We start from the raw sequence: 222,286 nt of genomic DNA, 5'->3' as shown, positions 1-222,286 counted from the left end.
CTAGAACACTTCTCAACCAATCAGATTGTGAGGTCGGACCTAACTGTTGTATAATTCTCAGGCAACCACAATCAGATTCACTCTATCTGGATGGAGAGATTTATCTGGAGAAGTTTTTTTTGTTTTTTGGAATAAAAAAAAGCTTAAACGAAATTGCGGTAACGAGGCTATTTTTTTTTCACATTTAAAGTTAAAATAATTGAGTAAAAATGTAAGGAGTAGAAGTAAAAAGTCATCTGATAAAGAATTACTTTAGTAAAAGATAGATAACAAAAGTTTCTACTTAATTAAGTAAGGTAGCGAAGAATTTGTACTTTGTTACATGACACCTCTGTATTTTAGTAGACATTTTAGTAACACTGTGGTAGCATAAACCTATTCTTTAGTAAGTTCTTTAGTGCTTTGTTAGTTAGACTTATTATGTTTGAGTGCTTATTTTTTGCTTATTGATCACTGAATAAGGAAATAAATGAACTGATTGCTAGTCTCTGATAAGCTGTTCTTAGGCCCAAACCAGATACATTTTGGTCAACATACACTTTTCGCCCAAATATCAATGATTATAAGATCTTCAACAAGTTGAAATATATATCTTGTAGAGGCAAGCTAGCTAACACTTGCTAACAATGCTAACACTTTACAGTCTAGTCTATTTGGACAGTTGTAGCATACCAGGTATGTAGTCTATACAATAATCATTAAGGATTAAGGCTCTTAGATAGGGCGGACCACAATATAGTGCACTAGTTCTCTGGTTGAGAGTGATTTAGAACTTACCCGTATGGTTGATAGTAAGAGGGCGTGTCTTATAAAACAAATTATACAGCTCTGTCCCCCTGCCTCTTCCCACTTCTGTGCATGGACTGTTTAGCAGTGCAAATAAACGGAGGCCTGGAGTCCTTCAGCCAGAGCTGGCCTTCATCAAACACACACAGCCTGGTTTGGAGTGAAAAGCTCTGTGAGCCGCCACGGAACCTCGTAATCCAACACGGACAGAAAATCAAAAAACCTCACAACCACCAAGCTATGACGTAGCGCTAATTTGTAAGGCTTAGCAAGCTGCTAGAGGAGGCTACTGTAGGCCTCTTCGGTTACACTCCGCACCTAAAAGCAGATGTGGAGACAGCTGTTTTAATGCATCGATGTGGCCCTGTGTCTTAACTGAGAAAGCCTCAAATCAAGTCTTAAAGAAATAATCCAATTTCTTAACTTAAAACTAGTTATACTGGTAATAAAGAAACAGTTTATACTTGAACACACTATGTCCTATAACTGGTGTGGGATGACTTTTTTCCTCTCTTAGAGCAGAGGTACATTTTTCCCAGACAATATACTGATGTCATTTAGACTATAAAAACATAAGTAATCATGTAATGACTTAAAAGTGTTAAACAAACCAAAATACTCTGTGAAGCATTTAGGTCATAGGTCGGCAATAGGCGGCCCGCGGGCCAGATGCGGCCCGCAAGCAAGAAACATCTGGCCCGGGAGGTTGAACTATAATGAAAAAAAAAAAAAATCGGACAGTCCGTCTCAAAAATGCTCTTTATTTAGAAACTTAATTTTCCAAAACAGAAAAATTTATTAAAGATTTTTTGACACGGGCTGTTAGATAACTGCTAGCTTCTTTATTCTGTTTTTTTTTTTTTATTCGTTTTTTTTATTTTTATTTAACAAACAGGTATATCATTAATAGCGCCCCCAGTGGTCAGTCCACAGATTTCACCCACATCAGCCCACTTGAATGTCAGCCCCCCCCGCCAAGTGCTTGTGGCCCGCCATGTAATGGCTTGGAATAAATCTGGCCCGCGGCCAAACTTAATTGCCGACCCCTGATTTAGGTGCTCTTATCTGGGGAGCTGTTAACTTGCAGTTTCTGAGGCTGTTAACTCTGATGAACTTATCTTATGCCACAGCTGTAACTCTTGCTCTTCCTTTCCTGGGGCGGTCCTGATGAGAGCCAGTTTCATCATACCATTTTTGTTGGTCTTTGCAACTACACTTGAAGATACTTTCAAAAAGTTCTTGAAATGTTTCAGATTGACTGACCTTTATTTCTTAAAGTATTTTTTCTTTACTTAGTTGAGTAGTTCTTGCCATAATATGGTTTAGAATATTTCTCTAATAGAGCTATTCACTGTATACCTGTCACTCTACCTCTTCACAACTTTACAACCGATGCTCTCAAACACATTAAGAGGTCAAAAAAACAAGTAATTAACTCTTGACAAGTTCAGCACAGCTGTTAACTGAAAACCTGAAATTCCAGGTGACTCTACCTCATAAAGCAGAGGAAATGCCAAGCTGTGCAAAGCTAATAACTAAACAAGAGGAGTTTCTCTAAAAATTCTACATTCTAAATCTCTGCTTTAGAATGTCTGACTTTGGATGTGAAGTTTGGATGACTTTAGTATTAGAATTAGTATTAGTATTAGAACATTTTTTTAAATAATAAAAAAAAAAACACTGAATTCAAGGTGTGTCCAAGCGTTTGACTAGCACTGTACCTTACTAGCATTCAGGCACCCGCTTATCCTTTGCTTCCTGAAATCAAAGGGTATTAAATAGTGTATTGTGCTTTTGACCTTTGACAGACAATAGATAAATATATAGATGACACCATCCATACTGTTATCAGCACACTTTTGTGATACAGCGTTAATGCAGAAAAGTTTTTTGAGATCTATGCAATACATGCTGCCTTAAAACATCTTTGGCAGGGACACTTATCCATTTTATTTCAAGACAATGCAAAACCACACACTGCACACAATAGAAAGGCGCATCTGCAGAAGCTAAAATATTTTCATCACTTGATATTCTCTGTGTCAAATGTTTTGTGAGAAAGAATGGTAGCATTTCTTCTGCCGGACTGATAAACACTGATAAACAACATGTTTTTTTCTAACATGTTGCAGGTTCAAAATGCAGTAATGGATGTATATTAACTAATGAAACAACGTTGACCAGACAAATCCTGAAATATCTTAGGTAAGTTAAATGAAAGTCAAGTAAAAATTTGCATTTCTTTTTGCATTTTGATTTTTTTTTCTGATTTGGTTTTGTAGATAGACAGAAAGACAGGTTGTTAGTTTAGTAGAACATTCTGACATTTAGAGTAAATATATTCATCCTTGAACCACTAACCTTTGAGCTAAGTACACATAGGAACCACTGAACACTACCTACACTGGTAGCTCAACTGCCAACCCATCTTCATGAATGTTTGTCATTTTAAATGGGAAGTTATATCCACTGTCCGCTATGTAATCATAATAATCTCTGCTTTACTTTTCCTTGGATTCATTTGATCACTGGATCTTTGTTAAGCCTTCTGCAATCCTACTACAAATACTAAAGGGTTTAACAATGTACAAGACTGGATGTAATATGATTTCATACTGTCAAAATAATTATCACCCAGTGGCCCAAATGCAACTTTGCATATTACAGAAAACATGCATAGAGAACAATAGTTATCAAGGTAAAAATGTGAAGAATGGAAGCCTAGACCCTCTGGGGGTTCCTGTAAATGATAGCCTGGACCCGTTGGAGCAGGGATCTCAAACCTTTACCTTAAGGGTTGTGTGGCTGCAGATTTTCTTTCTGAACAATTAGCTGCTTAGCTGACTCCACTTCTTTAATCAGTTGGTCAGTCCGCAAACAACTCATGGCAGGTTGCTTCTGAATTCACTACTGGAGGCTCCTGGAGGTGGAATCCTTGACCCACTGGTGGCTCCAGGAATTGGAGGTCTGTTCAAAAGAAGATTCTTTGGAGTAGAAGCCTGGACCCACTGGAGGCTCCTAAGAATGGATACATGGAAACGCTGGAAACTCGTAGGAATGGAAGCATGTACTCATTGGTGTCTCCTGGCTCTAATATATTGAGGTATGGACCCACTGGAGGCTGATGGGAAGGGAGCCTGGAGCCAGTGGAAGCTCCTGGGAGTGAAGGCTGGACCACTGAAGGTATTGAAAATTAAAGTCTGGACCCACTGGAGGCTCCTGAACATAAGAGTCTTGACCTACTGGAGGCACCTGGGAGCTGAGGCCTAGACCCACTGGAGGTTCCTGGAAATGGAAGCCTGGAGTCAATGGAGACTTCTAAAAATGAAAACCATGACTTATCAATGGTTCCTGGGAATGGAAGTCTTGTCAAACTGGAAGCATCAAAGGGTGGAAGCCTAGACCCACTGGAGACTCCTGGCTGTTTAACACAATGCCACACAATGTTCTTTACAATACATTCAGATATATTAGATTGTATTGATACATTTTTACATCCCTAATAAATGTTATATCACTGTTAAGCCAAAATACATAGGATTCTCCATTTTCCTAAAAGCATTTGTTTTGAGGATCCATGTTTGTCTTTCATGATCAATGATATTTAGACATATTTAGTGATATGTAAATCAGCCACCTGCCATCTTCTCAGCCCCTCTGTGTTTTCATTCCCTTAGCGGCCCTGACTCGTTCTTGGCCGCCAAACAGGCCAGATGTGCAGAAAAGTTAAATGCAGCTTGCATACTTAAGCATAAGTCTGTCTCGTGGGCCTGTCGATACAGAGGGCCCGGCAGCCTGAGCGAGTGAGATGGAGCGGCCTGTCAGCGGACTAAATCTCCCACATATCAGCAAGGTGCTTTCCAACTTCCTTTAGTCTGCTGTCTTTCCAGGGCCAAAACTCTCACTGTTCATTTCTGAAGATACAAGTGACGAGGGGACGTTTTTGGAGAAACACACTCTCGTCACATGTATCTTCGAGAGTATATATGCACACAGATCAGCCATAACATTAAAACCACTTATATTGTTGCCTTATAAATACCTTGTATTCTAATGGTCTGTGTGCTGTGAAAACAGCTCCTGCCCATCAATCCAGAGACTCTAGAAGACATCTAAAGTTGGATCTTTAAAAAAAAAAAAAATTATAGGACAGAACTATCGGCATTGAACCAAGCAAATGGATAAAGGAATACTAACGCAGTCTGTATCTGCGGCAAGGTCTGCAAAAACCTGAGGGGCCTGAAGATGTACCAGGCAAAGATGGCCTGTCTTAAGAGCGACCAAGTGAAGCAACGCTTTGTTGTGTCTCTCCACTCTTCCTCCAGACTCTGGTCCCTTCATTTCTAAATGAAATGTAAAATTTACTGATGGTCAGTGATGGTTTGGAGGAGAGACATGTCATCTGCTGGTGTTGGTCCACTGTGTTGGGCAACGCGTTACTTTGAAAAAGTAATTAGTTATAGTTACTAGTTACTTCTCCAAAAAAGTAACTGAGTTACTAACTGAGTTACTCCACTATAAAAGTAAACAGTTACCAGTAAAAGTAACTATTGCGTTACTTTTGTTACTCGCCCCTGTAACAATTCCCATCACTGTTCACTGTGTTATATCAAGTCTAAAGTCAGTTAAGTGTTTTCTTTGAAAATCTTACAGCACTTCATGCTTCCCTCTGCTGACAACTTTTATGGAGATGCAGATTTCATTTTCCCATTTTCCAGCAGGACTCCAGCAGCACACTGCCCACACTGCCTGCCAAAAGTACCAATTGGTCTTATATAATATAAAAACAAATTCTAAAACACTGATTGTTGGGTTTTTTTTATTGTCTGTAAACCATAATCATCAACAATAAAATAAATACATGCTTAAAATAGATCAAATAGTTGTGTGTAATACTTCTATATTATATATACATTTCACATTTTGAATTGAATTACAGAAAAAAAAAAAGTCACTTTTCAATGATATTGTCATTTTTTGAGATGCACCAACTGATTCCAATTGACCTTCCCTCATCTTAAAAAAAATGAGGGAAGCATTTTTTGGTGACAACTAGTTGAGTATAAGGTTTAGGTGCTGTCTGATAAGCATTCTGACCTGTGAGCTCGGAATACCGGGATATCTGGAATGAGAATGTTCCATGGGAGATAAATAAATGGAGCAAAAGAATGCAGGGCGTTCGTATCAGGTGCTTTTCAGTAGTGCGGGTTTATTATGCCTGGCTGTGGGGAGATATCTCGCGTTTGAACTGGACCCTCCACGCCATTAATACACGCTGACTGAGTACAGTCATGAGAATTTGTTACTACAGTACAAAGGCAGAGTAAGCTTGAAAATGTTAGAGCATAAACACATCTTACACCCATACACACACTCTGTAGGCCAACATCAGTGCAGCATGTCGAAGAAAACCTCTTTTCTTTGCCAGGACCAATTTGTTTTACTCTTAATAGCTCATTACAGAGCAAACAGCTTACATTCCTTCTCCACCCTGAACTCTGGTTCAGTCCAGATGAGCATTACGTACGAAATATGTAGAACTAGCACTTAAGCACTTAAAATATTACAAATCTGGGATGATAAATGTATTTACTGGTGTGCTGTTCGCCCTGATTACCTCATTTTATATACACACTCCAGATGCAAATTACAACAGATGTCGATACAAGCTATAAAAATGTGTGAGAAATATGTTTACAGCATTTCAGAGAAGCCCAGGGTTTGGAATGGAATCTCCCTACATTCCAAAGTCCAGATCACTGTATGGCACTATAATATTGAACAGAATTCAACAAGGTAATGAACAATTTCCGATAACAAAGAACTGTGTTATAAACTGTGCCTTAATAACTACATAGTGCACTACTTTTAAATCCGCATTCATACCAAGGTGTCCTAAATCATTCACTACCTTGATGAACTCAGTTCTCTGTAATATATCTCTATACAGTACCATTTAACAGTTTGTAGATACCTTAAATGCAGTGTTTTTTTAATATTTTAAAATGTTCTGCACAGTAGATTAAACGTCATGCCAACTATGAGTATCTTTAAGTGCAGTCACAAATACCATCAAAAATGTTCTGATGGGGGCCCCCCAAGTGGTCCAGCACTCTAAAGCGCTGCCACTAAGAGCGGGAGGTCGCAGGTTCCAACCCCAGCTCATGCAGCTTTGCCATCAAGCAGCCAGCGCTCAGAGGGAGCAAAATTGGCCCAGCTCCCTCCGAGTGGGTAGATGGAGCTCTCTCCCCACATCACTCCTACGGTGATGTCTGCAGCACAGGGCGTCTGTGAGCTGATGTATCAGAACCGAGTCGCTGTGCTTGCCTTCGAGCATCAGCAGCAGCTCAAAAAGAAGTGGTGGCTGGCTTCACATATATCGGAGGAAGCATGTGTAAATCTTCACCCTCCTGGTGTGTTGGGGCATCACTAGTGATAGGGGGAGTCCTAATGAGTGGGTTGGGTAATTGGCTGTGTAAATTGGGGAGAAAATGGGAAAAATTAGAAATAAAATTATAAAAAATAAAATAAAAATAAAAATGTTCTGATGAAACTGGCTCTCATCTCACAGTGTGACATGCAAAAGTATTCAACCCGCTTTACTTTGAAATACAATTGCCATCATACTTTTCAGATTTTTATTTGAGTAAAATAAATAAACAAAAATTTGTGAAGTGCACAATTTATTTTTAGTTGTTAAAGTATTCCAATCTGAGCTGTAAATTCTACTGCTCCTTCAGAGTGACCATGGGCCTCTTGGCTGCTCGCTCTGTCATATCTTGGTAGGTTTGCAGTGGTGAATACTTTTTCCAGTATTGGATGATGGATTTAACACATTTTAAATGAACTAAATTACTTCTGAAGGCTATTGATTGCACTGGAGTCTATTTATTTGATTTATTTGAAGTTGCCACCTGGATTTTACTAAGCAAATGATCTGGGGTTGATGCTGCAGTTGGTCTGCAGGTCTAGGTTCAGCAACAGTGTGTGCTGAAAGAATGAGGTCAGCTGACTACCTGAATATACTGAATATAGACCAGGTTATTCCATCAATGGATTTTTCCTTCCTTGATGACACGGACATATTCCAAGATGACAGTGTCAGGATTCATGGGGATGGGATCGTGAAAGAGTTCAGGGTTCAGGAAGCATGAGATCATCATTTTCACACATGGATTGAGAGAGAGTTCACCACAGAGTCCAGATCTTAACCTCATTGAGAATCTTTGGGATGTGCTGGATGGAGAAGAGCTGCTTTGTGCAGCGGTCAGACTCTACCATCATCAATGCTGCTGCAAGATCTTGTTGAAAAAGTAATGAAACACTGGATTAAAATAAATCTTGTGATATTGTAGATGCTTAAAGAAACAATGTCAGAGGGAATGTGTGCAGCAATCAAAGCTAAAGGAGGTCCAACCAAATATTAGAAAGTGTGGCCTTTTTTTTTTGGTGGCGACATTTTTTTTTATCAGGCAGTGTATAAAGCATTAATATCATTAGAATATCATTGCAGTCCAATTACATTTTTTCCTCCAAAACGGCAACTTTACAGAAGAATGATAAAACATTCTTAACTTTTATTGGAAGTCATTATAAAAAGAGTTTATTTCAGGTCATTTCTCTCTTAGATGTTGAAACCTTGACATGAGAATATGATGGCATTTAACACAAGAGCATTAGTGAGGTCAGGTGCTGATGTCCAGCTCAGACGGCAGACAGGAATTAAACTACAGGCCATATTGTCTGTTCAATTAAACATTCCTGGACATTTTTTTGAAAATGAAATAAGTGTAATTCATGTCAAGGAAATGTAACCTGTATGTGCAGGATATGAAGTGATTAGTCAAGATGCAGCAGGTGTTTCAGGATTTGTAGAGAAGTGGTCTTCAAATGTGAACATAAAACAAGTTTAAGGTTAGAAATAATAACCACAACACAAGAACACAACTCATTTGCATACGCAGAGATTTTTTATTTCTGCTTGATGTAACAAACACTGGAAGAGTGACACAAAATCAAACCACAGGCTGTGTCCGAAACCCCCCAAAAACGTTAACTAAACACAACTTCAGCCCTTAAATAATGTCATAGCGCTCACCCTAACTCCTAATAAAGTAATATATCAAAAAAAGAGCTCAAATTTCCATAAGACAAGGTTTATTTATACAGGGTCTAAATAACTTTTACTTTGGGAAATTGTAAATGTGAATTCAAATATATTCCATACCAATTTAATTGTTTGACCACAGTCATTAAAATGTACAGCTAAATTTACACAAAATCTGAGCCTTCATTTGAATGGAAAAGGAATACATGGTGCAGCTTCTTGAGAAATCAGAATATGTACACACACACACAGACTGCATGGGTTTCTTTCTTCGTGACTTCCACGTCCGATTCCACAATTTCCAGTGATTAAAATAGTGAAAACTGATTTACATGTATATAACTACATATTTATAAAGTATAGATTTACATAGCAGAAGTCTAATATTCAGTCTTCAAACCATAACCGTCTATTATAGCCATTAATGTAACCGACACACACCAAACTGGCAGTCATCCGGAAAGACAGCAAAGAAAAGAGAAGCGTGTGGGGAGTATTTCGCAGAGCTATTTGTATGGTTTTCACAGATGCGGAAAGGGTCTAATAAATCCCACAGGCGGGCAGGAGCCAGATGGAATGGGACCATCTTTAACCTGATAAATGATTCTCTGCAGATAAAGAGCAAACGCAGGAACAAAAACCCCAAAACCAGCTGATTAGAAACGCAATAAACACCAAGCAGCAAATCAAGAGTGCTGATCAAGTGTCAAAATAATACCAATAATAATATTAGATATAAGATATTTCTTAACAGTTATCTTTTCCCAGTCTTTGAATACTCTTCACCTCTTTAGCTTTAGCCTCTGAACACAATCACAGTTCTAGATTAGTGTGTTTTATTGTATCAGGACATTTATTTAACTGAAAGTATCAAAATAAATCATCATGTGGGTCAAACAATGTAACATGATAATGGAGGTCAGTCTTTGACTGTCTCACATCAATTCACTATATATATATATATATATATATATATACTGCAATACTGGTATTTTGTCTATTTTGTCTATTTGTGCAGTATCAGTGTGTACAGAACTATAATTGTTACTGTATAAACTTTGCCTCACATTAGAACAAATGCAGGCAAATTTAAATACAGTAAAAAATTAAAAAAGAAGAAGAAATTTGAATTTTGAAGAAAGTTATTGAAAGTTAAAATGATTTGATCATGTTTGCCAGTTTAAAGAACATCAAGCCTGGCTCCAGATTTCTCCTGGACACCCCCAGCCAGTGCCCCAGTGGATGTGTTCAATTCAATCACATCACCAACTCACCTGATTTAACATCATTAAGCTCTGATTTACCAAACCAGCTGTTGATATGAATTATAAATAACTAATTATAATTAATACTATAACTAAGACTCCCATGTGGAGTGGCTTGGAGATGTTTTAAGGATTGCAGTGGTACTGCTTTGCTGATTTAGCTTAAATTTCTTTGGACAGTACTGTATAGTCACTGTCAAAACCTGCATATCTGCAAAATGGCAACTTTAGAGGAGAAGAAAAAAATGTGTAACGTTTATTTGGAATTCAATGTAAAATATTCTATTCCAAGTCACTTCGGAGCATTTCTATTGGTCCATTCAAAAATGGAGATTAAAGGCGTTGCGTGACAGCAATAACATTTTACATATAAATAAAATGTGCAGAGGTGTATCCTGCATCCTATTTATTTATTTTAACTGACAATTCAAAAATTACAGCTTTTTGCCCCAAAATGTTGCCCAAAACTATATATACAAATATATGAGCTCGTGAGCATCTAGTTCATCCAGTTATTGGTCCGTTCATGAATACCATTATCACTGTATTGAAAACAGCTTGATGGACACCGGACTCTGTAGTGTCTGGTGTGTGTGTCCAGCCGATTGGCTAAAGTGCTTTAAGTGGCAGTGCTGCCTGTCTGAGCACTCACTGCTTAAGCAGGTCTTTGAGGATGGCCCCTGCGCTGGCCTCGGCAGACACAGGCATGGGCGTGAAAGTGGGCAGAGCGTCCGAGATGGGCTTCATGAGCAGGTGGCCGCTCGCGGGTCCACTGCCGCCAGGAGCGCCGGGGTTCAGCAGAGGGATGGCGGCAGAGCGAGGAGTTAGGAATGGATTGGACTCCCCGCCACGCTTACTGCTACCTGCTGCACCTACAAAACCACATGCAAGGACAGGTCAGCTGTGAAATTCTTTTAGTAAATTCTTTTTAAAAGGAGAAACTTCAATTACAGATACTATATTTTTCACACTGTAAGGCGCACTGTATTGTAAGGTGCACTATCAATGAACGTCTATTTTCTTGTATATTTTCATACATAAGGCGCACTGGGTTCTAAGGCACATTATGCGACAAGTAAGGAACAGGGGTGTCACCATGTTTCCCTTCTAATTCAGCAGTGAGAAGCTAAGCTAAATAGTGCAGGCTACAGTCCAATATCTCGCCTCTGAACAGCAAAAGATTTAGCGATTAGCAGCTAATATTGCTCCAGTCTCGAGTCTCGTTGCTGGAGAACTAAACTGTAAACTGTAAACTCCTGTATAATGCTGCACTTCAGCACAGTGGCTTTACTGCTACTTACTACCTGATTTGTAAAATTCATTAATAAGGCACACTGGATTAAAAGGCGCACTGAGGATTTTTTGGGGAAATTAAAGGATTTTAAGTGGGCCTTATATTTAAAAGCTCTGTATTTTTAGCATATATATTTTATCAAAAATAAATCTCAGTTCTTTTATTAAAATGGCTAATGTTCAGGAAAAATCGCAGGAGACACTTTTATTTCAGAAAATGACAATACCCCAGCAAGTAATGGGTAGGGGGCCTATCTTTTAGCCTATGTCCTATACTTCTTTTTATAAAATACTGTAGGTTGAAATAATGTGTAAATTTAAGCAATGCCTAATAGTGGGTGCTAAAGCCACCCTTGTGGCCTGTGGGGGGAAAAAACATGCTTGCTAGTTCAGAAGCCCCTAGGCCTGCATCCATTAGCTTTCAAATCTCAGTTAGTTATGACCATTCTGGAAATAAAAACCCACATTGTAAGTGGACCTGAAAGAAGAACAAAATGCAAGACCACTTTGTAAACAGTAGCTAGCAATCCACAAACTACAACAGATTGTCCACATCTTTGTTGTATCCCAGCTCTCTCAACACATCTGATATTTAGTGTACTTAACGGCAAGGTTAAAGTGTGCTAGGAGCTGGGGGGAAAATGTGGACTTTTGATATTCCAGCTTTTCTTCTTTCACTATTATTACGTAGTGTGCATATGTATATTATATTGTGTTTGAGTTCACCACGGTGCTGTGGTACCTGCTGCAGGTGCGGTTACAGTACTCCGGCCAGGTGGGGGCGCACTCAGAGGCTTAATGTCGTAAACAGGTAGTTTAGGAGCAGGAGCTGCTGGACTGGACTCCACTTCTAGGAACTTCACAAACATCTCAGAGAACGACTGCATAAAACACACACACAAAAAAAAAAAACGATAGAAAAAAGGTTGAAGGGTTATTCTTCAGTGTATGATTCCTAAAACTACTGTGTGTCAGTGTTAGGCTGTGTACTTGAATACATGTGGTGTGTGTGTGGTGAGTGTGTTTTGTATGTGGTTGATGTTTGTGCTGTGTATGAGGAATAGCTTACCCCGTTGAGGTTTTGGGTGTGTGTGGGTCTTTGGGGTGTGTTGGGGACGCTCTGAACCGCTCGGCCGCCGCCCAGCCAACCAGAAACCCAACCAGTAACCCCTTTCTTCCCTTCATCATTTAACATCTACAGACAGAGAGGGAAAGGAATGTGTTTATAGGTCAGGTTGAGGTTAAGGTTCAAAAATTCCATATGTACACAGCTTCATCTACAGCATCTATAAAAGCGTATCTGTGGTATTTAGCACAAAGGCGTTCCAGATTCTTTTTTTTTTGTAATCCTTTTTTTTTTTTTTTTTTCCCCCCTTCAGTTTTTCTCCTAAATTATCTGGCCAATTGTCCTGCACACTCAGATGCTACTCAGTTGTATTTCCCCAATTATTAGTGATGCCCCAAAACTAAGACTAGCACACACCTCCTCCGACACAAACTTTGCCGAGTAGCATCGCATCGCAGGCTGCACGATATATAGTTTTATATATATATATATATATATAGTTTAAGCATCGTCATTGCGATGTGCGCATGCGCAATAGTCACAACGCAGGACGTGCAATTAATTCAAACACGTCATGTTGCAATGTTTTGTTTCTTGACACAAGAAGGAGATACACAGCACTGTCTCTGTGTCTAAGTAACAGGCTGCTGCTGCCTAAGAAGCACGAGGGGGGGGTGGGGGGGATTTGGGCAAGGGGAGGCAGGAGTAAACACGAGGTAAACACATGGCCTCCATCCACATGGCTGGGCACGTACTTGTAAACGCATTTGTGCACCTCAGTCCAGCACAGTTTTGCGCAGATATTTCCAGTTATAGACGAAATCATACTTTTAATAACAAAAAAATGCTCATATTTACCTTTTAAAAAGCATGATTAAACGCCTGATTAAACTGCCTATTACTGTTGTTTTGCTAATTTCCTCAGGTTTTGAGTGCTCAGCTCTGACTCAGCTTGATGACTCGAGACAGCTTAAAAGTGGGAACGGGGCTGGCGATGTCATGGGTCCTGCATTGTGTAATATTGTGATGTATATAGGCAAAAAAAGGAACAATTGCAATGTGAATTTTTTCCAATATTGTGCAGCCCTACTCTGCGTTGCTCTGCAGTTTAAACCACGAAGGTGGGAATGTGTGGGCGAGAACGCGAGGCCTGGCGGACCAATCACAGCTGAGGCTGTCAGTGCCGTGTAGTTACATTTTCAGAGAGGTGCGTGATGCCATCATCATAATCAGGTTATCCGTGAAGGCTTTGATTGGGGGGCTATCGTACACTCTTAAACTCCACAGCAAACAGGTCTTGGTCTTGGATGGTGAACAACACTGGATGAAGGGATACAAAAATGGAAACACAGGAGAACACACGCAAAAAGGTTGTTCAGACGAGTGCTAGTTTGGGGCCCAGATCACAGCTGGCTGGTTTGGCTCTGTTGTGCAGCTGGACAAGGCTGGTCTAAAGCCAGTTCACTGGTTGAAGGCCAAAAAGAGGAAAGAATGGCTTTTAGTGGCGACCTGGCACAGCCTTCTGTCTCTCTCTCATTCCATTCAAACTCTCTCGCTCTTTTTCTCTCTGACCATCTATGACATTCTGTCCAGCTTATTTATCTGTTTTAACCCTTCCAGGATTTCACTGCAACATGCTAATATGACTGGACAACTTTCCGTCTTTCTGGGCCAGTGCAGTGTGTCTGTCTGTCCGTCTGTCTGTCTCTGTTCCTCCTACTTTCCTTTTAGTTTCATGGACAAGCCACAAAATGATGATTTAAAAAGCAGACTATTACAGACTAATAACGCCCTGCTTATTAGGGCTGACCGCTAACCTCAACATCTGTGTTTTAATGTGATTTGCTGCTTTCTAAAGCTAATAATTCAATAACAAAGTAAGACGCAGCTTAAAGTTTTTTTTAAACTCTAGTAAATTCATAGTCACTGTCCAGATTTATACAGCATAACGAGGCATGACATTTAATGATTTAATTATATACAATTAATAAAAGGAACTGCAATTGCAAGGATTACGTATATGATTGAATGCATCCGTTCTAGTACTAAAACATTTCATATCAACAATAAATTCTGTGTTACTTGCCTGTGGGAAAGTGAGGCTACAGAGATGCAGAAGTTGTATGCACATAAAAAAAGAGATCATACAATTTAATTTTAATGTACCCTATTTTTTGCACTATAAGGAGCACCAGACTATAAGGCGCACTATCAATGAACAGCTATTTTTTGGTCTATCCTCATACATCATTTCCCTTCTAATTTAGCAGGTTTACCGCTGAGTGATGGTGTTGGGGTAACTAAGTTAAGTAAAGCTAAGGTAAGTAAACAAAACTGTAATTCTTAAAAAAGAAATACTTTATTTTAAAGTAAAACAAGCTCTGGATGTTAATCCAAACAGATTTCTCTCCAAAAATGTAAGGTAAAGCTCTTCCGTTTATTTACAGTAAGCTTAGATTTCCAGATTTCCACTAAGGCTGGGTGCAGCAACACTAGCATTAGCGGTTAGCACTAGTAAATGCTGCCCGACAGTGATAACTACTAATAAGTGCGATATTACCTAGTGGTTCGTCCAATGTAGCCTGTAAACAGTAAACGCGCTAGTCGGAGTTTAGCTCCACCCATTAAACTTATTTTTTTTAAAGTTTAGTCCCACTCCTTTAGTGTGCAGTGACTTAGCTATTCTTATCCAACCTACCAATATTAAGGTCCTCACACTTAATACAATCCAAAACACACAGTCCCTACTTATTCAGCTTTACTCATTTAGCTTAAAACAATTTTAGCTTTGATTACTTATAATACAACAGTTAAGCTTCACCCATTCACACTACAACAGTTCAGCACCACCCACCTAACCTAACACACCCTAACATCTTACAGCTGTTCAGCTCCCCATTCAGCCTACCACAGTTTAGCTCCACCCACACAATCTACCACACACTATCCCCACCCCTTCAGCCCATTTAACAGTTTATCTCCACTTAATCAGATTACAGCAGTTATGTTCATTCAGCCTAGTAGGTTAAGCCCACCCACACAAATTAACCTCATATTACAGCCCAACCCATTAGTTTTACAGCTGTTTAACTACATTCTTACAAACCTAGTATTTTTCTCTACCTAATCAGCCTGTCATAGGTTAGCCCAGTCCACTCACTCTACAACGTTTAATACAAAACAACATTTAAAATATCATTCAAACATTTTACATATTTTACATGTATTCTCTGGCCAGGTTTAGAGCACTTAAAAGCTGCTTAACTCCCTTTCTCAAGAATAATGCAGACACCTGCAGACCATAGCGGTTCACACCCAAATTTTTGGCCTCTTCTAAACCTCATATGGTCCAATGATCTAACTGCGATCTGCCTCACAGGAGATTGTGTGAATCATTTCACAATTTAAATCAAATAAAATAATCTATTAGCATCAGTGTGGGATCTTTAGCACATCAAAATATGAGGTTTCTTCCTTCTGGTCCACCATGCCTGACCGAGTGTGCCTCACGTCATTCCGCTCAGGGCCTTTAGGGGGGTGTTAATGCTGATAAGAAACAATCTTGTTATTTATATCGCAGAGCCAATCAAAACACAAAAGATGACATCATATCTGAAATCAACTCTTAATAAAAGCAGATTCACTGAAATCACACTCTCGTTCTTTTAGACACAGCTGTGTCTTGTGTCCTCTATTTTGGAACTGGGGACAGAAACATGCTCCAGATTGAATGTGGCCAAGCAAAACTACACAGCACCACACTGACCTCATGCTGATTGATATCAACCAAGCACGTATCACAGGTCAGTGCAGGCTTGGAGATTTTAGATAATTATTAATAGCTTAATTAAACTGACTCACAAAATGTTTCACTGATAATCTAAGTCTTCCCATCTAATGATAGTGACTATTGTAAAGTAGGATTGTATCATATGAATGTGTAAAAAAAAAAAGAAAGAAAAATATGCTTGATACTGAACTCATGAAACCCATCAAAGTTATTTGTGTCACTTCATCATAATTTTTATACAAATTAACAGCCAATCTGAGATGTTACAATAAACTAAAAAAAAAAAAAGTTTCCTCTATCCAATTTTATCATGTATTCTTTTTTCCAGCGCTCAACTATGCCTTCATCTCTCCCTAAACATACAAGGATATACTAGTATTTGAATTGACATCACTAATATAAATATGACTGCATTTTACATTTCTTATACTCATTCTTTTTTTTTACATAAAAAACACTATAAAAACTTGCATCTTAAGAAGAACAAGAGCGATTAATTAATTAAGCAATAGTGCACGAGAGGGAGTGCTATAATGTGTAATATTGGCACTGAAGCCTTGTGCCACGACCGCAGCACAGCAGTGCCAATATTACATTTTATAGCACAAACCTCAAGTGTATTATTGCGATTATACCACAGTTCCATTAACACTGTTTATTGAAAGATTTTGAGTTAAAGGGGACGATATGATCTGTTTGGTTAAAAACACGCCACAGGTTAAAATAGTTCCATTGCTGCTCCATTTGTAGCTGCGCTGTTTGGCTTGTAAGTGCTGCATGGTTGCTAGATTACTCATAGAACACCTCTCAGCCAATCACATTGCAGGGTCAGAACTAACTGTCTTTCAGTCTCAGTTAAAATTCATAGAATATTGTTGTGATTATTAAGATTACATTTTTTCTTTGAAACTGAAAATACACTCTCTACATTTAATGGCATTTGACGCTGAATGATGGTGGGTGAAGCCATTGTGTACTTGAAGCTGTACCAGGGATCCTGGTACAGATCAGGCTTTAAGCACTGCTATCAGGTCAGGAGGAGCGGGATCAGTTTTTTGTTTGTTTGTTGGCTAGCATCAGGGTTTTATAAATGATGGAGCTAAGGAACAGCATGGCTAAACTCTGGAAGCTGGCAAATTTTGTGGGGTGACTGGAGGGAATGACTGGACTTATGGTGCCTACCAGTTCATGGGAAAATGTGTGTTATACATATTATAATCAATAATGTCTTTTTTTACATCAAGCTCTAGTTCCCACCCAGTCAGAGTTCTGAGAGTGTTCTGGCTTCTTGTCTATGGGTGGGTGAAACATTGCATTGAGCTGCTGATCTCAAGACTGTGCGAGGTCAGACAAATGAGGCCTGAAGAACAGGAAAACACTGAAAGGTATGCAGAACAAAGAGTGGGATGGATGGATGGATGGGGATTTCTGGAAAAGTTGATCAGAAAGAAAGGGAGGCCAGAGAGAGAGATAGTGAGAAAGAAAGAGAGAGAGAGAGAGAAGAAAGCCTACCTGCTCCACTTCATCTGGTTCCAAACCAAGAACATTGCCCATAAGTCTTAGCACCTCGGCGCGTTTGTTTCGAGGGGTGTGGAAATACCCCAAAAAGAGATTTTTCATTAGAACTCTAATGGAGACAAAGAAAGAGCGAGAGGGAGAAGAAGAGAGAAAAATTGCATATATTCAGTCAGTTATTGAATTTTAAATAGACATTATAAAATCACTGGTTATTCTTTAAAGGCTCTCATCAAGTAGTCTACATGCCCCCATGCTCTGAGAAGCACGCTGCAGGCCAGTCTGAACATGATCCGGAAAGCTTATTATGATAATTTATATCAGAGTATAAGAATGTATGGAATTAAATATAAAAAATGTAATAAATAATTAAGAATGCTACACAGAAATGCTCTTTACTCTGTTCTGTACTCTCTTTCATCTAACTCTGTAGTAGAAACCATATCTCCTTCCTCATCTATCAAAGTGTAGTGGGTGGGGCTTATGCTATAAACACATTCACACACAAAAGGCTATGTAAGGTTTGAGCTCTTCCAACAATTAATCATAAATCAACTATTTCTGCCTTTTGGGAAAAATCAGTTACTCTTTCTTTTTTATTACTACTACAGTATTTTCCATACTATAAGATGCACTGGATTATAAGGCACACTATCTAATTCTGGGTGGTGGGGGTTGAGGGTAAATAAACTAAGTTAGTAAAGCTAACATTTTCTTTTAAAGACAAACGAGTGCTGGATGTCAGTCTACACAGAGTTCTCTCCTGAAAACTGTTTATTTGGGTGAGTAAAGCGCTTCTGTTTATTTACAGAAAGCTTAGATTTCCAGATTTCAACTAAGGCTAGATGCAGCAGCATTAGCATTAGTAGGTGCATGGATGGCAGAATATAAGGACACAATCTGTCTCCCTATCCTATCTATACACTCGTGCTTGTCGGCTCTGAATTCTTTGAGCTTGTTATTGGAATATCACTAGCATTGCAAACCTGTTGGGAGCATCAGTTAAAAGTGCTGTATTTCAGAATGCTGGGGGTGAACAAAGATGGGGTATTTAACCAAATTTAAAATAATATAACTTCTAATACTAAAGAAAATAACTGATTTCTCCTTAATGGTGAAAATAATTAAGATTTGTACATATAAGGTAATTCTTTATAAGGGCTTGATTGCAGGGGTTGCATTTATCACTGAGCATTTAATGAGCAAAACAATACCTAATAGAAAGACCTAAAACCTGAGAGATCTGGAGTCTTATTTTAACATTTAAAATACCAAGAATCTCTAACTGAATATTTTCCGTATACTGGCTCTTTACTTACTTGTCCACTTTGCCCTCTGTGCTGTTGAGAAGGTTGGTCAGCTTTTTCTGGGCTTCATCCAGCATCTCCTGCCTCACCTCCACTATAATAAACACACACACACATACATACAATCATAAGTGGACAGTCTTTTTTTTTTGGGGCTGGTAAGGAAAATCTCTGTCATCACTTCCAAAGGCAGCCACTGTGTTGTTTTAACTGTAGTGCTGCTTTAGAGCTTTCAATGGGTTGTTTAATAAAAACAGACCTACCTAATGTCTGGAACACTCCTAATGGTGTGTGTGTGTGTGTGTGTGTGTGTGTGTAAGGCAATACCATGAGAAATTGTCTGGACATTTTGAATATGTGGTGTGTGTGTGCATTTTTATATATATATATATTTTTTGCGCTGCTGCAGCTACAACCTGTAGACACATTCGACCAATTCAATAGAAACACCAAGTGGTTGCAACACAAGACTTCTAACTGAAGAAACTAAAAATGTCAGATTCAATGCGTTTTTTGCGCACAAATAATGCACTATGCAAATATGAGGTAAAAGATTGGATTTGGGACGCTTTTACCTGCTGTGAGAATGTAGCCTAAAATCATAAAGAGGATTAACAGAATAAATTTGTGCTACTCATTTTTTAAGCACTACACTGAGGAACCCTGTGTGGCAATATTAGCTGGCAGATCGTCCCACGTTGCTTGTTTAAGTACAATAAATGAGCAGGTAGAGTGGCTTTACTGCTTCTTAATACCTGACTGGTAAATTCACACATAATTTGCACCGGATTATACACCGGCGCACTGACAATTTTTGGAAACATTAAATGCTTTTAAGTGTGCTTTATAGTGTAAAAAAAAATACAGCACATGTTTGGTTGACACTTTTTGTTAGTTCCGGACCAAAATAGCATGTGTGAAAGAACCACAGGACCTTAGGTGGCCTCAGTCTAAATCAACTTATCCATGTTCCAGTTTATTTGCCATGTAAAAACACTATTTTGGATCATTTAGATTTTCAGACCAATTACAGGATGTTGAGACTATAATCACCCATTCAACAACAATCAAAGAAAAGTAGCGGTGCTGTGCTAAAACCCAACTCACCTTCACAAGCACAAGCTCCAAGCAGCAGTATGAGCAGAGTAAATGCTTACACTGTTGATTCCTGTATCTACTGTAACTGTAGATTATCTACTGTAACTGTAGATTAATTTCTAAACAGGAATAAAAGGAATCTGAGGAGAATCGGTTATGCTCATTTAGCTGTGTGACGCACGTAATGCAAAGGGAGTCAAATTCTGACAGAGATGCAAAATTAAGCACACCTACATAACTGACAACATTTTACATACCAATCAGTGTCAAGTGTAGGCAAACGCAGCCCACACAGGTGATGATGACAAGACATCTTATTATTAAGAGGAATTGTTTTAAATAATGTGCTCTGTGGTGCTGCTCATAAGAGGCGTGGACCTGTTTTTCCTGTAAAGCGGCTTTGTGACAACCTTTGTTGTAAAAAGCGCTATATAAATAAAATTGAATTGAATTGAATTGAATTAGGTGCCTACCTACCTGTATGTGTGTGAATATCGTGGTCACAGAGTTAAAAAGGTCTACTTTTGTAACAAAGTAACACACACACACACACACAGTGACAGGCGTGGGAGCGAGTTATTCTTGTAAGCAGACTGTTTGGATTTTGCTTATTTGAGCTGCTTGATAAGAGCAGGAGAATGTGCTCATGGCTGCAGAGCGCAGAGGAATGTCTGCAATCTAACGCTCAACGATATCACTGCTAATCACTACTATAATACTGGACTCAGCAGCGCTGATGTGGCAGAACATCGCAACAGGCTAATGAGCCTCTAACTAATCACAGAGCTGTGAGAGCAACCATCAGTCGCAACTGATGCGAGAGAGAGAGAGAGAGAGAGAGAGAGAGAGAGAGAGAGAAGGAGAGAGAGAGATAAAAAGGGAGGATAATAAAAAACAGGGAGGCAATGTGGAAAAAGCAGAGCTCTCTCACTCTCCCCTTTCTCTCTCGCTCTCTACCAAAAATTTGGCTGGCTTTCCAGATCATAAAAATTCAGAGCAAAGTGAGGAACGCAAAGCATCCATACCATTCTCAACATCTTGCCAGGAGAGAAAACACACACACACACACACACACACACAAAAACACACACACATACTTGCTGTAATCTATGTCTAGTATATTACATAAACAGAAAAGACCTCAATACACTTTACTGCCCCGTCTTACAGCCTCGGAGCGATGTGTCCCTATCACTGTTATACTGTAGGACAGAAGATATGATGATGTTGCCAGATGTTGGAAATGTGTCAAACATATTCCAACAATAACCAGGCATGTGATGCTAGTAAAAAAACGGATTCGTAATAACATTTTATCACCTCTTACTAATTACATTTCAGCTATATATTTTATCAAATAAGAAAGCTCAAGGAGCAACCATCTAAGAGTTTGCCCTAGTGTTGGTTGGTGTGGTGCAACAGATAAAACTACTCCTTCTGACCTGAAACTGATTCCCAGTCTCCTGCATATGTAGAAGTTAAAAATGACTGAGCAGTACTACCCCAATGAGCAGCTTTCTTCTCCTCTGGTATTTGGACAGGTGACAAGATAGCTTCACCAAGGAGAGCAGGAGGATCACTAGGAAAAACCTGTAACTTTTGGGGTTTCTGGATGCAGACTTAGACTGGATGCTTTCTGCTTAAATGCTGAGCTACTGACTAAGGCCCAATACCCAATACCACCACTTAGTCCTACTCCCTCTGTTTAGTCTGGCTGGATTCTTGTTAGGCTGGAGGGGTAAGGGGAAATGTTAAGGCTATATGGCCCTTCAAACAGAGAGGCACACTTAAATAAGAGGGCTTTGATAATCACTGGCAAGATGGTGGAACAAGCACAAAAGGTTAGTATTCCCTTGTTAAAATGACAGTATTAATTATTGTGAAGTTTTTATGTTTTATTTAATGTTTTCTTAAAAAAAAAATCTTCATCTTTTTAGCTAGCAAACTAACTTTCCTATTTCACCTTAAAGGGTGCGACAGACGGCAGAGGCTGCAGCATTTAAGGTGGAATTGATCAATTAAAAAAACAAGAAAAACAAAAACAAAATATAGCCGCAAGCGGCAATCATCGGGTTCAAGCACCAACTTGCACAATGGTGCCTACTGGAGCATTGAATGGTGATGTGTAAGAAGGTCTAATATGATTGGAGATGCCCTGTCACATTTAGAAATTATCAAGTTTTTCACCTGTTATTAATGTTGAGCAGAGGCCTTTCAACCTGATCAGTGCTTAAATTCACATGTAAATCTAGTGAACTTTGTAGGATATTCATTAAGTGAGTTAGAACTAGTCAAAAGGTGTCTACATGTTATTGGTATTGATCAGGTGGCTTCAACCAGAATGTTCACAAAGTGGTATTCAGATTGACCTTTGAACCTTTGCAGAACAAGCTGAAATGTTTGACCAAACAAGTTTAAATTAACACAAAGGAGTGAATGTTCTGATATGACATGTAATTACGAAGTTATTATAAATCTAGTTCTGAATTAAATGGCGCTTCATCAAGCACCAACTAGCACAATGGTGCCTACTAGAGCATAGGATGGTGATGTGTAAGAAGGTCTAACACAATTGGAGACATTCTGTCACATTTAGAAATGATCAAAAGTCTTTCACCTGTTATTAATGTTGAGAAGAGGCACAAAGGAGTGAATGTTCTGATATGACATGTAATGTCAAGTTATTCTTAATCTAGTTCTGTATTAAATGGCGCTTCATCAGAGTGATATTGTACAGAGGTCTTTAACATTGTGAGATTACAGCAAATACTGCAGAGTTACAGCAATTTAGGTTTGAAATTCCAAGGACGCACAGATTGCTTGATGCCTGGAGAGTATTGTATGTGAAATTTTCACAAATGTTTTTAATGAACATTTACCTAGAGACTCTACAGTGTGCAGCAAGACTGAAATGGAGGTGATAGGCCAAATATCCAGAGAGTAGTTTCAATATAGCTATTGTCAAACAATTAGCAATTATGAATGAACAAAGCACTTTTTAAACATAGTTGTATTGAGAAATTTGTCAGAGCCACTGTACTAAATATGGCAAAAACAATTAGATGTCAAAATAGTACAGCATGATTGACATATACTCGTTTTTTTGGAACAGCGCCCCCCAGTGGGCGGATTGTTTCAGCACTTTGCAGGTCACTACAGTGTCTCCACCTGAACATAACTGCCAAATATCATCCAGATTGGGCAACATTCAGCCTGCCAAAATGTCTGCTGAATGCTGAATGGCTGATGGTGTTCAGCCATGTTGATTGATTAAGTTGCCCTTTGAACATCCTTTAGAGGCTGTATGATAGATTCTGCATGCAAAGTTTCAACTTGCTAGGTTGCACGGTTGCTGAGAAACAGTGCTCCAAATTTACCTCTTGAAGTGAATGGGGCATATATCCGGAAGGACTAATTTGCATATGGCGGCCATATTGTTTACATATTTCAACTTTTTCTTAATGAATATTGAAGCGCATGCTCTCACGAGTGTTTTGATACCAAACATGCCAGGATTGGTCAACATTCCTAGGACTAGTTTGCAAAAGTAGGTTTTGCATATTATGCAAATTAGCAAAAAATCTATATAGACGGAAGTGCATGGTCCAAATTGGAAAGTTGTTGGTATTGACCCAAGGAATCCATAAAAAAAAGAATTTTGAATGTAGGTCTTATGGTTTTTGAGTTATTGAGAAAATTGTGAAAAATGAATTTCCTTGTTTATAGCGCCACCACTTGACCAATCGGTGCCATTTTGGTTGTCCACCGAGATGCACTGATCCTACATCTACCTACCAAGTTTCATTTCTCTATGACTTACGGTTTAGGCTGCACAACTGTTTTTTCAGGAGAAAAAGAATAATAATAATAAATATAGCCGCAAGCGGCAATCATCGGGTTCAAGCACCAACTTGCACAATGGTGCCTACTGGAGCATTGAATGGTGATGTGTAAGAAGGTCTAATATGATTGGAGATGCCCTGTCACATTTAGAAATTATCAAGTTTTTCACCTGTTATTAATGTTGAGCAGAGGCCTTTCAACCTGATCAGTGCTTAAATTCACATGTAAATCTAGTGAACTTTGTAGGATATTCATTAAGTGAGTTAGAACTAGTCAAAAGGTGTCTACATGTTATTGGTATTGATCAGGTGGCTTCAACCAGAATGTTCACAAAGTGGTATTCAGATTGACCTTTGAACCTTTGCAGAACAAGCTGAAATGTTTGACCAAACAAGTTTAAATTAACACAAAGGAGTGAATGTTCTGATATGACATGTAATTACGAAGTTATTATAAATCTAGTTCTGAATTAAATGGCGCTTCATCAAGCACCAACTAGCACAATGGTGCCTACTAGAGCATAGGATGGTGATGTGTAAGAAGGTCTAACACAATTGGAGACATTCTGTCACATTTAAAATGATCAAAAGTCTTTCACCTGTTATTAATGTTGAGAAGAGGCACAAAGGAGTGAATGTTCTGATATGACATGTAATGTCAAGTTATTCTTAATCTAGTTCTGTATTAAATGGTGCTTCATCAGAGTGATATTGTACAGAGGTCTTTAACATTGTGAGATTACAGCAAATACTGCAGAGTTACAGCAATTTAGGTTAGAAATTCCAAGGACGCACAGATTGCTTGATGCCTGGAGAGTATTGTATGTGAAATTTTCACAAATGTTTTTAATGAACATTTACCTAGAGACTCTACAGTGTGCAGCAAGACTGAAATGGAGGTGATAGGCCAAATATCCAGAGACTAGTTTCAATATAGCTATTTTCAAACAATTAGCAATTATGAATGAACAAAGCACTTTTTAAACATAGTTGTATTGAGAAATTTGTCAGAGCCACTGTACTAAATATGGCAAAAACAATTAGATGTCAAAATAGTACAGCATGATTGACATATACTCGTTTTTTTGGAACAGCGCCCCCCAGTGGGCGGATTGTTTCAGCACTTTGCAGGTCACTACAGTGTCTCCACCTGAACATAACTGCCAAATATCATCCAGATTGGGCAACGTTCAGCCTGCCAAAATGTCTGCTGAATGCTGATTGGCTGATGGTGTTCAGCCATGTTGATTGATTAAGTTGCCCTTTGAACATCCTTTAGAGGCTGTATGTTAGATTCTGCATGCAAAGTTTCAACTTGCTAGGTTGCACGGTTGCTGAGAAACAGTGCTCCAAATTTACCTCTTGAAGTGAATGGGGCATATATCCGGAAGGACTAATTTGCATATGGCGGCCATATTGTTTACATATTTCAACTTTTTCTTAATGAATATTGAAGCGCATGCTCTCACGAGTGTTTTGATACCAAACATGCCAGGATTGGTCAAAAATCCTAGGACTAGTTTGCAAAAGTAGGTTTTGCATATTATGCAAATTAGCACAAAATCTATATAGACGGAAGTGCATGGTCCAAATTGGAAAGTTGTTGGTATTGACCCAAGGAATCCAGCAAAAAAAGAATTTTGAATGTAGGTCTTATGGTTTTTGAGTTATTGAGAAAATTGTGAAAAATGAATTTCCTTGTTTATAGCGCCACCACTTGACCAATCGGTGCCATTTTTGTTGTCCACCGAGATGCACTGATCCTACATCTACCTACCAAGTTTCATTTCTCTATGACTTACGGTTTAGGCTGCACAACTGTTTTTACAGGAGAAAAAGAATAATAATAATAATAAATATAGCCGCAAGCGGCGATTTACGGGGTTCGAGCGTTACAGGCAAAGAGACCCCTGGAGGCCAGTTAGGCTTAAAACATGTTGCCGGTTGACCGGCATCGCCAAACTGGATGAGGATGACCAGCATGACCGTGAAGACCAAGCTAGATTACCAGCATGACTAATCTGGATGACAAACTTGTTGACCATATTGACCAAGCTGGAGGACCATAATGACCAAACTGGATGACCAGCATGGCAAAGGTGGTTGGCCAGTATGACCAAGCTGGAAGACCACCATTACTATGAGGACAAAGCTGAATGACCAGCAGGACCATAATGACCAATGTGAATGGCCAGCATGACCAAGCTGGATGGCCAGCATAACCAAGCTGGATGGCCAGCGTGACCATAAAGACCATAATGGCAATGCTAGATGAGTGGTGTGAGTAAACTAGTTGAAAAGCATTGATAAATTGAGCTGTAGTGTTCATCAGGTTTTATGTGGTGTCTTACTGCACTCTAGTGGGCATTTGGTGAAACAAATTCAGTTCTTAAATTGAGAAAACACAAGGCATAAAAAGGGCATATAAATAACCCGTATATAGTATATAAGTTTTGACCTGATTAACATTCCGCCTGTTAAAAGCTTGCTGGAATGTGATTGGCTAATAGTGACCACAAAAGTGTCCATATCAAATTTTCATTTGGTGTACCATTAGTGCATGGGCCATAGATGATAATTGGCTAGGATGACCTTGATAGCTTGTATGGTTCTAGAGAAACAGCTATCGAGCATTGGCCCCGCCCCCTGGGGGTGTATGTCTACTTAAACTGACAGGGTATCTGAGAATCATGTAATGATCAAAGGACTGAAGTGGTATTAGTGTCAGGTTAAGCATTCAAAAGTTATGTGTTAAAGACATTTTACTGCACCATGGTAGAACTCATTTGCATATGGCGGCCATATTGTTTATAAATGTAAAGATTTTTTTAATAATTATTGAGGAGTAAGCTCTGCTGAACTGTTTGACAACAAACATGTCATGATTGGTCAAGGATCCAAGGACAAGATCTCAAAAGTAGGTTTTGCATATTATGCAAATTTAAAAAAAAATTAAGTGTGTGGAGCATAAACAAGAATGACCCAGGCGGCTGACTAGCATGACCAAGAAGGATAAAGATCTTCAATTAAGCAAGACAAGCAAGATTGAATAAGTTCAGCAGAGCTTTAATTTAGAATAATTCAACTGTAACTGTTTCACCAAATGACCACCAGAGCGCAGCAAGAGACCACATATAACCTGCTGGAAATCTATCACTCTATCAGAAAGACAGAATATTCCCTATCAGTGTGTTTCTATTTATTAAAAAGAGAAGAAAAGTCCGATTGGGCTCCAAATTGGTACTCATGATCAAGTGGTCTGTATATACATGAATGTAAATTTGTGTGTTGATAGGGTCAAAGGTTCCTGACTTCTGACCATTTAGGTTTGAAAAAAGTGATAATACAGGCTTATGGCCTACAAAATGGCTGTTGCTCTTTGGCCATATTAGAGGCAAAAAATATCTGATTTGGCTCAAAATTTGCAATCAGGATCACAATATCAGTCTATATATGTATGTCAATTTCTGTGTCAATAGGGTCAAAGGTTCCTGACTTCTGTCAATTTAGATTTGAAAAAAGCGATAATACAGGCTTGAGGCCTACAAAATCGTTGTAGTTTTCCAGCCGTTGTAGAGGCAAAACATGTCCGATTTGGCTGAAAATTTGCAATCAAGATCACAATATCAGTCTATATATGTGTATAAATTTGTGTGTTGATAGGGTGAAAGGTTCCTGTCTTCTGTCCATTTAGGTTGGAAAATAGCGATAAATAGAATAAATTGAAAATAGTTATTGTTTCACTGTAGAGCCTACTGAAGACTTATTTGGCTCATACTTGGCACATGTGCTTCAAATGTCATTGTTAATTAGTAGCTTCAACAGTTTTGGCATGTTTTAAACTTTGACAGAGTTTTGGCCAAATAACTCTGAAAAGGCTTTCACGTACATGTTTGATCAAGGTTTATGGGCCTCAAGTAGTTAAAATGTCAAGATTTTTTTGATAATTATTTACCTACAGGGTCTCAAGATTGCATCAAGACCAAATTTGTTTTGATTGATTAAGGACTTAAAGACAAGTTCGAAAAGAGCAATTTTTACTCTTTTGGCCACTGATGAAAATCTTTGCATTTTTGGTAAACACATGTAATTACAAAGTTGTAAAGGCTACAGCAAAGTATACAACTAAAAAAGAATAACAAGCCTAGGCCACTTGTACCTTTAGATATAACTGATTTTCTGCTATAGCGCCCCCTTGAGGCCAATCAACGCCATATTTTAATGGATGATAGAAGGCCCTGAGATACATGTAGGGTATAAGTATCGTCCTGATTGGTCATTGTTTAGCATGTCAAAAGCTTGCTGGAAACTGATTGGCTAATAACGATCGCAAAAATTTGCATATCAAATTTTCCTTCTGTAAAACATTAGGACATAGGCCATAGATGATACATGTCAAAGGAGAGCTTCATAGCTTGTACGGTTCCTGAGAAACAGATTTTTAGCTTTGGCTCCGCCCCCTGGGGGCGTATGTCTACACAGATTGACGGGCTACCTCAGAATCATGTTGGCATCAAAGTTGTAAAGTGGCATTAGTGTAGGTTTAAGCATTCAAAAGTTACAGCTGTTAGAGTAAATTTGGGTGTGCCACGGTAAGATTAATGTGCATATGGCGGCCATATTGTTTACAAATTTCACAATTTTTTCGATAATTATTGAGGTTGGGACTCTGCTGAGTTGTTTGACACCAAAAATGACAGGATTGGTCAATGACCCTAGGACAAGTTCTCAAAAGTAGGTTTTGCATATTATGCTAAATAGCAAAAAATCTAAGTGGGCGGAGCTTAGTGTTTCTATTGACCTTTTTGATTTGCCATTAACCAAGGAATCATATAATGCAAGAATTTTTGCTCTAGCTATCAGGGTGTAGGAGTTACGATGCCAAACGCGTTGACCTTCGCCATAGCGCCCCCTTGAGGCCGATCAGGCTCATGTTTTGAATCTGAGTAGCGGTGAGAAGTACTACCATATGACCAAGTCTCAGCCCTGTAGGCCTTACGGTTTCTTCTGCCCAATCACTTCTATGGCAGAAAAAGAATAAGAACTATAATAAATATAGCCGCAAGCGGCGATTTACGGGGTTCGAGCGTCACAGGCAAAGAGACCCCTGGAGGCCAGTTAGGCTTAAAACATGTTGCCGGTTGACCGGCATCGCCAAACTGGATGAGGATGACCAGCATGACCGTGAAGACCAAGCTAGATTACCAGCATGACTAATCTGGATGACAAACTTGTTGACCATATTGACCAAGCTGGAAGACCATAATGACCAAACTGGATGACCAGCATGGCAAAGGTGGTTGGCCAGTATGACCAAGCTGGAAGACCACCATTACTATGAGGACAAAGCTGAATGACCAGCAGGACCATAATGACCAATGTGAATGGCCAGCATGACCAAGCTGGATGGCCAGCATAACCAAGCTGGGTGACCAGCGTGACCATAAAGACCATAATGGCAATGCTAGATGAGTGGTGTGAGTAAACTAGTTGAAAAGCATTGATAAATTGAGCAGTAGTGTTCATCAGGTTTTATGTGGTGTCTTACTGCACTCTAGTGGGCATTTGGTGAAACAAATTCAGTTCTTAAATTGAAAAAACACAAGGCATAAAAAGGGCATATAAATAACCCGTATATAGTATATAAGTTTTGACCTGATTAACATTCCGCCTGTTAAAAGCTTGCTGGAATGTGATTGGCTAATAGTGACCACAAAAGTGTCCATATCAAATTTTCATTTGGTGTACCATTAGTGCATGGGCCATAGATGATAATTGGCAAGGATGACCTTGATAGCTTGTATGGTTCTAGAGAAACAGCTATCGAGCATTGGCTCCGCCCCCTGGGGGTGTATGTCTAATTACACTGACAGGGTATCTGAGAGTCATGTAATGATCAAAGGACTGAAGTGGTATTAGTGTCAGGTTAAGCATTCAAAAGTTATAAGTGTTAAAGACATTTTACTGCACCATGGAAAAACTAATTTGCATATGGCGGCCATATTGTTTATAAATGTAAAGATTTTGTTTAATAATTATTGAGGAGTAAGCTCTGCTGAACTGTTTGACACCAAACATGTCATGATTGGACAAGGAGGCAAAGACAAGTTCTCAAAAGTAGGTTTTGCATATTATGCAAATAAAAAATAAAAAATTGGGTGGAGCATAAACAAGAATGACCCAGGTGGCTGACCAGCATGACCAAGAAGGATACAGATGTTCAATTAAGCAAGACAAGCAAGATTAAATAAGTTCAGCAGAGCTTTTATTTAGAATAAATCAACTGTAACTGTTTCACCAAATGACCACCAGAGCGCAGCAAGAGACCACATATAACCTGCTGGAAATCTATCACTCTATAAGTAAGACAGAACATTCCCTATCAGTGTGTTTCTATTTATTAAAAAGAGAAGAAAAGTCCGATTGGGCTCCAAATTGGTACTCATGATCAAGTGGTCTGTATATATATGTTTGTAAATTTGTGTGTTGATAGGGTCAAAGGTTCCTGACTTCTGTCCATTTAGGCTTGAAAAAAGCGATAATACAGGCTTATGGCCTACAAAATGGCTGTTGCTCTTTGGCCATATTAGAGGCAAAAAATATCTGATTTGGCTCAAAATTTGCAATCAGGATCACAATATCAGTCTATATATGTATGTCAATTTCTGTGTCAATAGGGTCAAAGGTTCCTGACTTCTGTCCATTTAGATTTGAAAAAAGCGATAATACAGGCTTGAGGCCTACAAAATCGCTGTAGTTTTCCAGCCGTTGTAGAGGCAAAACATGTCCGATTTGGCTGAAAATTTGCAATCAAGATCAGATTATCAGTCTATATATGTGTATAAATTTGTGTGTTGATAGGGTGAAAGGTTCCTGTCTTCTGTCCATTTAGGTTGGAAAATAGCGATAAATAGAATAAATTGAAAATAGTTATTTTTTCACTGTAGAGCCTACTGAAGACTTATTTGGCTCATACTTGGCACATGTACTTCAAATGTCATTGTTAATTAGTAGCTTCAACAGTTTTGGAATGTTTTAAACTTTGACAGAGTTTTGGCCAAATAACTCTGAAAAGGCTTTCACGTACATGTTTGATCAAGGTTTATGGGCCTCAAATAGTTAAAATGTCATGATTGTTTTGATAATTATTTACCTACAGAGTCTCAAGATTGCATCAAGACCAAATTTGTTTTGATTGATTAAGGACTTAAAGACAAGTTCGAAAAGAGCAATTTTTACTCTTTTGGCCACTGATGAAAATCTTTGCATTTTTGGTAAACACATGTAATTACAAAGTTGTAAAGGCTACAGCAAAGTATACAACTAAAAAAGAATAACAAGCCTAGGCCACTTGTACCTTTAGATATAACTGATTTTCTGCTATAGTGCCCCCTTGAGGCCAATCAACGCCATATTTTAATGGATGATAGAAGGCCCTGAGATACATGGAGGGTATAAGTATCGTCCTGATTGGTCATTGTTTAGCCTGTCAAAAGCTTGCTGGAAACTGATTGGCTAATAACGATCGCAAAAATTTGCATATCAAATTTTCCTTCTGTAAAACATTAGGACATAGGCCATAGATGATACATGCCAAAGGAGAGCTTCATAGCTTGTACGGTTCCTGAGAAACAGATTTTTAGCTTTGGCTCCGCCCCCTGGGGGCGTATGTCTACACAGATTGACGGGCTACCTCAGAATCATGTTGGCATCAACGTTCTAAAGTGGCATTAGTGTAGGTTTAAGCATTCAAAAGTTACAGCTGTTAGAGTAAATTTGGGTGTGCCACGGTAAGATTAATTTGCATATGGCGGCCATATTGTTTACAAATTTCACAATTTTTTTGATAATTATTGAGGTTGGGACTCTGCTGAGTTGTTTGACACCAAATATGACAGGATTGGTCAATGACCCTAGGACAAGTTCTCAAAAGTAGGTTTTGCATATTATGCTAAATAGAAAAAAATCTAAGTGGGCGGAGCTTAGTGGTTCTATTGACCTTTTTGATTTGCCATTAACCAAGGAATCATATAATGCAAGAATTTTTGCTCTAGCTATCAGGGCGTGGCAGTTACGAGGCCTAACGCGTTGACCTTCGCCATAGCGCCCCCTTGAGGCCGATCGGGCTCATCTTTTGAATCTGAGTAGCGGTGAGAAGTACTACCATATGACCAAGTCTCAGCCCTGTAGGCCTTACGGTTTCTTCTGCCCGATCACTTCTATGGCAGAAAAAGAATAAGAATAATAATAATAATAATAATAATAATCAGAACAATTACAATAGGGTTTCTAGCACTACGTGCTCGAACCCCTAATAAATATAGCCGCAAGCGGCGATTTACGGGGTTCGAGCGTTACAGGCAAAGAGGCCCCTGGAGGCCAGTTAGGCTTAAAACCTGTTGCTGGTTGACCGTCATCACCAAACTGGATAACCAAGGTGGGTGACCATTATGACCATAAAGACCCAGGTGTTAGACCAGCATGACCATAAAGACCCAGCTGGTAGACCAGCATGACCATAAAGACCCAGCTGATTGACCAGCATGAACATAAAGACCCAGCTGGTTGACCAGCATGACCAAAATACCCAGCTAGTTGACCAGAATGAAAATAAGGACCAAGCTGGTTGACTAGCATGACCATAATAACCATGCTAGATGAGTGATGTGAGTAAACTAGTTGTAAAAGGCATTGATAAATTGAGCTGTAGTGTTCAGCAAGTTTTATGTGTTGTCTTTCTGCACTCTAGTGGGCATTTGGTGAAACAACATCAGTTCTTAAATTGAAAAATACAAACCACATTAATCCTGATGGGAGCCTAGTGATGAGGCATAAAAAGGCCACATATAAATAACTCACATATGGTGTATACGTTTTTACCTGATTAACATTCAGCCTGTCAAAAGCTTGCTGGAAAGTGATTGGCTAATAGTGACCACAAAAATGTATCAACATTTCCTTTGGTGTACCATTAGTGCATGGGCCATAGATGATAATTGGCAAGGATGACCTTGATAGCTTGTATGGTTCTAGAGAAACAGCTATCGAGCATTGGCTCCGCCCCCTGGGGGTGTATATCTACTTACACTGACAGGGTATCTGAGAGTCATGTAATGATCAAAGGACTGAAGTGGTATTAGTGTCAGGTTAAGCATTCAAAAGTTATAAGTGTTAAAGACATTTTACTGCACCATGGAAAAACTAATTTGCATATGGCGGCCATATTGTTTATAAATGTAAAGATTTTGTTTAATAATTATTGAGGAGTAAGCTCTGCTGAACTGTTTGACACCAAACATGTCATGATTGGACAAGGAGGCAAAGACAAGTTCTCAAAAGTAGGTTTTGCATATTATGCAAATTAAAAAAAAAAAAATTGGGTGGAGCATAAACAAGAATGACCCAGGTGGCTGACCAGCATGACCAAGAAGGATACAGATGTTCAATTAAGCAAGACAAGCAAGATTAAATAAGTTCAGCAGAGCTTTTATTTAGAATAATTCAACTGTAACTGTTTCACCAAATGACCACCAGAGCGCAGCAAGAGACCACATATAACCTGCTGGAAATCTATCACTCTATAAGTAAGACAGAACATTCCCTATCAGTGTGTTTCTATTTATTAAAAAGAGAAGAAAAGTCCGATTGGGCTCCAAATTGGTACTCATGATCAAGTGGTCTGTATATATATGTTTGTAAATTTGTGTGTTGATAGGGTCAAAGGTTCCTGACTTCTGTCCATTTAGGCTTGAAAAAAGCGATAATACAGGCTTATGGCCTACAAAATGGCTGTTGCTCTTTGGCCATATTAGAGGCAAAAAATATCTGATTTGGCTCAAAATTTGCAATCAGGATCACAATATCAGTCTATATATGTATGTCAATTTCTGTGTCAATAGGGTCAAAGGTTCCTGACTTCTGTCCATTTAGATTTGAAAAAAGCGATAATACAGGCTTGAGGCCTACAAAATCGCTGTAGTTTTCCAGCCGTTGTAGAGGCAAAACATGTCCGATTTGGCTGAAAATTTGCAATCAAGATCAGATTATCAGTCTATATATGTGTATAAATTTGTGTGTTGATAGGGTGAAAGGTTCCTGTCTTCTGTCCATTTAGGTTGGAAAATAGCGATAAATAGAATAAATTGAAAATAGTTATTTTTTCACTGTAGAGCCTACTGAAGACTTATTTGGCTCATACTTGGCACATGTACTTCAAATGTCATTGTTAATTAGTAGCTTCAACAGTTTTGGCATGTTTTAAACTTTGACAGAGTTTTGGCCAAATAACTCTGAAAAGGCTTTCACGTACATGTTTGATCAAGGTTTATGGGCCTCAAATAGTTAAAATGTCAAGATTTTTTTGATAATTATTTACCTACAGGGTCTCAAGATTGCATCAAGACCAAATTTGTTTTGATTGATTAAGGACTTAAAGACAAGTTCGAAAAGAGCAATTTTTACTCTTTTGGCCACTGATGAAAATCTTTGCATTTTTGGTAAACACATGTAATTACAAAGTTGTAAAGGCTACAGCAAAGTATACAACTAAAAAAGAATAACAAGCCTAGGCCACTTGTACCTTTAGATATAACTGATTTTCTGCTATAGCGCCCCCTTGAGGCCAATCAACGCCATATTTTAATGGATGATAGAAGGCCCTGAGATACATGTAGGGTATAAGTATCGTCCTGATTGGTGATTGTTTAGCCTGTCAAAAGCTTGCTGGAATCTGATTGGCTAATAACGATCGCAAAAATTTGCATATCAAATTTTCCTTCTGTAAAACATTAGGACATAGGCCATAGATGATACATGCCAAAGGAGAGCTTCATAGCTTGTACGGTTCCTGAGAAACAGATTTTTAGCTTTGGCTCCGCCCCCTGGAGGCGTATGTCTACACAGATTGAATGGCTACCTCAGAATCATATTGGCATCAAAGTTGTAAAGTGGCATTAATGTCGGTTTAAGCATTCAAAAGTTACAGCTGTTAGAGTAAATTTGGGTGTGCCACAGTAAGATTAATTTGCATATGGCGGCCATATTGTTTACAAATTTCAAAATTTTTTTGATAATTATTGAGGTTGAGACTCTGCTGAGTTGTTTGACACCAAATATGACAGGATTGGTCAATGACCCTAGGACAAGTTCTCAAAAGTAGGTTTTGCATATTATGCTAAATAGCAAAAAATCTAAGTGGGCGGAGCTTAGTGGTTCTATTGACCTTTTTGATTTGCCATTAACCAAGGAATCATATAATGCAAGAATTTTTGCTCTAGCTATCAGGGCGTGGGAGTTACGAGGCCTAACGCATTGACCTTCGCCATAGCGCCCCCTTGAGGCCGATCGGGCTCATCTTTTGAATCTGAGTAGCGGTGAGAAGTACTACCATATGACCAAGTCTCAGCCCTGTAGGCCTTACGGTTTCTTCTGCCCGATCACTTCTATGGCAGAAAAAGAATAAGAATAATAATCGGAACAATTACAATAGGGTTTCTAGCACTACGTGCTCGAACCCCTAATAATAATAATAATAATAAGAAAAATCTTAGCAAAAACAATAGGGTTCTACGCACCTTCGGTGCTTGAACCCTAAATATAGCCGCAAGCGGCAATCATCGGGTTCAAGCACCAACTTGCACAATGGTGCCTACTGGAGCATTGAATGGTGATGTGTAAGAAGGTCTAATATGATTGGAGATGCCCTGTCACATTTAGAAATTATCAAGTTTTTCACCTGTTATTAATGTTGAGCAGAGGCCTTTCAACCTGATCAGTGCTTAAATTCACATGTAAATCTAGTGAACTTTGTAGGATATTCATTAAGTGAGTTAGAACTAGTCAAAAGGTGTCTACATGTTATTGGTATTGATCAGGTGGCTTCAACCAGAATGTTCACAAAGTGGTATTCAGATTGACCTTTGAACCTTTGCAGAACAAGCTGAAATGTTTGACCAAACAAGTTTAAATTAACACAAAGGAGTGAATGTTCTGATATGACATGTAATTACGAAGTTATTATAAATCTAGTTCTGAATTAAATGGCGCTTCATCAAGCACCAACTAGCACAATGGTGCCTACTAGAGCATAGGATGGTGATGTGTAAGAAGGTCTAACACAATTGGAGACATTCTGTCACATTTAAAATGATCAAAAGTCTTTCACCTGTTATTAATGTTGAGAAGAGGCACAAAGGAGTGAATGTTCTGATATGACATGTAATGTCAAGTTATTCTTAATCTAGTTCTGTATTAAATGGCGCTTCATCAGAGTGATATTGTACAGAGGTCTTTAACATTGTGAGATTACAGCAAATACTGCAGAGTTACAGCAATTTAGGTTAGAAATTCCAAGGACGCACAGATTGCTTGATGCCTGGAGAGTATTGTATGTGACATTTTCACAAATGTTTTTAATGAACATTTACCTAGAGACTCTACAGTGTGCAGCAAGACTGAAATGGAGGTGATAGGCCAAATATCCAGAGAGTAGTTTCAATATAGCTATTTTCAAACAATTAGCAATTATGAATGAACAAAGCACTTTTTAAACATAGTTGTATTGAGAAATTTGTCAGAGCCACTGTACTAAATATGGCAAAAACAATTAGATGTCAAAATAGTACAGCATGATTGACATATACTCGTTTTTTTGGAACAGCGCCCCCCAGTGGGCGGATTGTTTCAGCACTTTGCAGGTCACTACAGTGTCTCCACCTGAACATAACTGCCAAATATCATCCAGATTGGGCAACATTCAGCCTGCCAAAATGTCTGCTGAATGCTGATTGGCTGATGGTGTTCAGCCATGTTGATTGATTAAGTTGCCCTTTGAACATCCTTTAGAGGCTGTATGATAGATTCTGCATGCAAAGTTTCAACTTGCTAGGTTGCACAGTTGCTGAGAAACAGTGCTCCAAATTTACCTCTTGAAGTGAATGGGGCATATATCCGGAAGGACTAATTTGCATATGGCGGCCATATTGTTTACATATTTCTACTTTTTCTTAATGAATATTGAAGCGCATGCTCTCACGAGTGTTTTGATACCAAACATGCCAGGATTGGTCAAAATTCCGAGGACTAGTTTGCAAAAGTAGGTTTTGCATATTATGCAAATTAGCAAAAAATCTATATAGACGGAAGTGCATGGTCCAAATTGGAAAGTTGTTGGTATTGACCCAAGGAATCCATCAAAAAAAGAATTTTGAATGTAGGTCTTATGGTTTTTGAGTTATTGAGAAAATTGTGAAAAATGAATTTCCTTGTTTATAGCGCCACCACTTGACCAATCGGTGCCATTTTTGTTGTACACCGAGATGCACTGATCCTACATCTACCTACCAAGTTTCATTTCTCTATGACTTACGGTTTAGGCTGCACAACTGTTTTTACAGGAGAAAAAGAATAATAATAATAATAATAATAATAATAATAATAATAAGAAAAATCTTAGCAAAAACAATAGGGTTCTACGCACCTTCGGTGCTTGAACCCTAATAATAAATATAGCCGCAAGCGGCAATCATCGGGTTCAAGCACCAACTTGCACAATGGTGCCTACTGGAGCATTGAATGGTGATGTGTAAGAAGGTCTAATATGATTGGAGATGCCCTGTCACATTTAGAAATTATCAAGTTTTTCACCTGTTATTAATGTTGAGCAGAGGCCTTTCAACCTGATCAGTGCTTAAATTCACATGTAAATCTAGTGAACTTTGTAGGATATTCATTAAGTGAGTCAGAACTAGTCAAAAGGTGTCTACATGTTATTGGTATTGATCAGGTGGCTTCAACCAGAATGTTCACAAAGTGGTATTCAGATTGACCTTTGAACCTTTGCAGAACAAGCTGAAATGTTTGACCAAACAAGTTTAAATTAACACAAAGGAGTGAATGTTCTGATATGACATGTAATTACGAAGTTATTATAAATCTAGTTCTGAATTAAATGGCGCTTCATCAAGCACCAACTAGCACAATGGTGCCTACTAGAGCATAGGATGGTGATGTGTAAGAAGGTCTAACACAATTGGAGACATTCTGTCACATTTAGAAATGATCAAAAGTCTTTCACCTGTTATTAATGTTGAGAAGAGGCACAAAGGAGTGAATGTTCTGATATGACATGTAATGTCAAGTTATTCTTAATCTAGTTCTGTATTAAATGGCGCTTCATCAGAGTGATATTGTACAGAGGTCTTTAACATTGTGAGATTACAGCAAATACTGCAGAGTTACAGCAATTTAGGTTAGAAATTCCAAGGACGCACAGATTGCTTGATGCCTGGAGAGTATTGTATGTGAAATTTTCACAAATGTTTTTAATGAACATTTACCTAGAGACTCTACAGTGTGCAGCAAGACTGAAATGGAGGTGATAGGCCAAATATCCAGAGAGTAGTTTCAATATAGCTATTTTCAAACAATTAGCAATTATGAATGAACAAAGCACTTTTTAAACATAGTTGTATTGAGAAATTTGTCAGAGCCACTGTACTAAATATGGCAAAAACAATTAGATGTCAAAATAGTACAGCATGATTGACATATACTCGTTTTTTTGGAACAGCGCCCCCCAGTGGGCGGATTGTTTCAGCACTTTGCAGGTCACTACAGTGTCTCCACCTGAACATAACTGCCAAATATCATCCAGATTGGGCAACATTCAGCCTGCCAAAATGTCTGCTGAATGCTGATTGGCTGATGGTGTTCAGCCATGTTGATTGATTAAGTTGCCCTTTGAACATCCTTTAGAGGCTGTATGATAGATTCTGCATGCAAAGTTTCAACTTGCTAGGTTGCACAGTTGCTGAGAAACAGTGCTCCAAATTTACCTCTTGAAGTGAATGGGGCATATATCCGGAAGGACTAATTTGCATATGGCGGCCATATTGTTTACATATTTCAACTTTTTCTTAATGAATATTGAAGCGCATGCTCTCACGAGTGTTTTGATACCAAACATGCCAGGATTGGTCAAAATTCCTAGGACTAGTTTGCAAAAGTAGGTTTTGCATATTATGCAAATTAGCAAAAAATCTATATAGACGGAAGTGCATGGTCCAAATTGGAAAGTTGTTGGTATTGACCCAAGGAATCCATCAAAAAAAGAATTTTGAATGTAGGTCTTATGGTTTTTGAGTTATTGAGAAAATTGTGAAAAATGAATTTCCTTGTTTATAGCGCCACCACTTGACCAATCGGTGCCATTTTTGTTGTCCACCGAGATGCACTGATCCTACATCTACCTACTAAGTTTCATTTCTCTATGACTTACGGTTTAGGCTGCACAACTGTTTTTACAGGAGAAAAAGAATAATAATAATAATAAATATAGCCGCAAGCGGCAATCATCGGGTTCAAGCACCAACTGGCACAATGGTGCATACTAGAGAACTGAATGGTGATGTGTAAAAAGGGCTAATATGATTGGAGATGCCCTGTCACATTTAGAGATTATTAAAAAATTTTCACCTGTTATTAATGTTGAGCAGAAGCCTTTCAACGTGATCAGTGCTTAAATTGTAAATTGTAATTGTAATGTCAATCTAGTGAAGTTTGTAGGATATTCATCAAGTGAGTTAGATCTAGTCAAAATGTGTCTACATGTTATTGGTATTGATCAGGTGGTTTCAACCAGAATGTTTACAAAGTGGTGTTCAGATTGACCTTTTGACCTTTGCAAAACAAGCTGAAATGTTTTACCAAACAAGTTTACATTAACACAAATGAGTTCATTGTCTGACATGACATGTAATTACAAATATATTCTAAATCTAGTTCTGTATTAAATGGCGCTTCATCAGAGTGATATTGTACAGAGGTCTTTGACATTGTGAGATTACAGCAAATACTGCAGAGTTACAGCAATTTAGGTTGAAAATTTCAAGGACGCTCAGACTGCTTGATGCCTGGACACTATTGTATGTGAAATTTTCACAAATGTTTTTATTGAATCTTAACCTAGAGACTCTACAGTGTGCAACAAGTCTGAAATGGCGGTGATAGGCCAAATATCCAGAGACTAGTATCAATATTGCTATTTTCAAACAATTAGCAGTTCTGAATAAACAAAGCACTTTTTAAACATAGTTGTATTGACAAATTTGTCAGAGCCACTGTACTAAATATGGCACAAACATTTAGATGTCAAAATAGTATAGTATGATTGACATGTATTCGATTTGTTGGAACAGCGCCCCCCAGTGGTCGGATTGTTTCAGCAATTTGCAGGTCACTACAGCGTCTCCACCTGAACATAACTGCCAAGTGTCATCCAGATTGGGCAACATTCAGCCTGCCAAAATGTCTGCTGAATGCTGATTGGCTGATGGTGTTCAGCCATGTTGATTGATTAAGTTGCCCTTTGAACATCCTTTAGAGGCTGTATGACAGATTCTGCATGCAAAGTTTCAGCTTGCTAGGTTGCACGGTTGCTGAGAAACAGTGTTCCAAATTTAACAATTGAAGTGAATGGGGCATATATCCGGAAGGACTAATTTGCATATGGTGGCCATATTGTTTACAAATTTCAACTTTTTCTTAATGAATATTGAAGGCCATGCTCTCACGAGTGTTTTGATACCAAACATGCCAGGATTGATCAAAATTCCTAGGACTAGTTCGCAAAAGTATGTTTTGCATATTATGCAAATTAGCAAAAAATCTATATAGACGGAAGTGCATGGTCCAAATTGGAAAGTTGTAGGTATTGACCCAAGGAATCCATCAAACAAAGAATTTTGAATGTAGGTCTTATGGTTTTTGAGTTATTGAGAAAATTGTGAAAAATGAATTTCCTTGTTTATAGCGCCACCACTTGACCAATCGGTGCCATTTTGGTTGTCCACCGAGATGCACTGATCCTACATCTACCTACCAAGTTTCATTTCTCTATGACTTACGTTTTAGGCTGCACAACTGTTTTTACAGGAGAAAAAGAATAATAATAATAAGAAGAAAAATCTTAGCAATAACAATAGGGTTCTACGCACCTTCGGTGCTTGAACCCTAATAATAAGAAGAAAAATCTTAGCAAAAACAATAGGGTTCTACGCACCTTCGGTGCTTGAACCCTAATTAAAGCTAATTTCATCTCCTCATCACAAACTAATTAAATTAAATTAAATAATTAATTGCTGAACTTTAGCACTCCAATGCTGTATATTTATATTAGGTGCATAAAGGGTTGTCCCAATTCATAGGGAGAGGATCTCATCCTTTCCCCTTGTAACCTTGTTGCAAGGGTTACACTCTAAAATAAGAGGTAGAGGTAAAAAATAGAAATGGGATTTGGCCTAAGTACCATTGTAGTAGACTAGATCAAGGTTACTTTGGCTTAAAACTTCAGATGGCTACTGTACATTTCTCTGGTCTGTTTTATCTGTACAATCCTAACTACTAGAACAAAGCAAATTGTACAGTAAATGTCACCTGTGTGAAACACAGAAAGGTGTATATAGTTACATGGATTAAATGTTAAATTGAATTATGCTTTGATGCAAAGAATTTTGCATGTAGTCATTTTTAGTAATCAGGTTACTCAAGTTTCTCAAGGAATTGTGTCATTCCTTGTTGAATAGCACTCCACAACTTAGCAAACTCCTAACCAGCATTTAAGCCTGTTAGCTGACATGATACGATTTGCAGTTGCAGCGTAGATTTTGGTGCAGTAACAGTGGTTTTGTTTTAGTTAGCAGTTAGAAGAATTCTTGCATCTCACAAGAAGTAATTGCTAGTCTTGGTAGCACTGGCTTCAGTTTTGCCATTTGTAGCTAAAAAAAAAAAAAAGAAAAAGGAATGCATCTGAAAAGTAGCGTTTTTTTTTTTTTTTTTAATGTTCTCATAACAGTTCTCACCCTGTTTCTTCAGCTCTTCAATCTGCTCTTCCTTCAGGTCCAGCTGGTCAGTGAGCCTAGAAGCCGACTCCAAAGCAGCGTTCGCTTCATCCAAGTTCAGCTTCAGCAAAAAAGTAATAGGAAAGATTTTTACACACAAACACCTCACTGGATGTGTATTGGTCTTGGATTGGCTTATTTATTTATTTTTTTAAGCCCACTTTTCTCCACAATTAAGCTATGCTGATAATCAATAATCCCATCCATCATTTTTAGCATTACTCCCCTTATCACTAATGATGCTTCAATACAAGGAAGGTGAAGACTAGCACATGCCTTCTCCAATACATGTGAAGTCAGCCACCGCTTCTTTTTGAGCTGCTGCTGATGCAGCATTGTCGAGCAGCATCACAGAACACTTGGAGGAAAGTGCAGCGACTCGGTTCTGATACATCAGCTCACAGGTGCCTCGTGCTAATCGACATCACCCTTTGGAGTGATGTGGGGAGAGAGCGCCATCTACCCACCCAGAGAGAGCAAGGCCAATTGTGCTCTCTCGAGGCTCCGGCAGCCGATGGCAAGCTGCATGACCAGGATTTAAACCAGCAATTTCCTGATCATAGTGGTAGCACCATAGTCTGCTGGGACATTTGGAGCCCAGGAACACATCAATATTATTAAAATGGCTACACATCAATTGCACTGTGTGTCCAGACATATTAAACCACTCTAGCTGATGCTTTTTTTTTGGCTTTAGTTATAATGGTCTTTAAAACACCCTTCCCAAGCTCTTCTCTTGAAAATTAAACAAGCTGTTTCTGCAAATGGGTAGCTACTTGAATTAGGAATATTTTAATAAATTAGAAATATTTGTTTCTAAAAGAAACACATAAGCAAATAATGCTTAGCAGCGAACATAGAGAGAATGTTACATGTTACCTGCAGGGCGGAAGCCTTGTCCTCTAGTGTCTCCGCCTTCCTTCTCCAGTCATCCTTCTCTTTGTTGTGCCTTTCCAGCTCTGCTGAGTACATGGCTTTCTCCTCTGTGTGTAGATATGAGGGATTCAGTTATAACCTTTTATTAATACAGATCCCAGATAATACAGATTTGTTTTAACTGTACGATGATTCTTGATTGAGGAAACCATCAGAAAAGACAAACCACCCATTAATCTGCACCAATACAAAACAGGTAGCTGTCTCTGCCCTAAAATTGTGTGTTTTCCACCAGATCCAACTGATTAGCTAATAAACAGTCCTTTACTGAGTTTACCTGTTAAAACCCCTTAGCACCCTATTGAGCATAAATCATTATGTATGTCAGCAGTGTATTAGACACATCATACCTCCACTTACCGGTACTTTATTAAGTGACTTTAAAGCAGAGTAGGCAGTGGGGATATGCAGTAGAATGTGTAGGAACAGGGTTGAGAAACACTGCTCTAACCTGACTTCTGTTTATTTGTAGTTCACAGTAAGACTAAATCCTGAGTAAATATAGGGATTCCAGGCGAATCCAAATGTTTTTTTCTTTAGTCTAATATTTATATTAACTTCTGTCAAAAATCTCTATGAAACGTAAAGTTACATTCTTTTTTCAAAAAAGGACACCATCATAAGAAGTGCTTTCAGTAGAAACAATTAAAAGCGCAGATGATAACTGATCAGTTTTTGTCATATATGTATATAATTGAGACATTTCACGCATATTTGTTTAAATGTAATTTGGAGTAACATGGCGGTTGTAAAGTCACCTTTACTTGGATGTAACTAATAATAAACAGAGTACAGAAAAAAGGGATAATTTGTGATTAAAAGTAATTCCTTAAATGTTGTTCTAAGAAACTATGTGGGCTTTGGTGCATATTAGCAAATGTGTCCCCCCCCAATATCAAACCCGCTCCTACGCCCCTGGCTACAATGCAGAAAATTTTAATATAATCAAATGAATTTAAATCACTGAATTTAAGGTGTGTCCAAACGTTTGACTTGTACTGTACGTATTTTAAATAAAAGAGAGTGCACAAAAAAAAAATTCAGTTATAGTAGTATATGAGAAAGTGCATGTCTGGAGGGCTCTTGCCTTGTTGGAACTGCTCTAGCACCATCTGCAGGTTGGAGAGGGACACTGCGTACTGATTGACCTGTTCCTGAGCAGCACGGAGCTGGATCAAGGCCTCATCCCTCTGCCTGACCACCCCATTCAGCTGTTCCTGAAGAGACTCCACCTGTAGACTGGCCTGCTGACTGCACCCAGACATAGAAAGAGAAATTAAACCACAAATAAAATGAAATAACACTATATCATTAACTTAATGGCAGTTATTCTTATTTATTTGTAAATAGATGCTATTATGGTTTAATGCAATTGTGCAGTAGAGTTGTTATGGCTTAATTCTATTTCTTGTATACTGGTTTGTATGTCTTATTTATTATAATGAATATTTTAGCTAAAACCCTATTTACCCTATTTTAAATAAGTTTAAACAATGTTTCACTCATACCTGGCGTTCTCCACTGCGCTGCAGGACGATGCCAGCTTCTCATCCAGCAGTGCCACCCTTCGCCTAAGATCGCTCTCACGGTCCTCTGCCGCTAGTGCTTCTCGTGTGTACGAGTCCTCGATCTCCAGCAGGTGATTCCGCAAACGCTCCAATTCCAACTTCTGCCTCTGCTCCTTGTCCTTAGTGTGCTGCAGCTAAAAAGGCACAAACAGGGGAGCTTGTTTTGAGTTTGAGTTCAATAACAATCATAGATTATAAACAGCAGTTTATTCTACAGGGTAGAACACAAAGAACATAAAGGAAAAGGCCAAAAAAAAAATAATAAAAATAAACATGATTGATTTTTTAAGGCAGGCGATCAGTCACAACACTTTCTGTATTTGTTATCAGAGACCTGCGTCTTTAGATCAGCGTGGGAGATAATAGGCTAATGTTGCTAATAAACCATGGACTCTAGCCATGTACCCTACTTTAGGGATGGGAATCACAGGAAATTTCCCAATACGATATTAATCACAACACTGTGATTATATGACACTTAATATATTGTAAGGCGATTTCACAGAATTAGACAACCTATATTCTTTACCACACTACAGTAATACTACAGTAATCATTTGATTAGAGCCACCATGTAGAACAATGAAGCAGTACAGTGTTTAAAACTTTCTAAAGCTATTCAGCTTTATATGCCCTATCACTAGTGATACCCAACACCAGGAGGGTAAAGACTATAACATGCCGCTAAATGTAAAGTCAGCCACTGGCTCTTTTGAAACTGCTGCTGATGCAGAATTGCCGAGTAACAGCGTACTCAGAGAAAAGTGCAGCGATTCGGTTCAGATACATCAGCTCACAGATGCCTTGTGCTGGTTGGCATCACCCTTTGAAGTGATGAGATGAAAGAGCACCATCTACCCACCCAGAGAGAGCAAGGTAAATTGTGCTCCCTCGGGTCTCCAGCAGCTGACGGCAAGCTGCATGATCGCAATTCGAAGCAGCGATCTTCCTATCATAGTAGAAGGCTTTAGACCTCTGGATCACTCTGCTTTACTCAAAAACCCTAGTGATGTGTTTTGTCAACCATAAACTGAAATAATCTCCATCAGTCTAAGTCTACTCTCCAACAGTAAGCAAATGCAATTTTACAGAATCCAACATTCTCACTGGTGCTCACCTCGCTCTGTAAGGCTGACGTCTCCATCTGCTTCTGTTTCAGAGCCATCATCACCTGGTCTCTCTCCTGTTGGAAAGCTACAGCCTTCTCCTGCATTGATCTCACCTCGTTCAGCAGCTGGTTCAACTCCCCAGACTTACCCTGATTCATGGAAAACAATTTTAGTGAGGCATGAGTACTTTAACATATTGGGAGCAGACTATATTAATTAACCATAAACAGTGTTCAGTAGAGGGTGAAAGCAAGCTACATAACTGGGATTCGAACCGATGTCCTAATCATAATGGCAGCGCTTTATACCACTGGACCACTTGGCACCCTTGATCTCAATATTTTTTCCAGAATCCAATCTAAACATTTTACCCTACAGAAAGATACTGAAAGTATATATTCTACATTCTGATGCACATGCTCATACCTGTTCTCGATCTTTAAGCAACTTCTCCATGGCTGCTGCCTTCTCACTTATAGCTCTCCATTCAAACTCTCTCTCACGTAGCAACAGTGACACCTGCATGTTGGTCTCCTGCAGCGCACGGAATTCTGTCTCCTTCTCTCGAGATTTCACTGCAATTGCTTCATTCTCTTCTTTCAGCTTTTTGACATCCAGCTCGAGGATCAGAGCTCGCTCCTTCAGGTTTGTGACCGCCTGCTTCAAAACCTCATTATCGTTTTCTCGGTTCCGCAAGTTTTCACTCACCTGAAGCATACAAGAGGAGAAATTATACAATGCAACCTGTGTAAGACTGGTGGAGGAGAACATGCCACGGTGCATAAAAACTGTGATAAAAAAAACAGGGTTATTCCACCAAATATTGATTTCTGAACTTTTAAAACTTTGTGAATATGAACTTGTTTCCTTTGCATTATTTGAGGTCTGAAAGCTCAACAATGTTCATTTTACTCATATATCTATAAATAGCAAAATTCAGAGAAACTGATTCAGAAACTGAAGTAGTCTTATATTTTTTTCCAGAGCTGTATTTGTAAAATTAAAGAAATAATAATAAATAAAACTAGAAAAGGCAAAGTTCGTGAACGAACTTTAAGTTGGCTTGGAAAAGTACGCTAATAACGTTGAAAAGTTAAAATGGTTGCTTAGTGGTTGCTAGGCAGTTGTGATCATTTCTAAAGTGGTTGCTAAGCGTTTGCTAGGCAGTTGCTAACGTTTTCCAGGTAGTTGCTAGGCAGTTGCTATCATTTCTAAAGTGGTTGCTAGGCAGTTGCTAACGTTTTCCTAGTGGTTGCTAAGGTGTTGCTAAGTGGTTGCTAGGCAGTTGCTATCATTTCTGAAGTGGTTGCTAGGCAGTTGCTAACGTTTTCCTAGTGGTTGCTAAGGTGTTGCTAAGTGGTTGCTAGGCAGTTGCTATCGTTAATAAAGTGGTTGCTAAGTGGTTGCTAGGCAGTTGCTAATGTTTTCCAAGTGGTTGCTAGGCAGTTGCTAACGTTTTCCAAGTGGTTGCTAAGTGGTTGCTAGGCAGTTGCTTTCATTTCTAAAGTGGTTGCTAAGTATTTGCTAGGCAGTTGCTTTCATTTCTAAAGTGGTTGCTAAGCTGTTGCTAGGCAGTTTCTAACGTTTTCCTGGTGGTTGCTAAAGTGTTGCTAAGTGGTTGCTAGGCAGTTGCTAACGTTTTCCAGGTGGTTGCTAAGCAGTTAATAGGTGGTTGCTTACATTTCTAAAGTGGTTGCTAAGCGGTTGCTAGGCAGTTGCTAACATATTCCACATGGTTGCTAAGTGGTTGCTAGGCAGTTGCTAACATTTTCCAGGTGGTTGCTAGGCAGTTGCTATCATTTCTAAAGTGGTTGCTAGGCAGTTGCTAACGTTTTCCTATTGGTTGCTAAGGTGTTGCTAAGTGGTTGCTAGGCAGTTGCTATCATTTCTGAAGTGTTTGCTAAGTGGTTGCTAGGCAGTTGCTAACGTTTTCCTAGTGGTTGCTAAGGTGTTGCTAAGTGGTTGCTAGGCAGTTGCTATCGTTTCTAAAGTGGTTGCTAAGTGGTTGCTAGGCAGTTGCTAATGTTTTCCAGGTGGTTGCTAGGCAGTTGCTAACGTTTTCCAAGTGGTTGCTAAGTGGTTGCTAGGCAGTTGTGATCATTTCTAAAGTGGTTGCTAAGCGTTTGCTAGGCTGTTGCTAATGTTTTCCAGGTAGTTGCTAAGCAGTTGCTATCATTTCTAAAGTGGTTGCTAGGCAGTTGCTAACGTTTTCCTAGTGGTTGCTAAGGTGTTGCTAAGTAGTTGCTAGGCAGTTTCTATCATTTTTAAAGTGGTTGCTAGGCAGTTGTTAACGTTTTCCTAGTGGTTGCTAAGGTGTTGCTAAGTGGTTGCTAGGCAGTTGCTATCGTTAATAAAGTGGTTGCTAAGTGGTTGCTAGGCAGTTGCTAACGTTTTCCAAGTGGTTGCTAAGTGGTTGCTAGGCAGTTGCTTTCATTTCTAAAGTGGTTGCTAAGCTGTTGCTAGGCAGTTGCTAACATATTCCACATGGTTGATAAGTGGTTGCTAGGCAGTTGCTAACATTTTCCAGGTGGTTGCTAGGCAGTTGCTATCATTTCTAAAGTGGTTGCTAGGCAGTTGCTAACGTTTTCCTATTGGTTGCTAAGGTGTTGCTAAGTGGTTGCTAGGCAGTTGCTATCATTTCTGAAGTGTTTGCTAAGTGGTTGCTAGGCAGTTGCTAACGTTTTCCTAGTGGTTGCTAAGGTGTTGCTAAGTGGTTGCTAGGCAGTTGCTATCGTTTCTAAATTGGTTGCTAAGTGGTTGCTAGGCAGTTGCTAATGTTTTCCAGGTGGTTGCTAGGCAGTTGCTAACGTTTTCCAAGTGGTTGCTAAGTGGTTGCTAGGCAGTTGTGATCATTTCTAAAGTGGTTGCTAAGCGTTTGCTAGGCAGTTGCTAATGTTTTCCAGGTAGTTGCTAAGCAGTTGCTATCATTTCTAAAGTGGTTGCTAGGCAGTTGCTAACGTTTTCCTAGTGGTTGCTAAGGTGTTGCTAAGTGGTTGCTAGGCAGTTGCTATCGTTAATAAAGTGGTTGCTAAGTGGTTGCTAGGCAGTTGCTAACGTTTTCCAAGTGGTTGCTAAGTGGTTGCTAGGCAGTTGCTTTCATTTCTAAAGTGGTTGCTAAGCTGTTGCTAGGCAGATTCTAACGTTTTCCTGGTGGTTGCTAAAGTGTTGCTAACTGGTTACTAGGCAGTTGCTATAATTTCTAAAGTGTTTGCTAAGTGTTTGCTAGGCAGTTGCTAACGTTTTCCAGGTGGTTGCTAAGTGGTTGCTAGGCAGTTGCTAACATTTTCCAGGTGGTTGCTAGGCAGTTGCTATCATTTCTAAAGTGGTTGCTAGGCAGTTGCTAACGTTTTCCTAGTGGTTGCTAAGGTGTTGGTAAGTGGTTGCTAGGCAGTTGCTATCGTTAATAAAGTGGTTGCTAAGTGGTTGCTAGGCAGTTGCTAACGTTTTCCAAGTGGTTGCTAAGTGGTTGCTAGGCAGTTGCTTTCATTTCTAAAGTGGTTGCTAAGTGGTTGCTAGGCAGTTGCTATAATTTCTAAAGTGTTTGCTATGTGTTTGCTAGGCAGTTGCTAACGTTTTCCAGGTGGTTGCTAAGGTGTTGCTAAGTGGTTGCTAGGCAGTTGTTAACGTTTTCCAGTTGGTTGCTAAGCAGTTAATAGGTGGTTGCTTACATTTCTAAAGTGGTTGCTAAGCGGTTGCTAGGCAGTTGCTAACATATTCCACATGGTTGCTAAGTGGTTGCTAGGCAGTTGCTAACATTTCCAGGTGGTTGCTAGGCAGTTGCTATCATTTCTAAAGTGGTTGCTAGGCAGTTTCTATCATTTCTGAAGTGTTTGCTAAGTGGTTGCTAGGCAGTTGCTAACGATTTCCTAGTGGTTGCTAAGGTGTTGCTAAGTGGTTGCTAGGCAGTTGCTAATGTTTTCCAGGTGGTTGCTAGGCAGTTGCTATTGTTTTCCAAGTGCTTGCTAAGTGGTTGCTAGGCAGTTGCTTTCATTTCTAAAGTGGTTGCTAAGCTGTTGCTAGGCAGTTTCTAACATTTTCCTGGTGGTTGCTAAGGTGTTTCTAACTGGTTGCTAGGCAGTTGCTATAATTTCTAAAGTGGTTGCTAAGTGGTTGCTAGGCAGTTGCTAACGTTTTCCAGGTGGTTGCTAAGGTGTTGCTAAGTGGTTGCTAGGCAGTTGCTAATGTTTTCCAGGTGGTTGCTAAGGTGGTTGCTAAGCAGTTAATAGGTGGTTGCTGAGCCCTGGCTGTGGTGCCGGGGTGTCCAAACTTTTGACTGATAGCTGCTCCATACAGCAGCTCCTCCATACACTCACAGTACTGGAGGAGCAGGGGAGAGAAGGGGTTCCGTGCGCAGAGCTGCTTGTGTGCGAGTTAGAACTCTGGGCCCCCCATTCATTTCTATGGGGAAACTTCGTACGACATTTGTACGAAATCCGTACGACGTATCGTTTCGTAAAGCATATTTTCGGAAAGAACGCGGTAAGTTTTATAGGTCATTCGAATTTCAGCTTCATATCTTAAAAATTGTGACGTTCACGGCCGTTCAAAATTCTCCTAGTTCATTGTCTATGGGAAAAAGGGCGTACGTTTACGAAGTTTTTACGAAAATCGTACGATGTATCGCTCCAAAAAGCACAAGCACACCCCGCGGCTATAAGTTCTACCATCGTGTGAAGTTTCGTGGTTCTAGCTCGAAAGCTCTAGGAGGAGTAGTTGTTTATAAAACATGGCGAGAATAATAATAATAACTAGAAAAGGAAAGTTCGATAACGAACTTTAAGTTGGCTTGGAAAAGTACGTTAAATAGTTAAATAACGTTGAATAGTTAAAATGGTTGCTAAGATATTTCTGTCTAAAGCGTGTGAAGAGTGGTTGCTATGCTGTTGACTTTCGGCTAAATGTTGAAGTCCAAAAAGTTTTGGCTAACATGGTGAAAAGCTTATAATTATCTTATAAAGTAAAGTGTTGCTAAGTGGTTGCTAGGTAGTTGCTAGGCAGTTGCTAATGTAGTCCACATCGTTGCTTAGTGTTTGCTAATTGGTTGCTAGGCAGTTGCGAACATATTCAAGGTGGTTGCTAAGCTGTTGCTAACTTGTTGCTAGGCAACTCCTAACGTATTCCAAATGGTTTTTAAGTGGTTACTAGGCAGTTTCTAATATTTTCCAGGTGGTTGCTAACTGGTTGCTATGGTATCCGGGGTGGTTGCTAAGGTGTTGCTAGGTGGTTGCTAAGGTGTTGCTATGGTATCTGGGGTGGTTGCTAAGGTGTTGCTAGGTGGTTGCTAGAGGGTTAATAGGTGGTTGCTAAGGTGTTGCTATGGGATCCGGGGTGGTTGCTAAGGTGTTGCTATGGTATCCGGGTTGGTTGCTAAGGTGTTGCTAGGTGGTTGCTAAGGTGTTGCTATGGTATCCAGGGTGGTTGCTAAGGTGTTGCTAGGTGGTTGCTAGGGTGTTGCTAGGCGGTTGCTATGGTATCCAGGGTGGTTGCTAAGGTGTTGCTAGGTGGTTGCTAAGGTGTTGCTATGGTATCCGGGGTGGTTGCTAAGGTGTTGCTAGGTGGTTGCTAAGGTGTTGCTATGGTATCCTGGGTGGTTGCTAAGGTGTTGCTAGGTGGTTGCTATGGTGTTGCTATGGTATCCAGGGTGGTTGCTAAGGTGTTGCTAGGTGGTTGCTTAGGTGTTGCTATGGTATCCTGGGTGGTTGCTAAGGTGTTGCTAGGTGGTTGCTAGGCAGTAGCTAAGGTGTTGCTATGGTATCCTGGGTGGTTGCTAAGGAGTTTCTAGGTGGTTGCTAAGGTGTTGCTAGGTGGTTGCTAAGGTGTTGCTAGGTGGTTGCTAAGGTGTTGCAATGGTATCCGGGGTGGTTGCTAAGGTGTTGCTAGGTGGTTGCTAGGCGGTTGCTTAGGTGTTGCTATGGTATCCGGGGTGGTTGCTACGGTGTTTCTAAGTGGTTGCTAAGGTGTTGCTAGGTGGTTGCTAAGGTGTTGCTATGGTATCCAGGGTGGTTGCTAAGGTGTTGCTAGGTGGTTGCTAAGGTGTTGCTAGGTGGTTGCTAAGGTGTTGCTATGGTATCCAGGGTGGTTGCAAAGGTGTTGCTAGGTGGTTGCTAGGGTGTTGCTAGGTGGTTGCTAAGGTGTTGCTAGGTGGTTGCTAAGGTGTTGCTATGGTATCCAGGGTGGTTGCTAAGGTGTTGCTAGGTGGTTGCTAAGGTGTTGCTAGGTGGTTGCTAAGGTGTTGCTATGGTATCCGGGGTGGTTGCTAAGGTGTTGCTAGGTGGTTGCAAGGTGGTTGCTAAGGTGTTGCTAGGTGGTTGCTAGGGTGTTGCTAGGTGGTTGCTAAGGTTTTGCTAGGTGGTTGCTAAGGTGTTGCTATGGTATCCAGGGTGGTTGCTAAGGTGTTGCTAGGTGGTTGCTAAGGTGTTGCTATGGTATCCGGGGTGGTTGCTAAGGTGTTGCCAGGTGGTTGCTAGGCGGTTGCTATGGTGTCTGTGGTGGTTGCTAAGGTGTTGCTAGGTGGTTGCTAAGATGTTGCTATGGTATCTGGGGTGGTTGCTAAGGTGTTGCTAGGTGTATCTGACTGGTCGCTAGGCAGTTGCTACCATTTCTAAAGTGGTTGCTAAGCAGTTGCTAACGTTTTCCAGGTGGTTGCTAAGGTGTTGCTATCTGGTTGCTAGGCAGTTGCTAACGTATTACACATGGTTGCTAAGTGGTTGCTAGGCAGTTGCTAATGTTTTCCAGGTGGTTGCTAAGGTGTATCTAACTGGTTGCTAGGCAGTAGTAGATAAAAAGAAAGAGTGTTAAATGTAGAAGTACAGAAAAAGGGAGAGCCTGAAATAGAGAAGTAGAGAGAAAATCAGCGTGAGAAGTAGAGAAAGAACACCCGAGAATGTGAAAAAAAGAGTGACAAGTAGAGAGAAATATTGAGCGAGAGAAAGAGAATTAGGGAAAAAGAGAGATCGAGAAATAAAGAAGTAGAGAAAGAAAGAGGATGTAGTAGAGAGATAGATAGAAAGAGAAAGCAAGACAATAGAGTGAAAGAGAAGTAGAGAGAAGAGCGAGAAATAAAGAGTAAGAGAGAAATAGAGAAATAGAAAAGTAGAAAGAAAGAGACATAGAAAAGTAGAGAGAGTGAGAAATAGAGAAGTAGAGAGAGAGTGAGAAAGAGAGAGTGAGAAATAGAGAAGAAGAGAGCAAAAGAGAGTGAGAAATAGAGAAGCAGAGAGAGAGTGAGAAATAGAGAAGTAGAGAGAGAGTGAGAAAGAGAGAGTGAGAAATAGAGAAGTAGAGAGAGTGAGAAATAGAGACGTAGAGAGAGAGTGAGAAAGAGAGTGAGAAATAGAGAAGTAGAGAGAGAGTGAGAAATAGAGACGTAGAGAGAGAGTGAAAAAGAGAGTGAGAAATATAGAAGTAGAGAGAGTGAGAAATATAGAAGTAGAGAGAGAGAGTGAGAAATAGAGACGTAGAGAGAGAGTGAGAAAGAGAGAGTGAGATAGAGAAGTAGAGAGAGAGTGAGAAATAGAGTGAGAAATAGACGTAGAGAGAGAGTGAGAAAGAGAGTGAGAAATAGAGACGTAGAGAGAGAGTGAGAAAGAGAGTGAGAAATAGAGGAGTAGAGAGCAAAAGAGAGTGAGAAATAGAGAAGTAGAGAGCAAAAGAGAGAGTGAGAAGTAGAGAAGTAGAGAGCAAAAGAAAGAGTGAGAAATATAGAAATAGAGAGAGAGTGGGAAAGAGAGTGAGAATTAGAGAAGTAGAGAGCGAAAGAGAGAGTGAGAAAGAGAGAGTGGTTGCTAAGCAGTTAATAGGTGGTTGCTAAACCCTGGCTGGGGTGCCGGGGTGTCCAAACTTTTGACTGATAGCTGCTCCATACAGCAGCTCCTCCATACACTCACAGTACTGGAGGAGCAGGGGAGAGAAGGGGTTCCGTGCGCAGAGCTGCTCGTGTGCGAGATGGAACTCTGGGCCCCCCATTCATTTCTATGGGAAAACTTCGTACGAAAATTGTACGTAAACCGTACGTCGTATCGCTTCGTACCTGCTATTAATTTAAAGATCTCGGTAAGATCTATAAGCTCGCCAAATTTGGTCTTCGTATCTCAAAAATTGTGGCGGTTACGGACGTTTAAAATTTCGCCCCATTCATTCCTATGGGGAAAAAATGCGTACGTTTACGAAGTTTTTACGAAAACCGTACGATAAATCGCTCCAAAAAGCACAAGCACGCTAAGTTGGCATAGGTCCTACGATCCGTGAAAGTTTCGTGATTCTACGTTGAAAGCTCTAGGAGGAGTAGCGTACAGAAAAAAAGGCGTAAGAATAATAATAATAACTAGAAAAGGAAAGTTCGATAACGAACTTTAAGTTGGCTTGGAAAAGTACGTTAAATAGTTAAATAACGTTGAATAGTTAAAATGGTTGCTAAGATATTTCTGTCTAAAGCGTGTGAAGAGTGGTTGCTATGCTGTTGACTTTCGGCTAAATGTTGAAGTCCAAAAAGTTTTGGCTAACATGGTGAAAAGCTTATAATTATCTTATAAAGTAAAGTGTTGCTAAGTGGTTGCTAGGTAGTTGCTAGGCAGTTGCTAATGTAGTCCACATCGTTGCTTAGTGCTTGCTAATTGGTTGCTAGGCAGTTGCGAACATATTCCAGGTGGTTGCTAAGCTGTTGCTAACTTGTTGCTAGGCAATTCCTAACGTATTCCAAATGGTTTTTAAGTGGTTATTAGGCAGTTTCTAATATTTTCCAGGTGGTTGCTAACTGGTTGCTATGGTATCTGGGGTGGTTGATAAGGTGTTGCTAGGTGGTTGCTAAGGTGTTGCTATGGTATCTGGGGTGGTTGCTAAGGTGTTGCTAGGTGGTTGCTAGAGGGTTGCTAGGTGGTTGCTAAGGTGTTGCTATGGGATCCGGGGTGGTTGCTAAGGTGTTGCTATGGTATCCGGGTTGGTTGCTAAGGTGTTGCTAGGTGGTTGCTAAGGTGTTGCTATGGTATCCAGGGTGGTTGCTAAGGTGTTGCTAGGTGGTTACTAGGGTGTTGCTAGGCGGTTGCTATGGTATCCAGGGTGGTTGCTAAGGTGTTGCTAGGTGGTTGCTAAGGTGTTGCTAGGTGGTTGCTATGGTGTTGCTATGGTATCCGGGGTGGTTGCTAAGGTGTTGCTAGGTGGTTGCTAAGGTGTTGTTATGGTATCCAGGGTGGTTGCTAAGGTGTTGCTAGGTGGTTGCTAGGTGGTTGCTAGGGTGTTGCTAGGTGGTTGCTAAGGTGTTGATTTGGTATCCAGGGTGGTTGCTAAGGTATTGCTAGGTGGTTGCTAAGGTGTTGCTAGGTGGTTGCTAAGGTGTTGCTATGGTATCCGGGGTGGTTGCTAAGGTGTTGCTAGGTGGTTGCAAGGTGGTTGCTAAGGTGTTGCTAGGTGGTTGCTAGGGTGTTGCTAGGTGGTTGCTAAGGTTTTGCTAGGTGGTTGCTAAGGTGTTGCTGTGGTATCCAGGGTGGTTGCTAAGGTGTTGCTAGGTGGTTGCTAAGGTGTTGCTATGGTATCCGGGGTGGTTGCTAAGGTGTTGCTAGGTGGTTGCTAAGGTGTTGCTATGGTATCCTGGGTGGTTGCTAAGGTGTTGCTAGGTGGTTGCTAGGCAGTTGCTAAGGTGTTGCTATGGTATCCTGGGTGGTTGCTAAGGTGTTTCTAGGTGGTTGCTAAGGTGTTGCTAGGTGGTTGCTAAGGTGTTGCTAGGTGGTTGCTAAGGTGTTGCTATGGTATCCGGGGTGGTTGCTAAGGTGTTGCTAAGTGGTTGCTAGGCGGTTGCTTAAGTGTTGCTATGGTATCCGGGGTGGATGCTATGGTGTGGTTGCTAAGGTGTTGCTAGGTGGTTGCTAAGGTGTTGCTATGGTATCCAGGGTGGTTGCTAAGGTGTTGCTAGGTGGTTGCTAAGGTGTTGCTATGGTATCCTGGGTGGTTGCTAAGGTGTTTCTAGGTGGTTGCTAAGGTGTTGCTATGGTATCCAGGGTGGTTGCTAAGGTGTTGCTAGGTGGTTGCTAGGGTGTTGCTAGGTGGTTGCTAAGGTGTTGCTAGGTGGTTGCTAAGGTGTTGCTATGGTATCCAGGGTGGTTGCTAAGGTGTTGCTAGGTGGTTGCTAAGGTGTTGCTAGGTGGTTGCTAAGGTGTTGCTATGGTATCCGGGGTGGTTGCTAAGGTGTTGCTAGGTGGTTGCAAGGTGGTTGCTAAGGTGTTGCTAGGCGGTTGCTAAGGTGTTGCTATGGTGTCTAGGGTGGTTGCTAAGGTGTTGCTAGGTGGTTGCTAAGATGTTGCTATGGTATCTGGGGTGGTTGCTAAGGTGTTGCTAGGTGTATCTAACTGGTCGCTAGGCAGTTGCTACCATTTCTAAAGTGGTTGCTAAGCAGTTGCTAGGCAGTTGCTAACGTTTTCCAGGTGGTTGCTAAGGTGTTGCTAGGTGGTTGCAAGGTGTTTGCTAAGGGGTTGCTAGGGTGTTGCTAGGTGGTTGCTAAGGTTTTGCTAGGTGGTTGCTAAGGTGTTGCTATGGTATCCAGGGTGGTTGCTAAGGTGTTGCTAGGTGGTTGCTAAGGTGTTGCTATGGTATCCGGGGTGGTTGCTAAGGTGTTGCTAGGTGGTTGCTAAGGTGTTGCTATGCTATCCTGGGTGGTTGCTAAGGTGTTGCTAGGTGGTTGCTAGGCAGTTGCTAAGGTGTTGCTATGGTATCCTGGGTGGTTGCTAAGGTGTTTCTAGGTGGTTGCTAAGGTGTTGCTAGGTGGTTGCTAAGGTGTTGCTAGGTGGTTGCTAAGGTGTTGCTATGGTATCCGGGGTGGTTGCTAAGGTGTTGCTAGGTGGTTGCTAGGCGGTTGCTTAAGTGTTGCTATGGTATCCAGGGTGGATGCTATGGTGTGGTTGCTAAGGTGTTGCTAGGTGGTTGCTAAGGTGTTGCTATGGTATCCAGGGTGGTTGCTAAGGTGTTGCTAGGTGGTTGCTAAGGTGTTGCTATGGTATCCTGGGTGGTTGCTAAGGTGTTTCTAGGTGGTTGCTAAGGTGTTGCTAGGTGGTTGCTAAGGTGTTGCTATGGTATCCAGGGTGGTTGCTAAGGTGTTGCTAGGTGGTTGCTAGGTGGTTGCTAGGGTGTTGCTAGGTGGTTGCTAAGGTGTTGCTATGGTATCCAGGGTGGTTGCTAAGGTGTTGCTAGGTGGTTGCTAAGGTGTTGCTAGGTGGTTGCTAAGGTGTTGCTATGGTATCCGGGGTGGTTGCTAAGGTGTTGCTAGGTGGTTGCAAGGTGGTTGCTAAGGTGTTGCTAGGCGGTTGCTAAGGTGTTGCTATGGTGTCTAGGGTGGTTGCTAAGGTGTTGCTAGGTGGTTGCTAAGATGTTGCTATGGTATCTGGGGTGGTTGCTAAGGTGTTGCTAGGTGTATCTAACTGGTCGCTAGGCAGTTGCTACCATTTCTAAAGTGGTTGCTAAGCAGTTGCTAGGCAGTTGCTAACGTTTTCCAGGTGGTTGCTAAGGTGTTGCTATCTGGTTGCTAGGCAGTTGCTAACGTATTACACATGGTTGCTAAGTGGTTGCTAGGCAGTTGCTAATGTTTTCCAGGTGGTTGCTAAGGTGTATCTAACTGGTTCCTAGGCAGTAGTAGATAAAAAGAAAGAGTGTTAAATGTAGAAGTACAGAAAAAGGGAGAGCCTGAAATAGAGAAGTAGAGAGAAAATCAGCGTGAGAAGTAGAGAAAGAACACCCGAGAATGTGAGAAAAAGAGTGACAAGTAGAGAGAAATATTGAGCGAGAGAAAGAGAATTAGGGAAAAAGAGAGATCGAGAAATAAAGAAGTAGAGAAAGAAAAAGGATGTAGTAGAGAGATAGATAGAAAGAGAAAGCAAGACAGAAAAGTAGAGTGAAAGAGAAGTAGAGAGAAGAGCGAGAAATAAAGAGAGAGTAAGAGAAATAGAGAAATAGAAAAGTAGAAAGAAAGAGACATAGAAAAGTAGAGAGAGTGAGAAAGAGAGAGTGAGAAATAGAGAAGTAGAGAGAGAGTGAGAAAGAGAGAGTGAGAAATAGAGAAGTAGAGAGAGTGAGAAATAGAGACGTAGAGAGAGAGTGAGAAAGAGAGTGAGAAATAGAGAAGTAGAGAGAGAGTGAGAAATAGAGACGTAGAGAGAGAGTGAAAAAGAGAGTGAGAAATATAGAAGTAGAGAGAGTGAGAAATAAAGAGAAATAGAGACGTAGAGAGAGAGTGAAAAAGAGAGTGAGAAATATAGAAGTAGAGAGAGTGAGAAATATAGAAGTAGAGAGAGAGAGTGAGAAATAGAGACGTAGAGAGAGAGTGAGAAATAGAGACGTAGAGAGAGAGTGAGAAAGAGTGAGAAATAGAGACGTAGAAAAGAGTGAGAAAGAGAGAGTGAGAAATAGAGAAGTAGAGAGAGAGTGAGAAATAGAGACGTAGAGAGAGAGTGAGAAATAGAGAAGTAGAGAGCAAAAGAGAGAGTGAGAAGAAGAGAGCAAAAGAGAGAGTGAGACAGAGAAGTAGAGAGCAAACGAGAGAGTGAGAAGTAGAGAAGTAGAGAGCAAAAGAAAGAGTGAGAAATAGAGAAGTAGAGAGAGAGTGGGAAAGATAGAGTGAGAATTAGAGAAGTAGAGAGAGAGTGAGAAAGAGAGAGTGAGATAGAGAAGTAGAGAGAGAGTGAGAAATAGAGACGTAGAGAGAGTGAGAAAGAGAGAGTGAGATAGAGAAGTAGAGAGAGAGTGAGAAATAGAGTGAGAAATAGAGACGTAGAGAGAGAGTGAGAAAGAGAGTGAGAAATAGAGGAGTAGAGAGCAAAAGAGAGTGAGAAATAGAGAAGTAGAGAGCAAAAGAGAGAGTGAGAAGTAGAGAAGTAGAGAGCAAAAGAAAGAGTGAGAAATATAGAAATAGAGAGAGAGTGGGAAAGAGAGTGAGAATTAGAGAAGTAGAGAGCGAAAGAGAGAGTGAGAAAGAGAGAGTGGTTGCTAAGCAGTTAATAGGTGGTTGCTAAAGCCTGGCTGGGGTGCCGGGGTGTCCAAACTTTTGACTGATAGCTGCTCCATACAGCAGCTCCTCCATACACTCACAGTACTGGAGGAGCAGGGGAGAGAAGGGGTTCCGTGCGCAGAGCTGCTCGTGTGCGAGATGGAACTCTGGGCCCCCCATTCATTTCTATGGGAAAACTTCGTACGAAAATTGTACGAAAACCGTACGTCGTATCGCTTCGCAACCTGCTATTAATTTAAAGATCTCGGTAAGATCTATAAGCTCGCCAAATTTGGTCTTCGTATCTCAAAAATTGTGGCGGTTACGGACGTTTAAAATTTCGCCCCATTCATTCCTATGGGGAAAAAATGCGTACGTTTACGAAGTTTTTACGAAAACCGTACGATAAATCGCTCCAAAAAGCACAAGCACGCTAAGTTGGCATAGGTCCTACGATCCGTGAAAGTTTCGTGATTCTACGTTGAAAGCTCTAGGAGGAGTAGCGTACAGAAAAAAAGGCGTAAGAATAATAATAATAATAATAACTAGAAAAGGAAAGTTCGATAACGAACTTTAAGTTGGCTTGGAAAAGTACGTTAAATAGTTAAATAACGTTGAATAGTTAAAATGGTTGCTAAGATATTTCTGTCTAAAGAGTGTGAAGAGTGGTTGCTATGCTGTTGACTTTCGGCTAAATGTTGAAGTCCAAAAAGTTTTGGCTAACATGGTGAAAAGCTTATAATTATCTTATAAAGTAAAGTGTTGCTAAGTGGTTGCTAGGTAGTTGCTAGGCAGTTGCTAATGTAGTCCACATCGTTGCTTAGTGCTTGCTAATTGGTTGCTAGGCAGTTGCGAACATATTCCAGGTGGTTGCTAAGCTGTTGCTAACTTGTTGCTAGGCAATTCCTAACGTATTCCAAATGGTTTTTAAGTGGTTATTAGGCAGTTTCTAATATTTTCCAGGTGGTTGCTAACTGGTTGCTATGGCATCTGGGGTGGTTGCTAAGGTGTTGCTAGGTGGTTGCTAAGGTGTTGCTATGGTATCTGGGGTGGTTGCTAAGGTGTTGCTAGGTGGTTGCTAGAGGGTTGCTAGGTGGTTGCTAAGGTGTTGCTATGGGATCCGGGGTGGTTGCTAAGGTGTTGCTATGGTATCCGGGTTGGTTGCTAAGGTGTTGCTAGGTGGTTGCTAAGGTGTTGCTATGGTATCCAGGGTGGTTGCTAAGGTGTTGCTAGGTAGTTGCTAGGGTGTTGCTAGGCGGTTGCTATGGTATCCAGGGTGGTTGCTAAGGTGTTGCTAGGTGGTTGCTAAGGTGTTGCTAGGTGGTTGCTAAGGTGTTGCTATGGTATCCGGGGTGGTTGCTAAGGTGTTGCTAGGTGGTTGCTAAGGTGTTGCTATGGTATCCAGGGTGGTTGCTAAGGTGTTGCTAGGTGGTTGCTAGGTGGTTGCTAGGGTGTTGCTAGGTGGTTGCTAAGGTGTTGATTTGGTATCCAGGGTGGTTGCTAAGGTATTGCTAGGTGGTTGCTAAGGTGTTGCTAGGTGGTTGCTAAGGTGTTGCTATGGTATCCGGGGTGGTTGCTAAGGTGTTGCTAGGTGGTTGCTAGGGTGTTGCTAGGTGGTTGCTAAGGTTTTGCTAGGTGGTTGCTAAGGTGTTGCTATGGTATCCAGGGTGGTTGCTAAGGTGTTGCTAGGTGGTTGCTAAGGTGTTGCTATGGTATCCGGGGTGGTTGCTAAGGTGTTGCTAGGTGGTTGCTAAGGTGTTGCTAGGCGGTTGCTAAGGTGTTGCTATGGTGTCTTGGGTGGTTGCTAAGGTGTTGCTAGGTGGTTGCTAAGATGTTGCCATGGTATCTGGGGTGGTTGCTAAGGTGTTGCTAGGTGTATCTAACTGGTCGCTAGGCAGTTGCTACCATTTCTAAAGTGGTTGCTAAGCAGTTGCTAGGCAGTTGCTAACGTTTTCCAGGTGGTTGCTAAGGTGTATCTAACTGGTTGCTAGGCAGTAGTAGATAAAAAGGAAGAGTGTTAAATGTAGAAGTACAGAAAAAGGGAGAGCCTGAAATAGAGAAGTAGAGAGAAAATCAGCGTGAGAAGTAGATAAAGAACACCCGAGAATGTGAGAAAAAGAGTGACAAGTAGAGAGAAATAATGAGCGAGAGAAAGAGAATTAGGGAAAAAGAGAGATCGAGAATAAAGAAGTAGAGAAAGAAAGAGGATGTAGTAGAGAGATAGATAGAAAGAGAAAGCAAGACAGAAAAGTAGAGTGAAAGAGAAGTAGAGAGAAGAGCGAGAAATAAAGAGAGAGTAAGAGAGAAATAGAGAAATAGAAAAGTAGAAAGAAAGAGACATAGAAAAGTAGAGAGTGAGAAAGAGAGAGTGAGAAATAGAGAAGTAGAGAGAGAGTGAGAAAGAGAGAGTGAGAAATAGAGAAGAAGAGAGCAAAAGAGAGTGAGAAATAGAGAAGCAGAGAGAGAGAGTGAGAAATAGAGAAGTAGAGAGAGAGTGAGAAAGAGAGAGTGAGAAATAGAGAAGTAGAGAGAGTGAGAAATAGAGACGTAGAGAGAGGGTGAGAAAGAGAGTGAGAAATAGAGAAGTAGAGAGAGAGTGAGAAATAGAGACGTAGAGAGAGAGTGAAAAAGAGAGTGAGAAATATAGAAGTAGAGAGAGTGAGAAATATAGAAGTAGAGAGAGAGAGTGAGAAATAGAGACGTAGAGAGAGAGTGAGAAAGAGAGAGTGAGAAATAGAGACGTAGAAAAGAGTGAGAAAGAGAGAGTGAGAAATAGAGAAGTAGAGAGAGAGTGAGAAATAGAGACGTAGAGAGAGAGTGAGAAATAGAGAAGTAGAGAGCAAAAGAGAGAGAGAGAAGTAGAGAAGTAGAGAGCAAAAGAGAGAGTGAGACAGAGAAGTAGAGAGCAAACGAGAGAGTGAGAAGTAGAGAAGTAGAGAGCAAAAGAAAGAGTGAGAAATAGAGAAGTAGAGAGAGAGTGGGAAAGATAGAGTGAGAATTAGAGAAGTAGAAAGAGAGAGTGAGATAGAGAAGTAGAGAGAGAGTGAGAAATAGATAAGTAGAGAGAGAGTGAGAAAGAGAGAGTGAGATAGAGAAGTAGAGAGAGAGTGAGAAATAGAGTGAGAAATAGAGACGTAGAGAGAGAGTGAGAAAGAGAGTGAGAAATAGAGACGTAGAGAGAGAGTGAGAAATAGAGTGAGAAATAGAGACGTAGAGAGAGAGTGAGAAAGAGAGTGAGAAATAGAGGAGTAGAGAGCAAAAGAGAGTGAGAAATAGAGAAGTAGAGAGCAAAAGAGAGAGTGAGAAGTAGAGAAATAGAGAGCAAAAGAAAGAGTGAGAAATATAGAAATAGAGAGAGAGTGGGAAAGAGAGTGAGAATTAGAGAAGTAGAGAGCAAAAGAGAGAGTGAGAAAGAGAGAGTGGTTGCTAAGCAGTTAATAGGTGGTTGCAAAGCCCTGGCTGGGGTGCCGGGGTGTCCAAACTTTTGACTGATAGCTGCTCCATACAGCAGCTCCTCCATACACTCACAGTACTGGAGGAGCAGGGGAGAGAAGGGGTTCCGTGCGCAGAGCTGCTCGTGTGCGAGATGGAACTCTGGGCCCCCCATTCATTTCTATGGGAAAACTTCGTACGAAAATTGTACGAAAACCGTACGTCGTATCGCTTCGCAACCTGCTATTAATTTAAAGATCTCGGTAAGATCTATAAGCTCGCCAAATTTGGTCTTCGTATCTCAAAAATTGTGGCGGTTACGGACGTTTAAAATTTCGCCCGATTCATTCCTATGGGGAAAAAATGCGTACGTTTACGAAGTTTTTACGAAAACCGTACGATAAATCGCTCCAAAAAGCACAAGCACGCTAAGTTGGCATAGGTCCTACGATCCGTGAAAGTTTCGTGATTCTACGTTGAAAGCTCTAGGAGGAGTAGCGTACAGAAAAAAAGGCGTAAGAATAATAATAATAACTAGAAAAGGAAAGTTCGATAACGAACTTTAAGTTGGCTTGGAAAAGTACGTTAAATAGTTAAATAACGTTGAATAGTTAAAATGGTTGCTAAGATATTTCTGCCTAAAGCGTGTGAAGAGTGGTTGCTATGCTGTTGACTTTCGGCTAAATGTTGAAGTCCAAAAAGTTTTGGCTAACATGGTGAAAAGCTTATAATTATCTTATAAAGTAAAGTGTTGCTAAGTGGTTGCTAGGTAGTTGCTAGGCAGTTGCTAATGTAGTCCACATCGTTGCTTAGTGCTTGCTAATTGGTTGCTAGGCAGTTGCGAACATATTCCAGGTGGTTGCTAAGCTGTTGCTAACTTGTTGCTAGGCAATTCCTAACGTATTCCAAATGGTTTTTAAGTGGTTATTAGGCAGTTTCTAATATTTTCCAGGTGGTTGCTAACTGGTTGCTATGGTATCTGGGGTGGTTGCTAAGGTGTTGCTAGGTGGTTGCTAAGGTGTTGCTATGGTATCTGGGGTGGTTGCTAAGGTGTTGCTAGGTGGTTGCTAGAGGGTTGCTAGGTGGTTGCTAAGGTGTTGCTATGGGATCCGGGGTGGTTGCTAAGGTGTTGCTATGGTATCCGGGTTGGTTGCTAAGGTGTTGCTATGGTATCCAGGGTGGTTGCTAAGGTGTTGCTAGGTGGTTGCTAGGGTGTTGCTAGGCGGTTGCTATGGTATCCAGGGTGGTTGCTAAGGTGTTGCTAGGTGGTGGCTATGGTGTTGCTATGGTATCCGGGGTGGTTGCTAAGGTGTTGCTAGGTGGTTGCTAAGGTGTTGCTATGGTATCCAGGGTGGTTGCTAAGGTGTTGCTAGGTGGTTGCTAGGTGGTTGCTAGGGTGTTGCTAGGTGGTTGCTAAGGTGTTGATTTGGTATCCAGGGTGGTTGCTAAGGTATTGCTAGGTGGTTGCTAAGGTGTTGCTAGGTGGTTGCTAAGGTGTTGCTATGGTATCCGGGGTGGTTGCTAAGGTGTTGCTAGGTGGTTGCAAGGTGGTTGCTAAGGTGTTGCTAGGTGGTTGCTAGGGTGTTGCTAGGTGGTTGCTAAGGTGTTGCTAGGTGGTTGCTAAGGTGTTGCTATGGTATCCGGGGTGGTTGCTAAGGTGTTGCTAGGTGGTTGCTAAGGTGTTGCTATGCTATCCTGGGTGGTTGCTAAGGTGTTGCTAGGTGGTTGCTAGGCAGTTGCTAAGGTGTTGCTATGGTATCCTGGGTGGTTGCTAAGGTGTTTCTAGGTGGTTGCTAAGGTGTTGCTAGGTGGTTGCTAAGGTGTTGCTAGGTGGTTGCTAAGGTGTTGCTATGGTATCCGGGGTGGTTGCTAAGGTGTTGCTAGGTGGTTGCTAGGCGGTTGCTTAAGTGTTGCTATGGTATCCGGGGTGGATGCTATGGTGTGGTTGCTAAGGTGTTGCTAGGTGGTTGCTAAGGTGTTGCTATGGTATCCAGGGTGGTTGCTAAGGTGTTGCTAGGTGGTTGCTAAGGTGTTGCTATGGTATCCTGGGTGGTTGCTAAGGTGTTGCTAGGTGGTTGCTAAGGTGTTGCTATGGTATCCAGGGTGGTTGCTAAGGTGTTGCTAGGTGGTTGCTAGGTGGTTGCTAGGGTGTTGCTAGGTGGTTGCTAAGGTGTTGCTATGGTATCCAGGGTGGTTGCTAAGGTGTTGCTAGGTGGTTGCTAAGGTGTTGCTAGGTGGTTGCTAAGGTGTTGCTATGGTATCCGGGGTGGTTGCTAAGGTGTTGCTAGGTGGTTGCAAGGTGGTTGCTAAGGTGTTGCTAGGCGGTTGCTAAGGTGTTGCTATGGTGTCTAGGGTGGTTGCTAAGGTGTTGCTAGGTGGTTGCTAAGATGTTGCTATGGTATCTGGGGTGGTTGCTAAGGTGTTGCTAGGTGTATCTAACTGGTCGCTAGGCAGTTGCTACCATTTCTAAAGTGGTTGCTAAGCAGTTGCTAGGCAGTTGCTAACGTTTTCCAGGTGGTTGCTAAGGTGTTGCTATCTGGTTGCTAGGCAGTTGCTAACGTATTACACATGGTTGCTAGGCAGTTGCTAATGTTTTCCAGGTGGTTGCTAAGGTGTATCTAACTGGTTCCTAGGCAGTAGTAGATAAAAAGAAAGAGTGTTAAATGTAGAAGTACAGAAAAAGGGAGAGCCTGAAATAGAGAAGTAGAGAGAAAATCAGCGTGAGAAGTAGAGAAAGAACACCCGAGAATGTGAGAAAAAGAGTGACAAGTAGAGAGAAATATTGAGCGAGAGAAAGAGAATTAGGGAAAAAGAGAGATTGAGAAATAAAGAAGTAGAGAAAGAAAAAGGATGTAGTAGAGAGATAGATAGAAAGAGAAAGCAAGACAGAAAAGTAGAGTGAAAGAGAAGTAGAGAGAAGAGCGAGAAATAAAGAGAGAGTAAGAGAGAAATAGAGAAATAGAAAAGTAGAAAGAAAGAGACATAGAAAAGTAGAGAGAGTGAGAAAGAGAGAGTGAGAAATAGAGAAGTAGAGAGAGAGTGAGAAAGAGAGAGTGAGAAATAGAGAAGTAGAGAGAGTGAGAAATAGAGACGTAGAGAGAGAGTGAGAAAGAGAGTGAGAAATAGAGAAGTAGAGAGAGAGTGAGAAATAGAGACGTAGAGAGAGAGTGAAAAAGAGAGTGAGAAATATAGAAGTAGAGAGAGTGAGAAATAAAGAGAAATAGAGACGTAGAGAGAGAGTGAAAAAGAGAGTGAGAAATATAGAAGTAGAGAGAGTGAGAAATATAGAAGTAGAGAGAGAGAGTGAGAAATAGAGACGTAGAGAGAGAGTGAGAAATAGAGACGTAGAGAGAGAGTGAGAAAGAGTGAGAAATAGAGAAGTAGAGAGAGTGAGAAATAGAGACGTAGAAAAGAGTGAGAAAGAGAGAGTGAGAAATAGAGAAGTAGAGAGAGAGTGAGAAATAGAGACGTAGAGAGAGAGTGAGAAATAGAGAAGTAGAGAGCAAAAGAGAGAGTGAGAAGTAGAGAGCAAAAGAGAGAGTGAGACAGAAGTAGAGAGCAAACGAGAGAGTGAGAAGTAGAGAAGTAGAGAGCAAAAGAAAGAGTGAGAAATAGAGAAGTAGAGAGAGAGTGGGAAAGATAGAGTGAGAATTAGAGAAGTAGAGAGAGAGTGAGAAAGAGAGAGTGAGATAGAGAAGTAGAGAGAGAGTGAGAAATAGAGACGTAGAGAGAGTGAGTAAGAGAGAGTGAGATAGAGAAGTAGAGAGAGAGTGAGAAATAGAGTGAGAAATAGAGAAGTAGAGAGAGAGTGTGAAAGATAGAGTGAGAATTAGAGAAGTAGAGAGAGAGTGAGAAAGAGAGAGTGAGATAGAGAAGTAGAGAGAGAGTGAGAAATAGAGACGTAGAGAGAGTGAGAAAGAGAGAGTGAGATAGAGAAGTAGAGAGAGAGTGAGAAATAGAGTGAGAAATAGAGACGTAGAGAGAGAGTGAGAAAGAGAGTGAGAAATAGAGGAGTAGAGAGCAAAAGAGAGTGAGAAATAGAGAAGTAGAGAGCAAAAGAGAGAGTGAGAAGTAGAGAAGTAGAGAGCAAAAGAAAGAGTGAGAAATATAGAAATAGAGAGAGAGTGGGAAAGAGAGTGAGAATTAGAGAAGTAGAGAGCGAAAGAGAGAGTGAGAAAGAGAGAGTGGTTGCTAAGCAGTTAATAGGTGGTTGCTAAACCCTGGCTGGGGTGCAGGGGTGTCCAAACTTTTGACTGATAGCTGCTCCATACAGCAGCTCCTCCATACACTCACAGTACTGGAGGAGCAGGGGAGAGAAGGGGTTCCGTGCGCAGAGCTGCTCGTGTGCGAGATGGAACTCTGGGCCCCCCATTCATTTCTATGGGAAAACTTCGTACGAAAATTGTACGAAAACCGTACGTCGTATCGCTTCGCAACCTGCTATTAATTTAAAGATCTCGGTAAGATCTATAAGCTCGCCAAATTTGGTCTTCGTATCTCAAAAATTGTGGCGGTTACGGACGTTTAAAATTTCGCCCCATTCATTCCTATGGGGAAAAAATGCGTACGTTTACGAAGTTTTTACGAAAACCGTACGATAAATCGCTCCAAAAAGCACAAGCACGCTAAGTTGGCATAGGTCCTACGATCCGTGAAAGTTTCGTGATTCTACGTTGAAAGCTCTAGGAGGAGTAGCGTACAGAAAAAAAGGCGTAAGAATAATAATAATAACTAGAAAAGGTAAAGTTCGTGAACGAACTTTAAGTTGGCTTGGAAAAGAACACTAATAACGTTAAAAAGTTAAAATGGTTGCTAAGCTTTTTCCGTCTGAAGAGTGTGAAGAGTCATTGATATGCTGTTAACTTTTGGCTAAACGCTAAATGCCGAAAACGCTGAAATCTAAAAACGTTAGGTTAAACGCTGAAATCTAAAAACATTTGGTTAAACGCTGAAATCTAAAAACATTTGGTTAAACGCTGAAATCTAAAAATGTTTGATTAAACGCTGAAATCTAAAAACGTTTGGTTAAACGATGAAATCTAAAAACATTTGGTTAAACGCTGAAATTTAAAAATGTTTGATTAAACGCTGAAATCTAAAAAACGCTTGTTTAAATGCTGAAATTGTAAAACTTTTGGTTAAACTTTTGATTGCTAATGTGTTGCTAGGCGGTTGCTATCATTTCTGAAAAGGTTGCTAAGCTGTTGCTAGGCAATTGCTAATGTTTTCCAGGTGGTTGCTAAGCTGTTGCTAATTGGTTGCTAGGCAATTGCTAACATATAACAGATGGTTGCTAAGGTGTTGCTAGGTGGTTGCTAGGGTGTTGCTAGGTTGTTGCTGTCATTTCTAAAGTGGTTGCTAAGTGGTTGCTAGGCAGTTGCTATCGTTTTCCTAGTGGTTGTTAAGGTGTTGCTAAGTGGTTGCTAGGCAGTTGCTATCATTTCTAAAGTGGTTGCTAAGTGGTTGCTAGGCAGTTGCTATCGTTTTCCTAGTGGTTGTTAAGGTGTTGCTAAGTGGTTGCTAGGCAGTTGCTATCATTTCTAAAGTGGTTGCTAGGCAGTTGCTATCGTTTTCCTAGTGGTTGTTAAGGTGTTGCTAAGTGGTTGCTAGGCAGTTGCTATCATTTCTAAAGTGGTTGCTAGGCAGTTGCTAACGTTTACCCAATGGTTGTTAAGGTGTTGCTAAGTGGTTATTAGGCAGTTGCTTTCATTTCTAAAGTGGTTGCTAAGTGGTTGCTAGGCAGTTGCTAACGTTTTCCAGGTGGTTGCTAAGTGGTTGCTAGGCAGTTGCTAACGTTTTCCAGGTGGTTGCTAGGCAGTTGCTAAGTGGTTGATAGGCAGTTGCTAACGTTTTCCAAGTGGTTGCTAGGCAGTTGCTAAGTGGTTGCTAGGCAGTTGCTAACATTTTCCAGGTGGTTGCTAAGTGGTTGCTAGGTAGTTGCTAACATATTCCAGGTGGTTGCTAGGCAGCTGCTAAGTGGTTGCTAGGCAGTTGCTAACGTTTTCCAGGTGGTTGCTAAGTGGTTGCTAGGCAGTTGCTAACGTTTTCCAGGTGGTTGCTAGGCAGTTGCTAAGTTGTTGCTAGGCAGTTGCTAACGTTTTCCAGGTGGTTGCTAAGTGGTTGCTAGGCAGTTGCTAACGTATTCCAGGTGGTTGCTAGGCAGTTGCTAAGTGGTTGCTAGGCAGTTGCTAACGTTTTCCAGGTGGTTGCTCAGTGATTGCTAGGCAGTTGCTAACGTTTTCCAGGTGGTTGCTAAGTGGTTGCTAGGCAGTTGCTAACGTATTCCAGGTGGTTGCTAGGCAGTTGCTAAGTGGTTGCTAGGCAGTTGCTAACGTTTTCCAAGTGGTTGCTAGGCAGTTGCTAAGTGGTTGCTAGGCAGTTGCTAACGTTTTCCAGGTGGTTGCTAAGTGGTTGCTAGGCAGTTGCTAACGTTTTCCAGGTGGTTGCTAGGCAGTTGCTAAGTGGTTGCTAGGCAGTTGCTAACGTTTTCCAGGTGGTTGCTAAGTGGTTGCTAGGCAGTTGCTAACATTTTCCAGGTGGTTGCTAGGCAGTTGCTAAGTTGTTGCTAAGCAGTTGCTAACGTTTTCCAGGTGGTTGCTAAGTGGTTGCTAGGCAGTTGCTAACGTATTCCAGGTGGTTGCTAGGCAGTTGCTAAGTGGTTGCTAGGCAGTTGCTAACGTTTTCCAGGTGGTTGCTCAGTGGTTGCTAGGCAGTTGCTAACGTTTTCCAGGTGGTTGCTAAGGTGTTGCTAAGTGGTTGCTAGGCAGTTGCTAACGTTTTCCAGGTGGTTGCTAAGGTGGTTGCTAAGCAGTTATTAGGTGGTTGCTAAGCCCTGGCTGGGGTGCTGGGGTGTCCAAACTTTTGACTGATAGCTGCTCCATACAGCAGCTCCTCCATAAACTCACAGTACTGGAGGAGCAGGGGAGAGAAGGGGTTCCGTGCGCAGAGCTGCTCGTGTGTGAGATGGAACTCTGGGCCCCCCATTCATTTCTATGGGAAAACTTCGTACGACATTTGTACGAAAACCGTACGACGTATCGTCGAAACGTTAAATTTTTCGGAAAGAACGCGGTAAGTTCTATAGACCGTCCGATTTTTGTCTTTGTATGTCAAAAATTGTTACCTACACAGTCGTTCAAAGTTGTCCCCCATTCATTTCCTATGGGAAAAAAATGCGTACGTTTACGAAGTTTTTACGAAAACCGTACGATGTATCGCTTAAAAAAGCACAAGCAACCTATTCGGGTATAGGTCCTACGATACTGCAAAATTTCGTGGTTCTACGTCAAAAGGCCTAGGAGGAGATAGTGATTAAATTTTGCGAATAGAATAATAATAATAATAATAATAATAATAATAAGAATAAGATTACGAAGAACAGTAAGTTGGCTTTTCCAAGCCAACTTAATAATAATAATAATAATAAGAAGAAGATTACGAAGAACAAGAAGTTGGCTTTTCCAAGCCAACTTAATAAGAAGATTACGAAGAACAAGAAGTTGGCTTTTCCAAGCCAACTTAATAATAATAATAACTAGAAAAGGTAAAGTTCGTGAACGAACTTTAAGTTGGCTTGGAAAAGAACGCTAATAACGTTAAAAAGTTAAAATGGTTGCTAAGCTTTTTCCGTCTGAAGAGTGTGAAGAGTCATTGACATGCTGTTAACTTTTGGCTAAACGCTAAATGCTAAAAACGCTGAAATCTAAAAACATTTGGTTAAACGCTGAAATCTAAAAACGTTTGATTAAACGCTGAAATCTAAAAACGTTTGGTTAAACGCTGAAATCTAAATACATTTGGTTAAACGCTGAAATCTAAAAACGTTTGATTAAACGCTGAAATCTAAAAACGTTTGGTTAAACGCTGAAATCTAAAAACGTTTGGTTAAACGCTGAAATCTAAAAACGCTTGTTTAAATGCTGAAATCGTAAAACTTTTGGTTAAACTTTTGATTGCTAATGTGTTGCTAGGAAGTTGCTATCATTTCTGAAAAGGTTGCTAAGCTGTTGCTAGGCAGTTGCTAATGTTTTCCAGGTGGTTGCTAAGCTGTTGCTAACTGGTTGCTAGGCAGTTGCTAATGTTTTCCAGGTGGTTGCTAAGTGGTTGCTAGGCAGTTGCTAACGTATTCCAGGTGGTTGCTAGGCAGTTGCTAAGTAGTTGCTAGGCAGTTGCTAACGTTTTCCAAGTGGTTGCTAGGCAGTTGCTAAGTGGTTGCTAGGCAGTTGCTAACGTTTTCCAGGTGGTTGCTGAGTGGTTCCTAGGCAGTTGCTAATGTTTTCCAGGTGGTTGCTAAGTGGTTGCTAGGCAGTTGCTAACATATTCCAGGTGGTTGCTAGGCAGTTGCTAAGTGGTTGCTAGGCAGTTGCTAACGTTTTCCAAGTGGTTGCTAGGCAGTTGCTTAGTGGTTGCTAGGCAGTTGCTAACGTTTTCCAGGTGGTTGCTAAGTGGTTGCTAGGCAGTTACTAACATATTCCAGGTGGTTGCTAGGCAGTTGGTAGGCAGTTGCTAACGTTTTCCAGGTGGTTGCTAAGTGGTTGCTAGGCAGTTGCTAACGTTTTCCAGGTGGTTGCTAGGCAGTTGCTAAGTGGTTGCTAGGCAGTTGCTAACGTTTTCCAAGTGGTTGCTAGGCAGTTGCTAAGTGGTTGCTAGGCAGTTGCTAACATTTTCCAGGTGGTTGCTAAGTGGTTGCTAGGTAGTTGCTAACATATTCCAGGTGGTTGCTAGGCAGCTGCTAAGTGGTTGCGAGGCAGTTGCTAACGTTTTCCAGGTGGTTGCTAAGTGGTTGCTAGGCAGTTGCTAACGTTTTCCAGGTGGTTGCTAGGCAGTTGCTAAGTGGTTGCTAGGCAGTTGCTAACGTTTTCCAAGTGGTTGCTAGGCAGTTGCTAAGTGGTTGCTAGGCAGTTGCTAACGTTTTCCAGGTGGTTGCTAAGTGGTTGCTAGGCATTTGCTAACGTTTTCCAGGTGGTTGCTAGGCAGTTGCTAAGTTGTTGCTAGGCAGTTGCTAACATTTTCCAGATGGTTGCTAAGTGGTTGCTAGGCAGTTGCTAACGTTTTCCAGGTGGTTGCTAAGTGGTTGCTAGGCAGTTGCTAACCTATTCCAGGTGGTTGCTAGGCAGTTGCTAAGTGGTTGCTAGGCAGTTGCTAACGTTTTCCAGGTGGTTGCTAAGTGGTTGCTAGGCAGTTGCTAACCTATTCCAGGTGGTTGCTAGGCAGTTGCTAAGTGGTTGCTAGGCAGTTGCTAACGTTTTCCAAGTGGTTGCTAGGCAGTTGCTAAGTGGTTGCTAGGCAGTTGCTAACGTTTTCCAGGTGGTTGCTAAGTGGTTGCTAGGCAGTTGCTAACGTTTTCCAGGTGGTTGCTAGGCAGTTGCTAAGTGGTTGCTAGGCAGTTGCTAACGTTTTCCAAGTGGTTGCTAGGCAGTTGCTAAGTTGTTGCTAGGCAGTTGCTAACGTTTTCCAGGTGGTTGCTAAGTGGTTGCTAGGCAGTTGCTAACGTATTCCAGGTGGTTGCTAGGCAGTTGCTAAGTGGTTGCTAGGCAGTTGCTAACGTTTTCCAGGTGGTTGCTCAGTGGTTGCTAGGCAGTTGCTAACGTTTTCCAGGTGGTTGCTAAGGTGGTTGCTAAGCAGTTATTAGGTGGTTGCTAAGCCCTGGCTGGGGTGCCGGGGTGTCCAAACTTTTGACTGATAGCTGCTCCATACAGCAGCTCCTCCATACACTCACAGTACTGGAGGAGCAGGGGAGATAAGGGGTTCCGTGCGCAGAGCTGCTCGTGTGTGAGATGGAACTCTGGGCCCCCCATTCATTTCAATGGGAAAACTTCGTACGACATTTGTACGAAAACCGTACGACGTATCGTCGAAATGTTAAAATTTTCGGAAAGAACGCGGTAAGTTCTATAGACCGTCCGATTTTTGTCTTTGTATGTCAAAAATTGTTACCTACACAAACGTTCAAAGTTGTCCCCCATTCATTTCCTATGGGAAAAAAAAGCGTACGTTTACGAAGTTTTTACGAAAACCGTACGATGTATCGCTTAAAAAAGCACAAGCAACCTATTCGGGTATAGGTCCTACGATACTGCAAAGTTTCGTGGTTCTACGTCAAAAGCCCTAGGAGGAGATAGTGATTAAATTTTGAGCGCGGAATAATAATAATAATAATAATAATAATAATAAGAAGATTACGAAGAACAAGAAGTTGGCTTTTCCAAGCCAACTTAATAATAAGAAGAAGATTACGAAGAACAAGAAGTTGGCTTTTCCAAGCCAACTTAATAACTAGAAAAGGAAAGTTCGATAACGAACTTTAAGTTGGCTTGGAAAAGTACGTTAATAACGTTGAAAAAGTTAAAATGGTTGCTAAGATATTTCTGTCTAAAGCGTGTGAAGAGTGGTTGCTTTGCTGTTGACTTTCAGCTAAATGTTAAAGTCCAAAAAGTTTTGGCTAACATGGTGAAAAGCTAATAATTGTCTTATAAAGTAATATAAACACTTTACTTTATATAGACCTATATAAATTAAAGTGTTGCTAAGTGGTTGCTAGGTAGTTACTAGGCAGTTGCTAATGTATTCCACATCGTTGCTTAGTGTTTGCTAATTGGTTGCTAAGCAGATTCTTACATATTCCAGGTGGTTGCTAAGCTGTTGCTAACTGGTTGCTAGGCAATTGCTAATGTATTCCACATGGTTGTTAAGTGGTTGCTAGGCAGTTTCTAATATTTTCCAGGTGGTTGCTAAGTGGTTGCTAACTGGTTGCTATGCAGTTGCTAACATATTCCACATGGTTTCCAAGTGGTTGCTAAGGTGTTGATATGGTATCCGGGTTGGTTGCTAAGGTGTTGCTAGGTGGTTGCTAAGGTGTTGCTATGGTATCCAGGGTGGTTGGTAAGGTGTTGCTAGGTGGTTGCTAGGTGGTTGCTAAGGTGTTGCTATGGTATCCGGGGTGTTGCCAAGGTGTTGCTAGGTGGTTGCTAAGGTGTTGCTATGCGGTTGCTAAGGTGTTGCTATGGTATCTGGGGTGGTTGCTAAGGTGTTGCTAGGTGGTTGTTAGGGTGTTGCTATGGTATCTGGGGTGGTTGCTAAGGTGTTGCTAGATGGTTGCTAAGGTGTTGCTATGGTATCCGGGGTGGTTGCTAAGGTGTTGCTAGGTGGTTGCTAAGGTGTTGTTATGGTATCCTGGGTGGTTGCTAAGGTGTTGCTAGGTGGTTGCTAGGCGGTTGCTAAGGTGTTGTTATGGTATCCAGGGTGGTTGCCAAGGTGTTGCTAGGTGGTTGCTAGGGTGTTGCTAGGCGGTTGCTAAGCGGTTGCTATGGTATCCGGGGTGGTTGCTAAGGTGTTGCTAGGTGGTTGCTAAGGTGTTGCTAGGTGGTTGCTAAAGTGTTGCTATGGTATCCGGGATGCTTGCTAAGGTGTTGCTAGGCGGTTGCTATGGTATCCGGGTTAGTTGCTAAGGAGTTGCTAGGTGGTTGCTAGGTGGTTGCTAAGGTGTTGCTAGATGGTTGCTAAGGTGTTGCTATGGTATCCGGGGTGGCTGCTAAGGTGTTGCTAGGTGGTTGCTAGGTGGTTGCTATGGTATCCGGGGTGGTTGCTAAGGTGTTGCTAGGTGGTTGCTAGGCGGTTGCTAAGGTGTTGCTATGGTATCCGAGGTGGTTGCTAAATGGTTACTAGGCAGTTGCTAACGTATTCCACATGGTTGCTAAGTGGTTGCTAGGCACTTGCTAATGTTTTCCAGGTGGTTGCTAAGGTGTATCTAACTGGTTGCTAGGCAGTTGCTAATATTTCTAAAGTGGTTGCTAAGCAGTTGCTAGGCAGTTGCTAACGTTTTCCAGGTGGTTGCTAAGGTGTTGCTAACTGGTTGCTAGGCAGTTGCTAACGTATTCCACATGGTTGCTAAGTGGTTGCTAGGCAGTTGTGATCATTTCTAAAGTGGTTGCTAAGTGGTTTCTAGGCAGTTGCTAACATTTTCCAGGTGGTTGCTAAGGTGTTGCTAACTGGTTGCTAGGCAGTTGCTAACATATTCCAGATGGTTGCTGAGCGGTTGTGATCATTTCTAAAGTGGTTGCTAGGCAGTTGCTAATGTTTACCAGGTGGTTGCTAAGGTGTTGATAACTGGTTGCTAGGTTGTTGCTATCATTTCTAAAATGGTTGAAGTAGAGAAAAAGAGAGAGTGTTAAATGTAGAAGTACAGAAAAAGGGAGAGCAAGAAATAAAGAAGTAGGGAGAAAATCGCGAGAAAAAGAGAAAGAACACGCGAGAATGTGAGAAAAAGAGTGACAAGTTGAGAGAAATATTGAGCGAGAAAAAGAGAATTAGAGAAAAAGGGACATCGAGAAATAAAGAAGTAGAGAAAGAAAGAGGAAGTAGTAGAGAGATAGATAGAAAGAGAAAGCAAGACATAGAAAAGTAGAGTGAAAGAGAAGTAGAGAGAAGAGCGAGAAATAAAGAAAGAGTAAGAGAGAATAGAGAAATAGAAAAGTAGCGAGAAAGAGAAATTGAGACGTAGAGAGAGAGAGTGAGAAAGAGAGAAAGAAAGAGTGAGAAATAGAGAAGTAGAGAGTAAAAGAGAGAGTGAGAAATAGAGACGTAGAGAGAGAGTGAGAAAGAGAGTGAGAAATTCAGAAGTAGAGTGAGAAAGAGAGTGAGAAATAGAGAAGTAGAGAGCAAAAGAGAGTGAGAAATAGAGAAGTAGAGAGAGAGTGAGAAAGAGAGAAAGAGAGAGTGAGAAATAAAGAAATGTAAAGAGCAAAAGAGAGAGTGAGAAATAGAGAAGTAGAGAGAAAAAGATATAGAGACATAGAGCGTGAGAAAGAGATATATAGAGAGCAAAAGAGAGTGAGAAATAGAGAAGTAGAGAGCAAAAGAGAGAGTGAGAAATAGAGACGTAGAGAGAGAGTGAGAAAGAGAGAGTGAGAAATAGAGAAGTAGAGAGCAAAACAGAGAGTGAGAAGTAGAGAGCAAAAGAGAGAGCGAGAAGCAGAGAGCAAAAGAGAGAGTGAGAAATAGAGAAGTAGAAAGCAAAAGAGAGTGAGAAATAGAGAAGTAGAGAGCAAAAGAGAGTGTGAGAAGTAGAGAGCAAAAGAGAGAGTGAGAAATAGAGAAGCAGAGAGCAAAAGAGAGTGTGAGAAGTAGAGAGCAAAAGAGAGAGTGAGAAGTAGATAAGTAGAGAGCAAAAGAGAGAGTGAAAAGTAGAGAGAGAGTGAGAAAGAGAGAGTGAGAGAAGTAGAGAGAGAGTGAGAAAGAGAGAGTGAGAGAAGTAGAGAGAGAGTGAGAAAGAGAGAGTGGTTGCTAAACAGTTAATAGGTGGTTGCAAAGCGCTGGCTGGGGTGCCCGGGGTGTCCAAACTTTTGACTGATAGCTGCTCCATACAGCAGCTCCTCCATACACTCACAGTACTGGAGGAGCAGGGGAGAGAAGGGGTTCCGTGCGCAGAGCTGCTCGTCTGTGAGATGGAACTCTGGGCCCCCCATTCATTTCTATGGGAAAACTTCGTACGACAATTGTACGAAAACCGTACGTCGTATCGCTTCGCAACCTATTATTAATTTAAAGATCTTGATAAGATCTATTAGCTCGCCGAATTTGGTCTCCGTATCTCAAAAATTGTGACCGTCACGGACGTTCAAAATTCTCCCCCATTCATTCCTATGGGGAAAAAATGCGTACGTTTACGAAGTTTTTACGAAAACCGTACGATAAATCGCTCCAAAAAGCACAAGCAACGTAATTCACTATAGGTCCTACAATCCGTGAAAGTTTCGTGATTCTACGATAAAAGCTCTAGGAGGAGTAGCGTACAGAAAAAAAGGCGTAAGAATAATAATAATAAGAAGAAGAAAACGAAGAACAATAAGTTGGCTTTTCCAAAGCCAACTTAATAATAATAATAAAAAAAATAAGAAGATTACGAAGAACAATAAGTTGGCTTTTCCAAGCCAACTTAATAATAAAAAAAATAAGAAGATTACGAAGAACAATAAGTTGGCTTTTCCAAGCCAACTTAAAAATACTTCTTTCACCTTACCTGCAGCTTTTATATTAAACATGGTGCAAACATATCTTCTTTCTATTTCAGTTATGGAAAAGTGTGAAAAATGAAAATCACTGCTACACAAAATGTTCTTTACAGGTTTCTAACCGAAGCAAATGTCTTTTCACTGAGATTTCCTCCGACAGTTTCTATATGTAAAGATGTACACTAGACACGCAATATCAGATATCGACACTGGCCCAGAACTGCCACATCGGTGTGTCCCTAGAAATAATATCTCATAGTATCTCATGTAACCTCTGGACTCACCTGAATTAGCTGGTCTCCCTTGGTCTTGATAAGCAGGTCTTTTTCTCTGAGAGAGCGCTGTAGTGTGTCGATCCTCTCCCGGGACTGTCTCAGCTCCTCTACATGTCCCCTCTGTTCACTCTCTGACAACGACGCAGAATTCGATAAGCGATGGTTGTTCTCCTGAAGTGTTCTTATCATACTCTCTTTCTCAGCTACCAGTCTCTGTAAGGATTGCAAGTCCTGTCGTAAAGGCTCATCCTGGATACTGGAAGGTGGAGCTGAAGCAACCTGGACATGTTCAGCGATCTGGACAAAAGGCATGGACACATCTGAGTCCTGAGAAAAGCTGTCCAGTTTCCCGAGCAGGACGTCTCTGGTACTACTGAGCTGGCTAATAGTCTGCTGTACGTGAGCAAGTTCTTGACTCAGCGAGCCCAGCTTCCTCTCCTTCTGCTCATAACTCTGGATGAGTCTGGAGTAGTCCACCGAGAGTTTGGAGCTGCAGTCGCTGTCGGCGGACACCTGCCCCTGTAGTTTAAGAAGCTCCTCTTGAAGCTGGGCAGATTCGTGCTGCATGTTTTTCACTGTGGTGATCACCTGCTGCTTCCACTCATCCATCTTCTTGACCTGTTGCTTGAGGGTGTCCCGCTCCTGCAAGAGCTCTTCAAACTGGTTGCTGCTCACACCACCCTGTCCACCACTTCCTGAGTCTCCACTGGAAGACTGGAGGACAGTGACCAAAGTCTGGCATTTCTGCGTAAGAGCGTCGATCTCGATGTCCTTCTCGCGGATGATTCGAGACAAGTTCTGGATGGTCTCTCTGAACATTTCCTGGCTGCCTGAAGGGTCACTCATGGTGGAAATGCGCTGGTTTTCCTGCTGAAGTTTAAGCAGTGCTGCTTCTTTGGCTGCAACTATATCCATGATGCGATGGTATTCTGAGCGTAGCTGACTGTTCTCACGAGTTTTCTCGTTCAGAACTGCAAGAACTTGCTCTCGTTCCACTGCGTAAGCTTGCATCTGCTGCTGGAGCAAAAGAACATCCTGACTATATCCCCCGGAAACTCGTGCATGAAGCGCTTGGATTTCCAGATCCTTCTGAAGCACTATCTGCGAAAGTTTGCCAAGTTCATCGCGGGAGACCACGAGCTGATCCAGCTGTTTGGTCAAAGAAAGATTCTTCTCGTTCAGCTGGATGATCTCAGTCTCCTTCTCCTTGATGCCCTTCACAAGCCTCTCAATCTCCACCTTTGATAGGTCATGCTTCTCGTTGCCGTTCTCGCCACCGAGAGATCGAGTCTTGTCTTCTTGAAGGATGTCCACAGTCTGAGGTTGAGTTTGCCTCTGTGTGCTAAGGCTTTCAACCTCTGACTGTAGCTGGGTTATCTCCTCGTCCTTGGCGCTGATTAGCCTTTCGTAGTTGAGTGTGCTCTGCTCGTGTCTCGACCGGGCCTGCTCTAACTCACTCTGCAGCACCTGTAGACTGTGTTGGGATCGCATCATCGATTCACGCTGCTCCTCCGATACAGTCCTTAAAGCTTCAGCCTCCTCCTGAAGTTTGTCTTTGGCTGCTTTTAGCTGTGCAACTTCTGTTTCCAGCTCTGTGATTATGTCCAGCGTCCTTGGTTCAGACATCGGTTGTGGTCTGCTCTGCTGGTCCCTCAGGCGGTCGATTTCTTCCTTTAGGTGGCTGTTTTCCTCCTTCATGGCCGCGAGCTGTTTGTCTTTCTCCTCTACAGACTTCCTGAGGGCATCGCCGTCTTGCTTTGCCTGTTGCATGCCAGCCTCCAGCTCGCTCTGCATCTCAGTAGCTTGAGCTTTGAGCGATGCTGCGAAAATATCCTTCTCTTTAAGAAGCTCAGTAAGCTGCTTCTGTCCAGCCACAGTAATGTCCAACATCTCGCTTGTGTCTTTGTGGTCAGATGCCATCTGCTCAATCTCACGTTTTAGTTCTCCTATCGTCAGATCTTTTTCTTGATTTAGCTTTACGGCACGCTCGTGTTCCATCTGCAATGCTGAGGCGTCCATAGAGCGAGCTCTGGTCAACTCCTCGATGGTTCCTTGATACTGCTTCGCCTGATCTGCTAGTCGCCTCTCTAACTGATTCAGTTCTCCTTCTAGCTGACTCTTCTCCAACTTCAAAGCTTCGATGCGAGTGTCCTTCTCCAAGACTAATCTACTAACAGAAGTCTGATTATCCTGCAATTGGCGTTCCAGATTCTTCACCCTCTCAACAGCCTGAACACTTTCTTCCTTCATCTTCTTGTTCTCTATCTTCAAATCAAAATCTTCTGTCGACCTTTTTTCATATGAGACCTTTAACTCCGCTAGTTCTCTTCTCAAATCCTGTATTTCCTTATCCTGCTCTTCCAGAAACATCTTCTGACTTTCAGCTTCACTTCCCTGTTTCCCAGCATGACCAAGCTCTTCATGAACAGCAGAAAGCTGGCCTTCCTTTTCCTGCAGAAGCTTCTTCAACTCAGAGGTCTCAAGACGTGCCTCTTTACCAAGCTCCTGAGACTTGCTTAATTTATCCCTCAGCTCCTTCACTGTGGCCTCCAGCTGCTGCTTGCCCATGTGCAGGTCGTTAAGGGTGAAGGCACTTTGACTGAGCTTCTGCTTCTGAGACTCCAGCTCTTGATTCAACACCTCCTTTTGGCTGAGAGAATCAGAAAGCTCTGACTTTAGATGGGCCACTTCAGCTTCCGTCTGAGATTTTTGTGCAGTAAGTTGATCTTTCAGAGTGATGAGATGCTGAACAAAACAAAATATAGATATAGTAAAGGACACTGACAAAATATAGGGTTTGGCTCAGAAGACCAAACAAATATAACATACACAACAATTGGCCACCTCTGCTACACCAATAAAATGTGGGACAGGGACAACAATATGCCCCATATCATTAGCATTGTGAGTCTGTTGGGAGCATTGGCTAAAAGCGCTTTATTTTGTAATGCTGTAGGTGAACAGAGGTGGGCTATTCAACAATAGTTTGTACTTGTTATTGTTTTTCACTACACCAAGAGTCATTTTCTTAACGGAGATCTCCTTTACGGTGACGGCTTGCAAATGATCAACTGTATAATTTGTAAGAATTCGGCCCAATCCCATTTCACCCCTTGGCCCTACCCCTTACCCCTACCCCTCTGTTTTGCATATGCATGCCGAGGGGTAGGGGTGTCCCGATTCTTGTTAGGTTGGAGGGGTAGGGGGAAGGGACAGGGCTTGTTAGCCCTTCATACATAGATTTCTCAGAGGCATATGAGAATCACTGGTAAGATGGCAGCATGAGCGACCAAAGAAACCCACAAATGTATGGTTTAAGTATTTTCCTTGTTAAAGGTTACAATTAGCACTATATTACCATAGTTTAATGTGTAGTTTCAATGTTTCATGGCCATTCTTCATAACAAATTTTACATAGGTCAGGGCAGTGTTCTTTGGGAAAAGGTACAAATAATGTGATGTGATATTAGTTCCGTTCATGGCATGACATTGTAATAGTAGTAGTAGTAGTAGTAGTAGTATATTAACATTATATAGCAGTTTATAGTAAAGTATAGTGTACTACAGCAGTGAATAAGAAATCATAAGCAAGAATAAATAAATAACATATCTCTAAACAGTGTTAAAACATATAAATAACAGATGCCCAGTTTAGAACTGGAAACATAGTACCTGTGTGGCATCTTGGTTTTGCCGGTCAAGCTCCTCTAGCTCAGCTGTGAGTGTGCCTATGTCGAGATGTGCTTGCTTTAGAGACTGCTCTCTCTGATCCAGTTGGCTTTTTAGGTCCGAGACTTCCAGCTGCAGGTCTTCAGTTTGAGCTGAATCTTTGCTCTCCTCTGCTAGTCTCAACTTCTCAACTAATTCCAGCTGCTCAGAGGGACAGAGGTAGAAAAAAATAAGATTTAATTTCATTAGTATTCATTTTGAGGTGGTCATTATCATCCAAAGCCAGTGTAATACTGCATCATATTTTACCCGGATTAAGCCCAGATTTTCAGTCTAAAGCTCTTTTTGGATACGGCAAACGAAGAATTAAAAAAACACACAGAATTTTAAAAAGTATAATAATTTATTATTGCATACAATATGATATGGCACAATTTAAAAAAATACAAGAATTTTATCAGATTTGTAAAAGAAGTCAATGTTCCAGAATGTCATGATACTAATAACGCACTTAAAATATCTCAATATATGCAGGATTAAAGTAAAATAAATGATACTGGACAGATATAATCTGTCTCTAGTAGATATATAATGGGAAACGGGTGAAGTGGCACAATATTTCAGGGTATATTATTGTTCAAGATATTCAAAAATGTTGGCGATACTACTGTGTATGATACTAATAGCACACCCCTATCATATAGTACACAATACTTTCCTCCTGAGTATTGGTAGTAATAAAGTAATTGTAGCAGTGCTAAACTAAAGTCTGTATATTTGTTTATGTAATATTCTTATTAGCTTTTGATGCAAAAATAAATGTTATAAAAATCATTTTCACTGTAACATCAATTTAATTTTATTCAAATTCTTTTATTTTTATTTTTATTTAAACAGTTTTGCTATACTTTGGCTTCAGTGAAGAGATGTATATTGACAACCTTAGTGGCACATATGTAGCAATATTTGTATTTTGGCTACTAGGACCCAGAATTGCTTATTTAAGTTTTTGCAGGCTGCAAAAATAAGCCTGACCGGACAATCTAACTTTAGGTCTCATGATGACCCTAGCAGCATGTGTGTGGCAATATTTGTATTTTGCCTCACTTACCTTGTCACATTCATGAGGGAAACAGGACAAAATACATTCAGCCTTGGAACACTTTTGTTTACACAAGTGATTTCCCCCGACTGTTAAAATAACCCAGAACTCCTCATTTAGGTTTTGCCATCTACAAGACCTGTATATTAACTGTATATTAACAAACCTTCTCTTTCTCCAGGTCCTCCTTCTCTTGACTCAGGGTACCGATGATTGTGTTAAGCTCTAGAATGTCAGCATGCTCAACCTCCGCCTTAAATTCACTCTGATTCACATAAAAAGAAAATGGAAATAATAAAGAAAACAAAGAAAAAGTATTGAGCAACATGATGAGATAATCATGATGTAATTAAATGTTATGTAAACAGTAAAAAAAAATACTTACCTCACTGAGGGACTGGAGCCTGGACATCTCTTTTTCAGCAGCTAGAAAACCATAGATTAAACACGTTGGGTGTCATTAATAATACACACAAATAGGGGTGGGCGATATGGCCCTAAAATAATATCACGATATTTAATGGTATTTTCATGATAACGATACTCTTGGCAAAAAAAAATCTAAACACTAAATTAAAAAATATATTTCTAAAATACACTACTGCAACAAAATTACATTTTTACTCTATTTTAAATTTAATTTCCACAATTGAGATATTAAAAAAATACAAGAATTTTTGCAGATTTGTAACAGATATCAATGATCCAGAATATCATGATACTAATAATATTGCACTTCAAATATCTCCATATATCCAGGATTAAAGTAAAATAAGTGACACTGGACAGATATAATCTGTCTCTAGTAGATATATCATGGGAAATGAAAACAGTGTGAATTTTTCTTTTGCTAAAAACAGCAAAAAAGCAGCACCCTAATGTGATAATTAGAGGTAGGTGATATGGCATAATATTTCAGGGTATAATATTGTTCTCAATATTTAAAAATGTTCATGATAATATTGTGCATGATATAATATGGAACACCCCTACACACAATCACTTTTTTTGCACATATGCCTGTGAACTGTAAATGTTTTGACAGTATAAGTTACCTGCGAGAGCTTTCTTCAGTGCCTGAATCTCGCTGTCCTGCTGGGCTTTGAACATGGCTTTGCCCTCCTGCTCCTGCACTCGAGTCTGAAGCTCACTGACGGAGCTCTGAAGGCGGCTGTAGTTCTGCAGGAGTTCAGCGTTCTCCGCCTTGGCCTCCTCCTTCTCCTGTTCTAATGCCGCCCTGAGACGTTCAGCCTCCTCGACACTGGCCATCAGCTCATCATGCTTGACCTTCTGATGTCTCGCCTCCTCTTGCAGAGAATGAATAGTGGCCTGTAACTCCTCAAGTTTGGAGGAATCCTGTGGTGCAGCTGGCATGGACACCGTGGCACCATCCCCTGGAAAAAAGGAAAATAAATATAAACTAAGGCCATTTTCATACCTAAAAATCTAAACCAAAATTTCTATGCCTGTTAAATTATATAAGGCTTTTTTAGTCAAGTGAACATGTAGTCTAGGGCAGTGGTTCCCAACCTTTTTCTTCAGGGTCCCATATTTTTACCATTGTAAGCTTTGGTGACCCAACATAACACCCCCCCCCCCCCCCCCCCCCCCAAATGTAAAAGATGTAAGTGTATAATTGGGTTGGGGGGGGATGGGGGGGGGGGGAGTTAGAAATGACAAATAAAAACTGACAGTTACTATAGATGAATAAAATAAACACGTAAAAAAGGAAAAATTGATACATAAAACATAAGGAATTTTTATCTTATGAAGAAAAAGATTAGATCAATAAAATAATACAACTATTTAAAATGAATAAAAAATAATTTATATAAAATAAAAACAAACAAAAAAAAAGAATAATATCAGTTTCAGTTTCAGTTTCAAATCAGTAAAACAGCTCACCAAAACCTCAACCTGTCCAAATATTGGACAATAATTGATTAACTTTACAGGCCCTCACTCATTTTCATTTATTTAACTAAACTGAGTTTTATATTCTTATATTATTATATTCAGCCTCGCGCTGAATTCAGCTCCGCGCTGCCGGAGAGAGCGCCCGCGCGCGCGCCAGAGAGAGAGAGAGAGAGACAGAGAGAGCGCAGCGCAGCGCGGCGAATTTTGCTTACCCTAGACTATATATAGTATTAAAATGAAACCCCTTAAAATCAAGAGGGCTTCGCGACCCATTGTGGATCTTTGGCGACCCATAGGTTGGGTCGCGACCCATAGGTTGGGAACCACTGGTCTAGGGTGTGCGAGTATCTAGGCAGCTGTACCTGTTTAATATGGACCAAATATGGAGCTACGGTGTAAGGTATGTGGCAATGCATAGGCTATGATGTAGGTTCGAAACAGAAGCATAAATTGCTCTTTAAAGCCCATGTTGCTGCATGATGCACATTCACAACAAAGAGTCAGATTTCAGCACAACACCACCTCTTCTCTTTTTTTGTTCAGGTATCTGCACAATTTTAAAGATCAAATTTAATGACTTTTAAGACCTTTTTTAATACCCCTCACAAGACAAAATAATACTATTACTGTAGCAAAAAAAAGCAAACTAGATGATAGTGTACAAAAAGTTTTACTGAAATAAAAAAAATAATAATAATACATTTAATCTACCTTAGGGAACATTCCTGACTTTCTATTAGCAAAAAATATTTAGAATATCTATAAAATAAACTCAAAAGTGTGCTGTGAAAAGAAATTGATGAAACAGCCTTTTAACTACTACTTTCCCAAAAGCACTGGCAGAATAATTGGTTTATTCCCTAGATCTCTATTCGCATTTTTAGAATATGTTAATAACCAATGCAATATATGAACAATAAGCAAACAAAAACATTATTAAAATTGTTAGATGTTTTAACTGGCTTGAATGGCACATCAATTTATAAACCATTCACATGCCTATGTACACTATAATGAGCTTAAATAAATAAAAAATGAGTAGCTATGAATAAGAAGTACAAAACAGTGTTTTGCAGTTAATCTTTTTTTTTTTATTTCATGGTTATTTAAACATGCTATTAATCCCATTTTCTCACTTATCCTCCGATAGTTAGATCATTTAAGGCCTCCCCCCAAAAAATTCCTGATATTTTTAGACCTTAAATATGTAAAACTAAATTTAAGACATTTTAAGGGCCCGCAGGTACCCTGTCTGTTGGTAAATTGCTGAAGGTAACCTGACTCAACATCCTGTATTTGGTCCAAACAATCTAGAAATGGTTAAGCTGAGCCAGATCTCCTATTTTAGTTCTTTGGTTTCATACCATTTGTGGAACCTTTCACATTCGCTACTTTGGTTTGGACCAATAGCCTGAAACTCCAGACAAAACCTCCTCACCACTTTGTATTTGCTCCTCTAGCTCTTCGATTCTCTCCTCATACTCTGCCAGTTCCTCTCTGTGCCGTTTTGTGATGTCAGAAAGTTTCTGCCGATGAGCATCCTGCAACACGGCCAGTTCATGCTGGTGCTCGTCAACCTCTTTGCCCATCGTCTCTCGCAGCTCCTGATCACGGAAAAATACAAACATTTCTGAGAAATGCGCTTTTTTATATATAAAAAGTGGGGGAATGTAAAAATTGCGATAACATTTAAAAAATGAAACAATAGAAAATTAGATTAGATCATAAATGTACAAATGAGGTGTTGGGGTGTGAGGTGGAATGTTAGTAGTTAGTAGCTTTTCTGAAAATTTGTATTTAATGAGCATCATGCTAACTTTTCCACAGATTTTTGACCTGGAAGAACCTGTGATGTTATAGATAGTAGGTTAAGTCTGAAAGTAAAGGCCAGAAACACAATAATATTGGAACTGATATCAGCATTTTTAATCTGCACAAAGAAATGACTAAAATTACCATTTCTGCTGTGGGAAGAAATGTATGTTAGTCGTCTGAATAACAGGTAATGTTATAAAAGACAACCTAATCTGACTTTAAACTCACTTGGATGGTTCTCTGCAGCTTCAAGATTTCTCCTTGATCACCATTTTCTGCTCCTGGCACTTTAGATGCCTGACAGACAAGGAAAAGAAATACATTCTGTCAAAATACAACTACATGTATACCTAAACAGGTCAAAAGTTTAGGTGTTAGCTCAACCTGGCATGGTATAAAGATAAGAAGTTTAAACAACCTAAACTGTCCAAAAAAAGTTGATGAGATGGGCTAAATATTTGACAAATGAAAAGAATGTGTGGAACAGAATAATAGAACAGAAAAGCAATGTGTATTTTATGTTATGTTATATTGCAGCTATAGCATTTTACTGGATTCCAATACACAAAACAGAGCAGAGAGCAGAGGAATGACTGGGCTCACATAGTGGCTTTAGTCCACCATTAACTACTAGCAAGTAATCCAGCTCCGAAAAACAGTTAGCTAAACCACTCCTGCCCAACTCAGGCCGGCTGCTGTTGTCTGTTAGCATAAAGGTTTTAAGAGGTGGGCCACCACTGCAAAACACTATGTATATGTATATATATATATATATATATATATATATATATATATATATATATATACATACAGTACAAACACTGTATTGTGCTATGTTGATATGTCAGCTGAGATATATCAGCTGACAAAGTTATTCTTCAAAAAATATTTATAATTAATAGTTTAATTAATAGTATAATTAATATAATTATAATTGATTGATAGATTTCTATCAAAAGCAATGGAAGTAAATTAAGCTGTAAAACTTGAAATAAACACTTTAGGCATCTAATCCCTCTTGTATGTAGAGCCATGTTAGACGATACTATTCTGATATATACGACATAAACTGTTCCTAGTCAAATATATACTGTCATTGTTTTTAAGCGCAGAATTTTTACAAAATCTCACATTATTAAAAAAAAAAATAAAAAATTAAAGCAAGACAAAGAGTAAGAGTAATAATAATATATACATTAAATGTAAAAAGCATGAACGTTACCTGAGCAACTCTCCTCCAGTGGGCAACATCGGCCTCTAAACGATGCACCTCACTGGATAGGCGGTTTATTTCCTGCTGTGACCACAAAACATCGCTCAAGTCCACCTCGTCTCCATGGAATCCATGATGGGCTGATGGGGAGCGGGACAGGAAGGTGGTGGAACTCGTAGTGGTGGCTCCAGTGGTAACAGGAAGAACAGCAGGCCCAGAAGTGGAAGGGATAACATCAGAACTTCTGAACTTCTGAACCTCCTCCTGCAGCGTGTTCTGCCTGGCTTTCAGATGGCTGATCTCAACCTAAAAAACACATAGATTAACACAAATGAACACAGAGCTGAACAAAATAAATGCCTCAATGTATCAGCTCAAATGAAATACTGCAGACCGAAACTTAGACAAAAAGACAAACAGTAAGAAACTGACCTCTTTCTGCTGCAGGACAGTCCTGTACTCCAGGGATTGCTGTTTAACCTGGATCTCTGCTGCCTCTAACTTCTCCTCCAGTTCAGCATTTATTCTCCTCAGACGATCATACTGGAGCAGAGAGAGAGAAAGAGACAGAGAGAAAAGGAAACATACGTTCACAACACTTGTATCAATTAACATTTTTCAAATATTATTCAAGTAGTGTATTCAAGTATTAATTAAGAAATATTACTGAAATAATATTATTACTGAAGTAATGTCCATTTGTTGAAAAATACGTCAATAATGTAATTATTGTGACAGGCCTAGCAGAAGCTTATCCATCACAAATTAGTACTAAAGCCATGAGAATCAGGTACTTGAAGCTTATATCCCACCAATTAGCACTAGAGTTGAACAGGAACAGAAACTCTGAGACTAATGAGGTTTAAATGAAATCACATTGGTGTAATAAGGCCAATATAGCTGAGCAATATATGAATATGGAGCTTTATATATATATATATATATGCTAAATGTAGCTTAACCCTTGTGTGGTGTTCGGGTCTGTGGGACTCGTTTTCATTTTTCATCAAATGATACTAAAAAAATATTTTTTATAACTCAAACTCATTGGCATTGGCTCATTTTTTGTGAAAAACATATATCAAAACACATTTTTGATAAACACACACTGTACACACACTGTACACCCCCCCCCCCAATAAACATTGCTTCATTTGTAAATTAAACAAATTTTCTACTCATATCTTGAGTTTAATTTATTTTCCTTTAAATGTTATTAAAAAACTAATAAAAAAAGAGTAGCACTTTTTGAAAGAAATGTAACATAAGAAAGATAAAGGGCAAATATTAACCATGTAAGCTGTTTATATTCCTCGCAATTTAGGTGAAGGAAGCATGTGTAAAGCATTTTAATGTAAAATTGCTTAATTTTGCTGAATTAAATACAAGTAACAAAGTAAACGAGTAACAAAAATATGAACACCACACAAGGGTTAAAATGAATGGAAGCTTTTCCTGATCCTGCAGTCTCCTGTACTGCAGGACTGTACTATACTTTGTACCGCTAGCTGACAGTTTCACAAACACATAGTGTCCTAGATTTTCGGTCCTGTTCTGCAGTAATATACTGTTGGTTCTATTAGAAGCTCACATGATACTTTAATGAAGGACAGACTGATTAGATAAACTAGGTGTTGAATGGAAATATGGGAATACTGGCCTTCCTTTAGGAGTGCAGTGAATGGTAAGGCTAACACACTAACACACACTCACAACAATCACACAATTCCAGCACAAGTGGGTATTTTCAATGGCTTTATTCCAGTTCTGTACATAAGAATAACACACCTCAGATTTCTGTGTAGCGAATGAAGTCTCCAGCTCCACCAGCCTCGAGTTGGACACATGCAGCTCAGTGGCAGCATCTGTTGTGAAGCAAAGCACATACAATTCAGACACTCTACATATACTATACACGTCTATTAATACCTATCCCACCCAACCCAAGTATGTCAGTTGTTATGCACATACTGGGCTGTAAATAACACCAATAATTAATTAATTAATTAACCATTAATTCAGCCTATCGCCTGAACCTTGTGTTCCTGTATAACTTCAATGTCTTCGATATTAATTTCACATTGAATGGTACTGTATAAAATACATAAGATTTGTTACAAAGCAAGCCATCAAACAGCAGTGACAAGTCGCTACTCAGCAGTATACAATACACAATTTGCCTCCATGTAGTAGTTTATTATCTTGATCACTTTCACACAGCTTTACAACAGCTAATAATGAATACTACCAGACAAATTCCTGACTGAGATAAGAGAGTGCTTAAACATTTAGCTTAACTCTGGTTTTATTGATTTCTTTGTTGAAATATCATGTAATAAGCAGGGATTGTCAGCTGGAGTTAAACAAAATGGAGTATAAACTCAGCTGAGTGTGTTTAACTGAATTACTAGTGTAAAAGGCAGGTGTAAAAGTACCAAAATGGTCAAAATATTAATGCTCAAATATATGTGGGTAGTTTTTATTTGTATAAAATATATATAATATAATAAACTTGGTAAGCTTAGAGAAAACTAAAATTCACAAAGATCACAAATCAGAACAATGTTAAAATTATCACTTTACAATATATTGCATTACATTTGGCAGTTGCTTTTGTCCAAAGCGACTTACAATAATAACTTTAACTACACTATCAATAGTAGAGTGCACACATGAGAGTCCAAACAATAATCTAAATGCTTGGGAAGAAGTTTCTCTGCTTTCAGAGTGTGTGAAGTCCACTAAAACAGATCTATATAAACACAGCCAGACATGAGTCAGAGTCTATCCGCTATCCGCTGGAAGCCAATGGTCAAAGTTCTCCATCCATGCCGAGAGCAGGACTTCCACCAACAGCAACAGAGGCCTGAGCTGAAATTTTTACTCAGATGTACGTACATGTAGATTTTATTTTAAATGACATGTTGAATGTTGCCAGGTATATGAGTGCTGCACAGTTCAGAACACAGAGGTGAGAATAAACGGAAACTAGCGACCTCTGAATAGCTTAAAAAAACTTAATGAAGGATTTGGAGTGGCCAATCAAATCAAATTAAAGTTTGATTGAGATGCTGTGGCATAATCGTAAACATGCCGATCATGCATGAAAACCCTCTAATGTGACTGAATTGAAAGACAGCTGTCGGTAAAGCTTGACTGCAGTTGATGCGATCAAGGGGCATACAAACAAGTGTGTGTGTGTGTGTGTGTATATATATTCTTTTACACACCAGGCACTTATTTTGCTTTCAGCACTCAATATTATTGTTAAGATTTGATCATATCAAGGACTTTACACTATGTTCACATTATTATGAGATAGCTCTGCTCATTTAACATCAGTGGTGACATTGAAAGTGGTGAAATCTGAAGATAATTATTCGAGGTAAGGTGCATTACCCACTCTATCCTATAGATGGCAGCAATACATTATTCAGACAGCATGCCACTCACTATTATATACTCAAGCCCTCTGTCCATTCATCCATTGTTCAAAAAAAGCTGAAAGAATGTAACCCTCACCATTTCCAATACTAAAGCTATGAAGTTTTTTTATTTCACTGGCTGTAACTGAAATGGATCCCTGCTAATTCATTAATACTGTGCTACACATACAAATATATATGTACTGAGATAATTGATTCGTTCAAAACAACACATAACATCTCTGACATATTAAAACTAAGTAAAATGATCCATTAAAATAAGATCATGATAGATCAGTTTTATTATTATCGAGCTGACCTTGGTGTATCAGCATGGGTGGGTAATGGTACTGAGCCGCTGTGTCCCACCCGCTTTTGGATATCCTGATATTGATGTGAAATATAGGGCTTTATTTTGGGATTATTTTGACAGTCAACTTATCTGACAATTATTTGTCCGATTAGTCAACAATTATGTCTGACATGCCCTCCATCTCTGCTTAGTGAAATGCAAAACGTCAAGATTGCAATGTATGTCTTCATCTCCTTGGTTTTTAGGCACTTGGCTTGACTGTACATTATTTTTCCCACAGAATAAGAAGTAGCTTGTTGTTGGTGTGTCCACTGGGGACCTCTACCTCACTCTACCTCCAGTCTCGTATGTCACGTGATCACAGTCTGCAGTAATACAGTTTGAGTTTGCTGTTATTCACAATATTACTGCAGCTCTTTCGATGTGATTATCGTAAAAACACATAGTATCAAGGTATTTAACTGTAGTTATGTCCCAGTATTAATCCTTAAGCTGAAGATCCATATAAGTTTAAACTGTTTACAAAGTAAATCTCACCTCCCACCTCCTCGGTTCCCTCCAACAGGATGTCTTTAGTGAAGTTGGAGATCTGACCGGTGAAGGAAGAGAGACTTCCTCCAACCTGCCCGAGGGACTGCCCGAGCCCCGAGCCCAAACCCCCCAACCAGGACATCACACACACTCACACAAACTCTCACACACACACTGTCCTATCCAAACACACAGGCACGCTGGCAGTTAAAGCATCCGAACTCTCACACACTCACAATGTCACTCACACACTATTACACACACACTTTCACACTCTCACACACTCCTATACTCCCTCACACACTCACTTTTACGCTTTCATACACTCTTATACTCCCTCACACACTCACAATATCACTTACACACTCTTTCAATCCCTCACACCCACCCGCCCGACTCTCATCAGAGCCCGGGCTCAGAGCTCTTTTCAGCAGCTGCTGTTAAACCGAGGGTCCGTTGCCGAACTGAAACCCTGATATAAAGCCTCCAACGGCCGATATAACATTCTAATGCGGTGGAAACAACTCAAAACATCCTCATAACCTCCGCAGGAGTGAAGACAGTGTTCATAAAGTGTCCAAAAAGGTAGAAAAGGCCTTTGTTTTGGTCCTCCTGCTCCACTCCTGCCAGCTCGACCGCGGCCATCACCGGACTCCTGCGTCACAGGGGGACGTGGACGCGGGCAATGCATTATGGGACCCCGGCGGATCAGAGCCGGGTTATGGCACTGCAGGCCGCTAGAGGGAGCCCGCGAGGGAGTCCTGAATGAATGGGGTGAATAGAGTTACACAGCTAAAACTCACAGTTAAAATAGCAACTATTTGACTAAGATACTATTCAGGGTGTTCCTTTTTTCTATAATGTATTTTATTAAAAAAGCTAAGAAAATATACCTGGATTTTACTACAGAAAACGGGTTTTATGCAGTGAAGACGCTAGCATTACGGCTAATGCTAACTAACTTATGAGCTAATTTTGCTGGTGAGCTCATGATGAAGTAACAGCTAGAACACTGAGTTCAGATGTATACATTTGGGGTTTTAAAGCGTTAAAAAACGCTGAAACATTTGATATCGTTTTATGTTGAGAAAAATTAACACATGAGTATTTTATATTATTTTATCTAGGATTTGTACAGTAAGGGGCCACAACATTCATAGAGGGGCCAAGTATTAATCCACCAGTCACACCAAGTTCAAACTGCGGAGCATCATGTTAAAAAAATAATGCATGGTCACAACTTATTTAGGCGAAGGAACGAGATCCTAATGCGTGGGAACAAGAAACCAATTCACTCTCCATTTTCTTACAAAAGATTATTCTTGAATTGGAGCTTTGATGTAATATTCAGTCTTCTTCATTGGCATTAATTTACAGAAAAGCAAGCTTTATTATTCTCTGGCTACTATCTCATTCCCACATCTTAATAGGTCATGGCCACAATTTAATTATCTCATTTCCACACATAAGGATCTTGTTCCCACGCCTTAATTAGTCATGGCTAGCATTAGAATCTTGCTTATTTTTTTTACATGATGTCACCACTTTATATCAAACACTTGAAATTTGTAATAAAAAAGGTAATTTAAAAAATCTTTTTCGATTTTCTTTCTATTTTTGTAGATATTGTCTGCTTTTGGAATCTCTTCGTTTGTTTCTGCTCATTTTATTTGTATAAAATCTGCGATTTATTTGCAACTTTAATATTTTTGAGGAAAAAAAAACTTTTAACACAAAGTTAACTATAAAAATCTCCTTAGCAATTTTAAATGCATTTTTGCTGTGTTAGAGTGGTGTTGGTTGGTGGAGCTGGTTAGGCAGCAGCAGTAGGGGGCAGCAGCGCTCTGCCTGCCCGGTAAACACACTCTGAGCTCCGGTCCTTTAACGCGTCTCTGGGCCACGTAGAGCCGGATTTCAGCTGATGCTGATAGGAGAGGAATGACAACATTAGCGCTGGCTGTTGTCAGAGTTCCGCGGATAACAGTGGGTGGGGCTGGGTCCCGAGTTATTGGAGAAAAATGCCTTTAAACGAGTTCTGCCTCTCTCTTCAGATAAACTGAAACACTTCAGGTACGACATTAAACCATTTAATATCCACATCACTGAGGGAAGCTAAGCTAAAGCTAAACCAGGCTAGGCTAAGACTCCCTGACTGCTCTGTTTACCAAGTTCACCTACTATAACTAGTTTAGCTAACGTTATATTTCTAAAGCTGCTGCCGTTTATTTGTTGAATATGAAGTCATAAAACACAGTAGCTAGCTATTGTTTAACTCTATAGTTGTTAAAGTTATCGTAATTTAACAGTGTTTATGCTGGTATGTTGAGTAGTTAACCTAGCTAGCTAATGTAGCTAATACTTTTTTTTAAATTATGTTTATTATTAACTGTTTTTGGAAGGATTGCCCCATTTCTTCGTTAGAGTTTAGTTATTTAGCCAGCTTAGCTAGTTGGATATATTGATTGTTTGCTTAGTTATTGATTAAAGAGTCCTGTTGTGCCATGGCACAATCAGAACAATCCTGTTAACCCTTAGCTAGCTTGTAATTAGACTGGTTTGGGTGTGCCTACATCATATATTCAGATTTAGCTAACCTATCTAGCCAAGATATAAACGACCTTCTGTATACTGTAGCTATTTACTTGACAAGTCAAATAGATCATAATGGATAATTATGTTACTGTATTGGTAGGACAAGGGACTCTTATTATGTAAGAAACAGTAAGGGCTGTGGTGTTGAATGAGGGTAATGACTGGTAAGAGGTCGTTTAAAACAGGTTGACAGGTGTTCAACAAATCTGTTTAGTTTTATCAAGAGGATAAATGAATGGCAGCTTGAATAAGTGCCTTAATGTTATGTTATTATATACAGTATCAGGCAAAAGTTCAACACACCTTCTCATTTTTATTAATATTTTTTCTTTAGTTCTTTAGCTTCCTTAGACAAGTAAGTTCAAACAAAAATATTTTTTAGCTCTGTTGTCAGGTGTACTCTAAAAGTTTAAAGTAAAGCTGTAGATAATTCCTACAGCTATGTAATACGTTACAAATCTTGCTCCATGTTAAACTACACAGAATTATGCACTGATCCAGGAGGCAGGACCTTCTTCCTGTATTTACTTTCTTGGTCCCGCCCTATAAAGTTCTGACCAATAAGTATAGAGAATATTTTGATGTGTAAGTTGTAGTGATTGGCTGTAGTGTATTGTGCCTCATTTAGAAATGTAGCCAGGCTGAAACAGATCAGAATAACAATGGTAAAACCTAATAAGGGATTGGCTGAATCATTGGAGACATGTAAATTTGTTGTTTTTTTCTGACATCACAAAACAATGCATTTCAAATGGCTTAGTTAATATGTCAAGTCAAGTCAAGAGGCTTTTATTGTCATTACACCTGAGTACAGATAAACAGTGTAACGAAACTCTGTTTCTCCGGAACCATGATGCAACATAGAACAACAATACAATAGACAAACATTAAGTGAAAGAGTGTACGAAAAAGTGCAACAGAAAAACTATAACACTACAATAAATACAGCAGATGAGACAATTTAACAGACAGGACATGATGATGATGACATAATCATGATGGCTTGCTTTTAGCTGCTAAAGGTAATTGCAAAACATCTCATTTTAAAACGTAGCAGGTTTAACAAGAATCAGAGAATATGCAAGTATTAGAATCGGGCTTTGTCTGGTAACCACAAATTATTGTCTTCTCAGCCCTCAGGATGTCTTGGTTCACTGATCTGGCAGGCCGAGCCGAGGACTTCTTAAACAAAGTGGACCAGGGAGCAGCCACAGCTCTGACCAAAAATTCGACTCGAAAATCCTCCCTGTCATCCTACAGCCCTGAGGACTCTGTTGACCCTCTTGCTCAGCAGGGTTCCGCAGGCTATAGGGCTTCTTTTCAGCCCCAGCATGAGTACCCTGGTCCATCCTCCAACCAGGAGACACATGGATTTATCTCTGCAGCAGCTGGGAACATTAAGAAATCCAAAGCCACTGTGCTCGCCGGCACTTCCAATGTGTACAGCTCAACTCAGCTGGGCTCTGCCCCTTCCGGCAGTGGCAGCTCTTCTGTTAGAGCCTCCTCCAATTTTGTCAGGCCCAAAAAACCTGAGGTGGATGATGATCTCCTATTTGACTTCCTGAACAGCTCAGATCCACCACAAAGTGAGAGAATGGAGTCTAGGAGAGATACATCGTCCAGTGTGATGAGCATGGAAGGTCTGGCTCAGGGACAGGTAATGGCTGGATCAGTCACTGCCGCTCCCCAGGGTGTCCCCTCGACACCAGCTACCCCACCTTCTACACGGGGTCTGTCCAGAAACTCCAGCCTCAGCTCACTCAGCGCCAGCACGCACAGTGCCAAGACTGAGGACGGCTCTGCCCGAGACTTCAGCCAAGGTACCACCATGCATAACCAGCAGTTTAGTCCAAAACCTGACCCAAAGAGATACATTTTCTATGTCTTTTCCTTGCTGTGTGTATAGTTCTGATTAATCTTCCTACATCAGAGCCAGGTTATGCAGTCTTAGTAAAGCGATTACATCATCTGTTTTTGGCAGTGCAGCTACAGTTAAACAAATTGTTCAGCAAAAATACACCCAAATTTGTTTAAATGTAGTCAGTAACGTAGGACATGTTTGCTATTTGAGAGCCCTATTAGGACCAACTAAACTGTGACAACATATCAGAGAAATTTGCTTGACTGCCAAAAAGGCTTGGTTTACACTGATTATTCGAACATATTGGTGTTTAGTCACCTCAACCTAAATGGGCTATTGTTACTTTGGGCTGATTGTTGCTGTTTGCTCACATATTTCAAATTATGTGCAAAAGTGTTTGTATTCCTATTGAAAATTAAAAGAACAAACAGCATCCCTGTTGTTTAAGTGTCCAGCAGCAGTGCTGTATGTCCCGATTTTATTTCTGCATTTTAACTTTCCAAAGTTTTTTTTTTTTTACAGTATACTTTTACAGTATACCAATATGTTTTTTATAACACAATACTTATTTTTTTCAGTATTTAGTTTATTTGTTCAAAGGCTCTGGCAGTTTACTGCATCTTTGGGTGCAATGGATTTTGTACAATTTCCTGTTACTGACTGGAACTAAAGAGCTTCAATAGCAAAAATAAAGGGGAAAAAATGGGTGCTTAGGCACCTGTCCAGTGCCTCACTGCAGTGACTCCACTTGTTAAATATGTGTGCTTAATCTTCTACACTGATTTAAATTGCCTTATGGCACTTCTTTTAAATAATTTTTTTATCAAAATATTTTTTGCACTCTGCCCATATCAAAGTGGCAGATGTGGGTTGGCATGATGTGAAAGAAGCTGATGATTGCAGTCAGGGGTTTATGACAGTAGTGTCGGCAGACACAGGCAGGCTGTGTGTTGTGTTTCTAATTCAGTTCCCCCTCTTCATTCTACTTTCTGCAGGTGATACACCAGAGAGCTCTGACTCTGGACTTGCTGCTGCCCTGGACCCCCCACCTGTCACGGTGGATTCTGCAGCCCCTGAGGAGCAGGTCGGACAGGTGCTGTCCAACTTGCGCCTGGAGAACCAGCTTCTGCGTAGCGAAGTTACCTCTCTCAACCAGGAGATGGCCTCCCTCGTCCAGAGAGCAAAAAACACGCAGGAGGGTGAGAGAGATTTACACTTATGACAGTGGTATAATTTGAGATATGTACTTTATTCAAGTACACTTTCTTTTATACAAGAAAAGATTGTATTGTACAAGTAAAACATAATGACTCCTTATTCCACAAAAATGCTCTTGTAATTGTAATTCTTGTGTGATTCTTATTATATTTTATACTTTTTTTTCCCTATATTTTTCCCTCCAACACTTTAAAGCTTATGTCTGGAGCTGGCTCAGTCCTGTTAAATGTATTGTAGACATTACAGTACTTATTACACATCTCAAAGTTATATCACAAGACTTAAGATCAGTCCATACATCAACAAGTTTAAAAAGCATGAGCTCAGATCTGTTGGTCCAATCCTGCTGTGGTATTAACCTCTGCTCTCGTATCTGCAGAGCTGAACCAGGCTCGAGCTCGTTCTGATAAGTGGAACTCAGAACAGTCCCGGACAGATCGTGCCGTCAGGGATCTGCGGTCTCAGGTTGATGATCTCACAGAAGCCCTGTCGGCCAAGGACGCTCAGTTGGCCGTTTTGAAGGTGCGACTGGATGAAGCAGATCAGTTGCTGAAGGCCCGAAGCTCCGCTCTGGAGGAGGCTCAGAATGAGAGGAGCAGGTACGTCCTAATACTTCTTACACTGCAGAGATTCACTGCCATCATTTACTCACATTTTTCTTACAAACTCATTTAGTCTCCTAAATTAAAGGACTTTGACTTTAGGCTATACCTATTGTTTCAGGTTGGTATATTTAACACTAAATCTGTGCTGCTGTTTGTGGCTGTTAGGATCCTGCAGGATCACAGTGAGGGCAACAGCCTGCAGTCTCAAGCTCTGCAGACGATGCAGGACTGTGTCCGAGAGTCTGAGGCAGCCCTTAAGCGGGAGCAGGACAGCTACAGGCAGATGCAGGTAAATACACCAAACACACAGGCAGTTAAAGCTGCACGAAAGCAGCAGAAGTACACAGAAATAAGAAAATATCTTGATGCATACAGAATAACAGGGGAATTTGGCCCTTACTCCAAAGGTTATTAAAGAAACTTTACATCAGGAATCTGTACAAATACTTTGTTACCTTACTTAAGTAGTTATCTATACCGTATTTTGTTCGCACTATAAGTCTTACTTAAAATCCTTCAATTTTCCCAAAAATTGACAGTGGGCCTTATGAAGTGCACCTTGTGTATGATTTTTACTAATCAGGTTGTAAGGAGCAGCCACTCTGCTGAAGTACAGCATTTTAAAGGAGTTTTTAGTTTAGTTATCTGCATCATCTCTGCGTTCTCTGATTTTTTAATTTATTTTACATTTTAATATAATATTATAGTATTTATGGCTTTTAGAAATATAAGGATTCTGTGGCTCGGCCACAACTTTTGTTTTTAATAGCATTTGTCCCTTACATTACTTTGACTTTATACTTTGAATAGTTCTGAAACCAGTACTTTTACTATTTTACTTGAGTAAAAAGCTTGAGTCATTACTACAACTTCAGTTATTTTAAACCATAGTATGTACTAGTAATCGTACTAATAGTAATAGTCCTCAGTTAGACTTTTCTTATAACTTATAACTGGGTGAGGCTAGACTGGATACTGCTGTAGGCCGGATACTGAGGGTATATTTAATTACACTGTTTTTCAGGGCATTACAAAAAGATTGAAATGCAATCAAGCTTCGTAAACTAGTCTCAATCTCAGTTTGTGTTGTTTCTGTCAGAGCGAGTTTGCAGCACGGCTGGCAAAGATTGAGGCGGAGCGGCAGACACTGGCGGAGTCACTGACCAGTGCGGAGCGCAGGGTGACGGAGGAAAGGCAGAGAGCGGAGGAGCTCCAGCAGCAAGCCAAGAGTTCTCGGTCTGCTGCGGACTACGCCAAACAGGAACTGCACGACTACAAAAACAAAGCGTCTCGCATCCTACAGGTCTCAGCTCTCTGTCTGCCCTCTACTAGTACACAATATAAATACATGAGTGTTGTGTATCCCAGTCCTGTATTACTGAAACTTCAGATATATAGTGTATTTTTGCTGCATAGTTTATCAGACCGTCTCTACCCTGTTAATTTAATACAAAGCGCACATATTCTACATATTCTTCAAAGATATGAGCAATTACCTATTACAACTTCAATATTTAGTTTTTACAGTGCAAACATAACCATAACATTATATTTAAATAAAGGAAAGGTGTGAAATATGAAAATCACATGAAAGTTCTTTACAGGTTTCTGACAGAAGCAAATGTCTTATCAAATGAGATCTACCCTCTGGCAGCTTCTATATGTAAAGATGTGCACAATCTAGACTATCCGATTTTTTTAAAAGTTGCATTAAAACAGTCATTCAATTTATTCAAAATTTTCAATCATATTTTGAGAAATTTTAAACTTTTAAATGACCTAACTGGGGAAGGATTAAACCTAGTCCTTCGCTACCCAATATTCTGAACAAAAATTTGCTATTAAAAGAAATGTGTAGTCCCATATAGGCTTAACCCCTGTCCAGAAAACCAGCCCTTTTAGGTTTATTTATTTTTATTTAAATATTTATATAAACCACTAAAACATACGTGTGTTTTTAATCTTTTACTTTCAAACTATGTACTACTTACCAAGTTTACAATCTGTGTGTTGTAAGCTCTCTCTTGTTGTTGTTGTTCTAGTCTAAGGAAAAGCTGATCAGCAGCCTAAAGGAGAGCTCAGGTTTAGATGTGCTGGATGGAGGAGCAGGAGCAGCAGGAGTGGAGCTGGAGGAGTTAAGGCATGAGAAGGAGCTCCAGAGAGAGGAGATTCAGAAACTGCAGGCTCAGATCCAGAGCCTCCGCTCAGAGATACAGGTACATACACTTCCAAACTCTCACACCCACAAAATCAGTTACAGAGGATAGATCCAGAGGTTCTTCTGAATAAAGTGAATGCAGTGTTTAAGGTTGTGACATTGTTGTGCATTTCACTGTCTGATTGATGAAGAATTAGCACCTGTTGAATAGGAAGCATATTGTTATTTCAGGTGCAGAATTCAAAACACATATTTACATACAGTTGTGGTCAAAAGTTTACATACACTTGTAAAAAAACATAATGTTATGGCTGTCTTGAGTTTTCAATAAGTTCTACAACTCTTATTTTTCTGTGATAGAGTGATCGGAACACATACATGTTTGTCACAAAAAACAGTCATAAAATTTGGTTCTTTCATAAATTTATTATGGGTCTGCTGAAAATGTCACCAAATCTGCTGGGTCAAAAATATACATACAGCAACAAAATTTGTCAATTTTGGTGATGTAGCGAGTTGTGTCAATCAAATTAGCTTCATGTCATGTCACTTCTTGTAAGTGATTCTGATTGACTACAGCTGTTGACTTCTCATGAGCCCATTTAAATAGGGCTCATTTGACCCAGTGATTAGACTCAGCTACAAAAGCTACAATGGGAAAGTCAAAGGAACTCAGTGTGGATCTGAAAAAGCGAATTATTGACTTGAACAAGTCAGGGAAGTCACTTGGAGCCATTTCAAAGCAGCTACAGGTCCCAAGAGCAACTGTGCAGACAATTATACGCAAGTATAAAGTGCATGGAACAGTTGTGTCACTGCCACGATCAGGAAGAAAACGCAAGCTATCACATGCTGCCGAGAGGAGATTGGTCAGGATGGTCAAGAGTCAACCAAGAATCACCAAGAAGCAGGTCTGCAAGGATTTGGAAGCTGATGGAACACAGGTGTCAGTCTCCACAGTCAAGCGTGTTTTACATCGCCATGGACTGAGAGGCTGCCGTGCAAGAAAGAAGCCCTTGCTCCAGAAAAGGCACCTTAAGACTCGGCTGAAGTTTGCTGCTGATCACATGGACAAAGATAAAACCTTCTGGAGGAAAGTTCTCTGGTCAGACGAAACAAAAATTGAGCTGTTTGGCCACAACACCCAGCAATATGTTTGGAGGAGAAAAGGTGAGGCCTTTAATCCCAGGAACACCATGCCTACTGTCAAGCATGGTGGTGGTAGTATTATGCTCTGGGGATGTTTTGCTGCCAGTAGAACTGGTTCTTTGCAGAAAGTAAATGGGATAATGAAGAAGGAGGATTACCTCCAAATTCTGCAGGAAAACTTAAAACCATCAGCCCGAAGGTTGGGTCTTGGGCGCAGTTGGGTGTTCCAACAAGACAATGACCCAAAACACACATCAAAAGTGGTAAAGGAATGGCTAAACCAGGCTAGAATTAAGGTTTTAGAATGGCCTCCCCAAAGTCCTGACTTAAACCCCATTGAGAACATGTGGACAGTGCTAAAGAAACGGGTTCATGCAAGAAAACCATCACATTTAGCTGAACTGCACCAATTCTGTCAAGAAGAGTGGTCAAACATTCGACCTGAAGCTTGCCAGGAGCTTGTGGATGGCTACCAAAAGCGCCTAGTTGCCGTGAAAATGGCCAAGGGACATGTAACCAAATACTAATGTTGCTGTATGTATATTTTTGACCCAGCAGATTTGGTGACATTTTCAGCAGACCCATAATAAATTTATGAAAGAACCAAATTTTATGACTGTTTTTTGTGACAAACATGTATGTGTTCCGATCACTCTATCACAGAAAAATAAGAGTTGTAGAACTTATTGAAAACTCAAGACAGCCATAACATTATGTTTTTTTACAAGTGTATGTAAACTTTTGACCACAACTGTATGTATCAGTGTCACATCAATAGAGGATTAGGTTGCATTCGTTTAAAGCGGACCATTATACTGCATTACATTTAAAGTAATTAGGCCATAATTCTGCTTTAATAATAAGGTAACTATTTAAACTATAAACATTTTTGCTAGGTTTGACAATAATTCAGACAGGGGGTAAAAATATAGATTTATTAAAGCATCCCAATATTATATTTTTAGATACTAAATTGATTCTCTAAAACACAACATTGTTTTTTTTTTTAATTAATAATTTATTTGCAAATGTAGAAATGTAGTTAGCAGACAGTGGTTCTTTTGTGTATAGTAAGGAGTATAGTATCGCCATGTTCCTGTCAAGGCACAGCTCTAATTTTATGTTGTGGTTCTTGGCCTTGTGCATTAACTCTATGCTCTCTCTGCTGCAGGAGTTGGAGAGCCAGGCTGTGGTGGAGGCTGAGAGCTGGAGAGAGCAGCAGCAGGATCTTCTGGAACAACAGGCACAGCAGAGCAGAGCCAAACAAGAGGTGGAGGCAGAACTGGAACGCTGTAAACAGGTACTTTTGTGTGTGTGTGTTAACAATGCATTAGATGATGATGACTATGTCGATAATAATAATAGAGCATATTCCCAGTATTATGGGCAGTTTTGTTATGTGCAGTATGTAGAATAATATAGTTTGAACTGTCCTTTTGTTACAGGAGCTGCAGTATGTGGAGGAGGAACAGCATCGCACTAAAAGCTCACTGCAGAGTCGCATCAAGGACCGAGAGGATGAGATCCAGAAACTCAGGAACCAGGTAACTTTAGGTAGAGCTTAGATTCTCTGCCCAAACCCTACCTGAACGGTTTCTCACCCCTTTTTTCAGTCCGGGTCAGGCTCTGTTTTTTATGCTATTTTTGGTTTCTATAAAGCTATGGCATGGTAATCTTAAGTCAAGTTAAGTAGTTTTATTGTCAATACTGCATATGTACACTACATACAGAGAATTGAAATTACATTACTCTCCTTCCCAATTTTACAGCAAGTACAGATAATAGATATAATAAAAGAGAATGGGAGACACTATGGGTACAATACAGCAGGGACACAAATAGACATACATGAGACAAAAACAAGGTGCAGTAGTGTGGGGGAGAAATAGATATATAAATATAAGTAAAAAAAAAAAGAAATAGATATATAATATATAGTGGGAGACACTATATGTACAATACAACAAGACACAATAAACATACGTAAGACGGAAGACAATAGTGCAATATTGATGGTGATTGAGATGGAATGACAGTATAAATAGTATAAAACAGTAGTGCAAATAGAGTATATAGCTTAAGGCTGGATATAGTAAAGTATATAGTAAAGTATAATAAAGTAACGAATTAAACTGTGTTTTAAATAAAATGTTGCACAAGTTAGAATATTATAATCAAGCAGCTCTGAAACTGCACAGTGTGCACTGCGCACACGTGAGCTCCTCCGCCTGTCCACGCATAGCCTTATTGTTGTTTTATGTGTTTTTCTCTATGGCTACATGCCTATAATAAAAAAAAATAGTTTGTTCAGAAAGTATTTTATATTCTAAAACATTGTTCATTATATTAGAGTAGAGGAAAGTCATTGTAAATTATGTTATTGTTCTTGGTCTATTTCGATTTAATGAGTGTGCAGTGCGTGGCCTTATTGTTGTTTTATGTGTTTTGCACAAGGCTATATGTTTCAAATAACAAAAATAATTGTTTGTTCAGAAAGTGTTTTATATTCTTAAACATTGTTAATTATATTAGAGTAGACAAATGATAGGTCTATGCTTCTTCAGTGTTGCAGTGTTAATTAACATAATTCTGAACAGATTTCGCTCATTGAAACAGCCCGAAAATGTTTTTTAAAAACTCAATTTTAATGCTTTAGTATTAAAACTCACAAAAACAGTTTATGGGGCAGGTGGGGTTGGGCTCAGGCAGAATGTGTACCAGCTGGGTCCGGCTGGACTTTTTTGGCCCGATCTAAACTCTATCTTTACCTTTATTTTAACTACACAAGTACATACTAATATTAAGAAAATATGGCAAGATTAGGATCTAAAACCATTTCACTAGTTTTAGTTAAGTTACCCGATTCCAAAATCTGCTCACAAGCGGAGGGCTTTTACACAAGCAGAGCACTTCATTTTTACCCAACTACAGTCCCCGGCCCCAAGGTTCAGCCAGAGGCCCTATTAATAATGAGACTAGAGCTAGAGCTCTATTGTGTTACTTCAAAATAAACATATTCCCTTATACCACTGTTTACAGTATGTTTTTGTATGTTCACTATAGAAGAAGATGAGGTGAAGTTAGAGACTGATTTTTTTTTTTTTTTTGGACTATACTGTATTTTAATTGAAGCTGACTTATCCACACCTCACTCCCTCTCTCTTCCTCTCCAGCTAACCAATAAGGCTCTGAGCAACAGCAGCCAGGCGGAGCTGGAGGGGCGCCTGCACCAGCTCACAGAGACGCTGATCCAGAAGCAGACCATGCTGGAGGCTCTGGGTACTGAGAAGAGCTCGCTCATCTTCCAGCTGGAGCGACTGGAGCAGCAGCTCAAGAGTGTCCAGGGTGGCCAGAGCAGCGGACCGCACATCAACATGGTAGCTGTGGAGGGACCAGGTCAGCATGTTGGGTGTTTTTTTTTTGTTTCTCAATGTTACACATACCTTATTTCAATACCTGATTATGTGAACATATATCGAATATAAGTCCAGTGATCCATATAATCAAATCACCTGTTATGTGTTTGACTGTTATTGGGTTTAAACAGGGGCAAGACAAAGAAATACTCCAGTTCTGTTCAGTGACCACGACAGCTCGGCGACAGGGGTGTACGGGAAAGTGCGAGAAGCTGCTAGCACCATAGATCGCTTCAGGTGAGACTTGATACTATTTATATGTTTAATTAAATCTGATCTGTTCATATATTTTTATATGAGTGTAGTAAAACTCTTTAATTTGATCATAATGAATTTGATTTATTTTTTCTACCCAGTATCCGGTTAGGGATCTTTCTCAGACGTTACCCAGCAGCCAGAGTCTTTGTAATCGTTTATATGGTGAGTGAAGCTCCAAGTGGATTTGAAGTGATTTTGTATGTATGTTGTTGCTGTTACACAAAAACCTTGGCTTAAAAAAAAGAGAGAGGAGAAGGAGAAGACTAAATCTATCATAACCATAAAAATCATAAAAAAAATTGGAGCAGTTCTATTGTTGCATTTATCATGGAATTAACATACAAATGCAACCAAGAAAAAATGGACACTTTTTTTTTGCACTGCAACAGTAACTAGATTTGTAAAAACAGCATGTAAGTATGTGAATAATACAATACTGTTTAAAAACCCCTTATCAGGCCTTGATCCGTTTGCTGGCTACAAGTGTAGACGATACAAAACTACAAACTTTTCTCTGCAGTAAAATAAATTACATTAAGTTACAATAAGTTACAAATACATTCTGAAACTTTGAGGGCTTTGGAGAGACTCTTTGGAGAGGACACTTAGAACAGCTGTCTGTCTACTCTCTACTCCACTTAATAACTTTGGATTAGTGAGAGGAATTTATGGAGTTAAAATTTGTGGCAAAAGTTTTATGTAAAAAAAATAGTCCGCAATCAAAATGTAAAAAAAAATCAAAGAAAAAGGGTATGTTGCAAATACAAAAGAGAAAAATTATAGCAAATATATATATTTTTAAATATACTAGGTTACTTTATTTTTCTTTGCAGTTATTTGAAAATTATTTTAGTTTGTATTTAGTCAGTCTTTGCTTTCATTTTTGTGCTTTTGTGAATTTTCTGTGGAATTTTGTAGATTTTGCTGCTAATTGACTTTTGCTTCTGGAATATCTTTTCCTTCTGCTTCAGTTTTTTTCTTCTAAGTTGGTCTGAGACCTTCCACGGCCGCCCCGCCAGCTTCAACAGCAAACAAGTTCAAGTATATTTAAAAATATATATTTGCTGTTTTTTTATCTTTTTTGAATTTGCAACATACACTTCTTACTTTTGATTCTCAAGATTTTAATGGCAGTTTACAGTTTAGGCACAAAATTCACTTCATAGGAATCAACCCAAATTCTGCATGTTTCAAATTAGACATAAAATCTTGACTACCATAAAGAAAGTAAAGATTTGGAGGACACAAACTGTTTAATTCCTAATCACTTAAACATTTATTTTGAAAGGTTTAAAATGTTTAAAATGTTAAGTTCAGGATAGCTGCAATTTTATATTTTTTAATTTTATTTTCAATATTATATTTTCAGTATTCAGTTATTATATATTCAGTGTTTTTTTCAGTATATTTTCTATTAAAATTAGTACTTTCAGTAACGTTTCTTAACAAACATTACATCTTTTTTGTGTAAAACTTAAAATGAAAATTGACAAAAATGCTGGCCTTTCAAGGGGTTAAAGCTTTGGAATCAAAGATTTGGATTTTTTCTTTATTAATTAAATTTGTTTGCAGGTAAATGTGTATAAAAATGTTTTAAAAAGAAATCCAAACATGCTGGTCTCTCTGTCTCTGCTTCTCTCTCGCTCTGTGTAGGCACTACTGCACCTCTGGGTGATGATCGTGCTGTTGACATACACACCAGAGATGCATCCACAATCATCACATCCTGACGGCAGATAGAAGATTAAGAAGAAGAATTTATTATGTATATTAAATATGTATCAGATGATCTACATGTACAGAAGGAAAGGAAACTATGAATCTATACAGCCTGTCAGACGGTGGATGGCTGACAGTATGTGCAATCTGACTGAACTGGTACTGATCATGTGCACACAGGTGTTCAGTGGAACAGTTTCATCATCATCATCTCTCTCTCTCTATCTCTCCTCGTATTTTCATGTTTTCTCCTTCTCTATTTGGGTTCATCTTAATCTGTGGGATTTATGGAAATGGTATTGAAACTGCATTAGGTGAGGGATACGCAGATATGCAGACAGATTGTTTTGCTTTTATTTAATGGGATTCATGGACAGAAATGTGGGGGTTTTAATGAAGACTGTCTCTGGCAAATGGCTTCACTCAGTTTTAATCAGTGGTGGCTATTTTTGTTACAGTACCATATAGTGCATTTCTTATTTCTTCTGGTTTCTTTTAATAAACATTTCCACACTGACAAACCCAGAACTGCTCTCTGTATTGTGTGTGTGTGTGTATTTGAGAGAAGCAGAAGCTGCATGATTTGATTTTGTTGCTTTGTGTATGTATACATTTTTACCAAGGCTTCTTCTGGGAAGGGCTCATTACTCTTCATTAATAATGTCACACATGTACAGCAATACAATAAATCCAGAATAATACAGAAACATTGTATATGTCAATTTAAAAAAGAGGCAACCAAACTTAATTGAAGTTTAAATTCAATATTTGGTGAAATAACCCTAAACTACTTGACTTGACTTGACTTTTAATCACAGTTTTGAGGCATCCTGGCATCATGTCCTGCTCCACCAATCTTACACCTTCTTTTGGAAAACTTTATGCCACTCCTGGTGCAAAATTCAGGGTTATATTAAAGAGGTTTTTAATTTGGTAAAATCAAAGAAACTCATCATTTTTAAGTGGTCTAATTTTTTTTCCAGAGCTGTATATACTTTTTGGTTCATCATTGTCGCAATGTGGGCATGTTCCCCAGTCTGGAGGTGCAAAATCACAAAAGATAAATTGAATTAAATATTATAACTTTTTTGCTGAAATTTAGTTTTCATTTTTTATGACCTACTCATCATATGTTAAACTTGCCTACTGATTTTTTCAATATAGAACAGCCCAAATATACTATGTTCTGAAGTACTCCAAAGAAATCATTAATTTTAGTGATAGTCCTCAAGAGTATTTTTAAAAACGTTCCAGCTCACACAATGTACGAAACAGTGCTTTCTTTATTTCGCCACTCATCCCAAATGGCCAAATCTTATTTACAAGGCATGCCACATCAATACGAGAACAGACTAAAGGACATTATTAATAACCAATGATCAATAGTCAATAGCACAGCTCTATAGGGGAAAACAGAGAGAACTAAAGAAATAAAATCAGAAACAAAAAATAAAAATTAACTGATCTCCATATTTATCTCTGTATTTTCCCACAAAAAGAGGTATTCGTTCCACTTGTTTCTTATTTGTTCCAAAAAAAAAAAAGGGGGAAAAAAAGATGAGCAGGTTTTATCCATTAGAGGAGTGTAATGTCATTATTAGTCTTGTTCTTCAGATGATCCTCAAATGTTCAGATTGAGCAGAAACTGAGTCTCAAGTTTCCACACTGATGGCTAAAAAGATTGTGAGGGAAAAATGCACTCATAAAAAGTCCTCCAAATGTCCGTATTTAAATGAGATAGTGTCCTTCTTTAACACGATCATTCACACGTTCAGACTGCTCCAAAGGCTGGTTAGATATAAAAATCAAATCACCTCTGAAGACTGTGATGAAAACAGACATTTCATTGCTCAAAAACAGAAAAAAACAACAAGGGCAAGACTAAAGAGGAAGGAACATTGTTGAGTATTACTCTGTAAATAAACCAGTGGACAATTCCCTCCCTAAAAAGTGAGCCTGTAAAGAAAAACAATCAAAATAGTCATATTTCATGAAGCGGTCATGTTTTCTCTGACTTTAACAATGCTTGCGCACATAACTGCACAAGTACACGGCATGGACCATACATACACACACACATACACACACATCTTTCTCCCTCTCTCATACACGCAAACACACACACAAACACACGCACATACACACGCACATACACACGCACACACTCTCACTGACAAAATGGGGTGGAGGTGTTTTGCTTCAGCCGTCTCGTTCCCTGGTGCAGTTTGCCAAGACATGCAGGAGGAGATGGAGCAGGGGTAGCGAAAGGATGAGGAGGAGGAGGAGGAGGAGGATGGGATGGGAATAAGGAGGTGGTCAGATGAGGCCTCGTCTCTTTTTGTAGTCCTCCAGGTTGAGTGAGCGGCGAGGAGCTCCGTCCTTCACAGGCAGAGAGTTGGAGCTGACTGACAAAGACTTTGCCTCTGAAAGGTGGAAGAACAGAAACAGTTATTACAAACTGGATTAAAGGAAACCGTAACCAGTGGGAAAAAAAAGACAATAACTTAACATTTATAACTGTGCAGAGAAACAGCTCCTCCCTCTTTTTTGCTATTAGACATGGCCCCAATCTGCTACAGATGCGGCCCTTTCCACTAGATATGAGTCTAATAAACTATAAGGAAAAAAACACATCTGCAATACACAAACACTTACCAGCGTTAGGAACTTGAAGGTCGATTTTGACATCAAAGTCATGAACTTTGAACAGGTCCTCTGAGAGGTCGCTGGTTGGTTTTGAAGCATCTTTATCTTTTGGGTTGCTCTGTCCCTGCATTTAACACACAAATCACACATCAGTTTCTACTATAAGTGTGTGGTAAAATCTACAGACATCTACAGACCTGACAACTTTGAAAGTGATTTTATTTCTAATTTTTCCCCAATTTACACGGCCAATTACCCAACCCACTCATTAAGACTCCCCCTATCACTAGTAATGCCCCAACACACCAGGAGAGTGAAGACTAGCACATGCCTCCTTCGATACATGTGAAGTCAGCCACCGCTTCTTTTCGAGCTGCTGCTGATGCAGCATTGCCGAGCAGCCAGCGCATTCGGAGGAAAGCGCAGCAGCGCGTTTCCAGTACATCAGCTCACAGACGCCCTGTGCTGTGGACATCACCCTAGGAGTGATGTGGGGATACCCACCCGGACGGGAGCAGGGCCAATAGTGCTCCCTCTGAGCGCAGGCACTTTGACGGCAAAGCTGCATGAATGGGGGTTTGAACGGGCGACCTCCCGCTCATAGTGGCAGCGCTTTAGACCGCTGGACCACGCGGCGCCCCGAATTATGAATTTTAAAATGCTACTATTACCCTGAAATAGTAATAATAGAATAGTGTGTTTTACACCTGGCAGACTAGAGCTCATATTATACAGATCCTGTATAATGTCAGGGTAGTTTTGATGCCTTTTAAATTAGAATGTTATAATGTACTGAGTTATTGAGTTAAACAGCTTTAATTGAGGAAATAAATGTTTTCTACCTGTAACAACCTGGAAAAAAAAAAAAAAGTATGCGCACGCACATGAGTGAAAGAGTGAGCAAGCAGGCGACAGATAGAGACTGAGAGTCTTCAGCACAGTGACAGTGTGTCAACAATTTGAAGGAAAATTAAGTGGATCAAAGTAGTGGACGGCTCAATCTATCTAGCTATATTTATGGATCAATTCTTGTATTTTCAGCTTTTGAGCATATTAGTATGTGTGTGGAAGTGTCTCTGGCTTACCTGTTTGTTGCCCTGCTGAGAGTTATCTGCACCACCAGAGCCTGAACCGTATTTCTGATTAAGATGGGCGAGGATAGCAGCGTGGACAGAGGGATCCCTAGCCTGTTGAAAAAAGAAAAAATGAAAAATAAATGAATATACTGACTTATCAATGTGAAAGAACACATATATTAAGACTATATGGCTCAATACTGTGGTTAAACAAATTGGTTAAGAGGTCTCTAACAAATACACAAACTGCACAGTGCTAATATTACAAAGATGAGGAGTGAGGAGCACGTCTTACATTGGACACCATAGTTGGTTTGCACTGTCTTCTTGTGAAAGGGTCCATCTGCTGGTTCTTAGAGTTCTGACCCTCAGCCTATGAAAAGAACAGTACTGTTAAACTCAGTTTTACTGATTTACAGGGCTACAAGTAAACAAAGTACATAAAGGGCTAAGCGTGTACATACCACTAGAGCCTTTTCAGACTCCACAATATTCCAGCTACGGTTCCTCTGGTTGATGTAACTGAGATGAAAAGTAGAAGAAAAAAAAAAGAATTGGAGGAAAAATGATGAGTGATAATAAATGAACAATACACAGATTTAAAGCAACAGCCTGTATGTTTTGTGAAGTTGGAGACCTGAGAATGTGTAATTGCAGAAATCATGTGGAAGAGTACTTTCAATGCAGGTTATTGTAAATACATTGCTGTGTGACATTTTGTGTTTGAATATATTGTTTTGGTCATTTTGTGCATTACATATATATAAATAAATACTCACCTAATGGCAGAGATGCTCTTAGTTCTCTGTCTGTCTAATGCTTCAGCCCTCTCCTCCAGTTCATTCAGCTGATCCTGCAACAGCTTCACCTTGTCGCCATCCCCATTGTCCTCAGCCATCGCCTACAGGAACACACAAGTTTGCTTTTATACAATGCAGTGAAATGTGCACACATTTATCTTCCATATGTAACACTGGGTGGCTGGGTGATATAGATCAAAACTAATGTTTTAATATTTTTTTTAAAGTAAGGTAATAACAAAAAGACACTATTAAGACAAAGCTACATGTTCCAAATTTTATACAGGCAATTTTATCATTCAGAGTGCCATATCCTGTATTTTAGAGTAGGCTGGTCATTCTAGCAACATTTTATATTAACAACCGCAAGTCAATTTAAATTACATTAATTATATACAACGGATTCTTCAAATTAAATGTTTCCCCCCCCATTTAATGTAGCTTAAAAACAAGAGATACATAAACAAATACAATGTGCAATATTGTCTTATATTGTCAATATTGTATTAATATACATGGCTCACCTTTTCTTTGAGGAGTTGGGTTTTCTTCATGGCGTAGTTTGGCGGTGCCTTTCGGAATCTATCCTTTTCTTTAACAATCTGTTAATGAAGCAAAATTTTAAGAAAGGTTTAAAAGGTTGATTTTTTTTCAAAGATTTGATTAATCAGCAATGTGAAACAATGTGTTTAACAAGGCTAGTTCTCACATCCTCAATGTCTTTGTCGTTAAATTTATAGTTGAGGGCCTCTTTGATAGACTGCTCTTTTTTGGTGATCTCATCGAGAGTAGGAATCTGCATTCCAGCAAGAATCATCTGCAGAGCAACAAATTCCATAGTTAGAGAACATTCAAAGCACACTTCTATTTCTATTTGCATTTAAAGTAAACAGAAAAGACAGAGGGTTTTTTTTTTAAGACTCACCGCATCTTTCCATTTCATGAACTCATTTTCTGTGAATTCCTGATTGGATACAAACTCCAGCCGGAAGACTCGAGTGTCATTTCCATGCCTTTAAAAGATGTAAAATCACACAGTCAGAACACAGACAAAAGGAAAGTCCAGACCAGACAAGCTCTAAACAAGTGGTAGTTTACCGTAACTGTAGACCCTTGTTGGTTCTTGTGGTTCCAAGCTGGTAGACTTTTGCTGTTTCAACTACATCAACAATTTCGGCCACCTGGTAGCAAATGAGTGAACAAAGCAGCAAACTTTTAAAATACAACCAATGCCACATAGCATAAAAGCTCAATTTAAACCTTAATCAAGTTTTTTTATTATTAACCAATGCAGGCAATGGTGGTTGATTTTCAAAATGAGCAAGTATGACATGCTTTCTAGGAAAATGACATCTTTAACTACATACCCGGTAAACAGGTTTACTGCTACAGTTGCCAATGCCAATCCGTACAAAACAGCCAGTGACTGTTTTGGCAAAGAAGGGCATGTGACACCAGCGCTCCAGCTTGTGCCGTGATAGACGGACCCGGTTCAGCTCCTCTGGCAACGACACTGGCTGAGACTTAGGAGGAGCCTCCTCTTTCCTAGGACAAAAAAAAGCACAAGAATGTAATGGATCTGAAGGTTTTTTAGGGCAACTGATGTAACCAGACAGGTAGAAGATGACAAAAGTACTTCTAAGATTAATAAAACGTTTCTACTCAGCACTGAAAACAAAGCCATTGTGAGTGGCATCAGTTAGGGCAATAGTACTCACTCCTCCTCTTCGTCGAAGGATGACGATCTTGAGCTGCGGTCACTCTTTACTGAGGACTTATCGTCATCTTCCTCTTCCTCCTCTTCATCATCAGAGTAGACCTCGCTAGTCTTCAGTGGCTGCCTTTTGGCCAAAAGCTCGGCTGTAAGGTTGAATTTCAACAGTTAGAAAGGGCTTTTAAGAGATATATAAAATAAAAAAAACATTTAAAACCTTTGTCTCAAGCCATACCCGTTCTGTTTTTCTTCTTTTCACGCTCTGCTTTAAGCTCCTCCATTGCCTGGGATTTCTTGTCCAGCTTCTCATCTCTCTTGGATCGTCTCTCTTTATTATGGGACATCACCTACACAAATTGTTAAATCAAAAGAAATTATCTCAAGCCAGACTTCTTACTTCCTGCCCTTCAATATGGCCAATAACTACTGTTAAAAAAAAACGTGATTTGACAGATATCATCAACAGACTTTTCAAAAAACCTTCAAATATGTAGAACACAATCTAAATGGAAACCCTGCTTAAAACATGCTGCACTTCAGCATGAGTTACACTCTTAGCACTAGTCAGGATGTTTTACTCACCACCTGAGTGTCTGTGACCTGAGACTGCTTTTTCTTCTCCTGCTCCTCCTCCTGTTTCTTCTTCTTCTCTTCCTTTTCCTTCTTTTTCGCAGTCTTCAGTTTCTGCTTGATTTCAAACCTGTGTGGCAGAGAGGGGACAACAGAATATTATTTATTCTTTCCTTCATGCAGTTCATCATTTCACCCCGTCAAAGTGAGTCTCATATGTTCAGAAACTAGAGCATCTCCTCACCTCCGTTTGAGCACCTCTCTCTTCTCAATACGATTAAAGAGCTCCTGCTCTCTTTCTTTCTCAGTCATCTGTTCCAAACGTGCCCGGTCCTCTTCATCTCCCATGAGATCATCTCCGTACCCGTCCCTGAACACTTCATCCTCTGAAGACGAGTCTGAATCAGAGCTTGAAGAGGAGCTGTTGCTCTCAGAGTCAGACACCTCACCTGTGTGGATCAGAAAACATTAGCAATTTTTTTGCTAATTTGCAAGTGTTTACATTTTCAACACTTTCAAGGTTCTAGTTTCTAAATGATTGATATGCAGCATTTTTAATAAACTAAACTTTCTCTGTACTAATGCTGTAATTGTTTAAGGAACATACAACATACCATTATATAACATACATTACATTTATTATCATTATTTAACAACACAACAAATATACATACAAGGTCAGAAAAAACGTTTATTATCTATATATATATGTATATTTAAGAAGTTTGGATAGATTTTTGTTGCTAATCTGAATGTAGTGTGTTTCTCACTTACCCTCCTCTGGTGCTGAACTCTCCATTGAGCTGTCTCCATCTGAGCTGCCTGACGAAGCTGCCTTGTTGAGCCTCTTTTTTGTGGCATTCTTCTTTTCTGCTCCTTTACCGGGCTTCACCTTCTTTTTAGCTTTAGTGCCTCCAACAGTCCACTAATATACAACACAAAGACCACTGAAACATTAGAGCTGCACAATGAATTGCATTTAAATCGCAACTACAGTTGTTACATTTCTCAATGATTTAAACCCAATAAACGGCACATACTATTAGTAATTTCAATTAAATGGAAGCATTTTTTAGAATAGGCAGAAAATAATGATCTACAAAGATCTATAATATGACCACAAACAAATAAACTAACAAAGCAAAGGTCCTTTTGATTTAATTTGTAGCTCACTTAAATTAAAATAAAGTAAATTACAAGTACAAAAATTAAGTAAAATAAACCAAGAACAAACATGATTGATGCTACTTTACCTCATCTCCACTGTCAGAGGTTTCAGAGTCTGAAGATGCTGCTGGTTTACTGACAGGTTCCTCCTGTTCTTCTGAGTCTACCCTCTTTCTTTTAGCCAGGGACAAAAGCTCCTAGAAGACAACAGTACAGAAGACAATTTCTTGCACTGCTTTTTACTTTTTGGAAATCACAAGCTTAAATATGTCATAATTCAAAATAAAGTAATTTAGTTTAACATATTTATTTTTATACCTCTGTGATGAATGGACTTAATATTATTTATTCTATAAACTACTGACAACATTTCTTGCAACTTTCAAATAAAATTGTCATCTGGGGAATTTACTTGCAAAAAATTAGATACACTGCTCAAAAAAATAAAGGGAACACTCAAATAACACAATATAACTCCAAGTAAATCAAACTTCTGTGAAATTAAACTGTCCACTTAGGAAGCAACACTGATTGACAATCAATTTCACCTGCTGTTGTGCAAATGGAATAGACAACAGGTGGAAATTATTGGCAATTAGCAAGACACACTCAATAAAGGAGTGGTTCTGCAGGTGGGGACCACAGACCACTTCTCAGAACCTATGCTGTCTGGCTGATGTTTTGGTCAGTTTTGAATGTTGGTGGTGCTTTCACACTCGTGGTAGCATGAGACGGACTCTACAACCCACACAAGTGGCTCAGGTAGTGCAGCTCATCCAGGATGGCACATCAATGCGAGCTGTGGCAAGAAGGTTTGCTGTGTCTGTCAGCGTAGTGTCCAGAGGCTGGAGGCGCTACCAGGGGACAGGCCAGTACACCAGGAGACGTGGAGGAGGCCGTAGGAGGGCAACAACCCAGCAGCAGGACCGCTACCTCCGCCTTTGTGCAAGAAGGAACAGGAGGAGCACTGCCAGAGCCCTGCAAAATGACCTCCAGCAGGCCACAAATGTGCATGTGTCTGCACAAACGGTTAGAAACCGACTCCATGAGGATGGTATGAGGGCCCGACGTCCACAGATGGGGGTTGTGCTCACAGCCCAACACCGTGCAGGACGCTTGGCATTTGCCAGAGAACACCAGGATTGGCAAATTCGCCACTGGCGCCTTGTGCTCTTCACAGATGAAAGCAGGTTCACACTGAGCACATGACAGACGTGACAGAGTCTGGAGACGCCGTGGAGAGCGGTCTGCTGCCTGCAACATCCTTCAGCATGACCGGTTTGGCAGTGGGTCAGTAATGGTGTGGGGTGGCATTTCTTTGGAGGGCCGCACAGCCCTCCATGTGCTCACCAGAGGTAGCCTGACTGCCATTAGGTACCGAGATGAGATCCTCAGACCCCTTGTGAGACCATATGCTGGTGTGGTTGGCCCTGGGTTCCTCCTAATGCAGGACAATGCTAGACCTCATGTGGCTAGAGTGTGTCAGCAGTTCCTGCAAGATGAAGGCATTGAAGCTATGGACTGGCCCGCCCGTTCCCCAGACCTGAATCCAATTGAGCACATCTGGGACATCATGTCTCGCTCCATCCACCAACGTCACGTTGCACCACAGACTGTCCAGGAGTTGGCGGATGCTTTAGTCCAGGTCTGGGAGGAGATCCCTCAGGAGACCATCCGCCACCTCATCAGGAGCATGCCCAGGCGTTGTAGGGAGGTCATACAGGCACGTGGAGGCCACACACAATACTGAGCCTCATTTTGACTTGTTTTAAGGACATTACATTAAAGTTGGATCAGCCTGTAGTGTGTTTTTTCACTTTAATTTTGTGTGTGGCTCCAAATCCAGGCCTCCATTGGTTAATAAATTTGATTTCCATTAATGATTTTTGTGTGATTTTGTTGTCAGCACATTCAACTTTGTACAGAACAAAGTATTCAATGAGAATATTTCATTCATTCAGATCTAGGATGTGTTATTTGAGTGTTCCCTTTATTTTTTTGAGCAGTGTATGTATATATATATATATATATATATATATATATATATATATATATATATATATATATATATATATATATATATAATCAGTGTAAATAACTGCTGGAGAGCACACCAAGATGCATCATCCAGCATCAGTGCCTGACCACACTAATGCTCTCCTGTGGCTGACCAAAATCAAACCCCTAAAGCAATCTAGTGTCGATTCTCACCAGAAGAAGTGTTGACACTGTTTCCGCAGGAATCAGCGCAAACACTCAATTATTGCAACTTAAGTTAAGTTAAGGTTATGTTGTAGATCTAAACCACTGTTATATATATATATGTATGTAGGCGATGAAAGTGATAGTGATGATCACAGCACAGGGGTCAATCCACTCCTGGTTTATTAGAAAGACTTTGGCTAATCCACTGGTACTTATGGCAGTGATTGCGGCTCTGCTCCATCTCAACTGCCAGGATAAAATTAGCTCACAACAACACAACACAAAGCTAGAAGCCGGTTTTGAGTGAGTGAGTATGCTTAAATGATGACCTGCGATTTTCATGAGAACTGACCTCATTTCATATCATTTAGTGTTGGGTTTGATTATTACCTATTGTTATTATTATTCAACTAGAGAAAGTAAATGGGTTACACACACACACTACACATCACTGAAATTAGAAAAACACAACTGTATCAGTTTCGAAAAGCTTTTTGGTTACAGAGGGAGAATTTTTGACTATTTAAACCATCAACTCAGGGTTTAAATAGGGGCAGAATGCTCATATCAGAACTGAATGAGGTCTGAAAGAGACTGTTGAGCAACCGGTTACAACTTATCCACTAACTATTATCTAGTAAATCCACATACACACACATATACCTAACTTTCCTGTGTGTTTTGTTATTCGCCTTAGAAAAATCACATGCAATAATCCATGATAAAATTAGTTTACAACAAAACAACAACAACAACAACAACAAAAAAGCTCAAAGCCAGGGAGCAAAGGCTTTCTCGTTAAAAAGATTTTTTAGAGTGAGTGTGTATGCTTAAATGATAAACCTGAGATTTTCACACACAAGCAGATTTGACCTCATTTACTCCCAGAGACTGCTGGGGTTGATTATAACCTGCAATTCTTTGATTACAGACTTAAATGTGTGTTACACACTGCAGACATCACTGAAATAAGCATAAAACGCAAATGTTTATCAGTTCGAAAAGCTTTCTGGTTAAAGAGGGAGCACTTTTACTATTGAAAATGATCAACTCAGATTGAAAACATAGGCAGAATGCTCATACTGGAACTAAATGCAGTCTGAGGGACACTGTTGGAAAACTTATTAAAACTTATCCACTAATTCTATTATCTAGTAAATCCACAAACAAACACATATATATCGAGACAACTTGCCTGTATGTTATTCGCCTTGGAAAAATTACATGCAAAAAGCAAACACCGCACATGGATAGAATGGACCTAACATTAACTTAGCCTAACGCTAGCTACTCTAGCCAAATAAAGACTTAGAGAAGATGAGGGGTTTATTTATAGCCTATAATATACAGTAACTTTAACTATGAATAGATTAAATGTGTGTTAAAAACTCTGTAAGTAATATTAAACAGTATTCGACCGGATAGCTTCCCACGTTGGTGTTTACAGCCTCTGAACTACATCACTACGCTACTCAACACCTCCAGCGTTAGCTGCTACACGCTAACTCGCTAGCCAGCCCTTTCAGCCCAGTGTAAAACCGCGTCTTTCCTCTAACTGAGAATAAAAACAGGAGATATTACAGTAAAGCGGGTCTGTAAACAGACGGTAAAGCTGTTCTGGTGTAACCCTTCCGCAGGCCCAGGTTTTAGCTCCCCGCTAACGGCGCTAGCGCAGCTCCAGCTAGCTGGGTTAGCCAGGTTAGCCGCTAGCTCGGTTCTCTCTTGCTCCGGGCAGAACCCGGGCTGGATATGGACCTACGGTTCTTACCTGGTCGAGATTGTCGTCGCTGGCACTGTCCTCCGAGTCGGAGTCGATGACCACCCGACCTTTCCGCTTCTTCACGTTCACCATGGTTTAGCCCGTGAAGCTCCCGCTGCTCCGTTTGTTTGTCTGACACGAACGAGCCGCTTCTCCGCGAGACCTCCGAACACACGGTGGCGTGCACGCATTAGAACGTCGGTGACGTAGTTGCGGTCAAAAAAAAAAAAAAGATTCTGTGTAATAATTAAATAACACACATTTTACCTTATTATTTCCAATATTATTGGGATTTTCCATGTTTTTTTTTTCATAAAAATCTTCTTGTTCAGTCATACAAGATTACTAATTTTACACATTAATCTGCACCCAACCTGTATGTTTTATGATATCTTTATTTATTTGCAAAACAACAAAACAACAGAGAATATAAAGCCCAATAATTCTTTTAATTCTTTTTTGGTAATTCATCAGAAATGTGTCTGTATTATTATTATTATTATTATTATTATTATTATTATTATTATTATTATTATTATTATTATTATTATTATTATTATTATTATTGTATAAATGAATCAAGCAGTTAGTGTAATTCACACAGACATTGCAAATGGAAATAATAATGAAATAAATTGAATAACATAAAATAAGGAATAGATAAACAAATGACTAAACCAATAAATAGTTCCTTTGATCACAATGCCTTTTTATTCAATGTGTTGTTTTTCTTTTTATTATTTTTACAAGGCATTATTAAAGCTATACAGGAACACCTGCTGAACTATTCTGTAAATAAAAAGTGTTAAACAAACCAGAATATGTCAGGTTCAGATCAGGGGATTGTGAAGGACAAACATTTTTTTTTACTACCTAATATCATTTAATACGTGTCCCTTAATTGTTTTCACGTCTTTAATATGAATCTACAATTTAGAAAACGTTGAATGCAAAGAGGTGTGTGCAGACTTTTGACTGGTACTGTAGGTCTTATTCACTGTGTAATGTTTGGTAAATGTGTTAATGTTTGTTCTTAAACCTAAATATTATTTAATAGGAAACAGCGATTCCTGTTTGTTAAACAGAAGACGTATATTATCACTATTCAATGAAAAACATGTATATCTAAAAAAGCTACTTAACAGATAGAAAAGATAGAAAGAGAAAACTGATTTAACTTTCAATGAAAGTCAATGTAAAATTGGTTTATTTCAGGTAATTTTGGAGAATTTCTATTGGTCCATTCATCAAGAAATTTTGACACAGTGTAAGGGACCGTGTCTGTGTTCAAATCATGTAGTAAACTTAACATTTATAAAAGTGGTGATACTTGTTTTTCGTTGGACAGTGGCGATATGTGTTAGTTTATATTTAAGATTTTTTTAATTTTTATTTTATAAACTCCGCAACTTGCGCAACTTCGGAACGCGAGCAGCGTCAGCGTGTTTCCGTACGGGCTGTTTATGAGGGAGAGCGCAATGGCAGCCTAGAGGAGAGAGCACAGGGTGTAGAACTAATGCAGCGTTTATTTAATTTAACCTATTTATTTCATCCTATGCGTGTTTAATAGTACTGTGGATTAATACGAACTTTATGTATAATCTTTTAAACCGGCCGCTGGTGGATTTTGTGATTGTGTGTCTATCGTGTCTGTGAGTGTCAGTGTTGACCCGCATCACCTACATTTAACAAGCTGGGCTCCACATATTTTGCGTAAGTGCCTTCTTAAGTATGTGTGTAAAGTCCTTAGTTATACACTAGAGTTGTATTGAATATTTTTGCATAACGATAGGCCTACATTCATTACATTCAATGTACGTTGTCAAAAAACAAAGATCAAAACAAAAAAGATAATGTAGTCCGGGGATAGAGAGATACAGGAAATAGAAACAAAAAAAGATACCAAAAGTGTATATATAAGGAAGCCATGTCATCTACTGTTGGCATGCAGCACAGGCAGTGGCTTTTTTATTTTTCATATCAATAGCAGTGTTCAAATGTATTGAAGCTAAATGAAGGAATATATCTTGATATAATTTTTCCCCCTTATTAGAAACATACTTTTTTTTTTTTTCATTTTTTCCAAAGAACTATTTTGTTCTTTCTCCTAGAAGGTGTTTGAAAGATTATGACTGTGGTTTGCTCATCAGGTAAACTTTGGCAGTCATGGCTGTGTCCAGGGTGACACTCCAGACTCCAGCAGGAGTGTGTGGCCTGTTCAGGAGACAGCTTCTCCAGCCCAGCCTCTCACATCCAACCATCCTGAGCACCAGGAGTATCTATGGAGAATACAAGAGACCAGGCCAGCCTCCAGACAAACGGTGGCCCTGGGAGAAGATCCGCTTTGACTTCTCTAAAGGAGTTGAGGGTATACAAAAGCACTTTGGTCTGCTGAAGGATGAGTTTGTGGGCAGATTGAGGGGGCCTGAGGGTCGGCCCTTATTGGACCATATGCTGGAGCAGACACTGGTGCAATGGGAGTTCCGGGGGCCAGAGTCTCTGGATCAGTGGGTGGTGTCCTCAGACAAAGAAATAGGGGGCCAGAGTGAAGCATACCTGAAGCTGGGGAAAAATAACACTACCTGCATGCTGTACGGGACCCTGTGCTCGGTTCCACCTCGAGACGGGGAGACACGTTACAGTGGGTACTGCACACTGCGCTCCAAACAGACCCTGGTTAGTGATGGGATGCATTGTTTTGTATGAGTGGTGGGATGTTGGGTGATGTAACAAAAAATAAAGTATGTTGTCATATTAGATATATCAAGATACATCATTGCATTTTGATGACTGCCTGTATGTAGCACAATATCAATGTTATTTAATAATACATTTACAATATCTAAAAGATTGATTAAATATTGATTTTGTATTTGTGTTCTTATTCCCCTACAGCTCTCATTTGACAGGAAGAGGCATTTTGATTGGTCCACATTCAACACCCTATACATTCGTTTCCGTGGAGATGGGAGACCTTGGATGATTAACATTTCAGCAGAGATGTATTTCTCCCACAACAAAAATGACATTTACAGTTACTTCCTGTACACCCGAGGGGGTCCGTACTGGCAGGAAGTCAAGGTTTGTACAGCAAAAGTGAAAACAGAAGATGCTCACACTCACCAGCCACTTCATTAAAACATCTTGCTTTAAAAAAAAAAAAAACAACTTTATCTACACAGAGCAGATAATGTTTGAATAAGCTTGCAAGCCCTGTTTGGGGTGTTAGTACCTTATAAAGAGAGACATCCAAACTATTAAATAATAAAACACATGTTTAATTCCAAATTACACATTATTCCGTAAGTAGTGTAATATACAAGTCACAAAATGGCAGATTCTAGATGTAAACAGAGCATGGAATATTTCTTAAAGAAAATTATGTACAATTATATCATAATCTAAGATCTAGTGTCTAATATAGTTCACTATAGGGAGTACTGAGCTATGAGCAGAGGTGTCAACTACAAATACCTTACCTTACTTAAATAGAAATGTTGGTTATATATACTTTACTGGAGTAATGACTAGCAGATATTTTATTTCTTTAGCTTCGTGACTCTCATTTCATTTAAATATATAAAAAAAATCCTATTCAGATAAATCTCTCCATCCAAATAGTGTAAATCAGATTGTGAATGGATGTAGAGAAGTATAAACATATACCATTCTGACACCCTATTGGTTTATACGATCCATCACACCTGCACATCACATCATGCCCACAGTCAAGCGAGAACATAGCAGACGTACGTATTCTAGTAAGAGGATGATCTGTGCAGAGACTTAAGAGAAATTGAGACAAACGTCCAACTAAGCTTCTTTAATATATTTACATTGTATTAAAATACATTCCATATAAATCAAAAATTCAATTTTCAATGGGCATATATGCAGCTGTAACAGGACTAGTGCCTACATTATTATTTTGGTCCCCATTCCCAAACATACAGATGGGTGCCAGCATTTAAACAAATATTTATCATGATTTTTAATCCAGGATTTAGTCACATAATATTGTGATTATTTTTTCCCCCCCCCAGGGATTGGCACCAATAATACCAGGTGTTTCCAACACCTTTCGTTCACATTAAAAATACCCATGATCAAAAAACTTATCAAAATATAGTGATGGAGAAAAAATTTCCTTCTCAGGTTAAGCAGGCATCTATAGGAAATTTAATACTGTTTTTGTGCTCTTTTGTTTTATCAGATTCCATTTTCAAAGTTTTTTCTCTCAAGTCGAGGAAGAATACAAGATGACCAGCACTGTCTCTGGTTGGACAAGGTTTGTTGGACTAATTCCTCAGCTAAAAGCCACAGTAGAAAAGAATACCATTTTGAAAATATTGCTAATTTAAGAATGTAAATAGTCATTATTGCTGTAAATTAACACCTATCTGTTGTGTATTGTTTTGGGCATATTTTCAGGTGAACAATATTGGCTTCACACTGGGAGACAAAGCTGATGGCCCATTTCAGTTGGAGATTGACTTCATTGCTCTGTGTATTGACCGTGCTCACACTGAGGAGTTTGCATATGAAAAGTTTAAAAGGAACCCCGAGGTCCCCTAGGTGGCTGCAGGTGGACTCTCTACAAAATAAACACCTTAATTTATTCATTCATAAGGACTGTTCAACTGAAACGTAATGTAATACACGTTTACTCTATTAAAAAGCAGACAATGTACAAAACAAATCATTTAATAGCAAATAAAAAGCAGATTTTACACCGGACCATACTTTTTTTTTTCCCCTCCCACCCCTTGACATTTATCACCATCTTCATTTACCACAACTTGCATATTTACATAAAAGAAAAGATGTAGAACTTTTTAAGAAAATGGCTGGATATCTAAAAAAACTAGCTCTTAAACAAAGACAAAGGACAAACAATGTTAAAAATGTATCCAGAGTGAAAGCAGAAAAACAAAAAACTGAAGCCTTAAGTCATAACAAGACCACGCCTGGCATCAAGCAGCGTTTCCTTCTTTTGCCTCCTGCCCTGTGTGTGCTTAATGCGCCGTTCCTCCCTGCATAAGAAAAGGAGAAAATTCAGTTGATAAACAAACTGTTGGCTGGAATTCTTACACAAATATCTCAATGAGAATTAAAACACCAGAAAGTGTTGTGCAGATGTGCAATATATGGAAACTAAATTTCATCCATTACCACTAGTGGCAGCAGCAGCCTGCTCATAAGTCTTTGCTGAATGTTTTAACACACTTGCACTGACTTACTCACCTTGTCGGCACCTGGTGCTGTTTATAATTTTTCTGGTGGGATGGAATTGTCTGGGACTTGTTTAAGGCTGCGTTTTCTTTAGTTTCAACAAAAGGCTTCAGCTTTCCTGTGGGAATACAAAAAAAGTCTAGAGTAAACCCTTGTAATGGTGATGAGATCTAGGGCGTATAGAATCTTGAGAACCTCTAGTTATACAGTATTAAGATTTATTGTAAATATGGAGTCTTTGCAGATGCAGATATGCTGAAATAAGACCTTTTCTGAACCAGATTACTCGCCGGTAGACAGGTCAATGACAACATGCTGTTTGTTATGTGCATCATATGTACAGTTTACGCTGATCCTGAGTTATGAACATTGTATAATACTGGAATAGGTAAATTATCATAATCAAAACTGAATGAGTATCAACAGTATTAGTAACATAATATTGTCATCATCTTTGCACCTAAAGAACACGTTTTCTTAGTTGTGTTATATAGTATGGCAAATCATGCACATGTCTGAGAACACTCACCTGTGTGAGGCTTGTAGGTGAGGGGTCGAGAGAGGCTGGCTTTCAGATCAAATGCGTTTTTCTTGTTAGTTGATGGAGTGGGTGTTGTTCCACTGAAGACAAAGGGAGTCACTCCTGATGGTAAACAAAGAGGGAAAATATTTATTTACATTTTTCTTTACTAATATAAAATGTGCAATAATATCCTGGGTAATACACAGTCAGCTCTATTACTCCACCTCTTTTACTGAAAGCAAACATTCTAAATAAAAACCCTTGAACTCATGCTCAAGTCTCTCTATTTTGTTGCTAAATAAATTAAACAGAGAAACTGTCCAGTACACACTTAACATTTCTTGACGAATGGACCAATGCAAATTGGGAGGTTAATCAAATTAATTTGATTATTTAAGTTACTGTTTTAATGGGATTTTCAAAATGTGACAACCAAGGTTGTACATCTTTACATATCGAAGCTGTCAGAGTGAATCTCAGTAGATAGCTTTGTGCTTCCATCAGAAACCTGTAAAGAATTTGTTTACATGGCAGTACTTTCATAGTTCACTCCTTTATATACCTGTATGTTAAAGAAAGTAATAATGTATGTTTTTTTTTACAGTATGGCCCAGCACTACATGAAAATTCTCTTTTTAAATGGACTTCCATTAAATGTTGAGAAGGTTTTCTAAATCTCCTGTAAAATTTTGAGATGCATGTTTTTCTATTGGACAGCAATGATATTTAGGTCTTCATAAAGGCTCACCGTTTATCTCCATTGTTCTTACCTGGAGTTTTGTTCACTGCGGCAGCGTTCTTGTTAATCTCTGGTTTGGTGCGAACATCAGACTTCCTGCCAGGAGTGGGAGTGAAGGGAACCATAGGAGACATCCTAGCTGGAGTCTTCACCAAAGAACGCTTGTGCTCATTGTCCTGCGTGGCCTCAGAAAACCTGAAAAAGAAAGTTTCTTTTTACTTCACTTTACCTACATCTGTTATGTGGATGGGATAAATAGTTTTAAATAAAGTAATTTTCGACCTAAAACCTCATATTTACCCCTAAATATCACATGAAGGAATCAAACGACCATTTCCAAATACTGTCTGCATCTTACCTGACATTGATTTTGTTGACTGAAAGGACAGCTGGCCTGAAGGGGACACTGTTCTTTTTTGCAGATCTGTTGACCAGGATTGGGGTGAACCTGCGTTTCTCTGAAGTTGGTTTCCTCTCCTGTAGGCCCGGGCTAAACAATGTTGCACGACTGGCAGGCGGCTTCTGCAAATGAACATGTATTTTTGAGTCCCTTTTACAGCTCAAGACTGGTTTTACAAATTACAAACTAATCTAAAGCAACTTTTTACTCACAGCCTGAATCTTCGCATCACCAGGTTTCTTTGCACTGTTTTCAGATTGTGCCTGAAATTAATGCACACCCTTAATACATCACTACTTTACTATTTACAGATGCTTAACCCACATGCTTTAACTTAAAAGCTAAATACACTCACAAATCAATCAAATGTACCTTTAGTTCCTTAACAGAGCTTCTGAGAGCATCCATCTGCTTGTTTTTCCTCTGTACGTAAGAGTCGATAGACTCCATCTTATTGAAGTGTGCCTCATGGAGTTTCTTAAAGTCTAAAGTAACAAATACAAAATACATTATGTAAAGCACAATGACCAGAACACCAACACAACACAGCTGAAACACAGAACCTGATCTTGCTATCCTTATACATTTTATATATGTGTCTATTACCATCTTTCACATGCACATGCCTGGATTGTCTATGAAGACTCTCTCTTGTGTTCCCTCGGTTTGCTTTTACATTTAGAAGTATATTCATGATCAACATAACTTGTAAATTGGGCTTTGGTATCTGCATGCATTCAGGATTCTGGATCCTGGAATGTTTTGGCCATTATATATACACAAAACAATAATATTAACAATCATGTGCATTAGTATTTAGTAATGTGATTAGTAGCTGATTTTTGCTCTACATAAAATAATAAAAATCAGATAACAGGTCGATCTCACAAAAATGCATTGGAAACTAAAACTGGACAAGTGTCAATGAAAAAGATGGATATTAAGTGAAATTATAATTAAAATTGCCCCATAGCATAATATACAGCCCTGCACAAGTGCAATTAACTAAATTAGTCTAATTAAGCACTTACTGCAATAAAACATGCAGTTTTTCTGAATTCCCGAAGTCATACAATTACAATTTACCCCAATAATAAATGCCATCATACTGCCCAACCCTAACAGACAGAAAATTAAACTTTACTAGGAGTGGTCGGTCTCAGAGGTGCCTTCGTCTTCTTCAACAGACCCTCATGACGAGGAATTCTGCCAGCAGTCTTCTTTTCCACACCTGTGGAAAACAAAACAACCCTTAAAAGCATTCAAACTATTCATACATGTTATAGCAGCAGATCCAGTATGTGTGTCATTCAGGAAATAGGAGGCACTCAAGAAAAGTAGTAGACACATTTAACAACAACAACAACTCTTCACATAAGAAAATGCAAATCCAAATTCCTCTTTTTACAGTTTTCCTCCAATAATTTCCAAAAACGGTTAGCACAGCCAAAAAACTGAGTGCATCTGTGCTCCCAAATCCTTCACTCTCAACTAGTGCTCTTTAAGCTTAAGCGCATCTTTTACATACTATCAAAATATGAGTTTGATTGTAAATTTCCTTTTACATTAAACTGACATGACTTTCATGAAATAATACAACAATAACAAAAATATTCAAACAAATAAAATCATATGAATTATTATCTATGGAGTTAAGACTGTGGATATATAAAATGAGTTACCTGTAGACAGCATAATTAAAGTTTGATGTTTAGAATGAATGTACTGGCAAATGCATACCTTGAGCAGCCTGCTGAGTAACATTAACAGACTTTGGTTTTGCGTCTGCTTTGCTCTCCTTGGGATCCTCAGCTACAGCCGGAGTCTCTGTGCCCTTAGTTGAAGACACTTTTCTCCTTTTTGAGCTTCTTCTGCCCTGCTCTGCATCATGAAGCTCAGCATTGTCCTAAAAATGGTTAAATGTTTCTGGTGATTTTTTTTTTTAAACACGATGAACTGTTTGTTTTTTAACATAACCGAGGTTGTTAATGATATGACTTACCTGGGCTGGGCTCACTTCCACTTTGGGCTCATTGTCTGTACTGCCCTGGTCAGAATGCTTCCTCTTCATGCTTTCACTCTTCCTGCGGCGCTTGGTCACATTTGAGGACTTGACCTCATCCTCTGCCTGAGCATCAACATTATTTGCCTGAGGGATGTAATGCATTTATAATATGAGATTTATAGCCACACTTATGTTTTAAAACAAGAACTTATTTGTATAAAACAAGAGTCACATTGCATTGCAGTATGTGCAATATCAAATATATGATTTTATTAAACTTTTTTTTTTTTTTTTAAACTTGGAGACCCAAGAGAATTTAAAACTCTCCATGACATGTCTACCAAAGGAACATTATATCACAGGTAAAATCTGGTGACAAACTGGAAAATGCTTAAATATCTGTATTTCACCTGAAACCTAAAAACCACAAACTTAAAAGGCTGTAAAAGGTGTGTAATGAAATTGGGGGACTCACATTCTCTGAGCTCTCTTGTTGCTCAAAGTGCTGCTTCAGGGCCTTCAGCAACTTCTCAGCCTAAAAGAAAAACACATGGATAGGTTTGGTTCCATTTATCTGAGAAGGGAAGGGAAGGGAAAAAGAGGAGCAATCTCACACTGATTTACTCTCTTTATTAAATAACTGCCATGATAAAAATACATTTTAGGAGCCAAAATAATACCCTGTGCAATACTACAAGATTTTATAAACCTTATATATACTACCACAACAGATTTTACATTAGAATTAATGCTGAATAATAAGACATTTAGCTTAAGGTATTAAGGGGATAAATAAATCAGCAGTGGCAGTGGGACATTGTAGCTTTGGGAGTATTAGAAGCATTAAATCTTACGTTTGCAGTGTATAGTCATGCACTAAATATTCTCAACTAGGGGTGTGCCATATCGTATCATATGGTACACAATATCATCACCAAACATTTGTGATAAATGTCACAATTCTTGAAAGCAGTATATTTTGCTACAATAATAACAATAACAATAACTACTATTATATTAAAAGTCTTGGTAAGTTACTGTTTTTACATACTATTTGTTTCAACTAAATAATTTAAACCCTTATACTTACAGTAATTAATAATTTAACATGTAACATCTATTTTGTTACAGCAGTAGATTCAGTGTTGACATACTACCAATAATATTTGTATTACGTATAATAACTTACAGGTACTTTGTTACGACTGTAGGTTGTTGAATTTAATTAAATGTATTTATTATTTTTTCAGTGTTTTGACATACTGCCAATAATATATTTATCGCAAAACCACCGTGAAATATCCTGGTATTGATTGCAATAGTGCTTTTATATCGCACAGCCACAGAAACAATTGTCTGCGCTTATAAATATGCCTTAAATAAATAGCTTAATCTACTTATTTTTAATAACTAGAACAGCCATATAAAAACAAAGATTAGCCAACCTAGCTAAATACGTTAGATAAGTTTAAACATAGGTTAACTAGCAAGCTAATGAATCTTGAATTGAACCTTGAATTCTAGCCTGCTACCTTAAAACGTGCACAGTTAGCATCATTAACCTACACTGTATGTTTATGTGGGCCAGACCACGCCGTGCAGCAGTTAAGGTGGACCTGAAATAACCTATAGCGGAAAGCTATACAACGAACTCAGTTAGCTAGCTGCCCCTAACTAAATTAGTGTTAACGTACATATATGTCGGCCTCACCTTCATGTTAGCTTTCAAACCAACGCTTTTGGCGAGCTGCTGCAGGTCTCCATATTTGAGGGAGTCCAAATCCATCTCCAAGACCAAATCTAGACAATGTAGACGATACAAACAAACAAAAAGAGAGAGAAACGGTCGCAGTATGTCCAAGACCGAACCAAACGCGTTTCTTTAGGTGGGTGACTGAAGGGAGAACGCGCCTGCGTCGGTTGAAAACCACAGTTCAAATTTTGCCACCTCGTTTCCTGATTGGCTAGGAGCGCTGGAGACGGTAACATGTTTGTAGCGCTGATTGGTTCGTAGCCTGAACATGGGCGGAGTCTATCATCACACTGTTTGTTAGAGTGAGAGCTGTGTGTGTTTTGGTTGTTTAGCACGGTGTAAATTCTCGCCAGTGTAGAAAATGTCTCACAGAAAGCCCAGTTTCCTAACGGACAGCTATGACTGCGATAGCACCCAGAGCAGCGTAGTTGTGGAGCAGCTGAGAGCTGTGGAGGAGCCGGGGGAGCACACGGTGGACTATGAGCGGTGCTGTGTTCTACACTGCGCCAAGTGCAGCACGGTCATAGCTGACTCCCTGTCCGCCTGTGGGGAGGCTAAGAGTATCAAATCCATCATTTGCCTGAGTAAGTTTCTGTTTTCAGTGTGAGATAAAACATTTGTAAAGAAGTTAACTGCGTTATTGAAGTGCTTTTATTGTCAGAAATTGTCAGAAAACATTTCATTAGAAAAAAAAAACAAGAGACAACTTCAGTTTCTGAATCAGTTACTGTAATTTAGCTATTTATAGGTATATGTTTGAGTAAAATAAACATTGTTGTTTTATTATATAAACTACAGTCAACATTTCTCCCAAATTCCAAATAAAAATATTGACATTTAGACATTTAGAAAATGAGAAACGGCTGAAATAATAAAAAAAAGAGCAGAGCCTTCAGACATGAAATGATGCAAAGAAAACAAGTTCATATTCATAAAGTTTTAAGAGTTCAGAAATCAATATTTTGTGTAATAACCCTGTTTTTCTTTCACAGTTTTATGCATCTTGGCATGTTCTCCTCCACCAGTTTTACACACTGCTTTTGGATAACTTTATGCCTTTACTCCTGGTGCAAAAATTCAAGCAATTCAGTTTGGTTTGATGGCTTCTTGATCCATCTTCCTCTTGATTATTTTCCAGAGGTTTTTAATTTGGTAAAATCAAAGAAACTCACCATTTTTAAGTGGTCTCTTGTATCCATTGTATCTGATGCAGCATTGCCAATTAACCAGCATGCTCAGAGGACAGCGCAGCGACTTCTTTGCGATACATCGGCTTACAGATGCCTTGTGCTGATCGACATCACCCTACCATGAGGGGAGAGAGTGTCATCTACCCACCCAGAGAGAGCAAGAGCTCCGGTAGCTGATGGCAAACTACATTTTAACCAGCAATCTCCAGATCATAGTGACGGCGCCTTAGTCAGCTGGACCACACAGAGCCTTATGATTACAACAACTTCTCTCCTGAATGATCTCACATGAGTCTTTTCAGACCTTAGGACTACTGTCAGAAATCCCCCAGTGAGGGTTCTGTATTCAACTACCAATCCCCCTCTGAGTGTACTATACAGACCTGGCAACCTATAACTGAATCTTCTGCATCTTGTCAGTGCATTGCCTCTGTCCACAGTGCTCTGCAGTTTAAACTGTGAATGCAGGTGGGAACATGAGGCTCAGCAGACCACGCGATTAATGAAATACAAAACAACGTGTTTAAGTCAGCAGATACAGAGAGGCAAGGATGTGTGTGGGCAGATCAGCACTGCTGTTTGTCACCCAGAATAAACAACATTTATTTTTCTTCTGTGTGCATAAGTTTGATAAGACGCATTTGACACCTAAATTACGTTTCCAGCAACCATATAAAGAATAACCTGACATCAACTGTTTTTTCTACTCCTCCATGCAGTATTCTTTCTTCTGTGTGATGTTTAAGTGTTTCTTGCATGCACAGCCTGTGAATTGCGCTTTAAAGATTGCTATTAACAATCGGTTTATAGAATAGTGTTAAAATATTAAATCGGAGTGTTTTATTTCAAATAACCCGTTTTACACAATATGAACATAATATTTTAAATGTGTTCATGCAGAAGTCACTCAGGACGTAAAAGTCAGAGGGAAGTTTGAGGTATGTCTAGAGGGTCCTCTGGCTTTTTGGTAAGTAAGCTGTCCCCTAATGTGGCATAAATATTTTTAGTTTTTATTATTTTAAAATTTGTAATAAAAGTCCTCTTTTTCTTATTTGTCACGAAGCACTTACAGAGTCCTTGAATGCGGTATTTGTCATCGCAGCATGGGTGTCATCCTGCACTCCACTCCAACACATTGGTCCAGCTTGCGAAATCTCTTTCTCTTGCGGAAAGAAGTTCTAAATTGGTGAGATGTGTTTTTGTTTTGGCTTTTAAATAAGTACAATGTGGTGTCCAAGTGTTGGGGAAAAAAAAAATAAAATTGTATTTACTTATTTTAACCTGTTCAGTTACATGCTAAGCAAGTGCACCGTGGTGAAAGCTACCAAAGTCAGCTTTGAAACCAGACCTATAAGAAAAAACATCATTGAGGTAAGTGTAGCATGGTCGGCTCAGTCTCATATACCATTACTTTAAAGGGAGAATTTTCCTTTACTTTTTACTAAAATTTTGTTTAGTTTAGTACATAAAAATATTAATATGTCTTTAAAACAGACAGACCATATGTAGGGAAAATAAGTAGCAAAATCAGCTTGGGTTCATTGGGCCTTATTTCTTAGAAAAAAAAGTATTTCTAAGATCTAATTTACACAGCTTCAAACAAGATTCTGACAGTCACCTTTTTTTCTTATTTGGGATTTTCTTTTTCATTCACAGTAGGATTCATTATTATAAGAGCAGCGCTGTAAAGAATAAATCAGCAGTTTTTAAAAGCATATTGTGAACATGACTGAGACTTTTTGTTAGGATATTTATTCAACATATTCAAGAAGTTCTTAGGAAGATGTGAATGGTTTGTGAATGAGGCCCATTGTTTTTTGACATTATAAAATCCAGCACATTTACATATTAATGTATGTAACCCATTCACACTATGTTGTAATGTTTTTAATGGGCTGCTTTCTGATTGAGGAGCAATAACTGCAGCCAATAAAAACAGAACTCATTTACATTAGAGTATTAAAGACACATTAAGATAAAAGCAGACTGGATCAATGAACATTGTGTGTTTGAGTGGACACTGAACCCCACAAAAATGTGTATCTCCAAAGTAGCAACTTTACACGTGAAAAGTCAGTGTAAAAAGATTTTATTCTGAGTCTTTTATATTGATCCATCCATCATGAAATTCTGACACAGAGTAAAGAACTACTGGTAGATGTACATTATATCAAAAAGTGAAAAACAGCAAAAATGGGAATGCCATTGATGGTAAATGTCCTAAAATATAAGATAAATGCAGGATATCAGTAATTTTATAACATAACTATCTCAAGAAAAAACATTGAGGAACATTGAGTTTTGTTTTAATTTTTTTAAGAACTTGGAATGCAGTTATATATGTAAACTCTCATCACAAATAACTTTTTTTTTTCCATACGGATGGACCGTCTAGCTGCAGCAGGATTTGCAAGCTCAGCTGAAGCAGGTTGAAATGTTGAAGGAAGTTTTGGAAGAAAAGAGCAGTCTTAGAGTGGACCAGAGGAGAGTCCGGCCCAATGCCAGTGCCAGCACTTCTCGCTCCACTGCACTGCTAACCAGCGGCAGCAAATAGTCGATGTTTTCTATTGTTCACAGTTACATCCCTGAGTTGTCGATGTTGGAGCTGAAATTGTAAAGTTGTCTCAATTTTTTGTAGAACTGCAAATTTGTTTGTTGTTTTTGTTAACGTTCTGTAAAAATGACTGATAAACAGTTACATTCTGTGTTCAGATGTCGGCGTAGAGGATGTGTTTAAATATGTACGTATGTATTTATTTTTTCAAGAACAAACTTTCTATATAAAAAAACAAGCAAACTAATAAAAGTATTTCTTCAGAATTTGTGCACTGTGTGAACTGTGTTAAAACTGCTTAAAGCAGCAATCCTTAGGATTTTTTAAAAATATACCGTATTTTAAAGTAGAAGTATTCCTTAGTGGAAAATGAACAAAGTATTCTAATGAGTGACATACAGGTGCTTCTGTGACCTTCACTGTAAGGTCTAATATATAAATTCTAAAAACAGTGGCCTGTACATTTTTTTTGACTGTGTCATGTATTTCCAAAGGTTTGTGCTGGTTCTAATATTCTAATATGCTTCTGCAAACATATATCAGAATGGCAAACATCTTCCTCAGCTTTAATTAAAAAAAAATCTATTTAAAGCTGATGTCTGTAATTTTTGGGATTTAGGGCCCTCACTGGTGAGAATGGGTAACTGCACCGAGCATGCAGAAGAAACATTTTAAACTGGGTGGGTGTGATGCGTTTTCCTTTGAGAGCAGATGAATCCGATTCCAGGTTATGTTCAGTCAGAGAGAGAGAGAGAGCCTGCTCAGTCAGAGTTATTATATACGGCTGTCAGTTTTGTCAGTCTAAATGAATAAGCTACTAAGGTCTGAGTTTCCCCTTCTGAAGTCTCCATTGCTCCACCAGCAGCTCGCGTTCAGTAAAACTGACCGCGATCATCTTTCAGAGGCTGTGAAAAGCAACGCGACACCCCAGTTTTAGAATAAATATATTAGGCCTAGCAGGGAAGGTCGTTCCAGCAAACTGGTACCATTAAACACAATATTTTGTCCAATCTCCACTCAGAAATGCTTCTGCTTTTAGTTTAGAAACAAAATAATATAGACTGACACTTTAAACAATGAAATAGTTAAGTCTTTTAAAGTGGGTTTGTTGTTAAACGTGTCACAGTGAGCACATCCAATTATAATTTAATTACAGCAAATATCAGGGGTCATGTAAAAAGCATACTCTGGTTTATAGAGTATTCTGGGATTTTTCATTTTGTGCATGTGTGAAAATAGACCATGGTAGCAAAAATAAGCGAGCAGTAACAGCACCTGCCAGATAGAGACAAAACACTTTAGGAGCGTTGCCAAAACTGAATTTAAAGGATTTAAATAATCTTCATCTTGTATCTGATAAAATAGCTGTTCGTATCTTTATGTATTTACAAAGTCACCATAACCTTTGGCTTAATGTGATGTTTGTTGATTGCAAAACAAAAATCTGATTTTTATGATTAACTAACTAAAAATAAACTTGAGTTTTCCTGTTATCTGATTTCCCATCTTTGATGTTCTGCAGAAATCAAGTTATGAAATACATGTAAATGCACTCATTGTAAAGAAAAAAAATGGGTGTTAAGTTTCTTTCCAGGTTTTATCTTTAGTTTATGCAACAGTCTTTATTATACTCTACCAGAGCAACAAATAAACAAACTCACACACATGTAGGATTGGCACCATGCTGTTTTTATTGCTAAAATTTCTGATGCAGACTATTTTTTTTTTTTTTTATTGTACAAAATCAAGAAGAGGTTTATCTTAGCATGCTCAGCGCATCTGTAGTGCATAGATTTAACCCAACATACAGTATATTCCATCCACTGGCAAACAATGCAGGTTACAGCAGGGTCAGAGAATCGTACAATTCAACAGGAATTACTTAACAATTCGTTGGGCTAGTCGAAAACAAAACAGCTAGCTTATATGATACCAGCAGGAGTTTGCTGGGATTTCCCAAATCTGTTACATTTACATCATCCAATTACAGTCTGTATCCACTCTGCCTGTTGTAATGTACATTATAACACACTTTTTAATACATATGCATAATTTGTCTGCATTTCATCTTAGAACAAACTCAAATTTGTCCATTTTGCAAAAAAAAAAAAGACCAAATTGAGAATGGTAGTAATAAAGAAAAAAATAGATAAATTATCGAACCTTTGGGACAAAAAAAAGAAAAGAAAATGTTGGCTGAAATTTCTTCACGTCTCTTTGTTGTGTTTTTAGCCCCAAGCAAAGTTTATTTATTGCATGCATCACAACACATTTCTTACCCAAGTCTACCATGCAGTAACTATATTCTCCTGCATTCCAATATAAAAACACCAATTAATACTAAGTTTACAGTCAGCTATTGCACAATGATGCCCACTTAAGTGGTTTTAATTTGTTGTGGTAACTGAAATAGCCATTAAATGCCTGTAACTTGGATCCATCTGTGAAGATACAGTTTGAGTTTAGCAAACACGTTGCTCCTATTGCTTTCAGACGCAGCCGACTGTGTATTCAACTGCTGTGCATTGTGGTTACGGTTTCTGCTGCTGTAACAACATGAAAACATGCAGTGCATATATATATATATATATATATATATATATATATATATATATATATATATATATATATATATATATATGAACGTTGTCAATAAGTCCTTCTCACCCAAAGGGTTTCTGGTCTACAGCCAAAAATGCCAAGTTTCAGTTGCACTACATTCACAAATGTTTTTGGTTTTAATGACTGATAAAAGGAGTTAGCTGTAAACAACCAGCCTAATGAGATAACTGAACATATTCTACCAATGGACCTCAATAGTTTGTATGCGCCACATTAATCATTAATAGGCCTCAACACTCACCACAGCTACAAGTATGCTACAGTTTTCCATTCCACGAAAAACACCATTCTGGCACTATATTAATTCATGCATATAATAAGATTATTGCTTCTAAGTAACTAATGTACAGATGTATTATGGCTTGCATATATGTAAGTGTATTCTAAAAAATATATTTTGCATTCCAGTCATTGAGGTATTTATCTACATTACAATATTTTGATTGTTAGGGAATATGTTTTAAACATGTTACTACATGTTAACTCTAGGCTAATCTAGGCTAGTACTCAATGCTACTGTGCTACTTGAGGCTATCTTCTCAAACTATGCCTGAACTATAAGTAAATTTGTACAGTACTCTATATTGAGTTTCTTTTCCAAACATTTTTTTGTATTATTACTTAAGTGCCATCCTAACCCACTCACAGCATGTTGCTGATACAACCAAGAAGCACCTACTTATTTTACAAAACATTGAGTTTAAACTTGACCTTCTGATGTAGGTTGAGGGTACAGATAGGGTGAGAGTTGCTGAACAGCATTTTGACACAAATACCTCTTATGTTAACAAAACTAGCAGAACTACAAACATTTACAAAAGCATGCAATTTGGCATCGCTATTTTCACGCTAGTAAAACCCAAGGTTCTTGAGCCAGACCATGAAAATAATAACAGGGGAAGCTAACTAAAAGAAACAAGTGGGAAACAATGGATTCCTACAAACAAATCTAGGTCTTTTTGGGTTTGTCTTGATTCACAAGGCAATCCAAAGCTCCTTGGACTCAAGGCTACTCAAGGAAAGGACCCTCTATCCATAAGTACTAACCAACCCTACTATTTTGATAACTATTTTGAAAACTCATTGTATTATATATGCTTTTTGTTTCTATTTTTTACTACAACTACAACTTTTTTTCTGCAAGCATCATGTCCAGTCATGCATGGCCACATATAATGTTGGCACGACAAATCCCGCTACGACAAAGTAAGCGGATGAATCTATACATCATTTAATGGAAGACATTGGTGATTTTGTTGTTTTTTTTCACGAACAACTCGTCACTCGTTAGTCAAACGAACAATATACACGTTAAGCTAAAAAAAAACAAGACAAAGTAAAGAGAAAAGGAATAGGGCACGCATATTGCACATATCCCATGTCCCTGGATGTTTTACCCAGGGAAGGTTTAAACCAGGCTGCACAGTTCACCCATTCAGAAATGCTTGCTGTTTTTTGTGCTAAACTAAAACTTTCATATGGAGTAACGCGGCCCAGGTAAACATCTTCCAACAAACAGCTTTGAATAAGAACCTAGGTAACAGTGTGGGTGGAACATCTGTAAGTGTGGCCAGCCTTATCTAGAGTCTTACTGAGTTTTTCCCCCATACTCATAATACAACTAACTTTGTAAAATGTCAGAGTAGATAGCTACTGGGCTGTCAGACATCCAGGAGATAGACGATCTTGTTCCTATAAAAGTGTTCCATCTCATTAAAGAACAGAATATGAACACACAGATGAAGGCTTCAACACCCCAAAAAGCTCAATTTCTAAAACAAAGACAATTCAGGATCACCCTAAAACACTAGCATAGTCACACAAAGTAAAGAACATTCCTAGCACATAATGAGCTCCACTAGTGTAAACACTTCGCATGTAGATCAACATAAACAAGAGAGGCTATGTTTTCGGACTAGTTTAGGGTTTTTACATCTTTTACAACCAAGAGAACTCTAGGACTAAAACAATATTTTATGCAGCTAAAGCTATTAGATATTAGCTCAAACAATAAAAGGGTTTCTAAATGACATTTTGCGTTTTCTTGTCTAATTTTATGAAGCAGTTAATGTAGCTGGCTCACACTGACTAGAAGCTACACTGTAAACTGTCTACTTTAATTAATTAGTTTGCTAAAATTTACATCTAATTTCAAATAATAACTACAAGTTCATAAAATGTATCATAGAGCTGACCCCTACGTTTCTGATGTTGAGGGTCCATATTAAGAGTCCAATATTTGTTGGAAACTATACATTTTAAACTATGAATTATATATTTTGAACTAAATGCAAACATTAGTAACGTAATGTTTTATCATCACAGACCCTGTAGTAGCTAACAATTAGCCTACATACCTTTATTAACTGCTAATTAGTAGCTAGCTGCCTTAGCTGTTAGGAAAATTAGCAATGGTCCTGACTGAACTAGCTGAAGAAAATAACACGAGAATTCTTCACAAATCATCACAAAATCAATCTAGAATAATCCACAATGCAAAATGCAAATTGATTTCTTACCAGCAGGAGCAGTGAAAAATGAAGATTAAAAAAAACCCAGCCACTTTAGAATCTATTTATAGATTTATGATTGTAAGCTAATACACTTTGAAAACTCTTCAGTTCAAATTATGATGGAAATGACATGTGGTCATATTATAGTATACCTATGCGTCTGTAGGTTCTGTAATAAAAGTGGGTCAGACATGTAACATAACAGATGAGAACTTGTTTCCAGCTAACTGTGTGTGAACTTCTGGAAGAAGTCAGAAGCTGAATGGACAGGAATGTGGATCCAGACTTCAGTTCTGAGGCCAGCCATCATGACTTCTCATCCGTGAAGGTCGGTCATTGTGTGAATTTCTATCCAGGGATGAAGTTAAGAAAATCTGAAAGGAGTCAAAACAGAGCAAGCTTTAGAATAACCCACATCATATTCACACAAAACTGTTTAAAAACTAGTTTATATTAATTAACCAACAACCATAATGTTTACTTTTTAAAATCAGCCTAACAAGGAAACTTATCTTAAAAAATGAAACGATTACTGTATTTTTCAGACTATAAGGTGCACTTAAAATCCTTTAATTTTCCCAAAAATCGACAGAGCACTTTATAATCCGCTTCGCCTTATTTATGAATTCTACCAGTCAGGTTTTAAGGAGCAGTAAAGCCACTTTACTGAAGTACAGCGTTATAAAGGAGTTTTTTTTTTTTTGTAAAGTTTCTCCAGAACCGAGGCTGGAGCAGTATTAGCACTAGCCGCTAACTGCAGTGCTAGCTCTTTCATCGTTCAGAGTATATATGAGTATATGAGAATATGAGTGTATTGGACTGTAGTCTGCCTGGGATGAACTGCTAGCTGATCACAACTTGGGTTACCCGAACACTCAGGCTTTTTCAGTGTACAAGCGCTAAGTGCTCGTTTGACTTTGAAAGAAAATGTTTTTTTTAAGAATTACAATTTTGTTCAGGTTAGATTGTTAGGTTGTGCAGGTCAGAACCTCATGTAGCCAACTAAAATAAGTGTATGCATAAGAAAACTGAAGTGAATGTAAAGTTTTTCTTTCCATATTTATTTATTTATTTAGGTTTTTAACTTGAAGAAATCTCCTCTTTATTTGATCTGTTATTTTAGACTCACCAGTTAATGGTTCTTTTGTTGTCTTACAGCAAAACATGTTGAAACAGTTCCTTTAGCAGGACAGGAAACACAAGTCTGTAAAGACAGAACAGTTAGTCAATATTGTAAGTAGATCATTCTCTGAAGACTGGCTGATTAATGATAGACAGTGTCTGTTTTTACAGCTTCGTAGCTACTAGGGCTGCAACTAATGACTATTTTGGTAGTCGACTAATCTGATGATAATTTTTTCGATTAGTTATTTAGTCAATGATTATTTCTGCTATATTTTCCACCTCTAAAAATGATAGAAACAGCTGAACATAAGATTTAAAAGGCATTTAAATGTCTGAATGTTGTTTAAACGTGGAATGTACTGATATTTAGTGAGTAAATATGTAAGTAAGTATGTAAGCCATTTACCCATCTCCCATTGCGATTCTGTCCCCAGGACTTTGTGTAATGCAGGACTGTTGCAAACTAACGATTAGTCGACAATGAAATTTGTAGTCGACAAATTTAAATAATCAACATTGTAGATTATATCGACTAATCGTTGCAGCCCTAGTAGCTACAGCAGTCACTTATCTAGCTGATCTGGTACAACAGACATGGTAAATCTATACAGAAACAGAGGAGTTAAAATTATTAAAATAATATTGTTGGCACATTATAAAGCATACAGTATATCAACAGGACTAAACTAAATAAATACATACTTTAAAAATATATTTTATTTAACAAAATATGATCATTAAATAAACTTTAAGAAGCTGAATGGAAATCCTGGGAGGGAGTCATTTTATCAACTTAAAGCAAATATTTAAACCAGGTCAAACAAATATTATATTTTTATAGTGATACTAATAATATATTATACAATTATGTGAATCGTTAACTATTTTCTAATGTACATTAATAATCATTGCTTTAATGCTCTGGAAATGGTTTCTACGATCTTATAAACTGTTACTTTAAAAAAGCAATACAATTATTTAAATGTTTATTTGTAAAGTGTAAAGTAATAACACTGTTATTACTATTTAATATAACTAAAACACGAATTTGAACGTTTATCTCTTTGGTAACTTACCAAGACTTCCTAACTTCCTAATGTTTTGAACTAAAACCTTTAGTTGCAGTGTGTGTTTACTATTCACTTTCCATTTAACATTTTATAAATAATAAATGCATTTCTTTTTTTTTTGTTAATCATATTTAAAAAAACTGTATGTCCTCTACAGTCCTGCAATTTTTTTTACTGTACAAGAAAATACAATATTTGATTGAATGAAGTTTCATTTTTTATTTTATTTGATTAAATATTATATTTTATTTACATTACAAAAAACTATGTTTATAATACATTCATATATGAATTAAAAAAGGCTAAATATATTAAATGCTGTTTATAAAGAAGGCAGCCCTGCTATTCTTCCCTGTTGAAACTATTATATGGACAAGTATGATCTTATTTATACTGCTATAAAAACCAAGTAGCTATAGTATTTATTCCTGCTGCTCTTTCTTACTGTATGTGTCTACACGTGCTGGTTTATAGTGCTGATAAATGCTGCGGCTGTGTGCAGTAAAATGGACTATGCGCATTAATAGCTGTGTGCAGTAAATGCAGTAAAATGCAGTAAATGCTGCTCTATGTGTGTTCAGTAAATGCAGCAGTAGCAGTAGCTGGAGCTGTGTGAGTGAAGACTGGGTGGGTGATGGAGGTGCTGGAATTTGGAGAGCCTCTGTTCGCTTTACTGGTAAACAAAGAGCATGCAGCGCGGAGCGCGACTCTCACAATAAACCCCGCCGCCCCGCGGACCCACCATCCTCCTCCCGGCCGCTGCAGTGATAAAAGGACCGGTCCGGTCCGTTCCCCCATGCTCTGCTGTGTTCCAGCGGGCCGCGGGGTCCGGTTTCTTCGCGTGGTTCGGCCGGACCCGGCCCGCTTCACACAACTACGCCATTTCTCCCCTTCACTAAACTCTCCATCCGGACTGACAGCGCGCGGCCAGCGAGCTGATTAGCCAAGCGACCCTTCAATCAGCACACAGAACCCGCCCTATTAAAGCTGTGAAGCTGGCTCAGTCCCAAACGGCTCACTTACCCCCTACCCACCTGCTGCCTACATAGTGCACGACGCATTATATGGAATACACGCTTCGCGCCCTAGGTAGTGTACTGTGTATTAAATAGGAACACGTTTTAATTCAGACAAAGAATGCCGATAGTAGCGCTCATTCGTAATTAACCCTTTCAGACATGTAAAAAACTGTAAGAATGCTGTTTTCTGTCTGTAATGCACCAAAAAGAAGACTCTTATATTAGACAAAAAAACTATAAAGCAAATAAATCTAATTAGCTAAAATGTTTATTAGCTTTTTTAGTTGTTTTAATTTCGATTGCATTGGAGGCCTGTTTGTAATATTTTATATTTTAAATTGACCTATTTTCATAAACCATTCCTAAACAGTAAAACAAAACATGATCAAAAGTTTTAATCACATTAATATAGTAAAAATTGTGATCACCCATCTTCCTCTTGATTATATTCCAGAGGTTTTTAATTTGGTCAAATCAAAGAAACTCATCATTTTTAAGTGCTCTCTTATTGTTTTCCAGAGCTGTATATTATATATATATGTCCATGTTTACAACAACCACCTGAGACAAAACATGGGAAACCCATTCTTTTAGGACTCACTCGGTAGCGCCCTCTAGTGTCCAAACAAACAAACGGACCCAAACTCTACTGTACACACTCTCTCTCGTGTACGTGCTGCGCGCACCCGTGTTTAGCAGCATCTCCAGCATCTGAATGAAGGGAAAATGCAGCTCTCACAAGTTTGGCTTGTATTAACGCCACATTAAAAGACATTAACTGCAGGAATATTCCTCAGCGGAACTTCCCGGGGCTGGATCTCCTCAGTCTGAAGGCCGGTAAGGAAGAATGGCGTGATTTTAGTTGCTTTTAGCTGGGCTGTAGTAAAGTAGCCTTAAACTTAACGCTAGGCCTCATTTAGCTGGTCGTTTAGTGTTTACAGCAGGTTTATTGGGCACAGAGTGTGTCGGGCTCTGTTTACTGGGCTATAGTGGTCGTGTTGTGTTCATGTGGAGCACAGGAGATCCAGAATAAGCTGCGGAGCAGCTCTGAACGAGCTTCAAAACACAAAGTATGCGCTGGTTAGCTAGCTAGCATAGCTTAGCTTTATTGCTAAGCAGGCTAACCATAACAGCCCTGCTGCTGCCTTTATTACGGAACCTAATATGGAAACAGAGAGGGTGGAAGTGCGATAGTCTAAATATAATTACTAATTCTGCTTATTATTTCCCTGTAAAATGCTTTGTTTTGGTGCTACTTTGTAAGGAACAACCAGTTAGCTAATCCTAGCACAGTTACGGATGTGCAGGTACAAACAGGTGCAATAATAACAACAGTAGGAAGCCTAAAATTTAATTTTATTGGTTTTTTAAATGATAAACCAACACAAAGTAGCACATGATTGTAAAGTGGGAGGAAAATGATACATGTTTTTCAAATTGTAAATCAAATAAAATAATTGTGTGACATGCAGAAGTTTTCAGCCCTCTTTAACCCGTTTACAGGCTTAGGGACATATACAGGCTCCAAGTGTAGGTGATACAAAACCCCTTTTCTCTGCAGTAAAATAGGTTATTCACATTCTGAAAACTTTGATGGCAAGAAGATTACAACTCAGAGAAGCAGGTAAGAGGCCCATGGTAACTATGGAGGAGCGGCAGAAATCCACAGCTTGGGTGGATCAGGAGAATCTGTTCACAGGACAACTATAAGTCATGAACACCACAAATCTCCACAACTTTCAACAACCATTGTTGAAAGAAAGATTAAAAAAAAAAGTTCAGCGTGTTTCTTCTATGCCATATGTGGCATAAACCAGCATGTAGAAAAAAGTACTTTTGTCGGGTGAGCTCAAAGCTGAAATTTTTGACCTGAATACTAAGAGCTGGTGGTGGTGAAAAAGTAACACTGCTTATCACCCTGAACACACCATCCCCACTGTGAAACGTGGTGGCAGCATCATGCTGTGGGCATAATCTTTTAACAGGGACAAGGGAGCTGGTCCAAGTTAATAAAAATATAGAAAAAGATAAAAAAAAAACAGGGTAATTCTGAAAGAAAACCTGTAAAAGGCTGCACAAGACCTGAGACTGGAAAGGAGATTCACCTTCCAACAAGACAATGACCCTAAACATACAGCCAGAGCTACAGTGGAATGGTTTGGCTTAAAGACTTTTCATGTTAGAATGGCCCACAGTCAAAGTCCTGACTGTTCTTCTATTTTGCAAAGAAGAATGTGTAAAAATCTAAAAAAGTCTGTAAATGTGCAAAGCTGGTAGAGACTACCCCAAAAAACCTGCAGCTGTAATTACAGCAAAAGGTGGTTCTACTAAATCTTGATATAAGGGGGTTGAAAACGTTTGCACATCACACTTGAAGAATTTTATTTGATTAAAAGTTTGAAAACCATGTATCACTTTTGTTCCACTTCTCAATTATGTGCTACTTTCTGTTGCTCTATTATTTAAAATCTCAATAAATTACATTTAAGTTTTTTGTTGTAAGGTGATGTGAAAAGTCATATGAATACTTTTGCAAGCCACTGTAAGTTAGTAGTGATACTACTACTAGTAGTAATGTAATAAAGGAATAGTGAATCATTTCTAAGCTTACACCCCTTTCTTTCAGTTCAAAAGGAAGAAGAGAAGGATAACATATCAGCATAAATGCAAAATATCACTTTAAACACTGCGTGTATGCAAAAAAGCAGGTGAAATACATAAATAGCTGGTTTATGCTGTTTATTCAAATAAGTGCTGAATGCATGAATTTGGCTAGATCTCACATTAAGTAAAAATGTTGTTGCTGTTGTGTGTACAGTGCTGTTCAAAAGTTGTAGCAGCACTATGTGTCTTTGCCTTAATTGTTTTGATGTCTTTATTAATCTGTATTGTATAAAATAAATTAAATAAGGAAATAAAGAAAGATAAGAAGGTGTGTCCAAACTTTTGACTGGTACAAATGTACACTAACTGACATTAGAATAAACAACAACAGCTAATAACAAACATAAATAGATAGATGGATCATAACTGTGGCATGTTTGAATATATTTCTAAAGAAATAGCCAAAAGCAGCCACAGGAGGATGTGGCTAAAGTGTGAAAAGTAAAAAATAATTAACATTAATGAAACAAAGGAGGCAGACCAGAGAACTGTCTGTGGCCTAGGTCTGGACAATAATTCAGTATCACTACATATCATGATAGGAAATGTTTCAAAAACGATCATATGATTTATAAACTCAATTCTGATGTTTCATTATCCTTGAATTACAGCATCTGTCAATGATTGACATTTTTTACAGGGCAAATTGCATGAATTCGCAAGTTATTTTTTGTAAGTCTGTAGGTACAGGCAGCTGTTGTGGTTATTATATTGTTTATACTCATACTGGATTTATACCGTATCAACTGATTAAGACCTGTATTGTGATATACATTGTTTTTGTATCATCAAACCCTTCCTTGGTCCAACAACGTGCCATTGCCAGTTAATCTAACTTTCAGCCACTCTAATTACTTGATATTGAAAATAAAACTGAAACTTCATTTGAAGCATAGCACTTGTGCACATGCGAGTCAGTTTAGGAGTGTTTACAAATGTCAGATACAGGTCACATTTTAAGATACTGTGATGATCTAAAGAGAACATCAGATTTGGCGAGTAAATTGGCTTTTGGCCACTTTACGTGTTGGGTGAACATAGCCTATAATAGTGAAACACATCAGAACTGCAATATGAATGGTATAGCTGGACTGCAGAAGGCTGAGAAGGTGGATTTATGCAAATGAGTGAATTCTTTTACAGCTCTAGCTCTAAATGTTTCACAACCGTCCCAAAGCGTTATGTCAACTGTCCCAAAATTAAAATCATTAATCTCAATGTTTTATATTTATTTATATTTGTTTTTAAACATACAGCTCTGGAAAAAATAAGAGACCACTTAATGATAATGTTTTTCCTTGATTTTGCCAAATTGAAAACCTCTGGAATATAATCAAGAGCAAGATGGATGATCATAAGACATCAAACCAAGCTGAACTGCTTGAATTGTTGCACTAGGAGTGGCATAAAATTATCCAAAAGCAGTATGTAAGACTGGTGGAGGAGAACATGCCAAAATGCATAAAACTGAGATTAAAAACCAGGGTTATTCCACCAAATATTGATTTCTGAACTCTTAAAACTATAGGAATATGAACTTGTTTTCTTTGTGTTATTTGAGTTTTCTTTGTGTTATAAAGCTCTGCATTTTTTGTTATTGTAGCCATTTCTTATTTTCTGCAAATAAATGCTCTAAATTACAATATTTTTACAATCTTTTTTCACAACTTAGTTTGCATATAAGAATTGCATGAACAGGAATTAGAACAGTGGACAGTGTATACATAATGCTTTAATCTCCTTTATTTAAAACCGGGAGGGAAATTCAGTTCCATGGTAGAGGTCCTTTAATAATGTTCATGTTATCAATAATCACCCGCTGATGTGCTTTGTCTTGGTACAGGTCCCTGAGGTACAAGTTAAGTAGATCGATTTAACAGGCGGTGAGAGGAGACCGGGAGGGTTCTGGGATGGCAGGAGGACGAAGAGGAGCGAACAAAACGACGTACTGTCGTTCTCCGCTCGGCGGTGAGATGGGATCTGTCAATGGCAACCACTCCACCAGCTCACCTGTGACTAGTGTTAGGTCACGAACCAGGTAAGATGAGTGTGTTTTTTGTGCTGTGGCTATCGATTAAGAAAAGGCTGGGACGCTGTGTAAAGTGTAAATAAAACCAGAGCTAAGTTGAATATACGGTATCAGTTTTGACAAATTCATTGGTCGATGTTAACTAGCTTAATGTACTGATTGTATCTTCCTAGTGTTCTTCAGTGCATGTTACTAGGTAATGAGTCATACAGTGTCAGCTCACATAAGCAAGTCTATTTCAGATTACTGAACATCCAGAGAGGCATGTGTGTACATGCATCTATTTTGTATAATACTCTGTGTGTGCATACGGTATGTTTCTAATACATGTTTTTATTTCAGCCTCTTACCTTCAGTGCAAAACTAAAAAGGCTAAACTTTATAACACACATTCTGCCAATCGAATTATATTAGGGGTAAATCGGCTTCTCTGTTTGGTCAGCAGGAATGGTTCTGGAACTGGAATGACCAGCCCTCCTCTGGCACCGCAGACTGTGGTTCCACTGAAGCACTGTAAGATCCCTGAGCTCTCTGTGGACAGGAACGTTCTGTTCGAGCTGCACCTCTTCTTCTGCCACCTTATAGCACTGTTTGTGCATTATGTCAACATCTACAAGACAGTGTGGTGGTATCCACCCTCACACCCACCTTCACACACATCACTGGTGAGTTGGGGTCACTAAAATTTAGCAGCAAAAAAAACAATGACATCAGTTTTTTAGTGTATTAGATTATTTTATTTATTTTTATATATTTATCTTTTTTTATATTGTCAGTATTGCACTTGAAATGGTGCTAAAAATGTGTGTGTATATATATATATATATATATATATATATGCTATAGCTAAAATTATATATGGTAAAATCAAAAATATATATTTTCTGCAAATAAATAAAAAATAAAAATATTGTCATATTTGCAGAAAATTAGAAATGGCTGAAATAACAAAAAAACGATGTAATATACATAGTTTATATAAGGTTTGATATATTTTCAGAATTTGTGCTCCCTGTAGTACAATTTAATTTGTATAATCAGGCCTATTAATTCTGGCCAGTCAAGAGCTAACATTTATAGCAAAGCCTCCTAAACTGTGATTCTTTTTATTTATTTATTTTTTAAGTCTGTATTTGTTGCAGTGTTTTGTTTATTTTTTTTCCATAATTTACTGTTTATATTAAAATGTATTTAAACCTGTCTTATTTTCCTTCCAGAACTTCCACTTGATTGACTACAACATGCTGGTGTTCACCATCATCGTGCTGGCCCGCCGGCTGATAGCAGCCATAGTGAAAGAGGTAGTGATAAGCCCCAGGCATTCATTACATGTGTTCTATTACTAGGTTTTCATAAATGATCTGCATTCCAGCTCAGCCAGTGAAGCATGAGTTCTCAGAAAGTCAGGCTCTAACAAATGACAGATCTAATTTGAATGAGCATCATGTTCCATATCGGGAAATGGAAATAGTTAATGCTGATCGACTGATATTGGTGCAACACAGCAACATTAATTTGCAATATTAATAGACAGCAAACAATTCAGTTTTTCACTGAGTGATTTTTTGGATTGTTTTAAAACATCTGTACTGTCTCTCTCCTCCAGGCGTCTCAGAGTGGGAAGTTGTCCTTCCCGCACTCGATCTTCCTGGTGACGGCTCGGTTTGCGGTGTTGACCCTTACCGGATGGAGTTTATGTCGCTCCCTTATTTACCTGTTTAGATCCTATTCACTCCTCAGCCTTCTGTTCCTCTGCTACCCGTGAGTACACTGCTTGTAATGACTGATTAACAAACAAAGTACACTTTTCTTAGTGCTTTTGGGGGATTTTATGTGTTTTTCACTGCTGATTCGTACTGAACTAAAACCTTTCCACAGTAACTGCAATTATTACTGTCCAACTGTTAAAACTACACACACTGCAGATTTATGGCTCTTGTTTTGATCACTTTAATTCCCAGATCTCAGGGAAAACAACTGTTTAATCCAGCCTAAGTGCAGTGGTGAAAAGTTATTAAATAAATAATTATGTTGAAGGTTCTCATTGGTAAATTCCTAGTAGAGCATCTCTTATTAACTGTACTTCATGGAGACCTCTGATGGTGATCAGAACTATTTTCTGGCTTACAAAAAAAATTGTACATGTGTAAAGATGCATCCTTTGTGGCTGTGCTGTATTGCTTAACAATATGTTTCTGTTTTCATCAACAGGTTTGGAATGTACATCCCTTTCTTCAGGCCCAATTGGGACCTGCGCCGGGCTGGACCCCTGTCCCCCATCGCCACTATCACCTCCAAAGAGGTAGGGGGCAGCACAGGTTCTCTGGGGCGCCCAGGGCGGGATTACTTGTCTGTGCTGAAGGAGACATGGAAGCAGCACACAAGCCAGCTGTACAGCGCCCAGCCCATGCCCACTCACGCCTGCTGCCTCTCCCCCGACCTCATTCGCAAGGAAGTGGAGTACTTAAAGATGGACTTCAATTGGAGGATGAAGGAGGTGCTGGTCAGCTCCATGCTCAGTGCTTACTATGTGGCATTCGTACCTGTTTGGTTCGTTAAGGTGAGTGAACAGACCTTAATTTAGGTTAAATTAATTAAATGATATTTGTAATTAAATGCAACAGAGTGATAATCGATTCATGGTCATTGATTTCTTTCTTAACTTTCAGAAGAACAGTTTCTTGACTCTATTGTTTGCTTTGTGTTCAGATTACATAACTATTCATATGGAAGTACAGTTTTTAATACTCATTGTCCAAAAATGCAGCAATGTCATCCAATCACTTCCATGGCCACAGGTGTATAAAACCATTCAGCTATGCATGCAGACTGCTTCTACAAACATAAGTGAAAGAATGGGTCACTCTCAGGAGCTCAGTGAACTCCAGCGTGGTACAGTGATAGGATGCAGCACCTTTGCAACAAGTCCAGTCGTGACATTTTAAATCTCACTTCTAAAGTGATAGTGATATTATAACACAGTGGAAGCGACTGGGAACGACAGCAACTCTGTGCTCTGTCAGTGTAAAATATCAGAGCGGGAACAGCGGATGCTGAGAAGCAAAGTGCACAGGGGAACCAACTTTCTTGAGTCAGTCACCACAAACCTCCAAACTTCATGTGGCATTCATCTTGAGATTAGCTCAAGAACACTCTCTCTAAAGTGTAGAGAGTCTCATGGAATGCGTTACCATGGATGATAAGCTCCATCCAAGCCTCACATCACCAAAGTTTACAATCTAGGAGTATTCAGGCTAAATAAGTAGGTGGCGCTAAACTACTGATTGATTGCTGTTGTGTGTCTCCATGCTTTTACAGAGCACTCAGTATGTGGATAAACGCTGGTCGTGTGAGCTCTTCATCCTTGTGTCCGTCAGTACTTCAATCATCCTGATGCGGCACCTTTTACCCCCACGATACTGTGACCTACTCCACAAAGCAGCCGCTCACCTGGGCTGCTGGCAGAAGGTGGACCCCTCACTCTGCTCCAATGTCGTCCAGCACCTGTACGTCTTACAGTTGGCTAGATCATTTCTAATGTTTGCACCAGTGCTGAGCAATATGGCATAGCTTTAGTAACTGTTTGACCCTGCAGTGGAAAAGAGACAAGTTAATATTATGTATATAAAAGGTTTATAATTAAGCTGTAACTAAAATAATAATGACTAAAATATCCTTTGTATGATATCCTATCTATTGTCTTTGTTTTCAGATGGACAGAAGAATACATGTGGCCACAGGGAGTACTGGTAAAACACAATAAAAATGTATATAAAGCCATGGGCCATTATAATGTAGCAGTACCATCAGACGTTTCACATTATCGCTTCTATGTAAGTTCTTTCATGCACTTTTAGAAATGCACAGTAGGGCTGGCTAGAATAACATTGTACACTGTATGTACTACATTCTGCATGGGCTTCTATGCGTTGACTTTTACAAGTTTAGTAAAAAAGGATGTAACTATATAACAGTAGCACGACACTGACCCATATCTAAGCTGTATTGATGTATACATTGGTGTCTTTCTTCCTTAATAACTATCCACCTTCCTCTTTCTCCCTTTCAGTTTTTCTTCAACAAACCACTTCGAATATTGAACATCCTCATCATCTTGGAAGGAGCAATGATATTCTACCAGCTATATTCACTCATGTGTTCAGAAAAATGGTACCAGACGATATCATTAGCCCTCATACTCTTCAGCAACTACTATGCCTTCTTCAAACTGCTCAGAGACAGAATAGTGCTGGGAAAGGCCTACTCATATTCGGCATCTTCAGACCACAAGGTCAGTTAGAAGAGACGTTATTGTCAGACGAGCATCACAGAAGAGCAAAAAGCATGCACAAGAGCTTTTTATTTTTTCTATAACTGCATTTTTTGGTCACTCTGTTCCATGTTCTGATCTGCCATGAAATAAAAAAGAAATATTTTTGTATTGCTTCACAGGTTTGGAGTCTCATTTTTAACTATGTCATGTCTGTTGTCTTTGTGTTGGTATGAGTCATAGGTGGGACTCACTGAATTAAAGGGGACATATTATACCTGTTTTCTCACAAGTTAAAATAGGTTTATGGGCTATACAAAATATGTTCATGAAGTTTTTGCACAAAATCACTCTCACATAAAGAGATCCCACCAGCTGTGTTCTTGCCAGTTATAGCCCTTTTCAGAAGATGCCATGCCATGCACTCTTAGCATTTACTTGCATGTCCCTCATCTGCTGACTTGCCACAGAAAGTAAGTGCAGGTCCCTCTATCAGATGAAATCTGCTGGATAATACTGCTGTGTACTGTCTGTGGTTCTCAACCAAAATTACTGAAATGGCAAACCTTCAACTGATTTAGTGGCTGGAACTCTGGTGGGGTGTGACGAGTAAGAGTTGGTGACAGATGACTAAGGTGACTCTTCCTCATGAAGACACTGAAATTAAAATAAGTATGAAGCATGCACATTTTGTTTACAAAATAATTCTATTTGTGTTTCTATATAGCTTAAATGACAATATAAAATTCACAATGTAAAAAAAACATAAAAATAAACATTATAAAAACAAAGAAATCACATTGAATGTGAATGTAATGTGAGGTTACATTACAAAACATTACATTTGGCAGATGCTTTTATTCAAAGCGACTTAAAAATAATTATGTATTTTTAGCAATAGAGGACGAAGAATTTCAGGGCAAAAACATTTTTAGGCAGGACCTAAAGGAGGCCAAGGTGACTAGTGGAATATAGAGAAGGAAAGGAGGGGAAGAAGAAAATGAGGTTAGAAGTAGTTAGTTTGTTAGAGGTGTTAAGCAAGTAAGTCTTTGAAGAGCTCTGTCTTCAGGAGTTTCTTAAAGGGTGCGATGGACATTCCTGCTCTGGTCTGAAGTGTGTCCAAACTTAACTGGTACTGTATATAAGGTTTAATTTAGGGTGAATTAAGAGTGATTAGGGGCAGTTACCCCACAAATTATCAGTTTCTGTAATACTGCAGATGTTAATTTTGCGATGTAAAATTCTGTGGTTTCACTTAAGAAAATAAACCTGATAGAATCTCAAGTCCAATCACCCATATGATGATCACACAAGTCATCAAATTTTTGCACCAAAATCGAATTTTTGCACCAGGAGTGGAATAAAGTTTTCCAAAAGCAGTGTGTAAGACTGGTAGAGGAGAACATGATGCCAAGATGCATGAAAACTGTGATTAAAATCCAGGGTTATTCTACTAAATATTGATTTCTGAACTCAAAAAACTTTATGAAAATTAATTTGTTTCTTTGCATTGTTTTACATCTGAAAGCTCAGCATCTTTTTTGTTTTTTCAGACATTTCACATTTTCTGCCAATAAATGCTCGAAATGACAATATTTTTATTTTGAATGTTTTACTCAAACATTTACCTATAAACAGCAAAATCAGAGAAACTGATTCAGAAACTGAAATGGTCTTTTCAGTTTCTGAAACTGGTTTTTTTCCAGAGCTGTATAAACAGTATGTTTACTAGTATGGAGTGAATTTTGTGCCAAAAGTTTTACGTAAAAAAATAAAATCCACAATCAAAATTTTAAGAATCAAAAGTAAAACATGTATGTTGCAAATTCAAAAGAGAAAAAATATATATCAAATATATATATTTAAATATACTTGGTTATTTTATTATTCTTTGCACTTATTTGAAAATTATTTTAGTTTGGATTTTGCCAGTCTTTGTTTTCATTTTTGGATTTTTTTGGATTTTCTGTGGATTTTTGTGGATTTTGCTGCTAAAGACTTTTGCTTCTGGAATCTCTGCTTTGCTTCTGCTTCATTTTTTTGGTTCTGATTTTTGGCACACTTTTCACGGGTGGGCGGGGCTTAGAAGAAGGCGTTCCCCTTTAATCTCTATTGGTCACCTACCCTGAACCCTCGTCTGAGACAGACCACGCCCACCCCGCCAGCTTCAAGCGCTCTTCCAAACATGGCAGAGCGAACGGGGTTCAGCTCACAGCAGCACCAGCAGGTACTTTTCCAATTAAATTTCATACAGACGTTATGTTTAAAGTTATATTTATTTTTTAAGTAAGTGTTTAACTCTATTAAGATGCTCATGTTAGCGGGGTGTGCTAAATATCCATGCTTAAATTATACTAGTTAGTTAGTGAACACTAACCTATCTAGTCAGTGAGTTAGCTAGTTTCCCTAGGTCATCTGGTCAGTGAGTTAGTGGGTTAGCTAAGCTAGTTAGGTTACCTAGTCAGTGAGTTAGCTAGTTAACCTAGGTTATCTGGTCAGCGAGTTAGCTAGCTACTTAACCTAGGTCATCTGGTCAGTGAGTTAGCTAGCTACTTAACCTAGGTCATCTGGTCAGTGAGTTAGTGGGTTAGCTAAGCTAGTTAGGTTACCTAGTCAGTGAGCTAGTGGGTTAGCTAAGCTAGTTATTATGCCCCAGGGTAAAGCCAAGTAAGTGCTGGTTAAGGTTAACTAGCTAACTCACTGACTAGGTAACCTAACTAGCTTAGCTAACCCACTAACTCACTGACCAGATGACCTAGGTAAACTAGCTAACTCACTGACTAGGTAAGTTAGTGTTCACTAACTAACTAGTATAATTTAAGCATGGATATTTAGCACACCCCGCTAACATGAGCATCTTAATAGAGTTAAACACTTACTTAAAAAATAAATATAACTTTAAACATAACGTCTGTATGAAATTTAATTGGAAAAGTACCTGCTGGTGCTGCTGTGAGCTGAACCCCGTTCGCTCTGCCATGTTTGGAAGAGCGCTTGAAGCTGGCGGGGTGGGCGTGGTCTGTCTCAGACGAGGGTTCAGGGTAGGTGACCAATAGAGATTAAAAGGGAACGCCTTCTTCTAAGCCCCGCCCACCCGTGAAAAGTGTGCCAAAAATCAGAACCAAAAAAATGAAGCAGAAGCAAAGGAGAGATTCCAGAAGCAAAAGTCTTTAGCAGCAAAATCCACAAAAATCCACAGAAAATCCAAAAATGAAAGCAAAGACTGGCAAAATCCAAACTAAAATAATTTTCAAATAAGTGCAAAGAATAATAAAATAACCAAGTATATTTAAATATATATATTTGATATATATTTTTTCTCTTTTGAATTTGCAACATACATGTTTTACTTTTGATTCTTAAAATTTTGATTGTGGATTTTATTTTTTTACGTAAAACTTTTGTCACAAAATTCACTCCATATACTAGTAGTAAGTTTAACGAGTATGGCAACAGAAGGGAGGCAGGGCTTTACATCAATCCGTCCAATAAAAATTGATTCTGCCGCTTTGAAATCAGCGTCACGGTGTGCGGGGGCGTGGCTGTGTGAGAGCTGCGTTGTCTGGGGATGGGGCGCGCTGTCTCTTTAATCGCTGAGCTGGAAATGGCGACACGGCTGGGTTTATTCCTCGTTGTTGGAGAGAGAGTCCGCGGGCGGAGAGCGAGGATTTAAACTGCTGTAGTGTTTCTGTAGCGGATCCAGCGGAAGCGGCGGGGTCGCGGATCTCCAGACTGCGGCGATGCTGAAGCCAGTCCTCCACTAAAGCCCGGAGATCACCGCAGAGCAGCGGCAGCAGCAGCCGGTCAGTTAACCGCTTTATCCAGGGGGTAAATCCCCACCAACCGCCGGCCAGCGCCGCTTTACACCCGCTCAGATTCACCAGTAGCTAGATTAACTGTATTAGTCATAAATGTAATTTATTTCCACATTAAATATTAGGTATTTTTACACATTAACAGGTGAAATAGTACTTTTATAGCTAGAACTCCATAATAATTGATAACATGCTCATATTAAAGCCATTCCGTTGAAGAACTTAATGCTAGCTATCTGTAATCAGCATTAAATAAAATCTCTGCTCTACTGTACTTACAAACGTGTTAAAAGAAAAGTGACTAAAGCACTGTGCAGTGATTTGCTTGTGCCAGATTTCAGATTTGCGTAGTAGTAAATTTAAGTCGTAATACATACCATCAAAATGCTTATAAATGTAACATAGCAAGATGCATGAAAACTGTAATTAAAAACAAAGATTATTCCACCAAATATTGATTTCTGAACTCTTAAAACTTTGTGAATATAAACTCGTTTTCTTTGCACTATTTGAGGTCTGAAAGCTCTGCATCTTTTTTTCATTATTTAATCCATTTCTCATTTTCTGCAAATAAATGCTCTAATTGACAATATTTTTATTTGGAAATTGGGAGAAATGTTTTCTGTAGTTTCTAGAATAAAACAAAAATGTTCATTTTACTCAAACATATACATTTGATATCCCATGGATACCACAGCATCCATCTAACATCTGCCTAGCAACAGAAAGGAGGAGAAACTTTTGAAAACAACCACTGTGGAGTTTTTGGATTATGTTGCTTCAACAGAGCTACTTGGGAGAAGAGGTTGCTTTAATAAAAATGCACTCAGCAAGAACTTAACAGCCCCTGTTTTTTACACAGGTCATGCGTTTTTTTTTCTGTAAAAACTGTTTCTACGTTTTTGATTGCTTTACATTTGCTTAAGCAACTCTCCCTTTAGAGCATTTTTGATGCAACAAAAGAAAAAGAAAGGATTATAACAGATTTCAGTTCCTGTGCTGATTGATTCTGGATGTAGAAAGACGTTCCACTGCAGCTTTAAGAGCCAAAATATAAAATACTTCAAAGAGGAGCTCCTTGACGTTTCAGAATTAGTTGTGGCTTAGTTGTGTGATTTAGTTAATTTATCTGACTAATGAAGTTTTAGAGACACTTACATTTTACTCCATCAGAATCGTTTCCAGTGGTAGTGAATGGAACATAACGTCTGGAGACGTTAATACATCTAAAATCTCAGAAATATTACTCTGAGATAGCGTAGTGGGTGAACTCAATGCTCTGTAGGGCAGGGTTGGTTGGGTTAATGATGACAGGGTTGGGGATTTGATACCTGGGCTGGGCAAGTTGCCATCGTTGGACCCTTAAGCAAGGCCTTTAACCCTCACTGCTCCTTGTGCACCACAGTGATGGCTGCCCATCGATCTAGGGCCATGTCTTTTACAACATCACTGTGTGTGTTTAACCCAATGAGTGGATTAGAGGCCACGTTCCATCTGTGCATCATTCACAGGAATGGTGAATGTGGTTATCTTGTTTTCACTTGTCCTTCACATACAGTTATCACACCAAATGCTTATGGATACACTGCCTGATATCAAAGACACTGTTTTTATTATTTTATTCTATTCATAGTGATGAGATGCATGTGGGGAGTTTATTGGAGGATGAGTGTAGGTTCACTGGTGTCCTTTGGGAGTGAATAAAATTGCTTTTAAAAATACTTTTAATTAAGCTATTAATCTCAAGTTTTGTGTTTGAGATTCATTTCTGATTATTTAATTTTCTACCAGAACGTATGTTAAGGCAGCATTCACAGGTGTGTACACTTGAGCAGGTTAGGAATATGTGCATTGGAACAAGAGTCTTGATCACAGAATTAAGTAAAATTTATGGACTTTGGTTGGCTTTTGAAAAAATAGACTAATGTATTTCAGGCTGTATGAGTCTTATAATGTTTAGTTAGTGTAGACGTTAATTTTTTAAAATCTTATTCTGACCTAAATTAAAGTTTGTTAAATGCTCTTCAACAGTCTGACTGAATGTCACTGTTCTGGATGCAGCCGTCGTCTATTAACAGGGGCATTTCTCCAAAATAGGACAGAAGAAGGGAAATCTTAGATTAGACTTTAAGAAGTTAAGCTTGAAGGACAATGCAGAGTAAGAATCTCAGCCAGGTAAAAGCCTGTGCTGTGAGAGAATAGATATTTATAGGTGAATGATATCAGACACCTTATAGTCCCGGAGGGATCTGAGGCTTCTATAAATACTTCACACTGGGAGCTTAATAGCTGTTTACTCTCAGATGCAAGAGGAGATTCTAGAGCACAGTTCAAAATGGGAGGAAACATTGCATAAGCAAAAATGTGTACTAAAGCTATAATAATTTCAATATGATGAAACCAAAATAATAATAATGTACGTGTTGATTGTTGACAGTTATGTGGCATTACATCATCCTTGGAAGTCTGATCATCACACCAGAGTTAATAATGTTCCAGTTAAACATAATAATTTTATACAAAATGTGTCCAAAACATTTCCCCAAAAAAGTTGACTAAATGATTTGGTGTTTTAGTATCACAAATGTATTACAGTACACAATACAATGATTCTGTCATACTTAAGATATCGCAACACAATACTCTGATACTTCACAGCATCTGTGTTACTGAAGAGGACAAAATATGCCTAAATAAGCAAATTCCAAGAGTTTTGGATTTGTGGTGTGGGTTTTACAGAATTACTAATATTCTTCACCACAGGTTTACCCTGTTAATTTAATTATCAATGAAAATATTGATATTTAATGCCACATATTGATAACGTAATGTACAGTAAAAACAGTATGATGTATTACAATATCGATATTTTGCCCCACCCCTACAGTCAGCCATCTTGAAATTTGAACACTTTTCTAACTTTTTGAGTAGAAATTTGGACAGATGATGGTGTTTTAATTAAAATTTCCTACTTGTAGATACTTTGACATCCAAGTTTAAATGCAATGCAGCATTAGCTGCATATGTTAAAAGTTTGCCATAAGTTTTTTTTTACCTGTTGGCCACTTGGGCTCGAATAGCTCCAGTTGAGATTCAAGATTAAAAAAAAAATAAATAAATAAAACAAACTTAAGACAGTAAACATTGGTTTGCTGATAAAGCATATTAGTGGTAAGAAAGAGAATTCTGTAAGTTTGTTGTTTTTTTCTAAGCTTGATTATATTAACTGGCTGTCATCAGTCTGGGTTGCAAGCAGCAAATTCTTGTCCTAGTGCTGAAATCTGGATTTAGTTTTTTCCACTTATGTAACGGGAAATGGATTTCCATTTATGTACAGGTCAATCGATAATAAACAGAATCTCTCGTAACACAGATGAGCCCAGCCTGTGTGAGTGGTGTGCTTTTAGATTTAAGTGTATCCTTTGAAAAGTGCACCTAAGCTAAGTGGAAAGAAATGAAATATCCATGTACCGTATTTTCCACACTGTAAGGCACACATAAAATCCTTTCCTTCTCAGACAAATCGATTGTGCACCTTATAATCCAGGGCACCTTATGTATGAATTTTACCAGTAAGGTTGTAAGCAGCAGTAAAGACACTCTGCTGAAGTACAGCTTTATAAAGGCTGGAGCAGTATTAGCATTAGCCGCTAACTAGCTCTATTGCCGTTCAGTGTTGCTTATATCGGACTGTATCCTGCATGTTTTACTGTGCTAAAACAAGCTTGTGTTATTAGTAATTAGTAATTAGTTATTAGTACTTAGTAATTGATGTTATTAGTAATTAGTAGGAAAATATACAGACACTCCTGGTACCTACTATTGTTGCTTAAAATGTGCCTTATAAGCCACTGCACCTTATGTATGAAAATAGACCAGAAAATAGACTTTCATTGATAAAATACGGTTTATTTTATCCAGAAACTGTGTAGTACTTCACACTTTAAAGCAATGAAAGTTTTGTTAAAAATTCTCTATTCTATTTGAGATTACTGTACAGCTACACACAGTTTAAGGCAGCTGATGATTTGGGAACTTTAGCTAGCATAATGCTAATGTCAGTTGTAGCTTTTCAGTACTTATTAGCTATAGCAACCTTGTGGCTGTGGTGCAAAACAAGGGAAGCAAATTTCGATACCAAAACAAAGTTTTTGGGGTAAAAAAAAAAACTCTTTCTCTCTGTATAGGATAAACCAAACATGCAGTGTGCATATTTATAAACAAAAATATGTAGTGATATGTAGTAAAATCACTACATTTGATTTCAATTTTAGGCAAATAATATATTTTAACAGAATGGATTTATTTACCTACTATTATATATACAGTATCAGTCAAATGTTAGAGCAGTCCTGATGAGAGCCACTTTCATCATAACATTTTTGATGGTTTTTGCGACTGCAATTAAGGATTCTTTTAAAGTTTTTGAAATGTTTCGGATTGACTGAAGACATTTTTCTTCTTTGTTTAGTTGAGTAGTTTTTGACATAACATGAATTAGAACATTATTCAGATAGGCCTATTCACTGTATACCAACTCTACCCCTTTACAATGCAACTGATGCTTTCAAACTCATTAAGATGACAAGAAATTCAAGTATTAATTCTTCAATGCCAAAACCACTGGACTCTTTTAGGTGTGTCCATTTTACATGCGTTTTTTAAGGGTATATAGGGTATGTTTTTGACAGTCAAAAGCTTGTGTTTCCCCTAAGAAATAATGCATATTCTGTATTTTTCAAAAGTTTAAAAAATCTAGTGCGCATACAAAGTCCAGAATTTGATATTCTGTGGATTTGTTTGTAAAGGTTTCTGTAATGTAATGTAATAATTTTCATCTCTAAAGGTAGTGGCAGGTGACGTTTAGCAGACACACAAAGAAAAACAGACGACCAAATGGAGGACAAGAGGAAGAAGCGGAGTCCCAAAGTTTCACTCCCCCAGCCCCCGCCTCCACCCATCAACCCCCGCAAACTCTCCGTCCTCCCGGCCAGCAAGAGCGCCACCTTCTCCCTGGGCCTTCCCCAGCCGCCATCACCTAAACCCAGGGGCAAGTTCAAGAGGTCTGTGGGGGCAATGGGAGCAACAAAGGAGGTCCTGACTGTACCTGTGGTCCCTCCTAAAGCCACCAGGTTTGTAGGGGTTTGTTTTTTCATACACTAGAGAGATTATAGATTATTGCTTGTGGTTGGAAAAAAAAAGAAAGCAGCGTAATTAAAAGCATGCGGTCCACTGCTCAAGGTTTAGCTCATGTTTTATTTACTGGAGGCTTTTATTGTGATTAAAGGAGAAATGTATCAAATCAGGGTATTAAATATTAGTATTAGACATGCTCTAATCTTATATTTATACTATAAAAAAACTTTATTAATCAATATAACATCTACATAATAACAAGTTAGTGCTAGGTTGCTGATAACTTTAAATGCTTTCTTTTTTGTTCATCTCCCAAAACTCTCCTAAAAAGGTCATGTTTGAGGATTTCTATTCACACATTCATAAATTTTAGTTTATTTAGTTTCTTTAAATAATTGTTTTATTTGTCCTTGTTTTCATGACTCTTACAGCAGGCCTCACAGAGAGAAGCCACGAGCACCTCAGCCTGCCGGCCCCAGCCACATGTCGCAGTCCTCCTCCCCCCTCCAGCATTCCTTCCTCACTGATGTTTCTGATGTGAGAGAGATGGAAGGCGGACTTCTCAACCTGCTCAATGACTTCCACTCAGGAAAACTGCAGGCTTTTGGTGAGAAAGAGAGAGAGTGGTACAGTTGCACCACTCTGGGGGTCCAGAGTGGTGCAACTGTATGTGCAAAAGTGTAGTACTGTATTTTGGCGCACTTTAAATGAACGTTATTTTCATACATAAGGCGCACCGGATTATAAAACGCTTTAAGCAAGACTAGTTTGTTCGTCCCATGTAGCTTGTTTTCTTACGATAAACGTGCAGACTACAGTCCATTATATGTCCAATATATATACAATATACGTCTCTGAACGGCGAAAGAGCTAGCACTGCGATTAGCAGCTTATGCTAATACTGCTCCAGCCTTGGTGCTGGAGAAACTTTACTGAAACTTTTTATAACGCTGTACTTCAGCAGAGTGGCTTTACTGCGCCTTACAACCTGACTGGTAAAATTTGTACATAAAGCGCATCAGATTTTTGGGAAAATTAAAGGATTTAAAGTGTGCCTTATAGCCTTAAAAATCAGGTTACATAACAAGGAGATATTGGGAAGTTCTAGACACGATGATGCTACTATCGTCTGTGGTTTACTGGTTTACTAAGAGAATAATCATTTTCACTCTCCGGGTGGGTACTGGGCAGAGTGGTATTTCATCATAGAAGGCATTTCCACCTACAGTGGACAGTGCAGTGGGTAGTAATGATTGTGTCCTATGGCATCTTGCTTGAACTGTTTGTGGGAACAGACTTCAGCAAGAATCAAATATATATTCAATGTAGGAGATCAGTCAGTTTATCAGTGTTTAGCTTCCAAAGCACATTGCACAGTCACTTTCTAGTTCCTATTCTATGATATATGGCGTGTCTGTGTATAATCATACGAAATTTCTTCATGATTTTTTAGGGAAGGTGTGTTCGTTTGAGCAGTTGGAGCATGTGCGGGAGATGCAGGAGAAACTGGCCCGGCTGCACTTTAGTTTGGACAGCCATGTAGAGGAGCTGTCTGAGGACCAGAGGAAAAGTGCTTCTGACCGCAACCTGGAACACCTGCTCAGCAACGTAAGATATACAAACACAAGACCTAAACACACACATAATCTCACATACACTCCTCCTTAGCAACATAAACTCACACATAAACACCACACAGCCATTCTTGGCAACATAACATAATATTGTATGTATTGTTTGGGCACTTCTGGTTTTGAGACATTAATGGGTTGGTCATCTTGCTGCACAGAAAGTGTAAAGGTCTGTCCACAGAATGTCTGATTAATTGGGTCTGGAGGCTGTGAGGGTCATTCTGACCTCCATTTGTACATCCATTCATAAAATATTGAATATGCCACTGGCAGCAACACAACTCCACAGCATGTACTTCTATGCTTTACAGCCAGCAATATGTTCTATATTTTTATTATTCAATTCTGCTTTTAAATTTGTGTTTTATGTTTAATTAGCTACAGAGGCATTTCACCACTTCTTATTTAAACAAATCATCATGCATGCAGTATACAATAATAATAGTGTATTATGTATTATGTTGTTATTATAATGTAATCCAGTCATTTATTAAAATGATCTCCTTGTCAATATTATATTTGTTGAATACATAGCATATATTTATTATTCATGTTATGTATTTGGTGTGCTACCAATTATGGTTTATATTATTTAAACATGTCTTTCCTACCTAACTTTTGATCAGCCAGGTAAGCACAAGCACCCACTACAGGCCGTGAAAGATATATTTATATACACACACTGAAATTCATTCAAAATGTTCATTTACCATCTCTCACACACACATACAAGTACCAGCTCAGGCATTGGCTTATGTGATTCAGACTCTGTCAGGAGAAAATCTGCTGTTTTTCTGCTGAATGTTTCAGTCTTGCTTCACATCGCTGTGCTAGTTGTGTGTCTGTGTGTCTGTGTGTGTCTGTGTGTCTGTCTGTCTGTGTGTCTGTCTGTCTGTGTGTCTGTGTGCACCTTTTATTAGAAAGTGAAAGAGGCCAAAGCTGGTCATCTGCTTTAATTAGGTTAAGGATGTTAGAGCTGTAGTTAATGGAGCGCAGCAGCATTTGTACACACAGTTCAGCAGAAACAAATAGAAACAACCCACAAGGATGGGAATACAGTCGTGTGTGTGTGTGTGCGTGTGTGTGTGTGACTCTGGCAACTACCAAAATAGTGTGAAAAGCCTCCGAGCTTATTAAAGTCAAAAATAGCTGAGATGCTCGGTCACTACAGCAACAGCTGAGCATATGAAGGTCTTGGACTTCAGCACACTCCTGCTTTTTCCTTATCTGACGCTTGATTATGATTAATACAGAAAATAAATATACAAACATTAAAGCTTTTAATACTACCACATTTATTCATTATTTTTTGTGGTCAGATTTGCACAGTTAAAAGGGGCATTTTGGCCAAAATGAAAAGTGTTGTCATTCATACATTGCTTTTACTCTGAATATGCACACATGTTTCTTTTAGAGATGGGTTACTTGTAATAATGGACATTTAAAAGTGGGTGGAGCTGTATGAAACACTGTAAGCACTTAAAACCTTCCTTGGAAACCCATTATCATGTCTACATTGTGATGAAATACAAGCAGAAGCTTCTCGCTCGTCGTAAGTGCTGTATGAAGTGGCCGTATTTCTATATTTTAAATAGCTAAACTGGGAACCCTCTTCTTAAAAGTGGGAGAGACTATAATATGTTTGAGTAAAATTATCATTTTTGTTTTATTCTGTAAACTACTGATAGCATTTCTTCCAAATTGCAAATTAGAATGTTGTCATGTTTATTTGCAGAAAATGAGAAATGGTCAAAATAATGAAAAAGATGCAGTACTTTTAGACCTCAAATAATGCAAAGAAACGTACATATTCGTTAAGAAACAACAATACTATTGTTTTAAGTGTTCAGAATTCAATATTTGGTTAAATAACATGATTTGTAATTACAAATTCCATGCATCTTTGCATGCTCTCCACCAGTCTATCATACTGCTTTTTGGCATTTGCATAGTATAGTATGTTGTTATAACCCCCACTTCTCTCTCTTTACTCTCTCACTGCTGCATGTAGAGATCGAGACTGTACATAAATTATTTCTCACTTTTCTCTCTTTTGGTTTTCATTGAAATTCTGGCTTTTACATGTTTTATTTCAACTCATGAACTCATGGTAGATTGTCTCTGTGTGTGTATGTGTGTGAGTTTGAAAACCCACTGAACATGCTAATGTTTACACTGTACTGCTCGTTATATGCAGACTTTTAAACTTTAACCTTCAAGTGAGTTTTATTGATTGTCTGAGCTCCTATCTCTTCTCTCCCCACAGCTGGAAGAACTCAGCAGTTCAATGTATCCTTTCTGAGAGGTTAATCACTGGCTTTAACCACATTGGTTTTCTGTCAGTTGAAGTGCTGACCCCCAGTCTTTACCTCAGCAGCGGCTTAAAGACAGATCCACTCCAGCAAAGTGACCAACGGTATACACAACTCTTAAACTTTAAAATGTCTACTGTTACTTTTAGAGTAAGAGTTTTTTTCAAGCCACAAAACATACCTCAACATTTTAGACAAAAGTTATAGTCTATATTCAGAGGAAATGTTGCAATCTAAATTCATGCCTGACATTCACAACATCATGTACAGCAAATTTTTAAACATCCCACGTGGCAAATGAAGCAAAGCTGCATATAAAAATGACCTGTGTGGAGCTTCTGAATATTATTACTGTATTTTTTTTTTTTTTAAGTTTTATTACATACATGACAAATCAAATAAATAATTTATTTATTACTTGAATATAATGTAATGTAATAGGAGTATCATACACGACAAAACAAATCTAAAACGTTTGTCGTAAACAGTAACTTCCCAAGACCTTAATAATAGTGTAACAAAATAAAAACATTGTATTGTAAAATACAAAAAAAATTAAGTATTGTACCAACACACTTTACAGAGTTTACATATATAGCACATTTATTGGATGCATAGAAACTACAAAAAAAAACATTAAAAGTAAATTTTTTTTTTTTTTTTTTTTTAAATCACAATATCACAAGATGGATTTTCTTTATCAGAATTTTTGGAAATATTATTGCGGTCGATATGACATGGCACACCCTTAATATCTTTTATAAAATTGTTTTGGTTATATTGATATTAAAGGTATTGTCTAGCCCTACAACATGCCATACACAATATTCTCAGCCACTTTACATTAGCTTGGCTGACTTAAGGATGGCTTTACTCAAATGGCCTTTGGTTGTTTGCACAATGACACTGTGTATTGTGTATTATGTTAGAGATGACATAAGCCAGTTTGTTTTAGATTATTATTTTTGTAACAATATAATGTGCTTGTAAGTAAGCACATGATGATCTAGGTCTTTAGATAGCACCTTGTTAATAAAAGCATGTATTATATAATTACGTAAGTCGTGTGGCTTCAATGCAAAATTAGAAATGCACAGTAATTTTCACGAATCAAAGATCACTTGACCAATACTAAAGTAGTTTTTGACTTTTTGAACTTGACTTTAATCAAATTGACATTTTCACAAGATCCTTAACACGTTTTCTTCAGACAAAAGTTGCACCTGGCAGAGAATCAAGACTTGCCCAAGACCTCTGGTCCCTGAAAGACAACACACAGCAAACACACCAGCTGCATCCTGAACAGGCAGGAGATGCTATTACCATGGCTACAGCTCCACCTGGCTATCTTACACCTGCGACTGCTGTACTGGTCAAGAAACCTGACCCGCTACCAAGAACCTGCCAAAGCACAGTGTCTGAAGAGCTCAAAAGTCCTCTTTCCGTGTATACCATTCAAACCCATTTGCTTCAGGCTTTTTACAATGGAGTGAAAAATGCTTTGTCCACTTCACTTTCAGTTTTGTAGTTGATTGTAGGCTGTTTTTGGTAGGTAAATGCATTATTGAAGGTTTATGTTCTGTGAAACTATCGTGGGGTCAGTTGCACCAATATGTTTGAACTGTTTGGTCGTAGTCAGTGTTCATGGGAAGTAAATTCTGATTAAAACTGAATGAAAGTTTTCCAAGTAATCTAAAAAAAAAAAATAGGTTGAGTTGCACAACCTACTGATGCTGTGCCCACTAGGGCAGGGGGACACTATCAAAAATCTTTTATCATTTTCGGTAGGTTTCTCAACAATTAACGATTTTACACACAAAAAAATCTTTTTATATCAATCAATGAAAGTAAATAGGATGGAATTCCAGATTAACCCCTAAGTAGAAGGTACGCATTGATGTCACATTCCAACCGGAACACAACCACTTATTCAGACTGGCAGAGTGGCAAAACATTTTACAACTTGTTTCTTTGGGGAAACGGTCAAAACGGTTATTTCTAGCATCACAGTGTGCTCTGTGAAAAGCGCAGTGATTCTGTTCCTATACATTAGTTCACAGGCGCCTTCTGCTGATCATCACCTTTTGGAGTGATGAGGAGAGAGTGCGCCATCTACCCACCCAGAGAGTACAAGGCCAATTGTGCTCTCAGGGCTCCGGCAGCTGATGGCAAGCTGCATGAACAGGATTGAACCCAGCGATTTCCCAATCATATTGGCATCGCTTTAGACAGCTGGAACACCCAAGGCCATTATATGCTTTAATTAAATAAAAAAAATCTGTCAGAATGACCAAAGAATTCATGGATTTCCATGGATGCTTGAGAAATACATTAATAATATGCTATGTTATTATGTAATTAGTAATTAGTATAAACTCTGATTAAAAACACAGCGCTAAATACATATTTGGGTTGCTGGATTCCTGTTGGAGCTGTGAATTGAAGCAGTGCAGTTGCTAACCACGTCTTTAGTTGCTGTCAGTCTGTAACAGAATTGATCTGATTGTTTTTTGAATCTGTTTCTACAGTCAGTCACACAATAGTTGCCACTCAGTCTGTCTTTTTGCCACTCAATAGGCGTATCTGCATTAACTCACCAAACTGTGATGTCACATGCATACCCAGGGAAGTGTTCCTTTAGCCAATAAGGTGGAATTAACTGGTTGTTCGAAGTACAGGCATTAAATGCTTGTGGATGATATCCAAGCATTATGTTAGTATGTTTTGGATTGCCTAACACATGGTCAAGAACAACATTGCAATGAGCTCCAGCTATGCTACTACAAAGACATTGTTTATATGGCTGCTTTCTTCCATTACTCATTAAGTAGTTCCCTATTAAGCCATGAAAACAGATATGTTTCCTTGTAATTTCAGCATTAGCTGAAAAGCTATTAAAAATATACTATCACTTAGTAGCCTGTTACTTAGCAAAACCGCTAAGAGCATATACCTCCTGATGGCAAGCTAGCATGCTACTTCCCTTTGCTGGCTATTGAACCAAAAACGTAAACAGGAAAAAAAAAACTTATATTATATAAATGTAAATTAGCAGGGTTGTATAGTCCTTCTAAAGCCATACAGGTAGAAAATAACAGCATAATAAAATACAACCAAAATGGCTCAAGACCAAGCTTTAGCCTTTAGTACAGGTGCGGCTGGCCCTTATATGTCTCCTATACAGCAAATTGTTTTTACATTTTTGCCAAAATCAATACATATCATAATCATGTATTTGTAGCCCCCATGATGTTCTTGTTTAGTGTGTGCTTTATCTGTTTTAACATGTTTAACATTTTGTAAAGCGTTTTAAAATGGTAAAGCGGTACAGTAGCTGTAGACTCGCTCAGGACGATGATTGGACCTTAAGGTGCCTCTCCTCAATTTGTAGCAGAAACTGGAATATTTTAGTGTACACTCTTTGGAAACGTTTCCGGTGGCCTACACTGGAACACAAGGTTTTTACCCACGTATGAATAATCATTCTTGATATTGAGTCTTCATTGGTGGTTTTGTGTTTGTAAAGTAATATTGAATTTTAAGCATTGGTGTTAAAATTGTAGAAAGATATTTAGATAATCACACAGCTTCACGTAAATGCAAAAGCATATTTATTTCACGTGAAATAATTGAAAACTGCTTTTCTTTTTTTTCTTTTTTTTTTTTTTTTAGCAAGTTTTTGTTAAGTAAGGGTATAGGAATGTTATCTGCTAGTTAAGACACTAAAGGGAGTGTGCCACTTTTCTGAATGGTTTATTTATATAAATTGTAATAGCATGTTTTATTAGTGCTAAGAAGAAACTTAGTTTCAAAGTAATTAATATAATAATTTAGCTACGGTCTTTGGTAGCTTTGATTGTTTAACTGTTTGCAAAAATGGACCAAGGTGGAGTAGCATACTAGTTACTTACATTACCATATACATTATAAGTCAAAAGTCTAAATTCAGACCTTTTTTCATTATTTTTAAAAGTTCTGATTTGTAGATTAATACTAAAGTCATCCAAACTATGAAGAAAAACATATGGAATTATAAAAAAAAAAACATAAAACATACCAGAAAATGTTTTATATTTATATTCTTCAAAGTAGACACCTTATCCATAGATGACAGTTTGGCACATCTTGGCTGGATTTTCTCAGTCAGCTTTATGAGGTAGAGTCACCTGGAAATTGAGGCTTTCAGTTAACAGCTGTGCTGAACTCGTCAAGAGTTCAGACCCTCAGAAATATATCTAACAGCACCACAGATAAGAGCCACCTAAATGCCTCACAGAGTATTTTGGTTTGTTTAACACTTTTTAACAGTTTGCTACATCATTTCTTAAGTGTTCTTTCACAGTCTGGATGACTTCATTTTTTAATTTATAATCTAGCATCATACACTAATGCATTGAATGAGAAGGTGTTTTGTTTGTTAATAACATAACCATTGCTTGTTTAATAAATGTGTGTACAAATTCGCAAGATTCAGAATCGCATTACATTCAACAGGGTTAATTTCAGTTTGAAACAACAGAAATAAACAGTGGCTGGAAATGTGCCTTACATTAATTTGTTAATATTTCCATTTTCACATTATCAGCGCAATCAGCATTATAAAAGCACAATTATTGAAAGATTATAATGATTATAAAGATAAAAAAATGTTAGGCCCTGAGCTAGCACACTAGCCAAATGCTAACACACTAACTACTTCTGTTACAACTTGATACAATATTGTATTGTTTTGCTTACTAACAAAGGAAAATTAATATTGTACTAGCCACAAGACTATTATAAGTACAGGCTAGTGATTGTCTAGACACTGGCTAACATGCTAGGCTAAGTAAAAGCTAAAGCATAAAACACTAATAAACAATGGTTTAATATGAAAAATAGCATTAACAAGGAAAGACGGGTACTGAGTAGGGGTGGGCGATATGGCTCTAAAATAATATCACGATATTTCAGGGTATTTTTGCGATGACGATATACTTGCCGATATAGGAAAACATAAAAATAATTCATTAATTTCAAGAATATAGTATACTAGTATAACAGTATAATCATAACGTGGCAAAATAAATAATATAGCATAAAATAAGATAATGCAGCAAAAAATATTGCAGAATATTTAGGTCATGCATATAAACTGCAAACTAAAAACAATTATACAATAAATACACTTAAAGCTTCACAGTAAATAATGGACTACTTTTAAGACGGAACAGCCCTTTTATCACGATATGGATTTTTAATATCATGATATTTCTGTGTCACGATATATTGTATACAATATAATATTGCCCACCCCTAGTACTGAGACTGATAGGGGTTCTACTGAGTTGAATCAAATGATTCGGAGTCGACTCCTGTGTTTAATGAATCGAGCGGAGCGGGGTGATGTCGCTGCTCGGCGCTAGAGGGCTCCAGGCTTCTCTCCGCAGCGGGAGGAGGAGGAGCAGAAGGAGAGAAAGTTCGTTACTGTGGAGAAACAGAGCAGCGATGGTTTAACTGGATTAATGGAGCAGGAGGAATGGACGCAGAGTATCACCAGGTTTCAGGTAAAACAGTGTGTTCCTCTGTTCTGAGCTCAGTTTTTAGTTTTTGAGCTCTGTGTTCAGGTTAATGTTAAGTGTAAGTTAGCTAATGTAATTAGTGTAGCATTAACGAGAATTCTTACGGTGTCGTTAAAAAAAAAAAAAAAAGGGGTTATCTAAATAACCTAAATACATTTTACAAGTTAGCCTAGCTAATTAGCTAATGTTTATAGTCTGTCAAAACAGTCTGCAATAGAAGTGTTAAAACCAAGAGCTTTTTAGTTACTTACATATAACGTTATTACCTGACATATTACCCAGAAGTCTCCAGACACACCTGGATAACTAGCTAAGTTAGCTAACATTCAATATCTCACAAAAGTGAGCACATCCGTCACATTATTGTAAATGTTTTATTAACTTATATATAAGCATATATATTTTAATGACACAGCACTGTAGGTATGACACTTTGATACAGTGTAAAGTATTTAGTGTAATTACAGTTTGTATAACAGTGTAATTTTGGCTGTGCTCTCAAAATAATTGATTATTTATTAATATTCATTAATATATAACTGTCAACAAAAATGAAAATGGCCAAATTGAAAATGGCCCAATGTTTTGCAATATTTTGAAGCGCTTTCTTAACTTTTCTTTCTTTTTTCAACCTTTAATAATAAATCAAGTCAAAAGTCAGTGCAGTGTTTCTGCTTAATGCTTCCCTATGCTGACAACTTTTATGGAGATGTGGATTTCATTTTCCAGCAGGATTTGGACACTGCCCACACTGCCAAAAGTATCAATTGGTCTTATATAACATTCTAATTTTCTGAGATACTGATTTTCGTGTTTTTATCGGCTGTATGCCGCAATCATCAACACTAAAAGAAACGAACGCCTAAAATAGATCACGCTGTGTGTCATAAATCTATAAATGAGTTTCTTATGAACTGAATTAAATTTTTTTTGTATATGCTTATTTAAACTAGCCCGCTCTCTTCAGCAGTGGACAAGTGTAAATCCTGTCCTCAGAGAACACTGATAGGTCTACTGAGCACAAGAATATCACAGCAAATGTGACTGCTTTACCTGCATGCAGCAAAAGAGGGAGCTATGGGATGTATAAAAGCCAGATTCCTGGCTTTGTAGTGCTGAATCAGCACCAGTTTAAACAAAAAAGGACGATGTCTGGTTTCATGTGTAATGGAAGAGGCATTTACTAGTTTTTGAAGCATTGTTTATGATGGCAAAAGTGTGGGTGGGGTACTTGGCTTTTTTATCAGGGAGAAAAAGTGACAAAATGTAAGCAAATAAATTAGATTTAATAATCTGTCGAAGAACAGTGAAACATTTTTTGTTTGTATCCAAAAAAGTTGTAGAATAACAGGTATAGTCTTTAATTTGCCTTATGTGACATTGCATGCCGTGCAGTGTGAATATTGTACATGCAAACATTGCAATGACAATGCTAAAATGATCTATATTGTGCTGCCCTAGTGTCATCCCTCTAGAAACCAAACCATCCTCACGCAAAAAAACATGCAATTTTAAAAAACTTAAGATGGAAAACTGTGTAGCTTGAGCAAAAGTTATAATCAAGTACATTTTTTATACTAATTTAAAGTTGTTTAGAATATATTAATAGTTGTGAAATATTTACCAGCTCTGCCTTTTGGATGTGTCCTCCCACATCAGGCATGCCACTGTTAATGTTCTGACTGGAATGTAAAATTGACAGGTACGCTGTTATTACATCCTGCAGCTATTTTGATTGTGCGCTGTAACATTCTTCTAGTGTTCTTGTCTGTTGATGCCTGTGCAGTTAGGTAATGTCTGGAATAGACATTTCTAGTTTTAGCAATAACATCTTTCCAAAATTTCAAATAAAGATGTAAAGATCTGACTCCACTTGAGGCAAAAATTGAGCATTTGCACTAGTCAGAATTATATCAATTCTTTTTGGTAGTGTTTTTTTAAAATGTGTAAATCTGTGTGTGGTGTGGATGAGAGTGAAACATATTAAGTAGTAGAAGTAGGCCTGTCCCAATAACAATTTCTGTGGACGATATATTGTCCCAGAAATGATAGCGATAAATTATATTACGTAATTTTAAGAGCATTTAAATGCCACTGATATGATGATAATAGACTAGCATAATAAAGCATTCAAGACAACAAAATTTTGTTAATCATAGTTATTGAAGCATTGATCATTGCAAGACTGGCTAAAATACTGTTCACTGCTAATTAAATTAGGTGATATTTTAACACACATGTAACACCCGGTTTTCTCTGCTTTAGGCTCGGTGTCTGGGTTACCTGACGAGGAAAGACCTTGGGTCAGTTCAGGCTGAATTTGAAGATGTGGTCAGAGAACTTGAGGGCTCCTTGGAAAACCTGACTTGGAGGGGCCAGTTCATCCCCAAACCCCACTTTACTGATCGGGTAAGTTTTAGGCCCAATCCCATTTTACCCCTACCACTTATCCCTACCTTTTCCAAGGGGAAGGGGTAAAAATATACCCCCTAAGAATTGGGACGACCCTTCAAGCACCTGATACGTCACCAGGAGCGCTAAAGTTCAGTAAGCTAGCTGCTGTTGGTTAACTTGGGCAGGTGCTGCAGGAATTAATTATTATTGTTCATTCCTCAATTCCTCTATTATGGGAAGCTGAAATTAGCTTTGATTAGCTTTTATTTTATTTAATTTTCCGCCTAAATGCTGCAGCCCCTGCTGTCTGTTGCACCATTTAAGGTGGAGCGGGAAAATTAGCTAGTTAGCTAGCTACTGAGACAAGTTACTAGTGATCTTTTTTATGTTTGTTATGAAGAATTCTGTCATAAAAATGTAAAATACACATTAAGCTATGGTAATATAGTGCTAATTGTAACAAGGAAAATACTTACATTTGTGGGTCTCTTTGGTTGCTTGCTCCGCCATCTTACCAGTGATTCTCATACCCCTCTGTTTGAACTGTGCTTCTAAAGGACAGGGGGGTAAGGGGTAGGGCTAGGGCAAGGGGTGAAATGGGATCGGGCCTTAGTCTATTCTTACAGCCCCCTGCACTGCAAAGTTCACATTCATTTATGTCTGATATTGAAAAATAACTGATGTTTTGTGTATTTGCTGTGCAATATATATATATATGGCTGTAATAAAAAAATACCTGAATTTCAACTGATTTCGATCATATTGTAAATAGTATCACCCTATTGTCAGGTGGACATTCAACTACGGCAGTGTTGCGTCCAAAATAATTTCAGTAATTTTTATTACATTGTCTACAATATTTTGTTTGGTAAAAAGGAAATCCTGGGTCTTTAAAATCAGCCATCATTCAGGCCATAGTAGTCCTGGCCAGCCTCTTTCTGTAGGTCTGCTTACCTGCAGTCTTCCATTCCAGTCCATTCCTGGAGAAGTGTTGGTCACTTTGCTTTACAGTCATGGCTGTTGTGATGTGTGTGTGTTTTTCATCTATTCTTATTTTCAGGTGAGTGGACTGTTCAGATATCATCGACCAAAGATCCAAACACAGGATCAGTCCGAAGCTCCTGAGAAACTGAAGAAAAAATCTCCCTCAAACTCTGAGATCTTAGAAGCTGAGAGAGATGAAGAACCCAGCAGCCAACAACAACAAGACTGCAGACAGATTTCTACACCACCAGAGGGTGACAGAGAGGAGACAGTAAGAGAGCGGGAGAGTGAAACAGCTGCAGATTTCAGAAGAGTGGCCTTGGAGACAAACAGCTTACTTCAGAAAGGTGTGTGTTTGATGGTGGTCTGGGTATCAGTGTGTTATGCAATCATATGAGTTACTTTTGTGACTTCTTTCAATACTAGAATTAGAATTAGTTCTCCATATCAAGCCATAATCTGGAAATAACTCTTATTCTCTCATGGTCACCAAGGGCAAGATCTAAGTTTACTAGACATTGATTAAGACTGCACACTTATCAGAAATGTTCTATAACATACTTTGGAGTCATTTTTGCTTCTGGATAGAACTACAACTAAAAAGGTCATTTAAAGCATTTTGTTTTGCATCCAAGTGGTTCTTTGGGTTGATATGATTCTATGTGTGGTAAGGGATCCTTAACCCTCATGTTATCCTCAAATTTACACCCTTTATGTTTAGGGTCAGTTTGACAACCAGCAATTTTAAGCCTCAGGAAAATTACTATAATTAAACATGTTAACCAAGATTATGTTGTACTATTATGGTCTTGTAGGTTAGAGCCTAAAGCAGATTGAAGTTTTTTGAAGATTATTAAATTGTGTCAATATTATCCAACACAGATTTGTGACAAAAAATTATGTCTCTTATGTTTTATATAGCTTGGGATCACAACAAACCATCAAAAAATGTTGGTTCTTTCAAAATATGTATAGGACATTTAAAAACATATTATGTTAATATATGTCCTATATATTTACTTGGTTGTCTTAATTAAATAAGAAAAACTGTTATATATAAATCACACACACACACACACACGTTACTGACTTTTTTTTTTTAGAGAGATGTTTAACATTGAATGGTGTCAAATTGACCTCAAAGTTAATAGAAGGGTTAAAGTGTAGCCCCTTCCTGTTCCAAAATCTCACAGGCTTTACAGCTTATTGTAATTAAAATAGTTTTCTATAATATTTATCATCAGAACAAACTCTTATGGATAACATATTGTGTAATCAAGTTTTTATTGAAAGCGTTTTATTGGAACATTTTCAGAATTATGGTAAGGAGACGTAGTGTTTTACTATCCTTTTTAAATTCCATCCAACCATAACCCCACCCTTCCACTCAATCACCACACATGTATCCACATACACACAAACAGACAATGTATTACTAGATAGTGTTCATGGTAAAAGAGAGATCTTCACATGTTTAATTAAAAAAAGGAGTATAACCAGTGCGTAACAGAAAGCGAATGCGGCATCTTGCTTAACATATAGTTAATTCAGCACATTACAATATTCTAATTTAACAAGTAAAAAAAACAGCCCTGAGATTTTATAATACAGTACAAATGTATCTAGTCTGCCAGACTTAAACCATACTACACTCTTAATACTTTCCCCCTCCCAAAAATACAGGGAAATATCATCATAGATAAATAAATCTAATAACATAATTTTGTGGTAAAAATACTATTTATTTTTAAGTGAATTACACCAATAATGTAAATATAATTTACTTTTTCCAATGTAATGCTAATTCTTTTATTTACAATTAAAAACCCATTTTTAAACCACTAAGAAAGTTTTTGGTTGGGCTGATTTATACTCATACAATTTTTTCAAGGTTGCCAGATCTGTCTTTAAATAAAGAATTAACAAAATATTTAATACTTTTAATACTTTCCCCCTCCCAAAAATACAGGGAAATATCATCATGGATAAATAACCCAATAAAATAAATAACACAATTTTGTGGTAAAAGTACAATTTATTTTTAAGTGAATTACACCAATAATGTAAATATAATTTACTTTTTTTTCCAATTTAACACTCATTTTTTTATTTACAATTAAATATCCATTATAAAACCACTAAGATAATTTGGGTTGGGCTGATTTGTACTCATACCATTCTTTCAAGGTTGTCTGTCATTAAATAAAGAATTAACAAAATATTGAAATCAAGACAGAACATAACTTATTTGATTTAAAAATTGACCTCATTTTATTTGTTTTATTTGTGTGTGTGTTCTCTCTCTGACAGACCACCAGGCGAGCTCTCTTCTCAAAGATGTAGCTCACACTCCTGAAGCTCTGAGACAGCACAGGAGAAAGTTGGCCATGGAGCTGCTGTGGATTCAGCAGGCCATCGCTAGCAGGAAGAAAGTATGACATATGAATTTTGTTACTATTATTATATGACCTTTATGAGAAGAAAACTGTTCTGAACTTTAGCTGTAATTGTGGCAGTGGTGACTCACAGGGTTATAGGTTTATTGCACGTGTCCAATAAGCTGACGAGCAGGGTGTGGTAGCGTGGCTGACCCTGCTGTCTGACCATAAGCTTAGTTTATGAAGAAATGACTTTATTGTCCAGTTATCCTGAAATTTCCACACAATGCAAAGTGAAGTTAAGGTTTCGGTGACAGGGACAGTATACAATGGGGTTCTTCAGTACTAATCCTGGAGGACTTGTGTCCTGCACAGTTTGATGATTTTTCTTGCTTAAACAAAAAAAAGAAATCAGTTGTTTTCCAATGTTTAGCTGAATTGTTTGAGGAGAAGAAGGAGGCATCATTGTTTGAAAATCATCAACCTTTGTAGGACACTTCACTTCCAGAAGCTCATAAATAAAATAAAAATAAACAATAGATGTCATTTTTTTAATATTATGACTAATAAGTCAAAAAGCAGTACTTTGATTGCTGGCACTACAATGCCCCTGTAAAACCTGGAATATGGGGAAAAAATTAACCACATGAAAATACTCTTTATATATTTTCCTACAGTAGGTTTTCTGTATATATAGATTTAACATTATTTGTATTTACCTTTTCCTAACCTGTTTCTCTGTCCTTTACTCTGCACTGCTGTAACATGGTAAATTTCCCCATTGTGGGATTAATAAAGGATTATCTTATCTTATCTTAATACCACTTTAAGACCACTTTAAAATAATCAGTTTCTATGATTTGTACTATTTATAGGTACGGTATATGTTTTAGTAAAACAAACATTTTTTATTCTATTTCACTAGTAACAACATATCTTCCAAATTCCCAATAATAAAGTTGTCATTTTATTTGCATTTATTTGCAGAAAATGAGATGCAGTGCTTTTAGACCTCAAATAATGCAAAGAAAACAAGTTCATAATTATATAGGAAAACTATACTGATGTTTTAAGAATTCAAAAATCAATATTTGGTGGTTTTGACCTGATTTTTAATCACAACTTTCATGTATCTTCCCATGCCCTCCACCAGTCTTTCTCATTGTTTTTTGCCAGAGTCCATAAAGATTGGACTGGAGAGAGAACTGGAGTAAGATCATCTTCTCTGATGAATCCAATTATCAGCTTTGCCCAACACCTTGTTGTGTGATGGTTAGAGAGAGACCTGGAAAAGTCTGAAAGCACTGCATCACATTTTTTTGCAAATAAATATGCTTTTGATATTAAGTAATGTTCTACAAAACGTGAATTGGGTTAAGTATGTCTTCACTATTGATGTTTAAGTTTTTTTTTTTTTTTTTAATATAGATAAACTTTTTATCGGTTAAACAGGAAACATAAGTAAATATTTTTCTGATTGGCTCCCAATAGTGCTATTGGCTAAATATACCTAAATAGTAATGAATGGTACTTTTTGTAACTGTTTGCTTGTAATGTGCATTAACATGTGCCTTTGGAGATAAAATCATGTTTGGTCTTCGCTTGTTCTCGTAAAAGGTGTAAACACCCCAAAACAATCAGATCATTTTATCCAGATTGAGATGCGTGCATGTGTGTGTGTTTAGTGGTAGATGAGAGCAGTAGAGTTTATTCCTTTGCAGTTGAAAAAATCTGTACGGGAATGTGAGAACCCTCTTTTGTTCCACGCGCTGTAAAACCCCCACTGTTCTTTTAAATTGGTGAGACACATAAAACAACATTTTATGTACAGATTGTCTTACGTTTTTTTTTTGCAGGAAAGTAAAATCAGATCTTATAAAGTCATTCTGGGGACACACTTTAATGACAAGTGTAAACAGCGTCCTGTCAAAGTTTTTCCCAAGAGCTGTCCAGATACTAAAGGCATGTTAATGCCGAGTGTACACAGGCCCTGTGTTTTTTTTTTTCTTTACTTTAATTTTTTTAGTAGAAAAGGAAATATTATAGGCCATTTAATGAACTGTACTTATTAAAATGAGTATCGACCTGTTTAATACTAAATAAGGCATGTAGAACTTGGTATTAAAATAGAAGCATTGCTTTAACTCTGTGTGCTTTGGTGCATGTCGTTCTTGTGCTTCATGCTGTTCTTTCCTCTTGGCAGTATCTGACCCTGAAACAGAAGATGGAAGTGGCTTAGCAACTGATGACTGAACTGATGTACAGTGGTGCCAGAAGTGAAGGTTCTGATTGGCAGCACAGCCATGCTGACCTGTTTCGTTTCTGGAGATGGAAAAAAAGACAAAGACTTTTAAAACAATGCCTCTGGGACAGTTTTTGTGTCATATCTGTGTGTGTGTGTGTGTGTGTGTGTGTCTTCTGTGAAGATGAATACTGTTGAATTCATATGACATTAATTAAGTTTAATTCATTTTTGGCCTCTCTTTTGCTTACATCTTTAGTAGACAGTCATGTCCAGTCTGGAGAAAAAGCAGAAAATACATGATGAACAGATGCTCTCTGAAAATTCTGCAGAAATCTTTGCATTCCAGCTCATCTGTTAAATACAAAATCTGCAGTAAGTTTTTTTTCTATATAAGATCTAAAGCAGTAGATCTCATTCTACGTCTTAGAGCAGCAGTCCCCCTTTAGGGTTTAGTGTAGTTTACGGTAACACTTTACTTGGATGGTCCATTTTATGGGCTTGTTGATGCTCAACTGACATTCAACTAACACTGAATTGAATGTCCATTAAATTTAACTTAACCCTATGTTGAATGTAAATTATTCAAAATAGAACCTAACCCTACACCTAACCCTAACCTTAACCTTAATCAACCCTAAAATCTAACCCTACACCCAACCCTAACCTTAACCCTTAATCAACCCTAAAATCTAACCCTACACCTAACCTTAACCCTAACCTTAACCCTTAATCTACCCTAAAATCTAACCCTACACCTAACCTTAACCCTTAATCAACCCTAAAGTTTAACCCTACACTCAACCCTCACCTTAACCTTAATCAACCCTACACCTAACCCTAACCTTAACCATTAATCAACCCTAAAATTGAACTCTACACCTTACCCTTACCCTAACCTTAATCAGCCATAAAATCAAACCCTACACCTAACCCTAACCTTAACCCTTAATCAACCATAAAATCTAACCCTACACCTAACCCTAACCTTAACCCTTAATCAATCCTAAAATCAAACCTTAACCTAAGCTTAAAATCTAACCCTAAACCCAATCATAAAATATTAAGATAAGCTTTTGGATCAGAGTTGAATGTAGGGTTATATTCAATAGAAAATCAATAACTTTCAGTTCATTTGCATTTAATAGAGATGTAGTTGAATGTCAATTTAATGTCAGTTGAGCATCAAAGAGGCAATAGACCATCGGGGTAAAGTGTAATTTACCTAATTTACTTAACTGAGGAGCCCTTGTTGAGGGAAACTCAGTGTGTTCCAGTAGGAAAACAATAAAATCAGCAGGATGGTGGTACTTCAAGACCAGTATTGAGAATCAATGATCTAAAGCAAAGCATACCAAATATGTATCTGTTAAACATGGTGGTGGGGGGTTTGAAATGTGCAGGCACACTTTCCATCTCCCAAAGTTCAGTTTTAGAAATAGGAGCATTTTGTGCTTCTCAGCACCCAGTGATATTGAGGCCTGGACTCTGGGGTGGTCAGTTGGTGAGTCCATTGTTAGATTTTTTGTATATTTTGCCTCTTTTGTCTATTTTCTTTGTTTATTGTCCCATTAAATAAGTTTGTGTTTGTAGTGATGAACTGTTGGTATCTGATGATATTGTATTATTGCTGTTATAATAAATGTAAAAGTGAGGAAGTTGAGGTTATTGATTGTGTTTTGTTTTTGTTCTACTTTATTGATACAAGTTGTATTTTGAGGAGAACGAGATGAGAGGTGACAAGATCATCAGATTTATGGCTTCTGGACGTATTGTACTCTCTCTCTTGTTCTCTCTGTGTATGTGTATGTCTCTCTCCCCTCTTCCCTCTAGCCCTCCTCCTCCTGCTCTTTTGTTGTTGCCACCGTTCGCTGGCAGTGCTGCCATAGCAACCAGGAAACACTTCAGTGTGTGCGTGAGAGACACTAAATGTGCGTGAGCGGCTGTGGAGCGCTGTACCGCACAAGACGGCTGGATCAGAAACCAGATCTAATTCCTCCAAAGCGCACTCAGCATCACCACCTGCTTTCCTGAAACACACCTGAGTACAGTGTGTGTTCGGATATTTGGATGCTGTAATCTCCTGTAAGTATATACATATGTGGATTTGTGTGTTTGTGTGTGTTGGGGGTGATGTGTTAGGAGGAATGTATGAAGTGTGTGTGTGTATATATATAGTGTATGTATTTATAGCTGTATGAGGTCATGTTCTGCTGGAATGTGAAAACTGATAATGAAACTTTCTGTATGCTGAAGATGCCTTTATTAATGTGGGTGTGTTCTCTATGTATCCAGTACACACACAGCCCTTCAGATGGTGTGTGAGTGAGAGAATGTGGGAGGTGTGTGGGTGTGGGGTCAGAGAAGTGCGGTGGGTGTGTCGGGGTTGTCACAATACTGTAATGTTGACTTCGATACCACAATGAACACAGTACATTTAGTATTCGTACTAAAATGATACTCTGGTGTAAAAAAATAATAATAAGGAAAAACACCTGTTGCTGCCTAAACACCAAATGTATATATTGTCAGGGCCAGTATACAAATAGAGCTCTGAAAAAAAATGAATAGACTCAGATTTTCTGAATCAGTTTCTCTGATTTTGCTATTTATAGGTATAAGTTTGAGTAAAATGAACATTGTTGTATTATTCCAATAACTACGAACAACATTTCTTCCAAATTCCAAATAAATGTATTGTCATTTAGAGCATTTATTTGCAGAAAATAAGGAATGACTGAAATAACAAAAAGATGCAGAGCTTTCAGACCTTAAATAATGTAAAGAAAAACATGTTTATATTAATAAAGTTTTAAGAGTTCAAAAATCAATATTTGGTGGAATAACCCTGGTTTTTAATCACAGTTTTCACGCATCTTGGCATGTTCTCCTCCACCAGTCTTACACACTGCTTTTGTATAACTTTATGCCACTCCTGGTGCAAAAAATCAAGCAGTTCAGTTTGGTTTGATGGCTTGTAATTGTCCATCTTCCCCTTGATTATATTCCAGAGGTTTTCAATTTGATAAATCAAAGAAACTCATAATTTTAAGTGGTCTCATTTTTTTCCCAGAGTATATCCAAGAACCTTATACCTCTAGTTTGCTATTATTTTTTTTGCCATAATTTGGTTGTTGTTCTTTTACAGTGTATGATAATACAAAACAGCTTCATACACTGACTTCCATTGGAAGTAGAGAAGGATTATTTTTTTTCTGTAAATTTGCATTAATAGAAAAATAAACTTTTAATAACATAAGGATCCTATTTACTATATATTATATACAAGTAGGGTATGATATGGATAAAATATACAATACCAATCAAAAGTGTGTGTGTGTGCATGTGGGCATTGATAGGGATAGTGTTAAAAAAAAAACACCCACATATTAATTACTAGTTCAGATGTGTTTGGAATGAGGTGCAGCACACCAGCAGCAGATGATTAAACAGACCATCGTTAGAGAGTACAGTGGAGGAGGAGTCTTGGTCTTGATTGTTGCAGTGAGTGGATCACCATGGCCAGGCCCTGAGAGCTCTCTGAATAAAGGTTTTTTGAATCAGCCATTTTACTGTCCACTAATTAATTTCTAAGCAGGGGTAATCAGTATGGCCAAAATGTATATCACAGTATAATTTTTACATGTGGTAGATACGATTTAAATATGTCTGTGACGGGTGCTGTAAATAATGTATATTCAAATATCAGAAATATGTTTTTGTCTATTGTCATATATATTAAGATTGTTTAGATTGAAGTATTGTCCCAGTCACATGAGTTAATAGCAAAAAGGTACAGCATGCACATGGAATTATCTGTCTAAAGCACACTGTTCCAGACACCCTGGCCCTGGCCAGTGTGTTCTCATGCAACCTTTTTTCTTGCCCTGATGTTTATTGTAAGATTTTGTATGCTTGGGTAAGGAAATAAACCATTTAAAGGAATGGTTTGCTCTCAGTCCTTTAATGTCCATTTAATATCATATGTGTGTGGTTAAGGCAGAATACAGCAAGTGTATAGTTATTTTGTTTTAAAATAGTGAGATTTGAATCCTTGAGTGTGTATATATATATATATATATATATATATATATATATATATATATATATATATATATATATATATATATATATATATATATATATATATATATATATAATGTATATATGTAATATATGTGTGTGTGTGTGTGTGTTACAGAAGGAACATCAGCTCTGCATGGTTGTAGGAATGGCCTCCACTGGGGTCAGCTCTCTCCTGCCCCCTGTGAAAAGTGTGATGGTGTACAGGAATGGAGATCCTTTCTTTACAGGTCTGTTTTGGAGATTAGTCACCATTCACTCTGTTCTACAAATTCCATTCATTTACACTGTACCTAAATGTCCTCTCTATTCACACTGTTCTAGATTATCTCTATTTAGACTGTTTTAGAATATCTTTATCTACTCACTGTTCTTAAATGTCACTGTTCTAGAATGTCCTTTATACACTGTATGTTCCAGAATGTCCTCTACACAGACAGTTCTAGAATGTCCTCTCTATTTACACTGTTCTAGATTATCTCTATTCAGACTGTTTTAGAATATCTGTATCTACTCACTGTTCTTGAATGTCACTGTTCTAGAATGTCATCTATACTCTGACTGTTCTAGAATGTCCTCTACATGGACAGTTGTAGAAAGTCACTTTTCTAAGAATGTCTCTGTTCTAGAATGTCCTCTCTATCCACACTGTTCTAGATTATCTTTATTCAGACTGTGTTAGAATATCTTTATGTACTCACTGTTTTAGAAAATCATCTACTACATTTTCATACTTTATTCACACTGTTCTAGAATGTCCAATACTTGGACCGTTCTAGAATATCATTGTTCTAGAATGTCCTCTCTATTCACACTGTTCTAGATTATCTTTATTTACTCACTGTTTTAGAAAGTCCTCTACTAGAATGTCATATTTTATTCACACTGTTCTAGAATGTCACTGTTCTAGAATGTCCCATCTTTTCACACTTTTCTAGACTGTTTTAAAATATCTTTATTTATTTACTGTTTTTATTCACACTGTTCTAGAATGTCCTCTACTAGAATGTCCTCTACTTGAACTGTTTTAGAATATCTTTATCTACTCACTGTTCAAGAATGTCCTTTACTAGAATGTCGTACTTTATTCACACTGTTCTAGAATGCCACTGTTCTAGAATGTCCTTTGCTTGGACTGTCCTAGAATGTAATATATACATTTAAATATATTCATGTGTAATATCAGCATCGGCCCAGAATTTGAACATCGGTACATCCCTAACAAGAATAACTGATTTCTTCCACAGGGAGAAATGGTCTATATATGGTTATTCATTGGAAGGGCTTATATACTTTAGCCCTGCCATTTGTTTCTAGGAGCTACTATAGTATTATTTTTGTCTGTGATTCTGATTCAGGGAGGAAGTTCATTGTAAACCAGAGGCAGATCTCCACTATGGAAGCATTCCTAAACGATGTGACTGTCAGCATAGGAGCTCCACTGGCCATCCGGACCCTGTACACCCCGCGGCACGGCCACCGAGTGCCTGACCTGGACCACCTTCAGCAGGGGGCGCAGTACGTGGCTGCAGGCTTTGAGAGGTTCAAGAAGATTGAGTAAGTAACAAACACCCCAGAACTGTACTGACCCCACACACGGATTTGATTATCCCCACTAAACTTTAGAAATCTTCTGATATAGCACACTGTATAAACAGATGAGATGAAGCAGAACAAACTGCCTCCTCCAGGATTTCCAATCAGTGTTCTTCCTGGTCTGCAGCATTGTAGACCTCCTCCTCATTAAACATTCTTGATTCAACCCGTCAGCTAATTAGCAAGACCTTCTTGACCTCCAAGGGCTTTGGAAAAATCAAGTTTGACCCTCAGCTATACACAGCAGTGCAGTGGTTCTTAACCCTGGTCTCTAAATGAGAATAATGTTGACGATAACTGTAAAATTTGACTTTTAAATTAGTCTCTATTAACCTAAATGTAACCACGGGTTAACAACCAAAATATGGCTACGTTCACATTACAAGCTGTATTGCTCAAATTGGATTTTTAGCTGAGATCAGATTTGGCTATCCTGACGGTTCACATTCACAAATGTAAGTGATCTGTATCTGTGTGTAATGTGAACGAATCTGTCCCTGAAACCCCTCACATGAGCCTCACATTGATACGTGTATAAACTCCGCCTTCTTCACCAACAACAAAAAACATCATATTTGAGAGATGACTGGTAGCTTTATAAAGGGAAATGGATGCGTTAGCAGCTCACATGTGGATCATTTTTTTTTGCTGGAGTGGAGAAACAAATAACAAACAGCTGCTCTGAAGTTCATGCTCAGGTAGAGGAGGAGAATAAAGGCCAGGCGGTTTGCTTTTGCTGTTTTTGCAGTGGGTACAAAAGAGAAGCATGTAGCGCTAATGCTAATGCGTAAAAGCAAAAAGATGTATGAATTTCGATTTGGCCGTTGACAATCATGTCTCATGTCCATGGATCGGATACATATCTGATTTAGAACCACATATGGAAGTGGCTCAGATCTGATTAGGGGAAAAAAAAAACGTATTTGGCATGTTCACACAACCATGAAAAAATCAGATCTGAGCCACACTGAGCCAAAAATGTTTAGTTGAGTCACTTCAGCCTGGTAATGTGAACGTAGCCTATGAGTCTCATGAAATAACAGAATAAACAATCATTGTTAGCTAAGATTTGACAGTACTATCCTTTCCTCACATATTTTTTTTTTAAGCAAAGCCGTGAGCATTATTTATTTAAAATATAGAGACTTAAAAACGTATACATGTGCGTCTTCAGTCTTCACGTCAGAGCTAAATTCACAGTAAGTGCTTGCTATGCACATTTGTTCTCATCGGCTAATCAACAACTGATGCATTCTCATTTTTCAGGACGGATCAAAAACATATTTGTTAACTGTTCTTGGTAAATACGTTTTGAAATATGATTATTGGACGCAATTTTGGCAACAGGGGATGACATCATGCAGGAACATAAGGACACAAAAACAAACATAAAAAATTCCCTGTTTCCAAAACACAACAAGAACTGACGTGATGTATTGCTGCCCACACTCATTTACCCATCTCATTTAGAGGACAGTGTAGAAATAAATGTCTCTGTACAGGTTAAAAAAACAAAAAACAAAAAACAACTTAAAAACGTCCTGACATTGCCAAGGAATGGAAAGTTCACGAACTGATATGAGCGTTTATCTGTGTTGTCATTACCTGTTAGCATATTTACCCATAAAACAGAAGGCTAAATCAGTAAACTCCTTCAGACTCAGAAAGGGCATGGTCATGAGCAGATAAGCTTTATTAGGCGTACTGGACTCAGGGTAAACAGCAAAATTTGCAGGACAATATGTCCTACAGGACCAGTGATCATTTTTCACTGTTGTGTTAAGAAAACATATAATAAAATATGTATACAAATTCAAGGTTTGTACTCACTTTTGTGATTTTCCAAATAAGAGCCCCAGCTACTTCACAGGAGGTGCTCTCTTTATTACCAGTACATTCTGGAAATAAAAGTGAAGTAGTAAAGTAAAAAATGCAGTCTGCCCCAAATCATTTGGGCCAAATGGCCTGCCAGTACCAGCAGCTTCAGACTGCATTCACACAAACCTTTCTGGGACCAAAAGAAGCTTTTACTGTCTTTTGTTAAACTCATTTTAGTTCCCACATTCCACTTCAATCTGTGCTGCAGCAAGAGTTTCTTAGCCATCGCTATAAAATTGCTAAGGTGTTAAAAGGAACATTTCAAGAAAGGTTTTAACGCAGAACAATTTTACCAAAAATGTAGCTTGTCAGTCAGCCAGGACTGATCTGATTATTTTTTGCTTAGTTTTGCATTGGAACTACAAGAGTAATATAGCCAAATTCCATAATATTGTAGCTTGTAATTTGTTAGTGGTTTAATCAAAAGGACAGAAACAGATTTAGGGCACAGTTTCAGTAACAAAATAAACCTCATATATACTCCGTCAGGACATGTCTGGTCTCTGAAGTTTTTTTTGTTTTGGTCTGAAGCTCCAGGAAGCTTAAGAACGCCACAGAAGCTTAAAGCTAGGATTAGGAGTTTGAAGCAATACTTCAGATAATAAATAAATCGGCAAAGGTATAATGGCGTGAAAAAACTATTTGCCCCTCTACAAATTTATTTTGTTTTTGGCAGTGATACTGATAATATTCCTGTTATCAAACAAACTTTAGTATCAGACATAACCTAAAATAACCTTAGTAAATACAAAAGGCACTTTTTAAATGATAATTTTATTTATTAAAGGAAAAAAACTCTACCCTGTGTGAAAAAGTGTTTTCCCCTTAAATCTAATAACTTGGTTGTGCCACTCTTGGTGGCAACAACTGCTTTTAAGCTCTACCGATAACTGGCACTTTAACTGAGAGAATTTTGGCCCTCTCTTCTTTACAGAATTGTTTTAATTCAGACACACTGGATGGTTTTCCCCTCTTCTTTTTGAACTGCTGCTGAAGCAGCATCGCCGAATATTATCACAGCGCATTCGGAGGAAAGCGAAGCGATTGGTTCTGATACATCAGCTCACAGACGCCTTGTGCTGATCAACATCACCCTTTGGAGTGATTTGGGGAAAGAGCGTTGTCTACCCATCCAGAGAGAGAAGGGTCAATTGTGCTCTCTCAGGGCTCCAGCAGCTGATGGCAAGCTGCATGATCAGGATTTGAACCGGTGATCTCCCGAACACAGTAACAGCGCTTAGTCTGCTGGACCACTAGTAGCACCTGTCCTATGTATTTCTGTGTGTGAGAAATGCAAGGTGTGGCGTAAACTTCTTGAAATATGTCTGTCTCACACCCAATGCCCTGTGGTTTGGGTTTTGAGCTGGAGCTATGAGGCTAACATAGATACACATGAGGAGACAGAGAAGCCAGCCATTAATGTATTGAAACAAACACAGTCAGAGTCATCAATGTGCAAAGAGCATGACTAAATTAATACCCAATTTCTGATACACATACTAATAAACTATTACTACTTATACTTACTGTTACTAAATTACAGTTCCTACAGTCTACTGTCTAAATTGATTAAACTATGTACAAAATATATGTATAACTGTGCAACATGAAGGTGTATGTGGATGTAATTTATGTTTTATTTTGTTATCTCTCTTTCTTTCAGTTATTTTAGTGTTGGGCTGAAGAGAGCGCCAGTGAACAGGCCTGGAGAGGTAGGTTTGTGTAGGAGGTGCTTCATTATCCATTAATCCCATTCAAGCTGAAAGCATATCTGTGTTATTCTGCCCTGAGAATTAAGAGGTGAGAGGTGGCTACAGTTGAATTTAGTCACCAGAGGATTATAGTCACACTTCATTAAAGAAAAAGGAGAAGAAATATTATACTTAAGCTCCATTTAAATTCAGTATAAACACTTCGTGAATCAGATTCACACATTAGATTAGCAAACCGTTGTCTGGTGTCTGGGAAGATTTTGTAAATTACACAATTCTTATTTTTTTATTTTTTATGTACAGTACCAGTCAAAAGTTTGGATACACCTTAAATTTAGTGGGTTTTTTTTTTTTTTTTTTTTTTTCATTATTTGAAAAAAATCTGCATTTTAGATTAATACTAAATTAATCCAAAAAACATATGGATTTTTTTTAGTAAAAAGAATGTAAAACAAACCAGAATATATTTTATATTTAGATTCTTCAAAGTAACACCTCTTGCGTAGACGACAACTGTGCACATCTTGGCTGCATTTTCTCAGTCAGCTTTATGAGGTAGAGTCACCTGGAATTCAGGCTTTCAGTTAACAGCTGTGCTGAACTCGCCAAGAGTTAATTACTTGAATTTCTTGCCTCTAAATATGTTTGAGAGCATCAGTTGTAAAGTAAAGATAAAAATACTTTAAGAAATATAGGTCAATCAATCAGAAAAATCTCAAAAACATTATGATAGAACTGGCTCTTATCAGGACCACCCCAGGAAAGGAAGGGCAAGAGTTTTCTCTGTTGTATAGGATAAATAGCACCAGATAAGAGCACCTAAAGAGTTATTTTGGTTTGTTTAACACTTTTAAGTTACTACATGAGTCCTTATGTGTTCCTTCATAGTCTGGATGACTTCAGTATTTATTTACAATGTAGGACAAAAGTACACCAAATAAAAACATTGAATGAGAAGGTAAGTCCAAACTTTTGACTTTTGTACTGTATGTGTCTATGTATACCAGTGACTGCCTTTCTCAAACATGGGTCCTTTGGAAAGATGAAAAAGTGACCGTCAATTAAGTCTAACAGTCATTTAATCCCATCACTTTCAGAATAGGTACAGGATTGAAAGTGTACCATACTACATATGAAAGCATTAAGGGTAGGCGATATGACCCTAAAATAATTTCCATTTCGTGTAATTATGCAAGAATGATATTTTGTAAGATATGACAAATTAAGTAATTAAACATTACTTTTAAAAGGTACTACTTCTAGATTTACTTAGTGTAAACATAAAGGTTTATACTAAAATTTAGTCGAAACAAAAAAAGTATAAATGTTTGTCTATTTCGTAAACACTAACTTACCAAGACACTGATTTTGTATAAAATAATAGTGTTAAAAAATAAAAATGTAACAGAAATGTATTAATCTAACAAAAATATACGACAATACTATAATACACAATATTAAGTGAATGCATAGAAACAGCAAACAATTAAAAGTAAATATAGTAGATAACAAAACAAAATAAACTGCTTTCAAGAATATTGCGATATCACAATAGAGATTTGGGTACAAATAAATTGTAATATTATTGCATACGATACAGTATGACCCACCCCTAGCAAGCATCCACTTGTGTTTTATCATTTAGAGATGAGCGAAAGTCTTACCACTTATGTACAATAATGAATGAAAAAATCTGTTCAAACCAGTTTACCAATTTACAGTGTTATGTTACACTTGGTTAAATTAAAAAAATGTATGTATAATTGTGAAGAAAATGTTTTTTATTTACTATTTTATGAGAGAGATGAATAAATTTAATTATTATCCTAAATAATGATATAATAATTATATTTCCATACTTTGTGAGAACTATTTGAAATGCCGTCTGTCATTTTACTAATTAGCCTGTTGCTCCTTTAACATCCATCCATGCAGGTATAGATTAGCTTTAGCTAATTATGTACAGTGTATATGAGCTTAAAATAGAATTGGCTGGTTTAATGGTGAATGGCTGTCAGGGTGCTAAATTGCCTGCCTGCTGTGGTATTCCTATTGTAGTTATGTGTGGGTGGAGTTATTACTGAGTAAAAACACCTAATCCTGTGTTGCTTTGGCGACACCCTGCATGCTATTGGAAATAAAGCCTTTATTGTCCTTTGTAATGAAAGAGCTGTTATCGCAGTGTTGGACTTGTCGGGGCATGTTGCGGATATAACTCAAAAAGCTATACACCTTAGCCTCCATAATGGCTGTATTTAAGCAGGGTCAAAGTCAATAAGATTAGAGATCAGATAAGAGACAGAGTGGCGAGCAGTAAAACTGTGGGAAATCTTAAACACATCTGAAATCTATAACACAGGAGGAAGTAGATATCAATACTTAATTTACACAAGCCTTGAGCAACATAATAAAAGTATTATATCCTAATATTTATTAACATTTTCATGATACACAATACAAAAAGCATTTATACACTGCCTACTCAAAAAAAATGTTGCTAACAAAAAATGGTCGCACACCAATATTTTATTGGACTGCCTTTAGTAGGGCTGCACGATATATCATTTAAGCATCATCATCGCCATGTGCGCATACTCAATAGTCACAGCGCAGGATGTGCGATTTCACTTAGGGCAATTGCATCAAACATGTCATGTTGCAACGTTCTGAGTCTGGAAACAAGATGTAGATACACAGCCCTGTCTCTGTGTCTGTGTGAGTGACAGGCTGATGCTGCCTGCGTGAGAAGCGTGAGGGGGAGTGGGAGCGCGAAGGGGGTTGGCAGGAGTAAACACGAGGTATCCGCATGGCCTCGATCTACATAGTTGGGCACGTGCTTGTAAATGTGAGCATGTGTGGAAAGCTGTGCACCTTAGTCCAGCACAGTTTTGCGCGTATATTTCCAGTTACAGCTGAATTCACACTTTTATCACAGAAAAAATGCTTTTATTTACCTTTTAAAAAGCCATTTAAATGTCTGATTAAAGGGCCGATTACTGTTGTTTTGCTGTTTTCCTTGGGTTTTAAGCTGAGTTCAGCGCTGACTCAGCTTTTGATCGGACTGGATGCGAGACAGTTATCGGGTGGGGGCGGGGCTAGTGACGTTATGGCCTCTGCATTGTTTAATATAGCAATATATATTGTAAAAAAAAAAACATTTGCAATGTAACATTTTTCCAGTATCGTGCAGCCCTATCCTTTAGCTTTAATTGCAGCACACATTCGCTGTGGCATTGTTTCAATAAGCTTCTGCAATGTTACAAGATTTATTTCAATTCAGTGTTGCATTCATTTTTCACCAAGATCTTGCAGCAGCATTGATGATGATAGAGTCTGACCGCTTTCCTCTTTCAGCACATACTGTTGCTGAACCTAGACCTGACCAACTGCAGCATCAACCTCACATCATTTACTTACTTAAATCCAGGTTGAGACTTTTTTTTTGCCAGGCAGCGTATAAATAGTATAGAAATTTTAGGGCTGTCGATGTCAAAGCATTAATGCATGCGATTAATTTGGAATCAGTAACGCTTTATTATTTTTTTAAGACAAGTTTGACCCCAGCTGCTGCCATGATATGCCTTGCCCAAGATTAAATATGCTTTAATGCCTTCAGTAAATCACACATTTCAAGATGTTTGGCTTGTTCAAATAAATCATTCTGTGTAAAATGCTGCTGTGGCGCCTCAGGCTGAAGGTGCGTTTTCTAGGCATTGATGTATAACCTCGAAGTTCAAATTCAGGCTTTTCTTGTTTCACTCAGCATGATTTACTAAAACAGAATTTATGGGCTTAATACGCTGAAAACTTAAAATGGTGATGCATAGTTAAAATAGTTACTGTTGAAGAGTCTTGGCTATTTTCTGTTTATTTAAATTAGATTTGTTTTAGCACATGGTTCCTGTGGGAGATATCCTGTAGAATATGAATTTATCATCCAAGAGCAGTGTGCAAGACTGGTGGAGGAGAACATGCCAAGATGCATGAAAACTGTGATTAAAAACCAGGGTTAATCCACCAAATATAGATTTCTGAACTCTTAAATCTATTTGTTTTCTTTTCATTATTTGAGGTCTGAAAGCTCTGCATCTTTTTTTGTTATTTCAGCCATTTCTCATTTTCTGCAAATAAATGCTCTAAATGACAGCATTTTTATTTGGAATTTGGGAGAAATGTGTCTGTAGTTTATAGAAAAAAACAACAATGTTCATTTTAATCAAACATATACCTATAAATAGCAAAATAAATGCTCTCAGTTTTTTTTCCAGAGCTGCATATAATTGTACAATTATCATTGTATAATTTGCACCCTGGTGAAAACAGTATTTAAAAGGTTGAATTTGTCCACTTAAGTCCATTAGTTTAAACACACCGCCGGCTACTGGGGTTGTGCATTCCCATTCATTAGTTATGGAGAGACGTTTAATTGAAATCAGAGCCAAACTGTGGTGTTCTCTTTCCTATTAATGGAGCTGTCTGAGTGACCTCACCACCGGCCTGAAGGCTTGATTGTTATTGTGTGAGAGATGAATGGAGGTAAGGAAACATTTGATAGTAGGGGTGAGTGTATGAGGTGTGTGTCGGGGCATGTGTGTGTGTATGTGTGTTTGTGTGTGTTTGCATTTGGGACTGAGCCGCTACAGGTTAATTTATAATGTGTTTACAGGTTAAAGTGCTCAGCAGACCAAATGTATCTGCAAAGTGGAGGAAGGTCATCACCCTGCCCTGCATTATAAAGTGAGTCACACACACACACACACACATGCACACACCCTTCTTCTGCTGCTTACTTACACCCACACACATATTTCTCAAAGAGCGTCATACATGAAAACACATGAACTTCATCCCCAGTTCCACCATGTCCATCATCATTAGGTCCAGCCTGATGCACTGATAGAAGCACACATTTCTCTCACTGTTGTTTCGTTTCTAACAGCTGATTGGCTGAGAGACAAAAGCTGTAGGTCTCTCTAATCATTCTGCTTTGATGCTTTATCAGATGTTCTATTCTTCTAGTGTCATATAATGTTAAATACACTAATTCCACTAAAACAATACATCCTACATCCAGATGTGTCAAGTAATGTACAAAAATATAAATAATTCATTACATTACTTAAATGAAAATGTTGTTTATCTATACTTTACTGAAGTAATTATTTTTTTATCTGTACGGTACTTTCTACTCCTTAAATTTTAAAAATAGCCTCGTTATTCCTATTTTAAATTATCTTGTTTATTCTGCCTTCTCTTTGTTCAAAAACAAAAAAAATCTCTGGATCTCTCCATCCAGATATGAAATGGAGTACAAACATATACTGACACCCTATTGGTTTATACTTGATTCATTACACCTGCACACGCCACGCTCACACCCCAGCAAGAACATAGCAGACGTATGTAGCCTAGTATGAAAATGATCCGTGCAGAGACTAAAGAGAACTCCAGACAAACCTCCAACCAAGCTTCTTTACTATATTTATATTCTACTGAAATGCATGTATTTTCAATGAGTGTGAATACTTTTGAATACTTTTTGAATACTTTTTCACAATGAATGTTTAATATGAAATTTACTCTTATAACTGTTTATTACAATTAATAACAATCCTGAATTAAATTAAATTACTTATCAAGTAATCAGTCATGTTTAATGAATATTTTTGGGGCTCTCATGAACAGGAACTGTCTTTGTGTAGTGTCTTTAGGAATGGTGACATCCTCAGCTCCGCCATGCGCTTCATTATCCCTCGTAACATGCTGAAAAACCTGGAACAGATCCTCAGCCTCATCTCGGAGAAGGCCATGCTGCGCACTGGAGCTGTTCGCAGGTAAATTCCTGGAACTGTAAAAATCTGTATCTGGAATAAGAACATTTGTTACACACTTATACATGGACTGATTGGCCAATTAATCAGAAACATCAACTACCATTATTATTAATTATGTTTTATTAAATAGGTTGTAAAACTATTAATAAACAGTTACAACACATTAATAGAAAGGGCAACAACACCCTGTTGTTTGCCAAATGGTGACTTCACATTAATTTATACTGTTAATCTTTGTCTTTTACATCGGTCAGCATTAACATTTATGTTAACAATTTTATTCATTTAACTACCCAGATTAAAAATGTACAATATTTATCATATTTAACATAATGTGGTGTATACTAACCTTACATTACATGAGTTTAATTACATTAAACTTTCTATATTATTTTATTAGATATGTGATTGCTGACTGATGGAAAAGACAAAGATTAACAGTATAAATTAATGTGAAGTCACCATTTGGCGAACAACAGGGTGTTGTTGCCCTTTCTATTTATTTGTTGTAAAATAATCATCCAGGCTACTGTTACCTGTTGCCCTTTCTATTAATGTGTTGTAACTGTTTATTAATAGTTTTACAACCTAGTTACTAGCCATTCATAAACTCCTTTATAAACCTTTTATAAACTCTTTTTAAACTCTTATTTAAAATTGGTACCCAGAACTGTATCCTCTTGAGTTCTTTATTTGCCTACTAGGGGTGGGAATCATAGGACATCTCACGATATAATATTACCCACGATAATGATGGTATCACAATTTTGATTGTGATTTTGTGATTTGCGATTCTCAATATATCACAAAACAATTCTATACTGTACTTCATGGCATCTGTGGGATTGAAGAGGATACAATTCTCCTAAATAAGCAAATACCAGGAATTATGGATTTATTGGTGTCAGTTTCAAAGAATTTCACAACCATTATAAAACATTTAATGCAGGTAAGTGCATAGATTAGCATGCTTGTATCTCTTTAACACACATACATTTCTTAACCCAACACACACTCTTCCAGTGTTGTAAAATGGCCATAAACTGCCATACATTAGAATAGTTCCTCTGCTGTTAAAATGTGTAAAATGGATTGCAAAGTCCATGTTAGTTAAAACTGAAAACTCATTCTGAGTCGAATGCTTAATCTGCAGATAGACCAGTTAACTCTCCAAGCAGCATCCATTAAAGAGCAGGATTGATGGGACCAGCGGCTAGCTGGTGTTAGCCATTAGCTTAGCGTGAACTCTGGCTCTTTTGCAGCACTTTCACCTCCATATGCACCCCTTACGAGGAGCAATCTTTTGGCCAGCAGGCTCAGGAAACACAGTACCATAGATCTTAGCAGGTCTAGCACTTGGCACCTGGTGATTGTAGACATAGACGCTGGTACTCTGATAGTGAACTCTGGAGTTTAGGTCGGGTTTTAGCAACAATAACAAACAAAAAGCACTGTTTTTGTTCTGCTCCAAATAACTGCTCCAGGCAACAGCATTACAACAGGATCTGATCATTTCTCCATGTGGAATAATGAACCAGTGGTTCCAGTTAGTCATATTGCAGGGCGAGTGTTAGGGAGTTTTTTTAGTGCTCCTATGTGTAGTTTATAAATATCTGTATTTGATGCTGTGTATCAATAACATATTGCAAACGAAAACTATATCAATATATCGTCTTACCTCTAAAACACCACAAAAACAAAGACACAGGCACACACAGACACACACACAACCACTTTAGTGAGTAGTTAGTGCATCTGTAGCAGTGGGCAGGCACCATAATGTTAGGGACATTGGGCTTTAGATGTTTTTTTAACTGCAGCCTAAAGAGACCTCTTAGCTTTTAGTCTTAATTCTGAGATTTTGATTTTGATCATCTTTGGAGTAAACAAAGTGGACAAACCAGAGACAAACAATTTTCCCTGTAAAGTTACGTAACTGTTTTAAAAATAAAGCAGTGAGCAATATCAGCCAAACCTCAGGTTCATTAAAATCAATTGTTTTGTATATTATAAAAGGAGAAATCTGGTGTGAAATTGACTTGGGATGTAGTAAACATGACAACAAGCACCAACTTTTGTAGAATAGCTCACCTCCATTCACCCCCAGCATTCTAAAATACAGCACTTTTAGCCGATGCTCCCAACAGGCTTACAATGCTAGTGATAGGGGCATAACGATGCCCATGCAAAGAAATATATATATATTTTTTACCATTAACAATTAACCATTAACCATTAACAAGCTCACAGTAGCTCTACACCTCATTAGTACAATTCTGAGAGCCCTGACATTTAAAACTACATGGTTACTTTCAAAGTTCTCAGTGCCTGGTTTTAAATGTCAGGGCCCATGTTTGGAGCTACTTTGAGCTTGTTGGGAGCATCTGCTACAAGCGCTGTGTTTCAGAATGGAACTGGTCTATTTGAAAAAAGTAAGACCTCCATAACCAACGACAGAAAGTCTCCACACTCCAGTTTTAAAGCTCAGAAATACTGTCAGTGACTGCAGGGACAGTGACGTAGTAGTAGTACGATAATGGTGGTGATGCAACTTAAATTGAGAATAGCTGCTAGTCACTGGTCCAGGATAATGTTTTTCATTCCATTGTAATGAACTAATAGTGTAGAACAGTTTCACTTCTGTGCTTTATGAACTTGGGAATTTAGAGCAGGACATGGCAGGTCAAAAACACAGTTTCGATTACACACTGTAGGGGTAACGGCTTCTGTTATAAATTTTCATTCAACAGTGTCAAAATAAAGGTCAGTAACTGAAAGCCGAAATTTGTGTCATACTTTTTTGCTGCTCATTCAAAAAAATTCTCAGAAAGCAACTCCTTTGGTTTAATCAAGAGGACAAGATTGTGGATTCTTTTATTTTTTTATTTTAGCTGGAAAGTTCTTTAAAACTTTTAAAGTAAGTTATTTATTTTTGTGTATTGAATGTTAATGTGCAAATGCAGAACACATCCTCAAATTGGATTCATTATCCAAAATATTTGTTTTCTAATTTATTTAGTGAATATAAATAAAATATATTAATATGCATTTGTTTTGATTTTATGCTTAATCTGTTTATTGCGAAAAATTATATGAAACATATATTATGAACAGAGAGAAAAAAACCAATTTGCTGTCATTTTAATATAATATAAATAATAAAACAAACTAAGTTTCAGATTTCAGATCCAAAAATGTATGCCAATTAGCCCATGTTTAATGGCTCATTTGCATATGTAAACATGCACCTACAAAAAAGCAATTATCTTAACCTATGTAATTAACTAGGGAAGTTTTGTGGTGATCTCTATTAGTTATTAGTATAGGTTTGTCTAACTTATTTCAGATACACATACAAATTATGACTTTCGATATGATACCTGCCTAAATATCTCAATACCGATACTAAAACAATTAAATTGCCTAAAACATCAGAAATTAATGGAATATGTTCTAATGAAATAAATGGAATAATGTAACCTTTAAATTCTGGTCTCCTCACTCACATAACAACTCCTCTCAATTTATACAGGAACCGTTAGCTGAGGTAACACTTCTTGATTAATTTACACACACTGCCATTCTATGAGATTTGGCACATCAGAGTATTTGTATCATCATCATATATATTCCCCTGTAGTGTTTTGCCTACAGTGCACACAAAAACAAAAACAAATTATCAGGCATTTTCCGAATAATACATTAGTTTTTATGAAGTAGACTAATGAATTGAAATGTCCATCACTGTTGACTTAAACTCTCGGCCGCCGTCGTTCTGTCCCACTGTCTGACCTTTTCTCACCTCGCAGGCTGTGCACGCTGGATGGCGTCACGGTGGCATCAGCAGAGGAGCTGGAGAGCGGGCAGTGTTACGTTGCCGTGGGAACGGAGCGGTTCAAGAAGCTTCCCTATGTGGAGCTGCTGCTGAACAAAGCGGCAGGAGGCAGTGCGGACAGGTGAGGAAGATGAGGAGGAGGATGACCGTAATGGTAGCAGTGGACAGTAGTTCTGTATTTATAGCAGGGCTTTTTGTGGTGAAAATAGTGACAGAAAAATTGCACAAAAAGTTGCAGAGTCTCTGAGTCTGGATCAAAATGAGTAGCAAGGTTTATTGGGAAGACACATGTAAGAATACAGAGTCTCCTCCCTGGAACAGTGCCCAAGTGTCTCTTATACCCCCAACTAGGGTTGGACGGTATGACGGTATTTCGGTATACCACGGTATTTAAATATGGTGACGGTATTGTAAAATAGCGACGGTATATTAACCACGTGACGTTCCAAATCTGTACTTTGAAAAACAGGACGTTTAAGGCATTCTGCGCATCCACAATGAAAGAGCAGTGGGAGGGGTAAGCAGTTGGAGCTCACTGATTGGTTATGGGTTAGGGATTCCCACTGAGATCATACAGCAAAAACTCAATAAACTCTACAGGTTTCACTAATTTTCACCAAAATTATCGCCACAAATAGCCACATTTGTGCTGGAGTGGCAATAAAAGCCCAACAACCAGTCAACCACCGAAATGATCAGATTTATCAGTTTATCCTGCAGCGTGGGGTGTTCAGTGTGAGTTACTCACAGGTAAAGTTACAGCTGTTTCTCAAATATTCCTCATTTCCTGTTTCTCTACTTTCTCTCCTTTTTTTTTCTCTCCTTCGCGCGCATATTCTAATCCCGTACAGAATTCTGCAGTTTACTCAGGGTTTTCTGTCGTTATTTCGCGGCTAGCTCGAGCGCTGTAAGTAATTCAGCGGACCACGAGGGACACCACCCGCTGTTAAAATGTTGTAGTTGAAACAGTGCTTATAAATAAATGAACAAACACAAAAATGAGTTTTAGTTCGTTTTAGTTTTTTCTTTTAATTAACGTTTTTATTCGTTTCAGTTAAGGAGAACTTTCACTTTCGTTTACCCCTCCCCCCACCGCTCAATACCGCCCAACCCTACCCCCAACCCTTTGCTTCCTTACTACCTAATATGGGTATACGTGCCACCAGTGTGACGCGTCGACTTCTTCAGAGATATATGACGTAATTCCTTCTTCAGCATATCGGGCCAGTTCTCAAGATTGTGGTTTTCTGCACCCTGAGGGAGTAATGACCCTGAGCTACAGATAACAGACACACACACACACACACTGCTACTCAGATAGGCAGACTGAGAGATGGAAAACAGTTTAGTCACTGAGCACACATTATCATTGTATGGAAAAAAAAGAAATTACTAATAACCGTCACTGATTAAGAATCATTTCAATTAACACATTCCATCACATTTTCTTTTCATATATTGTTGCTGTCCAATGAAAAACAAGTAACTTCTTTTTTGTAAATTTTTAGTTTACTGCATAATTTGAACAGACAAACTGTTCCTTACACTGTGCCAAGATTTCTTAATAAACAGACCAATAGAAATACTTCAAAATGACCTGAAATAACTGTTTACATTGACTTCCATTGAAAGTTTAGAAGGTTTTTCTCCTCTCTTTTAAAGTTGCTCTTTTGGAGATACTTGTTTTTCAGTGGACAGTGATGATATCATCCTTTATTCTAATGTTTTAAATATGTATATTTATTCAGTGTGTAATTTTTTTTGTCTAGTAGCAATGCTTTATGACCCAGACTCATCTTATGAGTCTGGGTCATCTTATTAATCACTTTATTACTGCACTTCTTCATCTGTCAGACCTCTAATTCTTCTCTTCACTGCTAAACAACTGAGACTTAGTCCAATCATGTTAAGCTGAGATAAAGGCTAAAGCTGTTTCCATGTGGGTCAGCCAGACGTGACTCTTCCTGTAGCAGTTTTCAAGAGTCTTTTGAAGGTGTAGGAAACAGTACTCACTGCTCTCTGGCTTCATCTGTAATTTCTCTAAAGAAAAGACTTCTACTTTTAATAGTTACAAAGTTCTCTCTGTTTCTGTGTGTTTTTTTCTAGTTATTATGATGTGTGTGAATGTGCTGAGGTGTGTAAGTGTGTACATGCTGCAGTAGAGAGTCCAGTAACACCATCTGTTCCAGCACTGCTTTACTACAGACAAAGCCTTTGTAAACTGACTTTTTTTATTAAATCCATTTCTAAAGCATAGTTGTTTATTTCCATTGCTACTGTTTGCTTTTTTTTTTTTTTTTTTTTTTTTTTACAATACTTGTATATTACTAATTACTATTTTTATTATATATATATATTTTTTTACAAACTGTGTGAGAATATTTAAGCTGTAGGAGATGAATTATCACAGGACATCATGCCAAGATGTCTGAAATTGTGTTACACATGCCTTACACACTACTGCTGCATGTGTAGCTCAATAAAATTGCCAATATCAATCTAAATTTGTAATCATTTATTATTCCTGCTAACCTTTTATATCCCTTCTCAATAACAATAGCAATCTCACACTTCTTTCTGGGTTCTACTGTTTATGGTTAATTATTCGATGATGAGTGTATAATGTATTTGATAGTGTTATTATAATTATTATTAGCTCATGTATATACTTAATAATAATTATTAATGTACCCTAGGCATTATGTAGGAGAGCGGGGGCTACACAGAAGATCTGAGGTAAATAATATCAAATAATATTATGAATCAGTCATTTTAAAAGAAACTTGGAGAGTTATACAAGATATTTAATGCATATATGTATTAATGTATTTGCTTACTGTTGTGAACCTCAGATCCGGAAGGCCTTTCCTCAGGACAGCCACAGTGACTCCGCCCTGCTTGATTCACCCGAGGTAAAATATATATCTTTGTCATACACTGATTAGCCATAACATTAAATCCACTGGCAGCGCGAAGTAAATAACTTTGATGATCTGGTTACAATGGTTCCTGTCAGAAGTGGGTCCATCAGGCAGCAAGTAAATAGTCAGTTCTAGTTGTTGAGGTGTTGAAGCAGGAAAAAATGAGCAAGTATAATAATCTGAGACACTTTGACATGAACCAAGACTGAAGACACCATCAGTGGTCCTGTGTATCCCATGTCTTGATTGATTAAAGCTTTATTTGCCAACACGAGAGGTACAGTTGTATAAAAATGTTTGGGCACCCCTGATAAGTTTCATGATTTCGCTTTATAAATCATTGGTTGTTTGGATCAGCAATTTCAGGTAAATATATATATTATACAGCAGACGAACACAGTGATATATGAGAAGTGAAGTAAAGTTTATAGGATTTACAGAAAGTGTGCAATAATTCTTTAAACTAAATTAGGCAGGTGCATACATTTGTGCACCCCAACAGAAAAATTATATCAATATTTAGTAGATCCTTTAAACGCTTCCTATAGCTTCTGGTTGAAGGTATTTTGGCCTATTCTTCTTTACAAAACATCTCCAGTTCAGTCAGGTGTGTGGTCTCTGATCATGAACAGCCCTCTTTAAATCACACCACAGATTTTTTTTATAATATTCAGGTCTGATCATTCCAGAACATTGTATTTGTACTATTGTACTTGTGTTTAGGGTCGTTGTCTTGTTGAAGTATCCAGCCCTGGCGCTTTAAGTTCAACTTTCTCACTGATTCTTGAACATTGTTCTCAAGAATCTGCTGATATTGACTGGAATCCATCCGACCCTCAACTTTAACAAGATTCCCAGTAAAGAGTTAAAGCACATGGATACACCAGACACACAGACAGTTAGACGTCAGACCATACAGAGAGATGTTTGAGGGTTCCAGAATGATCTTGTGCAGTATTGAGTGAATATTGTTCTGCCATTATTTTTTTTTTTTTTAGAGGGATGACCGGCGGGTGAAGTCAACAGGTGACGAGGCAGCAGGTACGAGCCCCTCCCAGCCGCACCACAGGAGAGCAGGGGGCAGCAAAAGGGAGGAGAACTCTGTATTTTACGCCAAACCAGTCAGAGTCCGCAAAGACAGACCCACAGCCAGAGCAACAGCAGGTAAGAGGACCAGGGTGGACACATAACACACACCAAGGCAAAAGCATGTACTTTTACACTACTAGTATATTGGTTTTTTTTAATCACTAATATTTTACTGCATAGACTCACATCTGCGGTATTAATTTATGCCTTGCCATTTTTTTAAATGACACCCACCTAAAATAAGTTGTTCCTAAAGTGCTACACATGCCTTTTATTCAGCACAAAATCATTTACCTATTTTTTGACCAAGCCTGCTTTCACACCTGCCCTGTTTGGTCTGGACTTTTTGACTTTTCAGTTTGGTTCAAAACAAAAAAGCAGAAAAATCTGATTTTCTGAACCATGGACCGGTTTGTGTGCAGTGTGAGCACTTTTCTAGATGGTTCCGAATTTTAGACTAGTAACAGAAAATGGAGACATATTAGTCTTTAAACAATACCGATAAAAAAAAGAATTAATGTTAAGATGAAATTCGACATTCCTGTCACGCAATATAGAAACTGTAGATTAATTCTTATTTATGAAAAAGGAAATAAAAGGCAAACAATTGTGAAGTACATGAGGACTCGATGATGACCGGATGTAGTAAAGTTCTTTAAGCCCCTTTACTAAACTGCATTTTGAAACCAAAACTAACCAAATCAAATACACTGTCTGGGCAAGAAAAAAAGTCTCCACCTGTATTTAACAAAGTAAATGATGTGGGGTTGATGCTGCAGTTGGTCTGCAGGTTTTGGTTCAGCAACAGTATGTGCTGAAAGAATGAGGTCAGCTGACTACCTGAATATACGGAATATAGACCAGGTTATTCCATCAATGGTGACAGATGACAATGTCAGGATTCATGGAGCTGGAATTGTGAAAGAGTGATTCAGGGAGCATGAGATAATCATTTTCACACATGAATCAAGAGTTCACCACAGAGTTCAGATCTTAACCTCATTGAGAATCTTTGGGATGTGCTGGAGAAAACTTTGTGCAGTGGTCAGACTCTACCGTCATCAATGCTGCTGCAAGATCTTGGAAAAATTAATGAAACACTGGATTGAAATAAATTGTGACATTACAGAAGCTTAATCTTTTTTTTTGGCCAGGCAGAAAATGTACAATATACAATGTAACAATATAAAATGTGTGTTTGTGTGTGTGTGTGTGTGTGTGTGTGTGTGGGTCTGTCTGTGCAGGCCAGACAAGTGTGTTTAAGGGTGTGGGCAGGAGGAGAGAGGAGGTGCGAGGAGCAGAGGAAGTGGTAGAAGACAAGAACACAGCTGTAGAGCTCCCTGTGGATCAGGTACTCTTTATTTTCCCCTCTCTCAGGTGTATAATCGTTACTGCCTGTAGAGCCTGATCATTTTCTTGCTCTCAGACTGATGATGAACGGCTCTGTTGATGCTTTTATTTTTACAGTAACACAAAAACAGGGTCTGAAAACTCTTTATTTGTTCATCATAATATGTCTACAAAATCTCAAAGTAAAATGTTTTTATTACCACAATATAATGTACTGTTTTTTTTTTCATTTTCAGAGAGCTGCTGAAATTGTTGAGGATGAGGAATTTAATAAGAGCCAACAAGAAACAAATCACATACATCAGGTGAGTATGTATGATATGTGGTTGAAAATAGGCTGTATATTTCGAAGTATATTTTTACACTATAAATTATATAGCTATAAACATTTTAATTGATTCTAATTCATATTCTTTCATTGTTCACTAAATACTAAATTACAGACTCCGTTATGCACTACATTTGTACAACAGTCATGTGGAAATTAGGGGCCCCAAATACAAACCATATTAATTAATATGTGAGTTTATTTGAGAGATAAAGTTTATGGTGTTTACAGAGACTTGCAAAAGTATTTATACACCTTTTTTATCACTTAACAAGCACAAACTTAAATGTGTTTTATTGAGATTTTAAGTGATAAACCAACACAAAATAGCACATAACTGTAAAGTGGAACGAAAATGATAAATGACTTTTAAATTTTTAATCAAATAAAAATCTGAAAAGTGAGACGTAAAACTTGTTTCACTTTTCTTCACATTTAATTGTCAGTTTCCTTCAGAAGTCACTTAATTAGTTAATAGAGTCCTGTAGCTATGTGTAATTTAGTCTCAGTACAAATACAGCTGTCCTGTGAAGGCCTCAGTAATTTGTTAGAGAACACTAGTGAACAAACAGCATCATGAAGACCAAGGAACTCACCAGACAGTTCAGAGATAAAGTTGTGGAAAAGTTTAAGGCAGGATCAGGTTATAAAGCACTGTTCAATAATAATCGCAATAATATCGCCAACATTTTTGAGTATCGTGAGCGATATTATACCCTGAAATATTGTGACCTATCACCCACCCTTAATTATCACATCAATGTACTACCTTTTTTTTGCTGTTTTTAGCAACAACAACAAAAAAAAAATAATCATACTGTTCTCATTTCCCATTATATATCTACTTGAGCAAGATTATATCTGTCCAGTATTATTTATTTTACTTTAATCCTGGATATATGGAGATATTTAGAGCGCCTTTTAGCATCATGACATTCTGGATCATTGACTTCTGTTACAAATCTGATAAAATTCTTGTATTTTTTACTATCTCAGTTAGGGGTGTGCCATATCATATGGTTAATTTTCATTTTGTTGCAGTAGTGTATTCTTGAAATAATTTTTCTAAATTTGTGTTTTGTCATATTGTCAAGTGTATTGATATAGTGAAAATACCATTAAATATTGTGATATTATTTTAGGTCCATATTGCCCATCCCTAGCTATTAGCTTAAGTTATTTTAATAAATTTCACAGTAACTAAAATAACCAGTTTAGTTGTCTTACTGACATTTAAATCGTTGTCTGTACAGTGAACACTACTTAGTATTGTACAGAACCTGTTTTAACACAATGTTTGTGCTTTAGGCACCAACAAGGAGTTCTCTCTATTTTTCTCTTTTTTTTTTGACAGACACAATCAAACAAAACACTCATGACATCACCCAACCGGTCATCAAATGACAGAGAGTCATCACAAAGAGGAGTTCTGCCTCCAACACACAAACAAGACGATGACACGTTCACAGAAGAATTTGAGCATGAAGGAGGCCAGGGTGAAACTGTGAGTAAAAAAAACTCCCACTTTTCTCACACTGTGCTGCAGAGTTCACTGGAAGTCGAGTGCAGGTTGTACTGTTCAGATATGTAATCTGATAAAACACACAGTTTTGGCATAGGCTATAACAGTGGCACTCATACTGGCACTTACACACAGTATTGGTATCGCAATAGAGATGACCGATACTGTAAAGTCAGAGCTTTCAGAATGAGATGGATGTGTAAAGCGAAGTGTGTGTGTGCGTGTGTTTCAGTTTGGCAAGTACCCAGTATATCATATTACAGAAGTAATATCTGTAAAAAAATATCTGAGTTTTTTTTTTTTTTATTCAAGTGTGCAACACTATGGGCTCTATTTAGTAGGGATCTGTAGGCTAGCCATAAACCGCACACTGTGCAGCTTGTGGGTGTGTCTTTGCTATCATAACAACAAGAAAAGTACACCTTGCACGGCTCAAAACGTGCAAAAGGCACTTCACTAATTCTCTTATTTAATCATGGTGTATTTTGGGCATAAAGTAAAGTAAACCATTCAGGGTTTCACTTGCTATTTCTTTTTAAAACCAGATGCACTCTGAATGGTGAATTTTAATGGTGCAGCGCATATCCGCTTCTCAGCTTCTCAGCAGGTCATTTACAGGAACAGCAATGTTATTTTATTGTGTATTCTGTATATTGCTGATGTAAAATTTGGGTTTGTGCACTGCTGTGCATGCCCATGTCTATAACGGTACATGTCCACTGGCACTTTTCTTCAATGCCTGTTGCCGTGCAGGATCTAATAATGGATCCATATTGAATATTCCATTATTTTCAGCTTTACTTCTGTGCTTAAAAGGCAGCTGCTGTGTGTGTGAGTCTCGCATGTGTGTGAATTCGCAGCCTGCTGTTCCCTGATTGGCTGGACGCAGCGCGGCAGCCGGATTCATTTGAATGAAGTTGAGCTCTGCTGAACTTTTTTGCCGGAGGGTGGGGCTGCATTCATTGCAACGCAACCCAGCATGCACCACTTGCATCAGCAAGTTCTTATATTAGCAAAACTGCTTCCTAATATGATCTTGTTTAAATTAACACTGTAATACTAACTTGTGCAAACATAACACTACTGACTGATAGCTATGTTAAATGTTAATGTTAGTAATGGATATGGAAAGATTGATAAGCCATGTGCCGGTAACAAACAGCCAGTCTGGCATTCTTTTTTCTCTAGTTCTGTCTTTCATGTGTGTAGAATGTGTAAGACGAACAGATTTTGTGGTGGAAAGACACATAAAGACTTACAACACCACTAAACGTAGAATACCCTTTTGACTCTTAGCCCATACAGTGAGTAGCTATTAGCACAGCAACACAGCATAGCTAACAAACACTGCTATAAACACAAAACAGCAAACATTTAACCATAAGTTAAAGTACAGCAGCAACCATCAGCAATCACATGATTTTAGCAGTTTAACAGTACCTTTTTAGTAGTTTTAGTGACAATCTGACAATCGATGATTGGCTTAAACATTAATCAGTCTAAGTCCATCTCTATTTAATAACCCTAAATGTTGCATAAGCCAATCTTTAATTTTAATAACCAGACATAGACACACACAGATGCTGCATTAGCTGCTTAAGCCTGTTACTATCCTGTAAACAAATACAAGTAAATTTGGGAGCACAATAGTGTTAATATATCTTAATTGTTTTCATATTTTAAGGGTTTTTCCATTTATGTTGAGTACAAATAAAAGTTACTGTATTTTTCGCACTATAAGGCACACTTAAAAATCCTTTAATTATCAAAAAATTGACAATGCACTTTAAAATCTGGTGCATCTTATGTATGAATTTTGTAAGGAGTAGGAAAGCCACTCCGCTGAAGTGCAGTGTTATACAGGAGTTTCATAAAGTTTCTCCAGCACAGAAGCTGGATCAGTATAAGCATTAGCCGCTAACCACAGCACTAGCTCTTTCGTCTTTCAGAGTATATTGGACTGTAGCCTGCGTGTTTACCATGTTAAAACAAGCTACATGGGATGAACCGCTAGATGATAGTGCCCTGTGTTACTGTAACACTGAGGGTACCTCAGTCAAGCGCTGTTAGGCAGCATTTACTAGCGCTAAGCGCTCCTGCTAACCGTGGCTAGCGCTCCTGCTAACTGTGCTAAATATTGGAAATCTAAGCTTACGCTGCACCTTATAGTCTGTTATATATCTCTATAAATAAGAGCGTATAGCAGTGTTATTCATTGCTAAAAGAAATTGTAAAATCTCTATTAATAACAATTAAGGCTTAACCACTAATTTAATGTTAATAAGGCAGTCTTTTGCAGTCTAAAACTAGTGTTGTGATCTGGAGTGTTTAAAGAGCCTCTATACCCCAAACCATATTTTTTCCATTAATAGATGTGTTTCTTTGAAGTAATAAAGAACACCAGTCCTGCTTAAAATCTATATAAACATTTTTAAACCTTAATAAAATTGTATTGTGGTAATTTCTGCATCTGCAGCACTCACTCAGATTCGACTATGCTATAGGTGTGGATGACGTACACAGACACATCACAATATGCAAATCAGTCAATCAATAATACTGCCCTCCTGGTGACGTCCAACCATCTGCGTCTCACCGCTATCAGAAGCACACTGCTCAGACCAATCAGATCTCCATTAAGCTGATAAGATAAGATGTAGCGTCCTCAGAATTACTCTGGCACTGTGCAGTTCAGACACTAAGGTGAAAATGACTAATGCATATTTTGTCTATTCACTATTGCTCTGTTTCTGTATAAGGTACCCACAGAGTGAATTCAGATGTTTTTAACGTAATCCTTTTTGATGGTTTGAGAAGTTCAAGGAGGGACAAGATGATCAAATTACAAAATAACATGTGCATACTCCTCTTTCACTCTGCATTCTTATCTCTCCTAAGTGTGGGTCACTCTTAGAAAGCCCATGCACTTGGAAGGTGACGACTGAAAAAAAAATCTAGAAGTTAAGCCTCCATTGAGTTGAAGCATGCAGGTATGGCTTATTTCATGTCACGGTTTGTAAGAAAACAATGCTGCTGAATAATCCTTTAAATCCTGCATTGGACAGCCCTGCTTTGTAATTTGTTTATGTTTAGTAGGTTAAAAAAACTCTACAAGAGGCTTGTAATACATTTTAAAGGAAACTCTCAATCAGAAGACAGATTTTTTTTTTTGCTTAATTTACAGATATTTTGTCTAGTTTTTGCCAGTGGATTTTTTGCAGTGCACCTACAGGTCTTAAAGGGTTGAGTTGTGGTCTCTAGTATGAATGAATGCCATGTGAGCCGTTTTTTGTGAAAAAAGTGCTCAGGTGTTTAGATCACTGAATTAGTGGTCTCTGAAGAAAGACAGGTTTTGGCTCTTGCTCATAAATATTCATACATGCAAATATATCAACTCTAATTGGCTAACAGCACTAAAGCAGAGAAAAAGTATCTGCCTTCCCCCACAGTCAATTTTACAGCTTTTAAAACTCAAAGGACAATGTTTTCAGAGCTTCAGCCTTAGTTGTAAAGATACAGCCCTGAGTGCTCGGTAAAGTTAACCCTTAAACTTCACTTAACGTCCAACTTGAGCGTTCCCGCGGCCAAGAAACATTATCAACGCCGCGAGCTAAGCCCAGACTGCCCGCCCCGGCAGCACTCCCTCTCCCCACGGCTAAGAAAACTTTTTATCGCAGCGAGTCGAGCCCAGATAAACCCCAGCAGCTACTAAACTCTTACCTCAGACTTGGAGATACTATATCATAAAATCTGACGCGAATGCCGCCTGTTTTGACCAGTGTTCTGTCGAGCTGTGCTACCTTGTCAAACTGTGCTTCCCTAGTGTATATTTAAGGTCTCGGTAAAACGCAGAATCATCTAAAGATCTGATTTAAACCTAAAGTTACTCACACAAGATAGGTAACGCTAACTAGCTCTGTAAACAAAAGCTGTAAGCTCCGCCTGTGGGCGGTGCTGAGCCAAGGTGGGCGAGGCCATGAAGTCACTGGTTGACGTCGACATTTTAAATCTTTCTGATCAACTTGTTTTTCTGAGGATTTTCTTTTCTTAGCTACTACAGACAGTGGAGGCTGAGAAACAGTTTCATTTGCAGCATGCATATAAAACTCAGACACCGATAGTATTTCCATACTTCCATAATATTTAGTATTCATTTCTCGGTTACCATGGATCTCTATCCCACAGTGAAAGTTAACAAATGGAAACTGATTCATCTTCCTTAAGTTACACGATTACAGCGTTCACCATGACTGTACTGTAAGGGGGTTCTCACCCAATATCTGCCTCTGATGGGTTACAATTACTGCTATGAGTAATCAGCACACTGTGACTCCCCTGTATTCTCTCTCTCTCTCTCCTTTGTTTCGTTCAGGGTGGAAGTTTTCATGAAGCAGAGACAGTGAGGTCTGCACAGCACAGCCCCCTGGACGCCCACGCTGAAGAAACCCAGCTTTCTTCATCCGAACAAGCAGAGTGACCTGCTCAGATAGAGTCTATCCAATCACACACCCTACATATAACCTACAGTTATTCCTGCACTGTCCATCAAAAGTATGGGGTCACATTATGTCAAAATGATAAGTAGTAGTGGCCCACTTTCAAGGTTTAAGTGTGTTTTAAAAGCAACTAATAAACAGGTTTAATATTACTTTAATATTTTCTAGCATTCACCCTAATTTAAAGATCACTACTTAAAGTATTAATCTCCAAAAGAGTTAAACCCAGGATCAGTTATACAGTACTTTAGCACTTCCTCTACAGAGTGAGGAAGATCTAGGAAGATTTAAGGTAGGCTAAACTAGAATACACACAAAGACAAGCACATACACCAATACATATATGGTGGACACAGCTGGAATTGTGGAATTAGTCTTTAATCCAGCTGTGCTGTGAAAACTCTCAAAACGTTGTGTTCTGAAGTCTAGGCTGCAGTTGAGATAAGACTGCCCTAAAAAAGACTCCTTCTCAGTAGCCTTTTGCTCACAAATCTGGAACAGCCTAACAACCTTTTTTATTTCTTAGCAAAAATAATATATGTATATTAAGCAAACAAATCTGCCAATGGGGTAAGCACAAATTTCGTAGTAAGATTTCTTACAGAAAACAATGGCAAAGTCTCAAAATGAGTGAAGTAACACCTAAATTTGGCAAAACAGTCACTGTTTTTGGACACAATAATCAGAATAACTTGATTGCTGCTTGATTGAGCTTATTTTGAGTTCAAATTACTTTAAATTAGGTACAAATTCTAAGTAAGAATGATTAAGATAATTATCCCCTAAATAAGCAAAATAATCTAACACTTACACACAATGCTTAGTAAGACAAAAAGTCTTATCAGAGAAGAAAATAAGATTTATTGCCTGTAATTTAGAACATTTCACTTGCTAAGATTTATTTTTTTGCAGTGAACCAATGAGCCTACCGTATTTTTTGCATTGTAAGGCGCATTTAAAATCCTTTAATTTGCCCAAAATCCAGTCAGGTTGTAAGTAGCAGTAAAGCCACTCAGTAATAAAGGAGTTTCTGTTTAGTTCTCAAGCAGGATTAGCATTAACTGCTAAGCGCTAGCTCTTCTGGTCTTCAGAGGTGACTATATTGTACAGTAAACTGCATGTTTACTATGTTAAAACAAGCTACATGGGACAAACCATTAGCTGATAGCACCCTGGCTTACCGAAACAATCAGGGTTCCTCAGTGTAGCGCTGTCGGGCGGCATTAGCCGCTAACCGCAGCTAGTGCAAGCTAATGCTAATTCTGCTGTACCCATCTATAGTGCAAATCTGAAAACCTAAGCTTACTGTAAAGAAATAGAAGCGCTTTACTCACCCAAATAAACAGTTTTTAGTAGAGAAATCTGTGTAGATTAACATTCAGCACTCCACTGACTTTAAATTTATTTATTTTTTTAAGAATTACAGTTTTGTTTCTTTAATTTAATTTAGCTTTACAGGTCTCACCACCCAGAGGTGAGACCTACTGAATTAGAAGAAAACATGGTGAGACCCCTGTTCCTTCCTAGTGTCGCATACTGCTCCTTATATTCTGGTGCACATTATGTATGAAAATAGATCAGAAAACAAACATTTATTGATGGTGTTCCTTATAATTCTGTGCGCCTTATAGTACGAAAAATATGGTACATGAAAGCTAGCATTAAGGCTTACTTGACTTGGCCTTCAATTAAGTGGATTTCATCAATTCTGCATCACAAACCTCTGGGATGTGTTCCTTTCCAAAGAGCTTTGCAGAACAATCGGTTACTTGTTGTGGAGGGCCAGACTTTGGCTTCTGAACTGCTTATAGACTAAAAACACCAGATTTTAGTTATGACTTCTTATGTTTGCACATTTTGTTAACACCTACATGAGGATAGACAAGACAAAACACACAAACACTATTGAGCACACATGCCAGGAATGGTGGGCAGCCAAAAAAGGCAGCATTCGGGGACACCGCAAGGGTTAAGCTCCTTGCTCTAGGTCCACAATGGTAACAGCCAACAATGGTAGTTAGCCAAACTTGGGTATCAAATCTGAATCCCTATCATCAACAACTACAGTATCCAACAAAAAAAGACTACACCCATGACATTTCTGAAAATATTTCTTAATATTTTCTTTTCAAGGCACAAAACACTATAGGAATTAAACTTTGTAAGTTGTCAGTGTACCGCTTGAATAGCAGTATAGATTTACTGTCCTCTAAAATTAACTCAACAAACAGCCATTAATGTCTAATTAGCTGGCATCAAAAGTGAGTACAAGAAATGTCCAAATTGTGCCTAATTATGTTGTCCCTCTTTGGTATCATGTGACTTGTTACTAGGTTTTAGGTATAAATGGGGATCAGAAAAACAATGTTTTTTTTTATTTTTTTTATTACAGTTCTTTTATATTGGCCGCTGGATATTCAGCATGGCACCTCATGGCAAAGAGCTCTCTAAGGATGTAACAAACATAATTGTTGGTCTCCATAAAGATAGCCTAGGCTATAAGAAGTCTGCTAAAACCCTGAAACAGTATGGTGGCCAGGGTCCTACAGCAATAGTTCTAGAAGTGGGCTTAAAACAAATACATGCATGCCAGTGCTGCCAGCATTGCTGCAGAGGTTGAAGAAAGGTACAGTCAGCTTTTAGTACTCAAACCATATGCAGCAAACTGCATCAACTCTATCTTTATGGCCGTCATCCCAGAAGGAAGCATCTTCTGAAGCTGACGCACAAGAAGAAAGCCTGCAAAAATTGGCTGAAAACAAGCAGTCTAAGATTATAGATTACTGGACGATTACTGAAACGTGTTCTGTGGATTGACAAAACCAAGATAAACTTTGACTTTATAAACTAACGAAACCAGGATAAACTTAGCCAAACTTTGTGGAAGTGCCCTGGTGAAGAGAACCAATGAAAACTGTCACTTATTTACAGTCAAGCATGGTGGTGGTAGTATCATTGTCTGGGACTGCATTAGTGCCTCAGTGCATTAGTGGCACTGGGAAGCTGACTTCCAACATCTACCGCAAACACACCGCCAGAATGACAAATGCTTTGCTGTGAAAGATGAAGATAAATGTGATGGAGTGGCTTAGTATGTCTCTAGATCTAATTTAAACCAAATTTAGCAACTGTTGGGAAGTTTTAACTGAAAGGGGGAGGAGTGCAAGTTCTTTAACATCCACCAGCTCTGTGATGTCATTAAAGAGGAGTGGAAGAGGATTCGAGAATCAACTTGTGCAGTTTTGGTGAACTTCATGCCCAAGATTAAGGATTAAGGCAGTGATAGATAATAATGGTTGTCACACAAAATATAGACACTTTGGGCACAATTTAGTAAAATGCTGTAGGAAAAGATATGTAAATGTGTTAGGCGTTATTGTATTAAATTTTACCACTTTACATTTAAGTGAGGTAAATAACTTTTTCCATAATATGGTCTCTTTAATGCATTTGATTCTTTTTTTTTTTTTTTTACACAAATGAACCCTCATGCTTGTGTAAAGTTCTGGTCTGGATTGCATGCATTAGACTTCAATGTATTGCAAAAGAACTGCAGAATATATTTTAATGTGAAAGTACATCTACTATGAATGAGAAAATGTGACTGTATGGAGTTACCTTGGTAGTTCTTATAGAATATGTGAAATGTCATTCCTGAATGTAAGCAAGTAAAATGTATTTACACGGAACATGCTTCACAAGTTGTCACCTTCCTTAAATAATTGATTTTATAGCTCATCATTTAAAAAAAAATAAAATAAAAAAAAAATGCTTGCTTGGAAAAATGAAAAAAATTAAATAAAATAAATAATAATTTTATAATGTGATTCTACCAAGAATCATTAACAAATTAACTGTAACATTGCACTACTTTACTATAACAATTTCACTATTACATAATGCTTGTTTCTCTACATACTTATTTCTAAGTACGTATTAGTATCGGTAACTTTATTGGTAAGTACAAAAATACACGTATTTGTAAAGGTATCTATGCATCCCCACATGCAGATAAAGACCAATACCAGCTTAAAAAAACAAGTCTTTAGCAGCTCTTGAAAAGATTCCACAGAATCAGCTGATCTTAAAAACTGAGCAGGGTGTTGCGCAGTGTTCATGCGTAACATAAGGGCTGCACTTATCAGAAAGAACAGAACAACCTCTGTTTTATAAGAATTGGCTGTAAGAAGTTACTTGCTGTTCAGTCCCTGATCATTTTAAGATAATTGTGAGTTAAGTTTGTCATCATATGCAAGTAAATGAGAAGCAATGTTTAAGATTTTAACAATCTTTCCCAAAAACAGCACATATAACCAAAATAACAGTGGCCCCAAAACTGAACCCTGTGGGATACCACAAGATTTTTTTTAACTCAAAATACTGTCATAGTGAAACTGATACTTCTCTCAGTAGGATAAAATGGAAACTGTCTAAACAAGCTAATGCTGTTCTTAATATTCCCTCTTAATTACTTAACATACATTATTAATCAGGACACAGTGATCTACTGTACTGAATACAGAGCTGAGATCAAGTAACAGTTAAAAAAAATGGCTTGTATTCTTAAATTACATTTTACAGGTTATTTGAGCTGTTTAAGAAAAAAAATCAGGTAACACTTCCTATGAACCCTGTATTCATAATGCATTATAAATGCATTCATAATGCATTATATGGCATGCATAATATGACTTTAATAAGCCTGAATAATAACTCATAAGTACTTACAGCGACATTCATAACACATTATAAACTACAAGTATAAGGGTTTATAAAGAAGGTCATACAATGCCTTATAATATCTGTTTATAAGAACATTGTACAATGCCTTTTCAAATGCCTACAGTAAGGCATAATAACATTTACTTCATGTTAAAAAAAACACACTTAACTTAAAGCCAGTAAAGAGCACTCATAATGCTCTATAACACATTACAGTGAGGCATACTAAAATTTACTTCATGTTTAAAAAGCATATGAAAACTCACTTCACTTAAAGCCAGTAATGACTGTATATAAGGCTTTATAATGTGTTAGGCACTTATACGTATAAACGCTTAATATGAGAACTCATAGCTGCATATTATAATGCGTTATACCAAAATATACCAAATCTGTGCATTACATTGCATAATGTTCTATTATACCATATAACATTCATTATAAGGTATTATGCATGTTCTATAATGCATTATAAATGTATTCATAATGTATTATGAATACAAGGTTCATAGGAAGTGTTACCAAAAATCAAACTCCTTTAATGTTATTGCAAAAATAGTTTATTACATATTAATTAACTGTTCACACTCAAGTTTTATATTCAGTAAAATAAATGAATATTTTGGTGGTTGGTGTAGTGCAGTAGATAGCACCACCACCATTCCTGAGGTTTGATTCTCTGGCAAGACATATTATTTCCTGAGATTTCAACATTGGTGTGGCTGCAGAGTCAGTGATAATCGGTTATGCCTGGCCCACAAAACAGACTCATCACAAAAATCCCCTCATTTCAGGTTGACAGTAAACAATAATCTTCCCAGATGATTCTGTAGTGGGCGGAGTCTATAATCCAAGCTTTAGTTCTCAGTTCTTTTCCCAGAGCAGTCGGGCCACCTGATCGAAAATCGTAAATATAAATTATGTTTATAATTAACGACTCGGTACTCTGTAGTGTGGAGACGACTCTGTGGTGGGAAATGTCATTTTGACCTCAAGACTAAAAGACTGTCAACCATTGAGAGCTAAGTTGCATAGAGCAGGGTTGTCCAAACTACGGCCCGCAGGTCATTTGCGGCCCGTTTCCTGTTTTGGAGCGGCCCGCGAGGTATTTTAGAAATGGAATGAAAGTTGGCCCGCTGTAAAGCAGGTTTTTATAATGTGAGATTCAAAGTTTGAACGCTAGGTGTCAGAAACGGGCCAAAGAGTCTAAAAGCGGAGAGAGTGAAGTTGTAGCGCAGAAAAACTGACCAAAGAGTCTAAAAGCAGAGAGAGTGCTTAGTTGTAGCGCAGAAAGACGGGCCAAAGAGTCTAAAAGTTAATTGAGGTGTTTAATATTAAGAGACATCATGAAATGAAACATCAATTTGAAAAATCTTAGTTTACACAACACTGTCAAAGATAAAGATAGTAAGTCAAGTAAAATGGTGTGTAAATGAAATAATCAGGAAAATGTATTATTTAAAGTGGTATATTTCATTATTTGTTTTATTACAGAGTCTGTGGCCCATTACTTCAAATATATTTCTCCTTCTGGCCCCCAACAAAAAAAGTTTGGACACCCCTGGCATAGAGTATATAGTGTAGATTTTTTAACACCATTGTTGTTTTTCCTAAGTGAACAGTCAGTATACACATACATCAATTTATGTATGCAATGTATTATATATGCATATACAGGGGTTGGACAGTGAAACTGAAACACCTGTCATTTTAGTGCGGGAGGTTACATGGCTAAATTGGAGCAGCCTGGAGCTAGCAGCTAATGCTAATGTTGCTGCACCCAGCCTTAGTGGAAATCTGGAAATCTAAGCCTACTGTAAATAAACGGAAGGGGTGGGTTTATGTAAATGAGTAGGCTGCTATCCACTGGCTTTCTCCCTCCTCTGGTCTCTACTGCGCAGAATCAGGTGGCAGGATTGCCAACATGGCGGAAGATTTTGGCTTCATTTTCATTGAATGAATGGGAACGGCGACACGTCGTCCATCTTTTTTTACAGTCTCTGTTCAACTCAAACAGCTTTAAACTTTCCTTAGTTGAACTCCACTCAGTGAACCTGATTCAGATCAGATTCCATTAATGTGATGTTAAGCAGTAACATGCTGACTCACTGATGAACACAACACAAGTCATGTAGCATTCATCCACAAATTTTTCACGCATTAACGCCCAGCTCTGCTTAACTGCCACAGCTGTGTCCGGGTCAGTGCAGGACAGTCTAGTGCCCAGAGTTTCTGCTGTGTGTCGTATTGATCAGTTCTGCATTATCAGCCTCTGAGACAGAACTGAACACACACAGGGTCACCCCCAGCATCGTCAACACCATCCCCAGCACAGCTCCTGAGGCACAGAGAAAAGAGAAGAATTGTGTTAATTAATATATTGAAAAATTAGTCACTGTTTATAGAAAACCATGGGTAGTTTTGGTCATTTATTTTTTTTTATCATTGTTTTAAATAGTGAAAAAGTGAAGATACAACAACATGCCAAAAGTCATGGGATGGCAGTATGTACACTCATTAACAAATGCACCCCAAATTTCTGCAAAATTACTTCTGGCACTGCCAAAAGAGGGCAGTAAATTGCTTTCCCTATCCTATAAAAAAGGCTCTCAGATGCTACTTTTGGGTAGGGTACCTCCTGGTGAGAGACTTTACTTATGTACTCAAAGACATTTTGCCCAGTTAGCCCTTGAGAGGGAGTGCATCAGTAGATTTGCAGTATTGCTGTGATTTAGGGCATTTTAACACCAGCACTATTTGGTCTGATTAAAACGGACTCTGGTTGGATTGTACCTCTAGTGCGGTTCGAATGAGCAGGTGTGAAAACAGTGATCCCACTCGGGTGCGGATCAAAATAACCAAACAAACTCTGGAGCAGTTCACTTGTGGTGAGAATGTGATCCGGTCTCAATCCGACCCAGCTATCAAATATACTTATATTTAATTGAGCTAAACTGCTGATAAGGAACAGTTCAATCTGATATAGTAGCCAGATAACGCTAATTACCACAGCTGTGAGCAAACACTGTCTCTGCTGCTGCTCCATGCTGTTTACACGGGAGGCGTGTGTGCTGCAGTCAGTACTCGCAGATGCGCGACTCTGTTTAATATGTGTACATCTGCATGTCCTATTGAAAACACTATGTTTGAAAGCGTTACACTGCACAGATATAGACGCTGGAACACAGAATTTTCTTGCTATATTTACTTTCTTGACAGCTCTGACCAATCAGAGGTCACAGGGTGCTTGCATGGTTTATTGGTGCGCATTTTGATACGTTTAGGTTTATGCTTGTGTGAAACCAAACCAAACAGGTGTAAAAAAAAAACCTCCCTAAGAAACCTGGGCTGCTAAAGTCTAAAACTGTATTGTCTTTAGCAGTGAATCCAGTTCAGTTTTGGATCTAACAATGGTTCATTCTGAGTATGGAGGTCTCTCAGTGAGTGCTGTAACCCTGCCTTTGCTTTGGAGTAACACACTGCCCCAGCTGCTGGTGTGATCAATTATAAAGCCGTCGCAGACGACAGGAAGAGCCAGCACTTGTGTAGGACTTAAAACAGCCATGTTTCAGCATAACACCCCCACACAGCAAGGGTTATCAGGAAGGTTCCCACCAGATTTAAAAAAACACTTCCTATCCCTGCCCACTCACCAGATTTAACGCCAACCATGCCTTCATGGGACCAGCTGGGATTCTAGGTTTAGCAATCTATAAATTATTCATATCAATATCATTCTAATATTGTAATCAATTATCTACAGTGGCGTGAACAAGTATTTGCTCCCTTACAGATTTCTTTTGTTTTTGCATCCTTGTATCCAAACCACAAAGTGCTTTTCATATTAACTCAGGTTGTCTTTGTCTGATATTAAAGTTTGTTTGATAATTGGAAAAGTATCAGTATGACCAAAAATGCAAAAGAAAAAAAAAATCTGTAGGGGGCAAATACTTTTTTTTATGCCACTGTATATAATATATAATATACCTTCACCCTTACACAGTTTAATTCAATCCCAACAGCTATTTTTTGGTCAATGAGTGTAAATTAATCTTGAGGTGTTACCTTACAAGATGGTGTTGGAACGCATACACCTGTATACAGTACCAGTCAAATATCTCATTCAGTGTTTACATTTTTTTCTTACATTGTTAATTAATACTGAAGTCATCCAGCCTATGAAGGAATGAGTCATGTAGTAACTTAAAAGTATAATACTCTGTGAAGCATTTCAGTACTCTTATCTGAGGGGCTGTTAACTTTTCATTTCTGAGGCTGGTAACTCTGATGAACTTATCCTGCAAAGCAGAGGAAACTCTTGCTCTTCCGTTCCTGGGGCGGTCCTGATGAGTGCAAGTTTCATCATACTGGTTTTTGATGGTCTTTATGACTGCACTGGTTACGTTCAAAGTTCTTGAGATTTTTTTTATCTTTTTATCTTTACTTTACAACTAAATCTCTCAAAGACATTAAAAGACAAGAAAATCAAGTAATTAACTATTGATGAGTTCAGCACAGCTGTTAACTGAAAGCATGAATTCCAGGTCACTCTACCTCATACATCTGACTGAGAAAATCCAGCAGAGATGTTCTGGTTTGCTTAACACTTCTTGTTTCATAAATAATTCCATATGTTTTCTTCATAGATAAATACAATTCATTTAAATAATAATAATAATAATAATAATAATAATAATAATAATAATAATAATAATAAAAAAAACAACAACAAGATTTAATGTGTGTCCAAACTTTTGACCAGTACTGGTACTAAGTTATGAGGTGTTATCTTGTGAGTGAGACTGAACACTGTCCAGCTTGCTCATGGCAAGGCAACATGAATTATCGAATGAGTTGAAATGAGGCCTGAAAGTTTGTGCTAGATGGATGAATACAGTAATTTTTTGAAGTTATGAGGATATTTCACATTCCTCATTCCACAGTGTCATGTATGTACATGGAATATGCCATAGATGGCATTACCACCCACAGTGGACAGCACAATGATGATGACTGTAAATGGCGACATCTGGCTAAAACTGTTTTTTTTTTCAGAAGTCACATCAACGTTCAATGCAGGAGACCCCCACACACATATCCCACAAGTCAGCGCAGTGTCCCTTACTTGTCGCAGGACATAGCAAACGTCGAAAAGTCACGGTATTAGCTCTATATCCCATGATATTTGGCATGTCACTGTATAATGATGACCTCAAAACTGATTTTCAGTAGTGGTAAAAAAAAAAAAACTTTAACACCTACTTTTCCCTCCAAAGTCTTCTCCAAGCAGTTTTCCAGTGAGCATGGTGAACAGGAAGCTGAGGGAGTTCACAGTTGGCACTGCCAGAGACAGATCTACAACACACACACACACATACACACTCATATAACACCCACCAGTCAACAGCACTGCCAAACAACTCAACCCTTTGAACTCTAGGCTGTTTTTATGTGTTTTTTTTTCTCCGTGTTTGTCAGTTCCTCTTTCAGGTCTTATAACACAGTAATTATATCAGACAGACACATGCCCTGATCTCTTTTACCCCAGAATACATACAGCTGTTTAAAAATATAATCATTTAAAATGTAAAAGGAAGCAGAATTGTTCTATTTTCCTGGAACTAATCATGTTTTGGACAAAATTTTACAAATGTTTTTTTTTTTTTTTTTTTTTTTTTTTACTTATTTTTGAATGTTAAATATATTCACACCTAAGATATCTTTTCAAAAATGGTTAGACTAGAGTTTTTATGAGTTAAAAGTATAAGAATTTTGATAATAGTTCATCACATGGCTTATTATTACTTTGACAAAATACATGGAGAGCGTCAGGCGGAGTTATTTTTCTTGATAATCAATAATCACACCTCTAGGATACATGTAGATTAAAAACCTGACACTCAGAGCAGCCTATGCCTTTCAATATTTTGATCAGGACATTAAATAAATACAAATATTTATGGGCAAAATAACTACTTAGCAAGTAAAATAAAAACTATATAAAGTAGTGCGCACACCATACCTAGCTTTAGTTTGAGTAAAGCAGGTAGTTTTACACTTTTTCTGTGGACACTTTTGAGTCTTTATTTACTGATATTATTTGGTTTGAAGCATCATATAAATAAGGTTTGAAGCACTAAAGGTAAATAATATTGGTTGGGAAAGGAGAGCTCACTTTTTTAGGTCTCCCATATTTCTAAATTGGTTTCTTGCAGATGCTTTACTACACTGGGATATTATTGCTATTTTTAAAAAGAGTAAGTTCAGCCCTTTCTAACCATATATGGATTATGTTTATGTGTGAAGGGATTCCTGAGTAATTAAGCTGAGAACACAATGTGTGATTTTGGACAGAAAATCTGTCCGTAGGGTTCTAAGGGTTAATATTGAGGAGCTCACCCTGACAGATCTGGCATTTATAGATTTATCGGTGCTGGATTAAACAGTAATCTTTAGCAAATAGATCCTATTTAGTGGACTAATCATTGAAAGCAATATAAACACAACATACATAATGTTAATTCACTCTGTAACATCCACAACAAAAAGGCATTCAACTAGAAAAAAAAAAAACCACAGAAAAAAAAACCCACTGCAGTGAAGATTTTAATTGATTGCAGCAACATGTGTGGCAGATGCAAAGCTTCCCACACTAGTTGATTAATTCTATGGAGATTGGATACAGCAGTTCCTCTATACGAATTAATCATTAAACACCAACACACTTCCCGTTCATGTGTCAAACATTAAATTAAGCAAATGCACATGCAAACTGACCTGCTGTGGCCAGTGTGATGTAGAACACAACAGATCCGCTCTGGTTCAGGAGAAATGGTAGAAGATACTGCAAAGAGAAGAAGTTTTTTATACTTTAAGTATTTAAATAGTTAAAATGCTGTCAACTTAAGCACATACGCTGCCTGGACGGAGACTCAATTTTTAGCCTTAAAAATCATTTTTTTTACATTTTAAATTCTATAGTGTATCCAGTGATGTAGTGTTTTGAAATCTGCATTTACCTTGAGATTGAGAAAGAGGAACTTGACTTCAGCCAAGAACTGAGAGATCCTGCTCCCTTCCTTCACATGCTCTATACCCACTGTTGCTCTCTTCAGCAGGGGGTTGGTGCCCCCCCACAACGCAGCAACCAGAAGGAGACACAGCATCTGCACTGAAGAGAGGAAGACAATGATTGTTTTCGTTTACATAATACTGTGCAATTCGTGTACCTTTGCGATTATAAAATACACTTAAAATTTAATGGATATACTGAAGGAAAGGTTTAGGTAGTACCAGTACCATGGTTTAGAACCAGTCAAATGTCTGGACACACCTTCCAATTTCATGTGTTTCTGTATTTTTTTTTTTACATTGTAGATTAATATTAAAGATATAAAAACAATGAAGAGACACAAATGGAATTATGTTGTAAAAAAAAAAAAAGGTTTGGTATCTATAATCACCTGACCTATTAAATTTACAATAAAAAAAAACATACAAATAAAATATATTTAATGAGAAGAGTGTCCAAACTTTTGACTGGTACCATAGACATTTCTACTTTGATACTTTTGGGGCACTAGATTATTAGTCATTAACATTTAGGTCTTACAATTCTGGCAGACAGAGAGAGAGACAAACAGAGAGGCAGGCAGACAGACAGAGAGACAGACAGAGAGGCAGGCAGACAGACAGACAAACAGGGAGACAGACAGAGAGGCAGAAAGACAGACAGAGCAGCAGACAGGGACACAGGCAGACAGACAGAGAGGCAGACAGAAAGACAGACAAACAGGGAGACAGACAGAGAGGCATGCAGACAGACAGAGAGGCAGGCAGAGAGAGAGACAGGCAGACAGACAGAGAGACAGGCAGACAGTGAGGCAGGCAGACAGACAGACAGAGAGACAGACAGGCAGGTGCTGTTTCAGAGTGTAAATAAAGTATCTGAGCTGCTCTCTCTGTCTGACGTTTTGGTTTAAAGTTTTTTTTCCCTCTACTGTGTAAAAGTGTTTAACCTCCTCTTACATTAATATCAGTGTAATATAAATATGAATAGGATAAAAACAGGCTTTATTTCTGTCTTTATCAGGAAACTCACCCACTGTTGCCATGTTATCTCCTTCACGAGCCGCATTAGCCGCAGGATGAGCTCGAGACTGCACCCCAGTGTCCTGGAGACGATTTATCCAATTATTTTCACTTTTACAGTATACAGCCTGATAATAACCGAAATATTAAAGCAGATTCATTAATGAATTAATTAGTTCTGGAAGTTACTATCAATAATTAAGGGCACCCCAGTGTTTTGCCAATTCTTTATCGATATTTAAAACTATTATTCAATAATACAGTAACTTAAACATTTGAAAAAAGTATGCATTAATTAATTAGTTTAGTGTAGTCTGGCGATGATAGATAAAATAATAATGTTGCATCAATTTTAATGTATAATTCAATAAAACAGTATACTTATATTTTATTGGTGCTCAATGAGTAATATTTTCTTATCACATTTAAAGTAAAATTCAATAATTCAACAATAAAAAAAAAAAATTGTTTCTCTCAACACTCAACAGCAAAAATGATTCCTTCTAAATGATTCCCCCTCAAATGTTCTGAATCAGCCATAAATTAGTTTCCTGCTCAAGGGGAAGTGTAAATATATAATTAAATGTGTGTTGCAACCCATTAGTAATGTGTAAAGCTGAACTTGATAAATACTTAGCTTTTAACAAGCTTACATTTATTACATTAGCTGGTGGATCTGGGTCCTGCTGATTAGCACTTAGGTTTTGAGCTTTTTTTGCAACCCATTTTTTCATATTTAGAAGCATTTTAGGTTTTATTTAGGTATTTCTGTCAACATTCTTCTTTCTATAGTTCATAAAACTGTTCTTATGAGTGTAATTAGATAAAATAGAATAGAATATAGAATAGAATTAGAATATGGAAAAAAATTAAACTGACAGCTACACTCTGATTGGCTGAGCTCCAGTCACAGTGGTTATGGACAAAAGACAACCCCAGCTGGCACACAACTGACCTTTAACGTTGAAATGTGTTTGAAATATGACTAAAGTAATGTCTGTTGTTGTTTCATTCTTGAAACAACGTTGAATCAAAAATTATTGTTCAATGGTTGTACTAACATTGAAATTTTAACGTTAAATCAACATTTAATGTTCAATGGTTGTGCTAACGTTGAAATTTTAACGTTGAATCTTGTAAATCAGCATTTTACATTTCATCATCATATCATTTCTAAAAACAGTTGGATGGAGAAATGAAAAAGTGTTTTATTTCTATTTGTAGTAACTGTTTTTTAATTTAACACCATGTTCATGTTCTATTAGTTTTACAGTTATAGTGTTTTTTAGATCAGATGTTAAGTAATCAGATTAGTAGTGGTGGGTAACTTTCTTTATACTCAGCTTTACAACAGTGATGTAAGTTTATTGTTAACACTCTGTTAACCATAGGATTTTCTTATTTTTTGTGAGCTATGGTTTGAATGTATGACGTTGAAACAGTTGATTCAGCGTTGATTTAACCATAACATTTACATTGATCAACGTTGATTCAACGTTTATTCAACGTTGAAATGCCAGCTGGGAAGATTTAAAAGTGATGATTAATTAATTAACTGTAGACTGTATTACTGTATTATACTGTAAAAGTGATGAGGCATTTAATGCTTTATTAATTATCGCCAGGACCCTGGGGTGCAAATAACTTCACATTTCTGTGAAGCAACAATAGTATCACTTGAAACATATCTTAAATGCATGAGAATGAGATCTTTGCAAATTTTGTGTTGTGATATGGTAACCATTTGATTTTCATCTTTTATTATTTTCATCTTTTTTCCAAAATCTGGTATATATAAAAACAAATGGCTAATTTTCCTACGTTTGCCATCCAAATAATTCAAATTCTTACAGTACTTTTACTTGAAACCTGCATAATGAGTACTATAACAAGTTTTTTTACAGATGCCAACGGTGTCAGTTAATAAGTCTTTGATTTGTTTTCTTATTTTATAGGAGTCTGAAATCTGGTCTATATAGAACCAAATAGACAATTTTTCAAGGGCAGTTGGCGTGACCACAGTACCTGACCAGAGCGACCAACTTCAGAGAAACTTCCAATTCCAATTCCAATAAAAACAGCACCACATGAACGCAGCATAAGAACTTAATAAACACTTTACACACATTTAGGAAACATGTGCAAACCCAGTGCAATGTGTTTTTATTTATTTGAAGAAAATGAATACAGAATTAGCATTCTCATACTCATGTCCCAAAATCATAACATTTTTAATTTACTAACTAAAAAAAATTATATAGCCTTAGGGGCAATCAAATTTGAACCATACATGATTCCTACCATCCTTTTTTTTCTGATATCTGACTTTAGTGGGAATAAAAACAGAATCTTGGGTGGTGCATTACAAAAACAACAACCAGTGGTTGTCATGCTCACACTTCTCCACACAAGGTTTTGTTTTGTGGAATGAAACCATGGAACATCTTACTAAAGAATGGTCGTAATGGAAGACCAGCCTTGTTTTATTTACAGTGCTGTAAATGCAGCTCTTTATGACACTTGTATGTTCTTTTTTGAGGGCAGTGCCTTTCTCTGTGCTGCCCTGTGACGCACACCACTGCTGTTCAGTGTTCTCCTGATGGTGGACTCATGCATATTAACATTAGCCAATTAGAAAGAGGTCCTCTGGTAATTTTAGTCCCGTCTGGAAGCACATCTCTGAGTTTCGTCTCCTCGCATTTAATAAAATAGTTATTTGTCCACTGCCACGCACCGTAATTACACTTATAAATTACACACGTTTCCACGAAAATTCACGTAAACACAACAGCAAGCGGAAATGGAGGAGCTACTGAACGTGATGTTACCAAGAAAGCCTAAAAACTTACTGGTCCTCCTGTTTTTTCAATTGCAGTTCAAATGCAAGAGTTTTATCACTCACTCTAAAAAACAGAGGTACGATATGAGTACTTTTTTGTACTCGAAGGTACATTCTTTATAATTGTACCCTCAAAGGTACAATATTGGTCTTTACAGGGTCAGATTTGTTCCCTCTGAAGTACAAAGTCATTTCTAACAGCAATAAGTACAGATTTGTACCATTTAACCAGCCAAAAGGTACATTCAGTATTCTGCATCACTGTACTAATGAACAGTATATATTTAAATTGCACATTTTTTATTTGAAAGCCAGACAATTTTGTATCATCAAGTTTTTGAGCCATTTTTAGTTGATGACAATGTTTATAATCTTTATAATCTATACTGGCACAAAAACCATGGGTACAAAAAAGTACTTTCACTGAAAGGTACTTTTTTGAACCTTAATATAAGGTACAGCCCCAGCGACAAGCTTTGTACTCTTTTAAGTACAAATCTGTACTTATATTTCTTAGAGTGCTGAGTAGAAGTGTGAAATATTTTTCATAGACGTCCCCCTGAAAAATTAATACCATCCAGATAGGGCTTTTGATAGATCTCTCTATTTAAATGAAACAGGCTCCGCCCACTCACACAATGATTATAATCCCATCGAAACACCTTACTCTAA

At 38.3% G+C, this 222,286-nt stretch overlaps 11 protein-coding genes and 1 long non-coding RNA gene across 16 annotated transcripts; 7 read left to right on the top strand and 5 right to left on the bottom strand.

The window, feature by feature from the left end:
- Positions 1-10,729: 10,729 nt before the first annotated feature.
- trip11 (thyroid hormone receptor interactor 11) lies at positions 10,730-90,896 on the bottom strand. The gene is made up of 22 exons (XM_049481161.1): positions 90,251-90,896; positions 87,764-87,840; positions 86,408-86,518; positions 85,985-86,281; positions 84,991-85,059; positions 84,386-84,551; positions 82,086-82,424; positions 81,416-81,456; positions 81,197-81,295; positions 79,932-80,129; positions 76,269-79,004; positions 46,006-46,287; positions 45,588-45,728; positions 44,411-44,604; positions 43,990-44,153; positions 42,846-42,949; positions 41,928-42,027; positions 19,142-19,223; positions 17,820-17,934; positions 12,521-12,646; positions 12,194-12,332; positions 10,730-11,030 (listed from the first exon to the last, which is right to left on the bottom strand). Exons 1-22 carry the CDS (start codon positions 90,384-90,386, stop codon positions 10,807-10,809), a joined length of 5,940 nt encoding a protein of 1,979 aa, XP_049337118.1. The 5' UTR covers positions 90,387-90,896; the 3' UTR covers positions 10,730-10,806.
- A 1,222-nt stretch (positions 90,897-92,118) lies between these two features.
- On the top strand, positions 92,119-105,748 carry golga5 (golgin A5). Of its 2 annotated transcripts, none has more exons than XM_022685086.2 (13): positions 92,119-92,314; positions 93,970-94,656; positions 95,693-95,896; positions 96,295-96,514; positions 96,686-96,809; positions 97,620-97,823; positions 98,563-98,736; positions 100,999-101,127; positions 101,273-101,371; positions 103,001-103,223; positions 103,375-103,480; positions 103,600-103,663; positions 105,155-105,748. In XM_022685086.2, exons 2-13 carry the CDS (start codon positions 93,978-93,980, stop codon positions 105,239-105,241), a joined length of 2,313 nt encoding a protein of 770 aa, XP_022540807.2. In that variant the 5' UTR covers positions 92,119-92,314; positions 93,970-93,977; the 3' UTR covers positions 105,242-105,748. The 2 variants fall into 2 exon arrangements, with proteins under 2 accessions (XP_022540807.2, XP_022540808.2); XM_022685087.2 differs by lacking the exon at positions 92,119-92,314 and adding an exon at positions 93,213-93,858.
- Positions 105,749-106,485: 737 nt separating this feature from the next.
- Positions 106,486-117,333, bottom strand: rtf1 (RTF1 homolog, Paf1/RNA polymerase II complex component). The gene is made up of 18 exons (XM_022685088.2): positions 117,167-117,333; positions 113,280-113,390; positions 112,801-112,951; positions 112,271-112,475; positions 112,039-112,156; positions 111,692-111,803; positions 111,461-111,602; positions 111,110-111,287; positions 110,841-110,923; positions 110,668-110,755; positions 110,452-110,559; positions 110,267-110,344; positions 109,722-109,843; positions 109,407-109,464; positions 109,238-109,315; positions 108,952-109,053; positions 107,876-107,990; positions 106,486-107,643 (listed from the first exon to the last, which is right to left on the bottom strand). The coding sequence occupies exons 1-18, from the start codon at positions 117,248-117,250 to the stop codon at positions 107,537-107,539; spliced, it is 2,040 nt and encodes a 679-aa protein (XP_022540809.1). The 5' UTR covers positions 117,251-117,333; the 3' UTR covers positions 106,486-107,536.
- A 1,273-nt stretch (positions 117,334-118,606) lies between these two features.
- Positions 118,607-121,887, top strand: ndufaf1 (NADH:ubiquinone oxidoreductase complex assembly factor 1). The gene is made up of 5 exons (XM_007247511.4): positions 118,607-118,870; positions 119,308-119,833; positions 120,053-120,238; positions 121,371-121,445; positions 121,589-121,887. Exons 2-5 carry the CDS (start codon positions 119,324-119,326, stop codon positions 121,730-121,732), a joined length of 915 nt encoding a protein of 304 aa, XP_007247573.1. The 5' UTR covers positions 118,607-118,870; positions 119,308-119,323; the 3' UTR covers positions 121,733-121,887.
- nusap1 (nucleolar and spindle associated protein 1) lies at positions 121,846-127,988 on the bottom strand. Its single transcript, XM_049481527.1, has 12 exons — positions 127,768-127,988; positions 126,532-126,591; positions 126,054-126,200; positions 125,792-125,957; positions 125,196-125,282; positions 124,424-124,536; positions 124,264-124,314; positions 124,010-124,173; positions 123,683-123,846; positions 122,919-123,032; positions 122,402-122,507; positions 121,846-122,190 (listed from the first exon to the last, which is right to left on the bottom strand). Exons 1-12 carry the CDS (start codon positions 127,840-127,842, stop codon positions 122,103-122,105), a joined length of 1,335 nt encoding a protein of 444 aa, XP_049337484.1. The 5' UTR covers positions 127,843-127,988; the 3' UTR covers positions 121,846-122,102.
- Positions 127,989-128,050: 62 nt separating this feature from the next.
- oip5 (opa interacting protein 5) lies at positions 128,051-131,819 on the top strand. The gene is made up of 5 exons (XM_007247514.4): positions 128,051-128,393; positions 129,900-129,966; positions 130,063-130,185; positions 130,289-130,370; positions 131,395-131,819. The coding sequence occupies exons 1-5, from the start codon at positions 128,171-128,173 to the stop codon at positions 131,551-131,553; spliced, it is 654 nt and encodes a 217-aa protein (XP_007247576.3). The 5' UTR covers positions 128,051-128,170; the 3' UTR covers positions 131,554-131,819.
- A 1,402-nt stretch (positions 131,820-133,221) lies between these two features.
- LOC103038768 (uncharacterized) lies at positions 133,222-139,807 on the bottom strand. Its single transcript, XR_454635.3, has 3 exons — positions 139,626-139,807; positions 137,818-137,892; positions 133,222-137,062 (listed from the first exon to the last, which is right to left on the bottom strand). It is a non-coding gene; the product is annotated as an uncharacterized LOC103038768 (long non-coding RNA).
- A 737-nt stretch (positions 139,808-140,544) lies between these two features.
- tmem39b (transmembrane protein 39B) lies at positions 140,545-149,044 on the top strand. 2 transcript variants are annotated; one of them, XM_007247508.4, is made up of 9 exons: positions 140,545-140,739; positions 144,410-144,604; positions 145,041-145,260; positions 145,813-145,896; positions 146,202-146,356; positions 146,807-147,155; positions 147,914-148,101; positions 148,308-148,428; positions 148,665-149,044. In XM_007247508.4, the coding sequence occupies exons 2-9, from the start codon at positions 144,477-144,479 to the stop codon at positions 148,893-148,895; spliced, it is 1,476 nt and encodes a 491-aa protein (XP_007247570.3). In that variant the 5' UTR covers positions 140,545-140,739; positions 144,410-144,476; the 3' UTR covers positions 148,896-149,044. The 2 variants fall into 2 exon arrangements, with proteins under 2 accessions (XP_007247570.3, XP_007247569.3); XM_007247507.4 differs by having other exon boundaries at positions 145,038-145,260.
- Positions 149,045-152,405: 3,361 nt separating this feature from the next.
- Positions 152,406-166,222, top strand: ccdc28b (coiled-coil domain containing 28B). 3 transcript variants are annotated; one of them, XR_007440037.1, is made up of 7 exons: positions 152,406-152,668; positions 157,527-157,812; positions 158,248-158,423; positions 159,270-159,424; positions 161,714-161,736; positions 162,970-165,605; positions 165,646-166,222. XR_007440037.1 is itself a non-coding variant. In XM_007247506.4 (6 exons), the coding sequence occupies exons 2-6, from the start codon at positions 157,577-157,579 to the stop codon at positions 163,022-163,024; spliced, it is 645 nt and encodes a 214-aa protein (XP_007247568.1). In that variant the 5' UTR covers positions 152,406-152,668; positions 157,527-157,576; the 3' UTR covers positions 163,025-166,222. The 3 variants fall into 3 exon arrangements, 2 of the variants coding, with proteins under 2 accessions (XP_007247568.1, XP_015460901.1); XM_007247506.4 differs by having other exon boundaries at positions 162,970-166,222; XM_015605415.3 differs by having other exon boundaries at positions 152,406-152,693; positions 162,970-166,222.
- A 938-nt stretch (positions 166,223-167,160) lies between these two features.
- iqcc (IQ motif containing C) lies at positions 167,161-176,981 on the top strand. The gene is made up of 5 exons (XM_007247505.4): positions 167,161-167,305; positions 169,586-169,729; positions 170,775-171,045; positions 173,009-173,130; positions 175,280-176,981. Exons 1-5 carry the CDS (start codon positions 167,264-167,266, stop codon positions 175,313-175,315), a joined length of 615 nt encoding a protein of 204 aa, XP_007247567.3. The 5' UTR covers positions 167,161-167,263; the 3' UTR covers positions 175,316-176,981.
- Positions 176,982-177,073: 92 nt separating this feature from the next.
- Positions 177,074-207,824, top strand: dcdc2b (doublecortin domain containing 2B). Its single transcript, XM_007247504.3, has 14 exons — positions 177,074-177,403; positions 179,520-179,631; positions 180,760-180,958; positions 184,539-184,587; positions 189,254-189,324; positions 190,290-190,421; positions 194,231-194,377; positions 196,953-196,992; positions 197,109-197,168; positions 198,176-198,341; positions 199,511-199,617; positions 199,853-199,921; positions 201,299-201,448; positions 205,839-207,824. The coding sequence occupies exons 2-14, from the start codon at positions 179,538-179,540 to the stop codon at positions 205,941-205,943; spliced, it is 1,389 nt and encodes a 462-aa protein (XP_007247566.3). The 5' UTR covers positions 177,074-177,403; positions 179,520-179,537; the 3' UTR covers positions 205,944-207,824.
- A 4,498-nt stretch (positions 207,825-212,322) lies between these two features.
- On the bottom strand, positions 212,323-218,825 carry tmem234 (transmembrane protein 234). The gene is made up of 5 exons (XM_007247503.4): positions 218,786-218,825; positions 217,704-217,855; positions 217,462-217,528; positions 215,947-216,039; positions 212,323-213,022 (listed from the first exon to the last, which is right to left on the bottom strand). The coding sequence occupies exons 1-5, from the start codon at positions 218,796-218,798 to the stop codon at positions 212,901-212,903; spliced, it is 447 nt and encodes a 148-aa protein (XP_007247565.3). The 5' UTR covers positions 218,799-218,825; the 3' UTR covers positions 212,323-212,900.
- Positions 218,826-222,286: the final 3,461 nt, after the last annotated feature.

Source organism: Astyanax mexicanus, chromosome 7, assembly GCF_023375975.1.
Source record: "Astyanax mexicanus isolate ESR-SI-001 chromosome 7, AstMex3_surface, whole genome shotgun sequence".
Lineage (NCBI taxonomy): Eukaryota > Metazoa > Chordata > Actinopteri > Characiformes > Acestrorhamphidae > Astyanax > Astyanax mexicanus.
Note: the sequence above shows the minus strand (reverse complement) of the source record. Positions and strands in the feature narration are given on the sequence as shown.

Coding starts and splice junctions, on each gene's coding strand:
- oip5 (XM_007247514.4), top strand. CDS start 128,171: ATGTCTCACAGAAAGCCCAGTTTCCTAACGGACAGCTATGACTGCGAT. Junction 129,967..130,062: donor GAGGGTCCTCTGGCTTTTTG/GTAAGTAAGCTG, acceptor TTTGTCACGAAG/CACTTACAGAGTCCTTGAAT. Junction 130,371..131,394: donor TAAGAAAAAACATCATTGAG/GTAAGTGTAGCA, acceptor TGGACCGTCTAG/CTGCAGCAGGATTTGCAAGC.
- golga5 (XM_022685086.2), top strand. CDS start 93,978: ATGTCTTGGTTCACTGATCTGGCAGGCCGAGCCGAGGACTTCTTAAAC. Junction 95,897..96,294: donor AGCAAAAAACACGCAGGAGG/GTGAGAGAGATT, acceptor TCGTATCTGCAG/AGCTGAACCAGGCTCGAGCT. Junction 103,224..103,374: donor GGTAGCTGTGGAGGGACCAG/GTCAGCATGTTG, acceptor GGGTTTAAACAG/GGGCAAGACAAAGAAATACT.
- nusap1 (XM_049481527.1), bottom strand. CDS start 127,842: ATGGATTTGGACTCCCTCAAATATGGAGACCTGCAGCAGCTCGCCAAA. Junction 125,958..126,053: donor TGGAAGTGAGCCCAGCCCAG/GTAAGTCATATC, acceptor AACCATTTTTAG/GACAATGCTGAGCTTCATGA. Junction 124,174..124,263: donor GTGATGCGAAGATTCAGGCT/GTGAGTAAAAAG, acceptor GTTCATTTGCAG/AAGCCGCCTGCCAGTCGTGC.
- trip11 (XM_049481161.1), bottom strand. CDS start 90,386: ATGTCCTGGTTGGGGGGTTTGGGCTCGGGGCTCGGGCAGTCCCTCGGG. Junction 81,457..82,085: donor ACTGAAGAAAGCTCTCGCAG/GTAACTTATACT, acceptor ATGGTTTTCTAG/CTGCTGAAAAAGAGATGTCC. Junction 45,729..46,005: donor TGCTTAAAGATCGAGAACAG/GTATGAGCATGT, acceptor TCCATGAATCAG/GGTAAGTCTGGGGAGTTGAA.
- iqcc (XM_007247505.4), top strand. CDS start 167,264: ATGGAGCAGGAGGAATGGACGCAGAGTATCACCAGGTTTCAG. Junction 167,306..169,585: donor AGAGTATCACCAGGTTTCAG/GTAAAACAGTGT, acceptor TCTCTGCTTTAG/GCTCGGTGTCTGGGTTACCT. Junction 173,131..175,279: donor CCATCGCTAGCAGGAAGAAA/GTATGACATATG, acceptor TCCTCTTGGCAG/TATCTGACCCTGAAACAGAA.
- ndufaf1 (XM_007247511.4), top strand. CDS start 119,324: ATGGCTGTGTCCAGGGTGACACTCCAGACTCCAGCAGGAGTGTGTGGC. Junction 120,239..121,370: donor CGTACTGGCAGGAAGTCAAG/GTTTGTACAGCA, acceptor TTGTTTTATCAG/ATTCCATTTTCAAAGTTTTT. Junction 121,446..121,588: donor ACTGTCTCTGGTTGGACAAG/GTTTGTTGGACT, acceptor GCATATTTTCAG/GTGAACAATATTGGCTTCAC.
- ccdc28b (XM_007247506.4), top strand. CDS start 157,577: ATGGAGGACAAGAGGAAGAAGCGGAGTCCCAAAGTTTCACTCCCCCAG. Junction 157,813..158,247: donor GTCCCTCCTAAAGCCACCAG/GTTTGTAGGGGT, acceptor TGACTCTTACAG/CAGGCCTCACAGAGAGAAGC. Junction 159,425..161,713: donor TGGAACACCTGCTCAGCAAC/GTAAGATATACA, acceptor CTCTCCCCACAG/CTGGAAGAACTCAGCAGTTC.
- tmem39b (XM_007247507.4), top strand. CDS start 144,477: ATGGCAGGAGGACGAAGAGGAGCGAACAAAACGACGTACTGTCGTTCT. Junction 145,897..146,201: donor TAGCAGCCATAGTGAAAGAG/GTAGTGATAAGC, acceptor TCTCTCCTCCAG/GCGTCTCAGAGTGGGAAGTT. Junction 148,102..148,307: donor TCCAATGTCGTCCAGCACCT/GTACGTCTTACA, acceptor CTTTGTTTTCAG/ATGGACAGAAGAATACATGT.
- rtf1 (XM_022685088.2), bottom strand. CDS start 117,250: ATGGTGAACGTGAAGAAGCGGAAAGGTCGGGTGGTCATCGACTCCGAC. Junction 110,345..110,451: donor ACGACAAAGACATTGAGGAT/GTGAGAACTAGC, acceptor CTTCATTAACAG/ATTGTTAAAGAAAAGGATAG. Junction 109,054..109,237: donor AACCAACTATGGTGTCCAAT/GTAAGACGTGCT, acceptor TTTTTTCAACAG/GCTAGGGATCCCTCTGTCCA.
- dcdc2b (XM_007247504.3), top strand. CDS start 179,538: ATGGTTGTAGGAATGGCCTCCACTGGGGTCAGCTCTCTCCTGCCCCCT. Junction 199,618..199,852: donor TAGAGCTCCCTGTGGATCAG/GTACTCTTTATT, acceptor TTTCATTTTCAG/AGAGCTGCTGAAATTGTTGA. Junction 199,922..201,298: donor AAACAAATCACATACATCAG/GTGAGTATGTAT, acceptor TTTTTTTGACAG/ACACAATCAAACAAAACACT.
- tmem234 (XM_007247503.4), bottom strand. Junction 217,529..217,703: donor TCCTCTTTCTCAATCTCAAG/GTAAATGCAGAT, acceptor TTCTCTTTGCAG/TATCTTCTACCATTTCTCCT. Junction 216,040..217,461: donor CATCACACTGGCCACAGCAG/GTCAGTTTGCAT, acceptor TGTGTGTTGTAG/ATCTGTCTCTGGCAGTGCCA.